A 268477-nucleotide genomic window follows, 5' to 3' on the forward strand; every position below is an offset into this window, starting at 1 on the left:
TGGGGAGAGAGGCGGAACTGAGGGCTGTGCTCTGGAGATGCGAAGTGCTTTATATGTGAGAGCATCTCTTTGGAGTTTTTCGTTCCCTGGCTCACATCGCACGCGCGCGATGTATGTGCATGTGTGCCATCAACGCTGACAACACTCGCTCTTCGCTACTTGCTCCGCTTCCCCCCTGGCTTGGCGCAACGTCTTTAGCAATCAAACAAGAGCTCTTCCTTACCAAGTCCATTGCTGCGCCAGAAAGTTTGACTGTGGAGTGGCACCCACGCCCCCAACACCGACAGGTTAGTTGCTTCTCTTCACCCAAGTTGTGTTGAGCCACACGCATTGCGTGCTTGTTGTTGTTTTGTTGTTTTGGCTCTGTGGGGGGGGCGTACCTTCGCCGAAAGCGAATACGCGTCGCGGCGTACTCATGTTTCGTCGTTCGGTCGCCGTCTCCGGCAGCTATCTGCTGAACCAGCGACTTATCGCGGACTGGTGGCAGGCCGGTCACCGCGAGGAGGTGCACCAAGCCGCTAAAGCACGGCTCCACGCGGCCCTTGAGGAGGTCGACAGGCGGTCCTTATACGCGGCAAAAACATCGGCGGGTTGTGCAGAGGAAGGCAGCGGCCCATCGTTTTCGTCTCCAGGGTCGCATGAGAACGTGAACGCACGTGGTTCACCACCACCACTCAGCCTTTACGAGGCGAATGCCCTAGTCTCAACCTTTGCGAGCAGCCACAACACACCGGACTTGAGCGCCACACTCCAGTACATCCGCGAGCAACTCGGGGAGGATCTCAGCGCATATCATTTCCACTCGCTTCTGCGCACATTCAACTACCACCACGATGCAACAAATGCTCTGCAGGTGCTGGAGGTGATGATGCACAGCGGCATAACCACGTTGGAGACGTATGCGCGAATAGTGGACTGTGTTCACTGCCTATCCCCACCTGATGTGGAGGTTCGTCTGATACGACTTGCTGCCCTGGCACAGGATGCGTTCGGTACTCACGTAATGGACGAAGGCGTCGGCACCGAAGGCGGGACGGTGGCTGCGTACAGCTTTTCCGGAGAGGGACGTCTGGCACGGCAGGTGACTGCGGATGCTACGGTGGTTGCCTCGTCGCAAATTCTCAGTGACACGGTTACGTCGCAGCCTGCACGACCACCACGCAGCGCGCCAGTGCTTTCCTCTCTCCTCTACCACTGCTCTACCACCAGCCACAGCAGTACGGTTGCTTCTTGTGTTGTGATGGCGCTCTGGATAAGCGCTTTCGGCGTGGAGCTGACGGACTGGAATGTGATGTCAGTGTTGAGCAGCGTGCTCACCCATCCCAATGAGTTTCCACAATTCTGCGCGGCGTTTGGCTGCTTCGATGCGTACGAGCGCGGCACGGTGAGCGTGCAAGCAGTGGTGGAGCGGTTGGTGCTCCTTGGGGAGGTGGAGCGGTGTGGACCGTCAACGGCCAACGAATTTGTAGAGGATCACGTGGATGCTGACCGCCAAGTTGCTGGAGAAAGGGGAAAGACGCGAGACAGCCGCGCGCGGGCCCGGGCATCTGCCACGGGGACTTTGACGGCGTTGGTGGAGGCGATGCTGGAGTCCCTCCGCGCCGCCGGCATCGATGCGGCTACCACGGTAGTTTCCCTGCACTTTGTCAATGCACAAACCAACAGCATGGAGGAGCTCGTCGCTGCCACCTTGCTGCCGCTCGCCACGACCGGTGTTGGGCCTCACCACTACAATGCTGGTCACCTCTTCCATGCCCTGAGTCTCGTACAAAGCAGTCTGGGGGATGACACTGGTGCCCTTCAGCTACTCAAGCGCGGGGCCTGTGAGCAGCAGCGGTGCGCTTTGGTGCAGGAAACACTAGGTAGGGCTGGCAGCCTCCAGACATCGAAGGGGGAGTCTAGTGAGGGGCTCGCCAGCTTTGCAGGATCGCCGTCGTCGCTTGCGGTGTCTTCTGCACCTGTTTCTGCGTCGATAGAGCCGTACTGCGTCTCGGTTCATCATCTCCTGGACATGGGCACGCTCCTGAGTCGCGTCAGCGCGACGACACTGCGTGATGTGCAGCGACCCTTTCACTACGCTCTGCGCCAGATGGTGGAGGGGCTCTCTGACAAGCAGACAGTGAAGTCGTCTCCCACCTCTGCCCCCTTTCCATCTTCTTTGCCGACTGTCCTGGCGTCGTGTACCCCCCCAGTGCCCTCTGCCAGCGACTTGGTCGCTGTTAGCGCATGCGAGACACAGTTTATTCAGACGCTGGCCGAGGCGCGCGCGGCGCTCAGACGTGCAATCGATGCAGGCAACGCTGCAGGTCGTCATGGTCGTCTGCCCCGCAGCGTTCAAGTCATGTTTATGCAGCTTGCGCAGCTGTGCTGCCGCCATCCGCCGCGGAATCCCAAGCTGACGCCCGCGGGGTTGGAGGAGCGGACTAAGTGGGGTCGTTATTTGGATGCCCGCGACACCTCGCTGGCCCTATTCGGGTCGGCACGACAGTCCCGTGAATCGATGAAGCACCTCTTTTATAACGATAATCAACTACCTGGGCTGCGTAGCGAAGCCGTCATCGCGAAGGACTTCGCCGACGTGTACGGGCTCTTCTTTGGCACCACCTCATCATCGCCGTCGCCGTCGCTGTCGCAGGCGGAGCTGCAGTTGTCTCTGCGCCGGACACGCACTACCTTGCCACACACTGGTAGCAGCGCCGCCTTAGTGCCTCGCTACCTCTGGGATCCAGCTGTCTATAATCCCTACCCTGCCGCACAACTGGCAGTCAGCACCTGTGAGTCTTCCGGGAACTCTCATGAGAGGGGCCTGTGCAACGCCTTCTCTCCAGCAGAGATCCATCAAACCGATGCCACCTTTGGGGACGATGTCGAGATTGGCCTTGGCAGCGCTGAGTTCTTTGTCGAGCTCTGGCAAGCTTTGCTGGACAAGACTACATTGGTCGGCAGCAACGAAGTTTGGTATCTGCAGAACACTGACATGTTTCTGCTGCTCATTCGTTGCCTACTCCACCGACTGGACTGGGAGGCTGCTGCGCATCTGACGCGCAAGATGACACAACACTCGAGCTACACTTACCTCATGGATCACGAGCTCACGACTATCTTTCGAGAGATAGGCGACCCCGCCGGGTGTCTCGCCTTCAAGGTGGCGACGAAGTTGTTTGACGGCCGCATTACGAAAGATGGACAGACAAAGCGGGAAAGGTTCCATCAGGAGCAGTTTAGTTGAGAGTCAAGTCAACCCAAGCAACAACTCCCCTCCCCCCCTCCCCTACCCCCTCCTCCCTCAAATAAACCGTGTCTCTCACATAAGTGAGGTCCGCCTGCGGGGGTTGGGGGGGGTTGGGAGTGAGTGAGTGAGTAGGCGGGGTGGGTGAGCGAGTGGGTTCTCTTCGAACACGCTCACGTGAAAGAGAGAGGCGCACCTCTCCTCAATGCCCAGAGGAGAGGGATGACTGTCCTGTCGTGCACTCGTGTCACTCTTCCTGACAGCTCAATAGGCCTCGCATGTGGCGATGCCCCCCTCCACCCCCCCCCCCTCCATCTCCCCCCCTCCGCGCAGCTTTTTTCCGTGCCAATCCGGCACATTTGTGGCCTCTCTCCACTTTGATTCCGCCTGCTGTTCCACTCCTTTGCTTTTTCATCAACTGGTGCTTCTTCTGTCCAGAGGGGCGGGGGGGAGGGCTGACAGGGTGGGGAGCTGGCGGTGGAGACATGAGGGGCCTGGGGAGGTGGGGCGTTACGCATACACGTTACAGGAGAAAAACAACAACACCGTCTAAATGGCACGGTGTCACGTGTCATCACCGGCGGTCGGAGTGGCACGCTTCCGCAAGCACAGAAGAGTACATGTAGTGTGGTGGTGTGGAGAGTTACAGACGTGAGCGCGTGCTTGAAAAATAGGGAAGTGTGTGTGTGTGTGTGTGTGCGTGGGTGGGTGGGGGGCAGGCTCCATGTCGGCCTTGTCGTCATGCTTCTTTGTATTTGAGCAACCCTGCCATACTTCGCTCTTCCCTTTCATTTTTTCACTGTGCTTCTTGCAGGGCAGCTAGAACGTGTCCCTGGTATCGTTCAGCAGTGTGTGCATGAGTGTCCGCTGTAGAGGCGCCATTTCTCTGGCTTCAATGACAGGCTTCTCGACCTTCTCTGCGTCCCTTCTCCTCTACCTGGTGTTTTCCTCACTTTGGCCCCCCCCCCCCCTTCACACACACACACGCACACGCAAACAAATAGAAAAGTGCTGCTTTCCTTTTCCACCGTCTTTTTTTTTTATGTACACACCCACCCTCCTTTAGAGAATTCAATTTTTCTCTCTGCTTTTTCGCGCCTTGCTCCCCTCTCTTCAACCTTCCACTTCCCCGGGCAGACCCCCCCATTCCCATATATATCTGCGGCTCCCAATTCCTGCCCCAGCCCCACGTTTCCTCCATGTCATGCGTGACCTTGACGCCGAGGCTGGAGGCGGTGACTGTGTACAGTGACCGCGCACAATTGACCTTCTCGGCGCCAGTCCTGCTCAAGCCATCCTCGAGCATTGTGATGGTTGTGGAGGGCATGGAACGTTGGGGTGATATCGACTGGGGCACACTGCAGGTGCGCGTTGGCGAGAAGACAGACCTTGGTGTGGCTGCGTCGGTGCTCCTGCAGAACATCATCCCTGTACGCGAGATGGTGAATGAGGATGTGCGCGCAGATGTGCAGCGCCAGAAGGATGTGATCATGCGTATCGAGGAGGAGCAATGCGCGTGCGAGGAGGAGGTTTCCGTCTTGGAGGAGTCTTGCGAGCACCTTGACCGGATCCAAAGTTTTGTAAGCTCTGCAGTGCGCGGCGACTGCGTTGTGCCCCCGGAAAGCGTGGGGCATCTTCAGGCCTACCTGGAACAACCTTCGACGTGGGCTGCGATGGGATCCTTCTTTGCCACGCGGCGCGCCTCTGCACAGTGCGGACTCGTGGATCTGAGGAAGAAGCTGAAAGAAATTGGGGAGCGGCTTGCGGAGGCACAGCAGCGGCTAGTTGACCTCGGCGGCGACAGCGGCGTGCTGCTGCATGCGAAGAACTCACTGAAGGCAACGATTGTGGTGGGCGCGGACGTCAAAGATGGCACCGAACTGCTGATTGAGTTATCGTGCATTGTGAGCGGCGCGGGGTGGTCGCCATTATACGATCTGCGTGTCAATTATGCGGAGTCGGCGCTGGAGGTGTTGTACTCGGCGAACGTGCACCAATGCACACCACTGGACTGGAGGAACGTGCGACTGCGGCTGAGCACTGCGACCCCACACATCGGGGGCTCGCCGCCGCTGCTGTGGCCGCGTTGGAGGATTTCAACGCGCCCGCTGGGCTACGCGATGGGTGCGGGGGGTGGAGGGCCACCGCTACGGGGGAGGTTAGCGGCTAAGGCGAGGTCCAGTGTTGCGTCGAATGCGCTGAGATGCCGGGCTGCCTCTCTCGCGCCGATGGTGGAGCAGGCATGCGTGGTGGGCGGCGGCTCGTCTTCGAATGCGACGGTGTACGCGATCCCAGGGCTTGCGACGGTGCGGCACAATAACGCAAATGTGAAAGTGACGGTGACCCGCGAAAGCTTCCCTGCGCGGTTGCAGTTTGTATGCGTGCCGAAGGCGAGCCCGCTAGTGCACCTGATCGCGACTGCTGTGAATGCGACAGACTACGAGTTCATTGCTGGTCCATCCAAAGTGTTTTATGGGAACACATTTGTGAATAAGTCGCAGCTGGTGCATGTGTCGCCCGGCGAGAAGTTCGAGGTGTCACTTGGCACGGACGAGACCGTCAAGGTGAACCGTACGCTCGTTAGGCGCATGGAGTCGAGAAAGACGACCATGTTCTCGAGCACAAAGTCACAACTTGTGTTTCATTACGCGTACGCCGTCGAGTGTGGCGCCCTTCCGAGCGATGCGCCGGCGGCGATTGTGGTGAAAGACAATTACCCTGTCTCGAGCGACGCGGACGTCGATGTGGTGCTTATGCGGCCGACGCCCACAACTGCAGAGGGGGGTAGCTCTGACTCTCCTAATGAGGCGAAAGTGGTCGTTGACGAGGACACACACGAGGTGGCGTGGCATTTTTCCATGACTAAGCACGAGAAGAAGAACTTTGACATGGTGTTCACTGCAACGTACCCCCTGAAAAAGTCAGTCTATGGCCTGAGCTAACTCTGCTGGGCGCTGGTGGGAAACACGCCAGGGCAAGGGGGAGGGGGGGGGCAGCACTTTCGACTTTGTTGATGCCAATAAAATGCATTGCCCGCCTCTGCCCTTGCTTTGGGGTCGCCGGGTTAACGGACATGCGAATTTGCGTGCCTGTGTTGCGTGTATCGACAAACGGCATAGTGCTTCCCCACGCCGTTGCTTGTGGGCATAGTCGTCTCGTCAGGGCATCCTTGAGTTCTCCCACCTCCCTTCCCACCATTCCAGATGGAGGGGTGGATGCCAGCCAGTTGGGCCTGTGGTGTTGGGGGACTTCTTGCTTATGCTGTGGAGCGGCCACGTGCCGTGCATGCCGCTCTTTTCTCCCCTCTTCCTTCATCTCATTAGACGGTGATGGGTGACAGGGACAGCAACGTTGTCATGGGACAGGCCCCGCCATTTGCGCATGCAGGCTTTGTGCGCACGCGCTGTCGACGACGGTTAGGACGGGTGGACTGCGTCCCGAGGAGGCGCGCCGAGGTGGGGGCAGCACGAAGTGGTTGGCGGGGAGGATGCGTGAGGAGATCCAGACCCGCGCACGCACACACGTGTGTGTGTGTGTATGCGGAGTACGCAGTACCCCTTACACCCAACTGGGTGGTGTGGATGCGGGCACATGTGCGCGGGAGGCATGTCGAGAAGACTTTGGATCGCACCGTATGGGCCCTGCAGCCCTCCACGTTGTGAGTCTCCACTCCATGTAGTAGACGGCACTGGCTTGAGGAGGAGGGGAGGGGAGGGGGGGGGCGCGACCTAAGGCGGACCAGCTGGCTCTTTGAGCCAAGCCGGCGTGCATGCAGTGGTACCCTCTGCCCCCCTGTGCGACAGTCGCCAGCGCTTCTGCCCTGGAGCAGGACTCTGCATGCAGCCCGCGCGGATCAAGGCGTGCCGTGCGGCCGAGTCTGTCCGAGGCCGACTGCGCCGCACGTCTCGGAGGGAGGGACGGGTACGGACATGAAGAGCCCGCACGGCCCATGTCGCGATAGGATGACAGAGACGGCTCGTCCTAGACGACCGGGGTGTAGCCGGTGGCACACCAGGAGGGCCGGTGGGTCGTGGTCGGTCACGCACACTTGCTGGGCTAGATGTGGAAGACGGATTATCTGGGAAGAGACTAACTGGCGTTCTTCACTTATGATCGGGTGTCGCACACTGGTGTGCTTGCCGGTAGCGAGCATATACAGTTGTCTGGCAGCGGCTTCCAGGAACATACGCCATGAGCGAGTGTCATTTCAACTTGTCGGTATCTCCTTTTTCCCCCTTTTTTCTTGTTTCCTCCCAGGCTCATATGACTTGTCCCCATTGCGCTGCTCTTTTTGAAGATCGTTTTCAGTGAAGTGCGTGTGTGCGTGTGTGTGTGTGTGTGGGGGGGGAGGGGAGGAGGTGTTGAGGGGGTGGTCCGTGGTCGCTCCCTCCCTCCGCCGTCCTATTCTTCTCCCCCCTTTTCTTTCGTCGATACCTCTCATATTTCACAGCGCATTAGACCACAGCAACTCGTAGTTTTTCGAGCTTTCTTTACCACGTCTGTACGTGTGTCTTGTATGCGCATGTTTTTTTCTTTTGTTTTGGTGGCTTGCTATTTTTGTTTGGTTCTCCCATATGCCCCATCGGCGTTCATCGTGCCTGCATATAAACGTTTTTTTTTCAAAGGTTATATACTGGCTTCCCCCCCATACCTGCCTACCCTCCCTCCCACCACTCTGCATACAGACATATATATGTGACCAGTTTTTCTTTTGCCCCATTCTTCTACTTGTCACTTTTTTTTTGTGTGTTATGCGTTTGGGATACTCAACACTCCTTGCTTTTTTTAGTGCGATGTTTTTCTTCGTTTCTTTGCTTTTGCCCTTTTTTTTTCTATGGTAGCGCTCACTCTTCTCACATCCAGAGGGACGTCGTCAACGGCGCCAGATGACGTCAAGTGGGCTGTGGAGAGGTGCACAGTCAATACACGAGAAAAAGAGAGAATGATACTTGCCATGTTTTTTTCCTCAGCTGCTATTTCTTGTTGTGCTCATGTTTACAAACGTTGTTGCCGATTGTAGCGGATCAGATCCATGTGGGTGAATGATTCCCCCCTTCGTACGCTCAGGAGGCTTTGCGTACGCGCGCGCGTGTGTGTGTGTGTGTGTGAACAACTCGTTGCATGCTCCCTTTTCGTCAACTGCAATGGCTCATCCCCTTTCCGTCTTTGGCCTCCCCGCTTCTCGTGAACGGGATCTTGAGCTTTGTCATGCTTCGACTCTTTCTTGCTTCTGCTGATATCGGACCAAAAAGGGGGCGGTACCAAACCAGAGGAATGACACACAGAGACGAGTGATAGCTACGAATCTATCGTTTTACGCAGCTTTTTTTTTTTGCTTCCGACTTCGTTGCCTCGTCTTTCGTTCTCTCTCCCCCTCCCTCCCTCCCTCTCCCTTCCTCAACTCTTTCTCTCAAGGGTGGTTCAAACGGGTTATTGTAGCGCTCTCGAAGCAGACGTCGGTGCATTAAAAACGAATAAGGCCCCCCCCCTCCGAAAAAAAAAGAGGTCGAATAAAGAGGGAGAGAGGGAGAGGTTACCTGTCTGAGGGGGGGGGGTCACACATACACACACACACACACACAGGAAAATATTCCCTGTTTTCGTTTGAGTTTTTATATATCGTGTTGTTGCACGCCAAAATTGAATTGTTCATGTGTTGGGGACGCAGTGGCAGGGTGAAAATCTGAGCGGTGGCGGTGATGGTTCGTTGACATGCATTTCCAGAGCGAAGGGATCATTGTAATTCTCCGTCGAGGACCATGCGTAGGGAACTCGGGTGAGAGCGTCCTCACATCCCCTCTCTCCCCCTTCTCCCCTCACATCCCCCCTCTCCCCTCACATCCCCTCACATCCCGTCACCTCTCAAGAAGAGCAAGAGTATTATATTGCTCAACTACACTTGAATTTCCAAACCCAATGCTAGACGAATAGACACACAAGCACAAACATACGGAATCATAGACCCCATTCACAGCCATCGCCGCTCACGCCTGTTGACACCCGCTTATACTTGAGGTTTTTGTTCACATACTTTCCGTCGTCGTCGTCTGTGTACAGGCCCTCGCCATATCAGCTGCATACCTGTGATCGTCATCGGCTTTCGTGTCTTCCCCCTTCTACCACAGATTTGCTTTTCTTCTCACTAACGACGTCAAGGACAAGGGGGCTTGCGTCACACACCAAGGGCACTCATGGAGGAGGTGAAGTGCAGTTTGCTGGGCTTCACCTCAGCACTTCTCAAGCAGCCGCTAGATGCATCCTCGTCAGCGGCGTATCAAAAAGCATCGAATGAACGGCGTTCTGGCAGCGCACCTGGTGTATCGTCTGTGGATGTCTTCCACCGCTACTGCGAGGCGCTTCCATTCCACCCTACAGAACAACTCCTCCTCCAGCAGGTTCTGCCTTTGGGTCACAGCTATCACACGCTTCTGCGGGCCACGCAGGAGGCTGCTGTCGGTCGCACCGAGGGGCTGTACCCGGCTGCTATCGCGACTGGGATAAGAAAAATTCTTGTCAACTACGCCGAGGCGGTGAAGGCGGCCGAGACGCCGTCGGCGCTTGCAGCACTGCCTGCGACCTACGCCCTGACTTTCACACTCCTGGAGGCCATAGTAGAGCAGCAGCAGCGGACGGAGGTTTGTTTGCCTTTGCTCGACAGTTTTTTCCACAATCAAGAGGTCCCGGCTGCTTTCCGCAGATTTGTTGGGGAGAGTGTGTGGATCGCTCTGCTCTACACCACAGCACACTACGTTGCACATGGTGTTGTATTGCACGCACGCCCCGACTACTTCATTGCTCTGCGCTCTAAGCCAGCTGGTCTGACAAACTCGAACACGGCAGTGAGCGGCACCTCGACCGGGCTCAAAAGCGACGGGGGTGAGGAGCATATTCTATACATTGACCGTCTTCCTCGTGGCGTGTCCCACGAACTGGGCTTCCAGATACTGGCGGCTGGAAAGGAGCGCCGGGTGTTGCTGCGGGACACGGATGTACAAGCTGGCAGTGACTACCTGGAGCAGCTGGCTCTCGGCTCACAGGACGAGGCCGCCAATGTTGTTTTTCACTCCATCTTCAACGCGCAGCTGTGCTATGGTGGTGTTTTGGCGACAGAGGAGCTCGCGGCGCGGGTGGAAGCGGCAAAGACGTTGTGGTCCAAGGCGCTGTGGATGAAGGTCGGTCATCTTCCCTTTCTCAAGGTTCACCTCGCCACCCTGCGCAACATGTTTCTCTGCCACCGCGGCGATGTGTGGTATGCCTTTGTAGAGCGCGTATTGCCCGTTTTCGCGGGGGTGCAGGCGGTCCGACACGGCGGTCGTGAAGGGGCGCTTGCGTCACTTGTATCAGCGCCACTGCTACTGCCGCTCTCCCCGGCCGCTGCTCTCGAGCGGGATGGTGGCTCAAAAGAGGAGGCGGCGAAAAAGGACGCAGCGGGCCTTTCGACTCAGGAGCCTCATGCCTTGGCTTCTCGTTGCGCCTCCCTGCAGCGCACCGCTGCGGACGCGCTCATGTTTTCCCTTTCCGTCAGCAATCTGCGTGATACTGCCGCCTACGAGACTTTTACGATGCGGGTCGCGTCAAGCCGTGTCCAGCAGGCGGATGCCGTTTTCACAGCCGCAGAGCAGACACCAGCCGGTCGGCGCAGCCGGGGCAGCGACGGCGGCGGCGCTTCGGCGTCGACCGAGGACATGGCGCGGCATTTTCTGCTCGTCGTGGAAGCTCTTTACCTGCAGTTCACCCCTCCTCAGGGGCTGCAGCTCATTGTGTCGCCCAAGGCGATGCAGTACTACCAGCGCCTTTTCTCCTTTCATCTCTCTCTTCGGTTCTCACTAGAGGCGCTTGCGGTGACGCGCTCGCTTTTCTCGGAGGCGTTGGTGACCAACCCAAGGCCGTCGGCAGATCTGCGTCGCGCCTTTTCTCTGTATCAGCTTCTGCACTTCATGGAGTCCTCGCTCGGTTACTACATGCAAGTGGATGTCATTAGCGTGTTCACCGCAAAACTCGAGGAGCAGCTCGCGTCGACGGCGTGCGCGAGCGTTGATCAGGCAAAACGCTTCCACGACCAGTTTATATGGCGTGTGTCGGAAGCCACTTTTCTCACGGAGGGCTCCGAACAGGTTCTGCGCGCGTGCCAGTCGCTCAACACGTGCGCCACAACGCTCTACACCTTATGTATGCGCTATCGCATACCCTACTGGGCGGTCGATGGCGTCAACGAGACTCCGGTGGAGGTGCGTGCAACGCTGAGTGCCCTCGAGGCACGTGTGCAGCAAGATGTCGTGGCCGTTTTCACAGGACACCTCAGTCTGGGTGGGCGTCCGTGGGAGCGCGCGCTGTGGTTGCGCCTTGACTTCAACGGCTACTTCTCCCAGCACCGCTACCCTCGGGCGGCTCCTGTGCGAATGCGGAGTGGCACCGCGTCGGCAAATATGCTCGAGCAGCCGCGCGTCTCACGTGTACGTAGCGCCGGAGGGTTGTCGCCTTCGAGCAGTGCAGCTACAACACCATATCGTCAAGTGCCATTGAGGCGTGCGTCACCTGCATGATCATGGCAATACAAGAGGGGTAATGGCGTGTAGGAGGCGGGGTGTTTCTCTGCTCAGTGGTTCCTTCTCGCTTGCCCGACGACTTGAATGAGTTGATTTTCACTGTTCCGCGGTTTGTGGGCCTCGATGCAGGTTTCTGTGAGCGGCCTGTGTGGGCGCGCACACACACATACACACACACACACACAAGCCGTAGTGCACACTTCGTTTCCGCATTGCTTCGCTGTCTTGCGACGCCGCGCTTCTTTCCCCAAATTTTCCTCCTCCCTTTGCCAAATGCCGCTTTTCACCCTTTTGGGTTCCACGAAAGGCCGTCACTCACTTCAAAGGAGATTGCCGCCCCCCACCCCCCCTCGTATGTTTTTTTTCATACGACAGGCAAACGGAATCTACTTATAGTCGTCTTGGCTCTACCCCTCCCTGCAGACAAGCGCTCACCGTGTTGCGTTTCTGCGTTCCCACCGCACAAACGCAGACAGACGGACAGGAATGCAGGCACCACTACTGTGCTTGTTTTTTTCCCCCTTCCTCGATTTGCCATCGCGAAGTGCGAGTTACATCGCATGCTCCGCCCTTCCTCTCTCTCTCTCTCCATCCATCCCTCATCGATATCCTTGCAATCCCACATCCAGACACGAAGAAGCAAACGAGAAGCAAAACACAAACACTACTGCGCACACGCACACGCACACGCACACGTTCCTTCCCCTTCCCCCTTCTCTCGTTTTTTTTTGTTGGACGCGACAGTTCCGAGCGCGTATTTTGTGTTTCCTCGACGCCCTCCCGTTTTTCTTTTTTTTTTCGTTAGCTTTTTTCTATATATTGTAGAACAGTGTACCGTGGACTCCTCTTTTTATAGTCTATTTTTTTATTTGTCCCCCCCCTTTGTGTGGAGAGGGTGTTTGTGTGTGTGTGTGTGTGAAAGAGAGAGGAGGGAGGCCCGATTTTTTGTGTGTGGCACCTGACGTCAAAGCCTGTAGGGGGCGGGAGGGGCGTGGCAATTTTCAATACTGCGTCTTTTTTTTTTTTGCGCCCTCGTGTGTGCTCTTCAACAGCCCAGCGGGTTAACTCACTACGCTTTGGTGCATCGCATCTCTGTATACTTTATTGCCCTGATTCTCTGCACACCATCTACACCCACAAATACGCGCACTTGCGATAGGGGGCTTGGAGCGTCCTCAATATTTGATACGAACAGTGCAAAAGAAAAAAACAGAGGAGATGCGAAACAGTATGAGCCACGGCCACAAAGCGGTGAAGGGCGCTGACGATGCGTTGGCTTTTCAGCCGCCGCCCCCAGCAGCGGTGATGAGGGAGGCCTCGCCGCCTGCATCTCACTTTATCAGCCAAGCGGCGCTCGCGAAGCTGTTGGCTGAACTGCAGTCCGAAGGGGACAGCAGTACAGAGTCTGAGGTGCCGGTCAGGCGAGTACATCGCGCGAATGAGCCGTGCTTAGAGGACATGCCCCGGGGAAACGTGATTGGAAAGGCGGCATATGACGCAAAAGGAAGGAACTCGTCTGAGAATGCCTCTTTGCCTCTTGGAGCACCGTCATCCGCGAGCGCCCATGCCCGTGGGAGGATGATGGCGTTACGTGATCAGCGAACGAAGAGCGCTACACGTGCCCCCGACGAGGGCGATGATACCGGGGCTGCGTTCCATGAAACGGGCAACGCTGGCCGTTACCGACACCGCCGCTGCGACCAAGAAGAATCTACCGACGATATAACCGGCGGATGCGGCGAGAAGCTGTGTGTAAGCGATCGTGACGACTGTTCATCGGAGAGCGATGGCTCGATGCGCCGCAGTGGCCCCGATGTAAAGACTACGCAAGCATCCTCTGTTCTCGCGCGTTACGCCAGTGTTCGTCGCCGTCTCGGCTCAACCCGCCGGACCGAGAATGCGCTGCCTCGCATGCTCGCGCTGCAGCGATCTTTTGAAGCAGAGGCGAAGCACCTCTACGAGTACTGCGGCACACACGTCCTCGAGTGGCCAACGCTGGCGGTGGAGTGGATTCCCGATCGCTCCTTCGTTGACCCAGAGCGCGACTACACGCTTCAGTACTTGTTGGTTGGTACCCAGGCGCACCCTTCCAGCAAGGTGATGAACACCGTCAAGGTGATGGAGGTGGCGGTGCCAGTAACCACGACGAATGACGTCATGTATGGCCTTTACGGGGACGACGACATTTCCGGGGCAGATTCCGTGGGGTCTGCGCTGGAGGAGGGCGTCGACCCCGGCAAGCGCTTCTTCAACGTCAAGGGCCACTTCCACACCGAACAGACGCTGACGATGGACGCGACGGTGCTGAAGATCCGCGCGATGCCGGCTGAGACGAACATTATCGCTGTGAAGACGGCGTCTGGGTTCATTGGGGTGTACAACCTCGTGCAAGATCTCGTTGAGGACAGGCTTGGCCACACTGTGCCAAATGCGCTGCTACGGGGGCACCGCCGAGGTGGCTTTGGGCTCAGCTGGAACCCGCTCAAGCCCGGCTTTATCGCTAGTGGATCCGATGACGGCTACGTCAACTACTACGATGTGAGCCACCGCTTGACTCTCGACACGTGCGAGACATCAGCGGTCGACCCGGCACTGAGTGGCTCTGAAACGCAGCCACTCCAGCACTTCGTTGGCCATCGCGACATCGTCACCGACTGCTCTTGGCACTGCTCGCAAAAGCACTTGCTGGCGTCTTCGAGCATGGATGGAGACGTGCATTTGTGGGACATTCGCGCGAGCCCCAGCAGTACCACTATTGAATCGGCGCACCCCAGCGGTGTCACGGCTGCCCAGTTCCATCCTATCGGCGCCTTTCAGCTGGCCACAGCTGGCGCGGAGGGAAACATCCGCCTTTGGGATATCCGTCGCACCAAAGATTCAATCGTGGAGCTCAGCTACCACGGCCGCTCCGTTACGGGTTTGCAGTGGGCGCCGTTTAGCGAGACTGTTATGCTGAGCTACGGCACCGACGGCCGTGTCGTTTTGTGGGACCTCGCCAAGACGTCGCTGCCGCTGGAGTACTCGGTGGATCAGGTGGCACCGCCAGAGGTTTCTTTTGTGCACATTGGCCACACAGGTCGTGTGACAGACGCCTCGTGGAACTCCTCCAAGAGGGAGGAGTGGCTGCTCGCGTCCGCTGACACGACGAACGGGCTGCAGGTGTACCGCCCACTGCGCAGTGTGGTCCAGGATTACCTCGCCCACGAACAGTAAGAGCTGTCGTCCTCCTTCCTTTTCATTCCACGTTCACCTTGGGTTTCAGTCGTATCGCTTGAGGGTGACAATAAAAAAAAAACGCCAATTCGCCTCCAGTCTATGGCATCACGTGTGTACATGTGTGTGTGTGTGTGTGTGTGTGTGTGTGTGTGTGTGTGTATGTGTGTGTGTTTCGCTTTTTTTCGTCGTTTTTTTAATCTTTTCTCTGAGTGCACGTTGTTATTTTTTTGGTGTACACACACACACACACTCGTATATAAATGTATATATGCATATATATGTGTATGTATTCCACTCTCTTTCAACTTTGCTGTGTATCTGCAAGGTTTCCGCTTGCTGTGCATGTCCACCGGCATGTATGTGATATGCGTGTCTTTCTCTTTCTCCTCCTCCTGTGTGTGCCTGCATGCATGTGTGTGTCTGGGGAGGGTGTCTCGATGTACTTCTGTTCTTTTCCCACTTAACTTTTTTTTTTGGGTGTGCTTGCCCCGTTTATTGCCGTTACACCTCTCGTTAACCCCATCTGTCTTTTCTTTAAGAGACCGCACACACGCATGCGCTCCGGAGGATCGTCTCTCTCCTTTTCTGTGCGAGGCTGGAAAAACAAAACAACAAAAAACAGAAAAGGGAAGAAGGGGAAGGGGAAGGGGGGGGGGAGAAGGAGGGCCTAATATGTTATTTTTGGGATAAGTAGATAAAACGAAAGGGGAGTCCTTGAAAGAGAATACAAAAAAGAACGAAGGAGAACACAACAAACGAGTGTCACATGGCGGATCAGCTCTCATTCGTTCATCACCGCCTGTTCTGTTCCTCGATTGACAGGTATGTGTTATTAGCTATTAACGAGGGCGGAACACAAGTGATGTTCAATGGGGGGGGGAGAGGGTAGAAGGGGTTCTTCATGGACGGTTGACAGATTGCCTTCAGGGCAGTTGTTAGTTGTGACTGTGGTCCACCCTTTTCGAGCACCAGGCGTTTTGCAAGAGCGCTCCGGTGTTCCCCCTTTTTTCCTTTTCGGACTCCTCAGGAGTCTTTTAGTTTCTCTTTGCCGAGGATGGTCGACGCCACTGTCTACGTAGGCAACCCCTCGTTTGTCAGCCCTTGTCTCCGTCCTTTCACCTCCTTATGTTTCCCCCTTTACTCAAAAAAGGCTCGGGTAGCGGGGACAACCCTCAACATTTGTGTGTGTGTGTGTGAGGGGGGGAGGGAGGGAGGGAGGGCAGAATGGTGTTGAACCGACACTGTTCTGTGACGGAAGAGTTCAACTTGAGCAATAAGCAGCGCTCCTATGGAATATTGGGTTTCCCTCCATCCCCCCCTTCCCTGTTGCCGCACGTTTTTTCTCCTTTCGGGAAACCATGCTGATGGTTTACTTTGGGTAGTGAGTGCGGAGAGCCCACCCCCAATCCCTTCCCGCTCCTTACCTCTTCTCTCGAAAGTAGTAAGTGGAGAGGGGGAGGAGGAAAGGGGAGGGGGTGAGGTGCACCGGGCGCTGCGAAGGGCATCTTCTCTTGCTGTCACTGGTTCTTGTGGTTATTCATATTGGTGCGCTTTCCCTTGGGGCACGGTGGCTGGACTGAAGCGAAGGGCAGTCGAGTTTTTCTTTGGACTCTTTTCTTTTTTTTTTGCCGAGTAGAGGCGGAGTCTTTATTCCACCTGTGAGTTGTACTTGTGTGTGTGTGTGTGTGTGTGTGTCCCCTTCGAGAAGGTGCCCTAGTGGCTGTGTGATCTCTTTTCTTCTGTTACTTCTCTTGCCCGCATCTCTAGAGAAGATCGTGGCCATCCGGCCCCGCTCCTGTGCGCCCCCGGTGAGACGAGTCGCTTCGTACACTTGTCAGTTCACGAGCAGATGGCCCAGGTGTGTCTGTGCCTTTACACAGGATGCAGTGTACTCTTGTTGGTAAGGCCTGTGTGTAGGCGCTGCACTTCGTACATGTTCGCCCCCCTCCCCTCTTCTATTCTCTCTCACACACACACACACACACACACACGCTCTGGAGGGGAAAAGTGTGAAGTAGTAATGAGTTTCCCACATGGCTCCCTCTCCCCCCCTTCGTGAAGCAAACGCAAAACAAAAGACAATGAGTGGTAGACCTTCGGCGACCGAGAGGATCGCTGAGCTCCCCATTTGTACACGCTGCCGCCCTGAGAATCTTAGCGTCACCACCTAACGTTGCCTGGCATGCAGGTCTGTTACAGCTTTTTGTTTGTTTTTTTGGGGCCGCTCGTCTCCATTGCATCTGCGAAGAGGCCCCTCCTCCCCTCCTCCCCTCCTCCCCTCCTCCCCCCGTGGTAAATATCGAGGAGCATTCTCTGCTTCCTAGCCTTATTCCCTGCAATTCCCTCCACCATCTGTTTCTTCCTTTTTTTTTGCCCACAAGCAGATTCGTGGTCGGCAGAAGACATAACTCCTTCCCCTCCTCCTCTCCTTTCCCCTCTTCCCCCTCCATGTTCACTTCCTTGCGCCCTGGGCACTCCCTTATACATCCGCCACGACATCCTCAACCCGCGCATGGTTCGATCACCCCTGAGAGCCACCAGAAAGGAGGGCTATGGTCGCCACTGTCAATCTTCGCCCTCGAGGAAGAGGGGACGACACGAAGAGGATGACGGCAGTTGCACCCCACCGCCGTCCTCAAGTTCTCACGGCGGCTCGCGGCGAACGCGAGGAAGGCTGAGGTCGCCTATTTCGGGTATTCGTGACCAGTTGCACAGCCATAGCAGCAGTTCTTTGGAGTGCCACCATCGCAATCTCTCTCATCGTGGCGGAAGGCACGGAGCTCGCTCTGAGCTTGCCGACGATGCAAGGCACCATCGAAAGCATAATGACATCAGGCGCTGCGACCAGCAGCACCGACGGCATGAGACAGCCGACTGCGCTCAAGGCAGTTGCAACTCTCACCACTCGTCTCCGTCGCCACTGGATGATTCTTTTCCGTCTCCACCGGAGCTCATAGCGGCCCCACCTCCCACAAGTACTGGGCTCATACCCGCAACAGATCTCCCAGCTGGCGTACCACCGAGTGCAGCCGAGGTCCAAAGCTATCATCGCCTTCCCGAGGTGCCCGTAGCATCGCCGCAGCCACCGATGGTTCGCATTGAGGCGCTTGATGAGCGCAAGCAGCTGTTGCACACGAGGTCGTGCTCAGCTCCTTTGCGAATGCCGGCTCCTGAAGGTGCGGAGGGGCGCAGTAGGACAATCGTGGCGAACACAACAGCGACTGGTGTCTTGTCCACCGACTGCGTTCAAGGCGCTCCTTTTCTCAAAGCGCCGCCGCCTCAGTCTGCCGCGCTGCGTCCTTTGACTCCTGCAGTCCTTCCTGTGGCTGGTGCGCCGCCACCGCCCCCTCTCAGCGTTTCTGAGACGGTGCCGTTTTCTGAGGAGGAGTACTTTGCATGGCTGTGTGCGCCAGCGTCGTCCACAGGGAACCGCACAAGCGCCAATATGCCCCTCGAAGCGACTGCAGCTTCCCATCGCTTCGCCTGCACGGAGCGAGTGCATCAACACAGTGTGAGAAAGCGTCAACACGAACCGGATGGCAATATCGTTGCTGAGGCCTCAACTCAACCGCACCACACCTCTTCCGCAACTACTGTTGTGCAAGACAACGCTGCGCCTCCTCTTGAACAGGGACTCGAGGGCGCTTCGACGGCAGCCGCATCTGGCCCTGGTGAGATCAGCTACAACCACAGCTTCTCTGTTCTCACTTCTTGGGACGCATTGATGGCGGCCCCACCTCTATTGAGCACTACTCCTCGCATGCCGAGCCTCTCAACCTATCATGGCGACGGCATGAGAAAAACAGCGATGTGTTTAGCCAGATCGACCTCGCCAACCCACACATGTATGCACAACGATGGTGCGCGTGCACCGTTGACGGGCTCACCTGACGAGCCGGTGGCCATCACGTCTCTTGCTACAAGCCCTCCGAGAGAGAGAAGCAAGGGTAACGAGTCTTCGTGGCAGAAGTCGTTGCACGATGTTGAGGAGGATTGCACGCGCACCTTTGTGAGGCATTTCGTGAACGGCCTTGTTTTTGTCGATCCTCCGTGGTTCATCTGTCCAGCGCTTCTGGATAACTGCGAGCACCCGTACTACATGACCTGGCTAGATGCGCTCGAGGTCGGCACCGTGGCAGAGGCCGTAGCAGAGGCCAAGGCAAAGCTGCTGACGGACGCATAAGCGCTCACCGCTGCGCAGTAGACAAAAACATCGTTGATGAGTGCGGCGGTGGTGAATGGAGTCATTGTCGAACAGCAGTCCTACCCCTGTACAAGGCAGCCTTTTTCTGCAAAGGAGATCACTAACGTTCACTCTGTGTAGTTGACATGGCAGCCACAGTGATGATAGGTGTGTCGCGATAGCACCGCCACCACCACCACCTATTACCCCACTCTTCGCTGCTTTAGCACTGCGGAGGGAGCTCGCATCGAACCCCAACTTGGACACAGGGAGAGGTGTTCACCCAGCCACCCCCACCTCCCTTCCCGAAAACAATAAAAAGCACGCGCGCTCTCGTCCGTGCTGCTCGGTGAGCCTAATTTCTTCGCTCACGCGTGTCGTTTGTCCACCTCCGTGTCGTTGCGGATACCTGTCTGAATGCCTGAGAGAGGGCATGTTGCAACAAGTCGCACCAGCCATTTTTGTGTTTCTTGCTTGAGCCTCTGTTTCTCTCGATTTAGTCAACACAATTGTTTTTTTTTCCTTCTGTGTCAATCTTTCTTTTCCGCCTACTGCCTTCGCGTGTCCGCATTCCCACGGACGCGCCCGCGCCACCCACCCCTGGGCACTCCTCGCCCTCAAAACCAGATTCTTTCCCCTCTTTTCGTGCTACACGCCGGCTTGAAGGCTCCCCCCTCCTCCCTCCTCCCTCCTCCCCCTCCCTCCTCCCTCCCCCTCCCGCAGCCCCATCCTCCTCTCGAAGAATGACCAAACAGGAAAAAAGGCCCAAAAAGGGAATTTCCCGGCTGCGTGATTTCTTTTCCCTCGTCACGCCTTCTTTCTGTTGTCTTGCGGTTGAAACACACGTCTTACTCCATTCCCTCTCTCCCCTTCTCTCCCCCTCCCTCCCCTCCCCCCTCCCTTTCCCTTTCTCCCTCCTCTAGTCGCACAGACCCCACCAATCGGAAAAAAAGCCGTAGTAGCCCACCATCGCCTCTACCCACGCACCCCTATTAACCTTATCTACTCATTTTACCATGCGCCGCAACTTTAACAAACTAAGTCTTTGCGCCCTGCGCACCTGCCGTGGCGTTGGTGCTGCTGGGGCCACCACTTCGATTCACAAGTCTCGAGTCTCTGGAGTGCCATCCGCGTGTGTGCAGACGGCTCTCATGGCGCCACGCCGTTGCGCCAGTGATGGCGCGTTGGCAGACGCCACCCGCCGAGAGTTGGAGGAGGAGATGGGTCGTAGCGACAAGCCGGAGCAGCCGACGCCGCCGGTAGGTTGGCAGGTAGTGCGCAAGCCCGGTACGTGTACTTTCGACCTCACCAAGTCTTTTGAGGACGAGGAGCTGGTGGTGCGCTACAGCACCAACCAGGACTCCGACAAAGCCAACAGCCACGACATTTTGGTGTACATTACACAGAAAAGTGGGCAGACGATGCAAGCAGATCTGAGCATCGAGGAGGGCGAGCTCGTGCTGAACAATATTCGCTTCTACGACGACGCGGCGCTCGCCAAGGACACCAGCGGCGAGGCTGACGCGAAGCGAAACGAGCTTTACACCGGTCCGCTGGTCCACGAGTTGGACTACGATCTCCTGAACTGTGTGATGACCTATTTGGAGAAGCGTGGCGTAGACGAGAAGCTCGGTGAGTTTGTGGTTTTGTACAGCTTCTGGGCCGAGCAGCAGGACTACGAGGCGTGGCTGTCCACTATGAATAAATTCACTTCGTAGATCGAAAACTGTTTCCCCAACGAACCGGAGGCGGGGAAGAGAGGGGGAGAGAGTCAAACTAGCACCCGGCCCCGCTGCCTTTGTGTCTGTGTGATATTTTCGCTTTGTTTTTTGTGTGTGCGTGTTCAACGGAGCAGGAGAATTGAAAAGAGAGGCTGATCGTGGTGGTGATGTCGGTGTCACAAGTGGGTGAAGTTGTGCATGAGATTCCCGATGGGCCACTACGCTCTTCCCTCCCCCGTTCGTGGAGAGGAGGTACGTGGGTGGCGGGATGAAGCTCCGGGCCCACGTGTGTGTCTTTTACCTTTGATATTCTCATATTTCTTTCTCCCCCCCCCCCCCCCCCTCACATTACTCCTCAGCGGCCTCTTTCGCTGAGTGCGTCTGGCCCGGCGCCTCCACAACTCTGTAGCACCGTGCAGGAGAAAGGTATTGTCGCCTTCCCCCACCTCCCACCTCCCGCCGCTCCCCCTTTTTTTTCTACAACACACATGAACTCATACCTTCGTACTTCTGTCTATATGTGTGTGATGTGATTAGGGGGGGGGGATGGGTAGGACGTACAATTCTGTTTAAGGACGGGATGCGCGCTGGCCACCGCTGTTTCTAGTCCTCCACTAAATGTGTCTTCGTAATCGTTCTTTGTTGACAGCGGCGAGAAGTGTGAGGAACAGGGTGAAGTATATGCGTGGGTGGATGGATGCCCTTCGTACTCGAGTTGTAACCTGTTGGTGTGAGGTCAGGGTAGGGGGTCGTGTGCACCCGTTGACTCGGCACGCGACACGTTGTCATTTGTTCTTCCTTTTTGCTGCCGGTTCGGCTCCATAGGTTGTCCAGGCGGATCGGTGCGCACGCTCACCAGTGAAAGCGACCGCATCGCGAGAGTGTTTGGCCCCCAACCCCTCTTGGCTCACTCACTCACTCGGTCACATTCTTGGAGCTCTCCTCTTCTTCCTTCCCCCTCAACTTTCGTCTGCCATCCTTCTGTTCATGCCCGCCTCCAATTACTTTTGCTGCGGCATTTCCATAAGCGTAATCCGCGACCGCATGTGTGTCATATTTGGGTATGCGACTTGAAAAGTGTGCACAGAAAACAGGAGGAGGGGGGAGCAGTGAAGAGAGAGGGATGCATCTGTTGTACGTGGCTGGTGTCATCTCAAGAGTGTCGCTCTGTGCCTCATTCCCACGTTTTGCTACTCCCTCTCCCAACTCCCCACCCTCTTCACATCAACGTGGAAGTAGCCGCGAACGTAAATGCTGGATGCACAGCAATGGCCTAAGAAGAGTACAAGATGTCGGTCGTGAAGATTACTTGGCACATCACTGGTTGCCGCCGCCGCCGCCGCCGCCGGCGCCGCCCCCCTCCTTCGTTCTCAACACTGTAGGCAGATGGGAGACTGGGGGTGGGATTGTCGAGTGCCCAGAGAGCACTTGGCTTTGCGCAGGTGAGTGAGGGTGGTTGGATCGTACTAACCATCCAGCCTCACGCTGACATGCCCGCAGACGCCCCTCTGGCCAGGCCTCGTCTCCCCCGTTTAGAAAAAAATGCGCATCATCGTCTTTCGCTCTCACTTTCACCATAAAGCTGTTTCTAAAAAATCTTTTTTTTTGGTGTCTCTTCTTTTTCCAGGTGTCTTGTGGTTACTCGAATAACACGTGTATATGTACGTGTGTGTGTGTGTGTGTATACATGTACAGATTTCGCTCCTTCGGTTACCTCATTTGTTGTAGCACTCACTTGGAAAGGCCAAGGAGGGGAGAGGAGAGGGGCTTCTCATTATTGAAGTAGCATCATATGCGCTCGCCGAAGGAGTACATCGGCGGTGTGCCCGTCGTTGTCCGCCTCGCCGACGACGATGTCCTTCACCCCACCGGCCGCCCTGCGCCTGCAGCTTTTGTGCTGCCTCGCACCACGCTGCTTCTCGCTATTGTGCGGGACCTTCTTCAGCTGTTTCGCCCGTACGCAGCGGCGCTGCATCCCGAGACGACGCAGGTGTGGTTCAGCGTCCGCAACACCCCGTTGTCATGGCTGTACCCCGCTGGTGTTGTCAAAGATTATGTGAACGAGTGCGTGCGCGAGGAGCGGACGGCACACCTTGCAGGGTCGTTGACGGCGTCCCCTTCCTCATCATCAGCATCAACTCTTCTCCAGGCTCATCTGTGCTCTATCCTGAGTGAGCCACTTGAGCTCTGCTTCCACATCCACTCTCTCACCAAGGGAAGCTCGCTGTCCCGCGCTGTCCCCCTTTACGTCAACTACGACAGACTGGAGGAGCACATCCGCATGGAAGTGAAGCAGATACACAAGGCTGCCTACACGGTCCTCTACGGCAACTACGCCATCTATCAGCGTGAGGCTGAGTCAACACTTCAGGCGGCCGTCGGGTTGGCCCTTTACCGGCCATTTGACGGTGCTGCACATGAGCAGCTCGAGCAAAAGCGCTACCGCGATGGCGCCGGTGTAGGCCATGACAGCCTCTCTCCGAGCGCTAGCCTCAGTGGGGGATATCCGGTGCCCGTCGCGTTCACATCACCATACCTCCTGTCAGAGTATCAACAGCTGCTCCGCGGACTCCTGACGCCTCGACCGCATGTGGCGTATCTGATCCGACTCGGTTTCCCCTTCGCATATCGAGGCGCAGCGGGCCAGAGCTCGAACGGGTGTTTGCAGTATGATTCTTACCGCGTCTCAGCAGCCCCAGCATTGGCACTCTCGGCCACGGCGACGGAGGAAGCAGCTGCATCAGCGATCGAGCCAGATCATCTGCCTCTGGGGCTCCTGCTATGGCGGTTGTTCCGTGTACCAGTCCTGCGGTGGGAGGCGCAACAGCCACAGGAACACCCCATCGAGGAGAGAGTACCAGCTGCCACTGCAAATTTTTCGGAGACGGTGCTCAGTGAGGCGGAGCGCACGTATCAGCAGCTACTTCGCTCCCTAGCCCCCTACTACGCTGACCCACCCCCTTGCGCGACACATCAGTTCGAGAGCAGTGAGCCGCTCTTGACAAGCACTCCACCAGAGCCACCGGCGTGGGCGGCGTGGGAGCGAACAATGGTGCAAGCCTTCATGCGGGACTACGAGGAAGGCCCTGAGAAGGACGGCCTAGGGCTTGTGTTTGTGGAGGATTCTGCGCTGTCTACCCCACCCAGTGCTCGTCGCCGCGTGCGCTTTGTGGTGCAGGGTATTCAGCCCCCGCTCTCTACTCCCGGTAGTTTTCTGGAGGCAAACCTCTCCTCCAGCGACCGGGCCATTTTTGTAACTATTCAGGTGTGATGTCAGGGAAACTCTTCACAGGGAGGGGGACCTAGAGAGTACATCATGCGACCTTGCACAGTGGGACTGCTGCGCGCTGCTTTCCTGCTGTTGGCATCTTCAACTGCAGTTTGTATGTGTGTGTGTGTGTGTGTGTGTGTGGTGGCGGTGGGGTGAGGGGTCACACAAATTCGCAATGTTGCCTCGCTCCCTCTTCCGCCTTTTCACTTTTACTGTCGCCTGTGTTCACCGCATCGAGGGGTGTCTTCGTGGTGATGTAGACTTTCCTGTCGCTGCGCTCGTGCGCTTCGTTGCCTTTTGCCACCTTCCGCATGATTGACCCCACGAGAGTCGAGTAATGAATAAGCTCTGCTCTTCTCTTTCGGGGGAGCGGGGGTGAGGGGAAGGAGGGGAGTTCTCAGCTGTCTCCCAGTCCTTGCGAGCTCATGATTTCTTCATGCGCGGCCGCATCTCTCAAACACCTCCACGGCCATTTGCAACAGATTCGGTGCTCTCGCTGAAAATCAGTGTGGAGGCGCTTCTACTACCCCTACTATTCACTCTCAGACGGTGCTCAGACAACCCAGTCGTCACTCCTCCTCCTCCTCCCCCCCCCTCCACATTTGCAGCAACCGGTAACCTTGGGTGGTTCCACCTTAGCCCACTGTGCTGCATTTTTTCGATTCACTGCTTCGTCTCATTTTTCACACTCCACCCCCTTTTTTGAAATAAAAAAGATTTGCGGTGGCAGGACGTCGTCTGGCAGCGGCAGGCGGGCAAGAGTTGGCGGCCGGGTATTGAAGTCCGTTACCCATCTCTCTCTTTTTTTTCCTGCCATGTCTACATACGTTCCTCATCAAGTTGTGGAGGACCTTCTCCTTCAGGCTCCTCATGTGCCTGAAGCGCTTCACACCGTAGTGAATCTGGTGTGGTTCAGTCTAGTGAACAGTGTACGCGATTCACCCGCTGAGGAGGGTGCCGCCACCACCTCCGGTTTCGACGCTGTATCTCCGGCGCATGCGCCGCCGGTTGGGTTATGGGAAGACCTCGCTGCACTTTTCCAGGACACGACAGCCGACCATGCCGTCTCTGTTCCTGGTTTGGATGGGTGGGCGAGTGTGGCGCATAGCAGCTCCCCTGGCCATAATCGTACGGTATATTCCGCATCACCTTCAACGACTACCGCAGCGCTTATTCCAGCTTCTGCCCCAACGCCAGGTTTTGCGTCGGATTCGTCCTCTTCCCCTCCATGTGTGTCCCGGCCTGTGCCGGTGGTGGAGCTCAGCCCGCTGATCTTGCGGGTGCTCCTCTGGTGGGCTGGCCGCCCTCAACTACCGCTGCGAAGCAGCGAAAACACTGTCAACGCCGCGCAACAGTGTTCGAGTAGAGGTTACATCAACCGCGACGGTGGGAGCGAGGGTTCAACAGGCGGGTTGTTCGGTGAGGGTTGCGACTGCGGCCTTGTGCTACCAGAGCGACACGGCGATGGGATGAGGGCGCAACCGCTGCGGCTGCGCATTGCTGAGATCTTCACCCTGCTGTGCCGCCATGGCGGTGGTGCAGCTGTGTCAGACGCGCTCCTCTACGGTTCTTGCCGCACGGCCTCAGAGCTGATGGCCCAGCGCTGCCACATTGTGTTTAGCAGCTTTTCCAACGCACGCTGGAAGGTGGCAACAGCATTGACCCCTACTCCATCCACGCCCTTGGCTCTCTCCGCGGGGCCGGTGTCCACAGAGTCATTTGCCTCACCTCATTCAGACCACCTCCGTGCAAGTGCGCGCAGTGGTACGCACGTCATGAACCAAATGCTATGCGCGCTAGTGGATCTGCACACATGTGCTGCGTCTGCCACGCGAATCCCTGAGATGAGACCGTCACCGTGTTCCACGACTGGAACGATTGTGGAGGCAGACGTGGTTGCGACAGGTGTGCTGCTCCGCGCTCTGCTTCACTGCCCACCGCTCCACAAGAGAATTGTGCGACTTTTTAGCGGCGACGTTCATGCGATAGAGCCGCAGCACCACAGACGGGGAGCCCAGGACGTTGAAGTGGTGTCATCGTCCGTGTCATCTGCGCAGTCTCCTCAAATGTTTTTACCGCCTTCATCCTCATCTGGAGGAGTCGACATGGTGGACACTCGAAGGCATCTTCACATCTTCCTGCCTGTCCTCACTCACGCATCGCCAATCGTGTCAGCCGAGTCGTGGCGGACGCTGGCGGTTCTGTTGTTCCCCTCCCCAGCTGCTTCTCTCAGCTCTGCGGTGCGGCGGCTGCTGCTACTTGTGCCGGCGTGCCCGTTGCAGCACCTCCTTGCAGCAACTCTGGCGTTACCTGAGGACGACAGTGATGGCACACGTGCGAGCGCACCGCTGAGACCGAAGCCTGCCTTGCTTTCGTGTTCTCATCCAATGGCACGCAACAACGCATTGCGGCTCCTCCACGTACTCTGCACCTCCACCGACCTCCCGCCAGCTGTTCAATCTCTTTTTCACCAAAGCCCCGCACTACTGTGGCGGGTGTTGCGCCTTGCCGCGGCAGTCTGTAAAGGAATAGCAGTAGCTCATGTGGCGCTGGTGCGACGCGTCCTCGTCGACTACGTCATGTTTTCTGTTGAGCACCGTTGTAGCAGCGGAGGTGGTCGTCCCTACCCGCGTACCCGTTTCAGTGTCTCCACCCAGACACTTCTGCGTGAAAACAGGGGTGCCCTCGCTCGCTTCTTGGCGTCGACGTATGCGGTCTGGGAGGGTGGTGATGGTTTCTTGGCGCCGGAGGGTGCGGGTGGCGAGTGGGCTAGCGCCTGCGCCACCGCCTCTGCATCGATGGAGAATGGCTACGATGAGGGCCAAATACTGGCAGTTCTCCACGCGTTGTGAAGATGCGCGGCTACCTGCCTTGGCACCCCTCCCCCCTTCCACATATTACTATCGTCTCTTGACGGCTTATATACCCCGAGGACCCGTCGTGCTCTTCGATGCTGAGGGGGTCAGTGAAGGGACGAGAGGAGGAGGAGGAGGGGGAGGGGAGAAAGGGGGGAAACGCTCACTGGCCCAGCGTGAGGGGGACCGCACGGCCTGCTCGCTCCGAATATACATATCGTCACCTCTGCTCCCTTCATTCCTCATTGTTGGCGAGGGTGGCCACACACCACTTCCCACACGATAAGCAACGGGGCAAAGCGCAGGGGTGGTGGTGAATCGATAAGGGACGGAGGGCCTGCACAGCTTTTCTTCTTATCGGCGGCTTGCTGCCGGTTTCACGCCGCCTCTGCACGTTTCTCTTAACACAACCGCTATTGCCTTGTCCCGCATTTCGCGTGACCTTCAACGGTGTACGCCATCTCTTTTTCTGCATCTCTCAGCGTTCCTCAAATCTATTCAACCGCTTCTCCATCTGTTTCTCCCCCCTCTTTCCCCCTGTTTGTGGGCTCGCGCTCGTCATCTCGTGCCCTCCCCCTCTCCTCCCCTCCAGATTACATGGGAAGCTGTTCCCTGAGAACACGCACACAATCTCTTCCAATCGAAAAAGAATTACAGAGGTGACTGTCACTGCACTCCTGCTGCAGAGCCCTCCTTGCATGGGCGGTGATGGACTCTCAATCCTCCTCTGCGCCTCTCGCTGCTGAAGCTTCATGTGCGCTGTTCCGGCCGAAGCAGCTTCAGCTCAGCGAGGGCATCCCTCTCGGCTCGGGTGCCATTGGCCATGTCATGCAATGTCGTCTGCGCTGTGCTGCCGCCCCGTCGCTGCCGGTCGTGGTGAAGATCGTCTCCAAGATTCAAGCTCTACAGCAGGGTAAGGTTCAGAGAGTCATGAACGAGAAGGCGGCGCTGGTTCGACTCGCACCGTTCCCCTACGTGGCTCGTCTCTATGGTACTAGCCAATCCGAGGATGAGCTTTACTTTGTGCTCGAGTGGCTGCCCCACGGTGACCTCTTGCAGCACATTCGACACGTGTCACGAGAGCGTGTGCGGCAGTACAACGATACTTTAGCAGCTTCATCCGTTTGCCGTACGCCTAACCAGGGTGCTGTCGGCAGTGGTGCCAGTGGAACCGCACGAGACTGTGTCTCGGAGCCGGAGACATCGGCGTCGACAGGTCCGCCGACACGAGTGACTTCTATTCCAGACAGCAGCACAGCGCTCCGTTGCCTTGACTTCCACGACATCCAGCTCATCACAGCTCAGCTGGTACTCGCCCTCACACACACTGCCGCTAGAGGTGTCGTGCTGCGCGACTTGAAGCCGGAAAACGTGGCGTTTGATGAGAAGTACCGGGCCTGCTTGCTGGACTTTGACACCGCAGATCTGGACGGCCTTGCGAATGTGCCAAAGACGAACGGCGGCGTAGCCTGCCCTCCACCGGTCGATGCGGCTGTAGTTGAAGGGGTGGGCGGGGGTGATGATGGCTATCGAATGAAAGCAGCGGATCGTAGTGGTGACGCATCGCCTGCGCCACGGCGCCGTCTCACTGTATCTGAAATCCAAAATATGCGGAGAAAAACGGCGAGCTTCTGCGGTACGGCACAGTATGTCTCACCGGAGATGGTGGGTGAGTGCAAGTGGAGCTTCAGCAGCGACCTATGGGCCCTCGGCACACTTGTCTACGAGTTAGTCTACGGAAGGCACCTCTTCTGTGGCATGAACCAGTTTGAAGTCCTCCAGAAGGTAATCGACGGCCGTTACGCCGAAAGAGAGGAGCTGTTCCCCCGAATCGACTTTGCTCTGGACCCGGATGCAGAGGTGGCGCAGGGCTGCGGCGGGTGCCGCTTCGATGCCGTGAAGGATTTTATTCAGCGGCTGCTCGTGACAAACCCACAGAAGAGGCTTGGCGTGCACCCCACCACACATTGCTTTGACGCCGCGGCGTTGCGTGGCCATGCGTTATTCAAAGACTTTCAGTGGGAGCTGGTAGAGGAGCAGCTCTGTACGTTTCGCATGCGCCGGTTTAACTCAGAGAGCTTAAAGCCGACGAGGGCTGAACCAGGCGACGAGAGCTGCACCGGAAATTCACTGAATGATGTCACAGCTTCTGCATCGTCTGCCGCACTAAAGTCGCTTGCGGCCGCCTGCGTTGATCCATCAGCATCGCTCGCCTCTTGCTATCACATTCTCCCTTTCAACGACCCTGCATACGCCGAGTACGTTTATCGCGCGACCGCCGACGTGAACCCCTTTGAGCAGTTTCTCACAAAAGGGAGCGCAGGCGAGGCAACCGCGGCAGCAGCAACGTCAAACGAGGCAGCAGACTCAGCGAGTGGCAACGCGCCTGTAGAAGTGCCGACACCCGCGGTGGATTCTAGCCCCAGATCCGACCAGGTAAACGAAGAGGACGACGCGGATGACGTGATTGATGATGTCGGCATGCACTACACCGGACACTCTGCAGACAAGGACTTTCAAGAGTAGCTCGACACTGCGTGAGATGGACGTGTACCCGTGGCTGTGATGTCTTTCATGTCGTTACCTCCGAGGGCTGGATAGACCACGTAGTGGACGGGCGACGGCTTTACCGTCAGACTTCTCTCACCTCTATTTCCTCCATCCTCAACGTTATAGACTACTACTCTCACCTCTTGGTAGCGTGTGCACCTTGGATGGACAAATCAACTGAGGTGTCTCCCCCCTCTTCCCCTCCCCCTAGTACACGACTCGAAAAGGTGTACAGAGCTTTACCTCGAGGTGTGTGCGTGTATATGCCACAATGGACAGCCGTAGAAGTGATCTACTACACTTCGCCGCCGCTGCTCACGTATGCACATCCACGCCAGTGCATCCAGCCAAGGCGCCTCTTGAATGGATGCACTGGCCATACACTGCTCCCAATGATGTACTAGCATATTACTTACCTGCCTTTGCGCGTGCGCCCATTCGCATGTTTGCATGCATGTTTACGTGTGTGTGTGTGTGTTATTTATGAGAAGCCGGGTACCAACGCTCTTAATGCATCGCGCTGTCTCGCTCACCTCCCCCCTCCCCCCTCCGCTCCTCCGATCCTACACTTTGCCCATAGCGCCAGATATTCGCACACAAGGTGCTCACACGAGGAAGGAGTGGGGGCACCAGCGGAGTATGCTGAAGCACCGGAGATTCGCGGTGTGTGTGTGTGGGGTGGGGGGGGGCGGAGAGTGAAAACAACCAACAACAAACAGGCGGAACACACCAATCGCAATGATGTCCAGCGTCGTCCTCTCGCTCAAACTTCACACGCGCTTCATATTGTTCAGTTTCCTTAGCTTTGTGCGCCTTCCTACCCACTGGCTTATGCAACTGACAGTATATCTCTCCCCCCTACCTCCCTCCCCTCACTACCCCAGAAAAGTAGAGGGAGGGAGGGCGTTGCTCAATGTTCACGAAATGCGGATAATGGGTGGGTCGGATCATTTGCATTCTGTCAGGTTTAAAAAATAAAAGGTGCCGGCCACCGCCGTACTTGTTCTCTGTTTCTCCCTCCCCTTTTCCCCCTGCTGTGTTCTTCTGCGTGCGTCCAGTCCTTCCCCCATCACGACAAGTAAACACACAGACAACGCATCCGGCACACACACACACACACACACACACAGCTACATAGCTACACAGATTCGAACCACCGGAAGCCCCCCCCCCCCCAGTCGAGCCTCTACACCATCATTTTTCTCTGTTCACGATTTTCGAGCGCATTGCATTCAACGCGAGAGAAGGTAGTGAGTGAGAGCTTGGCTTGGGGAAGTGCTCCACAACAAGGCTGCTAGTGTGTACCCCCCCTTCTCATACCTTATTGTCGGGTAGCGACTAGGACACTCTCTCCCCTTTCTCGTCCCCCCCTTTTTTTCACTACACACTTTCCCCGATATGCTGGAGATTACGAGCCTTGGCCAGTTGCTGTCGTACGTGCAGCGCAGCGATGTGGTGACGGTGGTTGACTTCTATGCCGACTGGTGCGGGCCATGTCAGCAGATCAAGCCTCAATTCGAACAGATGGCCCGCTACTACGACGCCAGCAAGGTGATCTTCGCTAAATGCAACGTCGACCGCAACCGGGATTGCGCCAGTCGCTACGGTGTCTCCACAATACCAACTTTTATCGTCTTCCACGCCAATGAGCGAGTTGCGACGGTTACTGGCGGCGATCTCGGTACGGTGGAGCGTAACATCGCGCTTGCTATGACCCTCATCCCAGAAGCTTCGGCTCCTCTGTCTGCCCGCGAGCCAACGGCGACGCGGGAATCGGTTCTGGAGGTTCAAGATGCATTCGCCGAGCAGATGCTACGAATTGTGGAGGCCAAGAGTACGAAAAATGCCATCCTCGAGAAGGACAGCTGTGACGCCGCATATTCGTTGCTTAAGGCCAAGACACCGTACGGTCTACTTTTGTTGCCCTATCTCGCATCTGATGCCTTTTCTCCTGTAGCCTTTGGCGCCCTCTTCACCAACATCGCCTCTCGCGGTGGGGCTGAGCGGCACGATGGGGAGTATCTGATCAACCAGGTCCTCTTCCATGTCGTGCGTATCACGACGTGCATCTCCTGGGATGATATTGGCATTGTGCAACAGCTGCACAACGTGCTGCTGTCGCTACTTGGCTGCCCACAGGCGCAGGCCGCGCTGGTACGGAGTCCATTCTTCACAAACGCCTTGGTCACCACCGGCTCGCAGCTCGAGCGCACCACATTCTTGGGTGCTCTCTTTGGTCTTGGGCCGAGGCCCATGTCCGTTCTCGTGCCGCACGTATTTTTGCTCAGGGTATTGAATCTTTTTCCCCCAAAGGAGAAGGACGAGGACCAGAAGGTAGTCTACACCATACAGAAGCAAGTGACGACTCTTGCGAAGATGAATGTGCAGTTAGTGCAGTGTCTGCTGCGCACCAAGGAGACTCGCGACGCAACGCTTCGGTACCTTGGCAGGGCCCTACAACTGAACGAGGATTACCTGAAGACGATGCACCACGACAGCCCCATCAGCTCTCGCTACTTTATGGTTCAGCTTCAGTCCGTTCTCATCGACCTCGCGCTTCCGATTTTCAAGTTACGTGGCAGCAAGGACGACATGAGTAGCAGTGGCAGCTATGACTATAGCCAGATCCCAGCGTACTATCTGCTCGACCGCCTGCTCGGTCCGCGTGGCACTGTCGTGTCCTTCGGCAGCGACGTCGAGCGTGTGACGCACTACGACGACGACAACCCGCTACCAAGCCTACCTGCGAACCGCGTTGCTTACAAACCCTTCGTTCATCTTTTCTTCTTGGCGGTCCGCGCTGTTACGCTGTGTGCGGCCGTATTCATTGACGAGCACGACAGAAACGCGCGCCAGGCCACTCACCCGCAGGCGTCGCCGCAGCAGCGCAGTTTTTACACTGCAGAGAAGCACTTGCTCGAGGGACTCATTGAGTCAAGCGAGCTTAGCGCAAGCCGTCTCGAGTTCCTCAGTCACCTCGCTCACTGGCTGCTGGGGCTAATGCGCGTGGACGACCAAGGTATTCTGCCGGCCCAACCGCCCACGGAATGGGGCTACCTCCCGCAGTGCCTCGTCGACTGCGTGATTCGTTCCACGGGCATGGCGCCGTTGGATGCCCTTTACTCCGGCGCCATGATTTCCCTCATGCTGGTCTTGATGGGCAACACCAAGTACTTCCCAAAGCCGCACACTCACACCCTTTTCGCATCGTATTTGCTGCGGCTGCAGGAGGACTACGAGACACGTAAGGCGCTTGAGCAGCATCCGTGGTTCAGCACCCACATTGTGCGCGCATGCATGGAGTGTTACATAACTGTCGAGAAGTCAACCTACGAGCGGGTCCAGGTGCGCTACGAGCTTTCATACGCCCTCAAAACGTTTCTCAAGTCGAACCTGTTGTGTGAGCCGGTGCGGGAGGAGATGGAGATGCAAGCGAGCAACACGATGCTGGAGCGCTTCTCGCACATGGCGGTTGCCGAGGTGAATGAGGCGGTCGATCAAGTTATCGATACCCTCACGAAGATGAACGAGATGGTGCGGTCCGGCGCTGACCTGTCGGAGAATGCGGTGGCATCGACCGGCTCGGAGAATGCTGTGGGTGGGTCTCCTGGGCAGAACCAGGCGGGCTCCCAGCGAGGCAATTCGACTCAAGGTGAGGGGGCTGACTCCGATGGGGCGGAGGACGACGTAGACGCGGAGGAGAACGCGGACGGATCGCAGACGTATCACCAGCTCGGCATGAGCCTCCGCTCGCACCTGATGCTCTTCACCGTCTCGATGGACATGTTTATCGAGTTGTCTTTGCAGTTCCCCAAAGGGGTCTCGCAGAACATGGTGGCAGGGCAGATCAGCGAGATGCTGGCCCGCAGCCTGATGGCCTTTGCCGGCCCCAACAGCCGGAATCTGAAGATACAGAACGCAGAGCTCTACAACTTTCGCCCCAGCGAGGTTCTGATGCGCCTCGTGGACTGCTTCACTCATTTCCGGTCCTCCCAGAACTTCCTTCGCTGTCTGTGCCGCTGCAGCATACCCTCCTCGGAGATTTGCAGGGTGATGAACACTATCGTGCAGCGGGAACTCGTCTCTGGAGATCTCCTCTGGAAGCTTTCTGAGATGGCATCGGCGGCGACTGGCGTCTCCCAGGTGGTGGACAACGAGGAGGCTCTGTGGGATGATGCGCCGGACTTTGCCTTGGATGCGTTGCTATCCACTCCACTCCTTCAGCCGGTGGCACTGCCGGCGGAAGTGAAGGATCTCAATGATTTGGTATACGTCAATCAAGAGACCCTGCACCACCTCCTCCTCTCCGATAGCAAGCACCCCTTCACAAAGGAACCGCTGACGGAGGACCAGGTGGCGGTGTTCAACCGGCGGCCTGACGTGGCAGCCGCCGTACAGGGGCGATGGGCTGCTATACAGAAGTGGCTGGCAGATGCGAAGGCTGCCAAAATGTAGGCTGTGAGTTGGTCATGTGCGCCAAAGGGGGGAGGAGGAAGGATGGATAGTGCAGCGATGTGTCCTTGGTGTCGGCACTTGATGGTGAACCCCAAAAGAAGAACTGACGGCCGCTCACCCCCCCCAGACACCATCGACTTCGCCTTCTCTTTTTTTTACACCTGGCTCCCTCTCCTGTTTTTGTATTGCTCACTCGAGTCCTGCTTCGGCGACTTTGCGTATATGTGCAGGGACTGTTCTTCACGTTGTCTTTGGCGCCACCGTCTTTCGCTTTTTGTGTGCCTATTTCTTCTGACCCCCTCCCCCCTTTTCTATTACGCTGATGTGCTCGACCGACCTTCCCTTGTTCGTCCATTGTAGCATTTCTTCCCAGACGCCTCATCATCATCTTACCTCCTCGATATGCCTCCTCTCGTATCGTCGCCCCGTTCTTCGGTGTGTGTGTGTGTGTGGGGGGGGGGTGACTACCCCTTGACGTTTATGCCTGTTGGAGACCACCTCTCGCCACCTGAATCGTCTTGCGTGGCGCACTCGCGCTCCTCATCCTTGTGTGGGGTATGTGAGACGAAGGTCGTGGGAAATGAGGGATGGGGTGCGTGATGTTGATAGGCCGAAGCTGTGTATAATTCCAATGCTGATCAAGGCTGCCCCGGAGCGTGACTTTTTCCCCTCTCACACGTGCCCAAGGTCAGGTGGACGGAGGGAGGCCCCCCTCAACATTTGTGTGTGTGTGTGTGTTTGTGTCGAGGTCCAGCCCCTCTCCCCTTCCCAGATCCCGACCCACTTTTGGTGATGGCTGAGGCGGGCGGGTGTGTGACTGGGCGCGAGGCGGAGGCCGTGCTGAGCTGCCCGACTCTGATTTGCTGTAACGCGTGTGGTGCGAGTCTGTATGACTTCCCGCGAGGGATGTGTGCAGAGGTTTTGTGTGTGTGTATGCAGTGGTGGTGTGGTCGAGTGCTGTCTGATTGCCATGTGGCTGAGCTGGACGCTGTGAAGGGTAAACAAAATGAATTTCGAGGTGTTTCTCGGTGCACAGTGTGCGTGTGTGTGTGTGCGTGTCTGCGTCTGCGTCTGCGCATTGGCCACTCGAGGAGCATATCCTCCGTGGCGTAAGCCGTCCTTTACAGATCCTTCTGCCTCCCCAAATTTTCGAATCCTTCGTTCTAAATCCGTTTCGTCCCCTCTTCCCCCCGCTCTCCGTCGCTTCGTCTTCCAATAATGGAGTTGAAGTTGGCGTGAGCACACCGCCACTCTTTCCATAGCCAACACCATCCAGGTGTGCAGGGCTGTTCGTTGCCTCCCCCCTTCTCTGATCCAGGGCCCGTCACAGATTCCCGCTGGTGCCCCTCCCCTCCCCTCCCCTCCCCCCCCCCTTCGCCCCCTTTACTCCCTGGCCAGAGAGGTAGGAGTAGTAGTAGGAAGAGGAGGGGTCGTGCAAGATACTTGAAGTTTTTCGTTTTGTGCGTTTGTTCAGTGTTGTGTGGACGCCCGCTGGGCTGCCACCGTGAGAGACGTCGAAGGTGAGACAGAGCCGGTGACTCTCCATAGCGCCATGCTTCGTTTCGCGTGCGTCAACTTGGGTCGCTGGAGCTCCCGAGATTTTTTGCGAGGCCGCAGCAAGCGAGCAGGCGCTGTTCATACTCGTCATACCCACGGCCGGCAAGGCCGCTACAAACGCCTTTCGTCCATCACGAGCAGCATTCGTGACGGCCGTCGGCACGCTTCAAATCACATACAAGGGGGCCTTGGTCTGAAGTTAGGCGGTGGCCTTTTCGGGCTGCGTATTCCTCGTCAGCACCAACTATCTCACATGTCGAAGGAAGAGTTCGAGTTGGAGGTGTATGGGCATCCGAACATCACCAATCCATACCGAGAGCACGTCGGCGAGCACCCCGACCTCAAGAGCGTAATGATGAACGCCACTGTGGCGCTGAGGCTTGTGGTGCTCCTGCCCAAGGTTGCGCGCGGGCCTGCCCAGCGCGAGGGAGACGATGTGCAGGTTCCAGAGCAGTGGTCGAGTGTAGTGCGAGAAGTGAAAACGGCTCTCAGCGCTCTGTCAGCCAGCGGCCATCAGGCTCTGGGTGCCGTTGAAGTGCATCTGGCAACGTTGGAGACCTCCGTTAGATGTCACTGCCCACTGGGTGATATGGCGTTGACTCCGCCCGCCGACGGCGGAAAGGAAAGGGGCGCTGGCCCAGACCTGGAGATGGGCTTGGCCCAGCTTTATCGTACTCACAGCTGGTTAGGAAACCAGTTAAAGCCGCTGACCGAAGTGACACCGCGTCATCAGCGCCGCCCTGCTGCTTTCATGGGTGTGGCACTACGCGCGCCTTTGTCGAAGTCCTCGTCGACGTCGTCGGGGTGTTTCGCTTCGCCTGCGTCCTCAACGTCTTTTACATCCTCGGTGTTGGCCAGTCTCACAGGGGGCGATCATGCGCCACCGCCCAGGATCCTGCACACTACAACTAGCGAAGCTACTCACATCCCCTCCCTGTCACCGATCCAGGCAAGATCGGTGGCTAGCGATACTCTAGATGCTAAAGGAAAGGGAATTATAGGACTGGTGCGTGAGTGCAGTGCCACCGAGCAGCCCTTACTGCGTCTGTGTCTGCGCCCTGGCGCACCTGCGAGCTCAGCGATGCACCCGACTATGGGAAACAGTCGTGCGGCGACGAGTGCAGTGGCAGCAGCGGCACCAATAGTGACTCGAAAGGTTCTCAAGGAGGACATCGACTTCAACGGCGAAGCTGGGGTGTGGCGCTTGGATCGGTCCCCTCTGCCGGAGCTTCTTCGCTGGCACTACTGTGCGCAAGACCCACGCGCGCACAACCACGACGCACTGCCTCATCATCGCCGCCCTCTACCCGTCTTGCTCGTGGTCGACTGTTCCACGACCCCCAGAGGTACGGACCACGCAAAGACACGGGGTACGACGTCACCAAAGCCCGTTGCTACGCTGATGCCGCGACGTTTCTCTCTCGAGTTGGAGTCCGCGGGGTTTAGGCTGCTAGCCGAGTCTTCTTTACTCGAGGTCGCCAAGTCCCTAGAGGCATGGATGCCGGCGCGGCAGTGGGAGGACTATGTCCAGTCCTGTGCACATGGATATCGCCAAGGTTCTCGCAAGTGCGATCCAGCTCCACAAATGGCGTCGCCGTAGGGGAGAGAGCGCGAGAGAAATGCCGCTAATGCTCTCCCCCCCCTTCTCCTCCTCCCCCCCCTCCTCCCCCCACTTTGTCTGTTCCACTATCCTCTCTTGGTGCACACGGGCCCTCTTCCAACATCATCTCCCATAATCCCCTCGTGTGTGTGTGTATGTGTGTCTGCAAGCACGTGCGCACTCACGCACACGTCGGGGCATTTCGTTCGACATAAAACACAACGAAAAGAAACAGAACATCCGGGGGTGGGTACAGGCGGGTGTATCGCAGCGATGACAGCGCTATCGTAAATGGCACATGCACGCATGTATTCCTGCCAATACCCATGTCAACGCTCCACGGATGTCCCCCCCACCCCACCCTCCCTTCCTTCCTCCCTCTCCCTCTTCATAGAAGAGGAGGGGGTGGGGTGGGGATGAGGAGCACGCCTGTCGTAGTAGCCTCCTTTGCCTTTGAAGGGGAAGTGGCGGTGGGGGGCAGCACTCACAGAGGTGCTGTGCTGTGATTTGTGGTAATGGAGGCACTCTCTCTCTCTCTCTCGCTCATTGTCCCATTCTATGCTTATCTGGTGCATCTTCTCTTTTCGTGGATGTCTTTATCCTGTGACCAACCGCCTGCAGTTCTTCCAAGGTGCCCTTGCACAGAAAGTGTGTGTGTGTGTGTGTGCGCGCCTCCCGTGCGGCGAGAAGGTGATTCCTCCAATACGCAGTCCTTCTGGCCTGCGGTCTCCATAGCGAGCTGCCTCCCCCACCCTCCCTCTGGCCACCTCGACGAACTGGGCACGCATTGATTCAGTTGACTACGGGCATTCTGGATTCGAAATGCGCTGTGCGCGCGCCTTGTCCACTGGTCGTCGCTTTGTGGCACCGCGACTGCCGGCGTACGTGACCACTTTTAGCTCAGTTTACCTCTCACTGATTTGTGATGATGGCGCTGCATTTCAAATCAGTCGTCGCTGTTCCTCCGCCTCGGCTCACGGTTCGCGGTCGTCCGCAACTGCGAGCGCGTCAAAACTGAACTACTACAGCCATCTAGGGGTTGACACAGACGCAACGCTACAGGAGGTGAAGACCGCCTACCGCCAGCTGGCGCTGAGGTACCATCCCGATGTAGCGAGAGAGGAAAACAAAGCCCACGCGGAGATGCTCTTTCGCCGTGTTTCGGAAGCTTACGAAGTGCTCTCCGACCCGGAGAGGCGTCGTGCCCATGATACCGAACTGGGCATTCAAACGCGCCGCAAGCAGCAACCGTCTGCTGCTGGAGCGTCACGTGCGCAGTCGTTCTCCGCGTCTGCGCGAATGCGGAAGGACACCGCCTCAACTACCTCGTCGACGTCTTCAGCAGCTCAGCAGCAACAGCATCGTCGTCGATATCGAAAGCCGTTTGTGCGCGGTGATGCCAATCGTGTCTTTGCTGACGCGTTCGACGGGAAGACTCTGGACGAAATTTTGTTTGACGCTCAGCGTCGCCGACGCCAAGAGAAGGCTGCAAGCGCGGCAGCGGCGCGTCGTCGTGATACGAGTTGCAGCTCCGAACATGCAGCGTCCAACGCTTCTCCCAAATCGTCTTCACCGTCGTCATCGATCCCAGAAGAAAGCGTCGCTCTGGACCGCGATGCGCGTCTGCGTCATATCATGGAGACCTCCGCTGAGTCATTTGCACAGCAGGCGCAGCGTCAGTATGGACACGGCATCATTCGCCACATACGTGCCTCAGCCACTTCACTACCTCGAGGCCCGGCCGCCCCTCCTGAGGCGTACATGCCGTTTCGCCCGTTTGTTGGCATGCCGATCCCTCCAGGTGTGCAGACCCCACCAGAGCCCAAACTGGGGAAAGTACTGAGCTCGCAAGAGGCCACTGTAGATGGCAGCAGCACACCAGACTCTCACGGCACCGCGTGGTACGAGATACCGAAGCAGTTCCATACGCACCAGCATGCCGACGGCACACCGCAGAGCCGTGTTGCGTCTTTGACCAAGGCAACCAAGTATATCCAAGGCATGCCGCACAACATGGGCCAGCTCTACTCGTATCACCGCCCGTACTAACAACAACCAAAAAGAAGCATCTCACACACATATATATTTATATATTTATATTCATATGTATATATATATATATTTATATGTATATTTATATGTATGTGTATGTGTGTGTGTGTGTGTGTGTGAGCCAAAGGCCCCCCTCAGAGGGTCAAGGTGCTGAGGTGTGGTGCGCCATTTGGTTCCCGCTTGGCGCCCACTTCTAACACTGTCGTTAAACGAAGCAAGAAAAAAAAATAAAATAATGGAGGAGGAGATGCGCACGCGCGCGCACACACACACACATCGATGTGGAAAGGAGGCGGGGTCAGAGATGATGATGGATGGTGTGTGCGCGCGTATCTATGCAGCGCACGCGTTATAGTCGACTCACCTCTCTTCACACATGTACAGTCTCGCGAGTGAGGGAGCTGCTCGAGAACGCAGTGAATACTTGCACCCATTGTCACTCTCTATTTTGTTAACTTTTTACTGCTCTCTTGCCTCGCCGCTGTTCTCGTGCATCACTTCTCTTCACACACGAATACCCCCCACACACACACACACCCACACGTACACCCACACTCATCCATGTGTTGTTTTTAATTGTGTGTCCGGTTCTGGATCAACATGCGAAAGAGTATTTGTGTCTCACTGTCACTTGCAGATCTTCTTTTCTGTTCCTCTCATCGCGTCAGCATTCCCCCCTCCCTCCCCTCCAGGTGCAAACAAGCAGTGGAATGCGCCGTCTTGCATGTCTGTCAAGTGCCGCGGCCGTGTCGGCTCTTTCGGCTGGCATTGCTGCCAGTGGTCCCGCGACGTCGACGACCGCGCCTTTCCGTCCCATCTATACCACATGGGGGTCCGTGCCATGCGAGGGCGCGTCATGCGAGGAGAGCTGGCTGAAGCGCATCACCTCTCATTCTGAGTACCGCAGCTTCGAATTTTCGCATGTGCCGGAGGTGGATGGGCCCTCGGGGCTCAAGCTGAACGCCATCGAGCGCTACCTCTTGAGTAGCCTTGAAAACGACACCGATCGTTTGATGCACGTCTCGTGCGAAGACTTCGACTCATACTGGCACGACCGTGTGAGTTCGCTGGAGATGCTCTACAAGATTATTTACACAAATGAGTACCCGCTGTACCGCTACATCTTCGGCAACTGCGCACACAAGACGGCAGAGAAGGAGTACCTGCTTTGCAAGCTGAATTACCTCAAGAGCGTTCTCTTCTGGATTAGCCGCGGAGAACGGTGCTACACAAGCATCGTGAAGGCACGCTACTACGTGCAGCGCTGCGTATGGAACGCTTTGGAGCGTGAGCGCTACCTGTGCGCTTGCGTCGAGGCTGTCGACTCCTTCAGTAAAAAGGTGCCAGAGGAGCTGCGTGAAAAGTTGATGCCGGAGCTGGAGATGGCCATGGTGAGCATGCGCCATTGGATATGGGACTGCCCCAATGGCAAGCGCACCTTCACGCGACGTTTGGCATAGCCGTCGTCTTTGTTCATGCCAGCGCTGTAGGCGAAGTCCAGAGGATGTGCGAAGGGAGGAATGCTCGATGGCTGGCCGAAAGCCATATCTGAGCTCCGTCGCAACGTGTGTGTCACCCGATTCCCTTTTTTTTGGATGCACGCATGCCAGTCACGCACGTCCTGGAGGGGTTGCGTACATGAAAGCCGTTGAGGCGTGCAGTGCGCAAGATCTTGTGGTCGTGTGCACGTGTTGACGTGTCGACGGCATCCTCCCTATCCTTTTCCCTTTTTAGTTTCTTCCTCATCGCCGTTTGTGTACTTGGGTGTGATTTCGCATGTCTTCTCATTTTTATGTATCGTGTACGCTTGTTCGCGAAGGCAGTCTCTTGGCGTGTCGTGTGCGCGTCTGTGTGTGTCTGTGTGCACCACTGCAGCCGTAGGCTCCCTCTCCTCTTTCCTCCTTCCTCTTTCCCCCCTCCTTCCCCCCTTTTCCGATGAATGTGCGGGCTGATGTGCGTCTAAAAGTGTGTCTTCGTGGAGGGATGAGGAGGAAGAGAGAAAATAGTTACAGGGAAAAGGGGGGAGAGTGTCGCTAGGTGTCACTGGAGAAGGTTTTTGCACCGCTGTTTGTGTTTGTTTTTATTCCATAATCCCTCTTTTCACTCTCTTAGTGCATGTGTGTCTGGGTAGTTGCCCCTCTTTGCGGTTGAGAGCGCACTCACTCATTCACTATTCGTAGCATATAGGCAACTCTGATGGTGTACAAATATATATATATATATATACACATGTGTATGTATGTGTGTGTGTGTGTCTAGATGAGCTTTCGGTGTCTTTGGGTGTGTTATAATTTCTGCGCCTTTCTTGGCGTGTACTCCAGTGTAGGTGTGTTCGTGCCGCTTGCCTCTTCCTCAGCAGCAGCGAGCGTTCGACTGGCACGATGCTGTTAGTGGCTGGGTAAGTCTACTTTGATCAGTTGACACACATACATACACGCGCGTCCACAGACAAGAGGGGGGGGGTGCACACATGCACACTGACTCAGGTACGTTGTTTTTCCTTTCACACGCACGCAGAGAAAGAAAGAGAGGGGGCACACACTCTCACTGAGGTGTCTACCAGCGCTCATAACGTTAAATGACTTGTCTTTTTTTTTGCTTGTTATATGTCATTATCATGTCATGTCATTTTTCCGTTGTGTGTGTGGCTGATATCTCTCCTCATCAACACTTCGATCACCACCACCACCCCTTCACTCCCCCACCACCGTCTCCATTCCATTTCGTTACGCATTTTTTTTTACTGTCCGTAATGATTTTGGGCTTCGATTTCTTTCTGGCGGTCTGTGCGTCGCTCTCTTTCTCTCTGTCCCCTCTGCGTGCGTGTTTCTGTGTGCAGAATTCGATCAACGTCTTGCTTTTCTATACCCAGAGTACACCGTGGTCCCTACCGCCCAGCTTTTGATGTGCCGCCTTCTAGCCTTCTGGCCTTTCGACTCTCACGGCGGCCTTGGTGCGCCACCGGCCACCAATGCGTCTACTTCGAACGTCGGTCTGCGTGCGCGTGTGCACGCGTCTGCCTTTCCACGGCACAGCTGAGCAAGCACCGCTTCTGTTCGTCTCGCCTCTCTTTTCATGTGTGTCTCCCCATATATGTTACTGTCTCATCACCATCTGGTGCATGTGTGTGCTGTGTCTATGTGCGCTTACCTGTCTGACTGTCTTTCTGCCGTCGCAGCTCATGTGCGCGTGCCGATGTTTTCTATGCGGGGGGTGTAGACGACAATGATCTCACGTCGTTGCCCCCTTCCCCTGTTGGCCAACGTATGCGCGTCCCCTTTCCCCCCTTTTTGAATCCCCGATTGAGGGGAGGGGAGGATCTGTTCCCAACCGCACGCGTGGCTTCGTCAGTAGTGCAACTGTGAATATGTGTGTGTGTGTGTGTGTGTGTGTGTGTGTGTGTGCACCTGTGCGAGCATCTCCGCTCCCTTTGTTTCTGTTGTAGTTCATGATAGCTCTGGCTATGACCACACAGCAGGGACATCCGACAGGGGAAGCGCCACAAAGGCTGGTATGTGTCACGGACAGCGCAGCCTTTTTTTTTTTGTAGGGGAGAGGGGGGAGCAGTGGGCGCTGCTAGGCTCGTGTGCCATTGCGCCTTTCCCCACCTTGTCCCCACGTCTCCGACTCTATTAGAACCAACGCCTAATCCATACCAGGCGCGTGCTATCATCAAGTCAGGGTCAGCCAAGGCCACCGTCACGAATTCACAGCTTACCATGAATCTGTGATTATTTTTCTGTGGGAATCTCTCCACGTCCCCGGTGCTCAGTGGTGGATGATAAGGGGGGAGGGGATGGGAGAGGAGGGGTGTGACGGCCACTCTCTGTGAGACATTGGACTACCTGTGCGTGGTGATACCATAACACATGCGCGGCTGCTCATCTCTCGAACTTATCTACTCTCTTTCTCTCTCACCCTTCCACTTGTTGTTGACTTTTCTTTCCTGCTGGTTTCTTTTTCTGCGCCTGTGGTGGTGGTGGGGGGGGGGGGGCGGCGCCGGCGGCGTGGCATCCTCTGAACTACACTGTGCGTTCAACATATGCCCTTCCACACTCACACACACAAATGTGGATCGCATTATCCTTTTACTCGCCGATTAGACGCACGAGCACAAAAGTATCTCTATAATTAGCTGTCGTTCTACATTTTTTTCCCTGTGATTGTTCTTTTCCCCTTTCTCTTCTTCCCTCCCTCTCCCCTTTCCCCTCTTCTCCTCCCCCCCAACACGCACGCATCACTACCTCTTTTCTTTCCCTTCATTGCCCCCCCCCTCTCGTTTGTGTATATTCTCTATTGCAGAAACAGTTTTGCCCCCTTTCTCGCTTGATATCGATCCGTGCCTACGTGATACGGACATTTGTAGAGAGTGGTGCAGAGATTTCTCTGGTCACAAAGCGCGGGGGTGTACGTGGGGACGTGCGCGCGCGTGTGTGTGGATGAGGTGGGCAAAATTCGTGCACACGATTTACCTAAATTTTGCATTTTCTTGAGGTCCACACGCCTTCAGTCACAGTGGCTTCTCGCATCCCCTTTTTTTTCACTTCGTCCTATCGAAATCCCCCTCTCCCTGGCGACCACCGTCGCCATTGCATTCAGCTGACACACACACACACACACACACTCTCTCTCTCTGGTTCCGTGAGTCTTCTGGTCGTTTAACCCATCTCGTACGTTTCGTTTTACATTGGTAAAGTGCCTCCTTTCCGATGTCCAGCATCGACATGTACGTTGACGGTGCCGTCGCCTCCATGTGTGCGACGGTTATTTCAAATCCATTCGATGTGATGCGGACACGCATGCAGCTGCAGGGCGAGTTGTGCAAACGCGGAGAGTACAGGGTGGTGTACCACAACCTCGCGCAGGGTATGCTGCGCGTGGTTGATGAAGAGGGTGCGCGGGCATTGCAGAAGGGCCTTTTGTCATCCGTGATGTGGCAGGTGACCCAGAACGGGATTCGAATCGGACTCTACCCTGCTGTGCGCGCAGAGATGAGCCATGCATGTGGGTCGGATGCCATCTACGTCTCGGTGCTTGCGGGCGGCTTGTGTGGCTTAGTGGGCAGCTACGTCTCTTCACCGTTCCAGATGGTGAAGATTCGCCTGCAATCACAGCGAAATACAATTGTGACAGCGCATGGCTCTGTGCTGACGAAGGCGACGATTGGGGAGCAGTACGACTACGTTGGCGTTCGCGATGCGTTCCGCAATATCTACAGCGCGGGTGGTCTCCGAGCGCTCTGGAAGGGTTCGCACATCGCGGCGCAGCGCACGTTCGTCGGCTCCGCCGCACAGCTTACCGCGTACGATCTGGCGAAGCCTAAACTATGTGAGGCCACTGGATGGGCTGCCTCTGACATGCGTGTGCACTTGTGTAGCGCAATTGTCTCGGCCTTATGTGTGGTGCTCGCCATGAACCCGCTTGACGTCGTCATGACGCGGTCTTTCAATCACCGCGTCGGTGAGCCCGCGGTGTACTCCTCAAACCTCGCCGCCGCAACGTGGAAGATCTACCGCGTCGAGGGCGTGCGTGGCCTGTACAAGGGCTCCTTGGCACTCTTCTCTCGCTCCGCGCCGCATAACATTACAACGTTCGTGACGCTGGAGTACCTGCGCAAGCTGCGTGAGCGGTACACGAACCGGTCATACACATCTGGGTCGACGGTGGACAAGTCGATCGGGTTTCGAAAATTAAACGGAGAGGCAAAGGAGGGTAAGGCATAGTGCGCTGAGTCCGCCACCGCTGAGTAGTAGCGAGCGGTGTGAGACACATGTTACACACTGAGATGATCGCAGCCCAACAGTAAGACGAAGGCGCTGATCGTGCTGGGGATCCTCGGCGCGTTCTGCATCCGTCGTGTTGGCTGCTACTGCTTCCCCCCCTTTTTCATTTTTATATAAAGGCGATTGCGTTATGCGCGACGTGGCGGTGCTGAACATAGGGAAGAGGGGGGGGTGGCGGTGAGGCAGAGGAGAGGCGACACCAGCGCGTCATTTTTGATATTGCACGCGCCCCTGAGCCGGTCGTGTGCGACTGCGGGTTGGCACGCTGTAGTCATCGCGGTCAGCACGTCCAGCTCCAATCACCGCTATCTTTTCCTGAGATGAGTCAGCGTTGGGCGTGCGGTCGACAAGAAAAGGCTCGGTGAAACGCAGGTGACAAGTGGAACTACCACATGTGTCACCATCATGATGGTGGGAAGGAACGGCGTCGCTGTCTTTTTCAAATGCACAGCCAGCTGCACCAGCTTCATTTTTCCTTTTCCGAAACAGGGGAATCCAAAGGACCCGTGAGCCCCAATAAAGGGAGCTGTACATAGTTGAGAGAGGATGATGGAGAGGCCCACACCCTTCATTGCTCTGCCAAGGACCCGCTTGCGCGCGGGTCTCGTGAACGTGTGACAACACGGCGGCGGCGGTGCATGGAAAAAAAAAGGGAGAGGTGGGCTATCCTGACCTGACTCTTCAGAGAGGTGCGCCCTCCCTCCCTCCCTCCCCTCTGGAGAGAAGGGGGGCTCTTGACTTTGGGTTTCTCTGTTTTCTTTTTTTTTCTTTTCCACGCGCGTGTTCTCTTTCTGTTGATGCGGTTCTTCTATATCCCCCCTCCTCTTTTTTTTTAATGAAGGAATGCGCAATTGGCACTACAGCGTGAGTGCGCTCTTTGTGCGCATCTTACTTGTCATGGTGCTCCGATTTTTCCTTTCTTCTCGGTTATCAAAAAAAAGATTTTTCATTTTTCTACGCTCATTTTCACGGTGGTGATCTTTGGGCACTTCACCAACACCCGTGCGTCGTTTCACTCTCATGCAGATGCACAAGAGGGCGTAGGTCAGATCGGTGCATCTATCACAATTTTTTCACCGCAAGGCCCCCCCTCCCCCTCCCCCCCTCCAAAAAAAAAAGGGGGGGGGAGTGAGGGAAGCTGGACTTGGTATCACAGCAGTCAAAGGTGTCCCATTGGCTACCCCTCTTATTATTATCGGTCCTCTTTCGTTTCCACTCGATCGCAGCTCTTCGTGGGATGCCGCTGCGGCTGCTGCAGGCTTCAGGCCTGCTATGTGGCCGGCAGCTAACCCTGCTACCGAAGTCGAGGCAATCCTGCCGTATCCCACACTTTCACTTGAGCCTCGTGTCCTCACTCACTGAGGGAATGCGTGCGTCACACAACAGCTCCTCCAAGGAGACGGGGTACTACCGGCTAGGAAATCCCAAGAACATCATCATCGACCCCAGCGTCTACGAGATTCGAACGATGCGCGGCAGCGGTCCGGGTGGCCAAGGCACGAACAGCAGCAGCAACAAGGTTGAGCTGCGGGTGGACGTGGATCTGCTGTCTGAGTTCTTTGATGACGAGCTACTCTCAACACTGCGGCGCAACGAAGCCGGCGGCGCGCTCACCGCGGACGGGACCACGATTGTCGTGAGTTGTCACGAGCACCGTAGCGCCCTTCAAAACAAAGAGGGCTGTTTGCGCAAGCTGCAGGCGCTGCTCCACAGGGCGTCCTGGGTACCACCAGTGGAGGCTGACCCCGTTGAACGGCCCTCCTCCATAGTGACGGAGCACAAGGTGAGACGACGCAAGAAGAGCAACACGGCCCGAATGACCAGGTCCGCGCGTAGTGGGTCCTGGTGAGCTGAGAGAGAGAGAGGGCTGGGTGGAGGAAAAAAAAGGGCGTAAGGACTAAGTGAGAATTACAGTTTTGCGGCGTGTGTGTGTGTGTGTGTGAGTGTGGGTGACGATAGGCTAGTTAGCCGTCTATTTTTCCCGTACAAACAGCACTGTGTATTCCCTCACACAAGTATATCCATGTATCTGTTGTTGTTTCTTATGTGGATGCTCTCCTCCCCCCTTTTTTTTGCGTTCTCTCCTCCACCCGTGCTGACAACGGACACTGACAGGCATACCTGCGCGCACCTCGGGAGGTGTCCGACGCGCCTTATCCTGCAAAACGGTTATGTGCCACGAGGGTTTTTGTTTTTATATACCGTAGAGCGGTAGTCCATCGATATTTTTTTCGCTTTCCCCCCCACCCCCGTTCATATGCTGGGCGTCATGCTTTCACGGTGTCTTCATCCGCTACGGCCTTTACGGATGCTGGTTCACAGACCTTTCATCCTTACTGTCTTCTCGTCCCTCCTTTCTCTTCTAAATTTTCCACTCTCGCCACGCCCAACACCGTGTACGTGGAAAGTTTTTTTTTTGCTCAGCACCACGTCTGATCGCCAGCGTTTCGCTGATCTGCCCCCCCTTCTCCCCCCACTCCCCACACACAACCACAAACATAAACACACAAACACTTCCCCTCCTATTTCATCACTCACCACACGCTGCACCCCAAATGTTGCAAAGGCTCGCTCTGTTGCGCGGCGCCGGTGCGAGTGTTGATGCCATTCCTTTTGCCCTCACCATTACTGGAGCCCCTGCCATGTCCGTCTCCCAGCGCTGGTGCAGCGACAAGGCCAGCTCGACGAGCACGAATCCCTTCGCCTCCTCGGTCGCAAAGACGTTACGCGAGAGAGTTTTCACACCAGACTTCACCTCCATGAAGGCTGCCTCTCCGAAGGAGATGGAGCTCCTGAGGAAGTGGCGTGCTGGTGATGGCACGCTGGAGCAGTCTCTGCGACACCCGGAGACTCCCGGTACGGCGGGCTCATCTGATGTACAGTCGGGGGTTACAGAGGGGTCTCGGAATGTGGCGGAGCTGCACGGGGCGATGTTCCGCGACTCCCGTCCTATCGACCCAGATGAAAGTGTCGTGTGCAAGCGCCGTCGGCTTATCTACCAGTCACGGTATCGCGGTATGGTGGAGATGGATCTTGTTTTCGGCCACTTCGCACGGTGCAAGCTCGAGACGCTCGACGCGTCCTTGCTGGACGAGTACGACTTTCTCTTGAAGCAGCTGGACAGTGAGCTATTCCGCTGGCTAGTGATGGGGGTCGATGCGCCGGCGGAGGTGGCGAACCTGCGCTGTTTCGATGAGCTGCGCCGCTTCATTCAGGAGGAGCGCGTGGAACTGCTTGGGTCTTGCTGAGCTCGGTGGGAAAAGGCTTCATCACTTCCGCCTTTGAGCCAACGTCGTCATCCCCCCCCCCCTCCCCACTCCCCCCTGCCGTTGTGCAGGGACTGCTTTCTTCTTGGTTTTTCTTTTCTTCCTTGTCACGTGCACACGCGCCTTTTTCTCTTCATACACATGCGATGAAGGCGTTTATTGTGGAGTGCATTCGTGTGTCTCTGTGTGTGTGTGTGTGTGTGATGCTCTCCGGCGCTAAGGTTTAGGATCATTGCTGAAAGTGGGCGTCCCTTTAACCACCCCCATCGAAAAAAAAAAAGAGGAGAACACGTTAGGTGCTGCCTTCTCTCGTTCTGTGCGTGTTTGTCTTTGGTGCTCATATTCGGGCAGGTGGAGAGTGCGTCAAAGCATATTGGGGATGTGGAGAGCAGCTGAGGCACGGGGGTTTCCAAACACATCCTGTGCGTGGGAGGCTTTTGCTGGTGAACGACGTCCCTCTCACCCATGACAGCTTTTCTGTGCTTTTTGTTGCTCTTGTTGCCTCATACTGTGGTTGCGATTTGTGACGATGCTTGTGTTGCGTAGGCAACACCCATTTCTATCTGTTCTTTCCATTTTTGGCTCCCTGCATCGGTTTTTCAGGAGGTGTATGTGCCTGCCATTGCCTAGGGGGGGGGGGTCATGCCCTATCACACTTCTGGGGTGGCGGGGCGGGGGGGGGCGTACTATCGTTGTGGTTTGCTTGTTGGCAGGCGATGGGGTGGGAAAGGGAGGCCCACGGAAGACCAACAAAAAAGACAATGGGGCCTGCCCCCGCACACTTTTTCCCCATGAATACACCATCGTTCTCTTTCTCATCAACTTCTCTCTTCCCGTCTGTCTGTCTCCTCTGCTCTATCGCCATGTTATGTGGTGTCTCCCTCCCCCCAAATCACACGCGCCGGGTGCCACCCCATTTTTGTTCCCTCCTGTGCGTGAACGATTACACACCCGCACCTACACGTGCGTACGTGGAGTGGGCCTGTCTTCTTTCTCCGATTTACAGGTCTTTTCAATAGCTTTTCTGCTCATCTCCCTTCCCTTGCGCGCGTCTTTTTTTTTTGACCTCCTTTGGTAAAAGGAACCGCCAAAACACACACACACACTCTCACACTCACACACACACACACACACACACGCGCACATACACTCACGCGCAAGTACACCTCGTATTTCTCAGTGACGTGCGAAATAGTAAAATTATTGTTCTCCTTAATCATTCCTTTGGATGCCCTTCTCTTTTTTCCCTTTGTTGCGCAGCTACGTCTCTCTCTGTGTTTGTGCCTCTCGCCACGCTGGTATGCGCCACGTCAAGTCTCCTCTTTACCTCTTCACGCGCGTCGATCTCTCATCTGCGTCCCGCACAGTCTCTCTCCTCCCCAGGCCGAGAGGATCAGAGAGCAACTGGTGATGATACAAAGATATATATATATACACACACATATACTTATTCATTCTCTAAGTCCCTCGATGTGCTCGGAGCATCAAGGATAAACCGGCATACAACAATCCAAGAACACACACGCACACACACACACACAAATAAATCGCCTCCTTTCCGCCCCTCTACCGAGTTTCGTTTTATTATTACGTGCGGTTTATCTGCTTGTGTGCTCTCCCTCTCTCCCTCCCCCCTCCTCCCACGTGGGGCAGAGCCGTTTTTTTTCTTATTTGTTTTATTGTATTCCCCTTTTTCTGCAGGGTTTGATGTGCTCCGTTTTCATATAACATAATATCATTATTCTGTACACCCCGTCTCTCTCTCTCTTCCACCCCCATCAGCCTCCTCTCTTCGCTACCCCCCTTTTTTTTAGCATTATTCCTGCGTTTCTGTCTTTTGTTCTCTCTCTATAAATTTTCAGCGTGTACGTTCACATGTGGCGGCGCTCTTGTGGCCTTCGTCCGTTTCTTTCGTTGCTCACTTCTCTCTCTCTCTTTCTCTTCCTCTTCTCACTTTTTTTTTATATATATTTAGGAGGGGATATCTTCGCTTTGCATTTTTTTTTGCTCTCGTGTGTGTGTGTGTGTGCACTCTCTTCCTCTGAGGATCGCTCGCGAGGAATCCTCAACGCTTCATTTTTTTTTGTGCTGCTGGCTGCCTTCTCCTGCCCCCTCCCCTTCCACCCTGAACTCCCCTTCACTTTCCCTGGCTCTCGTGTTTGGTACCCCTGCCCCCTCGACCTAACGTCCTCACCCGCTTGCTCGAACGTATTTTACCGCCGCCGTTTTTATATATGTGTATATATAGATGTGTGTGTGTGTGTGTGTCTGTGTATATATGTAGACCCCCTATTCACTTTCTTTTTCCCTCACCAAAGATACAGGGCTGTTCGACTCTCCCTCATTTTTGTCATTAGTCACTTCCTCCTCTCTCCTCCTCGAGACACACACACACACCGCATCACACTCTCTCTTTCCACTGCCACCATCTCTGTACTTGTCCTGTCGGCTGTGTTGCTTCTTTTCGCTCTTTGTTCCTGTGCCTGCTCGCCTGCCTGGCATTAGCCGTTCTGTGTTTGTGTGTATTTGTGACGTCGTCTTTTGGCATGACGACATCCTTTCGCCGTTCTGAAGAAATAACAGCATTCCACAAACGTAACCCCCCCTTCACTCCGTTCTTGTTTTTTCCTCATCCGTTTTATTATTTTAAGCCCCCTTTTTCCTCCCTCATCTCTCTCCGTTTCGCGCTCTTACCCCTCTTACCCTTTACAAGTTAGCTCTACCTGGCACACGTGCCAATCCGTGTTCTGTGTTTTACTTCACGCCCCCCCCTTTGTGACTCCCCCTCCCTCCCTCCCCCAACAAAAAAAAACAGCTCTCTACTCCACTCGGCATATTTGGATCAGCTTGTTGCGTTTTATTCTTGTTTCCAGGTTGCGTGCCTATCGCCATCCAGATGCTTAGCGTGGCCCCGTTTGTAGGGTCACCTGCTGGCGTCGCCACGGTGCAGCATTTTACCGGCAGAGACGCCGATGGCTCTTCGTCCCATGGAGGGGCGGTTGTATCACCACACATATGCACCAGCAGTTGCTTGCCACGTGGTAATAATTACATCCGCGCCCACGGTGACCCTAAAGCGGTGTTGACGCCGTTCGCCGTGACCCACAGAAGCGCTAACGGCACTGAAGATGAGAAAGCTCGTGCACATGGGGACACATCAAAGTCACCGTCTGCCGTCAGGACAGCATCGTGGATGACACGGAACGCTACAGAAAGCGCGTCGGCTGGTGCGGAGGCACGTACGGAGACCACCATTACCCTGGCTCTTGGATCGTCACAACTGCCAGCGAGGTCGCTTAATCACCTGGTGAACCGTCTCCCCTCTTCGATTACTTCCCTGTCGTCGTCTTCTGTCGCCCGTTCGGCGCGTGACAGTGTAGACGTCGATGCCGCCGCCGCCGCAGCGCACATCCCCCGCGTCCCACCTTCCCCACCCCCAGTTACGAGCAGCGACGACTGCGGTTTGCGGTCCATATCGTCCCCGAATGGCGCCGCGCCTACGCCGGCAGAGCGACATTGGGTGCCCTACGACGTCTATCTCTCTCTTTCAGCTCCGCTGTTGCATGATCGTGTTTTGCAAGACCGAGTTGCGACGCTGTGTTGTCCGATGACTTTGTCGGGGGATGACCACTCTCAACTGGTGAATATTCACAGCGTCTTGCCTTTTCTTCTTCATGGCAACGCGGTGGCACCGCCCATCGCGTTGGCTACCGCGAGGGTGACGCGAGCATCGACACCTCAGTCGTCCATGCAGTCTTTCTCACCTCGCTCGGGTGTGCCGGGCTCCCTCAGCGATGAAGCACAGCGCGCTGCCTTCCCTCTTTTCTGTGTTCTCGGAGCGAAGTCCTGCACCGTATCGCGCCGCACACGATCGATCTGCTCCATTCACACTCCAAAGGTTCCCATCGCAGAGCGGTTCTGCGTGCGCCCAGATCAGCACAGTGGCGGTGGCAGTCACACTCGCAACAGTAGTGACAAGGCAGCTTTGCCGTATCCTGCTGTCCAACAGCATCACGCGGTCAAGTCCAGCAGTGGAGTCGAGACGGTGTCACCGCGCCGTGAGGGCTGCAGTGACGATGTCCTCCTCCTCTTCACCGAGCAGTTGACCGGCGTCATTCCTACATTCCCTGTTGAGCTTCTTTACACCACAAGTCCGACCGGTGCCATCGTCTCGGCACCGCCAGCGGAGTACACAGCCTACTGGGACAGCTGGCAGCAGACTCCGCGTGCTGTGCGGCGCCGCGCTTCGTACGACAGCATCTGGAGTGTGGTGACACTTCCGAGGCTGGTGGTGATGCTGCAGCGTTGGGGCGTATCTCCGGCGATGGCGATGCGTCGACTCTGCGTACGGCCTCCAGGCTGTTCTACCTTGCCACTAGAGCCGACAGGAGGTTCTCATCCGCTACCCACCACTGTGGACGCTGTACCTCGGGAGGGCAGGGGAGCAACAGCGGTGGCGGCAGTGCCAGGGGCTCTAGGTGCTTCGCGTCGACTCCAGTTATCTCTGGCAGAGTCTAGCTCCTGTCTTTTTGCGAGCCCTTCTTCTCTGCGAACGGGCGCGTCCGCGCAGCTGACGCGCGAGGACGCCGTGGGGTCGCAGCAGCACACAGTAGGCCTCACCATCAATGGGGGTGTTTTATCGGATTCCTTGTCCTCTGACGCCGGTGCTACGCCTGAGAGCGACATGTGCGCGCCTTCGATGGGAGGGACCGCAGCAATGATGTCCACAGGCAGCGAGCGAGCGGCACCTGTCGAGTGTGATACCTGTGGTGTTACTATGCCTGGTTCGCCAGGCGTGCTGCTCAGCAGCAGCCTCAGGGGCGACACGGATAGCTCTCTGCACCCGTACAACGCCTCAGGCGCGTCAGATTTTGTCAACATAGCAGCCGACGGCAACCGAAGCCTTCACGGTCAGGCGCACCTGTACGACGTTCCTTCGCCGCCGCCGCCGCCGCCGGTCGCCTTGTCAGCCCCAAAGTCTTTTGGTAGCGTCGCCTTGCTCCGAGCAGCCGTCTTGGGTGTGCCCTTGAGAAGGAGCAGTACGCCATCTTTCCACCACCAGCGCTCCCAATACCAACACTTGCTCAAGTCCGCATTACAGTTGCGCTTGCCCATTTGTCTGTCCCGGACATGCGCCAACGGTTGCCGTCGCCACACGAAAAATGTACCGGCGCTTCACCCTCGTCACTGCCGAGGCACGACGGGGCACATGGCAGTTGTGCCACCCAGCACGTCTGACAGAAACTGTGACGTGTTGGCGCATCCGTACGCGATGCCGACGTCAGAGGAAGCGTGGCAACCGGGGATCAAAAGTCGGCGAGGGCGTAAAGGCAGAGAGACCCGTCACAGCCGTCACAGCATTCGCAATCAAGAGACGAATGCGCGTGACACGTCAGCCGAGCGCGCTGATGCCACCGATGCTCTTGAGCAGACGAGAGGTTCAAGAGGAGGTTCTGTCAGGCAAATCGCAGCTGGTGACTTCACCGTCCATGAGAAAGCTGCTAGCGACGCAGTAGCGCCGCCGCCGCCGCCGCCGACGCCGACTCCACCTACTCGTGATGGCGCACAGTATCGACTCGATGCTCGGCAGCGCACGGAGCATGTGAAGAAGTACCTGCAGGCCCTCATGAGCGCTGCTGCGCACCGCCGCGCAGAACCCATGCAAAGAGCGGCTGATGATACTTCGCAGCAGTCACTCCAGTGTTCAGCTCACCGATGCAGCACCAGTGAACACATCGCCACGACAAAAGAAAGGACACCTTTACACCCCACCAGTGGCTGTAGCTGCGCTGGAGTCAACCCGGAGAGGAGTCTGAATCATGGGCGTGGGAGCGCGGACGGTGGCAGTGCCGGTATGCGGCGTGTACCAATGCCGCCCTCGTCGCCTCGGCAGCATCAACTCCATCTTTACTCGCCCCCTCATACAAACATCGCACACGACCACTCGGAAAGCATCTGCACTCAACGCAGTGTTGACTCACGTACCGTCTCTGGGGAGAGAGACTCCGCTGCGCTCGGCGACCCGGCGGCTGATTTCTCTACAGCACCTGGAATCGAGCAAACTTATCTCTGCAATGACGCAAGGACTAAGGTTGACGCGGCGTCGTCAACGTTTGTCGGGGATTCGATGATACCCTCGATGTCGGCTTCATCTGAGGGGTCGCTGGCTTCTCTAGCCACCGTTTCTGCTGTTTCGCCTGCCGCGCACGCGCCGCATCACCCTAAACCAGTATCGGATGTGCACTCAAACAGCTGTACTGCTGATCATGTTGACCGACACGGTGCAGAGGGGTCGCAGTCGACATTTTTCACCGCTTCCTCGCCGAGTAGCACCCTTGCTTCTCTGCAAGTGTTGCGGCAACTAGCCTCTCCACTGCAGTCGATGCGGACCTGTCGCCTTCATCGCAACTCAAGGCTTTCTGGGCCGCCGATGTTGGCCTGCCTTCGAGAGAACAGCGATGACTGCCCGCGTGCCTGTGTGCCGCCAGAACTGAGTAGCCCTCCACTGTCTTGTCACCCCACACTGTATCTACCGACAGGCCCTGAAGAGCCCGGTGCTGCTGTGGCTGTCAGTCTCCGACACGGTGGCTACCACAATGCTGGCACCACTGTCTCTCCACTTCCAGCGGACGTTCTCCTGCCGCCGCGACCGCAGTCACCGACACTCCGCGCTCCCAGTGAGGGGGTCACGCTCTATAATGCCGCTGTCTCATCGGCGGATCATCTCCCGCTGGGCCCAAGGCATGACAGCGACAGCGCGGTCCGTCATGTACCCGTCGAGAGTGCGTCTGCAGGGAAATCGGCGCTGTCGGTGAGCGACTTGTCTCTTCCAAAAGGTGGCACCTCCAACATGCAACCCCTCCGCGCAAACAGGAACGGCTCCGGAGAGCCACGTCTTCATGTGGCCGAGCAGACTGTCCCCAACCACCCTCGACTCCACACCCTAGTCAGCGGACACACGGATAGCGCACACAATGAGGCTATGCCAGGGTCCGTCAGACATGACTGCACGGATGCACGCCCTGCATCCACTTTTGTGCCACCCGTTTCTCCTGACCACCAACCAAGTGGCGCATCTCCGGACCCAAATCCGGGCTCGGCCGATGCTCTTGCCGCCTCCACCTTCCACGACGACGCCGAGTGGCCGACATTCCTTCCCTCGTCCCTCTTGGGCTCTACACTAGCCATCACGACATATTTTTCAAGTGATGCAGATGACCCGACGCCCGCAGCTTCACTTCTCCCCGGTGCTGATTCGGAGTCCATCTCGCCGCGGGCTGGCACCGCTGCCCTGTTGGTGAACCTGGCGGCGTGTGTGATTCAGGCAGTCGGGCGGGGCTACATAACTCGCCGTGTCCTTCGAAGGTCGTCTCAGCGGGCGTCAAGTGACCCCATTGAGTGCGCTGTCGCTGTCGCGCCGTCCGTGATGCACTCACCTTACCCCACTTTAGCGAGGCTCAACTCCGTGTTCACGTCGTCTACGACTGTCTTTGCGGGTGTGGCGTCCGCTTCCTCGAGTGGACGTTATCACGGAGTAGCCACGTCACAGGGCTGCCCACCACCGCCTCTGATTGGCTTTTCAGCTCCACTGGCATCCCCGGTCATTTCCACCGCAATGACAGCGACGACTATCCCTAAAGATGCCCGGTTATCAGCGCACGGTTTTTCGGTGGGGGAGATGATGCCACACAGGCCAGCTTTGCGACGTTGCAGCGCCGCTTCGCAGACGTCGCCAATCTCAGACAAGATTTGTGCTTCGTTGCATAGCGCTGCTGCCGAACGCTCTTATCCCAACAAACTTGTTCGCGTCTCTGAAGTGGGTCCGAAGCACTCCACCAGTTTCTCGGACACCGACTCCCCGAAGGGATCGTCCGCTTCGCTGTTGCAACACCTGTTCACCACCTGTGAACGACAGAAAGGTTCCACTGGCGAGGATATCGGCACGCCGGCACCTGCGTGTGTCAGCGGGGCGGCCGGGTTGCCGATCGTCTCACCTAATGAGGGCGATGCCACTGCTATTGCTGACGTGGATGCGTGCCCACCCGCTGTTGCAGATTCACCCTTGTCAGCCATGCCCAACTACACCGCCTGCGCTACCTTGGAGGTTGTGCCACTGGGGCTACGCAGCGATGTGAGCAGCGGTCACAAGCCTCCAAATCTCAGCACGCGTTGTGGCGACAGCGCAGGCGAAGAGCCGGGAGATGCCGCAACCAGAACCGCAGGTCTTGTTGCTGGTGAGCTCTTCGCTGCGTTTGCCGCATCCACTCTGCCGCGTCGCGCTATGTCACCGAAAGTCTCCAGCATCTGTGAGGGTGCTGCCTCTAGCGCCTCCCATGGGTCCACAGAGGGGTGGATGAGCACCTTGCAGCCGCGGTTTTCGGGCAACCCCAGCTGCACCATGGCTTTTTTTGATCAAGCTGTTGCGAAGGGGCCGTCGAGGAAATCCAAAAAGTGCGAATCGCACAGGCCAACGTTGTCTAATGACGATCCGCATTCATCGCGTCGGTTGTCGTCGTCGCCCCATGGGGACGCCACCTTCATGGTCGTGGACGCTCTGCTCCAGCTGCAGCGCATCGGTCGTGGGTTTCTCATCAGGCAGCAGTGCAAGCAGCGCTACTGGGAGCAACACGAAGAGAGGTCGCTCGATCTTCTTCTTCAGCGGGTGCTTCTGCAAGCACCAATCCCATTCCCGGGTGCGGCGGCGGCGGAGGAGGATGTTGACACGGCGAGTAGGATCGACGGCAAAAACGCTGGCAGCGGCGTCTCTGCCGTTGCGAGCATCCTCACGGGCGTCAGTTCGACTTCCTCGTCCTCCACGACGGGTGGCCAGATAACCACGACCGCTTCATTGCCATCAAGCATGCCATCAGCCTCCAGAGCCAGTCCGCTGCTCGCGACTACTATGATTCCGGGGCACCACCAGCACCCCAGCCCTGTTGATGGGCAAAGGGTTCTATGCAGTCCGTCCCATGCCTCGCCGCTTTTTCCCGAAGAGACGATTTTCTCTGGGTCTGAGGACGCGGCGGGCATCCCTGCGGGTGACGCTCCCCTCTCAGAGGATCGCAGCCCCACTGCCGCGCTGTGTAGTAAAACGGTTCCGATGTTGGTGACCCCTGACAACACGAACTACATTGTTGCACCGGCCCTTGCGTCTCCCAATCAGAGGACCAGCGTCTTGCTTACGAGTCCGCTATCGAACATGACCGGCTTGGCGCTACCAAGCGACGCTAGTCGACCATTTCGTGGTGGCGTTGGCAGTGGGGCCGTGGGGGCAAGTTTCAAGTGCCAGGAAGCGAGAGTGACGGGGGCGTTTTGTGGGGGCTATACTTCATGTGATTCTGTCCGTGACGCCGTCACGGTGGGTGGCAGTCGCAGCTGTGACGACGACACTGCTGTCGCGCCACCTCTTGTGCCCTCGCTGACTGTTTCGCTTCCCAGTACTGCTGCATCTCCATTAGAGGACGCCACCAAATCTGGGGATACCGCACACACTCTGGCCATCAGATCACCTTCGCCGCCACGATTGATGTTGCTGTCACCGCCGTCACTGCGTGTGTCCTTTCCGCGGTGCTCCTACCCCTCCCCAGGGAGTTTTTCCACAGTGGGGACGCCGGGTTCTGCTGCTCCAGTGACCTGCACACTGGGTGTATTGATCCCTCTTCCCATGAGCCTCAGCGGCACCAAGTCAGCATCGTGCAATGAGGGGACGCGCCCCGTTCTGTCACCGCATCGGAGTCCCCCATCATATTTCGCTCTACAAAGACCACTCCACAACGACGTGGCCAGCACTGTGGTGGAGAGGAACAACACCAGCGTCTGCCACGCACCACGACGACGCTATTTTGCTGCTGCTGCTGCTGCTGCTGCTGCTGCTGCGGGGGCGGAGCTTTCTCCAATGGATGGCTCTATCTTTGCCACGAGCGGCCGTAGTGCCCGTTCCCTCAATAGTATGAACTCCCTCCCGTTCAGCTTCAGCGTTACGGCGAACGCCATGAGCGTCACTGGACAGAACTTTAGCACGCCTCTGTCAGAGGGCTTGGCCCTGCAGCCGTGGGTGCTGGATGGCGTTCAGATAGTCTCCACATTCTCTTCAGACTGCGACAGCAGTGACAACGAGGCTGTCGAACAAGAGACAACCAGCAGTAGTAGCAGCAGCAGCGATAACAGGGTCGCTTGCAATGACACTGAGGGTGACCCCCTCAAGAGGGATCTCATCTGCGTAGAGGAGGCGGGTGCTGAACCAGCTTGTTTTGGGGCCGCTGTTCAGATCCTAGGGCATGAGGCCGCGCCGCCGTCGATGTCGAAAGCCCTGTTGCTACTCCAGCGCATCGGACGGGGCTACCTCTGCCGCCGACGCCAGCACTTTATTTTCATGGTATCGATTTCGTGGGCGGAGATTGCGCTCGTGCAGCGGGTCGCGCTTGGGTTCCTGAGTCGAAAGCGTTTGGGTCTCGAATATTTCGTGCACTGTGAGGCAAAGCGTCAAATGTCATACTGGGAGCTGCGCAATCGATCTGCCGTGCTGATGCAGAGTGTCGTACGCGGCTTTATTGGGCGCCAGCGGGCGAAGAGGCTGCAGAGGCGGGTGTTCACGCGGATTGAGCTACTCGCCGCTGGCGAGCAGCTGTACACGGACTAGTGACTACTACCAGAGAAAGACAAAGTCAGGGGGAAAGAGAAAGGCCTATTGATGAGAAGAGCGTCCGCAGGGATGAGAGCAACAGAAGCAAACACCGTCATGGACACAGGCTCGACATATATGGTCGACAGGCGCTATGATCTTTTTTTTTTTACTGAACGCGGAAGACGTTGTCAGCGCGTAGTCAAGTGCGTCCCGTTTGTGTGTGGTTCACTGACTTGTTTTTCTCCCCCGTTTTGCGTGCCGTGCATGCCGCTCTTTTCTCCCCTCTTCCTTCATCTCATTAGACGGTGATGGGTGACAGGGACAGCAACGTTGTCATGGGACAGGCCCCGCCATTTGCGCATGCAGGCTTTGTGCGCACGCGCTGTCGACGACGGTTAGGACGGGTGGACTGCGTCCCGAGGAGGCGCGCCGAGGTGGGGGCAGCACGAAGTGGTTGGCGGGGAGGATGCGTGAGGAGATCCAGACCCGCGCACGCACACACGTGTGTGTGTGTGCGTATGCGGAGTACGCAGTACCCCTTACACCCAACTGGGTGGTGTGGATGCGGGCACATGTGCGCGGCAGGCATGGCGAGAAGACTTTGGATCGCACCGTATGGGCCCTGCAGCCCTCCACGTTGTGAGTCTCCACTCCATGTAGTAGACGGCACTGGCTTGAGGAGGAGGGGAGGGGAGGGGGGGGGCGCGACCTAAGGCGGGCCAGCTGGCTCTTTGAGCCAACCCGGCGTGCATGCAGTGGTGCCCTCTGCCCCCCTGTGCGACAGTCGCCAGCGCTTCTGCCCTGAAGCAGGACTCTGCATGCAGCCCGCGCGGATCAAGGCGTGCCGTGCGGCCGAGTCTGTCCGAGGCCGACTGCGCCGCACGTCTCGGAGGGAGGGACGGGTACGGACATGAAGAGCCCGCACGGCCCATGTCGCGATAGGATGACAGAGACGGCTCGTCCTAGACGACCGGGGTGTAGCCGGTGGGACACCAGGAGGGCCTGTGGGCCGTGGTCGGTGACGCATCCGTTGTCTAAGTGTGTGCGTGCAGTAGTGATGGTGGTGAAGGCCACACTTCCATTCATGTTCACGTCTTCACACGCACGTATCTTCGATTAATTCCTACAGGGAAGCTCGTGCTTTTTTTTGTCTCATTTGTCGAGCGGAGAACAGAAAGACCGACTGCACTCTGCTTTGAACGGGGGCTATCGGATAGAATATACAGTTCTCTGTGGTGCACGTGAAGTCCAGCACATGCGGCAGCGATTACACTCGTGGAGGTGTGTGTGTGTGTGTGCATGCTGGGGGGGGGGAGCGGGGCGTATTAGCATTACCACCCCCCTGCATCGGGTTTGGAGCCACATTGTCACCACACGATGCATCGAGGATCTAGGAGAGACACAGGCAGGGGTGAGAGAGAAAGTTTTTCGGGACCGCCTTGCTCCTCTTCCCGAGAAGATTCTCCCGCGCTCGTCTCTTGATTCATCATTATCACGCGCGCGCAATAGTGACTCCCGTCCCCCCTCTCTTCTCTCCTCTCCTCTCTCTCTCACGTTTCTCGTCATCAAGCCACGCCCCACTTTTATTCGCTCCTTACACACACACACACACGTATACAAAGAAAAAAAAACACGTCTTAAACAGTCCGCTTGCGAATCACCGTCATATCACCCTTGTTGCTGCTCTGCGCCTTCTTCGCTTCTTTTCTCTCCCCCCCCTCCCTCCCCTCTCCCCCCCATCGACGCCAACGCGCCCGCGATACAAACAAGTATATATTTATACCTGTGTACGCGCGCCAAAGGGCACAGCACAACTGCATTTATTTGAGACTGTTCTTTGCATATAGCCTAGAGGACACCATTCTTGACTTTATACGCGCGCACCTCACACATTTTCACTTGGAGGTGAACATGCCACGGACGTGAGCGAGGCGATTACAACGTAGACTAGCAGCATTACTTTTAACCAAAACGGCCGTTCCCCCCCCCCCCCTCTCTCCTCCCCCCGCCCCGCCCAAGCACGGACTTATTCTTTTCTGGCGGACGGGGATTATTTTTTTCGAGTCCGGCACGTTGCCATTGGTCACTTGCCCTGACCGTTTTTCTTTTCTTTTTTCTCTTTCTCTTGGCAGCATTGTCACCACTACCACTACTCCCTCTCCCCTATCGACACAAAAATCGAAGATAAAGCAGAGTGGGCACACACACACACACACACACATATTTCTCTGGAGCAAACACAAAAAGCTGGCGGTGGTGCTTTGGTAGACTTGATGTTGCCCGTGGCGGCGCCCCTCGAAGGACAGTCCCAGCACAGCTCCACAACGAATGGCTTCTCACGACACCGGCACAAAAAGTCATCAACGATGACTGCTGTGGCCTCCAGTGCTACTAATGTTTCCTCCAGCGGCGCAGCGAGGGGGTCAGCGCCGTTTCTGGTGAATAATGCTTCCAGCCCTGATGACGGCACTCCGAACCCAACCGGCAGCAGCGGTGCCCTTTCCCCAAGTATTGGGTGTGTGCGTTGGTGTATGAATGTCGCCCTGCAGTCCTTCAGGGGCGAGCCATGGGCAGTGACATTGCAGCCCGCTGCCGAGGACGAGATGGCGCTCAGCGGGTCGCGCCACGACAGCTCCGCCGATTGCACTGTGCCCTTGCCCCCCTTGACCCCTCTGCACCCTGCTCTCACCACCACCAACACCGCCGCCAACAGCACTTGCCCGCAGCCTCCGCAGGCGCAAGGTTCGCCTAGCGGAATACAGTGTGAGAGCCACAGCGCTACTTCTCCCGGGCACACTTCCCTGGGCCCACGCATGGGCTGTTCCATGTTGCGCACTGGACTGCAGCTGACGGCTGTCGACTACAGCAATCCTCAACTACAGTACCCTGGTGGCCCGGTGATGGATGCCAGCATCTTTGGCTACGACCCACTGAGTGAGGACAGTGCCGCACTGCATCAATGCGTCTCCGCAGTGAACAACCCGCCAGTGACGTACGGCACTGACGATCTTCTGAACCGGATCACGAACGTGGAGTTCATTGCCGAGGAGAGCACTCCGCTGGAGATTACACCCGTAGTGGCGACGCACTACCGACTGGCATCTTCCCTGGAGCCGATGCTGAACGCGACGCTGGGCCCGGCTATCACTGCTGTTGTAGACCACTGCATCAGCTCCATTGTGGTGGTCTACGGCGCAACACAGGAGATGAAGCAAATGGGTTTGATTGGTACCCCTGAGGCGTGTGGGTTACTGCCGCACGGTATACGCACCATCATGGAGCGCTTTCTTGAGCGTAGGGAGCATCAGCGGTCGAAGGCGGCTAGCGCGAACAACGCCGCAGATCCGGATGGTGATCGGGCTGCTGCGTCGGCTGGCGGTGGTGGCGGCAACGCCTCGCCGTCAGCTGCTCACCGTGCGGGGGGCGGCGTGCGGCCGACGAGCAGATACGGAGACGACACTACGTCTGACAGCGACCACACCGAAGGCGTGCACAGTCAGTCTGCCTCTTCGCAGGGGTGTAGCTTTGTTTTCCCCTCTATCGGCTCCCGGCACCACCGGTTTGTGCGGATGGAGGCCACCTTTATCGCGTTCGACTCGAGCAGTGTGGTCGATTTACTAGATCTATCCAACAAGCACGTAGAACTCGTGCTAAAACTGGCGCCCCCACCGACACCGTCTGCGTTCGAGGAGAAGACCGACGATGTGAACTCGCCGACCAATCCATCTGCCACAACGGACTCGTTTGTGCTCAACGCACAAGCGATGTCTGTCGAGAACACGAACGACGCTCTCTCCGCGCTTGATATCGGGCTGGAGAACCTCTCACGGGCCTTGGAGCTGGTTTTGCTGCAGTCCGAGTCGGGCTCGTCGTTGCTCTTTTCTCTTACTGCCTTTACTGATACGTGTTGTAGCGCGACGATGCACGTTCTGTGTCTCGCTGAGGATCCGGCCGCACAGACTTGGTTGGCGTCGACTGTGCAGGCTCGTAGTCAGGCGATTCCGCTCGGCGAGGAGCAGAGCTGGGCATCTATTCAAAATACACCGATGCCGCCTCCGCTGCACCACCATGCCGCGACGATGCTCGTCCCGGCACTGTGCTTCGGGAACATGTTTACTTCTGTTCTCATATGTGCTTACAACTCTATCACTGCGTTGGGTCGGCTGAACCGCGACTTGACCTTAGCCGTGGCGGGGTACCGCATGCGCACCATCCCGCGCGTGACGATGGCGAGCTCCCGGCGAGGGCCCAAGAAGCTGCCGCCGAGTTGGGAGGAGTACTTCACGAAAGACGGCAGACGTTACTTCATCGACACTACCACACAGACGACCACCTGGGAAGACCCACGCCTTTCCTCCTCACATCGATCGTCCCGCTCTGGCGGCTCAGTGGGCAACAGCTTGAGCGGAAGCACTCCTAGTGGCGGCAGCAGCAGGTCGCATCGTAACCGAGGCTCTCAACATCGACCAAGTCGAATTGGCCTCGGCCCGGGCGACAAAGACTTCTTGGCTAGCCGCCTGCAGCAAGAGATGCATGGTGGTGGCGTTGGCCTCACTGCTAGCAGCGACACCACCCAGCGGCCTGGAAAGGGTCTGCGGCGGCCTCTCACTCCAGGTATCTCTGGTACTAGTGAGGAACCACTCGACATCGGCATCGTTGTTGTGGACACGATGTGCCGGCCGCGAGTGCTCATCAACCCCAAGAGCCCGCAGTTTTCCTTGCAGTACCGTGAGCAGGAGGAGCTGCTGCATGCGAAGCAGCGGGAGCTCGAAAAGGCGGCCGCACAGCTCCGGCAGAGGGCCGAGTCGAAGGCGAAGGCCTCGGCTGTGCTAGCTGAGGCCGCGAAGAAGGCGCCACAAGGCGCCAACGATGCAGTCAAGCTGGCCACTCCAAAGTCAAGCGATGTTGAGCAGAGCATGGCCGATTCGGTCAAGCTCGTGCAGACCACGGCCCCTCTCAGCTCCCGCCTCACCCCACCGAGTCGAGAAGCTGGACTGGGCGATGTTGACGACGAGAAGGTATCGACACTGTGCCGCAGCAGCTCAGTCAACATTGAAGACTTTATGGTCGAGGGTGAGAGCGTCGAGGATGACGACGAGGCAGGGGCCTCCAATCAAGTTCTGGCACCCGTGGCTGCTTCCCGGCAGACGGCCGATCTCATTACCTCTGTTACCAATGCGAACGGTGTCGACAGGTCTCCGGAGCAGAAGGGCTGCAACGCCGAGGCGCGCTTCTACGCCGACGCGCTCCAGGAGCAGACTGCCAGCGCCGCCGAAAGGAAGACGTCAAATGGCATGCCATCCACGCACACTTCTGCGACTGCTTCACCTGAGGTTGAGAGTGTTGCAGTGTCAGGAGGCAGCCGAGGTGTCGCTTCTACTCCGCCAGAGAGGCGCAGCGCGAGCGAGAGCGGCGATGCTTCGCACGCCAGCACCACGACTGTAGCGATTCCGCCAGAAGTACAGGACTTAGACTCGCTGGTTGACGAGTTCACCGTCTTCTACAGAAAAACTTATCAGCTCCAACAGCGTGTGATTGAGTTGGAGTCCGAGATGAGGAGGCAGAAGCTGTCTGCGCACTCCTCATCGGTGGAATCAGCAGCAGCACTTTCGGACGCCGGTCTACCTGAGTTGGTTCAGAACATGCTTAAGGCAGTAGAGGCTTCCCCGTCAGCCGAGGTGCACGCTCTGATTGCGCCGATCTTGACAACCGCCGAGTTCAATACGTCGGCAGCAGATACAGCCTCGCTGGTCCTCTCGGCATTTCACGAAGCGCTGCGACTTGCAGCTCAGAAACCCTGGGCCCGAGAAACGGCGGGCTCTGTTTCTGGACAACATTAAAGAGAAACAAGTGAGTTGAGAGTAAAGAAAAAAAGGTGGAAAAAGGGAAGTACATCACACACATGGGCGCCATATGCACCATTGGGGGTCTCTCTCGTTCTCCCCCTCCAAAAAAAAAGGGGGAGGGGGGGGAGGGGGAGAATTGTTTTATTTCTTGATGATGGCCATCTTGTGCTTTTTGTATTGCATCCACCTCGAACCTACTCCAGCGACAGCGGATTTGCTGCTTCTGTCCTAGAGAGTGCCCCGTACCAACGATCGCGGCAATGCACTTGAGGCAAAAAAAAATATATGCAACACACAGCCGTCATGTTGTTTGTTCCTCCTCCTCTCTTTTTCAGCGTATTGGGCCGGAGGGGGGGAGGGCCAGTGGTGGCTACTACCGTTGTTCTTTTAAATCTGTTTGTTCTCGCTGCGCCTCTTCTTTGAGGTCCCCACTGTCTTTTCAGAAAAAAAGAGCGGGTAAAAGGACAGTCACACAGTCGTGTGGACAGAAGCATTTCTTCTATATATATATATGTGTGTGTGTGTGTGTAGTTGATCATGTCTTGAAAGGAAGAGAGGTGGGGGGGGGGGAGGAGGGGGGGGGTGGAGTAGAGGGGATGGGAGGGTTGGCGACACATACACACACAGGCGCGCATACACACATGCATACATACAAACACTTTTGAGGACGTCTGATGAGGAGGTTTGTGACCGAACAATAGGAAAAAAGCAAACGGAAGCCTCAGCGGGTCTAGTGCGTAATTCGCGAGCGTTTCTGAGCAATGGGATCTTCAGAGTGCGGTGGTGGGGGGGGGGAGGGGGCGATTCGCCCCGGGATTATCCGTTGCTACGCCGATAGTCATCTCGATGGGAAACACAGGGAGTTGGCTGACTACTCTGTCAAAGAAAAACGAAACAATGTTCCCCCCTCTCCCTATCTCGGGTGCAATAGAGGTGTGAGAAGAAGGGAGTTGTGTGCAGGGGACAGGGAAAGACCTTTGGGGGGAGGTAAAGACAGAAGTTTGATCTACCCGAATGAGGGGACAGGCGGATAGGGGTGGGAGAGACAGGTAATGAGCAAGTTTATCTCTTTCTACCCCCCCCTCCTCCTCCTCCTCCTCCTCCCCCACCGCCTCCACTACGGTCTCTCTCAAGCGTTTCCTCCTTTCTCTATCTCCTTTTACTTCTCGACATTTTTCCACTGTCACAGGGGGTCGTCTATATAACCGTCTTCATTTTACAGCGGCGGCGCCCCGTCCTTCCCCCTTTCCCCTCATTCTGCCTTTTGATGTGATGTACACGGAGTTGTTTTCTACAAAGGGAGAGGTTTAGTCCAAGGGGCAGCAAGGGAGGGAGGGAGGGGGGGGAGAATAACTCTGAAAAGTGCGTCTTTTCGGTCGTCATTGTGTGGGTGTTGCAACAGCTCTTTCTTCTGCTTTGACTCTCTTTCCCCTCCCCCCCCTTTTCACCTCTGTCCCCTGCGGCTGTGTGTCTACGAGTTGATGCGTGGACGTGTTTTCTTCCCTGTGATGTGTGCCTGTGTGCGTTTGTCCTCTTTCTCTCTCCCCCTTTTTTTTTGAGGAGGGGATTCTTCCTCCGTTTTCTGGTTGGGATGTGAACGCCTTGTTGTGCTTTTTTTTCTCTCTCTCTCTCTGTTATCCACGCCCCATGTTCATATACATCGGCTCGTATAGAGGGGGAAGGGTCTGCAGCACTGTCGCATGTAGTTATACTCCAACCTTTCCAAACACACACACACACACACACAGGCACGCATCGCATAATGTGTTGGTCATGTCTGTGCGCGTGAGTCGGTGCCAGTCACCACATTTTACCCCTTCCGTTGTCTTTTCGTATATGTGTGTGTGTTTTATAGTCTTTTCCCCAATCTTTGTGGAGTGATTACATGACCGTTGTTTTAGTACAGAGTGTATATGGAATACTCGTCTTTGCGCATTCGGAGGTCAGCATGTGTGTTTATTTGTCGGAGGGGAGGGTAAGTGAGTGGGTGATGAGGGCAGTCTAAGTCCTTTTCTACACAGCGCTATATTTTGTTGTCCCCCTCTTTTCTTGGAGATGTGAGATGTCGTCGCTAAGGGGCAGCGTGCATGCGTATACATATGTATATGTAAATATATATATATATATATATATACCCATTTTCTTTTGCGTATTTCCAAGTTGTCATGGCGACGGATGTTACGCAGGAAAAGAGGGGTGCGTGAAGGGGAAGGGTGCGAGGGTGATTAGGGGGGCTGTTCGCTCTTCTTTGGTTCACTGACATACATGAGCGTGCACTCATAACCCCGTAGTGGTGGGATCGCAGCGAGATGGAGCAGTACACAAACACATTGGGGGGGGGGCTACCTCGGACAAGAAACACATCTGTGCAAGACCTCTGTTGCACATGGGCATGCGCACACATACGCAGTACAACAAGGATATGGTGAGTCAGAATAACCCGGCGCTCCGTGCAAGACGCTTCGGTGATCTCAAATGTAGCTGATACGCTTTTTTTCTCTCGCGTCTATTTCTTTTCACTTTCTCTCCACGCCCCCCCTCCCCGCGTGCCGCTTGCCTGTTTCCCTCTTTTGTTTTTGGATCGGACACGACTGCGTTTCTTGGTTTGTACCTGGACACATTCTCATCATCTCTACCCCCCCCCTTCCCCTCCCCTCCCCCGCCGTTTTCCCCTCTTTTTTTTGTTGGTTCTGCTTTTGTATTACACCCAAAGCGTAACGACTTCACGTTTCAGCGTTTATCTCTTTCCGCTTGAAAAAAAAACGGAACAAAACTCTCGTGTCCCGGTGTGTGTGCGTGTGTGTGTGTTATGCATCTATAATTATTTTTCTCTTACCCCTTAATGCACGGGATAATGTATCCATGTGCACGGTCCAGTATTGCTGTAAAAGGTGACTGTGTGTGTGGGTGTCTTACTAGGGGTGCAATGACGTTGGTGGCCACGGAGAACGGTTGTCTGGAGCGAGTGAAGCTGTGGACGGTGGTAGCTCGTTGGGTGTGAGTGGGGAGTAGATATTAGCGGTGGCGAGGCATGTGTACACACACACACACACACACACCGCAAGGCTGCCCTCCTTCTCCCTCCCCCGGCACAGAGCGAAAAGGACTGACTGCGCCCTGGTATTTTCTTTCTACTACCATTTGTTTCCCCCACCTGACATACATGCCATATATACACATAGGTGTAGGTTTTTTGTTGTTGCCCTCACCCCCCCTTTTCTTCTTCCTCTTTCCCCCCCTCCCCCCCTCTCCCCCTCCTACACAGACAAAAAAAACGAAGAACCCATCGAGTACACTTAATTTTCAAACATAATTGTGCAATAACCAAAACCCCAGCCAACGCAACCCCCCCCCCCCCGTCCTCCCCCCACACACACATATATATGTATATATGCTCACCAAAGGGAAGAAAAACATGTTGGAATGCGGGAACACTAAAAGCAAAAAGAAATCGATAAAATGAAGATCTTTCATGCAAATTGTCTGTTGAATATTTTTCATTTGTGTTTCTCCGTTTCAACTGCGTCTCTATGTTTTACAGGGGGGGGGTTCGCAGGCCAGCGAATGGAGCGGCATCTCGATGCTGATCTGAAAAAAAATGCCCAACTCAAGTCGCTGTTCTCTCTTCGTTTCAGCTTAACACACACACATATATGTATGAATATATGCGTATGTGTGTGCGTGTGTGTGCGCGTGTGTTTTGGTGCGCGCACCTTTCTGGAGCGTTAGCCTGCTTCGGTGCGTGCTTACAGCTGAGACGAAGGGGAAAGTGCGAGGCACATGGAGGTTTGAGGGCCGTTTTCATTTCTTCCGACGACAAGTCCCCGCGCACCCGACGCAGTCATCCCAGCAGCAGCGATTCGCGCAGATGTTTGATTTCTGCATGTTCAACACCATTTTCTGTTCCTCTTCTCCTCCCCCCTCCCTTTCCAGAACGCTTTCATTATGTTGTGATAATTGTCGCGGTGCTACAACACGCGGTGAAACATTTTTGTTTTGTATAGCGCCGCTCCTCACCGGCTCCCACTACCACCCCGTCTTTGTTTTTCTCTCCCCCACACCCTTTCTGCACCATTACACGGGGGGAGGCATTTTTTTTTTTGAGGGGGGCGGAGGTTTCATTATCTGTCACTGTTTTCTCCCTCCTCTGGTTTTAGAGAAGGTGTGTGTGTGTTCGCCGAGACTAATCCCTAACAGCTCTTATCGGGTACCCCCTCCCTCCTCCCTGTGTGTGTGTGTGTGTGTGTGTGTGTATCTCGACTGCCACAACCGCTGCGGCGACCACATTGGGTACTCCTTGTTCTGTACTTTGTCCTTGCTTCTTCGTCGGGGCTTCTCCATCTTTTGTCACTAGAAAAAAAAAGACATGCATACACTATCAAAGGATCTGCAGCTGTACGCTAGCGGCCGCCGCGGCCGTCCCGCACTTATTTACAAGCCCCAAATGAATCTTCTCTCGCCTTCCCTGGCGGAGCTGTTTGAGGCGAGTGGCTGTGACGCGGAGACTACAGCGTTTCTTGTCCGTTCCCGTAACATCAGTTTGTGGAGGCTGATGGTTGCAGACTTCCTCTCTCTCTTTCTTTCGCGTACCACTGCGCACGGCTTTGTCGGTCGTGGCATGATGTTCGTCTACTCCACGGAACAGATTCGGTGCCTACTGCGACCCCCACACGCGCCGCCCACGTCTCCGTTGCCAGCGGACTTTAGGTTCGAAAGTCTCCTCGACATCGGCGCCGGCGACGGCGGCGTGACGGCGAAGATCGCCCCACTATTCAAGAGGGTTTGCGCGACGGAGTTCTCGGGATCGATGCGGTGGCGGCTGCGTTGCCGCGGCTACGAAGTACTACCGCATGATAACCCCTTTTACATGAATACACCGGGGAAGGCTCTGGAGCGCCGATACTTCGATGTCATCTCGTGCAACAACGTTCTTGATCGCGCCGACAAACCGCAGACACTGCTGCAGGAGATGCGGGACTCGCTCAAACCAAACGGCTTCTTGGTGCTCGCTGTCGTTTTGCCATGGTGTCCGTTTGTCGAGGATGGCCCGCGTCAGAGGAAGCCCAGCGAGATCCTTCCTATGGAGGGCGGCGAGTGCTGCCGCGGTGCATCCTTCGAGCAGTCCCTGTCGAAGTTGGTGGAGAACGTCCTGGTGCCGATGGGCTTCGAGCTGATTCGCTGGACCCGGCTCCCCTACCTGTGTGAGGGAAACTTGCGCATCGAGTATGCGTTGCTGAACGATGCGGTGTTTATCCTGCGCAAGAGGGACGATTTCGAAAGGCCAGCTTAGCCTTGCCCCTTCCTCGCCCTCTGTCTTCAGGTCCTTCGCTCTTCCGAGAAGTGGGATAACGTGAGGGGGTGCGAGCAGCACGTCTTTATCTTCACGCCTTGGTGGTGATGCGACTATGCGAAGAGGCCTTCAGATTTTACGTCACATCTCGCTGATGTCTTATTTGGACCTTTGTTCACCTCTTCACGTCTGCTCATCACCTCGGCTCGCATCTTTCCATTCGCTTTCCCATTTTTTTCCCCGTTCCCCGTCATCTCCCCAGGTCTCCATGCTGTCTCTCTGTGTGTGTGTGTTTCGGGGGGGGGAGGTAGGGGTGTCAACTCGCTTTTTTCCCCCTCTTTCTTTTTTGTTCTTACTACTCCTACTAATCACACTTCACTCCCTTGTTTCCACTGTGCAATCCCTCCTTCACTCCCCATTGTTCCTCGTGTTTGTTTGTTTATTTGAATTATTTATTGTCTGTTTCTGTTTTCTCACTTGTGGGGGATGTGTTGTCTGTGGTCTCTGTTGCCATCACCGTTTTGGTGTCGGCTTACGCATCTGCTATTTGTCATCCCTCCCCCCCCCTCTCTCTCTCCTTCCCAAAATCCCGAACCACTTTTGGTGATGGGGGGAGGATAGGTGTCCACCGCGCATTGGAAGGAGGCGAGGCTGGTGCAACTTGTCGTTTCTGATGTCGGCGGTCGTGTCACGGATGAAGTTGCGTTGGTACTACGTGCGGCCGTGCGGGGCATCCCCTTATGCTACCCATCGGGTGGGCAGGGTGTCCGTGCGACTGGAACATGCCTTACGTGACACTCAGCCACCCTTCCTCGATAGACGCATCGCGTCGCGACCTGTGAAATGGGCGTGAGCGTGTGTGTGAGGGGGGGGGGGCACACCTTGCAGGGTGACGGCTGAGGCGGGCGGGTGGGTGACTGGGCGCGAGGCGGAGGCCGTGCTGAGCTGTTCGACTCTGATTTGCTGTAACGCGTGTGGTGCGGGTTTGTATGACTTCACGCGAGGGATGTGTGTAAGCCGTAGTGGAGCGGTTGACTCCCGTATGATTGCTTTTAGACATGGATAGCCTTGTTGAGGGAGGGAGGCAAAGTAAGACGTCTTCTTTGTCTCAATGCGTGGTGTGTCGGGTTTGAAGAGATGCGGGTGGGGGGGGGAGGGGGGGGGTAAGGGTGTGAGCACTTGGGTGAGTAGGAGGAGTCTCGCATAACGCGCAACGAACTAAGCACAACAAGAAAACTGCACCATTGCGAGAGGGACGGAAAGAAAAGGTGAACCCCCAAAAGTATGTCACATCTTTTTTTTTACTTCGGAAAAGTGCTAGACAACTTTTGTTGCGGCGTGTATTCAGGCGATGCCGTCATGTCCGCTGTGATCTTTGTTCATGCGGAGCACTGACACACTCCTCATCTGTCTATGGCCCATTCTCTCCACCAACACATACACACACACAACTTTCAATACCCCAACAGTAAGGGAGCTCAGCTGCACAAACGTACACACACACACACACACACACACAACCCATCTGAGGAATAATTATACGCGCCCTTGCGACGATGAGCGCACCTCCGATGCCACCGGGCAAGATGCCCCCGCGTCCACCGGGGATGAAAGTCATGCCGCCTATGCCGCCCGGCTTCAAGGCACCGGGCAACGGCGGGCCTGCGCCACCGATGCCCCCGGGTCGTGCGCCGCCGCAACCACCTGGCATGCGCAGTGTTCCGCCTCCGATGCCGCCGGGCATGGTGAAGCACGCACCGCCTCCGCCGCCCGGCGTAGCACCAGCAGCACCTAGCGGCAACTCATATCCTCGCTATCCTATGCCGCCCGGCCACGGCGGCGGCGGTGCCGCCCCTCCTATGCCCATGAAGGGTGCCCCACCACCGAGCGCGCCTCGCTACTTAATGCCACCTTCCGCTTCCAGTGCGGAGGTGCCGACCATCTCTTCTTATGCCATGCCTGGTGCCTCTGCTCCGTCATCGCAGCCACCGCACCTCCAGCAGTACCCCCCGCAAGACCCGTACAGCGCTGATAGGGGTGGCATGTACCCTCCAGCGCGGTATGACGACGCCTACGAAAGCGGCGGCCGCTGCCGGCGCCAAGGAAAGGGTGAGCGTGGTCACCGCGTCGCTGGGGGGCGCGAACGTGGCAGCGAGCGTCATGACCGTAGCGAGCGACCCGAGCGGGGCGGTCGACGTGGCGTCGGCCGTCACCGCGATGAGGCCCCTCGCAACCCCCCAATGCGTGACCCAACAAACACGGTTTGGGTTGGCAGCTATGACCCAGCCTTCCACTCACGCAGTATGCTGTGCCGCGCTTTCTGGCCTTTTGGCCGCGTTATGGAAATATCGATACACGATGGAAAGTCGTATGCCTTTGTGCACTTGCGTCGCACCGAGGAGGCCAAGGCCGCCGTCGATGCTCTTCTCGAGAGCCGTGAATTGGGCGCCGCAATCTTCAACTACAGCAAGATGCACGACTACACAGAAGAGGAGATGAGCCTACCGCATGATCCGCAGATTGTGGAGGAGCCGCCTGTCACCGATCCCGCACCTGCGCCAACGCCTGGGACCCGTCGTCCGCGTGACTACGACAGCAACCGCGAACCACGCGACGAGCGTAATGCGCGCGAGGCGGAGAGCAGTCGCGATGCTCCGGCGCCCCCGCAGCGCCGCACACGGCACGAACGTGAGACCAAGGAGCCGTCCAACGTGTTGTGGGTTGGCAACCTTGTCCCTTACATCACGAATGAGAAGCTGACGGAGGTGTTCGAGGTTTTCGGTCCCATTTCCAGCATCTCTCGCCTCGGCCGCTCCAACATGGCCTTCTTGCACTACGAGACAGTCGAGCAGTGCACGATGGCTATCGAGACGATGAAGGGCAGGCCAATTGAAGGGATCATGCTGAGCCTCAACTACGGCCATGATGCCCAGCATGCGAACGACGCAGCTGGAGGCAGCGGCGCTGGCCCAGATGGGCCCGCAGGGGTGGGTGGTCTGGGGGGTCACAACTACGGCAATGTTCCTCTTACCGCTGACGGGATTCCTGTCAATGAAACTCCAACGAACATAATCTACCTCGGCCATCTCCCTTCCGACACGGAGGCGAAGGATGTCGAGGATTTGTTCACACCGTACGACGGCTTTATCTTCAGCAAGTTTGTCAGTAGCAACGGGATCGGATTCGGCCACTTCGACAGCGTGGAGTCGTCCCGGGTGGCACGAGCGGGGTTGATCAACGCGATGATCAAAGGAACGCCGATTCGTGTCAGTTTTGGCAAGCAAAACCACACCTACACCATGGCTGATCGACGCCGTATTGGTGAGCCAGCGCTGGACAATAGCGGTGGCGAGTTCAACTTGGACGCTATGATGCGTGGCCCTGGGGCGCAGCTGGATGGTACATCCAGTGCTCTCGTGGTTGGGGGCTACGGTGGTGGAGCGGGTGTCGGTGGGATGCTGACTCTACCGGCCATGGGCGGGGCTGCTGCAGGTAGTGGCATGGGTGCTGCAGACGGCAACGTGTACGCCCGCAAGCGCGAGGCGCCAGAGTTGACAATGGAGAACCGCCTTCAGTCGTTATTGGGAAGCACCTACAACAATTGTGGTGCTAGGGGCGTTGAGATCAGCCCGAGTCAGATCCAAGCAGTGTGCCAGCTCGTGGATAACTGCGTCAGCGAGTCGGCATGCGAGACGCTGCGGCAGGCACTCACGCTCTACTCCCCGCTGCGCTCTGTCCACGTTTTTAACGTTGTGGCGAAGCGCATGAAGGAGTTCCCTGATGACCCGCACAAGCGCCTTCTCGTGCTGTACGCCGTGACGCACGTGCTACTCGGCGTGTCAACAGAGTATGTGCCTTTCACCGAGGCAGCGCTCAACGCCTATCTGATGGTGCTGCTGGTAGCAAGTGAGGGTCAGACAAGCAGCGGCATGGATCGCCTGACGTCCATCATCGAAAGCTTTCAGCAGCATCCGTTCATCGAGAAAAAGTTCAATGCTGGCAAGGAGTATGAGGAGCAGTTTCGGGCGCAGCTGGATGAGATCACTAACCGCGCAAAGGCCGAACAAGATCTGCGATCGCTGGCGACACGCCGCCGCCGCCGCAACTGATCAAGGATGTCAACCAGCTTTTCTCACCCCCCTGTTCTTCTGTTCCTCTACCGTTGTTGACTCACGTCTCCCCCCCGTGTTCTGTTAGTGTCTTTTAAAGTTTTTCTTCTAGTCTAAGTGTGAGTGTGTTGAGTGCGGAGGGCTCTAAGCTGCGTAGTGGTTGCTGTTTTCGTTGTCCTTTGACTTTTCGAGAGCGTCACACCTTCTTCTTTGTTCACCTCTCCCTGCCGGGGTTCTTGTTGCCGACCAAGCGGGTCATCTCCCCCCCCCCTTAAAAAGGTTTGATGGCGTACGAAATCGAGGATCACGTGCTGTGTGTGTGTGTGTGTGTGTGTTCATGTCTGTGTAAGTATATATATCTGATGCTGTAATGGTTGCGTAGTGCTCGTAAAGGTGCGCGCTTGCGGTCAGAGGTTTCACTTGTTCTCTGAGATGCTTCCTCCTTCCCTTTCTCTATGTGCTCAGACACACAAGGCCCCCCCACGCACACACACACGCAAGGCGCACAGGCTTGATTCTCAAAGGGGGAAAAAAGAAGCCATGAGGCAAGGCTCAACAAACCAGTGGAGTGCTCCTTCGCGTTGACGCAACCTCCTCCTCACTTCACACTCCGACAACACACGAATCAGATGAAGCAGCGGCGGCGGCACACAATAGGCAAAAGTACACACAACCAAGTCGTGAGAATTGGAAGACATGTGTGGGGTGCGAATGCCGTCTGTTTTACTCCTTCAGGACCACCAATGACCGCTCACATGTGCTCTTCACCTCCCCCCCCCCCACCCTCACCTGAACTCTCTTCCTCCCACTTGCCCCAGACTCACCGAATGATGTGGTGCGGGATCGTTATGAACGGATACGCGTCACTATGCGCCACTCCCTCTCCCTGCTATCTCTTCTTTTTTTTCTGCTCCGTGTGTGTGTGTGTGTGTGTGTGTGTGTGTGTGTGTGTGTGTGTCTACCCCTTGCAATGACCCTATTCAAAAGATTTTCCCTCTTCCTCATTCTGTCCTTTGTGTTTCGTTGGACTCACACCGTCTTCTCTACTGTCTCTCTGGTCGCCCTCCTGTTATTGACCACCAGCACCTGCAATGCCTCTTCTCCGCCTCCTCGTCGTCAGCGGCAACCTTTCGAATGTGCTCTGTTTAATTGGTGGTCTCTTCTTCCATCGGTTTGTCTCTGCCGATGCATGGCGTATGGGTTCCCTCTCGTGGATGACATGAAAGCGGCCGCTAAAAGGTAAACTGCTCGTCCGTAAAACATGTGCACCTGCACGCTCGCGTACCCACTGAGACGATTGGAACGTGCAGGCCGCGCACCGTTGTGCAGTACACCGTCCCCTTGTTGTTTCGGGTACTCAGCTCTTATCAACCAGCTTCCCATCTCCGCAAGTGCTGGTGCGCCGCGGTGCACTCAAGCCCTTGTCCACATAGGTGAGGTGAAGTCAAAGTAAGAAGCGAGAGATGAGATGGCGCGGGTGCGACACAGCCCCTGCACCCCTCTTCACGCCACTCCGTGGCTGCAGACCTCAGCGTGCAGCGAGTCCCTTCCCCTCTCGGGATACATTACCGCCCCACGTTGGTCTCTTGCGCCCGACTGTCGCTGTGCATGGTCGTGCGTGCTCGTGTGCTCGTGTGCTCGTGTGTGCGTGTGTGTGTGTGTGTGTGTGTGTGTGTGTGTGCGAGCGCGGTGATAACACACGCTGCGTCAGTACAGCGACATCATCTTGCCATGTGGTGATGCCTGCTGGCGATGTCAGCTAGAGTCCTCTTGTTGTTGGTTTCTGCTGTGTCCTTTCACGTTGGTCGCGAATATCGTGTTGCACTGCGTGCTAGCGCCCGTGCCAAACGCCAAAGCAGTACCATGTGCGCACACACAGTACTGCATATCCGTTTTCTCCCGCGGGTGCACGTCTCGTTCATCACCCTCAAACAGTTGCCCCTCCCCCCCCTTTCTCAGATTCACCGTACAAGTGCGGTTTATCGTGGCGCTTCATACTCTTCATGATCTTTAGAGGTTGTCGTCATCAAGGCCGTACGAGATGTGTTGGCGTGGTGGCGCGTTGTGTGCAGATGCGTTGTTGTGTATACTGTGGAGCACTCGGCACGTAGGCGATTACCCCAGCCCTCGGGTGAGGGTTTCCAAGGGGACATTTTTGCCAGCCTCTAAAGAGGGGGAGCATTGGTGCCTGGCTGCTTGTGCTGACTCGATGAGTGTCGTACCGACACATTACGCGCTTGCGTCGCTCTAGAAACGGTGCATCCGCGCGGCAACTCGACTTTGTCCTCCGCGTGAATGGCGTTTGCTGGTGACGACATCAGGGCCTCCCCCCTTTCCTTACTCTCTCAAGTTTTAGGGTGCCCCCTCCCCCGCCCTCTTCTGTGCGTGCTCGTGTGTGTGTGTGTGTGTGTGTGTGTGTGCGAGCGCGGTGATAACACACGCTGCGTCAGTACAGCGACATCATCTTGCCATGTGGTGATGCCTGCTGGCGATGTCAGCTAGAGTCCTCTTGTCCTTGGTTTCTGCTGTGTCCTTGCATGACTGTCTGCACTGTGTAGGGGACGTCAGGTGCAGGCCGCGCACCGTTGTGCAGTACACTGTCCCCTTGTTGTTTCGGGTACTCAGCTCTTATCAACCAGCTTCCCATCTCCGCAAGTGCTGGTGCGCCGCGGTGCACTCAAGCCCTTGTCCACATAGGTGAGGTGAAGTCAAAGTAAGAAGCGAGAGATGAGATGGCGCGGGTGCGACACAGCCCCTGCACCCCTCTTCACGCCACTCCGTGGCTGCAGACCTCAGCGTGCAGCGAGTCCCTTCCCCTCTCGGGATACATTACCGCCCCACGTTGGTCTCTTGCGCCCGACTGTCGCTGTGCATGGTCGTGCGTGCTCGTGTGCTCGTGTGCTCGTGTGTGCGTGTGTGTGTGTGTGCGAGCGCGGTGATAACACACGCTGCGTCAGTACAGCGACATCATCTTGCCATGTGGTGATGCCTGCTGGCGATGTCAGCTAGAGTCCTCTTGTTGTTGGTTTCTGCTGTGTCCTTTCACGTTGGTCGCGAATATCGTGTTGCACTGCGTGCTAGCGCCCGTGCCAAACGCCAAAGCAGTACCATGTGCGCACACACAGTACTGCATATCCGTTTTCTCCCGCGGGTGCACGTCTCGTTCATCACCCTCAAACAGTTGCCCCTCCCCCCCCCTTTCTCAGATTCACCGTACAAGTGCGGTTTATCGTGGCGCTTCATACTCTTCATGATCTTTAGAGGTTGTCGTCATCAAGGCCGTACGAGATGTGTTGGCGTGGTGGCGCGTTGTGTGCAGATGCGTTGTTGTGTATACTGTGGAGCACTCGGCACGTAGGCGATTACCCCAGCCCTCGGGTGAGGGTTTCCAAGGGGACATTTTTGCCAGCCTCTAAAGAGGGGGAGCATTGGTGCCTGGCTGCTTGTGCTGACTCGATGAGTGTCGTACCGACACATTACGCGCTTGCGTCGCTCTAGAAACGGTGCATCCGCGCGGCAACTCGACTTTGTCCTCCGCGTGAATGGCGTTTGCTGGTGACGACATCAGGGCCTCCCCCTTTCCTTACTCTCTCAAGTTTTAGGGTGCCCCTCCCCCGCCCTCTTCTGTGCGTGCTCGTGTGTGTGTGTGCGTGTGTGTGTGTGCGAGCGCGGTGATAACACACGCTGCGTCAGTACAGCGACATCATCTTGCCGTGTGGTGATGCCTGCTGGCGATGTCAGCTAGAGTCCTCTTGTCCTTGGTTTCTGCTGTGTCCTTGCATGACTGTCTGCACTGTGTAGGGGACGTCAGGTGCAGGCCGCGCACCGTTGTGCAGTACACCGTCCCCTTGTTGTTTCGGGTACTCAGCTCTTATCAACCAGCTTCCCATCTCCGCAAGTGCTGGTGCGCCGCGGTGCACTCAAGCCCTTGTCCACATAGGTGAGGTGAAGTCAAAGTAAGAAGCGAGAGATGAGATGGCGCGGGTGCGACACAGCCCCTGCACCCCTCTTCACGCCACTCCGTGGCGGCAGACCTCAGCGTGCAGCGAGTCCCTTCCCCTCTCGGGATACATTACCGCCCCACGTTGGTCTCTTGCGCCCGACTATCGCTGTGCATGGTCGTGCGTGCTCGTGTGCTCGTGTGTGCGTGTGTGTGTGTGTGTGCGAGCGCGGTGATAACACACGCTGCGTCAGTACAGCGACATCATCTTGCCATGTGGTGATGCCTGCTGGCGATGTCAGCTAGAGTCCTCTTGTTGTTGGTTTCTGCTGTGTCCTTTCACGTTGGTCGCGAATATCGTGTTGCACTGCGTGCTAGCGCCCGTGCCAAACGCCAAAGCAGTACCATGTGCGCACACACAGTACTGCATATCCGTTTTCTCCCGCGGGTGCACGTCTCGTTCATCACCCTCAAACAGTTGCCCCTCCCCCCCCCTTTCTCAGATTCACCGTACAAGTGCGGTTTATCGTGGCGCTTCATACTCTTCATGATCTTTAGAGGTTGTCGTCATCAAGGCCGTACGAGATGTGTTGGCGTGGTGGCGCGTTGTGTGCAGATGCGTTGTTGTGTATACTGTGGAGCACTCGGCACGTAGGCGATTACCCCAGCCCTCGGGTGAGGGTTTCCAAGGGGACATTTTTGCCAGCCTCTAAAGAGGGGGAGCATTGGTGCCTGGCTGCTTGTGCTGACTCGATGAGTGTCGTACCGACACATTACGCGCTTGCGTCGCTCTAGAAACGGTGCATCCGCGCGGCAACTCGACTTTGTCCTCCGCGTGAATGGCGTTTGCTGGTGACGACATCAGGGCCTCCCCCCTTTCCTTACTCTCTCAAGTTTTAGGGTGCCCCCTCCCCCGCCCTCTTCTGTGCGTGCTCGTGTGTGTGTGTGCGTGTGTGTGTGTGCGAGCGCGGTGATAACACACGCTGCGTCAGTACAGCGACATCATCTTGCCGTGTGGTGATGCCTGCTGGCGATGTCAGCTAGAGTCCTCTTGTCCTTGGTTTCTGCTGTGTCCTTGCATGACTGTCTGCACTGTGTAGGGGACGTCAGGTGCAGGCCGCGCACCGTTGTGCAGTACACTGTCCCCTTGTTGTTTCGGGTACTCAGCTCTTATCAACCAGCTTCCCATCTCCGCAAGTGCTGGTGCGCCGCGGTGCACTCAAGCCCTTGTCCACATAGGTGAGGTGAAGTCAAAGTAAGAAGCGAGAGATGAGATGGCGCGGGTGCGACACAGCCCCTGCACCCCTCTTCACGCCACTCCGTGGCGGCAGACCTCAGCGTGCAGCGAGTCCCTTCCCCTCTCGGGATACATTACCGCCCCACGTTGGTCTCTTGCGCCCGACTATCGCTGTGCATGGTCGTGCGTGCTCGTGTGCTCGTGTGCTCGTGTGTGCGTGTGTGTGTGTGTGTGCGAGCGCGGTGATAACACACGCTGCGTCAGTACAGCGACATCATCTTGCCATGTGGTGATGCCTGCTGGCGATGTCAGCTAGAGTCCTCTTGTTGTTGGTTTCTGCTGTGTCCTTTCACGTTGGTCGCGAATATCGTGTTGCACTGCGTGCTAGCGCCCGTGCCAAACGCCAAAGCAGTACCATGTGCGCACACACAGTACTGCATATCCGTTTTCTCCCGCGGGTGCACGTCTCGTTCATCACCCTCAAACAGTTGCCCCTCCCCCCCCTTTCTCAGATTCACCGTACAAGTGCGGTTTATCGTGGCGCTTCATACTCTTCATGATCTTTAGAGGTTGTCGTCATCAAGGCCGTACGAGATGTGTTGGCGTGGTGGCGCGTTGTGTGCAGATGCGTTGTTGTGTATAATGTGGAGCACTCGGCACGTAGGCGATTACCCCAGCCCTCGGGTGAGGGTTTCCAAGGGGACATTTTTGCCAGCCTCTAAAGAGGGGGAGCATTGGTGCCTGGCTGCTTGTGCTGACTCGATGAGTGTCGTACCGACACATTACGCGCTTGCGTCGCTCTAGAAACGGTGCATCCGCGCGGCAACTCGACTTTGTCCTCCGCGTGAATGGCGTTTGCTGGTGACGACATCAGGGCCTCCCCCCTTTCCTTACTCTCTCAAGTTTTAGGGTGCCCCCTCCCCCGCCCTCTTCTGTGCGTGCTCGTGTGTGTGTGTGCGTGTGTGTGTGTGCGAGCGCGGTGATAACACACGCTGCGTCAGTACAGCGACATCATCTTGCCATGTGGTGATGCCTGCTGGCGATGTCAGCTAGAGTCCTCTTGTCCTTGGTTTCTGCTGTGTCCTTGCATGACTGTCTGCACTGTGTAGGGGACGTCAGGTGCAGGCCGCGCACCGTTGTGCAGTACACCGTCCCCTTGTTGTTTCGGGTACTCAGCTCTTATCAACCAGCTTCCCATCTCCGCAAGTGCTGGTGCGCCGCGGTGCACTCAAGCCCTTGTCCACATAGGTGAGGTGAAGTCAAAGTAAGAAGCGAGAGATGAGATGGCGCGGGTGCGACACAGCCCCTGCACCCCTCTTCACGCCACTCCGTGGCGGCAGACCTCAGCGTGCAGCGAGTCCCTTCCCCTCTCGGGATACATTACCGCCCCACGTTGGTCTCTTGCGCCCGACTGTCGCTGTGCATGGTCGTGCGTGCTCATGTGCTCGTGTGCTCGTGTGTGCGTGTGTGTGTGTGTGTGTGTGTGCGAGCGCGGTGATAACACACGCTGCGTCAGTACAGCGACATCATCTTGCCATGTGGTGATGCCTGCTGGCGATGTCAGCTAGAGTCCTCTTGTTGTTGGTTTCTGCTGTGTCCTTTCACGTTGGTCGCGAATATCGTGTTGCACTGCGTGCTAGCGCCCGTGCCAAACGCCAAAGCAGTACCATGTGCGCACACACAGTACTGCATATCCGTTTTCTCCCGCGGGTGCACGTCTCGTTCATCACCCTCAAACAGTTGCCCCTCCCCCCCCTTTCTCAGATTCACCGTACAAGTGCGGTTTATCGTGGCGCTTCATACTCTTCATGATCTTTAGAGGTTGTCGTCATCAAGGCCGTACGAGATGTGTTGGCGTGGTGGCGCGTTGTGTGCAGATGCGTTGTTGTGTATACTGTGGAGCACTCGGCACGTAGGCGATTACCCCAGCCCTCGGGTGAGGGTTTCCAAGGGGACATTTTTGCCAGCCTCTAAAGAGGGGGAGCATTGGTGCCTGGCTGCTTGTGCTGACTCGATGAGTGTCGTACCGACACATTACGCGCTTGCGTCGCTCTAGAAACGGTGCATCCGCGCGGCAACTCGACTTTGTCCTCCGCGTGAATGGCGTTTGCTGGTGACGACATCAGGGCCTCCCCCTTTCCTTACTCTCTCAAGTTTTAGGGTGCCCCTCCCCCGCCCTCTTCTGTGCGTGCTCGTGTGTGTGTGTGTGTGTGTGTGTGTGTGCGAGCGCGGTGATAACACACGCTGCGTCAGTACAGCGACATCATCTTGCCATGTGGTGATGCCTGCTGGCGATGTCAGCTAGAGTCCTCTTGTCCTTGGTTTCTGCTGTGTCCTTGCATGACTGTCTGCACTGTGTAGGGGACGTCAGGTGCAGGCCGCGCACCGTTGTGCAGTACACTGTCCCCTTGTTGTTTCGGGTACTCAGCTCTTATCAACCAGCTTCCCATCTCCGCAAGTGCTGGTGCGCCGCGGTGCACTCAAGCCCTTGTCCACATAGGTGAGGTGAAGTCAAAGTAAGAAGCGAGAGATGAGATGGCGCGGGTGCGACACAGCCCTTGCACTCCTCTTCACGCCACTCCGTGGCTGCAGACCTCAGCGTGCAGCGAGTCCCTTCCCTCTCGGGATACATTACCGCCCCACGTTGGTCTCTTGCGCCCGACTGTCGCTGTGCATGGTCGTGCGTGCTCATGTGCTCGTGTGCTCGTGTGTGCGTGTGTGTGTGTGTGTGTGTGCGAGCGCGGTGATAACACACGCTGCGTCAGTACAGCGACATCATCTTGCCATGTGGTGATGCCTGCTGGCGATGTCAGCTAGAGTCCTCTTGTTGTTGGTTTCTGCTGTGTCCTTTCACGTTGGTCGCGAATATCGTGTTGCACTGCGTGCTAGCGCCCGTGCCAAACGCCAAAGCAGTACCATGTGCGCACACACAGTACTGCATATCCGTTTTCTCCCGCGGGTGCACGTCTCGTTCATCACCCTCAAACAGTTGCCCCTCCCCCCTTTCTCAGATTCACCGTACAAGTGCGGTTTATCGTGGCGCTTCATACTCTTCATGATCTTTAGAGGTTGTCGTCATCAAGGCCGTACGAGATGTGTTGGCGTGGTGGCGCGTTGTGTGCAGATGCGTTGTTGTGTATACTGTGGAGCACTCGGCACGTAGGCGATTACCCCAGCCCTCGGGTGAGGGTTTCCAAGGGGACATTTTTGCCAGCCTCTAAAGAGGGGGAGCATTGGTGCCTGGCTGCTTGTGCTGACTCGATGAGTGTCGTACCGACACATTACGCGCTTGCGTCGCTCTAGAAACGGTGCATCCGCGCGGCAACTCGACTTTGTCCTCCGCGTGAATGGCGTTTGCTGGTGACGACATCAGGGCCTCCCCCCTTTCCTTACTCTCTCAAGTTTTAGGGTGCCCCCTCCCCCGCCCTCTTCTGTGCGTGCTCGTGTGTGTGTGTGTGCGTGTGTGTGTGTGCGAGCGCGGTGATAACACACGCTGCGTCAGTACAGCGACATCATCTTGCCGTGTGGTGATGCCTGCTGGCGATGTCAGCTAGAGTCCTCTTGTCCTTGGTTTCTGCTGTGTCCTTGCATGACTGTCTGCACTGTGTAGGGGACGTCAGGTGCAGGCCGCGCACCGTTGTGCAGTACACCGTCCCCTTGTTGTTTCGGGTACTCAGCTCTTATCAACCAGCTTCCCATCTCCGCAAGTGCTGGTGCGCCGCGGTGCACTCAAGCCCTTGTCCACATAGGTGAGGTGAAGTCAAAGTAAGAAGCGAGAGATGAGATGGCGCGGGTGCGACACAGCCCCTGCACCCCTCTTCACGCCACTCCGTGGCGGCAGACCTCAGCGTGCAGCGAGTCCCTTCCCCTCTCGGGATACATTACCGCCCCACGTTGGTCTCTTGCGCCCGACTGTCGCTGTGCATGGTCGTGCGTGCTCATGTGCTCGTGTGCTCGTGTGTGCGTGTGTGTGTGTGTGTGTGTGTGCGAGCGCGGTGATAACACACGCTGCGTCAGTACAGCGACATCATCTTGCCATGTGGTGATGCCTGCTGGCGATGTCAGCTAGAGTCCTCTTGTTGTTGGTTTCTGCTGTGTCCTTTCACGTTGGTCGCGAATATCGTGTTGCACTGCGTGCTAGCGCCCGTGCCAAACGCCAAAGCAGTACCATGTGCGCACACACAGTACTGCATATCCGTTTTCTCCCGCGGGTGCACGTCTCGTTCATCACCCTCAAACAGTTGCCCCTCCCCCCCCCTTTCTCAGATTCACCGTACAAGTGCGGTTTATCGTGGCGCTTCATACTCTTCATGATCTTTAGAGGTTGTCGTCATCAAGGCCGTACGAGATGTGTTGGCGTGGTGGCGCGTTGTGTGCAGATGCGTTGTTGTGTATACTGTGGAGCACTCGGCACGTAGGCGATTACCCCAGCCCTCGGGTGAGGGTTTCCAAGGGGACATTTTTGCCAGCCTCTAAAGAGGGGGAGCATTGGTGCCTGGCTGCTTGTGCTGACTCGATGAGTGTCGTACCGACACATTACGCGCTTGCGTCGCTCTAGAAACGGTGCATCCGCGCGGCAACTCGACTTTGTCCTCCGCGTGAATGGCGTTTGCTGGTGACGACATCAGGGCCTCCCCCCTTTCCTTACTCTCTCAAGTTTTAGGGTGCCCCTCCCCCGCCCTCTTCTGTGCGTGCTCGTGTGTGTGTGTGTGTGTGTGTGTGTGTGCGAGCGCGGTGATAACACACGCTGCGTCAGTACAGCGACATCATCTTGCCATGTGGTGATGCCTGCTGGCGATGTCAGCTAGAGTCCTCTTGTCCTTGGTTTCTGCTGTGTCCTTGCATGACTGTCTGCACTGTGTAGGGGACGTCAGGTGCAGGCCGCGCACCGTTGTGCAGTACACCGTCCCCTTGTTGTTTCGGGTACTCAGCTCTTATCAACCAGCTTCCCATCTCCGCAAGTGCTGGTGCGCCGCGGTGCACTCAAGCCCTTGTCCACATAGGTGAGGTGAAGTCAAAGTAAGAAGCGAGAGATGAGATGGCGCGGGTGCGACACAGCCCTTGCACCCCTCTTCACGCCACTCCGTGGCTGCAGACCTCAGCGTGCAGCGAGTCCCTTCCCCTCTCGGGATACATTACCGCCCCACGTTGGTCTCTTGCGCCCGACTGTCGCTGTGCATGGTCGTGCGTGCTCATGTGCTCGTGTGCTCGTGTGTGCGTGTGTGTGTGTGTGTGTGTGTGCGAGCGCGGTGATAACACACGCTGCGTCAGTACAGCGACATCATCTTGCCATGTGGTGATGCCTGCTGGCGATGTCAGCTAGAGTCCTCTTGTTGTTGGTTTCTGCTGTGTCCTTTCACGTTGGTCGCGAATATCGTGTTGCACTGCGTGCTAGCGCCCGTGCCAAACGCCAAAGCAGTACCATGTGCGCACACACAGTACTGCATATCCGTTTTCTCCCGCGGGTGCACGTCTCGTTCATCACCCTCAAACAGTTGCCCCTCCCCCCTTTCTCAGATTCACCGTACAAGTGCGGTTTATCGTGGCGCTTCATACTCTTCATGATCTTTAGAGGTTGTCGTCATCAAGGCCGTACGAGATGTGTTGGCGTGGTGGCGCGTTGTGTGCAGATGCGTTGTTGTGTATACTGTGGAGCACTCGGCACGTAGGCGATTACCCCAGCCCTCGGGTGAGGGTTTCCAAGGGGACATTTTTGCCAGCCTCTAAAGAGGGGGAGCATTGGTGCCTGGCTGCTTGTGCTGACTCGATGAGTGTCGTACCGACACATTACGCGCTTGCGTCGCTCTAGAAACGGTGCATCCGCGCGGCAACTCGACTTTGTCCTCCGCGTGAATGGCGTTTGCTGGTGACGACATCAGGGCCTCCCCCCTTTCCTTACTCTCTCAAGTTTTAGGGTGCCCCCTCCCCCGCCCTCTTCTGTGCGTGCTCGTGTGTGTGTGTGTGTGTGTGTGTGTGTGTGCGAGCGCGGTGATAACACACGCTGCGTCAGTACAGCGACATCATCTTGGCATGTGGTGATGCCTGCTGGCGATGTCAGCTAGAGTCCTCTTGTCCTTGGTTTCTGCTGTGTCCTTGCATGACTGTCTGCACTGTGTAGGGGACGTCAGGTGCAGGCCGCGCACCGTTGTGCAGTACACCGTCCCCTTGTTGTTTCGGGTACTCAGCTCTTATCAACCAGCTTCCCATCTCCGCAAGTGCTGGTGCGCCGCGGTGCACTCAAGCCCTTGTCCACATAGGTGAGGTGAAGTCAAAGTAAGAAGCGAGAGATGAGATGGCGCGGGTGCGACACAGCCCTTGCACCCCTCTTCACGCCACTCCGTGGCTGCAGACCTCAGCGTGCAGCGAGTCCCTTCCCCTCTCGGGATACATTACCGCCCCACGTTGGTCTCTTGCGCCCGACTGTCGCTGTGCATGGTCGTGCGTGCTCATGTGCTCGTGTGCTCGTGTGTGCGTGTGTGTGTGTGTGTGTGTGCGAGCGCGGTGATAACACACGCTGCGTCAGTACAGCGACATCATCTTGCCATGTGGTGATGCCTGCTGGCGATGTCAGCTAGAGTCCTCTTGTTGTTGGTTTCTGCTGTGTCCTTTCACGTTGGTCGCGAATATCGTGTTGCACTGCGTGCTAGCGCCCGTGCCAAACGCCAAAGCAGTACCATGTGCGCACACACAGTACTGCATATCCGTTTTCTCCCGCGGGTGCACGTCTCGTTCATCACCCTCAAACAGTTGCCCCTCCCCCCCCTTTCTCAGATTCACCGTACAAGTGCGGTTTATCGTGGCGCTTCATACTCTTCATGATCTTTAGAGGTTGTCGTCATCAAGGCCGTACGAGATGTGTTGGCGTGGTGGCGCGTTGTGTGCAGATGCGTTGTTGTGTATAATGTGGAGCACTCGGCACGTAGGCGATTACCCCAGCCCTCGGGTGAGGGTTTCCAAGGGGACATTTTTGCCAGCCTCTAAAGAGGGGGAGCATTGGTGCCTGGCTGCTTGTGCTGACTCGATGAGTGTCGTACCGACACATTACGCGCTTGCGTCGCTCTAGAAACGGTGCATCCGCGCGGCAACTCGACTTTGTCCTCCGCGTGAATGGCGTTTGCTGGTGACGACATCAGGGCCTCCCCCCTTTCCTTACTCTCTCAAGTTTTAGGGTGCCCCCTCCCCCGCCCTCTTCTGTGCGTGCTCTTCTGTGCGTGCTCGTGTGTGTGTGTGCGTGTGTGTGTGTGCGAGCGCGGTGATAACACACGCTGCGTCAGTACAGCGACATCATCTTGCCGTGTGGTGATGCCTGCTGGCGATGTCAGCTAGAGTCCTCTTGTCCTTGGTTTCTGCTGTGTCCTTGCATGACTGTCTGCACTGTGTAGGGGACGTCAGGTGCAGGCCGCGCACCGTTGTGCAGTACACCGTCCCCTTGTTGTTTCGGGTACTCAGCTCTTATCAACCAGCTTCCCATCTCCGCAAGTGCTGGTGCGCCGCGGTGCACTCAAGCCCTTGTCCACATAGGTGAGGTGAAGTCAAAGTAAGAAGCGAGAGATGAGATGGCGCGGGTGCGACACAGCCCCTGCACCCCTCTTCACGCCACTCCGTGGCGGCAGACCTCAGCGTGCAGCGAGTCCCTTCCCCTCTCGGGATACATTACCGCCCCACGTTGGTCTCTTGCGCCCGACTGTCGCTGTGCATGGTCGTGCGTGCTCGTGTGTGCGTGTGTGTGTGTGTGTGTGGGCGCATTGATGCGTGCTGGCGATGGCGGCTAGATGATTCCTGTACATGTTCGCGAGAGGCGGGCCGGGAGTTTGGATGGCAGAGAAATTTTCAAGTGTTCTCGGGTGAGGCCTACGTGTCGCGTCGTTGGCGCAATGGGCGTATCGCGAGGGGGAAGGAGGTGGTCAAATGTGCATGAAGTGGATGTACGTCGGTGTAGTGGTAGACGAGAGCAGAGGTAAATGGGGCAGTGCATGAGCCTGCTGTTGAGAGGCGCATGCAATGCAGAGGGGTTTCACTATCGGTTGAGCCGTGGACAACCAGGGCAGAATGTTTGCGTTGGCACGCAAGTTGTGCCAGAGATGGTAGAAGACTTGATTGTGGATGTATGGAAGTTCGAGCACCGAGGGGGGATGTGCAGATTCGCTTTTGTGACGGTGCGGCCTTTTTCTCGGAGTCGTTGCACCTCACTTCACTGAGCGGCCGGGGTAGGAGAGAGCGATCGAGCGTGCAGCGCGTTTTTGGTGTGTTTTCGTTTGTCCGTGGCATCAGATAAGCGCAGCGCGCGGGTGGCAATGTTGTATTGCGTTGGTTTAATATTGAAGGCATCAAAACAAAGGGGAAGGGGGCGGGGTGGTGGAGGAGAAGGGCACGCTGAGCCCGGAGGAGGTCACTTTGTGTTCCATAAACTTCACCGTTTGCTCGTTTCCGCGCGTGATAGTGTTTTTCCCGCATGTCATCGTTCCAAAAAAATAGTTTGCTATGCCGAGCTTGGTGGCCCCAGTAAGGCGGGAGTGGGGTGGGGTGGGGTCTCCACGCGAGCGCCACAAACAGGAAGAAAACGCAACAATGCCACAGAAGGCTTCAGCTCATCACAGAGTGCTGAAAAAGCTTCTTTTCCCTGAAAGATGTCGGGGAGACACGGGAGGGAGGGGGGGCGACGCCGCTGCATTAAGGTCGGGCTCAAGTGCCTGTGTATGCTCTGATGTTATGCCTGTTCGTTCTGACCTCTGAACGGCAGCACTTGAGTCTCTTCGGTGTTCTACCTTCCCCTCTCCATCACTACCACCACCACTGAAGAAGGTGCACCTCTTTTACCCTCTCCCCACTCGTTTGGCCTTACTTGTACTTTTGTTTAAACACAACGCCTTCTCCCTCCCTCCCCCCCTGCATATCCCTGCACGTGTGATATCGGCGCATCTCGTCTCGCACGCTTCCCCTCTCTCTCTCACACACACACACACACACACACTCACACAACACTCACCACACCTTGACCACACATTGACCACACCTTGACCACACCTTGACCACACCTTGACCACACCTTGACCACACCTTGACCACACATTGACCACACCTTGACCACACATTGACCACACATTGACCACAGGTGCGATCGGAACAAGCGAATTACACCGAAATAAGCCAAGAAGAAAACTTTAAAAAGAGAAAAAGATACCACTGAGCTCGTTCGCCGTAACGCTTGATATTGGCGACCATCGCTATTCCTTCATACTTTCAATTCTGTGTCCACTCTGGCGCTGTTTTTTTTTTTCTTGTGGCGGTGAAGGGACTCCACACAAACGCACGTGCGGATATCCACTACTCTCCGTGTTGGTGTTTGTCTGTCTGTCTGTCTGTGCGTTCTGCGTGTGTATTTGTCGTGTGTGTGCTGTCCTCTTCGTTGTCCCTTTTTTCCATCACGATTTCACCGTTTCAACGGCATTCCCCCTCCCCCCCCTCACACACACAAGCACACACACACAAACGACGCGATGTTCAACAACCAGGAGAAGAAAGGTGCCAAACAGGCCGTCAGCACCAAGGCAGGTGCTGAGCGTCGCCAGCGGCAGCTCATGTCGGTGCGCCACAAGGCCCACGGTGAGGTTATGAAGCACCTGCGCGCCGAGGACCGGGAAGACCTTGATATGCTTGGTGGTAACGGCCATGTAGCGAAGGTGTGCAACCCGGATGACGTGTGGTCGTACGATGCCAGGTCTACACCTGCTTCAGTGCCCTTACAGCTACTTCCCACCCTCGTCGAGATGTGTATGAGAGGCTCGACAGACCGCGAGGTGTTTCAGGGTACGCTGCTGATCCGCAAAATACTCTCTGTCGAGAAGGACCCACCGTATGATGCCGTGACATCGAGCGGCGTGGTTCCGCACTTGGTGGCCCTGCTACAGCGTGATGACTACCCGGAGCTGCAGTTCGAGTCTGCCTGGGCTTTGACGAACATCGCTGCAGGCACGTCAGAGAACACAATGTTGCTCGTTTCCTGTGGCGCGATTCCCCGCTTTGTGGCCCTGCTGGGGTCGCCAAACGCAGACTGCCGCGATCAGAGCGCATGGGCGATCGGCAATCTTTCTGGTGAGGGAGCGGCCTGCCGAGACGAGGCGTTGAGCCACGGCGCCATGGTTGCACTGCTGAACGTGCTCAGCGTGAAGGAGCAGCCAATCCACGTTCTACGCAACGTTACATGGGCCGTGTCGAATTTGTGCCGCTGCAAGCCGCTGCCGCCGCTGGAACGTGTAGCAATCGCGCTGCCGATGCTGGTGGATCTTTTGAACAGCGCAGATGATCAGCTCATTGTTGATGCTGCGTGGGGTATATCATATATCAGTGACGGCCCAGCGGATCGTGTTCAGGCCGTTCTTGAGGCTGGCGCTATTCCACGTATTGTGCAGCTGCTGTCCGTTCCAAGTACGAATGTGAAGCTGCCGGCGATTCGCATAATCGGCAACGTCGCCGCGGGCACAGACGAGCAGACTCAGGTTATCATCAACAGTGGTGCTTTACCGGCCATGGCTGAGTTGTTGCGCCACCCAAAGCGCGCGCTGCGCAAGGAGACATGTTGGACTCTTTCCAACATCGCTGCTGGGCCGGCCTTCCAGATCGAAGCACTCGTGAACGCGAACATTTTTATCCCCATCATGGAGTGTCTTTGCGCGCCAGAGCTCGACGTAAAGAAGGAAGCGGTGTGGACTATCGCAAACGTCACACTCTGCGGCGCAGCTGCGCATTTGAAGTACCTTGTCAATATCGGCGTTATCCCAGCATTGTGCGAGACTCTGCGTACCTACGACCCGAAGATCGTGACGGTTGCGCTGGAGGCGGTGCAGTGCTTCCTCCAAGCCGGTGAGGATGAGAAGATGTCGGGCAGCACCGAAGAGAATATTATAGCGAAGCAGGTAATGGAGTGTGGTGGAATAGATTCCATTGAGCATCTGCAGACGCACGCTGACAAGAACGTGTACAACATTGCCCTTCAGATCCTGGAGAGCTTTTTCACGACTGAGGACGATGTGGGCCTGGTGGACAGCGCTGGGGGTGCCGGCATGATGGATTTCGCACAGGGAAACTCCAACGTCGGCGGCGGGCAGTTCAGTTTTTAAAATCTGAGAATCAACGGGGTAGGTGTCTCTCGAGGAGGATACTGGCCAACGTTTAAGGAAAAACAACAGCAAAAGATTGTACAATAGAGGCGTACGCAGGGTGAAGAAAATTTGTGTAGCAGGATGAGGAGTGTGCTTGTGTGTGTGTGTGTGTGTTTGTGCCTGTGGTCGGAGCGGAGGGTGGGCGATGCGAGCGGATAGAAAAGGAAGAGGGAGACCTGCAGGCGAGCCGGTCGGCATGTATTTCCCTGCCGGCTTCCAGATTCGGTAAATCGCTCATGCTCACGCGCATGCTGTTTTGTTCTCTTGTGCTCGTCAACGTTCGCATGTACACCTCGTCAGCCTTGCGGTTGCTATTGCCCCATGGCCGCGTTTGGAAGCTCTTCATTCTTTCGATGTGCCCCTCCCCCTTTTTTGCCGTCTTGTGCGAGTGGGTAAGAGAGCCTACCCCTCTTCCCAATTACGTACGCGTGCGCGTGCATACACACACACACACACACACACACAAGCACACAAGCACACACACACAAACGACGCGATGTTCAACAACCAGGAGAAGAAAGGTGCCAAACAGGCCGTCAGCACCAAAGCAGGTGCTGAGCGTCGCCAGCGGCAGCTCATGTCGGTGCGCCACAAGGCCCACGGTGAGGTTATGAAGCACCTGCGCGCCGAGGACCGGGAAGACCTTGATATGCTTGGTGGTAACGGCCATGTAGCGAAGGTGTGCAACCCGGATGACGTGTGGTCGTACGATGCCAGGTCTACACCTGCTTCAGTGCCCTTACAGCTACTTCCCACCCTCGTCGAGATGTGTATGAGAGGCTCGACAGACCGCGAGGTGTTTCAGGGTACGCTGCTGATCCGCAAAATACTCTCTGTCGAGAAGGACCCACCGTATGATGCCGTGACATCGAGCGGCGTGGTTCCGCACTTGGTGGCCCTGCTACAGCGTGATGACTACCCGGAGCTGCAGTTCGAGTCTGCCTGGGCTTTGACGAACATCGCTGCAGGCACGTCAGAGAACACAATGTTGCTCGTTTCCTGTGGCGCGATTCCCCGCTTTGTGGCCCTGCTGGGGTCGCCAAACGCAGACTGCCGCGATCAGAGCGCATGGGCGATCGGCAATCTTTCTGGTGAGGGAGCGGCCTGCCGAGACGAGGCGTTGAACCACGGCGCCATGGTTGCACTGCTGAACGTGCTCAGCGTGAAGGAGCAGCCAATCCACGTTCTACGCAACGTTACATGGGCCGTGTCGAATTTGTGCCGCTGCAAGCCGCTGCCGCCGCTGGAACGTGTAGCAATCGCGCTGCCGATGCTGGTGGATCTTTTGAACAGCGCAGATGATCAGCTCATTGTTGATGCTGCGTGGGGTATATCATATATCAGTGACGGCCCAGCGGATCGTGTTCAGGCCGTTCTTGAGGCTGGCGCTATTCCACGTATTGTGCAGCTGCTGTCCGTTCCAAGTACGAATGTGAAGCTGCCGGCGATTCGCATAATCGGCAACGTCGCCGCGGGCACAGACGAGCAGACTCAGGTTATCATCAACAGTGGTGCTTTACCGGCCATGGCTGAGTTGTTGCGCCACCCAAAGCGCGCGCTGCGCAAGGAGACATGTTGGACTCTTTCCAACATCGCTGCTGGGCCGGCCTACCAGATCGAAGCACTCGTGAACGCGAACATTTTTATCCCCATCATGGAGTGTCTTTGTGCGCCAGAGCTCGACGTAAAGAAGGAAGCGGTGTGGACTATCGCAAACGTCGCATTCTGCGGGTCAGCTGTGCAGTTGAAGTACCTTGTCAATATCGGCGTTATCCCAGCATTGTGCGAGACTCTGCGTACCTACGACCCGAAGATCGTGACGGTTGCGCTGGAGGCGGTGCAGTGCTTCCTCCAAGCCGGTGAGGATGAGAAGATGTCGGGCAGCACCGAAGAGAATATTATAGCGAAGCAGGTAATGGAGTGTGGTGGAATAGATTCCATTGAGCATCTGCAGACGCACGCTGACAAGAACGTGTACAACATTGCCCTTCAGATCCTGGAGAGCTTTTTCACGACTGAGGACGATGTGGGCCTGGTGGACAGCGCTGGGGGTGCCGGCATGATGGATTTCGCACAGGGAAACTCCAACGTCGGCGGCGGGCAGTTCAGTTTTTAAAATCTGAGAATCAACGGGGTAGGTGTCTCTCGAGGAGGATACTGGCCAACGTTTAAGGAAAAACAACAGCAAAAGATTGTACAATAGAGGCGTACGCAGGGTGAAGAAAATTTGTGTAGCAGGATGAGGAGTGTGCTTGTGTGTGTGTGTGTGTGTTTGTGCCTGTGGTCGGAGCGGAGGGTGGGCGATGCGAGCGGATAGAAAAGGAAGAGGGAGACCTGCAGGCGAGCCGGTCGGCATGTATTTCCCTGCCGGCTTCCAGATTCGGTAAATCGCTCATGCTCACGCGCATGCTGTTTTGTTCTCTTGTGCTCGTCAACGTTCGCATGTACACCTCGTCAGCCTTGCGGTTGCTATTGCCCCATGGCCGCGTTTGGAAGCTCTTCATTCTTTCGATGTGCCCCTCCCCCTTTTTTGCCGTCTTGTGCGAGTGGGTAAGAGAGCCTACCCCTCTTCCCAATTACGTACGCGTGCGCGTGCATACACACACACACACACACACACACGCAGAGGTTTGCGTACAGGATTCTTCCATGGGCAGGAGGTTTTGTTGTAGGGAAAGGGCGGGGTGTACGGCAACGTTGTGTAAGGGATTGTGCCCCATTCCCTTCGGGAGACCATTTTTTTCTGGCTAGAGAGCTTGCCCTTTTTTTTCCCTCACCCCGTTTTCTTTCACTATTTGCTGACGAACTATCTTTTGTATATGCTGATGTTTTTTTGTCGGTGCGTGTGTGTGTGTGTGTGTGTGTCGTTGTGTGCGTAGTGCACCGCCGCCGTAGCGCTGAAGGTCTCGCACGTCTCCCTTCCTCTGTAGTGAAAAAAGAGAGTTAAACGCAGGCGTGTGCCTCCTCCCCCGGAAAGATGTCTGGATTTATAAAAGACGGGGGAATCCACTCAATGCGACTACTACACCTTCTCATTTTTATTATGAAGGCTGTTTTGTTGTAGTGGCGCTTCATTGCCATGCATTGCTGTAAAGTAAGTACACACCGTGTCTGTCTGTGTGCGTTTGTATGTGTGTGTGTGTGTGTGTGTGTGTTTGCGAGTGTGTCCGAGGCTTATATTTTATTTCTTTACTTGGCTCATCTCCTCCTCCAGAATTTTCATGCGCGCCCATGTGTGTCCGGATTTCTATCCACTACACCTAAAAAAAAGACTCCGTTCGTAACGTTGTTCCCCTCCCCCCCTCCCCCCCACCACCACCACCACCACCACCACCCATCCGCCCGTCTCCGTCTCCTGTCTGGATGCTTTTATTAGTCTCCCTCTCTCTCTTACATTGTGCTTCTGTTTCTCAGGGGCGACGGGGCTGTGGGCACCTTAGGGTGCGGTAGTGGCGCGGTGGTGGGGGCAAGAGCGAGGCCGACTCTCCTCTGTTAGAGAAATCACCGAACAGATCGAGTTATGTCCCTCTCCCCGACACAGGTGTACGCACACTCAGAACGTAAAAAAGGGGGAGGGATATACACAGCGAATGTGGGGTACGTTTGTGTACGTGCGTGTGGGGGTAACTCTACAATTCTCTCTCTATTGTTGTGCTTCCTCTTTTGAAAAAATTGTCTTCCGAAGTGTACTTTGCAAAAGAAAAGCTCTCTTGAAAAATAGTAGTACACGTACACACACACACACACGTACACACGTACACACACACACACACACACACACACACACACACCCACACCCACACCCACACACACCTACACACGTACACATACATACCGAGACACGTGCTGGCAAAAGCTTTGAATAGGAAAGAAACGTTCCTGATTGCTGAGAAGCCTTTCATAACGCCAAAGGATCTCGGAAAAGTGGACTTGCCCGAGCGAAGAGGCACATGGGAGGAGGAGGAGGAAGAGGGGAGGAGGCAAGCACGCTTTATATAGACAGACAGACAGACAGACTGGTACTGGATTTGTTCTACACTCCCGTTGCCTGCGATGGTGAGCCCAGTGTCGACCTTGGCGTGTGGTAAGATTTGTTTTTTCTTCTGTAGAGGGATCCCATCGGTATCAAACAGTATTCTTCGTAGCGTGTGTGCGCTTTCATTCTCTGAGTTGATGTAGGGCAACTGAGGCACGTGCGCTGACACGAAGAGGGGGTTGTCCTCCATCCTTGCAATCTTCCCTCCCCCCTCCTCCCCCCCCCTGAATGTGGTCATGTGTTTTTCATTTTTCTCTCCGCCATTTTCTCTCTCATTTTACGTGAACGCGGCCACTACTTCCACTTTACTACACACACTCATACCCTGAATCTTCTCTCCCCCCTTTCCCGGACATCTTTAGAGGTGACACGGACCGTAGACGAGTAGGAGGCGCACGGCTCTCTCTGTTGACTATTGTTGTGCGTTCTCCCTCTCTCCCCCTCAAATACACACACACACACACAAATTGCTGCTGCTCTTTTTTTTTTTTGTTCTCTTGAGGGTAGCCTCGCTTCTCATATCACACACTATTTTCTATACTTGGCGATATATCTCTAATCCAAAGAGTCAGGGGGAGGGGGAGCAGCAGCAGCAGCAGGGAGAGGGAGGAGGGAGGAAGGAGAGCTTCTCCTCGGTATGGCGCACGGTGTCTATCGTATTGTGCGCAAGTTGCGTAGTTTCAGTTTTGCAGCGAGCTGCCGAAGTCATCCGTTTGCCTGGTATGCGTGCTTCTGCACTGGGCTCTTCGGTTGGGCCAATTACGCTCAGTACAAGCGTCTCGCATCGATGTTTCCCCAATATGAGCGGTACCTGACAGAGGAGGGCGGTCGCATGTTGGAGGCGAAGCGACAAGAGCTTGCAGAAGTGAGCCGGTACAACAACATGGTGGGTTCCATGCGAAGAGATCTCGCCGGTAAGTGACCAGGGGGTACAGCCTTGATATCGGGGCATGGTTGCGTGTGCTCCCCTGTATATTGCGGTTCTTTGCGCACCACAGCAGCAGCAGCAAAAAAAGAGGGAAGTGACTGATTCGGGGCGGCTGTAAGAGCGGCACTCCAATCCTGCTGCTGGTACGTGGCCGTTGTATGCTCATCTTTACCGCACGGCGTACTAGCTGCTTTTTTTTTTTTGCCCGCTCCGTATGTTGTGTCAGTTGTAGTTTTCATGTTTGTGCGCTTCCCTCTCTCCCTCCCTCCCCCCTCCCCCCCAAAAAAAACATAAAAGCGCCTGGGCAACGTTCCTTTCTGTGGCTACATGCCCACGCGGCGGGGGGGGGAGGGGGGGAGGGAGGGAGGGGTGAGCGATGACTGAGCAGTGATGGTTTTGGCCTTTTCCGTCTAAAAAGCTTTGCTTCTTTGTTTTAATAGACGTTTCCAGTTTCTCAAGACCCCATGTGGCCGTAACGGGTGTGCACTCGAGCGTTCTGCTCTTTCTTTAGGGGCAATAGCGACGAGATGTGGCGTTAGCGGTCTGTATGTATGTGTCTCCCCTTCCCTCTTGTGTCACCATGCTACGTGTTTTCATGTTTCTCGTCCCTTTCCGGTCCCGTTGCTCTTTCTTCTTACGCAGGGAAGTGAGAGATCAGCTGCGTCATTATCGACTTACACACACACACACACACACACCGGGGGGGGGGGAGGAGAGTCCAGCAAGCGGGAGACGGTAAAACGTCTCTCTTATCATGTGTAGGCTCTAGAAGAGGCAAGCAAGCGGCTCCATCTTCCTCCCCTTCCCTCCCCCCTCTCTTTCCCGATACACACACACCGAACATATTCATCAGTCATCTCTGCTCTGCTCTCTCTCTTTCACACACACACGAGGAGCCATGCCGTGTATGCCACTTCGCGATTTTGTCGTTTTGTTCGACAAGCAGCTTCACCAGCTGACTCTCTACTATCTGGCAAATGGGTTCTTCACGCTGCCCACGGCAGTGGTGTCTATCGCTAGTGTGGTGGTGTGCGGCTCTCTGGCACTTGCCACTTGCAGTGGGAATGGCGGCGCTGCCGTGTCTTCGATTTCTGCACCACTGCTCTTCACAAGCTTCACCTCATTTGTGTCCCTGTCGTTACTCACGTTAATGACGCTAACGCTCTGTTACCGAGTAGTGGGTGGGCGCTTTGTCTACGCAGCACGGGCAACTGATTTTGAGGTGGACTGGATCCTCGACACTCTCTGTCGGCCCATGACCGAAGGCCTCGTGAACCTCCTTTTGGCGCCGGAGAAGCGTCGTCAGCGCGGCGTATTCTTCATGAGCCTGTGTACTATTGGCGAGGCTGGAAAGTTTCTTTCCTTTTGGTCCACATGCACGTTGGCGTCGATGGTCTGGTGCGGCTGCAATGTGCGGCGGGCTTGGCGCCTACCCCAGATTGTAGACTGATTGTCGCTTGTCTATTCATTTTATGCGATCATATCCCTGATGGCCGCGGTCACCTCGGTTTAGGGTGTCCGTGTGGGCTGGCGGCCTCGTGGGAAAGCTGAACAGCTCCTCTACCCTTGCCAATGCCAAGCCATTACGGATGGGTGGCCGAGGTCAAACAATTCACGACATGTGAGAGGAGAGGAGGGAGGGAGGGAGGAATGTTTTCACCACGTTGTCAGTGATGTGTAACGGGCTCGGCTTTGGGTATACCTGCGCAGCGGGAGTAGGCATATGATGTGCGTGGCGGAGGCGTTGCTCAGGTGAATAGCTCAGTATTGCTTTAGTGTGCGTGCGCAGAGCTGTTTTGTCCCACAACGCGAAGGACCTGTGACGCACTGCGGCTGGCGTGTTGGGGGTCGATTCATGTATGATGTTGTGTGAACAGAGATGGTCGCGGTGGGTAAAAAAAATATATATTATGTAGGAGTCGTCTATGTGTACACCCGTTGATGCACATCGACTTGCTGCTCCTCTGCTGAGCTCCCTCCCGCAGTGTTTTCTTTCACTATCCTTACCCTTACCTCTGACTTTGTACACGAACACTCTATCGCGTCTCCCTGTCCTTATACGGGGACCCCCTTTCTCGTTTCTTTGTGGTGGCGGGCTGCCATGTGCATGTCGGTGGATCACCAACCAGTGTGCGCAGCACAAAGTCATACGGGAAAGGACCCGCATGTATTGTTGGGTGTGTTTTTAGGGGTTTGCCGTTTTTGCACGTGCCACCAGGGCTCGAGTTCCCGATCTGCTTTCAACTCTCTCTCCCCCTTCTCCTCCCCCCCCCTGCGAAGTCATTCTTGCATGGTCTTCTTCCCGTTCTTCCTCACCTCAACTCCCACGCTCATTGTCGTACGCGTGTTTATATTTGCCCTCCCCTCCCCCGCTTTTTTTTTCCGTTTCTCTCACAGTGCGCGTGTGCGATTGTGGAGCTGCGTCCGGCAGGTGCGTGTTATAACCCCGAGGTTGACCCCCCCCTCCCCCCTCCCCCCCTCTGCATTGTGCAGGTCCCGTTTCACATTTGGTGTGTTTTACGGCAGCGTCCATGAGCCGTGCTGGGAGTCTTTTTGATTCTCGTAATGGCCGCCGGAGAGAGGAGCAGCGGCGCAGCAGCCGTGACGATCGCGGTGGCCATGGTCGATCTTTAACGCCTCGCTCTTCCCATGACAGCTACGGGTCGCACCAGCAGCAACAGCCGCGGCAGCAGCGGCATGATCACAATCGTGACTATGCTGGCACGCCGCAGGCCTCGGTTTCAACGTTGGATGTCGATCCCGTCGCGGATCGTCAGCGTGAGCGCAAGGCGCGGCGTCGACAGGAAAGACTTGAGAAGAAACAATCCCGTATATTGAAACATGAGCGATGGGTCCAGAGATGTCAGCAAACGCGACAAGAGGCGCGGGAGCGTAGGGCAGCTGAGCCGTATGAGCGAGAGCGTAAACGCCAGCGGGCGGGGAGGGCCGCCACGTCCAGGGATGCGAAGGACATCAAGCGCCACAAGGTCGATGCGGCCTCAAAAGACAAGGGCGCGATGTGTGTGCCTGGGACAGATAGTGTACTTGTCAAGAGGAAAAAATCTCTTGCCGGCCTAAAGGCAGACGCGGCCAAGTCCAGTGCTGGTAGTCGCGCTGTTGCCGGTGCTGAACCCGCAACGGCTTCTGTTGTGGCGGCAGCCTTTCCCGCCTCCTCACCCGCAGACACGACCGCCGTCCCTCCTCAGGTGACAGAGAAAGTTCGTCGCTTTGTGAATAAGCTGACGACGGCGAATGTCGTCGACCTCACGAAGGATTTGAGCGACTACATGCTGACACCAGGTGTGTCTCGAGCGAGTGTCGTGAAGGGTCTTGCTCAGCAGATCGAACGTCTCTGTCGCCTGGAGGCAGGTCCGCTCAGCACAACCGGCACGTTGCCGTTCGCGGGTTTGCTGCGAGGGATGCAGCTTCTGCATGGAAGCCAGGTTGGTTCTGAGCTTGTGGAGCGTGTTAGCCTTTCTTTGAAGGCACAACTGGCTGCCGCGGAGGAGGCGGCTGCAGGCAATACACTTATGGTGCTAGCGCAACTATACCTCCTGTATGGCGTGGACGTTGTGTTTATCATGTCACTGCTCCGAACACTGCTTCGTCAGGGGACACGTCTCATGGAGCAGGGCGAGGGAGATAGTGCGAAGGCGTCTACCTCCTCCTCCTCTCCAAACGCGGGCTCCGTGGTAGCAGTCCAGGCTGTTTGCGCGTGCGCTTGTGGGTTGGCTTTGATGCGCGCGTGCGGTGAGAAGCTACTCAAGGAGAGCCCCGCAGAGCTGGAGGCCTCCTTGCAGGTGGCGCGGCGTGCATCTGCTGAGATGCGCAACATAACCGGCACGGCTCGATTCGCTGCGCTAGTGGAGGTGATGAGTGACATTGCCTCTGGTCGCACCTGCAGAGCCCGCCGGACGACAACCGAGGTGGCTGCTCCAGTCGAAGCCATGCTGGAGGACCTCTGCTCGTTGTTACCGGGTCAGGAGAAGGCTACCGCCACGCAGCGTCGCACAATGAAGCGCCTGGTGCTGACCACCAACATCATGTCAGGGCTGACGTGGTTGCAGGTGACGTCGTCAGCGAAGCCACCGCGGTGGTACATGCCAGGGGTGATGATGGATGACGCGTTGAGCTACGACGCTGAGGGGGACTACAGTGCGGCGGCGAGCGCAACTACGCCCTCCGGTCGGATCTCAGGGATTAAGGAGGATGGGCGCAGCTGCTTACCTCCAACCTCGCACCGTCTTTCGACTGGAGACGACGAGAGCGAACCGGTAGATGAGGTGGACGAGGTGGAGCTTAAACGCGAGAGGGTGGCGCGCATGCGCACAGAGGAAAAGGCGTTGAACGGTCAGCGTCTCCACACAGAACACAAGCGTGATATCTTCAAGTGCATCGCAAGTGCCACAGACGACCTGGAATGCTTCACGATGCTCATGTACCGCGACCCGCGCTACACACGCTTCCATGACGTGTGCGCGGTGCTGTTGCAGTGCTCCTGCCAGGAGCGCAGGTACAACCCGTACTACGTCCAAGTGCTGATGCGCTTCTGCAGTGCAAAGTCGGCGTGCGTGAAGACGCTTCAATTCGCTATCTGGGACCGATTCAAGGCCATCCGAATCGAAGGAGCCGATGTCATTGGCTACTTCAACTTTTCGTGTTGCATCGCAGACCTGATGGAACACAACGTATACAACCTGGGTTTGCTTCGAGGCCTCGATCTGGAGAACACAAACAAGACGATCGGCCTCTTCACGCGCATTCTGCTGCTACGATTGATCTTTCAGCTGTCTGCGTCACGACTGACGCAGCTTTTCTTTGGAGGAGATGGCCGCAGCGCGCACGATTTGCAGGTGGATACGAGTGCACTGCGCCAACTACTGATCAAGTTTATGTCACTTTATTTTGTAGACGAGAACGTCTCGAAGCGGTGGCTGCCTAATTTTTTTGATGTCGTCGCTGCAGGCACAAGCTTTGATGGCTCTGCCGCCGCTGAGCCGCAGGCAGCACTAGCGGCAAATGCAGACGGCGATGCTGCCAAAGCACTAATAGCTCGGAGTACGGCTGTTTGCCGATCCTCAGCGTTGCCAGCTAATGCATCAGCGCCATCACACGTGGCACTCTCGACGCCCAACTCGTTTTCCTCGACGGATGTGATGCTCGAGCAGTTCATGAAGCGTGTCCAAGTGGTTTACAAGGCGCTCAAGCAGGGCATCTCGTGAGTGCGACCAGTTCGTACGCGTCATTTGTTCTTCGCATTAAATCGATACGCGTAATCTAACAACCTGCTTTGGGTTTTTATCTTAATGCCAGTGTGTGTGTGTGTGTGTGTGTTGTCCAGATATCGCATTCTCTCCCTGGCCTTTATTCCCCCCCCTCCCCCGCCATCAATATGGAATTCTGTACACGCGCTCTCTTCCACCAACGCGTATGCTGTGCTCTAACGCAGACAACGAAGTAATGCAGCTGCCTTGGCATATCGTGAAATCTCCACGCATGTCGAGTTTCGTGTACTCGAAATGCTCGTCACAGATGCTTCTCTCACAAGCTTCTTCCTCTCCTCTGCTTATCGTCTACGCGTTCTCTTGATCACCCGCTCGGCGACCCCGAAGTGCCAAACCCCCCTCCCCCTCTCCTCCCTCCCCCTCTCCATACCACCACCATTTGCATCTATATACAATCACAGAAACGGCGGCGATGCACGCTGAGGCGGCGCTAACTTTTTTGTTTCATCCCCACACGGACACATGGACGAGTGAAGTGCATCTTTGCGTGGATGTGGAGACAATCGACAGCCATTATATGGCAACTGGTCAAGCGGTTGGGGATTGTGATGCACGTTTGTCATCAGCGGCTCATTCATGTGCGTTGCTAATCTACGTCGCTCGCCATCATGTACTGCGCAGAGTCTTTGTCGAAGAGGCGTCAGGCGACAGTACCGACACCTCCGCAGATGGGGCTTCCAGTGCAATGAGGATATGGCCATCGTCTGCCGGCGTCGGACACGGCGTGTCTTGCGAAGGCTGCGCTCCGTCACGATGCATCGAGGTGCAACGGTATAGCTGGCGGCCCTGTCGTCAACCGATTCGCCACCTCCGTATGGGCCCAGGGGAGGTAACGGGGCTGGCCAAGTCGTTGAACAATCACCGCCACCCATCTCGTGGAGAGGAAGCGGTTGTACAGCCGCGTCGCTGCGGGGGGACGGGGGTAACCTCCACTGACACCGACGCCTCAACATCACTTCATCCATGCGATTTCGCTAGCAGCGCTACCGGTGCCCTCGAGGGTGTCTTCGAAGATGAAGTCGATGACGGCAACGGCGACAGACTAGTGTTGCACTTTGACTCTTCGTCACTGCCCTCATCGCCTGTGTCGTCTCCCCGCATGGAGGCATCAGAGGGGGGCGACCTGCCCCCCGCACACGCTAATGTGATGGAGGAGGCCAACGCCCACACAGCGGCGGCGACGCCAAGCACCATGAGTCTCTCCACACATATCAGGACGACCGCAGCGCCGCCTATCCTAGAGGCTTCTACTGCTACGCCGTTAAACACATCAGTCAGCAGAGCCGGTGCACCGCGCCGAGTGCTGCTGCTCCGCCCGGGCACTGGCCGCGCGGCTGGGTCACTCCCGGTGTTGTCCTCGACAGCAGTGCAGCCAGCGGTGCATCCCTCATCAATGCCCAACAGCGCGAGAGGCGGCCGTGTCCTTAACATAAGCACATCGGCTTCGGCAAAAGGTGGCGCCCTCTCAGGGGTACCGGCGCAAGAGGTGCTGCATGCACTGACACCGGCATCTTCTGCCGCCATTATAACCACTACCGCAGCTGAAGCAAGCAGCAGCAGCGTCACTAATACAGCCGAGGCGTTACCAGCGACCGATCGTATTTTGGCCTCCACGGTGTCGGACAATCTCGAGTGTCGTGAATGGGAGCCATTTATTCTCTCTTTTGCATACCCAGATGGCTCGACCGACGCGACTCCTGCGGGGCAACAGCCACAATCCCTTCCATTCGCACCGGCCGCCACGACTGGCCGTCGCACCGTCACAGTGCACTTGGAGTTTGTGGCTGCCGCGTTCGATGAGACCGCTTTTCGCCCCGACACGGCCCTCACAGCTATGCGTTGCTCGCTTAGGAATGTCGCATCGTGCGGTTGGTCTCTGACGCGTCCCTCCGCCAGCCTCTCTTCTTCGGACGTGGTTGCATGCGGTGCTGCGCACAAAGCACCACATGGCTACGCGGTCATCGTAGGGGATCCGTCCAGGGAGGCGTGCTCCTGGATGTGCCCCCTGGTGGCGGCTGTGCTCCCTAGTGATGATGGTCGCGGTGTTAATGCAAGATGCCGCTCAAATGTCAAACGTGATACTGAGGAGGTGTGCGCTAGCCCACTTTTAGATGTCTGGGTGCGTGCTGTTTCGGGGCGGCAGCTCTTGGCACAACAGGGGACGGATGACAACACGTACGGCCTCCCCACCTCGATGAAGAAGTCTGCGTTGAAGGATCAGTCGCAGGCGCTGGAGGGCCCCGTCAAGGTGGAGGTCCCCACCGCCGACAAGTGTCCTCGCGGTGTGACCGTGACGTCGTCTTCAGCGCCGAAGCCGCTGCAGACGTTCTTCACGGCGTCGTGGCTTTCTCAGCTGTACTGTGTTTTTACGTCCTTAAAAACCGCCGTACCACCCTCCCAGCATCCACAGACATGCGAGATGATGAAGCCTCGTCTAGTGAGGCGTGCTCTGTGGCCATCATCACGCTCGTCAAGTGTGATGTGGGAGGCGACGCAGGTGACACGAGATTGCATCTTCACTTGTCTGCGTTCTATCACTGACCCGACGTCGTCTCAGCTACTCTGCTCAAGTGAGGTCAAGCGCAAGGTCAAGTACTGCTGGCTGCGGAGCGACCCTCACCAGTCTGATGCGCTGCACGACTATGTTTGTCGCGTCTTCGCCTGCTGGACAAGTGCCGCGTTTGCGGTGTCTCCAGAGTCTTCACAGAGTTTGTCTTCATCGCCGTACCCAGCAGGTGACACTGTGACCACCCCCTCTGTACTCGACATCATCGTTACGAAGGCCAGCCCACCCAGTCTGAGCTTGCGCGGCGGCGCCGTTGGCACTGTGTCTGCCGTGCTGATGTCTGCAGAGACTCTACAGACAGCGGCGCTGGAGGCGAAGGATGGGGAGGAGAGACCGTCAGTTGATGCCACTGCTCCGTCTGTTGCTGCAGCTGGGGAGCGAAGACTTTCTCCGTCTGCGTTGCGAGCCCGCCTCGCCATCACCGCTGCTATACTGCAGCATCTGATTTGGGGCTCAGTCGAAAGCTCGTGTCCAAGTTGCAGAGACGAGACGTCAAAGACCGCCGCTATGGAGCGGAAGGTGGGATGCGAGCCTGAGCAGGGATCGTCGCGGCGGTCGCCGCTGCGAGGACAGAGTGCTAAGTGTTTGGAGGGGGTTGCATCTCGTCTTGGGAGTGTTGCTCGAACGCTGGCCATGTACTGGACATTCGGCAGTCCGTCTCTCTTGCGCAACGCACCGATGTCGCTGATAGACTTTATTGCAGAGGAGCGGCTGCTGCTATCGTCTGTCTCGTCGGTGCAACGCATACTGAATAGCGTGGGTACTGGCACAACGAACAGCGTCGAGGGGCGTGATACTGTCAAGATTGCTTCCAAAACCGGGCGCGACATGGTGCACCACTTTGGAACTCAATACGGCTCCGCCTCACTTGCGGCGTTGACGTGGTTGTCGCACCACGTCTCTGACACAAGACTGCTTCGAGAAACGGGTCTCGTGTCGTTGCGTCTTCGCGAGGCCGAGCGCACGCTTCTCCGTTCCGTGTGGGCACCCTCGGCGTTGCCCTCGGGTGATGATATGCGCCTGGAAAGGTGCTCGAAGAGCACCAGAGAGGACCAAGGATTTAGTCTTGGCGGTGGCCGTGACAAGGCACGTCAGCGCTCCTCTCTAGGCGACGGCGTGGTTCCTGCAGAACTCGGAGCGCCTCAATCACCTTTGCGAGGGACTGTAAACGTGCAAATTGAGCACGCGGCAGAGATGAACGCCTTTAGAGTGCATCTTGAGTGGACAACAATGGTGTCACCGGCGGTGTGCGATGCGCCCCTGCCGGTGTCCTCCGTAGGTTCTCACGCAGCAGTGGAGCTGCCTTTTCTCTTGATGGTCTTCGTGATCGAAACGAACGGGGTTAGCACCCCACACGACTCTGCGGAGTCTTCTTCAACCTGCGACGACAAAGTCCCCACTGCCACTCGCGGTGCAGGTGGGTACGCGGCGCGCTTGTATCAGGTGACGCCCTTCTCATGGCATCTAGACACTGCCGCTTGCACCAGTCAAGGCTTTACAGTTCGCACGACCCAATTAATAATGCACACACTGGATCTGGTGGCGCGGCGGCCGAATGCCTTTGAAGGGTTTAACATCCAGACTGCCACAGGCTTTGGCAGCGACAAAGCTACCACGGCGGTCGCTGGCGCACGGACACGGAAGACCCCGAGGCGCACTCGTGGAGGTCGGTGCGGCCTTGACGATGTCGGTTTGGCTGCCGAGATGAAGGCTTCTCGCACTACTGTGTCGAGAGATCGGGTACGCGCATGCGCTGCCGCGGTGCGAAGCGGCGGAACCCAACTGCGCACAGGCAAGAGGCGACGAGGGGGCGCGGACGACCGCGATGTCATCTGCGATGACATCGAGACTTCGGACGGCAATGGAGGCGACGATAGCGACGTGGGGGTGGACAACGATGCGGGCACACTCGTTCCCAATCTTGGGCCGAGTGGCGGCCGTCGTGCTGCCGCTCCGTCGCGAGATAGGGTTTTTCCCAATCGCCGACGACCCCGCAGTGGTTCCCAGAAGGGTTCAGGCGGCACATCTCTGTCCGTGGCGGACACACCGCGCTACCTGCCTGTTGTTGTGTTTCAGCAAGACGCTGCTGCCCCACTGCTGGAGGTGGAGGTGCGCCAGGCAGCTCAGTTAGCAGCTCGGCTTGCCGCGTTCGGCAGAGGTGCAGCGAACAGTGCGAACGGACATAGCGATAAGGCTGACAATGCACAAGAGGAGGCATCGCGCGTGTTGTGTGCGTTGCTTGATCATTGGATCGGCTTCAGCTCATTGCATGCAGCGGCACCGCAGTACATCGCAAGGCTCCAAGTCCGCCAGCGGCACAGCGCCTTTGCATCCATCGCTCAACTAGGCCGCATGTCGGCTCAGACGGGAGCACTGACGGAGCGCTGCGTCCTACAGTCCTACGTGGACTTGCTGCGAACTCTATGGGGAGAGCTAGCGCATGTTTCTCAGTCGCCCTCGTCATCTCGTGCTACTCATCCTTCGTCGACGTCTTCGCCCTTCATGGGGCTTGTGTCGGCTGCTGTGCTTCGTGCGCACGTCCTAGACCCGGCGTGCGTAGCGACGGCCGTCGAGGCTGCGATATCCGAGTACGTGCGACAGGACGTCGAGTGCCGCAAACGTCTGTTTCTCGCGAAACGAGATGCATCGGCTCAGTGGGATTGGGAAGAGACTGAGGGAAACAACAGGAGAGAGGACTGCACTGCCAGCACAGATGGCACGCGGCGAGGGAAGTCAACAAAGCAGGCGCAGCAGCGTCTGGAGGCAGAGGTGACGACTTCGGCTGCGGCACGCGCCGCGTGGGCGCCACTCAGAACACACATGGACGCTCTCATCGGTGCTTTCTATGCGGAGGTGCTGAGAGAGTTTCCACACGGGTTGTCACTTTTACAGCCAGGTGACCACTCTCGAGCGATCAATGTGGATGCGGAGGGCGCCCTTCTCTATGAGACCGTCAGAGACCGGAGGGCACCGACAAACAAGCCGAGTTGCAGGGACGTTGTTGCGTTGGAGAAGCGTGCGGCCTTTCAGGCCTATCTCCGGGGCTTGTTGCAGCCGGCGGAGCCGCTGCTGCCGCGGCTTGTTGACACCGTATCACCCTCCACCTATTTGCCGACCGTTCGGCTGCAGCTCGGCGGCACAACTATTGCCAAACCCTCATTCTCCCAGGCCTTGCCACTCTCTTCAGAGTTGTCTCAAAGGCGTGCATCCGGCGTAGGTGAGGCAGCGGGCCTCGATTTCACCGTCACCCAGTTGACAGAGGCGTGTGTGGCGCAGCTTGCACACGCACCCTCGCCTTCTGGTCGCCGCGCCTCAGGCGCCACCGCTACAAGGAATTGGACGGGGGAAAAGAAAATTGACAAAACGAACCCGTGGTCAGTGGCAGGCAATAATGCGGCCTCGCAGCGAGCAGCTGAACTGCTGCGTCTTAGTGACGCTCTCTTGCTGCCGTGCACCAGGAGTACGTCTCCAGCTTCCGCGCGCCGTCGCGTCATTGCCGCCAGATTTTCGTTGCCGCTGGCGCAGCTGATGATGAGCGGAGAGGCCAAGTTACACTGAGCCGCAGGCTCCTACATTTTCGTGTTTAGATCCGTGCGCTTGTTGGTGTGTCGGCGATAGCGACTCTATTACCTCAAGTTAGCAATCAAAAAAGGCAAGAAGGAATGACCGTTGTCACATACAAGCGGAGAGAGAGAGTAATGCAAACGCATAGCAGAACCACTCGAGTTGTTCCTCCGCGTGCCCCTCCTCCTCCTCTTCCTCCCCCCCTTTTTTCCCTACATGGGTGAGAACGGGACAAACGCAGAAGTGGTCCATGACATAACGACAATTATCCGCACTTCATCTCCCCTCCTCTTCTTTTCGCTCGATGATGATGTCACCGGCCGCAGGGCAAACACTAGCCACAAAGCACATGAGTGCTCGTTTGCATCGATCAACGCACGAGCAAAGATGATGCATGTGTGTGTGTCTGTGCGTGTGTTTAAAGCTTCATCTCTCAGTCTCCCCCTTCCATCATCACTATTACCGTCTACGCATTCTTTGATAGCGTTGTGCTCTTGTGTTGCGCGCGCGTGCATGTGTGGTGTTTCGCGGCCGCTTTCTCTATGGGCGAGTGAGTAGAGTCGCTCCTTTCATTGATCTTTGGGGGGAGGGCTAGTGTTTGTCTCCTTAACATCTTGGCATTCACATCGCCCACTTTTGTTGGGCGCGCTGTATCCATGTCGCAGTCACCCGCTGCTCAGTCCTCGCACTACTCCCCTCCAGAGGGCGGGGGCACGATGCGGTTGCCGACCACCGCTTCAGAGCGGGAGAGCACCCACGCGACGGCTCAGCCCCCCGGTACACCGAAGAACTCAGCGCCGCTCCCGTACCACAGCTTGCCGAGTTCAGCAGCCGTTACGCAGCCAGACGAATGGCAGCCCATCGTTGCCGTCATGAAAACCTGCCCTCAGGGCGCCGCTGCCTCTCTGAGCGGGTCGACCCATGGCAGCGACGCCCAGGAGGGTCAACCAGCTCCCAGCTGCCACAGCGAGGAGAGGACTTGTAGTTCATTGATACAGAGGCAGGCCATTGCTCACCCGCCTCTGGGTCGCTGTTCGCGTCCGCCGGACCTGATGAACTCCGCCAAGAGAGACCTTCACCGCTCTCCAGAGGCTCGGGGGGTCGAAGACAGCAGTGACGCAGTCGTGGCACACCTTGAGTGCCAGCCATGGAATATCACGGTTCGCGGCGCGGCTCCTCGGGGCCGCGCTGCACCAATGATGTCTTTTTCCCCCACGACCGCCTGCGACACATCGACATGTTTGACTAAGAGGTACGGCGGTGGTGCGGTACTCGAGTCTCCCGTGGAGGGAGCAGCGAATGAGCTCTTGAACCCCCTGCGTCGTGAGGGTAGATGCAGTAGGGGTGGCAGCAGCAGCAGCAGCGGCAAGACGGCTAGTGCGACTGCCGACTGTGTTGTCGCGCCTGACGACGAACCGATACCGTCACTGTCTACCACCGAGTACGCAGAGGAGAGCGAGGGCCCGAGTTTCTCCCTCTCGCGCATCCCCCCACCCCGGACGGCGGAGGAGTACGAGGCGCGCGTGGCTGAGGTCGCTCACGTGCGCTGCGGCCTCGGTCAGGAGCTGGAAGGCGATGCGAAAGACGTCTACGGCCCCACTTGGCCCTTTTCGCGACGCATGTTCGCCTCGACGGTATTCGGCACGAGGGAGTGCCCAGCGCCCAACTGCGACCACAAGACAAACATTCAGGCTGTGACCGGCCCATGTATTTGGACGCTTCCCATCATCTACGGCGCCCTGATGGCGTACCCCGTTTTCACAACTGTCGCCTACGTTGGCGAGTATGCATGGCAAGGCATCATCGGCCTGTGGCTTCTGTCCGGAGTCACAATTGTATTTGTGACGCTGTGCGCTTTTACAAACCCCGGCGTCGTGCCGCGACGTCGGCTAAAGAACATCACTGAAAGCGGTGATGTCCTCATCGTACGTGTCCCCGCGCCTAACGCGAAGGCTGTGCTGGATAAGTTGCAAGAGCTGCCCGATACGATGGTGACGCCTTCAGCGGCGAAGGGCGGCGATGGGGGCGGTGAGAACGCCACCGCCGAGGCTCTCCGCAGCGCTGTCGCCGACGGCGATGTACCCGCTAGCGTGTTCAACCACAGGCGATCCGCCCTCTATTCAATGCTGCGGTACTTCGAGACGGACACGGGCCGCATTCTGCCGTACAACCCACGCCTGAGCGAGTCGGAGTTGGCCGTCCCCACGCTGGAGTTTCCTATTCTCTTCTGTAGAACCTGCCGAGTGGCCAGGGGGCCGCGTACACATCACTGCAGGGTGTGCAACAACTGCGTGGATGAGATGGATCACCACTGTCCTTGGACAAACTCTTGCATCGGTCGGAACAACTACCCGTACTTCTTCGGCTCGCTCTTTTTTCTGCATGTGATGGTTCTCTACGCCCTTCTCTACAATTTTGCGCTGAACATCCGTTTTATTTATTTGCATCCGACGTGGAGTGTCTCGAGGCTTCTGCGTTACTCTTACGGTATGCCGATCATTGTTTACCTGAGCTTCTTCGTTCTTGGCCTCTTCTTCTTTCCCCTTCTTGTTTGTCACGTGTACATGACGTGCCAGGGTCTGACGACGACTGAGATGCTGAAGAAGAAGTGGAAGGCATCCCAGTACTTTGGAGGCATTAACCCTTGGTCGCAGAAGCACTGGTATCAGAATTTCTACTCCCGTCTGTTCAGGCGCTGGCCCGCGGCGCAGGATGACCCGCTGTGCTGGCTGGACTCGCGCTACTATTACGGCGTCACCGTCGCCGCGGCGGTGGAGGATCAGAAAATAGACTGGCTCATTTCACTGCCCCCGGATGAGCGTCGGATAGTCCAGGAGCGCAGTGCGCTCGAATGGGAGGTCGGTGCGAAGGGACGTGAGAAACAGGAAGCGGATATCGTGTGGGTAGCCTTGGAGAAGCGCGGCTTTCGTGTTGCGTGACACGAGACACCGGCCCAAACCTCAAATGCACACACACACACAGAGGGGGGGGGGGCAAAATATTGTTGAGGCTCTCAGCGCAGGACACTCGAGCGAGGTCGATCTAAACTACCTGGGGACCGGCCAGTGCACTGCTCTTGTTCTCTGTCTATTGCTTCAGCTGCTTCTCTTTCATTATTACGCTTATAGGAGCAACTGCTTTTTTTTTGTTTAACAGATATATGAGTGATGGGATCATGAGAAAATTGTCTGGGGATAAGGCTGAGGCTGAACCGCCATTCACGTGGTGCATCCTCTTCCTCGTTGTCGTTGTTGTGCTCCAAAAAAAAAATCCCTCTCTGCTTTGTGTGTGTTGTCGCATCTCAACTCTCCTGTCAGGTGTGCTTGGACTTTTCTTTGAGCCTCCTTGTGCCTATCGCCCACCCTTGCTTCTTCGTTTTGGTTGTGCGGCTGGCATCCCCAGCATAGCGGCATAGTTCACTGCCCCTTTTCCCCTTTGTTTCCACACAGTAGCAGCCATGGGAAAGTCTGCGGCTGGCTGTCGTCGGCGTTGTTCCCTGTGTTACCGTACGTGCCCCCTTGCCACGTCTTCTCTCTGTCTGTGGTTCCCAGATAGCGTTCCATCCCATCTTGTTATTTGCTTCGGTCTTCCCCCCCCCCCCCTCCCTCCCATCTGTGTCTATAAAGTGTGGGCTGCATTCCCCCATCTGGGGCACACGCGTGTGTGTGTGTGGCTGCCGCTTCTGCTGTGGCCATTATTGTAGTGGCGGTGGTGGTGAGGACGATAACGACAACGCTGGTCAATTGCCTTTTCCTTCTTTTCTTTCTTTGCCGACTTGTCTTTTTGGCTCGGCTCTCCCTCTCCCTCTCAAGAGGGGCTGCAGCAAGCGAAGAAAAGTCCTGATAATGACCGTCAATAATTTGATGGGAAGGGGGGGGTGAAGAGTCGGTATGCGGGTAGCGCATCTGACCGCGTCAGTGTGCTTGTCGTACCCTCCTCCCCCTTCCATCTTGTTGCTACTCGCAGTGCACCGATGAAACGGGGGAATTTTGGCTCCCTTTTCTCTTCTTTTTCTCTTCTTTTTCTTTTTTTCCTTCTTTCTCATGTGCACATAATTGGTCTTGGGTAGGAAACCTATTTGATATGATGCTTCCTTTTTTTTTTGGTCTAACCCCCCCCCCCCCGGGGGGTTAATGCATGAAGTGCCGTACGATGGGTGTGCGGTTCTTCCCTTTTCAAGTCAGCTTCACTCCCTCACCAGCGTCTGGTCAATCGCACTTAGCATAATCTTCTCTACACCCCTTCTTCTCTGTACACGTGCACATACAAGCACGGGCACATCCCATACGCATGTCTCTACAGAGAGCTCCTCAAAACGGGGCACCCCTCTTCCCCCACCAAAACTCACAGCTGCTATCAGAGGGGCAGAGGTGGCTTTACCAAACACTTTGAGCGACATCGGTGCCGTCTCTTCCGTACAGCGCTCTGCGTACATCTGAGCAGGTCTCCCCCTTAACAAAAAAACATCTGGCCCAGTGAGATAGCCAAGCGCGTGCACCATCCGGCGACTTCGACAGGCTCTCACGCCATTCATGTCATTGGCGCACATCGCATGCCTATTCGAGCACCCTTTCTGCATACACACACACACACGCACGCACGCACGCTTCTGATAGAAGTCTTTTGACCTTTTTTTTGTTGTTGCTTGCGCCGACAGACAACAAGGCTACTCAAGCTGAAGAGAGGGAGAACAGCGGAGGGGGATAGGGGTGTTCTCTCTCTCTCTGTGTGTGCGGCTCCTGATTGGATCAGCGTTCTTTTACCTCGGCCTTCAAAGATGCCGATCATCCTGCAGGAGACCAGAGCCTTCCGGCGATGTGCCGGTGCAAATCTCATGCTTATCTTCCGCAATTGGAATGCGTTGGTGCTGGTGCCGTACCGCTTAGCCATGTGGTGCGTGCACTTGAGTCTCTTACTCTGTGTCACCCGAGGTAGCGACCACATGATAAAGGTCTCCTCTCTGGCGCGCGGCTACGCCGAGGCCGAGTACCGCTACCTGCGACAGGTTACAAACCTCTGCATCGCTGCTAGCTTTCTCTGCTTGTTTTTTAACCTGTGGGGCGTTTTGACAAGCCGAACGCTTCGCTTTGGTGTCGATAACTGGTTTCAGGGCACCTGTCACGGCACGGCTGCGCTTCTACTGATCTTGTCGTGGCAGGCAACCGCGCACGTTGAGCGCATTTGGCAGGTGTTTTATATCTTTTCCATAATACCCACCGGCATCGAGGCCATAGTGCTGGGGCATTCATATTGGGCTGGGCTGGAGCTATTTTGGTAGAGCTCGTTCTGGACGGTGTGCATGAAAAGGTGTGAGAAGGGGATGCGGGAGCACGGCAGGTGGACAAGCATGTGCCTCACAACCCTGTTTCCCTCGTTACTGCTGCTGCGAATTCGCCCCGGTCGAACGTCCAATGGCGGGGGGGGGGGTAGAGCGCTGCATTTCTGTGCTCACCATTCATCGATTCTGTTATGCTTCTCTGGGGAATGCTTTGCCGCTCTCTGCCCCCCCCCCCCCCCCTCCCCCTGCTGCTTCATCCAGTCATGTGCCGTTTTCTGCGCGTCGTGGAAGTGCACCCCTTCTCTGAATTGGGATAGACACACAAACAACAAACAACAAACCTGAAGAAAAAAAGGGGGGCTTTGTAAACTCGTAGGCACATGAAGAGAGACATCCCCAACCACGTTCACACGGACACACACACACATGGGGGGGAGTCCCAATCAGTGTTCACATCCGTTACGACTCGTCTTCACCGCTGCCTCGATGCCGCGCATTCTTTTGTAGCATCCTTTGCGTACATGTTATTGTTTTCGATGTGTGCTGCATAGCTAGATGCCGCCCAGTGAGAGTCGGGGGTGCGAGCTTCACTTGTATACCAGCAGCGACGACTGCAACTGAACCCTGTGGCAGCACCTGTACCGGCACAGAGCGGAATGCTGAAGCTCTGCTGTGTGTTGTGCTGTCTCGAACATTTTTGAGAGCCGCAGGTTTACTGCTTAGCGAAGCATTTTTCGCTTTTGCTATGATGCTCATCGTGTTCCCCACCAGGGGAAAAAAGGGGGGGTGTCGCTTTTTTTGTCTTCCCGCTATCACAACACTCACCCTCACCATCACCCTCGTTCTCTTCTCTTACGCGCCCGGTTTGCTTTAAAAAAAATTGATCTTCACCACAACTCCATGACTCACTGGTGGCACGGCGAGACTCGGGCTTAAATAGGGGAAGCGACTCCCCTCTCTTTTTTCCTTTCTTTTTCCTGGGAGGGAGGGAGTTGGTAGAGCTTGTCGCTTTCTTACATCTAGAGACTCGTGCTACACGGATTTCTGTTATATATAAATGATGATCAGCCCCTCCTCTTCTCCTTCTACCACTGTGCCCTCGTCGAGTCCGTGGATTGGTTCAATCTTTCGGGCCATCACACCACGGTTGTGGCTCCGCTACTTGCAGCAGTACCTGGATGTTCCAGAGCTACTTGCGTTATCGGAGACGTGCTGGACCTTCTTTGTGCGCTGCAACGAGGAGCCGCTCTGGCGAGAGCTGTGCCTGCGTCCGCCGTACGTCGACACACAGCAGAAGTATGGCCTCTTTACCTTCAGGGGTTCTTGGAAGCGCACTGTCTGTGATGTTGATCTGCAGCGTCGAATATCGGACCAACACGGCGTATGCTACAGCTCTCGTGTGCTCGCTCAGTCGCGGAGTCTGGCGGATGCCTCGCTGCAATTCAATGCTCTCCTTCCTCGTATCATCTCTTGCCTACGGGCCAATAAGGAAATGAGCAGTTGTGACTATGCAGCGTGGATGGAGAGGTTGCACAGCATCCGCTTTGCTGAGGAGGGTGCGAGCCTTGCTGGGGATGCAGCAGTGGTCCCTGACAACGAAGGCGACGAGGGCGCGGCAGAATCTGTGGTTGGCGCAGAAATGAGTCTCAAGGAGTGGCAGGAGAAGGTCCTCGGGAAAGTCAGTGAACCCGCACTGGCTGTCAAGTACCTCAGCTTATCCGTTGGCGCCATCAACTACTTTCTGCGCGATGGTAGCTTCCTTCGACCTCCGTGCTATGCGCTTCGCCAATCGCAGTACAGACTCGCGCAGCAACACTCGGAGTTCACAGACTACAACTGGTACGGCACCTGTTTGCTGGAGCTCGTGCCACTCCCGAAGTGGTGCACGAACACTCAGTTTTTTGCCACACTCCACTGGAAGACATCTAGCAGCACGCGCCGTCTGCAGTGTGGTGATCACGCCGCTGCTGTAGACATCCTCAACCACCCCGGCGGTATACGACGTTCGTTGCACTTGCCCGATGAGTTGGGCGGCGTACCGGGTGTTGTGGACCGCCGCTATCGGCTCTGCGTCGAGGTGTTTCAGCGGGAGTACGAGGCACCGAACATGCCGGTGGTGCTCACTGGCGGTATTGAGGACTGGCCGGCGCGCGACACATGGCAGGACATACACTTTTTTCGCCGGTTTGCCTCTGAAGCGCTCAAGGCGAACGGTAGGACCGCAAACGGTCGGCGATTTCGCATGTCGGCGGGAGACTACGTTGCTTATGAAGTTTCTATCAACGCCGAGAAACCCATGTACGTCTTCGACAAGAAGGTGTTAACGAGATGCCCCGCGCTGCGGGCGGACTATGCGACGCCACCCTACTTTACAGAGGACTTTTTCTCCTACATGACCGAGGAGGATCGCCCTGACTACCGCTGGCTCCTCGTTGGGCCCGACGGCAGCGGCAGTCCTTTCCACACTGACCCCCACGGGACGTCAGCATGGAATGCTGTACTAAGCGGTTGCAAGCGGGTGACGTTGTATCCCCCACACGTCATTCCCCCGGGTGTAGACGCGAAATTGATCCACAGCGACTACTACGCGTCGGAGCCGTGCTTGCGGTGGTACCGTATGAGGGGCGATTCAATACCGAGTGGCTCGGCGGTGCGCGGCACCTTGAGCAAGGGGCATGTAGACGAGGCCTACCGTGGTGCTGCCTACGAGACGCAGCCTGTTGAGGCGTTGGTGTTCCCAGGCGACGTTGTGTTTATTCCGAGTGGGTGGTGGCACCAAGTACTCAACATTGGCCATACGGTGGCCGTGACGCAAAACTTCTGCTCTCATATAACCTTCCCTCGTGTTGTTGCTGATGTGAACGCATACGCATGCCGCAGTCTACGGAAGAAATTCCAGCGGGCATTACGGCGTGCAGGACGCGACGACTTGGCGGTGCAGCTGCGTGTCACGAGAGCGGAGTGAGTTCTTCATGTATGCCGTGTTCCGCGGGATATATATATATATATATACATATAGGTGTGTGTGTGTGTGTGAAATGAGCTGATTGGGAGGCATGGGCTGTCACTGCACATCCATTGCCGTTTGGTTTGCTGGCGACGCTGCGGTATACCGGCGTTCTTGGCATGCCTTCTCAGCTATAAGTAACAGCTGCTATAACTTGAAGAGGTGAACAGAAAAGGGGGAGGGGAGCATGACGTGCAGTCCCCCCCCCCTCCCCCCTCACTCCCCTCACTCCCAACACACACACACACACACACACACAAAGGGATAGCACATGTCTGGCCCATTTGGTTCTTATGGGCCACTCGGTGTGCGATCGTGTTCTCTGTTCGTATCTGTCGTCGTGTCAAGGTGACTACTTTCCAGACTCATCCTGGCGCTGATTGTCTCTTCTTTTCCCTCCTCCCATCCCCCTGCTTCTATGTATATATTTTTTTGACAGCATGTCAAGGTCGCCGCTGCTTCAGCGGCCCCTACACACTTCGCCAAACTGTCGATCTCACCGATTATCTTCACCGGCCCTCCGAGTGCCGGTGCAGGCCTCAAGACGACAGCACACAGGCAGTCCTCCTTGCTTGAGCCTCGCAAGAAGAAGGGTATGCCATGCTGCTGCGTCGAAGAGGTCGACCTCGATATATTCCGAGGGGTATTTATTGAACAATGGCTGCATGGATCGAAGCACCACAGCTGTCAGGAGGCGCTCTTCTTTTGCACGACATGCGGTCCGCCAGCCGTCCAAGAGTCGATAAAAAACTCTTCGGGTGGCGTCATGGGCGGTGGCGTTACTCGCGGCAGCAGCTACCCGAACGCCAAGGGTTGCTCCTCAGGGAAAAAGAGTTCTGCCGGGAAGTCCCTCCTTGGCAGTACGCTGAAGAGGCTTTTTGGCACGCCCAAGAACAATAGCAAGGGGGACCCGGGCTCCGCTTCGTCCAAGCCGCAAAGTAGCGGCTCAATACGCGATCTCAATATGCGCATCATGTCAGCAGCGGAGGAGGAGCTCCCGACTACACCGCGGACGGAGAAGGAGCTGTATCTTTGCGTGACGTGTGCCTCGTGCTACTGCCGCGACCACGCTAGCGACCACCACTACAGCCGCCAGCAGCGTAGCATCGTGGCGTGTAGCGACGATCTGTATGCCCCACACAAGGGCTACCCATATCACTCCTTCTTTATCGGTGTCCCGAGCTTCGTGAGTACGCACCCCTCGCACCAACTGCCGGAGACGTCGTGGGGTTTGCTTTTTCCCACCGTTATCATACCGGAAATCGAGGAAGGCACGGCCGACCTGTCGAAGCCGCTTCCGTTCTACGAGAACTTCGAAGAGATCTGCGACGCCAACGCCGCCTGCGGGGGGGGTACCCCACACATAAGCGGTAGCACGACTTCCAACAGCCACAGCTTCGGTCGAGGTAAAAACATAATGCCCTTCCCGGGCGCCGCGCACACACGCGTGCACAGCACCTTCGATAGCAGTGGCCACCTCGATTGGTCGCCGCAGACACAATCGAAGACGAACAGCTTTCGAGATATCAAGGAGAATTACTCCCAGAAAAACCCGCCGGCTTTACTGAACCCCATCGGGGTCCATCGGGTTCTCTCTCGGCTAGAGTTTCATTCCTCGCCGCCTGAGAACTGGTCGTATCTTATGTTCTGTGCCAAGTGTGAGGATCGACAGGCAACACGATTGCAGGGCAAACAGTGCGACAACGACATCGCACGCCATGTCTACCTGCGCCGCCTGGGCCAGCTGACGGCGGTGCTCGCATACTTTTTACTACGCGGGGTGCGTCTTGAACTACCGCCGCAATATTTGGAGTACTCCGCAAGAAAGCGGTTGCAGCAGGTGGAGCGGCAACGCAACCATCATCGCCCATCCCACACGGTGGAGATGCAGCGTGTCGGTCGCGCTTCGGAGCTGGTCGGTGGACTTGAGCTGACGACGGCGCATTCAGGCGTCACTGCCAGCGGTACGGACTCCCTTTCGATCACAGCACACCCAGTGAACTGCTTCTATTTGCTGTCACGCACAGAGACGGACCAAGTTATAACCCGCGCTGCGATCTGCGGCTTCTCCAACGAGAGCTACTTTTGCTACATGAACTCGGTGCTGCAGTGTTTGTTGCGGTGCCGCATCTTTGCAAGGTCACTGCTACACCTTGACCTCCCGAAAAGCCCCGGCAAACTCATCACGTCCATGTCACATCTTATTCATCAGGTGGCGCACCAGACCTATCAGGATGTGCGCAACGGGGCTGTGTTTGCATTTGTGCGGTCGGTACGGGCCCAGATCTCCAGCATCAACATTCTTTTCGATGAGGACGAGCAGCAGGATGCGCAGGAGTTTCTTATTACGCTGCTCAACGGCATCGGCGATGAATTCGATAAGGGAAAGAGCGAAGAGGAAAAGAAGGCGACCCGCCGTGTAAGCTTCGAGGGCACGTTGCTATCGAAGGTGACTTGTTCTCAATGCAAACACTGCGTCCCGCGTAACGAGATGTTTATGTCCCTCTCTATCCCCATCGAGAAGAGCATCGAGGACGGGATCGCGTCGCTCTTCGCGCCGACAACGCTGCGTGGCAAGGATCGCTACGCGTGCGAGGGCTGCTTCAAAAGGCTGTCTGTGAAGGAGCAGCAGCGTCACAACACCCTCGCTGCATTGCAGGCGGAGGAGGAGAGGATGGCCAAGTTGAACGGGAAAGCACTCTCAAAAGAACAACAACAGGAACGGGTGTACGCCAACTCGCTTTACAGCGAGGCCGAGGTGCGCACTTCGCTGTCCCACCTCGGCGGGAGTCTTGCGGTGCATCTCTTGCGTTTTCACTACGACCCCGGAGCTCAGGACTTCATCAAGGTGCTCACACCAGTGCGCATATCGCTTACCCTCGATCTCACCCCCTACGTCAGCCATGAGGTCGTGGAGGCCTACAAGCGCTTTGACAAAATGCAGCTCATGCAGCGCCGCTTCCCGGGTGCGTCCGAGCAGCTCCTCGACAGGTATCTGCGCCTGGCCAAAGATGAAGTCAAGGTAGCTACGCAAAAGCTGTTGGATAGCGGTTACGGGATAGCCGGTACGATGCACTCGCGGCAGAGCAGTAGCGACAGAGTTAATTGCATTCACACAGGTGTGGGGTTGGGCAGCGTGGGACCTGGCGATGCTGATGAGGACTTGACTGGCGTCGGCAGTGTCCTTGGCGACACCGTTGCTGGCACTTCCTCTTCCACCGCGACACCGCACAATCACCACCCCAACCTCAACGGTGATCACGGAGCCTCTGCCAAGACGACTGGAAAGCCTAATGCAAGCGCCGATGGAGGCGGTGGTAGTACGCCTGCAACGCAGCACCACACCGCGCTGACTGCTGCTTCAATTTTAGCAATAGGGCGAGAGGACTTCGATCCGTTTGGAGAGAACACACCGCCGAAGCCATCGCTGGTGCGGCACCTCGTCGGTATCGTTGCGCATCGTGGATCTCTGCATGGGGGCCACTACATCGCCTATGTGCGCCATCTGACCCGCCCGGATGTGTGGTTCCGCTGCGATGACGAGGACGTTGACATAGTGGACGAGAAGTCTGTACTTGATCATGAGTCGGAGGTGTATCTTGCCTTTTACGAGTAGGCAGACGGGTGGTCAAGGGTAACGTCTCAAGGTCATGTCTGGGATACGTTGGCGGGGGGGGGGGAGGGGAGGTGCTGCCGCTGCTGCTGCTCTCTGGAGAATGACAGGGTGAACAGAACTAAAAAATTCAGATTTTATTGTTCACGTTGGCACGCGTTGTACGTGGGCGGCTCTCCATCAATGCTTCATACAGCGCGCCTGTCGTTGTTCTTCAGTGTTTGGATGTAGTTCTGCATTTTGCTTGGATGTTTCATCCGGCTTCCATGCAAAACCGTCGTTTTTCACCCCCAGCCTTGAGCGGCCTTCGCCTCCTCCTCCCCCCTTCTCTCCCTCTTTCATGTTCACTGTCTCATGCTTAGGATGGCCCCTTGCCTTGTTGTGACCAGCTTTGCGTCGGTTAAGGACAAGGGCGTTGTGGTGGTTTGTATGGCAGATGTGGCACCGAACAGAGGCTTCACTTCCAGAGCAGCGTCATTTCGTGGTGGGAAGAGTTTTCATCGGTATCGCTCAACTTGTCTCGCCCCCTTCTTCCTCCACTCCCCCTCCCGGCGCCTCGTGCTGATGCGCCGGCCGGTTGCTCACGATATATATATATATATGTTTAAAGGTGTATTCCGCGATACGTTTGTGTGTGTATATGTGCCTGTCCGTTGCTCAACCAGCTTGTGCTGTCTTTGGTTCTGTGTTGGGCTCTCTCTCTCTCTTTCCGCCCCTTTTTCCCCTCCGGAGGGGGGGGTAACTCCGAGCTCTGGTTAACGTCGTGCAAACAGCCGGGAGATGAGAACGCCGCGATCCACAAAAAAAGGATAAGGAAAAAAGTGCGCCCCCCCCCCCAAATAGAGAAGTGGAGTTGAGGCACAAGAGGCGTCTTGTGGGATGACAAATGAGGAAAAAAAGGGACAGTTAGATTGTTGAGTGGGGCTGGAGTTGGGGTGTTACTCATCGCATGTGTCCGAACAACAACACTGCTTTACCCCCCCCTCTCCCTCCCCCCTTTTAGAACTATTCGACCTTTTCAACTGTTGCGGGCACATTTATCATGTACTTCCCTCCGAATTCTCTTTTGTATCTATTCCGTTGGATTTCCTGTATTTTTGAAGTCTCTGACAGCTGATGCCAACGGGCAGAAGACCCCTCACAGTTCTCCTCTTCGGATCACAGAAGAGGGGAGAGGAGAATGGGGGGAGGGGGGCTCTTCATCAAACATTGCATTTCAGACTCCCGTCACGACAGCCCTCCCCTTCCCAGTATGACTGTGTATTTGACACTGGCTTACCCATGCACTACTCCCTCGCGTCTTCTGTCTCTACCCTCATCTTTTTCTTTTTGGAGCATCTCGAACATCCCCCCCCCCCAAATATGATCACTGTGCCCATCATTGTGGAACACATCACGAACAACAAAAATGTAATTCCTGGCTGCCCAACCATCTCCACGGAAGGAAGCCGGCTACCGTAGTGCGTGTCGTCGTTGCACTCATTCACACAGCGCTCGAAGGAGAAAATATTTCTAAACTGTACAATAGAAAATCGGAAAGATCTGTGAATATCAAGAGGACACTTTCACCCATGAGCGTCCGTACACGTCAAATGGAAAACCCCACTGGGGTGATGCACCGCTTTATGCAAGACCACCAACGTGTGTGCATCTGGCTCGTCCACGACACACACACGCGGCTGGAGGGAAGCCTCCTCGGCTATGACGAGTTCATGAATGTCGTGTTGGGTGACACAACCGAGACCAATTTGCGAACTGATAAGAGCTACCGTTTGGGCAAGATCTTGCTGCGTAGCGACAACGTCGGTGTGATTCACCCAATCGGCGTCTAGCGCTCAGAAGTAAGTTCACAAGAACAGCAACAGCAGCAGTCGATCCCCCCCGCGGTGCAGAATCTTGGACATCTACGTGCGACTCCACAAGTCCCCCCTTCCGTGCCGGGGCCGTCGTGGAGGGGGAGGCCCATGGCTTTCTCTGTGCCTTCCTTGTGTCTTGACGGCTTGCACAGATGTATTCGTGAGTGTCTGAGGGGGCTTGGGACGTTTAGTTTGGTGCCTGTGCAGGAGTTTTTTTTTTTCGCTGTTGAAGCGAAAAGGTGCAAGGGTGATGTAAGGGGGGGGGGAGGGGGGGGGGGGGAAGGGGGAGGGGGGGGGGCAGGCATAGCAGTTGTGAGCTCGTAGATGGATGCCGATTCGTCCCATTCGCTTGCGCTACAGCATTTTCGCCCCTTCTCTCTCCCACTGCCTCCTCTCCTCTGCCTCCTCCTCCTGGCGCGCCTTTCACTTGACGTTTGTTAAGAAATAGAGGAGGAAAAAAAAGGACTACAAGACGCCCAAACGAGGCGATCGCTTTTGCTTTACATTTGGGAAAGTGGTCAATGTCGGGAGTCGTTGCAGTTTGTGTGCAAATGCGATGCGGGTTCTAGTGGTGGCTCTTGCTGGAGTCGCGGAGCCCGTTGTTCAGCGACTCGCCGTAGCGTCATTTTTTTTTGCCCCCTCTGAGAAGGCGATGCAAAACGCTAGGCTTGAGTGTGTGTGTGTTGGGGGGGGGGGGTGGAGTGCGTGCCATACACTACTGCACGCATCCCGTCCTCCTCCTCCCGCTTTCCATCGCTCCACTGGCGCTATACGCCGGTGAATTATGCCCGCTTCTACTTGTCCCTTCCCTACTTCCCTTTCCCTTTCCCCTTCTCCTTCCCCCCTCTCCTCTCCCACCCACCGCATTGCGCATTTTATATCTTTCTTTCGCACGTTTGGTTTTTGACTGCGTATATATATATATACATATGTATATGTAATTTGAAATAATGTCTCCGTGTGACGTGTGCACTATGCACTACTTCGTGCTTTAATGGAAATAGTTTTTTTTTGATACGCAGTCATCCCTTCCTTTTCTGTGCGCTTGCGCGTACACATCTACCAATTCCATTTTTGTGTGTGTGGGGGAGGGGGCATCAGAAATGGGCGCGGGAGTGTCAGCAGTGCGGCACGGTGGCCCTGCGACGGCTCCACCGACAATCAGCGCAACATCAGCAGCAGTAATGCCACTCACCTCGGAAGAGCTGGTGGAAGCACTCCCCGCTACGGCGACGCCGACCGCTGGTGCGGATGCGGCTGTCGCCGCTCCAGCTCCGCCCACCACTCAGCACACCTCAAACCCCCGGCAGCTGCTCACAGGCACCTTAGATGCGCGGCTCCATCCGCATCCTTTTCCTTACCCCGAAGAAACCTCGGTGCCGGCTACACGACTTCCAGCGAAAGTATCCACTGCTCCCTTGGCCGTGATCGAGGTGGCTGGCAAACGTCCCCACAAAGAGCGCCGCGTTACGAAGACCTCACACCTGGCCCCAACATCCAGGCACACGCGGACAGAGAGGGGACACCGTGATGGGGCAGGTGCTGCTACCACCACCCACAGCGGGTACGCTCATCGAGGGTCTCGTGCTGACGCTGGTGCCGCCACTGACCTCTCCCTCGACGGTAATGGGGACGCCATTTTCTTTGGAGATTCACCAAGGGAGGGCTTGCCGAGTGCGTGTCTGCACAGCGAAGGTGGCCCTTACGGGAAAAGAGGAAATGCGCAGATCGCTGCGTCTGCTAAATCGTCCCCATCGCCTGATGCACCGCCAGAGGCGGAGACAACAGCGGCCTCCTGCGCATCAGTGAAGACCATCGCTATCGCAGATGACCCAGATACTTCTGCTGCTAGACTTGTGCAGCTGAGCAGCGCTTTGGCAGCCTACCGCCCCGTGGCTCGCTCCGCCTCTCCTGGGCCGGCGCTTAGACAGTACGAAGGGCTTGCACTCACCTCTGTACAGGAGGTTCTGGAGTCAAAGCACCAGGTGTACCGCATCTGCCTCACCGGTGGTCCGTGTGCTGGAAAGTCGACGCTGCTCTCGGCCATCCAGGCAAAGATCCCCCAGCGCACGGGCTTCCGTGTCATGTGCGTGCCGGAGGCGGCGACGCTTCTCGTCACCGGTGGTATGCAATGGGACCCCAGCCTCGTTGTACCGCAGCAGCTCGGGCTTCTTCGCACCCAGCTCGCCTTGGAGGATCAATTCTACGCGCTCGCCGCGGCGTCCAGTGTTCCGACTATCATCGTGTCTGATCGTGGCACCATGGACGGGCGCGCGTTCTGCACGGACGCGCAGTTCGAAGAGATCCTGCGTTCCGTTGGTAGCACCCTGGACGTGCTCCGCGACCGCTACGACGCCGTCATCCACATGGTCACCGCCGCCGATGGAGCGGAGGAGTTCTACAACCTTGACAACCCAGCGCGGTACGAGGGTCTTGACGGCGCACGCGCCTCCGATCGCCGCCTCCAGGAGATGTATGTTGGCCACCCAATGTTCCGCTTGCTTGACAACTCTACCACCTTTGAGGACAAAATCGAGAGAGGACTACAGGTAGTCAGTCAAGTGGTGCACAAGGAGCAGTGTGCGCCAGCTTTGCCCACTCATTACCTAGTTCGCAGCTGTCCAGATGAGCTTCCGGTGTCGTGCGCCGTGTACACGACGTACACAACCGTACTGGGCAACAGTCACATGGGTGACATCCGACTCCTCGTGAAGCGTGAGATGCCAGATGGGTCGACAATGCACTTCTTCAAAAGTGTCTGCGACTCTCCACCCCCTGGCGCAACCGCAGCGGCTGCTGCTGCCTCTTCGCGTGCATCACCTCGAGCAGCTTCGCACACCAGCTGCAGCACGTCGCTCCGCTACAGTCTGAACTCCCATTCGGTTAGTACAGCTGCGCCAATGCAGCAGCGTGTCGAAAGGGCTCAGCGCATCAGCAGCCGTGAGTACACAAGTTTATGTAAACACCGTGATCACACCCGCGCCGATGTGGTGATGAGAGCAACACACTTTATTTATGAAGGCTCGAACTACGAGCTGACGACGCTGATAGCACCGAGCTGGGCGGCAGGGCGTCGGACACTGACAGTGGAGAGCTGCACGGTACCCACGATGCACCCAAGACACGACAATGTGTGCGAAGCACGTAACGCTGTCGCGCCGGTGACGGCATTGTTCTTTCCGCCCTTTCTAGAAGTGGATCGCGAAGTGCCGGTGGAGAGTCTGACGACGGCTTTTCTCATCTCGCACAGAGAGACGGGCCCCCTTTACACTTCGTTAGCGTTCGCGCCTGTCTTTTCTCGCTCAGTGGTGACAGCCATCGGGGCGCACGCTGACACGGAGAACATCCTGAACAGCACGCTGAGCACCTCCCGCGGGCCGTCAGCACTTCCTCCAGAGAAGTGCGCCCTTTTCACTTACCCCGTTGATGTCGGGGAGGAGGAGGGGGAAAATAAAGTGGCACCAACAACAGCGCTTGTTTTGGATCATGGCCGCACACTAGCAGAGGACGCTGAACATGTTATGCAGCCAGATGTACCGCCCCCGCTGCCGCCACCTAAACGGCGTGGACTCGCTCCGCTGACCATCAATACAATCACGAGCCCTGCACATGCAAGCAAATCCGTCACGGTCAAGACAGAGGGAGCCCGATCTTCTGCGCCGGGGCTTTCGCCTCCTCCCCACGATGCGTCGACGAGTGTAGACAAGAAGAACAACAGCGTCACCCCATCAAGCCTGCTCGGTGTCGGAGGGGAGACGAGCGCTGCTGAAGCAGCCCCGGCGGCATCAGCAGGGGGGCCTCTACAGCCGGAGAGGGTGATGGTGCGAGACCTCGAGTCCATATTGCCCCCCATTGGGATGAAGAAATTGACACCTATTGCCGGCTTAGGAAATTGAGCGAGACTGAGAAGCAGCCATCAGACTTCAGGCAAGCACGAGCAGTTGTGTTGCTCCACTCCCTGGTACTGTGGAAGAAAGGGATTCATGCCTCACGACACAAGGGAGTTGCCGGTGTGCCCTCTCCTGTTTCGACGCTTTTTCTTTTGGGCCCCTCGCTTGTTATATTGATATATATATATATATTTATATTTATTTGCTTTCTTTTTTAATTTTTTTTACACGTAACCTCTCCTTTACCCTTAGATGCGCATTCAAACTCATGCCTACATACTGATGAAAACGTGCACTAGCACCTACCCAGTGTGTACGCGTGAATTGTCTGCCCCCCCCCCCCCTCCCCCCGCAGCAGCGACTGGTTTCCTTGTTTGCTCTTTGGCCTCTTCACCCTCTTTTTTTGCCCTGTTTTCTTTTTGCTTTGTTTCTCCCTACTTGAGGCTTCACTCCATCCATCCCACACTGTTTTCTGTGCTGACCACCTCACCCTCTTCAAGTCATCATCTTCTTTTTCTCTTTCCAGCAGTCACACACACACACACACACACCAACTCCGTCGCTGTTGTCATTGCTGTTTCTGTGTTCTCCACTTCTGTTGTGCACGTACTTCCTCCCTTTCCCCCCGTCTCGGTTCGGTTTGTTTTTTCCCCCTTTCCCGGCTCTGTGTGCCGTACCCCACTTTCTTTCACCTGTGACACGTCCCTACCAGGGATAAAAAAAAAGGATGTGTGTGGGTAGGAGGAGGAGGGAGATGTAAGGAGCCCTTCTGTATCGAATGGGTCTCGGTGTGTATAGTGTGATGCACACGGAGATGAGTATGTCTGGGAAAGGGGGGATGAAGTGTAGCGCTACTCGGTGAGCTTAGATGGGCTCTCTTTTCGCTCGGTGTGCCCTTCCCCCCCCCCCTCTCCCCCCACACACTGGAGGTCGTTTTTCTTTATAAGTATTGTGTTATCTCACCTCATTTTTTCCCCCTAGATATTAAATGTACGCACTCCAAACTACACCCGCTAAACAAATCCGTGACTAGGGGGCGCCTCAGTCCCCCCAAATCTGTCAGGTAGCTGCTCCAGATACGACGCTTTTTTTTTTCCTCATGCGTCGCCGCTGTAGCACCAGCAGCCGCACCGAGGCCGCACAAAAGAGGGTGTGCATGTGCTGCCCAGATGCGCGCTGCAGCTTTGCGTGTCTCTGCCTCTCTCTCTCTCTCTCTTATGTGCATTGGATTCAACATCCAACACTACCCTGGTGCCCATTCTTCTTCCCTCTCTTTGCTACTCGTACTCGAACCAAAAATGGAACGTCTCGCGAGGTCTTTTCTCCCCTCCTTTCTTCCCCCTCTTCTCACTCTTCTCCATTCTCAGCTCCCATTCTTGATTTGGTTCTCTTTTTTTTTTCTGTGGCTATTACACGTACTCTCACGAGCATCGACACACGCACACACGCGTATACATATATATACATATATACATATAGGTGTGTGTATGTGTGTGTGGGGGGAGTTGTAGGTGTAGGTGTATGTAGCCATATTTCCTTTTTTCCCCTCCCTCCCCCTTTTTCATTTATTCCCCCCTTGGATTTTTTTTTGTTATAAAGAAGAACTGAAGGAAAAAAGGGGGAGAAAAACCGCAACTGTGTACGTTTTACTCTTTCGATTGCGATCGAACTTTTTTTTTTCCACACTTGCCAGCCACCAAAAGCGGGACAACTTGCGCTTCCTGTGGGTGCCACAGCCATCTTCCCCCCTCCCTCCCCTTCGCCCCCCCCCCTCCTCTTACTTCTGGTCTCGTGACACGGGTCCAGTCCCTCGTTCCTCTGCCATCACCTGTCTTTCTTGATCTCGTGAAGGAAATCTTTTTCATCTCCGGTCTGTTTTCCTCTGCTGTCTCTGTGTCTGCACTGGAGGGCGTACTCGAACAAAGTGAAGAGAACCGGCACCGCCGATTTGGTGGAGAGTCACTACACACGCGCATAGGAGGGCTCGGGGGGTACTCATTGCTGTCCTCAGAGAGGTGCAATCAAGCGCGAGCACACACACACACACACACACACACTAACACTTAGTACTCTCGCCCTTTTCCTGTCGAATTTATAATCGCTGTTTCTTGTGTGTGTGCTGCCTGCGCTTCTGCCGCCACTGCCGCGTCTGTCTGTGCCATCATAGCGCCCCCCTCCCCCCCTCCCTCCACTTTGGATCGATCAGTTGTTGTGCTCGTTGTCAGTCAGCATCGCTGGTGTGAACGAGAAGACGGAAGGGACAGGCACTGGGGGTGTTATCCACAGGCGGACATCCAAGGCCAAAGCTACGGGCCCAGAGCTCGGCTTAAAGAAGCGACAGCGCGAAAACAAAAAAGGCAACAGCAAACACTCGATTGTCAGGCATGAGTGGTGGAGGGTATCCCTATCAATGTCACTGGGGCGGTAGCGACAATCGTGGCACTCCTGCTATCGCTGCCGTCTCGAAGCCCCACAGTAATGAAGTGCCAGTGGAGTGCATCATCTGTGCAGACTCGTGCCGCGCGTTGTGTGTATTCCCGTGCGGACACTATACATGCTACAGCTGCGGTCTTCGTATTCACAGTATAAACAAGGGCAGCTGCCCGGTTTGCCGCGAGGTGACGACGACGAAGCCGATCATTACTCAGAGGGTGAGTCGTGAGGAGGAGCAGTTCTCGGCAGAGGAGATGAATTCTATGCGGCAGTTCGCCACTGCAGATCATCGCCTGAGGTGCGTTATGGACTCCCCGCAGCTCGCTTTTGAAGTGGCAAAGCTCTACGAATACACCTGCCCTATCGATAGCTGCTGGCGTAGAGGGTGCCAAGATCCATTTCTCGAGATGAACATGCTGAAGGATCATTTGTGGGTGGATCACCAGCTGTCCTACTGCGAGGTGTGCCTGCGGCACCGACCTGCATTCTTGTGTGAGCAGGTGGCTTATTCTAGCACGGCGCTGCAGAACCACATGGAGGGGTGCTGTCGACACGACCGGCAATCGTTCACAGGACACCCGCCATGTCGGTTTTGCAAGAGCAACAACGTGTTCTACGATGGTGAGTCGTTGCTGAAGCACATGCAACAACAGCACTACACGTGTGATGTGTGTAATCGTGGCCAGTTCACCTTTACATTTTACGCCACCCGGCAAAAGCTCGATCAACACTTCCAAGCGCGCCACAAAATATGCGACCATCCCGACTGCGCGTCGCTTGATCTTATGACGCGTGTCTTTGGCAACGAGATTGACCTGATGGTGCACAAGCAGCGCGTCCACGGTGTCAAGGCGAAGGTCACATTTTCACCCGGTATGTTTGGCGAGGTATCGAGCTCGTCAGCGGGCAGCGGCCCCGCCGGGACTGCGCCGGCGACGGCGTCAAATACGAACGTCATTCAGATTACATTCGATCATGTGTTTCGGGTGGAGACGGTGGAGATGATGCCGACCAAGGCGAATAATCACCGCGGCGGTCGCCGTGGCGATAATGGTGGCAAAGCTGCGGAGAGGGCATATGTCCCGGAGGAGAACGGCATCCCGCCGCACTACTTGAACAGCGACATTTTCACCATCCTCACTCGCACTGTGGCGAACGTTGCTGATGTGTTGTCCTCCTCAGCACGCCCCACCGGCTCGCAGGGCAACTATAGGAACAGCAACCCCTCTTTTTCTGCCTTTGGCGTCAGTGAGAATAGAACGAAGCAAAACATCAAAAATATTGCATCCGCCGATAAGAGGCAGCTGGAGCAGCGGCTGAACGACACGCTGAACCGACAGTTGAGGTCGCCTGTTGCCTACGCGAATTTCCGCAGATACACTCGAGACTTCATCGAGTCGTCGATGCTCACCTCCGAGTACTACGATTTGCTGGCGAAGGAATGCTTTCCTGATCCGCGGGTCTTCCAGGAGGTGTTTCCGTTGATTGTTGCGACCGTTCCAGTGGAGGCTAAGCAAGCCGCTTTGCAGGAGGTGGCGAAGATGCGCACGGCCCCCGAGACGCAGCGCATCGCCCGCGCCCGAGAAGAGGATGCACGCAAGGCGGCAGAGGCGGAGGCGGCTGCAGCGCGCGCGGAGGGGACGCAGAAGAGGAACCCAGGGAACAACAACCAAAACAATGGTAGTGAAAGCAGCCACTGCGCACTCGCTGGTGCGCCGTCTCCATTTGGCCGAAAGAACAAGGGCAGAGGGGGCAAGCAGAATGCATGGCTGACGACGGACGCGGTCTCCAAGTTGAGTGGCGGTAGTACCGCGCCAGTGCAGCACCATGACCCCTCTGTCGATTCCCGCTTTTCTCCTCCAAGGGCGTCGGCGCCGTCTGCAGCGGCGGCCCTGAAGTCGCAGTTGAACAACCACCCGTCTGCATGTGTTCCAACATCTTCCACTTTCTCGGGCCCGTCTACCGCCCCGCACGCTGCATCTCCAATAACAGCGTCAAACCTTGCCCATGTGGGGCGCGGGCTGGTCATTAACGAAGAGACGTTCCCGACCTTACCGAACAACGGTCTCCGTCGTGATCCAATCGGCAAGTCGCAGCGACCAAAGTCAAACGCGTGGTTTAAGCGGTAACGCAGATGCAGTGGCTTCTTTCTTCGTAGCTACTCTCTTCTTCGCACACGCACTACATTAACAACCTGCGGGCGCTCGGGGGGGGGGGGGGGAGGAGAGGAGAAATCCCCTCTTTGGACTGCCCGACCAAGACGAGCGAGAGAGGAGAGCCATTGACGTCTAGTTGAAAGAGATCCGGTTGGCAACTGTCCTTCTCGGCCTCCAACATATTCTGGTGTCAGCCGCCAAAGTGGCTGCGTGAGGGAAGGGGGGAGGGAAGGGGGGTGGGTGGGTGGGTGGGAATCAAAACATCACATTGGCTTTCGCTCTCCTCTTCTCCACAGCTTTGCGGCCTTTCCACTTCTCAGGTACGTCTTTCTGTGCGCTTCTCCGTTTTCTTCAGCATATATATATATATATAAAGTATCTCTCTCTCTCTCTATATATACATATATATGTATTAAAGGTTGGAAAGGGTGGTGGTGGGGGCGTGGACTCTGATTATATCTGTACGCGTACGGCGCTGAGGGCGTTGTGATCGGATTGAGCGCGTGAACTCGTTACTTCATCTCCTGCGCGCATCGCAGACCGTATAGGTCTTGGGTGAAGTGTGTGTAGGGGGAGTAGGGGGGGCAGAGGATTTTTTTTAAAAAGGGGGGGAGGGGTTTAGCTCACTGTGAACCGAAATGTCTGTTTGATGCGCGTTTGTGTCTTTTTGGGGGGAGGAGAGGGGCCTCTCTGTTGTCTTTGGTTTTATTGCGTTCATCCCCCCCCCTCTCCTCCTCTCCCCCTCTCCCCCTCCCCTCCCCTTGTCTGTCTGTCTGTCTGTCTTGCTGTTGTTTTTGGGTAATCCTTAAAAAAAAGACAACAAACGCACAAGCACGCAAACAAAAAGAGAGTTCGCGCAACATCGTCTTCTTTTCCGTTCTTTTTTCCCGCGCCGGGCGGGTCGATCGATGTCTCGCATGCCTCTGCGTGTTCGTTTTGTGCGGGGAGCCGCCCTCAACAGGGCTGGGCCAGTCACGTACAGGAAAGAGGGGCCAGTGAGGTGGAGGAGCTGCATCGCTGCGAAGCAGAGGAAATAGGGAAGGAGGAGAACCACGGCATAGAAGAAGAGGCACAGTGGTGCCCTCTTCCCGCATTTATGTTCCATCTCGGAGAAGAACACAAATGTGTGTCGAGGGGTGAGGGGGGAAACACAGCGGAGACTTTTGCTGCAGTGGTTCCGCTGCCCCGGCTTTTAATTCACCTGCTGCTTTGTCTTCTCCCCCCCTCCCCCCCCTCCCATTGCTTCCGATACCACCAGGCACCTTCTCGCCTATCCTCAATGTTCCGTACCTTTGCTGCTGCTGCTGCGGTGGGCGGGGGGGAGGCACATGTTTTACCCCCCCCCCCTACCGTCTCCCCCCTTTCCTTTATCCGTCCCTCCCCTCCCTTTTTTGTTTCCTTTCTCAAGGAAATCGAACTTTTTTTTGTCCTCGGACGGGTACATAAGCTGACATTCATACACGCGTACAGGACGAGAGAACTAACCGGCAGCAGAGGAAGCAGAGCAAGATGTCGGTGCGCATGGACGCCTCGCTCTACAGCGACCTTGTTCGCATTGAACGTGGCGACTATCTGAGTTTTCACTGCGAGCTGCTCTCCGCCAACGGCTGCGACAATCAACGGTACTTCATCGGCTGCTATTACCCTCGCTGGCATGGTTTCTATCTGGAGGAGGTGCGCTCCATCATTGGCAATATGGGCTACTCTGAGCTCAAGCACTTCCCGGCCTATCCCTTCGATGTGTACCTAAAGTCCGCTGATGTCACAACAGCGGCGGACTCGTCGCGATGCTACGATACGGACATCGCAAACTCGACGACGTACGTTACAGACGACTTCCAGGTTGACAACGTTCTCGTGCTCGGCTCACCGCAGAATCAACGCGATGACGACGTAAAACGTTTCAAGATCGTTTCGGTAGACGCAAGCAATCTCAAGACCAAGACGTTCTTTCTCCCCCCTGTAGCAAATTTTAACAGTAGCTCTACACACAACCCCAACACGATGCTATCCACACTGCGGGCCCCTGGTGGAGAGCGGTTGCCAGTGCATCTGGATAGCACTGTGCTTGAGGTTCTCACGCGGCTTCGCGATGCCTACATTGATCACGCTGGTGGTGGTATTCCAGAGATTGGCATCAAGGCAATGGGCCGGCCCTTCCGCAAAGTGAGTGACGACGGCAGGCGCTGGATGACACGCAGCGGCGTACAACAGCTTGTCCGTGGCTCTCGCGCGTTTGGCGCGCATGCGGACTCCATCTCTGACACTCGCCACGCCCAGCAAACAATCGAGGCGGTAGCAGCGATCATCTTCAACGCGTTTCCGCACGAAGAGGCTTCTCAACCGGAGGCGCCAGGCGAGGAGGCCTGTGAGGACCGAATCGACTACGACGTCTTCATGGACTACATCCGTGGCCACATGAACTCAACCCGAAAGAAGGCCGTGCTCGATGTGTTTCAGCAGCTGGACTACGATTCTGATGGCAACATCACCATCAAAGACATTCAAGCGACGTTCAATGCGCAGGAGCACCCTGTAGTCGTGAGCGATGCTATCTTTACGGCTGAGAAGATGTTGAGGGGGTTTCTCGCCATATGGGATGAGAACCAGCGCCAGTTTGGACTTGTGCCATACACCGAGTTCGTGGATTACTATAACGGTCTAAGCGCCATCATCGAGGACGACGCTGTTTTTTTGGGTATCCTCAAGACTACTTGGAAGGTGCCAAACTGGACAATAAAATTTGTGTAGCCATCGACCCCCCCCCCCTTCTCTGCAGGTGGATTCGCTTCGTTTTTTTTTTCCGGCCAGGACATGTGTGCGACAGTGCGCAGTGCACACGCGCTGCACGGCGCCGGTTTCGCTTCGGCAGGGAAACGGTTCCTTCTTAACCCCTTTCTGCGTTTTTCTTTTCTTTTTTTGCTTGCCATGTAAACTATGGGTGGTAGAAAAACAGGTACACGCCACTCCCCCACAGAGACAGACGAGTGTACACAACCCCCACCCCACACCCCACACCCCACACACGAACGGATGCACTCCTTCCACAGATGCCCCCCTTTTTTTCTTCTTGATTTGTTTCCTGGCCTCTGTTTAGGTGCGCACGCGCGCTTCGTCAATCCATGTATCGTACACACAAGCAAACACCAATATACTGACGTCAAGTGGCTAAGAAGAGTCTCCGCTTTTTTTTTTTCGTGACCTTCCGCTGCTGTGCCATGACGGCACAATTAACGATCGAGGCCCCCCCCCCCCTACCCCCCGCTTCCCTATCGCTGCCACACACAATTTTTTTGCCCCCGCGCTCGGATGTTGAACGGAGGTGGGGCGGTGAAAAGGGATATAGTACGGACACGCACTAGACTTATTTACTCTATGTCCCCCCTCTTTCCCGCTGAGCGGCGATAAAAACACACGAAGGAGATGATTCAAGAGAGCCACATAAACTGTTTCGTTGTGCATCCTTTGGATCATCTGGGGTTTGCGTGTCTGGTTCTCTGCGTTTACATCTTCATTTCTTTCTTTTCCTCCTCCTCCTCTTCTTCCCACTCTGTATCCGAATCGGCGCGATGCCACCGTTTGGCCCTCGTTTTGTTGTTCCTTGAGTGTGGTGCTCTTGTCTTCTTGTGTGTTTTTGTCTGTTCCCCTCCGCGCGTGCATGCGTATGTGCGTGGGAGTTTGTCGACAAAATTTACTTGCGTCCACATTATTCGGCACTCGAATCCCCCCCCCCCCCCCACTCTCCTATCCTTGCCCGTTCGTGTTGACCCCCCAAAACAAGCGGTTCACCCAACTCGTTTTATATCTACTGAAGTCTACACACACTTGACAGTGTTTTTGTGTACAAGGAAGGAAGAGTGTATCCACGACGACCAGGCCTCGTTTCTCAGCACCATGCTGGATGACAAGAGGGTGTTGTCCATTCAGTCCCATGTGACGCACGGGTATGTGGGCAACAAGGCAGCTACGTTTCCGTTGCAGCTTCACGGCTTTGATGTTGACGCCGTCAACACAGTCAGTCTGTCAAATCACAGCGGTTATCCCGTCATCAAGGGCCATCGCATGGATCTCGAGGAGTTCAACACCATCCTGGATGGTCTGCGCGCCAACGACTTCTTGGTGGACTACGCGTACGTGCTGACCGGCTACATCAACAATGCAGACATTGTCCGCCAAATCGAGGCCACCGTCGCCGAGATTCGAGAAAAGCGTCAGCAGAAGGAAAAGAACTCTCTTGTGTTTTTCTGTGACCCTGTTATGGGTGACGATGGGAGGCTGTACTGCAAGGAGGAAGTGGTGGAGGCGTACAGGGAGCTGGTATCCCATGCGGATATTGCTACGCCCAACTACTTCGAAGCGTCGATCCTGAGCAACGTGGAGGTGAAAGATCTCGACTCAGCGATCAAGGCAGCTGAGTGGTTTCATGCGCAGGGTACGCCTACGGTTGTGATTAAGTCCTTCGCGATACCAGAAGACCCGGCACACCTTCGCTTCTTGTTATCCTGCCACGACAAAGCGAGCAAGTCGACAAGGCGGTACACGGGGGTGGTGCCCTACTACGAAGGACGCTACACGGGCACGGGTGACGTCTTTGCGGCTTCATTGGTGGCATTCTCCCACGGTGACCCTATCGATGTGGCAGTTGGCAAGGCCATGGGGGTTTTGCAGGATCTCATCAAGGCCACAGTCGAGCGCGGTGGCTCGGGCAAGGCATCGCTGAACTCGCGTGAGCTGCGCGTGACGGACGACCCCGCCCGGCTGGTGCATCCGTCCTCCGTCATCCCGGTGACCCTGTTGCCGTAGGCGAGGAGGGACGTTTGAGGTATGCGGAACAGGTCATGGAGTGCGTGCGCAGGGTAGAGGAGTGGTTCCGTATGCGGTGGAGCGTCGTAGTTTCTGTTCTTATGCTAACACGGTGCAGCCCACCCCCCCTTTTTTTTCCTCTCAGTATGCGTGCCTTTGCTGTGATCCCACGGCGAAAAGAGGGGGAGGGCCAGAGAAGCCTGCAGGGAAAAAAGATTACACCACCACCGCCTGCGGCTAATCACACATGTACGTTGACATGAAAACGGACCCGACCTCTAACGGTCTAAAGGGGAGCGTGCGTGTATATTTATTATTATATTCGTGATTCCCGCACGTACACCGCTCTAAATTCATGAGGCTCCGAGGCCTGGATTTATGAGTTTTTCCAGAGAGAATGAGCTGGGTGGTGGTGGTGGTGCGGAAGCCGGGGCACCTCTGCACGATCGTTGCTTTTTTTTTTTTGAATGGGGGGGGTGCCTCCGTAGTCAACGCAGAGCACGCGGAGGGCAAAATTTACCTGCCTTTGTGCATTAGCTTTTGGATCGCTTGTTGCGGAAACAGGCGTCTCCTTTGTCGTTTGTCACTGCCTGGAGCTCTCTTTTTTTATTTTTATTTTATTCCTCCTCCTCCTCCCCCCCCCCTTACTCCTTTTTGACGTTCTTCTGTTGTGTCTGCGCCGCTCGTCTTTCGTTCAATTGTGTTCATCTGCCCCCAATGCATCAACGTTGTCGCTGTTTCGTGCCACCTCCCAAAAAACACACACACACACACATATATATATTATACATAAATCTATTGAAACATACACGTACAGGCACGATTTTCGAACTTTATGAGAGGAGAGAAGGAAGGGGAAATATACCAGAGAGCCTCCTCATTCGCCCTCCCCCCCTCTCCCTTCCTCTTTCACATGTAAATGCACGACAATAGTTTTCCACCGACTTCAACTGCGAGTGTTGCCTCGCAGTTTCGTGTGTACTGCCTAACAAAGTCAAAGCAGGCCCCGAATAATTGTGGTGCAGCAGCGCCTCTACCATCAAGGCGGGATCCAGCCGCACCTACTTCATTCCTCGATGTTGTGCAGCAGCTCGATGGAAGCGGCGAGTGGTCTTTTGCACCATACCCTCCCTGCAGTCGTGCGCAGCTGCTCCAAGTGCACGCGTATTGGGTGGCGATCGCAAATGCCGATGCAGCGGAAACGCAGAGAACAGTCGAACTGACAGTCAATGACAGGGCACCTGAGATGCTACAGGCCATGACGGGGGCCTCGACGAGCAATCCCACGCAGGTGGCCACAGCCTCAAGTTTCTCGCTTGGCAGAGGTGGTGACACGTGTGCGGCGAGTTCGTTGCCCTGTATTCATGCGCAACAGCGGCTTGCCTGTGTCGTTGGCATTGTGTGGGTGCGTCTATCGACAGACACGGGTTCCACTCACTCTTTAGTGAGCCGCCGAGCAGCACGCAATGCCCACGTCAGCAGCGGCCGACCCTCCGTGGAGGGTTACATTCAGGTCGTTGTCACTCACCAGCGCTACCGGCGTCGCGGCCTCGCCTCATGGCTCCTGGCGCAGTGCGTTGCGTGTACGGAGGCACCAGCTGGTGTGTTCGTCTCTGACCGGGGAGACGGTGTCGCTTACGCTATTCAGCGGTGGCACCTACACACATTGGCGGCCGAGCCGCGGTCAGCAAAGCGTTCTCGCGGCGATGACAAGGTGAAACAGGAATGCCAGCAGGATAACAGGGGGTTGCAGCGCCATCGCCAAGATGCGGATTACTCTGAGTCGGAGCGAGAGGGCCGTGCAGCGATGATTGATGCCACACTTGCCATGTACCGTCGGCTGGGTTTCCAAGAGCGCCGCTACCTTCCAGGGTACTACGCTGGAAAATATGACGCGGTGGAGCTGATGAAAATTTGCTCGTGTCCTTGAAATCTTTTTGTTTTCTTGTGTTGTACGGCATAATTCGTTTCCTGACGTGTTTGCGAATGGCGATGAGGTGGGTGGTGGTGGTGGTGGGGGGGGGGCGCGGGCCGTGTGTGTCTGTGTGTGTGTGTGTATCTGGCGCGTGATGCACATGAGGCTTCCCCTCGTCACAAACACACGTGGTGGCACGCATGCTTTGTAGATGGTGACACGTCTGACAACGATGTGAGCACAGGGTGCAGTGTCTCGTGTCGTGAGCATCGCTCCTACTTGGGAGTGTGCCTTGGGCTTCACCCTACGTTGCCCAGGTATGGGCGTCGGTCGACCCCCCCCACACGGCTGCGTCACTCATATCTGGTTGCGTGTGCGGGACAAAATGGATGCCTTGGCAAATTAGTGAATATATCATGTGAACCTCGCGTGGTGTGGTGGTGCAACAGTCAAGTGTGGAATAAAGGCAGCAGCACCCCGGTACTCGACAGCTTTTGATCTCTTCATTGCTGCCCCTCTTCCCCTCCCCCGCTTCCCCAATCCCTCGCACTGCTGTGTTGTCCAGCCGAATTAGCGTGCGTGCGTACGTTTTTCTGGCTCACACGTCCTCGGTGCCACCCTCCGCGTCCTGTGCGCGCGTACTTGAAATAGTAGCGCACCCTGTTTGTGCTGTGTCACCTCTCCCAAACTCCCTCGGCGGAGTGGAATCTGATTATATTGTTCTCGCTGTTGCTTCCGCCCACACGGGTACTGGCGCCCATGCTTGTGCCACACCAAACACACGTGCACATCAAAGCCCCACGACAACCGGCTGCTTCATTGCCGCTTGTTTTCATTGCTGCCTGATAAGGACTTGCGCGGACGCACTTCACTTCTGGCACTTTCTTTTTTAAAAATATTTCCCCCCATTTTGACTTCATCTGCACTTCACCCACCGAAGTACACACACACACACACACACACACAGAGACAGATGGGAGGGAAGGGGCACGCACACACGCACACACACACACACGCACTTCCCTTCATCACATACACACGTGTTTATATATATATATATAGATGTTATTTGTACTCGAACTTTTCTTACGTCTTTCCCTTCCCAACCATATACGGGAGACTGTGCGGTCGACAAATCGTGGCACCCCCCCTTCTCTCTCCGCTTCTTTCGCGCATACCACAAACGTGTTAGCTCCGTAAAGACAGAGCACCGTCATTTTGACTGCCACCTCTTTCTTTCTCACATACAGGGCGAGGAGTACGTCCTTTTGGCGTGTGCGTGCAGTGTGTCTGTTGGAGGGATTTGGCAGCAGCAGTTGGCTTTCTCCACGAACTACATCAGCTTTCAATGCTCCCGTGTCTCTCTCTACACACACACACACACACATACACATACGCGTAGTCACACACAATAGGTACATCTTTACCACTGCATAGAGCCCACCGCATCAGGTCGGCATTATCTCGTTCTATTGCCGAGGCAGAACGTATCCACTTCGCTAGCCAAAGCACATACACCAGATCAAGGGAAACGACTCCAGGGGAGGGCAGCTGAGTCGATCGTTTCTTCTTCTCTCCCCCTTGCCCAATATTTCTCTCCTCTCTCCATTTCACATCACGACATGCCCTTTCCTTCCGCCGCGTTCTTCACCCAGGCAAAGTGGCTTGCTTTCTTTGCGGAGCTGACCGCCAAACTGACCCACCACAATGCGCTTGTCGTCATGGAGGGTGCAGAGCTGCTGAAGAGGCTGTTGCTCTCGCGCGTATCGATTGCTGCGGTGCTACAGCAAGGTGATCTGCTCCTGCGCCTGTTTGACGTGTGGCGCGGCTGCGTCCTCGCCGAGCGCCCGCGCGAGCGTCTGCAGCCCCATGACGGGACCACTTCTACTCTCTCACCACCGTCACCCCCCTTAGCAGCTGTCGCCCTCAACGATGAGCTCAGCTTCGTCTTGGCCGAGTCCATCTCCCAGTGCATCGACCTCATGGTCTCGCTTCACGCAGACGGTGACGCGTACTACAGTCTGCTGGTATTGGCCCGCGCAGGTCCCATGCTCGAGACACTGCTTGACGTAATGCGGATGGCGCCTTCACAGCTCTACGGTATCACAGCCGGCCTTCTACAGCAGCTGCTCGCACTCCCACTTGGGGGTGACTCGGTCGGTTGCACCGGCGGTGCCAACAACGAGGACGGCGCGCGTGTCGAGAACGCACACCTGTGCTTGGACAAAACAGACTTGGCCCAGCTGAGGGAGTCAGTCCCCCTGCAGCGTCATGTTCGCTCCCTCGTCGAGGCCGTCCAGGAACATGGGGCTTTGCTGCAGCTCGCCACCGACATGTTGGCGGAGCTACTTGCGGTGCAGCAAGGGCCTCGTCGGCTCGCCGCGATCTCTCTCTTCAACCAAGCCTCAAAGCGCCTTCACAAGCATCAAATTCGCCACGGCCGTGTACCTCACTCTGCTGCACCCGCGTCAGTCGGCGGCGCCACTCCTGGCAGGGCCCCATACAGTGATGGCGACGCACGCGAGTCTACTGCCGACAGCTTTGACCTGAATGTCACCATCACCGGAGCGGCACCCGCGCACACGGCAACGTCGTCACCGTCGCCTAACACTGCTACGCCGTGCGCGCTTGACGACCTGGAAAGTGGTCTACGGTCACCCGCAAAGCGCCGCCTCGACTTTACAGCCTTGCTCCCAGGTGAAGCGGAGAGATCTGGTAACGCTGCTGCTGCTGCTGCTTCTGGTACTGCTCCTCTCGCACGTCAAGACACCTTTCATGCCAGGGGCGCAGGGCGCTCTTTCTCGACCCCCGCAGTGAGCCCCGCTGCGGAATCGGGAAACCCTTCAGCGCCGTCTTCACAGCCGCACGACATAAGCGCCATGGTAGATACCGAGCCGGAGCGCCTCGTCTGTGCTGTTCCGTTGGATGTGGTCGAAGAGACGCTGCAGCACCTTGCAGCGTCTTGCTCGCATGACGCGTTCTTTGACGCCCTGGATTGGCTATGGTGCTTGACTGTCGCGGATGCATCCACTGTCGGAGCGGCGCTGACACCGGAGATGTTTCACCGCTGCCTAGGGCGATACCTCACCGCAGCTCCGCGGTCCCGCCGCGATCGTGTCCTCTTTACTCTCCTGCTGCTTTGGATTGGCCATCAGCATTCCGTGAGTGCTCTGCGACAAGATACTCATAACTGTGTCCTGGAGGTGGCTGCGTCGGTGCTGTTGCCTATGCTGCGCTCGGAGTTGGCCGAGAATGGTGACCGGGCATCGCCAGGGCAAGTGCGCAGCAATAATGGCCATCAAGCGAATTCTTCGCTCACTGTTTCGGCCATCACGCCGACACACACAAACATTGCGGGTACTGTGAACGCTACAGTCCTATTGACGCAAGCGCCCACGGGCTCTCTGGGCTTAGGCAACATTAGCGCGGACCCGGCCGTTGTCGTGCCTTCTCTCGACCGTTCATCGCTCCGCTACGGAGACGGTCGCGACAGTGTGGGTTTCTCAAACGTGGGCGGGTCCGCGTTACTGCCGTACGCCGCAGCCCGCAAAGCTCAGGAGATGGCGGTGCTGCTGCGTCCCTCTATCGGGGTGATATTGCTTTCTTTTCTTTTGAACATCTACACGAGTGCTCCTGTCCACACGCAGCGGCTGTGGGTCTCGCAGGGGCGTGTGCTCGAGGTGGCGCAGATGGCTGTCCAGCGCGCACAGGGCTGCCGATCTGTTCTTCTCGACACCCCCACTAGTATTGATGGTGCACTCTCGGATGAGGTGTACCTAGAAGACGCGCAGCGCAGCGTGCGGACAGATGCGTCGACGGTGGCGGTGCTTGGGTGCCGACTGGTGGCCGCTGTTCTGGGGGACGTATTGTGCTGGGGCGGCGCAGCGTGCGACGACTCGGGAGAGAGAGCCACCGCGGCACCTGTGCGGGACTCGAAGGTACAGGCTGAAGAGAAGGACGCCACAGCCTCGATCCAGGCAGAGTTGTCGCTCTCCACCCAGTCGCTGATACCGGTGCTTGTCGACATGGCAGTGAACAACCCTGATGTGACAGCGGCGCAGGAGTGCGGGGCGGCCTCTCCGGTGCATCACGTACCCTTGAATTTGCGGTGCTCAAGGTACACCTCTCTTGGCGAGTGCGCCCTGGTGGCGCTGGATGCCTGTCTGCAATATCACGCGCAAGCCGGTCGCCTACGGAGCCGCGGCGACGTTCCAATGAGCGTGTCCGGCTTCGCGCTCGAGGATCTTGTACGAGCGCTTCCCAGGCTCACATGCGTCTCGCACCGCAGTGTGCACCCACCGGTGCGCGCGGTGCCTTATCGTCTTTTGGTGTACGTGAGCCGGCGCCTGGAGGAGGCACTAGTGGTTCTCAGACACATGCCCTCACTTGCTAGCGCGGCCGTCTCGTGCGTACTAGATTACGGACCCCGCGCCGCCCAGTGGGAGGCGGCAGCGGCTGCAGAGTGGCTAACGGTGATGGTCGATTTGCTGATGGATGCCGAGACAGCGAAGAAGACAGCGGCGTCCTCGACGAGGGAGGTGTCGGCGTCTTCATCGCCGCCGCGGCGTCGGCTGCCCACTGCGGCGGAGCTGCTGAACGAGTACTTCCACTTTGATGATAGCCCCCTGTCTCGCAAACTGCTAGCGACGATAGCGTCAGGGAGACGTAGCACCAGCACCGGGAGCGCCTACGCTGTGAACGCACTGCTGCAGCTGGCCACACACCTGCAGACTTACCTTCGGGCTCGTCGTCACCGCGCACAAGACGACCGGGAATGCAAGCCTCCACAGGCATCCTCTTCCTCAAGCAACATTGCGAAGGAGTGCACCACAGTGCAGGAGCCCGTCACGCTCCCTTTCTATCCAGCTGGTGCATCTTCGCTAGAAGAGTGGGTGCTGCTACTCCAGAGCATTACTGCAGATAACAGACGTCTCACACGTATCTGCAGCGCCTTCAAGCACACAAGCGAGGCCTCTCACAGCCCCGCTCGTTGGGGCAGCGGTGGTGTCGCAAAGGATGCATGCTTGCGGGCCCTCACAGCAGCTGAGCAGATCGCGCTACAGTACCACTTCACGGGGACCTTGTTCCGCGCGCTGGAGGAGCTGTTCCGGGACGCAGCGGCTGAGGTGCGGGTTGCCTCACTGGGCACTGCGCTTTTCTTGGATGCGGTCGCTGCAGCACTACAGTTGCCGACGCCGCACGACGTGGTGGCGTTGCTGTCGAAGCGCTTTCAGGCAGCCTGCGCACCGGCGTCCAAGTGCGGTGACGTGACACGTTTACTACCGTCGTGGACTCCTCCACCGGCGCTTGTGTTGGGTTACCAGGCTGCCATTCAGTGGGCCAGTCGCGTTGGCGCTTCCTGGCTGACGGGCTCGTACGGTTGCACGGCGCAGGCCGAGGTCGGGGCCGCTGGCGGGGCTCGAGTGCACGGCAGTCTTCTCTTGACACGCAGCGATGCAGGGATGCTGAAGGACGCCTGCCTCGGTGCCTTGTCTGCAATGCAGGAGATGTCTCCAAGTTTGTCACAGCGCACGCGGTGCCTAGCCGCCTCGCTTGTGTCCGCGGTCGTGGATGCGTCTCCAATGGAGCAGCTCAGCATGCTAGAGGCCTGCGGCGCCGCGCTGTTTGCCGCATCCACAACGCTGCGCCGCCTCCCGTGTGTGAGCGGACTCCAGTGTCGTCTGCTGCGGCGCGTGCGAAGCGCAGCCATGTACGCAGTCACTTCCAAAGATGGGTGGGTAGACGCGAACATCGCCTCCCTCAAGCGCATCGTCGACTGTGTAAGGGACAACGCAATGCTGCCATCGAGCTCAGCGAAGCGCGGTGGTCACGGCTCTCTGCGTCGCCCATCTATTCAGCCGAGCGATGCCGCAAAGGCCGCCAGGGAGCTGCAGCACTTCCAGGTTTTGGTATCTTTGCTGACCAGCCTAGTTTCCTGCACAGGCGCGAGAGCAGCGGAGGGTGCTATGCATGCCTCCGATCCAACGACAGAGGGCGAGAGGCACGGCGTCATGCAACGACAGGAATTTCTCACTGTCGCCCAGCGGCAGGGTCTATGCGCCGTGCTGTGTGACGCTCTGCGTGCCGAACAGCTGCAGTCCACTGTTGTGCGCGCATTGCGGAGCATGTGCGATACGTATGAGGGCCGGTGCTGCATGCTTACCGAGATTGCCAGTACGGGGGATCCGCTTGGCCGCACCCTGTTTGGCCGCCTCTTGGCGCTGATGTTTCATATGCCGAGCCGCTGGGCCGGCGCGGACTGTGCGGCCGGTATCAGATCGAGCAGCCGTACTTGCTCCCCGACATCGACACCGCAAGACCGTTCTCGATGTTTCCGATCCGCATCCCCAGCGTCGCGCTCCCCTCCCCGTGGTGAGGCAGCTCTGCGGGCAGAGCGCGACATTGTTTGCGTCGTAGGCTGCGATGTATGCGCAGTACTCTGTGGCATGCGGTTGCAGGGGGATGGTGAAAACGCCGCATCTGACGCACCGACCACGTCCGCGTTTTTATCTGCATTTATGAAGCATCGCGGTGTGGAGTACCTCGCGCGTGCTGTCGTGGAGTGCGATCGCAAGTTGCGGCGACACGGACGTGAGCTCGCCGTGCCGTTGCACTGGCTGCGTCTAGTGGCCACGCTGTCGTCACACGTTTCCGTTGCCAAGTTGTTGGTGCGGCAGTCAGACTTGTTCAGTGTCCTACTGGAGCTTGCCGGGACGCCAGCGTCTTCTTCGCATGCTCCGGCAGCTACTCTTGCCCTACTCGCCATTCGCAATATGTGCTTCGTCGATGCTCTGAAGTCAGCTCTCTGTCAAGATGCACGTGTGCTATTAACGCTCAAGGCAGCCGTTATGCGGCTCACGACAGTCAGCCAGCTGATCGAATGGCGTCCCCATTCATCCCCGCCGCCGAGCTCCAAACGGTCAATCACCACAGCTCGGCCAACAGCGATGGGTGGCACCGCGTTTCTGACCTCTCGAGGCAGTGCTTGTCCGGAGGTGATGCTGCGCGAGGATGTGATTGATGTAGAGAACAAGACTGAGGTTGATTGGGCGAAGCAAGTGTGCGTCTACGCTCGTGGCATGGCGCGCTTCGAAGAAGAGCCGTTCTGCAGCACGACAAGCCCCGCATCCGGTGACGCAGCTCGTGGTCTATTGGAGGTGAAGGAAAAGCCGCCAAGCGCCGCACTGGGTGGTGCGCCTGATGTGGGCAGCGTTTCTGCTACGCCCCTGCCGCATCGCTTGTTTGGAGACAACATTATTCGCTCTGGCGCTGCAGGGTTGGATGGTTCTCTGCTGGAGATCGAGACAACCATGTGCAGTGGCTCTCCTGCACAGCAGGCGGAGGCCGATATGCTTCCGGTAAGAGTAACGACATCAGACTCGGAATCGCATCGTCGGCGTTATTTGGCAGCCACCGCTATCGCTTCCCTGTGGTTTGATAACCAGCGTGGTCGAAGCGCCATCGCAGGCGCGCTCGCCAAGGTGCCGTGCTGCTGCATAGAGGACGTCCAGGAAGCAGCGAAAGTGCCTCCTTTCCACCCCTCTGGGTGCACATAAGGGAGATCGCACCCCTCGAGAGACGGCGACGGGTGGCTTGAATTGTGGCTCAGTGTTGGCGGGTGGTGGCTCAGTCAAGGAGCACCACGGATGTATCTTCTCACATACCCCGTTTCCCATCATGAAAGCGCTATTCTCCCCCCCCCTCCCCTCCTCCTCCCCCCGCTTCCGCGTTGCACAACACTTTTATACATTCAGCGACGCTTGTGTTAATTCTGACGTTCTTGGTCCTCCGTGGCACAGGTGCACCCCGACATATTTACTCTCAGATGCCCTCACACCTGTGATTGTGACCCTCCCACTCCATCTCCTCTTCGCCCGAGTTGTCTTTTTTCCCTCCCCCCTTTTTAAATGATCCTCTCGTGTAGACTTCGGCCACCAACTACTAGATATCATTTCTTCACACAGTGTACGTGGCTGTTTATTTGTGCGTAGGGGGAGAGGGAGGGAGGGGTAGGGTGCGGCGACAAGTGTTGTACTTGTGGCGGTGGGGGGGGGAGGGCCACCTGGGCGAGCTCGTTGATCCCTGTTTCGACCACTTGGGGTGCGGGGGGGGTGCGGGGAACATCAACAGCGGAAGAGAACAGCGGCAGCCATACACCTGCTGGCCAGTTGTGTGTGCGTGTGTGTGTGGGGGGGGGCCGCCATTTATCTCCACCTCCGGCCTTGGTCTCTCGACCCAGTCGACCGGTGCATGTTGCTGTCTCTGGTACTCTGCGCTTTCTTCTTTTCGAGGGACAGGGTGAGAAGCCGCTAGGGAAATAGGGGTGAACGGCAATCCCCCGCCCCTCCCCGTCAGTCAATGCGCTGCGCCTTCTTTCCTGCGCTGGGGGAGGGGGAGTGGGGACAAGCTGCTTTTTCCAGAGTCATACTCCCTTCTCACTGTTTCTCTCTCTGTTTCACGTTTTTAAAATTTCTATCCGCAGTGCCGAGGGGCGCGGGCACACATCCGAGAATACGTTGACACTCTCACGTCCACGGCCCTGCTCGTTGGGGAATAATTCAAAAAAAAAAACACCCCCTCCTAGTGAAGCGAGCGAGGAGCTCTTTAGCTAAACTTTGGACACGCACACAATCGAATATACGGGAGGGGGGGGGTTGATGGGGGGAAAACCCCTTTTTTTTTGTGTTCTCCTTTGCTCCCTTCGTATTTCCCCAAAGCGGCTCCTCTGTGCCCCCCCCACGTGCTCAATTTGAACACGCGCGCTGTCATCCATCTTGGAAGGGAAGAGGGGGGAGCCCCCACCCCTCGTTAGAAGCACCGTTTGCTTTTGTAAAAATGATAACCCCCCCCTCCCCCCTCCCTCGCTGGGCCTGTTCTGTTGGTGTGGCTTTGCATTGCCGTCTGGTGTCGCCTGCAGGTGTAAGTGTTCGCTAGTTCTCTCGGCCCCCTCCTCCTCCACCTCTCTCCAGCGCGTTATTACGACCACTTTCTCCTTCCTCCCCTCCCCCCTTCGTCTGCGTTCGTGGCTGAGATCCTCGTGGGATATCTTTTCTCTGTCACCTCCTTTTTTTGTGTGTCCTACATTTTCTCACTTGTTGTTGCTCCTCCCTCTTTGTGCTCTCGCTTCTTTCCCGGTGTGCGTGTGCAAGTGGGTTTGCAGCTACCAACAACGTCCCTCCCCTCCTCTTTTTGTAATCGACAATGACAAGCCAGGAACGCCAGGCGGCAATGTTGGCGCTCGTGCGTCGGCTGCTGCTTCTCGATCGGACGGATGCGTCAGGGTACACACTCACGAATTTCGCACAGCTCTCCGACGGCGCCGCATTATATTCGACGCTGCGCCTGATCGCCCCCGACGTGTTTCCGTCCACGTGTACTGACCCGACCGATGAAAGCGTGACTGTTTCGTTTTCTACAGTGTCGATGCCCGAGGTGGATGCGCAGAGGCGAGAACGTAACATGCGCGTGCTACTCCGCGGCATCAGTGCATATACACAGGAGGCAATGTCCACGACGTCCTCGAGGCCTGTCACACAGGGGCTCAATCCAGCAGTGCTTGCTGGTTCGTCAGGAGAGCCTGACGAAGGTTCCACCAGCAAAGAGGCGGTGCAGCAGCAGCAGCAGCAGCAGCTAACGCACCTGGCAGGTGTCGTGGTCACACTTGTTGTGCTCAGTGGCGTCCCTGCTGTGCTGAGCGAGGTCAAGGCACTCTCTCGGCAGGAACAGGTGGTGTTGTCTGATTGGGTCAAAGAGATAATGCGGGTTCATGAGCTGAAACCTTCTCGACGAGGAGGCGCTGGGTCTGGGCAGGGTGTGTCTGGCTCGTCTGCGCATCTTTGCCCACCAAACGGTTCACAAACTACTAGCGGCAGCTCCGTGGCAGCCTCCTCATTGACGACAAGCGGCGCCGCTGGCGGTACTTTCCCATCTTCTCAGTTTTTCAACGGTGCCCACTCTCGCGCTGCCGCCGCTGCTGCCGGCGAGGAGGACGAGGGTTACTACCGCAATGCCACCTACCAGCTACGACACGAGCTTGCCGAGGTCAAGGCAGAGCTCACCGCGTTGCAAGACGCTTACCGGCTTAGCAGTGAGGACAAGGAGATCGCAGAGGGCAAATATCAGCTGTTACTTCATGATCAGGCGAAGATGTCGCCCGCAGTGACTGCCCTGGCTGGGGTAGCGACAACAGAGGGCGGCGCTAGCGAAGTTGCGGACGGTGAGAGTAGTGATATTCTATCCGTGTGGCAGCGGCGCTGCGCGCAGAAGGACGAGACTATCAGTGCCCTCAAGGCACGTGTTGAGCAACAATCGACGCAGGTTACCGCGCTGAGAGAGGCGGCCGCCGCCCACGAAATGGCCTTGCAGGCTCTGCGCCGTCGCCTGAAGTCAGCGGAAGAGGGCATTATTGTCAAGTCAGAGGAGCGACGCGAGGCAGTGCAGAAACTTGCGGTGACAGAGGATAAGCTCGCAGAGCAGATGAAGGCACGCATGGAGCTGGAAACGCAGGTGGAGGAGCTCCAATCGCGTGTGATGGTCCTCACACTAGATCAGGACCGGCTGCGGGGACTCGGCCACGACGATGTTTCCCAGTTCAACAGCTCCTTTGTCTCCAACGGTTCAGTGGACCGTGTGCTGGCATTGGAAAATGAGCTGGACGATGCGCGGCAGCAGCGCGATAATCTACAGCGGCAGGTTGGCATTCTGCAGCGTCAAATGGCTGCCATGGTAGTTCCCGTTGCCGACGTCTCCACCGCCAACGATACGTGGCGGGCTCAGCTCCGCCAAGTCGAGCGAGAAAGGGAAGACCTGCGGCAGCAGCTCACCACTGCCTTGGGGCGCCTTGGTGACCTTCAGCGGCAGCTAACCGCAAGGGCCGTGACAACTGCCACGACAGCTTTGACGACCCCGAGGGGCGGTGATGCCGAGCAGGTTGAAGAAGCCAGCGGCGCCGCGAATGCGGGCGACCTTATTTCGAGCATAGCAGAGGAAGGTGGGGTAGAGTCGAGGCCGCTCAGCACAGACGCGGACTCTCTGCACGACGAAAATGTGCACCTTGCGCCTGGCAGCAAAACCTGCGAAGCGATGCGTCGTGAGCAGGTGATTCTCTCGTCACTTCTTCTCCAGTACAGCTACCGCAATCTCCTGCTTCAGCAACATCAGACTCTCCTACACAAGGACGCTATAGAGGCCGACATGTCGCGGCGACGACAGGCTGAAGAGCACTTGGAGATGAGGCGACAGGCACCGTCCTCGGTGCTGACGATGCAGCGACGGGATGTGGAGCAGGGTCTGCTGGAGACGGTGTTGCTGGGGGGAAGGTCGCGCATGATGCATGAGGAAAATTGATGCGCGTGTTAGCTCAGTGCAGGGAGCCACGGTCCCACTTTGCTCACCCCTTTTCGCTGTCTCACGATCTCATACACACGTGTCTCCTTTTCTGTGCCCCCCCCCCCCCCTCACATTCGCTGAGTGCAAGGGTGCAGGTTTGGGGACCGCGGCTGCGTTGAAGTCGGCGCCGCGCGAGGGTCACGCGTTTCTGTGTGCGCGCGTGTAGAGGGAGGGAGGGAGGGGGGGGAGAGGGAAGCAGGAGGAGGAGGGGATGTGAGGCAGGGCAATCTAATGACATGAGAGAAGCGAAGTGTGCGAAGTGAAAAGCCTGATTCGAAGCGATGTATTTTCCTGCTCTGTACATACATGCGAGGGATCCTTTCTTGGACCAAAAAGAGAAGGTGCTGAGACTAACACAGCGATGCACCGCGAGGGTCAGCGCACAGGTGATGCGCCCTGATTTTGTCTCCATTGAACGACTTTGTGAGTCTGCCACTGGCTGTCGTCGGCATGCGCGGAAAGGCAGGGGGGGGGGAGGGGCGCGGGGTGAATGTTTCTGTCGCTTGTCTCCTCCCCCCCCTACACACACACACACACACACACACACACACACACACAATCGACTGATCCCCTGCCGTAATTTTGTTTCTAGTGACGCAACTGCAGATGCCAGTTGCTTCTTTTTTTCTTCGTTCCACTGTTGTACTCCTCGGCTGGGCGAAGAGGGGGGGGGTGATGACTGCCCTGTGAGGCTCGCTTCCGGCAATGCACTGCTTCCTTCTAGCACATGTCTAATTTTATGTATTCGTTTCTGCCCTTCTCTCCCTCCCTCCCTCCCTCCCTCCTCTCTCACCACGCCCCCTTCCCCCCCGCCCTTTCTTCTTGCGGTCACTCCACCTCGTGAAGGAGAATATCAATGGACGTGTGCGTATTTGGTGGGTGACTGCTGCACAGTCTTCTGCACAATCGTAGGTGCTACCATAGGCCTCATCCACGCAGCCGCCCCCCCCCCTCCTCCTTTGCTTCTCCTCCCCTTGTTACGCAGGCAGAGGAGAGTTTCTGGTGCGGTTCTTTCTCTTTTTATCTTCTGCTTCGTTTAGTGCCAAGGTAGAGGTGCGCGTGCCCTTACACGTATGCACTCGCACGGGCCTCGGACACACAGGTCCACTCATGGCGGCAGCGACAGCGGCGACAGACCTGCGCCGCCGCCGCCTTCTTCCCCACCGGCGCCAGTCCTTGAGCACGATGGCAGCCCTGCATCCCCAGCGTTACGCCATCGAAAGGACGACGACAGTCAAACGAGCAACAACAGTGTTTCTGCTTCTCACCATACGCTTGAAAAAAGAACGGGTGCTGACGGTCGTGCCACTGAACAGGGCCCCCCCGGTAACGGCGACAAAGCTGACGACCACGCTGTGGACGACACCGGGACTGACAGCGATACAACTTACTACGAGTATGACAGCGGCTACGACGAAGAGGATGGGGCGCCTGCTGACAGCAACAGCTGTGGTAGTAGCGGCGACGTGGGGGAGGACCGAGTCTCAACACCAGCCTCTCTGTCTCTGCAGGAGGATCTCTTGAGATTTCTCAGCTTCACACTTGACGAGGAAGCTCTCAAGGATCACCGACTCATGGCGATCGAAGCGTTCGGCCAGATCCTCGTGCTGGGTACGAACCAGGGCACTGTCGCAGTGGTTGATCCATCCACCGGCAGGCTGAAGGAGGTGTACGTGAATCACCACGAGCCGATTTGTGATGTCGACTGCACAATCAACGAGCTCTACATCGCGGCATGCGACAAGGCCGGGTACGTCACAGTTCAAAGTCGTCGTGATGTACAGGATGTTTGGATGGCTGAGTTGAGCGGCCCAATCGAGTCTGTCGCTCTGCACCCACTGTACCACAAGATGGATAGCTCTCCAATGGTGTGTGGCGGTGCATCGAGGGTGCTCCTGCTCACCAAAGGTTTTCTGTGGAGCAACAGTCGGCGCGTCAGAACCCTACAGGAAGGACGCGGACGTATTCACAAGATCCGCTGGTGCCGCGGGCCTGCGAGCGACGTTGTTGCGTGGCTTTCCGATGCTGAGCTCACCCTTTACGACACAAAGAGCGAGTCCCTGGTGCGCCGCGTTCAATTACCTGGCATTACCGCACAGAACTGCTTGTACCCGCCAACGCTACGGTGGGAGTATCATTCCTCGAAGGACCCGGCTTTCGGGACTGGCCCCACGGCAGCGTTGCTCTGTGGATGGGGGGATGTGGTGCAGGAGGTCCAACTGTACGCAGGCTCGCGTGTGGGTGCAGGGGGCGAGGCAAGTGTTGCCACTCCCGATGGGCTACAACCTTCTACCATCTCGCAAGACGAACGCCAAGATAGACCCTCGTGGGCGTCCCCATCGCGTGCAGCCCCTGTCAAAGCTCCTGTGATTCCTTTGTCACAGCCTGTGACCACTTCTAGCGCGGCTGGACGGGTTCCGTACGTTGCACGATTGCGCACCACCGATCCGCTGCGTCCGAGTGGTACTGTGCTCCCATACCGAGTCTGCGGCATCGCCCCGTATGGCCCGCAGCGGTACGTGGTCCTGGCGGGCATCGTAGAGCGTGGCGCGGAGGGGGTAATGAAGGACTTGGAGGTGCGTGTAGTTAAGCGCGATACCTTGACGGACGTCTACCGCTGCCGCATGCCCGTCCGTTTTATTCACCCATTGCAGCTTCGTCTCACCTATCTCGGGGTGCCGCCGACGCTTGCAGGGCGGGTGAGGTCTCCGGCATCACCGCAGCAAGTGGCCTTGCCACCAGACCCGCTGGCACCGTCTCCATGCACTCAATACTTCATCCTTTCTGTTGACACAGTCGTGAAGGCAGTGCCACCTGACATCGATGATCACATCGATTTTTTACTGCGCTCAGGCCAGTTTGAACAGGCTTACCGGTATGCGTCGACACGCGCGTGTCAGCTGCGACGGCATGCCTTGGGACACATTGGACAGCAATGGCTTATGCATCTGTTCCACAACCGCGACGCGGAGGACGGGGCTTTGTTGAAGTTAATCGAGCTGCTCCCTGAAGTTGTCCCGCGTGACAACAGCGCTGCATGGGAGCAGTGGATCTACCGCCTGGACACTTGCGGTGAGTCGTGGCGGCTCATTGCGCTTCTACCAGCCAGCACAGGCGCATCAGCCGAGTACAGGCTGACCAGCCCATCTGGAGTGGAGGGATACAGCGACACTCACGCCGACCCAGTTGTTTCCGAGGCCCCGCTCTCCGCTCCTGCAGTTGCCACCGTGCAGATTCCCATTCAAAGAGAGTATTACGATTTGGTGCTCCTGCGTTGCCTCCGCCACGACCCGATTCTCTTTTACGCCGCGTTGCACAGGTTCAAGACGCTCTTCAGCGTGCCGGTTGTCCTGAAGGCGACGGAGGTGGCGTACCGAGAGCAGTGTGCGGCTGCCGCCTGGTGGGAATGCCAGGATAGCGACGATGAGGGGTCTGGGGTGAGGGATGGCACGCATGAGGGGTCGAGAGACGAGACGGTGTGCGACGCGAGCTCTTCACTTTGTGCGGTCACCGCGGATCACATTCGTGTGCCGTATGTGGCGCCGGCTCCTGCTTCACCGGATGCCCCGCAAGGCGGAAAGGCAGAGGCGAGCCCTGCAGGGGAAGCATCGTATTCGCCTTCGCCGACCGCCGTAGCTGACACAGCTGCTGCTGTTACTTCACCACCAATGAGCCGGACGTCACGGTGGTCGTTGGTTGCGAGTTATGGCTTTCTCCTCCGGTGTGCTGGTCGGCATGAGGAGGCACTCCAAGTGCTACTCCATTTGCCTTCTTCCCCACGCAGCGACCACGAGGTGTTCGGCCTTATCCGCGACGAGCGGCTTTTGCACAAGACCCTCGAGCTACTTCCGGAGTTGCTGCACAGCAGAGAGGAGGCCACGTTGCAGCTGCTCTTGGAGCATGTGACAGAGTCGACGAATCACAACAGTCTAGCTGACGGCGATGGCGTGGCCGTGCCGTCCCCGTCTGTCGCCGACCCCATTGGTGCTGCCGCGCGTTCTTCGCCGTCACCTTCTTGGGACACGTCGCCGTGCGGTTCCGCGCAGGACCCGCTCTGCGCAGAGTCCGTCGTCTGCCGCTTGGAGCACAATGATCGGTTGCACCTGCTGCGCTATCTAAACCTCGTGCGTGAATCACACCCGAAAGTGTTCCTCCGATTAGCGAAGCAGAACGCTCAACTGGTGGCGACGCTTTACATTGACTACGACCGCCCATCCCTGCTTCCCTTTCTCAAAGAGATGTCCATGTATATTGAGCGTATCCGTGAGTTGCACGCGCTATGCCACAAACACAACTTCGTTGAGGAGGAGATTTTTCTCCTGTTTCGTATGGGTCGCGAGGACGAGGCTCTGCGTATCCTTGTGGAAAAAATGCACGACCTCCCGCACGCCTTGAAGTTCGTTGTCTCCGTTCCAGATCAGGAGGAGCAGGCAGCCCTGTTCACGCGACTGGTCGACTTCACCGTGGCGTATAACGCGAGCTTGCCGACGTGTGTTCTTGACCACACCAAGGGCACCCCTGAGGGATGCGGTGTCCGGGTGCGCTACATTACGCACACCACACAGCCTAACGAAACGTACGCGCTGATTGCGCAGCAGTACCGCGTTACCCTGGGGGACTTGTACAGGGCGAATGGGGTGTCGAGGGGGTTCAGCGGCGCCGCCTCTGCAGTACCTCTTGCCAGTGTGGTGGACTCAAAGGGCCGCCACGGCAGCGACATCTCATACCCTCAGGACGCAGAGAAAGCGCAGTGGCGCGCATCCTCTGATGCCGATGCGACCGAAAATGTGCCTGACCCGCCGCCGCAGTGCGTGGTGCCGCTTAACCTCCTCGGCGACCTTCTCCAGACGCTAGCAGAGCCACAGTTCATGGAGCTTCCAGCGCTGGACGTGGGCTTTGTTCTTTCGAAGCTTCCGTGCCGTGAACCCATTCTGCGCGCTGGGCCCAGCATAGCCGCCATCGCACGCACCATGGCGGAGGAGATCGCGTTTCTTTCCACTGTGTCAAAGGTTGGGGAGAGGGATTTGGTGAGCTACTATGGGCAGCTGCTGAAGCGTCGCACGGCGGCAATCACGATAGGTCGAGGTCGAAGCCCAGCCGAGAACGGGACTTTTGCCAGCGGTGGTGCTGTCACTGTGCCATTCAATCTCGGTGAAGGGCCCGCAGAGGTGTCTGGGACAGTGCGCCGCTGTGCAGTGTGTCGCCAGCTAGTCATACATGAGGTGGTTGTCTTTGCGTGCCAGCACATGTACCACCCGACTTGTGTGCTGCAGTGTATGAGGTCAACGACGGAGGCCTTTGCCGGGCGAGGAGGTGCCGTCTCTGGAGGTCGTGTCGGGGACCCGGCTGCTGTGATACGTGATGGCGCGTCGTTGGCGTTTCCTCTCGCATTTACTGCCGTTGCCGGGACAGAAACCACGGGAGAGCAGCTCCGAAAATATCCGGTTTACTGCCACGCATGTCGTCAACACGCGGGGGAGCCCAGCTGATCACGTTGCCCGTGGTCTGCATGGGTATGACGCGCGGGGATGGGGGGGGGAGGTTGCACACGGGAGCAGAGCGCTTTGCATTTACAGCTTCCCACTAGTCCTGTATCAGGGTGGCTTGATTTGGAAAAGAACGATACAGATCAGGGATGAGGGGAGAAGTAGAGGTTCCAGAGAAAAAAGGGTGTGTTAGTAGACAACGACACCATTGACAGTGTATAGCTGCTACGCAATTGACAGCGAGCCAAGGGTGGGGGCGAGGCACATGCTACACCTTACCCCTGCATATGCCTTGTTTGATCGTGCGCGCGCGCAGACACACACGCTCACACGCGTGCGAGCGCAGATGTGTGACGGATACATGTGCCCGCGCAGGTGTGCTGCCCAGCGCAAAACCTTTTGCAGCATCCATGTGATGAGTTACGCCTCAGCGGAGAACGTGGGGTATATTCACGGTGTGCTCTCTCTCCTCTGCAGAGTCACGTGCTCTGGCGCCACCAATGGCGATAGCCACCACTTGTTGTACTATCCCTTCTTTTCCTTCCCCCCCCACCTCTCTTTCTTGACTGCGTCGTTTACTTCCCCCTCCCCTCCTCCTCTTCCCCTTCCTGTGTTGCGTCCGCGTTTGCTTTTCAGTGCAGATTTGAGCCACTGACAAACGGGAACTGCAAGCAACAGAAAAAAGACAGAGAAAAAAAAGTAGTGTGTCCTCAACCGAAGAAAAATTAAAACACAGCACCACTCAACACACATACACAATAGAAAAGAGAGGTGGGTGTGGTGGTTGTTGAGTAACGAGAGGGGGCCGCTGCGTAGACGCACTGCTTCGACGTTCATAACAGTACGACTGACCAACGCGCAGCATCTTTTACCACACAAAGCCGTCGAGAGGCGAGAGAGTGTGTGTGTGTGTGTATACGTGCGCGCATTGGCTTTGGTGTCAACGTTCCACTCCTCTTTAATCCCCCTTTTAAATCTGTTTAAAGATAATTCGTCTCTCTACTTGATACAGCGCGTCATCGCTGTTGTCCATCGTCATGCGGCGCAGCGTTGTCCGTACGCGCAAAGAGTTCCTCGAGCGCAAGCAGCACGAGCGCGTTCATGAGGCGATTCACGTACGCAAGGAGCAGTTTCGCAATGCGCTGGAAACCACTACACCGCTGCCTGGGCACCTCAAAAAAGATGCGCTGGCACTGAAGAAGTTTACGGAGCTTGATGACGCACAGACCCGCAACATCACGACCACCGTCGATGACGAGTATGCCAACGCGGGCCAGGAGGACCCACACGTCCTCGTCACGACGTCTCGTAACGCGTCGCAGAAACTGCTGGAGTTTGCCAAGGAAGTGCGTCTCATTGTACCGAATGCCGTGCGAATGAATCGTGGCAACCTCAGCGTTCATCAGCTCATGGATGCCGCCCGAAAAGAGAACTACACTGATGTAGTGGTACTGCAGGAATCGCAGGGGGTGCCGGATAGCTTAATTGTTTCCCATCTCCCCCTAGGTCCCACCGTCACCTTCACCATCCACAATCTTGTAGCACGTCACGACATCGACGGCGTGGGCACGATGTCGGAGCAGTATCCCCATCTCATATTCGAGAACTTCTCTACTAAGCTGGGCGTGCGCATAAAAGAGGTGCTGCGCCATCTTTTCCCCGTCCCGAAGGCCGACGCACTCCGCGTGCTTACGTTCGACAACGAAAACGACTTCATCAGCTTTCGGCATCACACTTTCAAACGGGAGAAGGGCAAGAGGCAGGTGGAGCTGACTGAAGTGGGTCCTAGGTTCGAGTTGACCCCGTACCGCGTGATGCTCGGCACACTCGAAATGGCTGATGCAGAGACGGAGTGGGTGCTGCAGCCGTACATGAACACCGCAAAGAAGCGCCGGCTCTTGTAGGCGTTGGACCCACCCGCTGGTTCGTTTTTAAAATGATGGCCGCATGTTTAGGTGGCACAGAGCAAAGTGGGCGGGTGAGGGGGCGGTAGGTGAGAGTGCTCGGCTGATTCTACTTGTGTTCTTCTCTTGCCATTCGACTGAATGAACACGTTTTTTTTTCTTTTTTAAACCGGTTCATGTATGTGGTGTTCTGCGCACCATTTCTGTGGCGGTCATGACAGAGAACTTTTTTTCCTTTCGAGATTCACGTCGGTCATCCGGTGCGGGTAATCTCTTGCTCTTGCGCTCGCTCTTGCTCTCGCTTCCCCCCTCTTTTTTCCGTGTCCTCAGTTCGGTCCTCTCGCTCGTGCTCCTCCTTCCTTTGGTGATCCGCATTCACGTGCTGAACGCGGTGTTGTCACATATTTGCGTGTGGGTGATTCTGTGCGTTTTGGTTGACAACCGGTTGTCTCTGTGCTTTCCGCACGCTTCCTTCTCTTTTCTATATATCTGTCCTAACAACAAGCAAAGACTCGTGTAACACTTCCATTCATTCAAACAAACTGGTGCTACATTGCGTGCCGCCGCGTCCGTGTGTGTGTGCGTGTGTGTGCAGTTTTTTCTTTTTTTATTGCTCGTTGCCCCATGATTCACCAAAATATTGTCACGTCGAGTACACACTGAGAAACGCCCCGCCTTCATCTCGAATTTGCCCTACTCTTCCAACCCCCCCCCCCTCCCCTCCCCTCCCCCCATCCCAAGAAACTCTGCCGCTCCGCGCATTCGTGACTCGTCACAATGAGGAGAGAAGTTTTCGACAATGGGCTCTCAAGTTATCAGCGCGCGAAGGTCAAGCGCATAGGGAGCGGCCCGAGTGACCTGAAGACAACCTGGGCTGGGCTGCTGGGAGGGTTCCAACAATGCCGTGGATGAGTGAGGGAAACACTGTGCTATATGGCGGAGGGGAGGCCAGAGGAGAGCTGTGTGCTGCACATAGCAAGTGTTTCCTCCACAAGGAAGAGCCAACGCGACACCCTCACAGAAACGAGGTGATACAACTTTTACGAAGGCCCCCAGTCTCTACAGTTGATGACCCAGCAACGCGCGCTACTGCCGCGACACCCCCGCAGACGCACACGTGCACACCTCCTCCCTCGTAGGTGCAGGTCTGTGAGAGGAGTTTGACAAGGAAAATCAGCGCGAATCACTTCCCCCTCCGTATACCACGTCCTCTGACGTGTTCACCAAGGGGGCGGGGGCGTATATCTGCGCAGTGGTGCCTGTCCGAGGCTTGAGCATGAGCGCCGTCACCGAGGGGGGGGGGGAGGGCTCCCCCTCTTTTTTTTTCCCTACGCTCTTGTGTCTGTGTGCAAGCCCTCCTCATTCGCTTGAGAAGCCAAAGGGCTAAACAGAGTCCCAACCAGTGCTCCGTGATCCTCGCGTGCCCCCCACCCCCGCTTGAAGCTCCTATTATTTCTGCACGCAAACGTGTCCATGTTTCTTCACGTGGAGGAGGTGGCTCAGCTCGAACTATGCTTACACCCATCGTCCATACTCACCTCTCTCACTCTCTCTTGGCTTTTCTTCTCTACTCACTCCACTGCGCTCTATGGGGTCAGACCCCCTTTCCCCCTCCTCCCCTGCTTGCTTGCGTTGTGGGCGACAGCACAATTCGCAAAAGTGGCCATCCCACTCCTGTGGACCTGCCCGGTCCAACCCTGTCACCACCACTGTCCAATGTCTTTGGAGACTCCTCTCGCCAGCACCCATGACCTCTTCTGTGCCGCGCTGCAGAGGCTAGGTGGTGCAGCGATATTTTCTCACGGAGACACACAGAGCGCACGGGCGGCACAATTCTCTTCGCACAGCCCACGTGGTGGTCAGACGAGTCCCATTTGCCCAGAATTCTCGACAAGGTGCGAGGCGGGGAGAATTCGCTGGCTGAACCCCGGCAGCGATGTGGTCGCTACCCCCGTTGACACGGTACCGTGCAACGATTTGCGCTCGTACGAGTCCACCGGCGCCACATCTGCGGGGGCGATGGCGACTCTCCCTCAGCAGCTGATGCAACGGGAGAGGGTCATGCCGGCGCAGGATGCACAGAGACGCCTGCACCATTTGCGTTTTTTCTGTTCTGGTTCTTCCTTGGTCGAGGCTGCAACTGCATCAGAGGCTCAGCAGACGAGCGGGCACGCGTTCACTGCGGCCCGCAGCACATGCGGGAACGGCGATTGCAACAACACCTGGGAGCTAAAAGCGCGTTACTTTCAAGTGGCAAAAGAAACCCTTACTGCCATCACGGGGCGTCGACTGCGCACTCATCTGCTCGGCGACGACAGCACAGCGGGTCCTGGCGCCCACCTGCTCCCCCCCGACGAGCGCCGGGCCGCGAGAGCGTCTGGGGTTACGACGGCGGCTCGGCAAGTTGCTTTGCGTAGAGACATGGGGGTCTTCATGAACGCTGTTGCACACCAGGAGTCGATGCTGAACGCCGTCGCTGCAGCCTGCAGGACACAGCTGCTCAAAGGCGGATCAGCTGCATCGATCTCGGCGCCTTGCCACTTTTTTTCTCGCCTTCCGCCGATCCCGATGCAGCATTGGGCTGGCTCGCACCTCTACAACGACTGTTTTGTGCGTTACTCAACTCCGGACGTTTCAGTTCCGCAAGCAGCGACAAAACCAAAGAGGAGCGGCCTCTATGGGGCACCTACGCTTACCTCCGGCTCCGCCCCACGAGGCGCGCCCAAGGCGCTCGGGCTCCCATTGGATATAGAGACGGAGCTGAGCAAGTACTGGAAGCTACACAGCGAGGCTGAAGCGCGGGCACGACTGAACGCGCTCCGCTCCAATGACGCGGAGGCGTTTGCTGAGCACATCAGCCTGCTGAAGGTATCTTCGCTTCTCAAGATAATGGAGAAAACGGAAGACTTTATGCGCCGGATTGGGCTGCGTCTTCAGTCCCACGCCACTCCTGCCTCTGCAGACGGGGGCGGTGGCAAAGCAAACGCCTTGTCCACGACGCATACAGCGCTTACAGCCCTTGATGAGTTGGGTGACACCGACTGCCCAGGTGAGGCGGCGCGCTGCCGGAGCGGTGATTACCAGCGCTTTCGGGCCTACGTGACATCCACCAAGAACGAGTTCAAGCTCGTGCATAGCGTGGATGCGTTTGTATCGTGCCAGCCGGCTGGTCTGGATGCCACCCTGCTTCCACATCAGATGGATGGGTTGCGTTTTCTCGCGTCCCTCGATGCCAATCATATCAACGGGATATTGGCAGACGAGATGGGCGTCGGTAAAACCATTCAGACCCTCGCTTTTTTCCTTTACCTCAAGAACAGGGGTGCAGCCGAGCCGGTCACGTGCAGGAACGGTGGCAGAATGTCGCCCAAGCCCATAGCGCCGCACCTACCGCATTTGGTTCTCGCACCGCTGTCGGTGGTTCGAGAATGGCGCGAGGCTTGCGAGCAATTCGTGTCGAATGCTCTTCGTGTTGCCGTGTATCAGGAGCTAGATGACCCCGTGCGTGACGCCAAGGCCTATGACATTGTTCTCCTTCCAATACACGCTGTCCGCCGCGTTGGTGCAGAGGCGGCGCGCATTGGGTGGCACTACCTAGTCGTGGATGAGGCGCACAAGGCGGTAGCTAACCTGGGCACCATCACGGCACGCTCCATCTTGAACCTTCGGTGCTTGCGCCGCCTGGTGTTGACGGGGACGCCGCTTAGCAGTGACCTGCAAGAGCTCTGGTCTCTGTTGTTTTTTTTGAATCCGAGTGTGTTTGCTGACAAGGACTCCTTCGACGAGGTGTTTCGTCGTCCGTTTCGAGTGTACGCGGCGCAGGAGATGGAGCTCACTGAGGAGGAGCGTGGCCTGCTGATACTGCGGCTGCATCAAGTCCTGCGGCCGTTTCTTCTTCGGCGTACGAAGGCCGACGTGGACGCGACTCTCCGAATGACGTTTCACCACCTGTGGTGTCCATTGAGTGCGATGCAGCAGCGCCTGCTGTTTATGATGCGTGAGCAGCGGCGAACACCCGCTGTGTTCAGCGTGACGGGAGATCAGCACAGTGCAATGACCAGCACCAGCAGCAGCACCAGCGAGGCCGGCGACGATGCCAGCATGGATGCCGAAGGTGCCGCTGGTGGGACGTCGCACACGAGCGCTTCTCCAGAGCTGAAGATGGGGTCTGGCCAATGTGTGGGATACAGTGAATGCGGGGCTGCTCCGGTTTTGGCATCAGAGGCCCGACAAAGCGAGGTGTCACCGTCCCTCGACACTCTCAAGGCACACAACGAAGCTCACACGAACTGTGATGAGCTTACCGAACTTGTCTTGCGCTATCTTCCTGCCCTGGCGAGCGCCGGGTGCAATGACGCTCTGCGTTGTGCAGTGCAGAGGGACAGAGCCTTTGGGCTCACCAGCGCCGGAGTCTCGGAATCAACTGCGCAGTTTTTATGCAACCACGCTTTTCTACTACCTTTTTGTTCACAGGTGCTCCACCGGCACGGCCTCGATGAGGTCACGCAGGAAGGCTACAGCACTGCGGACTCGATCGCTACAGCAACCTTGGAGCACCGTGTTCTCGAAGCCGAGGCCGTGGATGGCTGTGGCGCTGCCGGTCTCACTCTTGCGTGCAGCGGCAAGTTCCTTATTCTGCACCTGCTGCTCTCGCGCCTGTACGTGGCGCAGCACAAGGTGGTGCTCTTCACCCATTGGCTCGACTGTGTGGATCTGCTGGTCGACTATGTTCACAGCCGCGGCTGGGCAAGTCACACCGAGGTGCTCACGGGCGGCAGCAGCGAGGTCCAACGTGTAACGAGTGTGCGGCGCTTTCGTGAAGACCCCGGCTGTCTGTTCTTCATTCTCTCTGTCCAGGCCGGCGGGTGCGGGATTAACCTGCAAGTTGCGCACGTAGTTGTTCTTGTAGACCGTGACTACACTGCGACCAACGAGGATCAGGCACTTGCACGTGTTTACCGCATTGGTCAACGGCACACGGTGCGGGCTGTCTACCTTACTACCTCCGACCCCAGCGAGCAGCGCGTAGCGCAGCGTGCCGCGTCCAAAAACAAACCACGACAGGCCATCATCAACGATGGCGTCTTTCAAGTGACAAGGGCGGGCGAAGAAGAGCGACTCGAAGAGCCAGAGGGGATTGTGGAGGTGGCAACATTCGCAGATCCACAATCAAATCCGGGGAACGACCTAGACACGTGCGCGCTGTGGAGCTCTATTCCTGGCGCCACCACACCGCTCTCACCGACGGCTGGCTGCCAGGAAGCACCAGGGCCCGGGTGTGAGGACGCGGTCCACGACCCTAGTGGGTCTGCGCCAGACACCCAAGCACCATTGGAGTCCTTTTGGGTCTCTCTGTCTCGCCTCGTTGACTCGATGGATCAGCTGGTGCTCACTGAGGAGGATCGAGCGGCAGCAACATCGTGTAGTACCGAAGAGGTGAGGGATGATGTGGGCTGCGCACCCACCACGAGCGTCGTTGCGCGGCTTCTTGCGACTCGGCCACCAATGAGCACTGCGGATCTGCATTTGCGACTTGAGAGGGAGTCAGGCAAAGCATTTCCATACCCCCATCGCGACAGTGGGGCAGTTTTGTCGCTGAGCAGCATCTCTGCCGGCGACGTGAGCTCGGGAGGACGAGGAGGACGAGGAGGAGGAGGAGAGGATTCCTCTGAAGCCTTCGTCGCAGGCGAAGGCACCGGCTTCACCACTGCCAGTGAACCCCAGGCGGCCGCTCTCGTCGCATCCGTCGTGCTACCGCCACTCACCCACCCGTCCGCCCCCACCACAGACCCTCTGCGGAATAGTGCCTTGTTTTGGTTGGAGTACAGCCATCTTCTTCGCATCGCGAAGCGCGGCCCCGAGCTCTTGATCGACTCTCTCAACACCGCGGTCAGTAACGACTCGCTGGAGAACGACCCAGAGGAGCAAAGGCGTCGACGGCAGAGGCGTGATCGTCGCGTGGCCAAGCGTATGCGGCTTGTCAGCGTTGACGTGCCCGACAGCTTCCGTGAGGCATGCTGGACAAAGGAGGGTGTCGATGACGATGCCGAGGTGGCAGCGCGCTACTTGCGATTCCTCGATTCACGCGCCAGAAAGAGACGTCAGCGGCGCCGAAAGGAAACCGCCTGAAAGCACCACCGTGCGCGGCGCGTCATGACCGCGCAGTCGTGGTTGCGCGATGGCGTCCTCCTGTGTCAGGTGCGGTGACTCGCGCAGTCTATGTTGCTTCCGCCTCTGGGGTTATCCTCCTGCGTGCCTTGCTCCCCAGTTCCCCTCTCCCCTCTCTCCTGCTCTCTCGAATACACCGGCTCCCTTTTTTTTTCCCGCTTCAACAAACATAGCGTTTGATTTTCTGCTCTCGCATGTGTTAGACAGACATGTGCATCTCCGTGCGCCTGCTCTTTCCGCGGTCTGCTATAAAAACAGAGGCTACCTCCAGATCCTCCTCCTCCCCCCTAAGAAAAAAACAGAACATCCACCCACTTTCCTCTTGTATCCGTGCGCAGAAGGCTGAGGGAATGCTGCCTATGTGCCTCCATGGGCCCCTCCTTTGCTTATGCGACGGTGATTAATTTTATCGTTGAGGCGAAGACGCAACGGTCTGTGTGTGTGTGTGGTGTGTGTGTGTGTGGTTGTAGACAAAATATGTGCTTTTATCCGTCTTTGACGACGACTTCTGCCTTTCTCCTCTGCACCCCCCCCCCCTCTTTTTAGCACTTCCACAGCTCCATACACACACACACGCACAACTCATAGAAGCAGACGTGTATGCGCCGTTGTGTTTCCGCGCCGACGTCAGCGGCGCTCTTCCCACTCCCAGCAGTGAATTTATTCCGGGAGGCCTCCGTTGCTCCCTCCCATCCAATAGCTTATGCCACCGAGGCGAGGTCAAGCTTCAGTGTCTAACAAAAACGACGACACGAAGAGGCTCTCCGTGAGCGGTGCACTTCCGTCGTCAGCGGTTGCGTTTGCACGCCGCCCACACCACCTCGTCTCTCGTCTTCACCCCCCGTGGGGTAGTGGCCACCATGGAACTGTTTCTCGTACGAGTGAAGTAACCTCCAACACTACCGGGACCACCACCAAAGGTGGGCAATCGGGGCCCGCAGCGGCTTCTCCTGTAACGGCTCAAAGGAGGGACACGCCCCACGCCACCTCACACGGTTGTTTTGGTCGAAGGAGCGCTACACCTCCAGTCCGCGGTGGTAAGAATCCAAGGAGAAAGGCAGGGTCAAGAAGTGCAGTTGCCGCAAGCCGGAGATCGGGCGATCGTCGAGCTTCCACAGCTGTCTGCAAACGACCCCGATCGTCATCTGCTACCTCCTGCTCGACCTCCGTTGAAGTGGAGGAGAATGTTGCCGACAGCTGTGGCGACGTTGAGGCCGGTGAGGGCAGCGGTTTGGTAGCGGCCCACAACAGCAGCTATGGAGCGAAAAGCGTCAGTGCAGTGCCGCACACCAGCGAAACACCACCAGAGTTCACAGAGCTCTCCTCTTCGTCTTCCGTGGCGTCCTCGTTTCTCTCTTCTCCCTCAACGGCGGCTGAAGGTGGTGCATTCAAAGGCGGTGGCGCCAGCCGAGACGACGCGGGCATACACCCCTGTGCCGCCATCTATAACTTAATTGCGAGTCCTGATGCGGCGTCTCATGTCGGTGAGGTGCAGGACCACCATTGCGCTGAGGTGCACGCCTCCATGTCATCGGCGAGCGCGAGGGTCACCGTCGGGGGGGCTGTTGTATCTCCCATGAGGTTCAGCGACGCGGTGGTGCCGCAGGACCCACATCAGCACTACACTGCCTCTTCCACAGCAGACAGCAAAGCTCTCTTCGCCGAAGAAGACGAGGTGGAAGAGGGTGAAGGGAAGGAAGTGTGGCGGACTAACTCCCGCGATGCAGCGTCTGGGGACCCGCGGCCGCTGGTTTGTCCACAGGAGGAAGCACATGTCCTTGGGGATCTCTCAGAGAACGCCTCGATCACAACCTCTCACCCGCAAGCGCTGCAACGCTATATAGATCCTCGCGGTGACCGAGACGACTGTATGTCACAATTGGGACGCGCTCGAACAGAGAGTGGTGACAACGCTCTTCTAGGCGAGCCGCTTGGTATGGGATGCGACAGAGCCGGCGGTGCTAAAGCTGTCCTCGGCCACGAGGGTGAGAGGGCGGACGAAGCGACGAGGCGGCAAACGCCCACCGCGTGCACCACGCCGTCTTCAAAGCCTGCGTTTGTCAACTTGAGCGGGTGCAGCGTCACTCCACTGCTCGAGGGCCGCACATTGGGCACAGCGGGCGGATCTGCAACGTTTGCCGAAACCCTCGCGGTGCAAGACTTGTCGCTTCTTCCCGACGATGGCGGGGGCAGCCCTCTTGATGTTCTTGGCAGTGCCGCGAACGGCGATGAACGCGAACCGGCACCGGTACTGTTTTCCTCGACAGCCCAAAGCACACCGCACTCTGCCAACGCAAACGCGGCAGAGTTTTCTTGGCGGAACGGAGCCACACCGTGGACTGCAGCCGCAGAGGAGGCACTGCTCGGTGAAGGGTTTGCATCTTCTCCAGTAAAGCAGGCCACGATTACTCTGCAGCAAGTCACGCACAATGCCGAAGGTGTAGCAGAGGATGACATCGAGGCACGTACAAGAGCAACAGAGCCCGCAACTGGGCCGTCTCGACATGACGAGAGGGTCACGGTAGTGGGTGACTCAAGCGCCTCCACGACGTTCATGTCTAAGCCCTGCCTTGCTCTTCCCCACCTCGCGTTCGGTTGCAGCAAGAAGAACGATATCAGACGCAATAGAAGTATGTCTGCGTCACAGCCCCCGCCTGACGCCGCTGCCTCAGTGGCGCGAGCGCACCAGGCGCCGTTGCAGGTATCTCCGACCCCGGTATCACCGTCTTTCCTTCCTAGCTCTCTCCCGTCTACGCTGGACGATGGGCTGTGGAAGGAGAGCGCAAGCGCCATGCTGGCTGGCGTGGTGGACACCGGGGCAGTAACCCCCAGTCGTGGCACCACAAACTTACAGCTTGAGGGTGAGGCTACTCCTGTTCTGGTTGCACCACTTCTCCCTCTTCCCCAGCAGGAGACGGTGCCGGTCGATCCATTCCTGAGAACACCACCCCAGTTCAAGGGTGGATCCTCCCTGAGGGCGAAGGATCCTGCTGGTGAGGAGGCGCGTGTGCATCACTCGCCAACGCGCTCGAGGAGCAGCCCTTTCAAAAAAGGCGGTGACCCCCCTGCCGCACCCAATTCTCCGTCTCGCTCGCCTCCTCGCTTGGTGAAGCAGTCTGCGGCGGGTGACACGTCCGCACTCACCAGCGCCGCTGTGGACCTGCGATATTTTGCGGTGGGCACGCGGGTCGAGGGTCGCTGGGGAGGACATTGGTTCCCGGCAGTGATCAGGGAAGCCCCGCGGAACGGCTTTGTGCAGATTCAGCGGGAAGAAGATGACGCACTCTTCCACATGCGACCTCGTGAAGTGCGACCACTGCCTGGCGGCACTGCATCGAATGGTGTGGGTGCCGAGTCAGCACGGCAGGGTAACAACGCGAGCGCAGCCTCAGCAGATAAACCGGCTTCGACGGACCGCGAGCGGGATGTGCTTACGGCCACCCAACTCGTGGCACTGATGGAGGAGGAGGACGCCGAGGATAGTCGACGGGAGCCGGGGCCGCGACACATCTGCTCCCCCGCTGCACGCAGAAAAACATCACCGCTGCTGAGGATATCCATGGGCGACCAATTAGATGGCTCTGAGAGGGTTGTTTCATTGCGTGCACCGAGTCTCGGTCATACGCAAGGGGCAGCTGGACGTTCTGCAAATACTTTGCATGCGGACGGTGACGTTTGCTTGGATCTCGGAAACAGCATTGCGTCCTCTGCCCACGCTGCCGGTGCCCGATCGCTGTCGCGCTCTCCGGTTTCATCCACGTCTGCGGCACTACGTCTGCCGCCAGGCGAAGTGCACCCTTCGTCCCTTTGCATTTTCCTCTCAGAGACAGCGCGGCGCGAACTCCTCCAGGGCGAAGCCCCCACTGCATCGCCGCCTATCCCAGCCTTACCGTTCCGCTATCGCGCGGGCCCGGCAACAGAGTTACAGCGAGGAATAGAGCTTGAACGCATATTGCACTTTTTGGTCAGCGCCGGAGCCGTTGTGGTGGATTCAATAACGCAGGCGGACAACTTGGCCGCCCAGATCGGGGACAAGGGCGAGGTGAACGCAACCCCCTTCGCACGCCATACAACTTCGCTGGCGGCGGATCAGCGTCACAGAGCCGCTCCATCGCTAGCGCACAGCGCAAGGATGACAGTTGCGAGTTCCAGGGGGGGCGGAAAAAGGAAGACAGTTGGGCGCGTCTCGTTGCCTCGCCTCTGTGCGTCGTCTGCTGGTATCGTCGGCTCTCTCGCGCAGCGTTCGGCACCGAAGTATCTTATTTTCCTTGTCTCCTCAGCAAGCGCGGTTGTAAGCAGTTGCGCGGAAGGGTCCGAGAAGCTGGATCAGCCGCACGATGGTCTATCTGAGGTGTGCTTGGCACATGCATTGGGTGTATCAGCCATTCATGCCTCATGGCTGTGGAGCATCGCGCCTGGCACTGCGCACGTAGCGATGCCCACGCCAGGGGACCAAGTTGAGCGCTTAGCCGGCGGCTCCCCAGAGACGTTGGGCACGAAGCCGACGACCCCTCGGGCCCTTGCTTCTTCAAGGGACTCACCGCCGCCGCCGCCGCCGCCGCCGCTCCCACTGCGCTTCACACCACTCGCAGTGCAGGACCGCTGGCTTAGTGCAAAAGACGTAGCCTTTGTCGTGCGAGATGACTGGATGGAGATGTGGCTCAACGCTGCCGGGGCCACTGTGACAGCGGAGCCTGCACCTTTGTCACCCCCTCACACGGGTTGCCAGAGCTTCTCGCAGGACAGAGGTCACTTTTCAGTGCCTGCCGGGGATGCGCTGGCTAGGCGCGGTCTCGGCAGCACACTGCCGCTTTGCCGACCCGAATCCCTTTCACGGCCGCCGCCGGTTAAGCCACCGCGCGCGGAGCGGTCGCCGGACTTCGTTTATGTACCTGCTGATGCGACTGTGCCGTTGGACTTGGATCGTTTGGGCAGCGTTCCTGTACTGAAGGCGTCGTGGCTGGCCAACGGCATTGAACAGCACTACCGCCATTGCTGCAACCCAAACTCGGCAGCGGAGGTGGTGCTGCCCCCACCGCCGTCGCTGGCGTCAATATGGGCGACGGTCACCTCCACAAATCCACCAAACGAAGGCCATGCAGGCGGCTCCAAGACGCTATCCACACCATATTGTGTACAATCATCTTCTTCTGCTTTATTGCCCCCCTTGTTGAATCTTGCGATGGACGCGGAGAAGGAGTCGAGCAGCTCAGATGGCGTACGTGATAGAAAAATGGCTTCCGCATCGGTTCCTCGGAATGTGCACGGCCGCGCAAGCCGTCCTGACGCAGGCGCAGTACAATCAGAGTTGGTACTCCAGTTGGCGGACTGCAGGGAGGGGGGCTGCGACGGTAGTGCAGTGTCGCCCGACCCAATCCCAAGAGGGAGCGGCGGCACCGCGGACGAGGGTCTCGGTGACGCTGTTGAGGCGATGGGTGTGGCTGTCACCCAGGAGGGGGCGCCGACAACTCCCCTCAAAGGTGACTCCCCCTTCCCCTCCTCGCCTGCTCCACCTCACGTGGAGGGGCGGACTAATTCAGATGGGCCCCGAATCACCGCTGAGGCGGGAGTCACCGTCGAGGCAGAGGAGGATGTCATACCGAGACCTGCAAGTGTTACCGCAGCGATTGCGATGGCGCCGACGGATACAACGGATCCTGCGGAGTCTTCTCGGTGCACCCTTCATCCTGACATCGCTATTGGCGAGGACTACTACTTTGCTCTTCCCGCGCCTTCACCACCATCTCCTCCGTCGCCGCCTCAAAGTGGCCTACCACTTTGCCACTTCCCTCCTCTAGCAATCCCGACGACGACGATTGTGTTGGGTCAAGTCGCCGACGTGCAGGCGGACGCGCCGCCGTTGCCCCTGCTGCAACAAGACTGCTACGCAAACGGAGGTGCTTCATCATCGGCCTTCTCACACGGTGAGTGTCGGTGCCGTGTGACATTGCAGCTGTACGAGCCCACATTCGTTTCCATGCACGTTGACCCCCGTTCCGGGGAGGTGGTCCACCAGACCCGCGTTCACCTTGCTCGTCGATGGGCCACCGTACCAGGCAGCTCACTGGACTTCAACACACCCGTGTACGTGATCTCCCCTGGCGTATGGAAGCATGTTTACTTGTTGGAGGAGGAGCAGAGGGAGAGGGACAAAGGGGAGTGATGACTGCGGGCGGTGTGCGACACCGCCAATCATTCCCTCTCTGCGTCAGGCTTTGGTGGAGGCCTTTACACAGCCGCATTGTTAACAAGGAAAACCATTGTGATGGTCTCGGACATCGAGTTCGCATCAAACTCTGCAGTGCTGGCAGCGCTCACCACTGACGAGCTCATTGATGGCAAAGGCGGGAGTGACGATCCGCTCAGCAACAGTAGTAAAGAGTGCATCCGTGATACACTTTTTATCGGAGGGAGGGGGGGGCCGCGGTGACGCTGATTCAGGGCGATGGAAGGTGCAACTGTCATTGGGGTGCACCTGCGGTAAGCTAATACTGTCTTATGTCGACTGCAAAATGTTTCGGATTGCTCTTCACATGGTTTTGGATGCCCCCTTCATAATCTCGGCAGACGTGTGCGTGCGCACAATCGCGCGCGCGCGTGTGTGTGTGTGTGCGCGCATGTATGCGCTCGTTGGGCTGAGGTCACGACTTTCGTGATGTGATCTCCATGTTTTATTGCATTTTAGTTCTACCTCTGACCGCGTTCCCTGTGCTTCCTCCCTCTTCCACTGCAAAGGGAGGACCCTGTCAGCTGGGATGGGGGAGGGGGAGTTTTGAAGCGTCTCCGCTGTCCACCATTCGCATGAACATACAAGAGGAAGGGAAGAAAGGGCGGAGGGTAGCCCCCTCTCTCCCCCACCCCCCACCCACGCCAAAGCACTTTAAGCAAGCAAAAAGCACAACTTCTCGACTCAATCATCAATGTGTGTCGGCTGAGAAGAGATTCATGTGTGTTCGGCAAAAAATATCTGTTTTCGTGTGTGTGTGTGTGTGCGTGTGTGTGTGTGTGCGCGTATGCGACTGGAACCCACTTTTTCTATTTTTTCGTTTTTTTTTGTTCTCGAGCTCTTCGGTGAGAATGCACCGGTGCGTGTAGCATGGGGGCACCACATCAGCACAGGCAGGCGACAATCCATCAAAAAATGACACAGGAGGCAGCAGTACTGGTTGCCCAGAGTGTTTCCTTTCATTATCCCGGTGCACCTACCGCGGCACTGATGCAGGTAAGCGTTACGGCCCATAGCGGTGATCGCATTGTCATAATTGGGCACAATGGTAGCGGCAAGTCGACGCTGCTCTCTGTGCTTGCAGGTCAGAGAAAACCACAGTCCGGTCATGTTTGCGCGCTTGGTCGGGACCCCTTCGACGACACCAGTATGACCCCGCACATTTGCATGATTGGTGCTCCCTGGCCCTCCGAGGCGGTCTTTGGCAACACCGTTGATCGCGTGACGTCACCGGCACCAGATCCAGAGCGCAAGATGCGCTTTGCTGACGGGCTGCATCTGCGCCTCTCCCGCTTCATGGACAAGATGAGCTCAGGGGAAAAGAGGCGGGTTCAAGTTCTCCATGGCATGCTCCACCCCGCTACCGTGTACCTTCTCGACGAGTGCAGCACCGACATCGACGTCGCAGAGAGGGGTCAGGTACTGGAACTGATACGACAGGAGTGCGAGGAAAGGGGCGGGTGCTGTGTGTATGCGACCCACATACTCGACCGGATCCGAAACTGGGCTACCCACCTGCTATTCATGGAGGAGGGTCGCGTGGTGGACTTCAAAGCGGTAGCAGACCTCACTGTGCCCCTGGAGATGTACGCATATCAGTTTATGAGCAAACGCGGCCGCTGTGTTGGCACTGGCGATGCCACGGCGGCGCTGTCAACATCGTATGGGAGGTTTGTGGACGCTTCACCACCCAAAACGACATTGCCCACAACGATATCTGCCATCGCCCCTTCCCCCCCTTCCCCCCCGTCCTCCACGACTGACGACGTGTGGGTCACGTACTGGCCACCAGAGGAAGATGTCCATACGCCAAAGGAAGTCGTCATAAGCTGTGTAGATCTGGCCTACATGGATGTCTTCCAGCACCTGTCGTTCCAGGTGTTTCGCGGTGAGCGAGTGCTGTTGTGCGGCTGCAACGGTGCAGGCAAGTCCACCCTGCTGAACATGCTGGGCGGGAAGCAATTTTTTAACAACCGCCAGGGCTCCCTTACTGTGCTCGGTAAGCGGTGCTACGACGACATGCTGCTGAACGGTCTTGTCAGCTACGGCGGTGATTGGTGGGCCACTGTGCCTGGAGGAGAGGTGCATGTGCGCGATATGCTGCAGCTCCGCACATCCCGTGCAGAGCACCTGCGTGAGCTGCTTTCCGTGAACATGGACTGGGATGTGCGGCGCATCAGTGCTGGCGAACAGAAGCGGGTGCAGCTGCTCTTACACTTGTTGGATGCCAAGCCCATTGTACTGCTGGATGAGGCGACCGCTGACCTGGACGTTGATCAGCGCCACAACCTTCTGCAGTTCCTTTACGAAGAGAGCGTGCAGCGGGGTGTTACGGTCGTGTACTCGACACATATTTTCGGAGGCCTAGAGGGTTGGGCCAACGCTGTGATACTGTTGGACCGAACTGTGCGTGGTGTGCATGCGATGTGGCGCGCTTCTGAGGGGAATCCCATTTCACTGCAGTGTATGGTTGATGAACTCGTTAGACTCAAGGCGCGAGAGGTTTTTTGAGCACTGCAATTCTTCGGGCGACACGCTTATCCGCACAGTTCACGAAGTGGTCTCTCTCCGGGCTGAGGTATGAGGGAGAGGGAAGAGGAGGGGTGGCAGAGAGGTCCGCGTCAGAGCAGCTCTGTAGCTACGTCACAGAAGTGTATCCCCCCCTCCCTCCCGCCCCGCGCTCGTTGGACTTAAAAGCATGGCAAATATTTCCCGAGAAATGGAACAGAACAGCATGAAAAGATACATGACACACACACACACGCACACACACAAAGAGCACGGTGGTGGTGTTCAACTGCGAGGGTGTGCGTGTGACCTCGTCAAAAATGGAGCAGGTCTTGTGCCGCGAGTAGTCGCTGGCGAGTATTTGCGCGATCTGGGTTGCGCATATAGGGGGTGCGCTTTGCTCGTCTTCTGCCCCCCCCTCTTTTTTCCTGTACTCAGGTCTCTCACGTTTACCATCTCGCACTTTTGCTTTTCATTGACATGTCTGACACTTGTTCACTTGCCTGCTGTGTTGGCGTAGCCGAACAGCCAAAGTCTGGCCTCACTCCCAAAAGGACCACACCGCCTGTGCATTGTTCACAGAAAAGGCAATTGAAGACAAGACACAACGTAGTTGCAGGGCCACCGGATCCAAGGGTTCACTAGCAGCATCACACATCAGCGGTAACCTTGATCAGCGTTTTCATTACTGGCTCTCATCGGATCTGTCGTTTTTATCCCTCTCACCGACAGCCCCCCACACACACACACACGCACACCAGCAACACTTCTCTCGCATAATCATGCCGAGTAGCTTTGCGGCACAGCGGCAGGGAAGTCACAATCCGCATCAGAACCCGCTACGGTCGCACAAAGGTGGTTATCTGCGCTGCCCATTTAACATCAGCACCAGTTATGCGCAGCTCGCTGAGAGGCGAGTTTGCGAGGACTTGTCGCGCAGCAGCGGCAAAGTCGCCGTAGCAGATATGGATGGACTGATGTCGTCTTCATCCGCAGGGCGGCACGCGGATGGTGACGCCACCGAATGTGACTTTGGTGGGCGTCCGTGGACTCGTGCCGGCGTAGGGGCCAACGGGTTGTCTGGCAAAGAAAAGCGAACGCAGCAGGAACAGGCAGAGCTCATCTACGGCCGTGGCACACTCGGGGGAGACGAAGACATCACAACAGCTGCCGGGGTAGTATCTGTTAGGAGCAATGTGACCCAGGAAAACATGTTCGCCGTCGACTCGCGCGACAAATCTGCACTGCAGCGTGTCGTGCCGCGTGCGGTCCGCGAGAAGATAAGGCGGTGCAAACCCGAGGATCCCAAAAAGGAGCGCTTCACCTCCGGCCAGCCCCACCGCCACGGATTTGCTTTACTCCACCTGAATGGCGCATCCGATGTGGAGACAGTGAAGAAGAAGGGCGACAGACGTGATTCTGAGGATCCCGTAGAGGCTCCTCTTGCTGGGCGTGTGGACTTTTCATTAGCAGCAGCGTGCTCATCTCAAAACACCGCATCGCATGTGCTGCAGTCGGCCAGCAGTAAGAGCCATGCCAGCGGCAGCGACGGCGGTGCCAAAGCTCGTGCCGAGCAGTCGCCCCGGCTTTCACCGGCTGCTGCGCCTCCTCAGCGCTCGCCTCTCCAAATGGCGACACCAGTTGACGAAAAGATAGCACCGAGCCGCCCGAAAAACCGTATGCAGATGCTAGATGACGTGCGTGTATCTGCACTCTTGGGCAAGAGGCGGCGACGATAAGCCATGTAAAGATGGCACACGATGGTCTGTGCATCTATGATAAGAAATGCGATGATCAAACCAAGTAAATCATCTGCACGCTGAAGATCCGATTCAGAAGCGAAGGAGCGCGACGAGGACATTCTCTGCGCGGCTTTCTGCGCCCGATGGCTAGGCGTGTGAGAGGGTGTGCGAGAAAGGAGGCGACACTTGCTGTCATGGACCTCTTTGCTCAATCTGAGGGCCTCTCTCTTCCAGTGTAGTAGTCAATGGTCTGCCCCTGTTGGCCCCATCCATCATTGATATTCTCTTTCCTGTCCTCGTTCCCCACTGTTTGATCGTGAGTGAGTCGAGGAGCTTCCACCGATCTTCCTTCCTCCCTTCCTCCCTCTTTCCTCATTAACCGCGTTCTTGCAGCCATTCCCCCCCCCCCCCTCCCCCCTCCCGCCAACGACACACGATTGCACGTTGTGGTGTTTCTTTGGGGCCAAGTCGTACGACGACTACCGTACGGTCGCCCCCCTCTCTTTTCCTTGCTTCAAGCACCTTGCACCTTCGCGCCTGGAGAAGAAAAATATTTGGAGTGGCTAGACCTACCTCTTTCTCAGCCCGCACTCTCGGGCAGGCATGCCGTCGTCTTGTTAGTTGCCCCTAACACATGTACGCTGCTTTTCTGGAGCGTATCTTAGGCTCCCCGACAGGCGACAGCACCTCTGCGCGCTCCGGTGAAGGCCCAGATGGCGGGCTCGGGTCGTCACCTGGTAGCGGAGCTGCTACGGGCAGCGCACAGTACAAGGCTGTCATGAGACCATACCGGTGCAGCACAAACAGTCGAGTGCTGCGATCGGGTAGCGTCGCCCGCAGTGCCACCAGCGGCGATGGCGGTGGCGCCTCTGCCTATAGCTGTATGGTCGGAGGCTGCGGCTCTCGCTCCTTCAAAGTGGGTAACGCCTCATCTGTGGTCTTTCGGTCATCCTCCACTTCATCCACGCAGAAGTCAACCTCCACAGCGCCGGCTTCACAGATGTGGGGCGGTGCTTCACACTACAGCAAATCGAGCGAGCCAGCCCCGACATGTTCCACTGCGACTCTCAGTACGGATTGGCAGTGCGCTCCCGGGAACATAGTCCCGCCCCCTCTCATGGCCACCGCTACCGTCACTGCCGCTGGGTGTAGCGAGCATGCGCAGCGTTTCCAGGAGGCACTGCGTGCAGACTCAGTGGATGTAGCGCTGCTGCGGAAGCTGAGTTGGCAGGGTTGTCCGGTTGCCCTTCGGTACGAGGCGTGGATGTTTCTCACCGGCTGCTGGACGCCCCAGTCGGCAGCGCGCCAGTCGACCCTGTCGAGGCGCCGCATCGAGTACGCCGCGTACATCCATAGCATCTACGGCGTCGTCGACTGGGACGCGGTGTGTGCCATGGTGGACAGCGGTGTCGACACCGCTGTACATCGCTCAACCCTCAAGTCACTTGAGCACACCGCTTTCGCGTCCCAGCGTGGGGGAACCCCGATGGAGGCCTCACTGACAGAAATGATGACGACATCACTCGGCAGCTCACTGAGGCTCTTCCGTGGTACGTCGTCGACAACGGGCGGCACCACCGCCACGGTGACAAAGGGGGCTGTCAGTTCGCCGCCGCAGCTGTTTCCGCATAGCCTACCCGGACCGCAACGCACTTTGGCTTCCACCGAGGATGCCCGCTTGTCGTTGCAGCAAAGCACAGGGGTGAGTGGCGCGCAGACACCGTCACATTTGCTGCAGCAGCAGCCAGCGGATTTCCCGACAGAGGACTGTCCTCGGGGCGCTCTGTCAACCCCACTCGGATCCTCGTTACGCGCCCCCGCTGCGGCGGGGCCCACGGGTACTGCAGAGTGGTGTCCTCCGTCACCTCCTCCAAGCGCCGCGTCGTCACGCCCTGCGTTCTCAACACTTGGGTTGCCAAATGCCGATGCACCGCCAGCGCTCCTTGCTGTTGATGACTGTGTGGGCGCGACGACAGGGCATCAGGTCAGTGCTAGCACGATGCTCGGTTCAGCAGAGTTGCAGACACTAAAACAGATTCGCAAGGACATCCCTCGAATGTCGGGCGGTCACTGCTACCTTCTTCACCCCCGGGTGCAGGCCTCCGTTGAGCGCATTCTGTTCATCTGGTCGCTGCGCCACCCAGCCTGTGGCTACGTGCAGGGGATGAACGATCTTGTCGTCCCGTTTATGGGTGTTGTTCTGGGCTACCGCTTCTGCCCGACTCGATCGATCACAGAGTTGCACGCCTACACCATGGATATGTTTGACGAGATGTGGTCTCTTTCGGCAGTACCGGTCACGCAGTGGATCAACGAGGTGGAGGCGGATGTGTACTGGATGACATCATATTTGCTGAACACTATGCAAGACAACTATACAAGCAGTCATGCTGGGATCACCGCAATGATGCGTCACCTCGCGGCGGTCGTGCAGGCCGCGGACCCGCCTCTTTACCACTGTTTGAGGAACGTAATGCAGATCAATTTAGAGCAGTTCTCCTTCCAGTGGATGAACTGTTTGCTGATGCGCGAGCTGACCGAAACACAGTCGCTGCGGCTGCTCGATGCCTATCTCTCCGACGAGGAGCGGCGGTGGAGCGTTACGCATGTGTATGTATGCGCAGCGCTGCTGCTCCGCTGGGGCCCGCAGATAATGACCTTTCGCGAGGACTATATAGGCGCCATGAAGTTCTTGCAGGCACCGCCCACTGAGCAGCTGTCCCTCAGCGACATGCAAGATGTGCTTTCGGAGGGTTTTTTGCTGCAGAGCCTCTACGAGGATACCTTGACGCGCCTGTCTACGACTGGGGAGTGATAAGCACAGACAGGTCGACTATGATTTTATCCTGGAGGGCTGTTGGTGCATGTGTGTGTGTGTGTGTGCGCCCGCGCGCGTATGTCTAAACACCACAGTTGCGTCGATTGATAGTGTATGCCTTTATTTTTCCCTCGCCAACAAAAACTGCGTTAATGGACGTGACTCCGATTTGTCCCCCTTTCCACGCGGCCTACACCTTCTCGCTCAGGTGCCTCTCTTCCCCCCTCCCCCTTTCGATATATTCATCTCGATGCATATGCACGGCGCTTCGAATAGCTCACCCCGCCCTCCCCTGACTGAAGGCGGCGCTCGACCGCCCTACCCACGTCCGTAGTGGTAACTCTTGTGGCAAAGATCGCCTTATGTGCCATTTTTTTTTCGTTCCCTCCCCCCTGTGTGTGTGTGTGTAAGTGTCGAGCTTGCCATCATGTCCTCCCTGGTCACCGTGGTGGACACAAGCAGATGCAAGGCTGTGCGCCTCTGAGTGGCTGTTCACGAGTGACACCTCGCATCTCCTGTTCCTCTTTGACACTTCATTCTACCTTTCTTCCTGCGCATCACCCCCCCCCCCTCCCGCCCCTCTTCCCTCACCCAATACCAAAACGCCTACACGCACCCCCACACATCCACGGTCCTGGATCGTCACACATCAATTATGACACGCAAAAAGCGACGTTACACTCCATACAACAGCAAGCTGGGGCTCCACTCTGCGCCATAGCGCAAACGTAACGGCTTCGTTTTCTTCCCCCTCCTTTTTTTTTTCCACCGGCGCAACTGTACTCTCTTCAGTGATGGTGAAGCTAGACGTCACTCTCCTCCGGTTCTTGGAGGATGAGGACTTCCGCGTGCTCACGGCACTCGAGATGGCCATGCGTAACCACGACGTCGCCCCAACCGCGCTCGTCGAGCGTATCGCCCAGCTGCCTCATGGCGGGTGCCGCAAGCGGCTTAACAACCTCCTCAAGCACAAGATGATCCACCACGAAAATACAATGTATGATGGCTACGCCATGAAGTACGGCGCATACGACTATCTGGCGCTGCGCACACTTAGCAAGCGCGGCACCTGCACAGGCGTGGGGCACCGAATCGGCTGCGGAAAGGAATCTGATATTATACTAGTCCGTGATGAGGCCGGGCACGACTGCGTGCTCAAGCTGCAGCGTCTTGGTCGCTGCTCATTTCGCAGTGTAACGCGCAATCGTGACTACAAGGGTAATGGCCGCACTCGCCACGGTGAAAGCTGGTTTTACCTGTCGCGCCTCGCCTCACAGAAGGAGTACTCATTCATGAAGGTGCTGTATGATGAGGGCTTCCCGGTTCCGAAGCCTATCGACCAAAACCGGCACGCACTGCTCATGGAACTGGTTCCCGGCACCCTGCTAAACAACATAACGGAGCTTGGGGACGCTACCAAGGTCTACCGTCGCGCCCTAGAGCTGATGGTGAGGCTGGCTGAGTCTGGGCTCGTCCATGGCGACTTTAACGAGTTCAATTTGATGATCACCGACGAGCAACAGGTCATCATGATTGACTTTCCGCAGATGATTTCTATCAACCACCCCAACGCTTCCGAGCTCTTTGAACGCGATGTGCGCAACCTCGCCAACTTTTTCCAGCGCCGCTTTAAGGTAGAGACTACATGGTTCCCATCGCTGGAGAACAATGTAGTGCGGAAGGGTGAGCTGGATAAGAAGGTGTACGCGAGTGGGCATTTCACGCACAGGCAACAAGAGGATCTGGAGCGGCTCATGGAAGAGGGCTTCCAACGGGCTCGCAACGACGAAGACGAGACCAGCTCGCAGGAGCGCGACAGTGACTTAAGTGAAGAGGATGTTGAGAGGCGTGCGCCACAGAGCTGCGACGCTGACAAGGTGGATGCGAGTAAGGTGGTAGACAGGTTCACAGGCATACCCGGCCGCTCCAAGGGCGGCGAGGAGGAGGATGGGGAGGAAGTGGACGACGACGACGACGTAAGCGAGGGTGAGTCGCTCGACAAGGCCATGGACGACGCGCGCGAGCGGCGCCAAGGCGAGTACTACTCCCGGAGCGCCAACCGCAACGCCAATTTTTTGCCTGACGGTGAAGTCAACGAGGATCACGTAAAGCATCAAATTCGCAAAAATATTCGGCGCAAGGACAACCACGATTTTAACCGTCACCTTCACCGAAATGTGCAGAAGGGTCGACAGAAGCAGAAAATTCAGCGTCAGCTCAAGAGCTCGAACGGGGGCGGCTTCTTCGACTAACATGCCTCGGGTGTGCGTGCACCTTCTCCACCCCCCCCCCCCCCCGCTGAGAGGAAAGATATGGTGTATGAGAGCTGAGAAAAGGGCTCGGCAGCTGTGCGTGAATCGTGGCGATGTACCCCCCCCTCTTTTTCCCCCGGCTAGGTCGCTCTTTCTGGTTTGGGGGTGGGAGGGGAGGGAAGGATAGACGTGGGGCAAGGTGGGGCCCTTGTCACACATATATTCCTACCCCTCGCTCGTGTCTGACTTTCCTCCCGGTGGTTGGTTTCTCGCCTCCCATCTCGTCCCTCATTGGCGCACTGACACTCATCTGTCTTGCTTATTTTTTTTCATTTTGTTTGATCTCTCTCTCCTCCTTCCCCCCCCCCATTTGGCTCCCCCAGCGCAGCTAAACGGCGCAATGACGAGTAACAGCACTGACAGGATGCAGCTGCCGGCATCCACGTGCCTCACATTCCTCTTTGTATTTAACTGTCTTTTTTTGCTTGTTTTTTTCCCCCTTTTCGCTTTGTTTAACTCGTGGTATAGGTGCACTGATTGCTTCCGAAGCGGCGCGATTCCCTCTCTCTCTCTCATCACGTTTGATGGAGTTAACAATACCAACACCACAAAGAAGCAGTGCGGGCTGCCAGGCTCTAAAGCATGCCCCCCCTCTCCCCTCTTTCCACGGTCTTGCCGCGGCAGCACCTGGGCCAACTGCAGCTCCTCTTCTTCCCATGTAGGACTTCAGTTTTATTTCTTTGAATTCTTTGTTTTTGCTTTCGACCTTCGGCTCCCATTTCCATCGTCTTTCTGGCATCTCAACTATTCGATCTATCTTTATGTCCCCAACACTCCCCACACCCTCAACCTCGCTTTTTCCTCTCCCCTGCCCCCGGCCAACATGTGCATACGTACAAAAAAAAAAGAAACCACTCAGAGAGAGGTGAATATATATAAGAATATATATAAACGATATACATATATACATCCCTCATATTTGTATGTATATGTTTTTTTATGTATTTACTTATATATCTATATAGATAGATAAAAAGAACCACCTACGCACATTACTACACACACACAAAAAAGGGGGAGAGCACACACCGTGTTCTCTTCTCTTTTTCGGTGCTTCTTCTTCTCGGCTCCCATACAGCACACCCAGTCCGACTCACACACACACAAAAAACAAAGCATCTGCAACGACGAGGGTGATCGACAGCGAAAGGGGGAAGAAAAAAAAGTGCGAGTATTCGTGGATTGTTGTCTGTCCCACTGCGCATTCTTTATTTTGCCTCCGCCCCGCTTATCCCCACACTTGTAGTCGCCGCTCTTTCCCTGTTCCTTGTCAAAGATTTTTTTTTTTGGGTGCCACTCTTCGATTTGACTGCACACCAAAAGGCACACGGGCCGCCGCTTCCCGTCTCCCGTCTCCACGCTTTCTTCTGTCATCTCATTTGATCCAGCAGCTTTAATCTGCTGAGAGAGGTCAGAGCAGTGAAAAGCAGGTTGTCTAAGCCTTTCCTCCCCGCCCCGCACTCAGGCGTCCCTTTCCCCGAGATCAGCGATACACCAGCTACTGAGAGTGCAGGCATCACACCTGAGAGCCGGCTCAATTTTTATCCCCAGGTCACCAGGGCTCTTCCCCTTCCCTCATCTTTCTGCACTGTTGTGTTGTTGGATGGGTGGCCGTTTTAGCAGTGAGGGTGCTGATACGTAGTGGAGTTGTTTCTTGTGGTTGGGGCTGTCCCTTGCAAATATCATAAAGGTATCAACGCTTTTTTTCTCTTTGAGGGGTGCTGCGAAAGTTCACGTTCCCAACGCGCGCACCTTACCCTCATCTAGACCCACACATCGCTGAGCATACAGCCAGGGCACTGCGGATTGACAAGGGAGGTGGGCGAGCACAGAAAAGCAAAAGACGCTGAGGGACCCCCCCCACCACCCCCTCCTCCTCCTTCCCGTGTAGTTGGAGTTTATGTAGAAGGACCAAAAACAATTGAAACAGAAACGGAGAGGTGCTGGTCTACGAAGTGCGACCAACGCCACCATTCCCTCCTCCATCATACATACATACATACATACACACACGCACGCACGCACACACACACATACATATATATATATATATAAAGAGAAGTCAACTCGGTTCAGAATACACAGACGCACTACGGCTGAGGGGAGGGTGTGTACGTGCGTGGACGACGTCATCATCTCTCTTTTTCTCCCCTCTCCGTAGATATCGACGATTTGGGTACATTGAAGGGCGTGGAAAACCAAAAAGAGCGTTTCAAACGTTTTTTTAATTATTTTTGAAAAAAATATTTACATATTTCGGGTTATCGTCCGCCAGGCCGCGCCAGCAGAGCAGCGACAAGGGGTGTGTGAGGGAAAGAACGGAGAGGAGAGAGTGCAAACACTGACTCACGTACATATACACACACACACACACACACACACACACACACACGCACGCGAGGGGGGCCCTCCTCCTCCTCCTCCCTAATCCATTCCCCGCAAATAGGCGAGAGAGTTTACGCAATGCCTCCGACTCGTGCGGGTGCAACGTCACGCAGTGGTGGGAGGTCGACGGCAGCGACCATACAGACTGCATTCCGTGATGTCACGAACAGCTACCTTAATGCGAACAAGGAAAATATCCCCCCTGCATACCTTGGCAGCGGCAGCAGCAGCGGTGCTGCTTTTTTAGATGATTATAGGAGAGACGGCGGTAATGGCGACAGCCATGTGTGCAGTACACATGTGCGCAGCCGGGGTAGAGGATCACAGCTGCGAGATACTGGCTTATGCGGTACACCTGTGCAAAGGGACCAGACCCGTGCAGGTAGTGAATCTATCTCCTGCACTGTCGACTCTGTGGCGAATGAACCGGGCTTTGGTGCGTCATACCTCGCTGAGCCAGTCGGCACATTGTCGAGGAGCGACCACGGAACGGGGGCCGCTGCAGCGCAAAGCGCGCTCAGCCCTATGATGACACCGAGGGGGTGGGCATCGGGTGGCTGCGGTGTGACCACAGAGAGTAACGGTGACGACAGCAGCCTTAGCGTGTTGCGCACACCCGGACACAACAGTGCTCACCCCTCGGCATATGGAAACGGCAGCACGGCATGCAAATTGATACAACAGCGCCAGTGTGCTTTGAATGCCCCGCGGAGTACCGATGCCTTCACTGTCGCAGCGACGCCCAATCAAACCCGCCAGCGTCTCTTTCGCGTGGCAAAGGCAGCCTCACTTATTTCACCCCCACACGAGCCTTCAAGTAACGCGGGTACCACCCCCAGCGCTCGGATGACGGGTGTCCAGGGAGACAATGTGAGCAACACCCAACTGCGATCGCAATCCGCGCTACTGTGCACACCCAACGGAGATCGTCTCTCAGCCGTCACAGCGGCGGTGACGGCGGCAGCATTGGGCACCCGCGCTTCCCTGGACACGCCAACTCGCATGGAGGATATACCGCTCTTTTTCAACAACTCTTTCGAGTCTGGTTCGGAGTCCATGACGGGGGAAGCTCCAGCGGGTGCCGGGTACGGCGCATCGCAGTTGACACCTTATCGCACGTACGACCTCCAGGTGGCTGTGGAGGAGATGCTCCGTAATTGCCTGGACGGCTTCACCCCTGCCAAAAACTCCGATGCAAGCGTAGGCACACCACACGGATGCCCTCGACCGCCACCGCCGCCACAGACAGCCGCTACACGGACAGCTTCACTTGACGCACCCGTCACGCTTGAGCCGCTTTTTCCATCCCCCACGACCGACCTAGCGGGGCGAGCCGGATTACCGGTTTGGCCACACGCCATGATGGGAGCTTCGATGCCGGGTTGCACGCCGGAGCGGCTGACGGCACCGCAGGGCGCCTTCGCAGAAAATGATGAGGAGGATGCGTCATCTACCCCACAGAGCGACCGCACATTGCGCAGAGTCCCGTTTGGGGGGGTGCGCCGAGATCCCATGGTGTACTTTTCTACCACACCCGGAGCGGCATCGGGCAACAGTGGGAACCGCTCCGGAGTAACGCATCACGACGATGCTGGTGGTGAGTTCACCGACAAATTGAGCGCTGGTTTTGGTGCTGGCGGGGTTCCTGGAGAGTCTCCCCCTTCTTCGTATTCGAGCGACGCGTGCAGCGGTTTTGGGCTGCGCTGCTGTAATGAGAGCTGCAGTCAACTTGACATGCTCACGATGCTTGCAGCGGCCGTCCAACAGCAGCGTCCTCAGAACCTCGACCACAACTCTGCAACACGTCCCCAGAGTACGTGCAGCACGATGGAAAGCGTGGAGCTGAGATCGCGTACTTTCTCCGAGTGCAATGATGCTACCGCTGCGCAGCAACAGTCTATGCCACCACCACCACCACCACCATCACCCTCTTACCCAATCGCTGTGCGCCACTCGGTGTCGCCGCACCCCAGGGTCGACGCCCATTCTGATTTTTCCTCGGCGTCGACGGACCCTGTCGCTCCGCAGAGACTCCCTTCAACGCGGCGAAGTCGCCATCACATTTCTCAAGTCAAGGCCGCTGCTGGGTCACTCATCGCCGTTGGTGGCCGGCGCGTCCCCGTAGACAAGTTGCACTTGCTTTCCATCGGCAACGAGCCACCGGTGTCAGTACCCGCGCCGGTGACCGGCAAGGCAGCCGCGGCGTCGTCGTCTCGTGGTGGCCAAACCGGACGGGCTCTGCCTCAGTCTGCAGCGTTGAATCACGTCGAAAGGCCGTCGATGCGGCGCGTACCAAATCCGAGTTCAGTCACCGTCACGCGCACCCTGTCCGCAGCTCTTGAAGAGGCAGAAGTGCCGGTACCTCCCCCTGCTCGTAACGCTTCGGCAGCGACGCATCGCTTTGAAGCCAAACCTTCACCCTCCTACGCCTCCGTGTTGGAGTCGGAGGCGGCGCGAGTCGCTGTCGCGGGTCCATCTGCTCGCCGAGTTCCCCCTGCCATGACTGCGTTGCTGCGCTACGGTGGCGGCGGTGCCGTCGCGGCGTTGAGGCCTGTCGTGGATGGAGAGGGTGTGCAGCAGAGCAGTGAAGCAGATGTGGTGGCGGTTCTACAGTTCTCCAAGGGGCAGAGGATGTGCTTTTTGGCGAATCTGTCTGCAGCCGCACTGGCGCAAGCGAGGAGCACTATCACACGCCATCGTACCCGCTCCAAGCTCTCTACCACCGCCACTGCACATTCTTTGTTGGCGTCGAGGGCGCTGCTGACAAACGTTGAGGTGGGCAAGACATACCTGGCGCACGTGTATGCCGAGGGTAGCCCACACGAAGGCGTTTCTTATGAGGATTCGGGGGTATGCGTGCAACTAATCACCCGCACTTCCTCACACTACGTCTCACATATCGGCTCTGTGAATGGGATTCTCCTTCGAGTGGTCGATTTTTCCATGCACGACGAAGACCGCCGGCAACACGAGCGCGTGTTACTTCAGCAAACCACTGCGTACATTGAGTGTGAGCGCCACCTCAAGTTCTCCGGGCTGCCCCTCAAGCTTGAGTCCATCTACTTCACTTTTGATGGAAATGTGTGCGTTGTTTTTTACCGCGTCCTCACCCTCGACGGCAAAGACGTGTCACAGTCTTCGTTCACACCCCACCGCCACCCAAGTATCTCGCGCCTGGTGCGTGAGCTCCAGCTCCACTTGAACTGCCGCGTGTTTCTCAAGCAGAGCTAGCAAAAAAAAAAAAGCATACGCCACACCCACACAGAATGGCGAGGGGGGGGGAGGAGGAGGGAGGGAGGGAGGGAGGGGGAGGGGGAGGCATGCGGATCCCCCTGAGGCGGCGGCACCTTTTCCTTCTTTTTTTTTTTTGCCCGTAGCGGAACTATTCGGTGTGTCTTTATGCGGGCATCCTCTATCCCCATCACCATTCTCCACTAGGCGTGGACCCCCCCCACCCCACCCCACCCCCACCCCGGATGCCACGCAGCAGAGAGGAGAACAGAAACCCGTCATTCTGCGGAGAAGCTCCCGTTGGACTAGTCTGTCCATTAACTATAGATGCACACTCACACACACGCACACACACACACGCAGAAAGCAAAAAAAAAAAAACACACACACAGGGAGGAGGGGCAGAGGTAGAGGAAGTCGTGACGCGTTTCTGCGCGAGTAATTACAAGAATGGGATGATTGTAAAAGGGCGCCCCTCCCCCTCCCCCTTCACCCCCCCCCCTCCTTGAGTGTACAACGTCATGTGTAGAACTTTAGTTGATGCTGGGGATTTCTTCACAGCTCCCCCGAGTCAGCGAATTGTTGCAGTGTGTGGACAAAAAGAAGCGGGGGGGGGGAAGCAGCTGTGTGTCCCCGTCTAATGGCACCAGCAGAGTGTCTTCATCACAGTCCCCCTCTTCAACACGCGGTATACACGTAAACATAGCCGTTGCGCGGTTGCTGAAGATGCGTGCGCCCATGCGTTTATATATATATATATACATATACATATATTCATAGATGTTTTTTTTTTGAGAGAATTGATATCCAAGTATGGGGTGGGATGAATCAAAATGTGGAGGGCCAAAAGCAAAAGAGTTTCGTGAGAGGAATGTGTGTTTGTGTTTGCGCATAAACGCAGCTCATCGTCTTGGGGGCAGAGACGATGCGGCGCACGCCCGGTCACTTTTGTTCCAGTGTGCGGGCACCTTACCATTTCCCCGTGCAGGGGGTAGGAGGAGCAACGGGAACCCGTGATTTCGTTTTCAACATAAACAGTGGAGGGCTTGTAGTCGCAGACAAACAGGTCCGGGTCTAATAGCCTTTTCTCTCATCTTGCTCTCGCCCCTCCACCCCCCCCCCCCAATATGGCCCTTGGTTCTCTGAATATTTAGACCTTGCTCTGTGGTTGTTCTGGGTGAGGTTGCCTTGGGGTACGGCCTTCGATCGCCTCGATGTCCACCGTCACTATCCTATCGTGTTCTCTTCGCTACATATGTATACATATATACATATACCTATATATGTATATATATATATATGATTTATTTATTTCTAGATCCTCAATGATTTTGTCCCCCCCCCCCCGCACAGTATCGGATCAGCTTTGCGCGTAGTGAAGAAAGCAACGTGGGGATTGTGGGGGGGGGGGATGGGATGAGGTGCATAGTCGCCCCACCCCCTTCCTCCCCTCTCCATTCGTTCTCTTTCCATTTCTCGTGTCTCCTTTTGTTGTTGTTATTTTCGAGAAAAAAACGGGGAATTTTTTGTCGTCTTTCTTGTTTTCTTCCCCCGGGTCCGTTTTCGTTTTTCCGTGAAGGTTTGTTGTTGTGATTGTCTTGAGTTGCCGACGTCTTCTGCGCCGAACTATACGTACGTAGGTACACACACACACACACACGTATATACGTGTGTGTATGTGTCTTGTTGTTGTTCTTGAGTTGTTCTCCCACCTAGATCTTTTTTTTTCAATATTGATTTTGTAGATGCACCTCCCTCTCTCGTCCCTCTCCGCGCGCACGGACACAAATATATATATAGATATGCACGCACACACTTTTTTTTTAGGAGTACTTTCTCGAATTCAGTTTTCCCTTTTTACTTTTTTTTTGTCGTGCTGTTTTTGTTTTTGTTTTGTTTTGTGTGTGTGTGTGTGTGTGTGTGTGTGTGCAAGTTTCACGGTGACAAGACACATACATACCCAAACACACATACACACACACAGCGCACACACAGATGCAGATGCAGATGAGCTTTCCACCTCCCCCGCACACACACACATACACACATACTCACCGTGTTTTCCTTTGCACCCAGTTCCCGCTAACAGTTCTGAAACTATTTGTGGTGGTGACGGGGCTAGAGGGGGCGTGGGGGGGGGGAGTACCTACGACGCAAGTAAATCGGAGCGATGTAGGGCAACTGATGTCTCTGGGTTTGGCCTCAGGTTGGTGGTGCATGAGAGCGATCCTCGAGAGAGAGTCTATTTATACGTTTCCATGTTGTAGGTCATGTGTCCACGTGGCCCCAAAGTGTCCCACTCGGACTTCACTTCCCTACCCTCTGGGGATGCCTGTGCCATCCTCAGGGGACGCACCACGTGTTGACTTGCATGATGGATGCGGCTATCAAAGGCAACCGGTGGGGCGGGTGGTGAGGCGTTGGGTGGGCCGGGTTTGAGGTAGAGGGCCGTGTCAGAACGATGCAGTCTCAGCCATGCTGAAAGGCGTGTCTACCGCTGCTTCGCACTAGACAGTGGGGTGTGGAGTTTTTTTTTTTGGGAGGGGGGTGCGGGAAGGCCCTTCGCTCTTTTGTGATGTGATGTAAAAAAAAGGTAGAAGCCGTCTGTTTGTGTGGGACACAGCCTAACTCAGGCGACAGTTTTATCTTCAGCGTTGAACAGTCTTTCATGAGCCCAAAACAACAGCCCAAGAAGAAATACGACCAGGCGACGGGGCACGAGGTAGTGATCTCGTGTTCTGTTGGGTGGATGGATGGGGGTTGGAGGGACTGTACGCGGTGTACACACGGCATCCCTCGCTACAGTAATTGGGTGTAATGATCAGCGACAGAGCAATCCAACAAGCGAATCCGGAGGCCCCACAAGGCAGCCGTGAGCGTGTTAGATTTTTTTTTTTGGGGGGCACATTCATGCAGGTGTGCTCTTCTCGCTTCCTTTCCCTCTTATTCTCCTTTCTCCCTCTCCGGAGGCCGCCTCTGCGCTTATTTTGGAGAGTCCCCCTTTTTCCGTGTGTTGATTTCTGGGCCACTCCAGTAGAAAGAAAAAAAACATCTCCGCGGTTAGCAGGTCGTCGTTTTTGTTTCGAGCAGAACAACTCGCGTGTGTTGGCTACAGGGAGGGAGGGGGGGGGATGAGAGGCGAGCTACCCCACATTCATATCTGCGAGGAGACCCATAATGTTGAGTTTGTCTGCGGCCTCGGTGTTCTGCCATTCCACGAGGGCAGTAGCTGCGGGTACCTTTGACGTACTGGCCTCTTTATGGCTGCCGCATATATATATATATATATATATACAGTCAGAGAGAGAGAGAGCCGTTCGAAGGGGATGGACAGGGGAATCCCTGCGCACAGCAGGATACTTGCGATACTGTTGTCTTCGCCCCTCATTAAAAAAAAATCCTTAGCTTGCTGAGATAATAGTGAGAATACATCGGAGGAGGGCCCCAGAGAGAAATACACCCTATACATGTTGACAACAAGACGAAGGCACAGAACCCGTTATATATTTATATTTATATATATATTTATATATTGCACCAATGCATATATATATATATATATATATAGGTGTATTTTTGTGAGCGCGTATAAATGAGGGAACGTACTGCGTGACCCCAGGTGCACACTAGAAGGGCCTTTTCTGTCTAGAAGGGGGCGTGCGGTGACTACCATGCACTTCAAAGGTATAGGTGGATTGAGAGAATAGGGCATGGGAGCTGACACGAATTTATTTTCTTCTTCCCCCCCCCCTGTACATGGGCGAAGCAGCCGCGTCTCTGTGCTGTCTCCACTAAGGTTTGTTGCCACTTTTCCCTCAACTTGTGAACCTTCACCGATATGCATTCATCTCGCACCCACTGCGCCCACGAACACCACCTCTACAGATACAAACAGAGCAGCGGGGAGGCTGTTTTCTTCTCTCTTCTTTCTCTTCCCCTCCCCTCCCCTCCCATTCCCCCTCCCTCGATATGTACTCGGGGCGTGGAAATGGAGTAACGCCCACCGCTGGGGGCAACAGGGGCAGTACAAGCGCCACGGGCCCCACCTTTGCCTCTCGCACTCGCTCCACTGGCCGCTGCCCCGCCGCTATACGTGGCAGTATGGCAGGGGGACGTCGAAGCAGCGGCGATCGGCTCAGAACGTCTTCTCCCTCAACGTCCGCTGCTGTTGTTCGCGGCAGAGGACCTCTTCATCAAGGACCCGCTCCCACTCCTTCCACTTTGATTGATGCGCAACGCCGCTCGCCAGCGAGGATGTCTGATGCTGGCGCAGGGCGCTCCGCTGCGCATAACGCCATTCAGGCAGAAATGGATGCCTTGGCCGACGATTTTTACGGCTCAGTGCCCTCCAGAGCACCTGGAGGCAACATCGCTCTCACGAGAGCATCGGTGCGCACCGCTTCCCCGGATAGTCTCTACTATAAAGCTCACCCTGGACATGGGCTCTCTGCTGACATGCTGCGTTTAACCACATCGTGGTACAAAGGACCAGTTGATGTCACTGGTCGTACCTTTGATGCAAGCAACAGCAACCTACTTTGTATGGACGCGTTGGTGCCTGCGGCGGCAGCCTCTCGGTCTGTTTGCCGGGCCCCCGCGGCTCGTACGTTTGGGGCGGCACCTGTTTCCGCCTCTTCGCCGCTGTGCGTTGTCGGGTCGGCTGATCACGGACTGAAGGTGTTTGATCTCTGCACAATGCGAGAGGTGAAAACGCTCTACACTAAGACATGTGGGCACACGGAGTGGGTGACGGCGTGTCGCTTCCTGTCAGACCGCCGTGTGATCTCTGGCGGCATGGACAGCAAGCTGTGCCTGTGGAGTGACGTAGCCCGCGGCGGTCAGGCCCGTTGTGTGGATCTTCTGGGACACACAAGTAGTATCAGCCAGCTTGAGCTGAGCGAGAGTCACGGGCGGCCCATTGCCATGAGTGCGAGCTACGATAGAACGATTCGTATTTGGGAGCTCGACAGCGCCACGGGTGGGGGGCAGGTTGGATGTCTCTCAGGTCACAAGGGTCCAGTCACGCACTTTAGTTGGCGAGCAACGGAAGTCTTGTCGGGGGATCGGCAAGGGACTGTCAAGTTGTGGGACGTGGAGACGGCACAATGCCACTTCACTGCCTCCTCGAAGCGCGGCCAAATCGGTTCTTTGGGTCACCTTGTACACCCCGATGTAGGGCACCTCGCCCTTTTCGGCGACCAGGGCGGCGTGGTCACTGCAGTGGATGCGCGTGCGTCTTGCTCTGCGCGGCCCGTTTTCCAGGATGTTTTACACCGAGGAGGGATGGTCACCTTTATTCTGGCTCCCTCTCCGGAGGCGGTATCAGCTCCGCTAATTGTGACGTGCGGCGCCGACAAGCGCATCTCTGTCCGAGACGCTCGCCAGAACTTCGCCGAAGTCTACACCTTCACCGACCATAACGACTTCATTTATTCAATGGAAGTGATGGACAAGTTGCTTCTCTCGGGTGCCGGCAACGGTCGTTTGCTTGTGCATAACATGGAGACGGGAGATCTGCTCTACGAGTTGCAGGCCAATACTGCAGCTGTTCGCGAGATTTTCGCGTCACCATCGATGCTCGTAGCAGCCGGGGATGACGGCAACGCAAAGGTATATGACTTTATGTAAAGTAGTAGAACGGGGCGGGGTGGGGGGGGGGAGGGTCCTCACCTCTCTGCGAGAAGCGAGGCCTACGAAGCTGCTCTCCCTAACGAGGTCTACACCCTCCTGTTGAAGGAATGCTCTCGTCTATGTATTGCGCTGTGGGCACCTGAAGTTGTCTTTGGTTGGTTGAAGAGCGATTTACAACGGCCAAACAGACAAATACGAGAAAAACACAGGCACGAACAAATAGTGGGCCCGTTTTTTTTTTATGGAAAAGGGGGGAGGGGGCGGGGGAGGATAGACGGAGGGGTGATGATAATCATGGGGGCATGATTATTATTTTTGTACTTTACTTTTTTGTTGTTTCTCACTCCCCCTCCCTTCACTTTCGACTACCCTTCTCCTCCTCCTCCTATTCCTCTTTGGTAACGCGCCGTCCTGCCCCGAGAAAGACAACAACATGTCCACACATACGCATGCACGCAGCCGAAAGCCCACCCACCTCTGAGGGGAGCTGCAGCTACATCCTGGTCATCCGGGATGATCCGTGCCTATGGTGCAATCGGGGTCGCACATTTGGTGGGCCAGTCTTGCCCTCCCTCCGTCCATCGCCCCGCATACCCGTTGTGCGATCGGCACCGGGCCGACGGTGTTCAGTGCCCAGGTTTAGGCCCTCTCCCCTCCCCCGCGTCAGATCCCGCACTCAGCCGACATGACATGGCTCTGCCACATCCGCCCCCAGCCTCTGCGTGGCACAGAATGGTGTGGCGATTCTTCGCACACTGTGGTCGGCGAGAGGGCGGGGTGAGGGCTCGACAGTGTATTCCGCACACATGAACGCACTGGGGTCTCTTGACGCCCATCCTCTGGCGGCCTGCCCCCGTCTCTCCCACTCTCGCCCCCTGAACCCCTGGATGCTTTTTTTTGGATGTCATGCGCTATGCTCGCCACGCCTCACAGCGCGTCGACACTGTGCGCGCGGTCCTCATGGTCCGTTACCGGCGATATCAGTTCGGGAAGGTGGGCGTGTTGCGGTGAGCAGTCCGCATGTGCTCCGACGGGTGGGGGGAACCCCTGCGCGGCGTGTGTCGCGAGCTTGCAACCCCTCCCCCCCCCCCCCCATTCCGAGACGTGTGGAGTGCGTTGGCGTTTGCAATGACCAAAGACCGAAGAAAAAAGATAGGGGGGCTTCCACGACGGTATGACAGCGGCGAGGTGTTTTCTCGACTGCGTTGTTATCAGGCATCGCTGCGCTTTTGTGGGGCCTGCAGATACGATGTCATGAGGAGAAATAGTCACTCCCCAGTAACGACCACATTTTTTTTTCTGGGTCTACGATGATAATCGCTTCTCCAAAGTAGCCCGGGCCCCCAACTCTTTTCGTGGGAAACTCAGTGTGATGGCCACATGTAAAGGTGATCAAGGCCATTCTGTCACTGCTTGTCAGTGCACATGATTGTCGAACAACATCGTCATCGACTTTTCACGTAGGATGTTCCTCTGGAACGAAAAGTCGGGGCTTGCACAGAATGTTAGGAGATGTTCACGATTCACAGGGCTGCAGGTGTGGGGGGGGAGGGGGAGGGGCCCCGGCGGTTTACGGGGCATCATCGGCCGAAGTGTGCATAGCTCATTTCTTGGTGATGGCCAGGTTCATCGACAGCCCCGCCTCCCACTGCTATCGCTTTTCAGAGGGCGAATGGCGGTGTGATGGGGGTGTACAGTGAAAAACGCTGTCGTGCGGCCTGTGGAGTACTTTGTCACCTCCTCTACTCAGCGAGTTTATTGCAAGGACAAAGACAAGGAGCCTCAGGGCTGATCTCCGCCGGGCGCTGACTCCGTTTACAAGATCTTCTAGGGTATCCCTCTTCTCTGGAGAAAGAAAGGCAAACAAGTGCGCCGACAGTAGGAGAATCCCATGGTCTAGTGAGTAAAGCACAGGTCTCTGTTGAGGCACCCCAGCTCCGCGATGTAGACTTTTCACTCCACTGAGTCAATTGTGTGGGCGTCGTTTCGCGAGTGACGTTTTTTTTTCCATGCTTCCAAAGCACCTAACTGGCGTTAGGCTGTGCTCTCGAGATGCAAGTCTAGGTAGGTCTACAGTGTTGCCAGCGAGAACGGAAGTCACGTTGCCGTGAGTGGGGCATGTCTTTCGGGGTGGTCGCACCGTCGTTGCGACTTCAGTGGTTTGAGTAAACCAGCACAGATCGCTGGGTGACGCCCGGGATCGACGAAGGGTGAGATCATCATCGCCTTTTTTTTTGTGTGTGTGTGTGCGACGCTTCAGGGAGGAAGTCCATCACCTCTGACTCTTTGTAAAAACCGGAGATGTCGTTGGTAGCGGTGCGCTGGCGTTGTAAATGCCTACCCACAATTCTTGTGCTTTGCGATGGGAAGAGCGGGGGGAAGCTGCCTCACTGACAGCTCATTTCGAAAGCGTTCGGGGCAGAGATAAAACCTATTTTCGCGGTTTCTTCTTCGGAGTGTTTTCGATGAGCAAATCAAAGTGAAGGCGACGCTCAGGCTCTGCACGTGGTGGGGGTGGTGGGGTGGGGGTGGGGTGGGGGCACATACACTCAAGAGCTCCCGCGAGGTGCGTCATTGGTGACGTCCAGAACTGTCAGTCAGTGGCCTCGTCTGATGAGACGGATTTCTCTGGTGTCTTGGGTATGAGCATTGGATTGCACCTCGCCCATTTGTGACTCTTTCTAGCGCTGTGTGTGTGATTACATTGGAAACCAGATTTGCATTACTAGGGTACACATTTGATTGCTCGTAGTCGGTCGAGGTTAGCGCAAACCTCTGACGCTTGCTTAGCTCCGGCCCTGTATGATCTCCGTGGGTGCTGGAGTTGGGAAGCAAGTTGGCAATCAAAGTGTTGTGCAAGTTTCTGTTCGCAATGGTGTAAAGACGATGCTTGGACGCCAGTCATCCCCTGTACCACCCACGTCAAATCACACTTCGTCTGGGTAGACGAGGAAGGCTGCCGTGCAGTGGTCAGTGGGCGCCATGGTCGTGGTGCACCGAACATGCAGCGGATGTCTTCAAGTCCTCAGGTTAACCTCTGATGACCCGTCCCGATGCCTTCTGCGCTTCGCAATGCCTAGTTATTCTTTGCGCATGTTAAAGTAGCCGCCATTGAACCAGTCGCCAAGAATGACCCCATTCGCTGCCTGGGTCGAACGCTTGTGCTACGCCACCCATTAGTGCCCATCGGTGCTCATTCCGATAGTGCATGGGCTGGGTGCGACATCACTGTCCACCCGATCATTAAGCTTTTCGGGGCACTTGAATCGAGTGTATGCTTGTGGAACCACAGATGCCGTGAATTCGTGTATCAGGGTGATATCCGGGTATGCCAGAACATCTCTGTCTCGAACTTTTTCTTGAAAATGGAAGAGACCTAAACATGTACACGTCTCTTCTTTCATGGATATCAAGATGCAGCTGCCGTCTTGGTCTTCTCTTCATACATCACTGACCACAGCACGCTCCAGGGAGGGGGCGGCCAGCTATAATCTCCGATGCCAGCGGAGCGGAAGAAGAGAGAGGGGGTCGGTACGGAGTGGAGAGCGCTTGGGCGATACGTCTCTTGAAAACAACACGAATCCATGCCGGTTATGAGAAGTCGATCAAACAGATCAGTTTTTCATGTCGCTGAGCGTGCCGTGATGCGGCATTTGCACATGAATGATCAGCTTCAGGGTTCTGCTCAGAATCACCGCAATGCAGGAGCAAAAACCAAAACGTTGTGGGTGGATGCACGAATCTATTCAAATTTCGAGGTGGTTCGTGCTGCGGTACGACACATTACTGACGGCACCACAGTTTTTTTTTGATAGAGGGCCAGACTAAACTTCTCCGTTCACAATCAGTGATGATTTCCATATCTTCACCACCAACGTCATCGATGTTTGTCATTGCCACCACCACTGGTGGCTCGGCATGGATGTGTGTGTGTACCTGTGTAGGGGAAAAAAGACGTCTTGAATCCCACCCGACGTATGACCCCCCTGTCCATCCAGCCCTATGGTGATCGTTGGGATGGTCATCCTGGGAATGACCGCCTCAATGCGTCAGAAACGACGACTATCAGGAGTGCCTCCGCCACCATTCAGCTAGGCGCAGCCATATAAAAGCACACACACACACACAGGAGAAAGAGAGAGAGAGCGCACACCTGAGGTTTCGGGGAGAGTGTGTGTACTGCTACTTCCCCCATGCTGCCTCGCACTGGCGCCCACGAGCGGACACTTCATTGCTTCGGTTCTCACCTGCCGCCCCGACACTCAGAGGGACGGTAACGGCCCAGGGCAGATGTGGAGGAATGCCAGCAAGATGCCTTCCCCTTTTACCACTGGTTACTTGTACATCCGGAATGGGGGAGTGGGTGGGCGTCTGTTATGCCCTTCTTGCCCATTCGCGGCGGTTGGTGTATCAGCGTGTAGGCGCACTAATGGATATGGATATTCCTGCTTTACATGAACGCACCGCCACACATATCGATGCGCCCCCCCCCCCCTCCCCCACTCCCTGGAGACGAAGCGCGGCCGACCGCCGCCTCTCTTCTCCCTCCTCCCTCTCGTCTCCTTCATTGTCGCACCTACATACCCCCTCTCTTGTTTTCCTCGTGCATCCTTGACTCCCTCGACACGTCCGACGCCCATCCGTCGTCATCGCTGGATTCTCTCTCTTATGTATCCAGGAGAGAATAAGTAGTCTTGTCCGTTGTTCGATTTTTCGTGCATCCCTTTTGACTTCGCGCCTCCATTTTCTCTACCCTCACTTGTCTTTTATCATTCTCTGTGCTTCTTTTTCCCCCTGACATCGTGTGCGTTGCTCCTCCCACTGCAGCACCTCTGGTTCCCTTTCCAAGACCCCCCAGCCTCCCCTTCTTTTTTTGGTGACGGCTGGTTGGTCTGCAGCGGTTTGTATACGCCCCCATTTCTGAGGATCTGTCTCCCCTCCCCTCCTCCACTCAGAAAAAAACTGTAATTGCTGACTTTATCTTTCTGCGTTTTTTTTTTGCGTTGCTGCCCGCCATCACTTAGCGGTGATTTTGTGATTTTACCGCACCGAAGACGCTACTCCACCCCAGTTCACTCACCCCCCAGGCTGACACGCACACACACGTGCTGAGCGGTGGCCCGTGACGTTACTGAGAAGACGACCCCGTGTACGAGCAGGATGCAGGGCAACGGTGCTGGCGGGTACGGCTCTCCTGTGGCATCGCCTGAAAAGTCTGGTGGTGTGGAGAGCCAACAACAGTACATGCAGCAACCTGGACAAGGCCCCTACCCCGGTGCCGCCAAAACGGCACCGGTGTGTGTCCAGCAGGCCAAACAACACGCCGTGGAGAATTCCTGGCACTACTCGCTGTGTTATTGCTGTGAAGACACAGACTCATGCTGTGAGGCGTGTTGCTGTTTCTACTGCCAGGCGAGCAGGCAGTGTAATTTTCTCACAAACAACAAAAAAGAGATTCACTATGGATATTGTTGTTGCATGTTCTTTTGTGACATGTGTTTGACGGGTCTTTTCACGTGTCTTTTTAACTGCGAGGTACGCCGCCTCACGCGCGAGCGGTACGGCATTCGTGGCGATGCCTGTGAGGACTGCTGCACTGTCTGGTGTTGCCCTTGCTGCTCCACGCAGCAGGTTCTACTGGAGATGACAGCGATGAACGACTTCCCTGGCGCCACGTGCTACGACACACCCGCTCAGCCCACGAGCCGCCAGATGACCTAATGCTCTATTTTCTGCTATTTCCAGCGGTGAGGGGGAACCCCAGGGCCAGTAGTGCGTCATCTGCATGCAGTCCAGAGGAGAGGTAAGGTTGATTAAAGCCAGGGTTGAGGCTGCCACATTGTGAGGCTTCATTCAGCAAGGCGAACATATGACAAGAGAGAGGGGAAAGGGGGATGCCAGTGCGGGTGGAGGCGGTGCTGAGAGAGAGGTGGGGAGGAGCGAGAGGAGGTGTGTCCGCGTGTAGAAAAACGGGGCAAAGTAAGTCCGTTTCTGACTGACAATACTCTCTTTCTCCCCCCTCATCTCTCCATTGTTGTGGCCCCTCGTTTTGCCCTCTTTTTGTTTGCGTTCTCCCACACCCGAGCCACCACTCGCGCTCCCCCCACTGGTGTTTGACGAGAATCGAACGCAGCGCCTGCACTTTTGCTCACGCACGCACGTCGGCGTCTCCCTTGCCCCTCTCTTCGTTTCCTCTCTCGGTGCTGTCCTGGGCGTTCCTCCCCTGTTTTCCCTCTCCGTTTCTCTAATTGGCAGTGCCATGTTTTCCATAATCGCCTGTTTTTATTCATCTTTGTCACCTGTAACGAAGAGAGCTGCAGATACACATACACAGAAGGAAACAGTCGACTTGCAGTGTGTTCTCAGCGCCTCGTGTTTCATTTTTGCAAAATTGTTTCTCAGTTTATTCCCCTTTTCTCTTCCGCGTCAAACCTTCTTGCTTCATGTGTGTTCCCTGATTCTCGAATCACCTACTGTTTCCATACCCACACGTGATTCTTTTTTTTTGTTTTGTTGTTGCAGCATCATTGCAACTTAATATGCTGCACGTCGATAGACCTCTATATTGAACGACCACGCTCTCTTCGGTAGTCCTCCCTCCCGCATACGGCAGCTCCTATTCGCACCACGCATTTTCCCGTTTTTTTCACTCTTCTCATGCCCATTTTTCTCTCAGCACGCGCTTCGGCGTTAAAACCCCATCTTTTATTGCACCCACACACACACACACACAGGAGAAAGAGAGAGAGCGCACACCTGAGGTTTCGGGGAGAGTGTGTGTACTGCTACTTCCCCCATGCTGCCTCGCACTGGCGCCCACGAGCGGACACTTCATTGCTTCGGTTCTCACCTGCCGCCCCGACACTCAGAGGGACGGTAACGGCCCAGGGCAGATGTGGAGGAATGCCAGCAAGATGCCTTCCCCTTTTACCACTGGTTACTTGTACATCCGGAATGGGGGAGTGGGTGGGCGTCTGTTATGCCCTTCTTGCCCATTCGCGGCGGTTGGTGTATCAGCGTGTAGGCGCACTAATGGATATGGATATTCCTGCTTTACATGAACGCACCGCCACACATATCGATGCGCCCCCCCCCTCCCCCACTCCCTGGAGACGAAGCGCGGCCGACCGCCGCCTCTCTTCTCCCTCCTCCCTCTCGTCTCCTTCATTGTCGCACCTACATACCCCCTCTCTTGTTTTCCTCGTGCATCCTTGACTCCCTCGACACGTCCGACGCCCATCCGTCGTCATCGCTGGATTCTCTCTCTTATGTATCCAGGAGAGAATAAGTAGTCTTGTCCGTTGTTCGATTTTTCGTGCATCCCTTTTGACTTCGCGCCTCCATTTTCTCTACCCTCACTTGTCTTTTATCATTCTCTGTGCTTCTTTTTCCCCCTGACATCGTGTGCGTTGCTCCTCCCACTGCAGCACCTCTGGTTCCCTTTCCAAGACCCCCCCAGCCTCCCCTTCTTTTTTTTGGTGACGGCTGGTTGGTCTGCAGCGGTTTGTATACGCCCCCATTTCTGAGGATCTGTCTCCCCCTCCCCTCCTCCACTCAGAAAAAAACTGTAATTGCTGACTTTATCTTTCTGCGTTTTTTTTTTGCGTTGCTGCCCGCCATCACTTAGCGGTGATTTTGTGATTTTACCGCACCGAAGACGCTACTCCACCCCAGTTCACTCACCCCCCAGGCTGACACGCACACACACGTGCTGAGCGGTGGCCCGTGACGTTACTGAGAAGACGACCCCGTGTACGAGCAGGATGCAGGGCAACGGTGCTGGCGGGTACGGCTCTCCTGTGGCATCGCCTGAAAAGTCTGGTGGTGTGGAGAGCCAACAACAGTACATGCAGCAACCTGGACAAGGCCCCTACCCCGGTGCCGCCAAAACGGCACCGGTGTGTGTCCAGCAGGCCAAACAACACGCCGTGGAGAATTCCTGGCACTACTCGCTGTGTTATTGCTGTGAAGACACAGACTCATGCTGTGAGGCGTGTTGCTGTTTCTACTGCCAGGCGAGCAGGCAGTGTAATTTTCTCACAAACAACAAAAAAGAGATTCACTATGGATATTGTTGTTGCATGTTCTTTTGTGACATGTGTTTGACGGGTCTTTTCACGTGTCTTTTTAACTGCGAGGTACGCCGCCTCACGCGCGAGCGGTACGGCATTCGTGGCGATGCCTGTGAGGACTGCTGCACTGTCTGGTGTTGCCCTTGCTGCTCCACGCAGCAGGTTCTACTGGAGATGACAGCGATGAACGACTTCCCTGGCGCCACGTGCTACGACACACCCGCTCAGCCCACGAGCCGCTCGATGACCTAATGCTCTATCCTCTGCAGTTTCCAGCGGTGAGGGGGAACCCCAGGGCCAGTAATGCGTCATCTGCATGCAGTCCAGAGGAGAGGTAAGGTTGATTAAAGCCAGGGTTGAGGCTGCCACATTGTGAGGCTTCATTCAGCAAGGCGAACATATGACAAGAGAGAGGGGAAAGGGGGATGCCAGTGCGGGTGGAGGCGGTGCTGAGAGAGAGGTGGGGAGGAGCGAGAGGAGGTGTGTCCGCGTGTAGAAAAACGGGGCAAAGTAAGTCCGTTTCTGACTGACAATACTCTCTTTCTCCCCCCTCATCTCTCCATTGTTGTGGCCCCTCGTTTTGCCCTCTTTTTGTTTGCGTTCTCCCACACCCGAGCCACCACTCGCGCTCCCCCCACTGGTGTTTGACGAGAATCGAACGCAGCGCCTGCACTTTTGCTCACGCACGCACGTCGGCGTCTCCCTTGCCCCTCTCTTCGTTTCCTCTCTCGGTGCTGTCCTGGGCGTTCCTCCCCCTGTTTTCCCTCTCCGTTTCTCTAATTGGCAGTGCCATGTTTTCCATAATCGCCTGTTTTTATTCATTTTTGTCACCTGTAACGAAGAGAGCTGCAGATACACATACACAGAAGGAAACAGTCGACTTGCAGTGTGTTCTCAGCGCCTCGTGTTTCATTTTTGCAAAATTGTTTCTCAGTTTATTCCCCTTTTCTCTTCCGCGTCAAACCTTCTTGCTTCATGTGTGTTCCCTGATTCTCGAATCACCTACTGTTTCCATACCCACACGTGATTCTTTTTTTTTGTTTTGTTGTTGCAGCATCATTGCAACTTAATATGCTGCACGTCGATAGACCTCTATATTGAACGACCACGCTCTCTTCGGTAGTCCTCCCTCCCGCATACGGCAGCTCCTATTCGCACCACGCATTTTCCCGTTTTTTTCACTCTTCTCATGCCCATTTTTCTCTCAGCACGCGCTTCGGCGTTAAAACCCCATCTTTTATTGCACCCACACACACACACACACACACACACACAGGAGAAAGAGAGAGAGAGCGCACACCTGAGGTTTCGGGGAGAGTGTGTGTACTGCTACTTCCCCCATGCTGCCTCGCACTGGCGCCCACGAGCGGACACTTCATTGCTTCGGTTCTCACCTGCCGCCCCGACACTCAGAGGGACGGTAACGGCCCAGGGCAGATGTGGAGGAATGCCAGCAAGATGCCTTCCCCTTTTACCACTGGTTACTTGTACATCCGGAATGGGGGAGTGGGTGGGCGTCTGTTATGCCCTTCTTGCCCATTCGCGGCGGTTGGTGTATCAGCGTGTAGGCGCACTAATGGATATGGATATTCCTGCTTTACATGAACGCACCGCCACACATATCGATGCGCCCCCCCCCTCCCCCACTCCCTGGAGACGAAGCGCGGCCGACCGCCGCCTCTCTTCTCCCTCCTCCCTCTCGTCTCCTTCATTGTCGCACCTACATACCCCCTCTCTTGTTTTCCTCGTGCATCCTTGACTCCCTCGACACGTCCGACGCCCATCCGTCGTCATCGCTGGATTCTCTCTCTTATGTATCCAGGAGAGAATAAGTAGTCTTGTCCGTTGTTCGATTTTTCGTGCATCCCTTTTGACTTCGCGCCTCCATTTTCTCTACCCTCACTTGTCTTTTATCATTCTCTGTGCTTCTTTTTTTCCCCCTGACATCGTGTGCGTTGCTCCTCCCACTGCAGCACCTCTGGTTCCCTTTCCAAGACCCCCCCAGCCTCCCCTTCTTTTTTTTGGTGACGGCTGGTTGGTCTGCAGCGGTTTGTATACGCCCCCATTTCTGAGGATCTGTCTCCCCCTCCCCTCCTCCACTCAGAAAAAAACTGTAATTGCTGACTTTATCTTTCTGCGTTTTTTTTTTTGCGTTGCTGCCCGCCATCACTTAGCGGTGATTTTGTGATTTTACCGCACCGAAGACGCTACTCCACCCCAGTTCACTCACCCCCCAGGCTGACACGCACACACACGTGCTGAGCGGCGGCCCGTGACGTTACTGAGAAGACGACCCCGTGTACGAGCAGGATGCAGGGCAACGGTGCTGGCGGGTACGGCTTTTCTGTGGCATCGCCTGAAAAGTCTGGTGGTGTGGAGAGCCAACAACAGTACATGCAGCAACCTGGACAAGGCCCCTACCCCGGTGCCGCCAAAACGGCACCGGTGTGTGTCCAGCAGGCCAAACAACACGCCGTGGAGAATTCCTGGCACTACTCGCTGTGTTATTGCTGTGAAGACACAGACTCATGCTGTGAGGCGTGTTGCTGTTTCTACTGCCAGGCGAGCAGGCAGTGTAATTTTCTCACAAACAACAAAAAAGAGATTCACTATGGATATTGTTGTTGCATGTTCTTTTGTGACATGTGTTTGACGGGTCTTTTCACGTGTCTTTTTAACTGCGAGGTACGCCGCCTCACGCGCGAGCGGTACGGCATTCGTGGCGATGCCTGTGAGGACTGCTGCACTGTCTGGTGTTGCCCTTGCTGCTCCACGCAGCAGGTTCTACTGGAGATGACAGCGATGAACGACTTCCCTGGCGCCACGTGCTACGACACACCCGCTCAGCCCACGAGCCGCTCGATGACCTAATGCTCTATCCTCTGCAGTTTCCAGCGGTGAGGGGGAACCCCAGGGCCAGTAATGCGTCATCTGCATGCAGTCCAGAGGAGAGGTAAGGTTGATTAAAGCCAGGGTTGAGGCTGCCACATTGTGAGGCTTCATTCAGCAAGGCGAACATATGACAAGAGAGAGGGGAAAGGGGGATGCCAGTGCGGGTGGAGGCGGTGCTGAGAGAGAGGTGGGGAGGAGCGAGAGGAGGTGTGTCCGCGTGTAGAAAAACGGGGCAAAGTAAGTCCGTTTCTGACTGACAATACTCTCTTTCTCCCCCCTCATCTCTCCATTGTTGTGGCCCCTCGTTTTGCCCTTTTTTTGTTTGCGTTCTCCCACACCCGAGCCACCACCCGCGCTCCCCCCACTGGTGTTTGACGAGAATCGAACGCAGCGCCTGCACTTTTGCTCACGCACGCACGTCGGCGTCTCCCTTGCCCCTCTCTTCGTTTCCTCTCTCGGTGCTGTCCTGGGCGTTCCTCCCCCTGTTTTCCCTCTCCGTTTCTCTAATTGGCAGTGCCATGTTTTCCATAATCGCCTGTTTTTATTCATCTTTGTCACCTGTAACGAAGAGAGCTGCAGATACACATACACAGAAGGAAACAGTCGACTTGCAGTGTGTTCTCAGCGCCTCGTGTTTCATTTTTGCAAAATTGTTTCTCAGTTTATTCCCCTTTTCTCTTCCGCGTCAAACCTTCTTGCTTCATGTGTGTTCCCTGATTCTCGAATCACCTACTGTTTCCATACCCACACGTGATTCTTTTTTTTGTTTTGTTGTTGCAGCATCATTGCAACTTAATATGCTGCACGTCGATAGACCTCTATATTGAACGACCACGCTCTCTTCGGTAGTCCTCCCTCCCGCATACGGCAGCTCCTATTCGCACCACGCATTTTCCCGTTTTTTTCACTCTTCTCATGCCCATTTTTCTCTCAGCACGCGCTTCGGCGTTAAAACCCCATCTTTTATTGCACCCACACACACACACACACAGGAGAAAGAGAGAGAGCGCACACCTGAGGTTTCGGGGAGAGTGTGTGTACTGCTACTTCCCCCATGCTGCCTCGCACTGGCGCCCACGAGCGGACACTTCATTGCTTCGGTTCTCACCTGCCGCCCCGACACTCAGAGGGACGGTAACGGCCCAGGGCAGATGTGGAGGGATGCCAGCAAGATGCCTTCCCCTTTTACCACTGGTTACTTGTACATCCGGAATGGGGGAGTGGGTGGGCGTCTGTTATGCCCTTCTTGCCCATTCGCGGCGGTTGGTGTATCAGCGTGTAGGCGCACTAATGGATATGGATATTCCTGCTTTACATGAACGCACCGCCACACATATCGATGCGCCCCCCTCCCCCTCCTCCCTCTCGTCTCCTTCATTGTCGCACCTACATACCCCCTCTCTTGTTTTCCTCGTGCATCCTTGACTCCCTCGACACGTCCGACGCCCATCCGTCGTCATCGCTGGATTCTCTCTCTTATGTATCCAGGAGAGAATAAGTAGTCTTGTCCGTTGTTCGATTTTTCGTGCATCCCTTTTGACTTCGCGCCTCCATTTTCTCTACCCTCACTTGTCTTTTATCATTCTCTGTGCTTCTTTTTTCCCCCTGACATCGTGTGCGTTGCTCCTCCCACTGCAGCACCTCTGGTTCCCTTTCCAAGACCCCCCCAGCCTCCCCTTCTTTTTTTTGGTGACGGCTGGTTGGTCTGCAGCGGTTTGTATACGCCCCCATTTCTGAGGATCTGTCTCCCCCTCCCCTCCTCCACTCAGAAGAAAAACTGTAATTGCTGACTTTATCTTTCTGCGTTTTTTTTTTGCGTTGCTGCCCGCCATCACTTAGCGGTGATTTTGTGATTTTACCGCACCGAAGACGCTACTCCGCCCCAGTTCACTCACCCCCCAGGCTGACACGCACACACACGTGCTGAGCGGCGGCCCGTGACGTTACTGAGAAGACGACCCCGTGTACGAGCAGGATGCAGGGCAACGGTGCTGGCGGGTACGGCTTTTCTGTGGCATCGCCTGAAAAGTCTGGTGGTGTGGAGAGCCAACAACAGTACATGCAGCAACCTGGACAAGGCCCCTACCCCGGTGCCGCCAAAACGGCACCGGTGCGTGTCCAGCAGGCCAAACAACACGCCGTGGAGAATTCCTGGCACTACTCGCTGTGTGATTGCTGTGAGGACACAGACTCAGACTGTTAGGCGTGTTGCTGTTTCTACTGCCAGGCGAGCAGGCAGTGTAATTTTCTCACAAACAACAAAAAAGAGATTCACTATGGATATTGTTGTTGCATGTTCTTTTGTGACATGTGTTTGACGGGTCTTTTCACGTGTCTTTTTAACTGCGAGGTACGCCGCCTCACACGCGAGCGGTACGGCATTCGTGGCAATGCCTGTGAGGACTGCTGCACTGTCTGGTGTTGCCCTTGGTGCTCCACGCAGCAGGTTCTACTGGAGATGACAGCGATGAACGACTTCCCTGGCGCCACGTGCTACGACACACCCGCTCAGCCCACGAGCCGCCAGATGACCTAATGCTCTATTTTCTGCTGTTTCCAGCGGTGAGGGGGAACCCCAGGGCCAGTAGTGCGTCATCTGCATGCAGTCCAGAGGAGAGGTAAGGTTGATTAAAGCCAGGGTTGAGGCTGCCACATTGTGAGGCTTCATTCAGCAAGGCGAACATATGACAAGAGAGAGGGGAAAGGGGAATGCCAGTGCGGGTGGAGGCGGTGCTGGGAGAGAGGTGGGGAGGAGCGAGAGGAGGTGTGTCCGCGTGTAGAAAAACGGGGCAAAGTAAGTCCGTTTCTGACTGACAATACTCTCTTTCTCCCCCCTCATCTCTCCATTGTTGTGGCCCCTCGTTTTGCCCTCTTTTTGTTTGCGTTCTCCCACACCCGAGCCACCACCCGCGCTCTCCCCACTGGTGTTTGACGAGAATCGAACGCGCTGCTTGCACTTTTGCTCACGCACGCACGTCGGCGTCTCCCTTGCCCTTCTCTCCGTTTCCTCTCTCGGTGCTTTCCTGGGCGTTCCTCCCCCTGTTTTCCCTCTCCGTTTCTCTAATTGGCAGTGCCATGTTTTCCATAATCGCCTGTTTTTATTCATCTTTGTCACCTGTAACGAAGAGAGCTGCAGCCACACACACACACAGACAGACAGAAGGAAACAGTTGACTTGCAGTGTGTTCTCAGCGCCTCGTGTTTCTTTTTTGCAAAATTGTTTCTCAGTTTATTCCCCTTTTCTCTTCCGCGTCAAGCCTTCTTGCTTCATGTATGTTCCCTGATTCTCGAATCACCTACTGTTTCCATACCCACACGTGATTCTTTGTTTTTGTTTTGTTGTTGCAGCATCATTGCAACTTTATATGCTGCACGCCGATAGACCTCTATATTGAACGACCACGCTCTCTTCGGTAGTCCTCCCTCCCGCATACGGCAGCTCCTATTCGCACCACGCATTTTCCCGTTTTTTTTTCACTCTTCTCATCCCCATTTATCTCTCAACACGCGCTTCGGCGTTAAAACCCCATCTTTTATTGCACCCACACACACACACACACACACAGGAGAAAGAGAGAGAGAGCGCACACCTGAGGTTTCGGGGAGAGTGTGTGTACTGCTACTTCCCCCATGCTGCCTCGCACTGGCGCCCACGAGCGGACACTTCATTGCTTCGGTTCTCACCTGCCGCCCCGACACTCAGAGGGACGGTAACGGCCCAGGGCAGATGTGGAGGAATGCCAGCAAGATGCCTTCCCCTTTTACCACTGGTTACTTGTACATCCGGAATGGGGGAGTGGGTGGGCGTCTGTTATGCCCTTCTTGCCCATTCGCGGCGGTTGGTGTATCAGCGTGTAGGCGCACTAATGGATATGGATATTCCTGCTTTACATGAACGCACCGCCACACATATCGATGCGCCCCCCTCCCCCACCCCCTGGAGACGAAGCTCCGCCGACCGCCGCCTCTCTTCTCCCTCCTCCCTCTCGTCTCCTTCATTGTCGCACCTACATACCCCCTCTCTTGTTTTCCTCGTGCATCCTTGACTCCCTCGACACGTCCGACGCCCATCCGTCGTCATCGCTGGATTCTCTCTCTTATGTATCCAGGAGAGAATAAGTAGTCTTGTCCGTCGTTCGATTTTTCGTGCATCCCTTTTGACTTCGCGCTTCCATTTTCTCTACCCTCACTTGTCTTTTATCATTCTCTGTGCTTCTTTTTTCCCCCTGACATCGTGTGCGTTGCTCCTCCCACTGCAGCACCTCTGGTTCCCTTTCCAAGACCCCCCCAGCCTCCCCTTCTTTTTTTTGGTGACGGCTGGTTGGTCTGCAGCGGTTTGTATACGCCCCCATTTCTGAGGATCTGTCTCCCCCTCCCCTCCTCCACTCAGAAGAAAAACTGTAATTGCTGACTTTATCTTTCTGCGTTTTTTTTTTGCGTTGCTGCCCGCCATCACTTAGCGGTGATTTTGTGATTTTACCGCACCGAAGACGCTACTCCGCCCCAGTTCACTCACCCCCCAGGCTGACACGCACACACACGTGCTGAGCGGCGGCCCGTGACGTTACTGAGAAGACGACCCCGTGTACGAGCAGGATGCAGGGCAACGGTGCTGGCGGGTACGGCTCTCCTGTGGCATCGCCTGAAAAGTCTGGTGGTGTGGAGAGCCAACAACAGTACATGCAGCAACCTGGACAAGGCCCCTACCCCGGTGCCGCCAAAACGGCACCGGTGTGTGTCCAGCAGGCCAAACAACACGCCGTGAAGAGTCCCTGGCACCACTCGCTGTGTTATTGCTGTAAAGACACAGACTCATGCTGTGAGGCGTGTTGCTGTTTCTACTGCCAGGCGAGCAGGCAGTGTAATTTTCTCACAAACAACAAAAAAGAGATTCACTATGGATATTGTTGTTGCATGTTTTTTTTTGACATGTGTTTGACGGGTCTTTTGACGTGCTTTGTGACCTTCGAGGTACGCCGCCTCACACGCGAGCGGTACGGCATTCGTGGCAATGCCTGTGAGGACTGCTGCACTGTCTGGTGTTGCCCTTGGTGCTCCACGCAGCAGGTTCTACTGGAGATGACAGCGATGAACGACTTCCCTGGCGCCACGTGCTACGACACACCCGCTCAGCCCACGAGCCGCCAGATGACCTAATGCTCTATTCTCTGCAGTTTCCAGCGGTGAGGGGGAACCCCAGGGCCAGTAGTGCGTCATCTGCATGCAGTCCAGAGGAGAGGTAAGGTTGATTAAAGCCAGGGTTGAGGCTGCCACATTGTGAGGCTTCATTCAGCAAGGCGAACATATGACAAGAGAGAGGGGAAAGGGGGATGCCAGTGCGGGTGGAGGCGGTGCTGAGAGAGAGGTGGGGAGGAGCGAGAGGAGGTGTGTCCGCGTGTAGAAAAACGGGGCAAAGTAAGTCCGTTTCTGACTGACAATACTCTCTTTCTCCTCCCTCATCTCTCCATTGTTGTGGCCCCTCGTTTTGCCCTCTTTTTGTTTGCGTTCTCCCACACCCGAGCCACCACTCGCGCTCCCCCCACTGGTGTTTGACGAGAATCGAACGCAGCGCCTGCACTTTTGCTCACGCACGCACGTCGGCGTCTCCCTTGCCCTTCTCTCCGTTCCCTCTCTCGGTGCTGTCCTGGGCGTTCCTCCCCCTGTTTTCCCTCTCCGTTTCTCTTATTTGCAGTGCCATGTTTTCCATAATCGCCTGTTTTTATTCATTTTTGTCACCTGTAACGAAGAGAGCTGCAGATACACACACACACACACACACAGACAGACAGAAGGAAACGGTTGACTTGCAGTGTGTTCTCAGCGCCTCGTGTTTCATTTTTGCAAAATTGTTTCTCAGTTTTTCTCCGTTTTCTCTTCCGCGTCAAGCCTTCTTGCTTCATGTATGTTCCCTGATTCTCGAATCACCTACTGTTTCCATACCCACACGTGATTCTTTTTTTTTTGTTTTGTTGTTGCAGTATCATTGCAACTTAATATGCTGCACGCCGATAGACCTCTATATTGAACGACCACGCTCTCCCCGGTAGTCCTCCCTCCCGCATACGGCAGCTCCTATTCGCACCACGCATTTTCCCGTTTTTTTCACTCTTCTCATCCCCATTTATCTCTCAACACGCGCTTCGGCGTTAAAACCCCATCTTTTATTGCACCCACACACACACACACACACACAGGAGAAAGAGAGAGCGCACACCTGAGGTTTCGGGGAGAGTGTGTGTACTGCTACTTCCCCATGCTGCCTCGCACTGGCGCCCACGGGCGGACACTTCATTGCTTCGGTTCTCACCTGCCGCCCCGACACTCAGAGGGACGGTAACGGCCCAGGGCAGATGTGGAGGAATGCCAGCAAGATGCCTTCCCCTTTTACCACTGGTTACTTGTACATCCGGAATGGGGGAGTGGGTGGGCGTCTGTTATGCCCTTCTTGCCCATTCGCGGCGGTTGGTGTATCAGCGTGTAGGCGCACTAATGGATATGGATATTCCTGCTTTACATGAACGCACCGCCACACATATCGATGCGCCCCCCTCCCCCACTCCCTGGAGACGAAGCGCGGCCGACCGCCGCCTCTCTTCTCCCTCCTCCCTCTCGTCTCCTTCATTGTCGCACCTACATACCCCCTCTCTTGTTTTCCTCGTGCATCCTTGACTCCCTCGACACGTCCGACGCCCATCCGTCGTCATCGCTGGATTCTCTCTCTTATGTATCCAGGAGAGAATAAGTAGTCTTGTCCGTTGTTCGATTTTTCGTGCATCCCTTTTGACTTCGCGCCTCCATTTTCTCTACCCTCACTTGTCTTTTATCATTCTCTGTGCTTCTTTTTTCCCCTGACATCGTGTGCGTTGCTCCTCCCACTGCAGCACCTCTGGTTCCCTTTCCAAGACCCCCCCAGCCTCCCCTTCTTTTTTTGGTGACGGCTGGTTGGTCTGCAGCGGTTTGTATACGCCCCCATTTCTGAGGATCTGTCTCCCCTCCCCTCCTCCACTCAGAAGAAAAACTGTAATTGCTGACTTTATCTTTCTGCGTTTTTTCTTTTGCGTTGCTGCCCGCCATCACTTAGCGGTGATTTTGTGATTTTACCGCACCGAAGACGCTACTCCGCCCCAGTTCACTCACCCCCCAGGCTGACACGCACACACACGTGCTGAGCGGCGGCCCGTGACGTTACTGAGAAGACGACCCCGTGTACGAGCAGGATGCAGGGCAACGGTGCTGGCGGGTACGGCTTTTCTGTGGCATCGCCTGAAAAGTCTGGTGGTGTGGAGAGCCAACAACAGTACATGCAGCAACCTGGACAAGGCCCCTACCCCGGTGCCGCCAAAACGGCACCGGTGCGTGTCCAGCAGGCCAAACAACACGCCGCGCAGAATTCCTGGCACTACTCGCTGTGTGATTGCTGTGAGGACACAGACTCAGACTGTTAGGCGTGTTGCTGTTTCTACTGCCAGGCGAGCAGGCAGTGTAATTTTCTCACAAACAACAAAAAAGAGATTCACTATGGATATTGTTTTGCCATGTTCCTTTTTGACATGTGTTTGACGGGTCTTTTCACGTGCTTTGTGACCTTCGAGGTACGCCGCCTCACACGCGAGCGGTACGGCATTCGTGGCAATGCCTGTGAGGACTGCTGCACTGTCTGGTGTTGCCCTTGGTGCTCCACGCAGCAGGTTCTACTGGAGATGACAGCGATGAACGACTTCCCTGGCGCCACGTGCTACGACACACCCGCTCAGCCCACAAGCCGCCAGATGACCTAATGCTCTATTTTCTGCTGTTTCCAGCGGTGAGGGGGAACCCCAGGGCCAGTAGTGCGTCATCTGCATGCAGTCCAGAGGAGAGGTAAGGTTGATTAAAGCCAGGGTTGAGGCTGCCACATTGTGAGGCTTCATTCAGCAAGGCGAACATATGACAAGAGAGAGGGGAAAGGGGAATGCCAGTGCGGGTGGAGGCGGTGCTGGGAGAGAGGTGGGGAGGAGCGAGAGGAGGTGTGTCCGCGTGTAGAAAAACGGGGCAAAGTAAGTCCGTTTCTGACTGACAATACTCTCTTTCTCCCCCCTCATCTCTCCATTGTTGTGGCCCCTCGTTTTGCCCTCTTTTTGTTTGCGTTCTCCCACACCCGAGCCACCACCCGCGCTCTCCCCACTGGTGTTTGACGAGAATCGAACGCGCTGCTTGCACTTTTGCTCACGCACGCACGTCGGCGTCTCCCTTGCCCTTCTCTCCGTTTCCTCTCTCGGTGCTGTCCTGGGCGTTCCTCCCCCTGTTTTCCCTCTCCGTTTCTCTAATTGGCAGTGCCATGTTTTCCATAATCGCCTGTTTTTATTCATCTTTGTCACCTGTAACGAAGAGAGCTGCAGCCACACACACACACAGACAGACAGAAGGAAACAGTTGACTTGCAGTGTGTTCTCAGCGCCTCGTGTTTCATTTTTGCAAAATTGTTTCTCAGTTTATTCCCCTTTTCTCTTCCGCGTCAAACCTTCTTGCTTCATGTATGTTCCCTGATTCTCGAATCACCTACTGTTTCCATACCCACACGTGATTCTTTGTTTTTGTTTTGTTGTTGCAGTATCATTGCAACTTAATATGCTGCACGTCGATAGACCTCTATATTGAACGACCACGCTCTCTTCGGTAGTCCTCCCTCCCGCATACGGCAGCTCCTATTCGCACCACGCATTTTCCCGTTTTTTCACTCTTCTCATCCCCATTTATCTCTCAACACGCGCTTCGGCGTTAAAACCCCATCTTTTATTGCACCCACACACCCACACACACACACAGGAGAAAGAGAGAGAGAGCGCACACCTGAGGTTTCGGGGAGAGTGTGTGTACTGCTACTTCCCCATGCTGCCTCGCACTGGCGCCCACGAGCGGACACTTCATTGCTTCGGTTCTCACCTGCCGCCCCGACACTCAGAGGGACGGTAACGGCCCAGGGCAGATGTGGAGGAATGCCAGCAAGATGCCTTCCCCTTTTACCACTGGTTACTTGTACATCCGGAATGGGGGAGTGGGTGGGCGTCTGTTATGCCCTTCTTGCCCATTCGCGGCGGTTGGTGTATCAGCGTGTAGGCGCACTAATGGATATGGATATTCCTGCTTTACATGAACGCACCGCCACACATATCGATGCGCCCCCCTCCCCCACCCCCTGGAGACGAAGCTCCGCCGACCGCCGCCTCTCTTCTCCCTCCTCCCTCTCGTCTCCTTCATTGTCGCACCTACATACCCCCTCTCTTGTTTTCCTCGTGCATCCTTGACTCCCTCGACACGTCCGACGCCCATCCGTCGTCATCGCTGGATTCTCTCTCTTATGTATCCAGGAGAGAATAAGTAGTCTTGTCCGTCGTTCGATTTTTCGTGCATCCCTTTTGACTTCGCGCTTCCATTTTCTCTACCCTCACTTGTCTTTTATCATTCTCTGTGCTTCTTTTTTCCCCCTGACATCGTGTGCGTTGCTCCTCCCACTGCAGCACCTCTGGTTCCCTTTCCAAGACCCCCAGCCTCCCCTTCTTTTTTTGGTGACGGCTGGTTGGTCTGCAGCGGTTTGTATACGCCCCCATTTCTGAGGATCTGTCTCCCCTCCCCTCCTCCACTCAGAAGAAAACTGTAATTGCTGACTTTATCTTTCTGCGTTTTTTTTGCGTTGCTGCCCGCCATCACTTAGCGGTGATTTTGTGATTTTACCGCACCGAAGACGCTACTCCGCCCCAGTTCACTCACCCCCCAGGCTGACACGCACACACACGTGCTGAGCGGCGGCCCGTGACGTTACTGAGAAGACGACCCCGTGTACGAGCAGGATGCAGGGCAACGGTGCTGGCGGGTACGGCTTTTCTGTGGCATCGCCTGAAAAGTCTGGTGGTGTGGAGAGCCAACAACAGTACATGCAGCAACCTGGACAAGGCCCTACCCCGGTGCCGCCAAAACGGCACCGGTGTGTGTCCAGCAGGCCAAACAACACGCCGTGAAGAGTCCCTGGCACCACTCGCTGTGTTATTGCTGTAAAGACACAGACTCATGCTGTGAGGCGTGTTGCTGTTTCTACTGCCAGGCGAGCAGGCAGTGTAATTTTCTCACAAACAACAAAAAAGAGATTCACTATGGATATTGTTGTTGCATGTTCTTTTTTGACATGTGTTTGACGGGTCTTTTGACGTGCTTTGTGACCTTCGAGGTACGCCGCCTCACACGCGAGCGGTACGGCATTCGTGGCAATGCCTGTGAGGACTGCTGCACTGTCTGGTGTTGCCCTTGGTGCTCCACGCAGCAGGTTCTACTGGAGATGACAGCGATGAACGACTTCCCTGGCGCCACGTGCTACGACACACCCGCTCAGCCCACAAGCCGCCAGATGACCTAATGCTCTATTCTCTGCAGTTTCCAGCGGTGAGGGGGAACCCCAGGGCCAGTAGTGCGTCATCTGCATGCAGTCCAGAGGAGAGGTAAGGTTGATTAAAGCCAGGGTTGAGGCTGCCACATTGTGAGGCTTCATTCAGCAAGGCGAACATATGACAAGAGAGAGGGGAAAGGGGAATGCCAGTGCGGGTGGAGGCGGTGCTGAGAGAGAGGTGGGGAGGAGCGAGAGGAGGTGTGTCCGCGTGTAGAAAAACGGGGCAAAGTAAGTCCGTTTCTGACTGACAATACTCTCTTTCTCCTCCCTCATCTCTCCATTGTTGTGGCCCCTCGTTTTGCCCTCTTTTTGTTTGCGTTCTCCCACACCCGAGCCACCACTCGCGCTCCCCCCACTGGTGTTTGACGAGAATCGAACGCAGCGCCTGCACTTCTGCTCACGCACGCACGTCGGCGTCTCCCTTGCCCTTCTCTCCGTTCCCTCTCTCGGTGCTGTCCTGGGCGTTCCTCCCCCTGTTTTCCCTCTCCGTTTCTCTAATTGGCAGTGCCATGTTTTCCATAATCGCCTGTTTTTATTCATTTTTGTCACCTGTAACGAAGAGAGCTGCAGATACACACACACACACACACACACAGACAGACAGAAGGAAACGGTGGACTTGCAGTGTGTTCTCAGCGCCTCGTGTTTCATTTTTGCAAAATTGTTTCTCAGTTTTTCTCCGTTTTCTCTTCCGCGTCAAACCTTCTTGCTTCATGTATGTTCCCTGATTCTCGAATCACCTACTGTTTCCATACCCACACGTGATTCTTTGTTTTTGTTTTGTTGTTGCAGCATCATTGCAACTTAATATGCTGCACGTCGATAGACCTCTATATTGAACGACCACGCTCTCCCCCGTAGTCCTCCCTCCCGCATACGGCAGCTCCTATTCGCACCACGCATTTTCCCGTTTTTTTCACTCTTCTCATCCCCATTTATCTCTCAACACGCGCTTCGGCGTTAAAACCCCATCTTTTATTGCACCCACACACACACACACACACACACAGGAGAAAGAGAGAGAGAGCGCACACCTGAGGTTTCGGGGAGAGTGTGTGTACTGCTACTTCCCCCATGCTGCCTCGCACTGGCGCCCACGAGCGGACACTTCATTGCTTCGGTTCTCACCTGCCGCCCCGACACTCAGAGGGACGGTAACGGCCCAGGGCAGATGTGGAGGAATGCCAGCAAGATGCCTTCCCCTTTTACCACTGGTTACTTGTACATCCGGAATGGGGGAGTGGGTGGGCGTCTGTTATGCCCTTCTTGCCCATTCGCGGCGGTTGGTGTATCAGCGTGTAGGCGCACTAATGGATATGGATATTCCTGCTTTACATGAACGCACCGCCACACATATCGATGCGCCCCCTCCCCCACTCCCTGGAGACGAAGCGCGGCCGACCGCCGCCTCTCTTCTCCCTCCTCCCTCTCGTCTCCTTCATTGTCGCACCTACATACCCCCTCTCTTGTTTTCCTCGTGCATCCTTGACTCCCTCGACACGTCCGACGCCCATCCGTCGTCATCGCTGGATTCTCTCTCTTATGTATCCAGGAGAGAATAAGTAGTCTTGTCCGTTGTTCGATTTTTCGTGCATCCCTTTTGACTTCGCGCCTCCATTTTCTCTACCCTCACTTGTCTTTTATCATTCTCTGTGCTTCTTTTTTCCCCTGACATCGTGTGCGTTGCTCCTCCCACTGCAGCACCTCTGGTTCCCTTTCCAAGACCCCCCAGCCTCCCCTTCTTTTTTTGGTGACGGCTGGTTGGTCTGCAGCGGTTTGTATACGCCCCCATTTCTGAGGATCTGTCTCCCCCTCCCCTCCTCCACTCAGAAGAAAACTGTAATTGCTGACTTTATCTTTCTGCGTTTTTTTTTTTGCGTTGCTGCCCGCCATCACTTAGCGGTGATTTTGTGATTTTACCGCACCGAAGACGCTACTCCACCCCAGTTCACTCACCCCCCAGGCTGACACGCACACACACGTGCTGAGCGGTGGCCCGTGACGTTACTGAGAAGACGACCCCGTGTACGAGCAGGATGCAGGGCAACGGTGCTGTCGGGTACGGCTCTCCTGTGGCATCGCCTGAAAAGTCTGGTGGTGTGGAGAGCCAACAACAGTACATGCAGCAACCTGGACAAGGCCCCTACCCCGGTGCCGCCAAAACGGCACCGGTGTGTGTCCAGCAGGCCAAACAACACGCCGTGCAGAATCCCTGGCACTACTCGCTGTTTCATTGCTGTAAAGACACAGACTCATGCTGTGAGGCGTGTTGCTGTTTTTACTGCCAGGCGAGCAGGCAGTGTAATTTTCTCACAAACAACAAAAAAGAGATTCACTATGGATATTGTTTTGCCATGTTCTTTGTGGACATGTTTTTGACACGTCTTTTTATGTGCTTTTTTAACTGCGAGGTACGCCGCCTCACGCGCGAGCGGTACGGCATTCGTGGCAATGCCTGTCAGGACTGCTGCACCGCCTATTGTTGCCCTTGCTGCTCCACGCAGCAGGTTCTACTGGAGATGACAGCGATGAACGACTTCCCTGGCGCCACGTGCTACGACACACCCGCTCAGTACACGATCTGCTCGATGACCTAATGCTCTATCCTCTGCAGTTCCCAGAGGAGAGGTAAGGTTGATTAAAGCCAGGGTTGAGGCTGCCACATTGTGAGGCTTCATTCAGCAAGGCGAACATATGACAAGAGAGAGGGGAAAGGGGGATGCCAGTGCGGGTGGAGGCGGTGCTGAGAGAGAGGTGGGGAGGAGCGAGAGGAGGTGTGTCCGCGTGTAGAAAAACGGGGCAAAGTAAGTCCGTTTCTGACTGACAATACTCTCTTTCTCCCCCCTCATCTCTCCATTGTTGTGGCCCCTCGTTTTGCCCTCTTTTTGTTTGCGTTCTCCCACACCCGAGCCACCACCCGCGCTCTCCCCACTGGTGTTTGACGAGAATCGAACGCAGCGCCTGCACTTTTGCTCACGCACGCACGTCGGCGTCTCCCTTGCCCTTCTCTCCGTTCCCTCTCTCGGTGCTGTCCTGGGCGTTCCTCCCCCTGTTTTCCCTCTCCGTTTCTCTAATTGGCAGTGCCATGTTTTCCATAATCGCCTGTTTTTATTCATTTTTGTCACCTGTAACGAAGAGAGCTGCAGACACACACACACACACACACAGACAGACAGGAGGAAACGGTTGACTTGCAGTGTGTTCTCAGCGCCTCGTGTTTCATTTTTGCAAAATTGTTTCTCAGTTTTTCTCCGTTTTCTCTTCCGCGTCAAACCTTCTTGCTTCATGTATGTTCCCTGATTCTCGAATCACCTACTGTTTCCATACCCACACGTGATTCTTTGTTTTTGTTTTGTTGTTGCAGTATCATTGCAACTTAATATGCTGCACGCCGATAGACCTCTATATTGAACGACCACGCTCTCTTCGGTAGTCCTCCCTCCCGCATACGGCAGCTTTTATTCGCACCACGCATTTTCCCGTTTTTTTCACTCTTCTCATCCCATTTTTCTCTCAGCACGCGCTTCGGCGTTAAAACCCCATCTTTTATTGCACCCACACACACACACACACACACAGGAGAAAGAGAGAGAGCGAGCGCACACCTGAGGTTTCGGGGAGAGTGTGTGTACTGCTACTTCCCCCATGCTGCCTCGCACTGGCGCCCACGAGCGGACACTTCATTGCTTCGGTTCTCACCTGCCGCCCCGACACTCAGAGGGACGGTAACGGCCCAGGGCAGATGTGGAGGAATGCCAGCAAGATGCCTTCCCCTTTTACCACTGGTTACTTGTACATCCGGAATGGGGGAGTGGGTGGGCGTCTGTTATGCCCTTCTTGCCCATTCGCGGCGGTTGGTGTATCAGCGTGTAGGCGCACTAATGGATATGGATATTCCTGCTTTACATGAACGCACCGCCACACATATCGATGCGCCCCCCCCCTCCCCCACTCCCTGGAGACGAAGCGCGGCCGACCGCCGCCTCTCTTCTCCCTCCTCCCTCTCGTCTCCTTCATTGTCGCACCTACATACCCCCTCTCTTGTTTTCCTCGTGCATCCTTGACTCCCTCGACACGTCCGACGCCCATCCGTCGTCATCGCTGGATTCTCTCTCTTATGTATCCAGGAGAGAATAAGTAGTCTTGTCCGTCGTTCGATTTTTCGTGCATCCCTTTTGACTTCGCGCCTCCATTTTCTCTACCCTCACTTGTCTTTTATCATTCTCTGTGCTTCTTTTTTTCCCCTGACATCGTGTGCGTTGCTCCTCCCACTGCAGCACCTCTGGTTCCCTTTCCAAGACCCCCCCAGCCTCCCCTTCTTTTTTTTGGTGACGGCTGGTTGGTCTGCAGCGGTTTGTATACGCCCCCATTTCTGAGGATCTGTCTCCCCCTCCCCTCCTCCACTCAGAAAAAAACTGTAATTGCTGACTTTATCTTTCTGCGTTTTTTTTTTTGCGTTGCTGCCCGCCATCACTTAGCGGTGATTTTGTGATTTTACCGCACCGAAGACGCTACTCCACCCCAGTTCACTCACCCCCCAGGCTGACACGCACACACACGTGCTGAGCGGTGGCCCGTGACGTTACTGAGAAGACGACCCCGTGTACGAGCAGGATGCAGGGCAACGGTGCTGGCGGGTACGGCTCTCCTGTGGCATCGCCTGAAAAGTCTGGTGGTGTGGAGAGCCAACAACAGTACATGCAGCAACCTGGACAAGGCCCCTACCCCGGTGCCGCCAAAACGGCACCGGAGTGTGTCCAGCAGGCCAAACAACACGCCGTGAAGAGTCCCTGGCACCACTCGCTGTGTTATTGCTGTAAAGACACAGACTCATGCTGTGAGGCGTGTTGCTGTTTCTACTGCCAGGCGAGCAGGCAGTGTAATTTTCTCACAAACAACAAAAAAGAGATTCACTATGGATATTGTTTTGCCATGTTCCTTTTTGACATGTTTTTGACGGGTCTTTTCACGTGCTTTGTGATCTCCGAGGTACGCCGCCTCACACGCGAGCGGTACGGCATTCGTGGCAATGCCTGTCAGGACTGCTGCACTGCCTGTTGTTGCCCCTGCTGCTCCACGCAGCAGGTTCTACTGGAGATGACAGCGATGAACGACTTCCCTGGCGCCACGTGCTACGACACACCCGCTCAGCCCACGAGCCGCCAGATGACCTAATGCTCTATTCTCTGCTGTTTCCAGTGGTGAGGGGGAACCCCAGGGCCAGTAGTGCGTCATCTGCATGCAGTCCAGAGGAGAGGTAAGGTTGATTAAAGCCAGGGTTGAGGCTGCCACATTGTGAGGCTTCATTCAGCAAGGCGAACATATGACAAGAGAGAGGGGAAAGGGGAATGCCAGTGCGGGTGGAGGCGGTGCTGAGAGAGAGGTGGGGAGGAGCGAGAGGAGGTGTGTCCGCGTGTAGAAAAACGGGGCAAAGTAAGTCCGTTTCTGACTGACAATACTCTCTTTCTCCTCCCTCATCTCTCCATTGTTGTGGCCCCTCGTTTTGCCCTCTTTTTGTTTGCGTTCTCCCACACCCGAGCCACCACTCGCGCTCTCCCCACTGGTGTTTGACGAGAATCGAACGCGCTGCTTGCACTTCTGCTCATGCACGCACGTCGGCGTCTCCCTTGCCCTTCTCTCCGTTTCCTCTCTCGGTGCTTTCCTGGGCGTTCCTCCCCCTGTTTTCCCTCTCCGTTTCTCTAATTGACAGTGCCATGTTTTCCATGATCGCCCGTTTTTATTTATTTGGTTACCTGTAACGAAGAGAGCTGCAGACACACACACACACACACACACACAGACAGACAGAAGGAAACGGTTGACTTGCAGTGTGTTCTCAGCGCCTCGTGTTTCTTTTTTGCAAAATTGTTTCTCAGTTTTTCTCCGTTTTCTCTTCCGCGTCAAACCTTCTTGCTTCATGTATGTTCCCTGATTCTCGAATCACCTACTGTTTCCATACCCACACGTGATTCTTTGTTTTTGTTTTGTTGTTGCAGCATCATTGCAACTTAATATGCTGCACGCCGATAGACCTCTATATTGAACGACCACGCTCTCCCCCGTAGTCCTCCCTCCCGCATACGGCAGCTCCTATTCGCACCACGCATTTTCCCGTTTTTTCACTCTTCTCATCCCCATTTATCTCTCAACACGCGCTTCGGCGTTAAAACCCCATCTTTTATTGCACCCACACACCCACACACACACACAGGAGAAAGAGAGAGAGCGCACACCTGAGGTTTCGGGGAGAGTGTGTGTACTGCTACTTCCCCATGCTGCCTCGCACTGGCGCCCACGAGCGGACACTTCATTGCTTCGGTTCTCACCTGCCGCCCCGACACTCAGAGGGACGGTAACGGCCCAGGGCAGATGTGGAGGGATGTCAGCAAGATGCCTTCCCCTTTTACCACTGGTTACTTGTACATCCGGAATGGGGGAGTGGGTGGGCGTCTGTTATGCCCTTCTTGCCCATTCGCGGCGGTTGGTGTATCAGCGTGTAGGCGCACTAATGGATATGGATATTCCTGCTTTACATGAACGCACCGCCACACATATCGATGCGCCCCCCTCCCCCACCCCCTGGAGACGAAGCTCCGCCGACCGCCGCCTCTCTTCTCCCTCCTCCCTCTCGTCTCCTTCATTGTCGCACCTACATACCCCCTCTCTTGTTTTCCTCGTGCATCCTTGACTCCCTCGACACGTCCGACGCCCATCCGTCGTCATCGCTGGATTCTCTCTCTTATGTATCCAGGAGAGAATAAGTAGTCTTGTCCGTCGTTCGATTTTTCGTGCATCCCTTTTGACTTCGCGCCTCCATTTTCTCTACCCTCACTTGTCTTTTATCATTCTCTGTGCTTCTTTTTTCCCCTGACATCGTGTGCGTTGCTCCTCCCACTGCAGCACCTCTGGTTCCCTTTCCAAGACCCCCCAGCCTCCCCTTCTTTTTTTGGTGACGGCTGGTTGGTCTGCAGCGGTTTGTATACGCCCCCATTTCTGAGGATCTGTCTCCCCTCCCCTCCTCCACTCAGAAAAAAACTGTAATTGCTGACTTTATCTTTCTGCGTTTTTTTTTTGCGTTGCTGCCCGCCATCACTTAGCGGTGATTTTGTGATTTTACCGCACCGAAGACGCTACTCCACCCCAGTTCACTCACCCCCCAGGCTGACACGCACACACACGTGCTGAGCGGCGGCCCGTGACGTTACTGAGAAGACGACCCCGTGTACGAGCAGGATGCAGGGCAACGGTGCTGGCGGGTACGGCTCTCCTGTGGCATCGCCTGAAAAGTCTGGTGGTGTGGAGAGCCAACAACAGTACATGCAGCAACCTGGACAAGGCCCCTACCCCGGTGCCGCCAAAACGGCACCGGTGTGTGTCCAGCAGGCCAAACAACACGCCGTGAAGAGTCCCTGGCACCACTCGCTGTGTTATTGCTGTAAAGACACAGACTCATGCTGTGAGGCGTGTTGCTGTTTCTACTGCCAGGCGAGCAGGCAGTGTAATTTTCTCACAAACAACAAAAAAGAGATTCACTATGGATATTGTTTTGCCATGTTCCTTTTTGACATGTTTTTGACGGGTCTTTTCACGTGCTTTGTGATCTCCGAGGTACGCCGCCTCACACGCGAGCGGTACGGCATTCGTGGCAATGCCTGTCAGGACTGCTGCACTGCCTGTTGTTGCCCCTGCTGCTCCACGCAGCAGGTTCTACTGGAGATGACAGCGATGAACGACTTCCCTGGCGCCACGTGCTACGACACACCCGCTCAGCCCACGAGCCGCCAGATGACCTAATGCTCTATTCTCTGCTGTTTCCAGCGGTGAGGGGGAACCCCAGGGCCAGTAGTGCGTCATCTGCATGCAGTCCAGAGGAGAGGTAAGGTTGATTAAAGCCAGGGTTGAGGCTGCCACATTGTGAGGCTTCATTCAGCAAGGCGAACATATGACAAGAGAGAGGGGAAAGGGGAATGCCAGTGCGGGTGGAGGCGGTGCTGAGAGAGAGGTGGGGAGGAGCGAGAGGAGGTGTGTCCGCGTGTAGAAAAACGGGGCAAAGTAAGTCCGTTTCTGACTGACAATACTCTCTTTCTCCTCCCTCATCTCTCCATTGTTGTGGCCCCTCGTTTTGCCCTCTTTTTGTTTGCGTTCTCCCACACCCGAGCCACCACTCGCGCTCTCCCCACTGGTGTTTGACGAGAATCGAACGCGCTGCTTGCACTTCTGCTCATGCACGCACGTCGGCGTCTCCCTTGCCCTTCTCTCCGTTTCCTCTCTCGGTGCTTTCCTGGGCGTTCCTCCCCCTGTTTTCCCTCTCCGTTTCTCTAATTGACAGTGCCATGTTTTCCATGATCGCCCGTTTTTATTTATTTGGTTACCTGTAACGAAGAGAGCTGCAGACACACACACACACACACACACACAGACAGACAGAAGGAAACGGTTGACTTGCAGTGTGTTCTCAGCGCCTCGTGTTTCATTTTTGCAAAATTGTTTCTCAGTTTTTCTCCGTTTTCTCTTCCGCGTCAAACCTTCTTGCTTCATGTATGTTCCCTGATTCTCGAATCACCTACTGTTTCCATACCCACACGTGATTCTTTGTTTTTGTTTTGTTGTTGCAGCATCATTGCAACTTAATATGCTGCACGTCGATAGACCTCTATATTGAACGACCACGCTCTCCCCCGTAGTCCTCCCTCCCGCATACGGCAGCTCCTATTCGCACCACGCATTTTCCCGTTTTTTTCACTCTTCTCATCCCCATTTATCTCTCAACACGCGCTTCGGCGTTAAAACCCCATCTTTTATTGCACCCACACACCACACACACACACACAGGAGAAGAGAGAGAGAGCGCACACCTGAGGTTTCGGGGAGAGTGTGTGTACTGCTACTTCCCCATGCTGCCTCGCACTGGCGCCCACGAGCGGACACTTCATTGCTTCGGTTCTCACCTGCCGCCCCGACACTCAGAGGGACGGTAACGGCCCAGGGCAGATGTGGAGGAATGCCAGCAAGATGCCTTCCCCTTTTACCACTGGTTACTTGTACATCCGGAATGGGGGAGTGGGTGGGCGTCTGTTATGCCCTTCTTGCCCATTCGCGGCGGTTGGTGTATCAGCGTGTAGGCGCACTAATGGATATGGATATTCCTGCTTTACATGAACGCACCGCCACACATATCGATGCGCCCCCCCCCCCACTCCCTGGAGACGAAGCGCCGCCGACCGCCGCCTCTCTTCTCCCTCCTCCCTCTCGTCTCCTTCATTGTCGCACCTACATACCCCTCTCTTGTTTTCCTCGTGCATCCTTGACTCCCTCGACACGTCCGACGCCCATCCGTCGTCATCGCTGGATTCTCTCTCTTATGTATCCAGGAGAGAATAAGTAGTCTTGTCCGTTGTTCGATTTTTCGTGCATCCCTTTTGACTTCGCGCCTCCATTTTCTCTACCCTCACTTGTCTTTTATCATTCTCTGTGCTTCTTTTTTCCCCCTGACATCGTGTGCGTTGCTCCTCCCACTGCAGCACCTCTGGTTCCCTTTCCAAGACCCCCCCAGCCTCCCCTTCTTTTTTTTGGTGACGGCTGGTTGGTCTGCAGCGGTTTGTATACGCCCCCATTTCTGAGGATCTGTCTCCCCCTCCCCTCCTCCACTCAGAAAAAAACTGTAATTGCTGACTTTATCTTTCTGCGTTTTTTTTTTTGCGTTGCTGCCCGCCATCACTTAGCGGTGATTTTGTGATTTTACCGCACCGAAGACGCTACTCCGCCCCAGTTCACTCACCCCCCAGGCTGACACGCACACACACGTGCTGAGCGGCGGCCCGTGACGTTACTGAGAAGACGACCCCGTGTACGAGCAGGATGCAGGGCAACGGTGCTGGCGGGTACGGCTCTCCTGTGGCATCGCCTGAAAAGTCTGGTGGTGTGGAGAGCCAACAACAGTACATGCAGCAACCTGGACAAGGCCCCTACCCCGGTGCCGCCAAAACGGCACCGGTGTGTGTCCAGCAGGCCAAACAACACGCCGTGAAGAGTCCCTGGCACCACTCGCTGTGTTATTGCTGTAAAGACACAGACTCATGCTGTGAGGCGTGTTGCTGTTTCTACTGCCAGGCGAGCAGGCAGTGTAATTTTCTCACAAACAACAAAAAAGAGATTCACTATGGATATTGTTTTGCCATGTTCCTTTTTGACATGTTTTTGACGGGTCTTTTCACGTGCTTTGTGATCTCCGAGGTACGCCGCCTCACACGCGAGCGGTACGGCATTCGTGGCAATGCCTGTCAGGACTGCTGCACTGCCTGTTGTTGCCCCTGCTGCTCCACGCAGCAGGTTCTACTGGAGATGACAGCGATGAACGACTTCCCTGGCGCCACGTGCTACGACACACCCGCTCAGCCCACGAGCCGCCAGATGACCTAATGCTCTATTTTCTGCTGTTTCCAGCGGTGAGGGGGAACCCCAGGGCCAGTAGTGCGTCATCTGCATGCAGTCCAGAGGAGAGGTAAGGTTGATTAAAGCCAGGGTTGAGGCTGCCACATTGTGAGGCTTCATTCAGCAAGGCGAACATATGACAAGAGAGAGGGGAAAGGGGAATGCCAGTGCGGGTGGAGGCGGTGCTGAGAGAGAGGTGGGGAGGAGCGAGAGGAGGTGTGTCCGCGTGTAGAAAAACGGGGCAAAGTAAGTCCGTTTCTGACTGACAATACTCTCTTTCTCCTCCCTCATCTCTCCATTGTTGTGGCCCCTCGTTTTGCCCTCTTTTTGTTTGCGTTCTCCCACACCCGAGCCACCACCCGCGCTCCCCCCACTGGTGTTTGACGAGAATCGAACGCAGCGCCTGCACTTTTGCTCACGCACGCACGTCGGCGTCTCCCTTGCCCCTCTCTTCGTTTCCTCTCTCGGTGCTGTCCTGGGCGTTCCTCCCCCTGTTTTCCCTCTCCGTTTCTCTAATTGGCAGTGCCATGTTTTCCATGATCGCCCGTTTTTATTTATTTGGTTACCTGTAACGAAGAGAGCTGCAGATACACACACAGACAGACAGAAGGAAACGGTTGACTTGCAGTGTGTTCTCAGCGCATCGTGTTTCTTTTGTACAAAATTGTTTCTCAGTTTTTCTCCGTTTTCTCTTCCGCGTCAAACCTTCTTGCTTCATGTATGTTCCCTGATTCTCGAATCACCTACTGTTTCCATACCCACACGTGATTCTTTGTTTTTGTTTTGTTGTTGCAGTATCATTGCAACTTAATATGCTGCACGTCGATAGACCTCTATATTGAACGACCACGCTCTCTTCGGTAGTCCTCCCTCCCGCATACGGCAGCTCCTATTCGCACCACGCATTTTCCCGTTTTTTCACTCTTCTCATCCCCATTTATCTCTCAACACGCGCTTCGGCGTTAAAACCCCATCTTTTATTGCACCCACACACCCACACACACACACAGGAGAAAGAGAGAGCGAGCGCACACCTGAGGTTTCGGGGAGAGTGTGTGTACTGCTACTTCCCCCATGCTGCCTCGCTCTGGCGCCCACGGGCGGACACTTCATTGCTTCGGTTCTCACCTGCCGCCCCGACACTCAGAGGGACGGTAACGGCCCAGGGCAGATGTGGAGGGATGTCAGCAAGATGCCTTCCCCTTTTACCACTGGTTACTTGTACATCCGGAATGGGGGAGTGGGTGGGCGTCTGTTATGCCCTTCTTGCCCATTCGCGGCGGTTGGTGTATCAGCGTGTAGGCGCACTAATGGATATGGATATTCCTGCTTTACATGAACGCACCGCCACACATATCGATGCGCCCCCCTCCCCCACTCCCTGGAGACGAAGCGCGGCCGACCGCCGCCTCTCTTCTCCCTCCTCCCTCTCGTCTCCTTCATTGTCGCACCTACATACCCCCTCTCTTGTTTTCCTCGTGCATCCTTGACTCCCTCGACACGTCCGACGCCCATCCGTCGTCATCGCTGGATTCTCTCTCTTATGTATCCAGGAGAGAATAAGTAGTCTTGTCCGTTGTTCGATTTTTCGTGCATCCCTTTTGACTTCGCGCCTCCATTTTCTCTACCCTCACTTGTCTTTTATCATTCTCTGTGCTTCTTTTTTCCCCCTGACATCGTGTGCGTTGCTCCTCCCACTGCAGCACCTCTGGTTCCCTTTCCAAGACCCCCCAGCCTCCCCTTCTTTTTTTGGTGACGGCTGGTTGGTCTGCAGCGGTTTGTATACGCCCCCATTTCTGAGGATCTGTCTCCCCTCCCCTCCTCCACTCAGAAAAAAACTGTAATTGCTGACTTTATCTTTCTGCGTTTTTTTTTTTGCGTTGCTGCCCGCCATCACTTAGCGGTGATTTTGTGATTTTACCGCACCGAAGACGCTACTCCACCCCAGTTCACTCACCCCCCGGGCTGACACGCACACACACGTGCTGAGCGGTGGCCCGTGACGTTACTGAGAAGACGACCCCGTGTACGAGCAGGATGCAGGGCAACGGTGCTGGCGGGTACGGCTCTCCTGTGGCATCGCCTGAAAAGTCTGGTGGTGTGGAGAGCCAACAACAGTACATGCAGCAACCTGGACAAGGCCCCTACCCCGGTGCCGCCAAAACGGCACCGGTGTGTGTCCAGCAGGCCAAACAACACGCCGTGAAGAGTCCCTGGCACCACTCGCTGTGTTATTGCTGTAAAGACACAGACTCATGCTGTGAGGCGTGTTGCTGTTTCTACTGCCAGGCGAGCAGGCAGTGTAATTTTCTCACAAACAACAAAAAGAGATTCACTATGGATATTGTTTTGCCATGTTCCTTTTTGACATGTTTTTGACGGGTCTTTTCACGTGCTTTGTGATCTCCGAGGTACGCCGCCTCACACGCGAGCGGTACGGCATTCGTGGCAATGCCTGTCAGGACTGCTGCACTGCCTGTTGTTGCCCCTGCTGCTCCACGCAGCAGGTTCTACTGGAGATGACAGCGATGAACGACTTCCCTGGCGCCACGTGCTACGACACACCCGCTCAGCCCACGAGCCGCCAGATGACCTAATGCTCTATTTTCTGCTGTTTCCAGCGGTGAGGGGGAACCCCAGGGCCAGTAGTGCGTCATCTGCATGCAGTCCAGAGGAGAGGTAAGGTTGATTAAAGCCAGGGTTGAGGCTGCCACATTGTGAGGCTTCATTCAGCAAGGCGAACATATGACAAGAGAGAGGGGAAAGGGGAATGCCAGTGCGGGTGGAGGCGGTGCTGAGAGAGAGGTGGGGAGGAGCGAGAGGAGGTGTGTCCGCGTGTAGAAAAACGGGGCAAAGTAAGTCCGTTTCTGACTGACAATACTCTCTTTCTCCTCCCTCATCTCTCCATTGTTGTGGCCCCTCGTTTTGCCCTCTTTTTGTTTGCGTTCTCCCACACCCGAGCCACCACCCGCGCTCCCCCCACTGGTGTTTGACGAGAATCGAACGCAGCGCCTGCACTTTTGCTCACGCACGCACGTCGGCGTCTCCCTTGCCCTTCTCTCCGTTCCCTCTCTCGGTGCTGTCCTGGGCGTTCCTCCCCCTGTTTTCCCTCTCCGTTTCTCTAATTGGCAGTGCCATGTTTTCCATGATCGCCCGTTTTTATTTATTTGGTTACCTGTAACGAAGAGAGCTGCAGATACACACACAGACAGACAGAAGGAAACGGTTGACTTGCAGTGTGTTCTCAGCGCATCGTGTTTCTTTTGTACAAAATTGTTTCTCAGTTTTTCTCCGTTTTCTCTTCCGCGTCAAACCTTCTTGCTTCATGTATGTTCCCTGATTCTCGAATCACCTACTGTTTCCATACCCACACGTGATTCTTTGTTTTTGTTTTGTTGTTGCAGCATCATTGCAACTTAATATGCTGCACGCCGATAGACCTCTATATTGAACGACCACGCTCTCCCCCGTAGTCCTCCCTCCCGCATACGGCAGCTCCTATTCGCACCACGCATTTTCCCGTTTTTTTTTCACTCTTCTCATCCCCATTTATCTCTCAACACGCGCTTCGGCGTTAAAACCCCATCTTTTATTGCACCCCCACACACACACACACACACACAGGAGAAAGAGAGAGAGCGCACACCTGAGGTTTCGGGGAGAGTGTGTGTACTGCTACTTCCCCCATGCTGCCTCGCACTGGCGCCCACGAGCGGACACTTCATTGCTTCGGTTCTCACCTGCCGCCCCGACACTCAGAGGGACGGTAACGGCCCAGGGCAGATGTGGAGGGATGTCAGCAAGATGCCTTCCCCTTTTACCACTGGTTACTTGTACATCCGGAATGGGGGAGTGGGTGGGCGTCTGTTATGCCCTTCTTGCCCATTCGCGGCGGTTGGTGTATCAGCGTGTAGGCGCACTAATGGATATGGATATTCCTGCTTTACATGAACGCACCGCCACACATATCGATGCGCCCCCCTCCCCCACTCCCTGGAGACGAAGCGCGGCCGACCGCCGCCTCTCTTCTCCCTCCTCCCTCTCGTCTCCTTCATTGTCGCACCTACATACCCCCTCTCTTGTTTTCCTCGTGCATCCTTGACTCCCTCGACACGTCCGACGCCCATCCGTCGTCATCGCTGGATTCTCTCTCTTATGTATCCAGGAGAGAATAAGTAGTCTTGTCCGTTGTTCGATTTTTCGTGCATCCCTTTTGACTTCGCGCCTCCATTTTCTCTACCCTCACTTGTCTTTTATCATTCTCTGTGCTTCTTTTTTCCCTCTGACATCGTGTGCGTTGCTCCTCCCACTGCAGCACCTCTGGTTCCCTTTCCAAGACCCCCCCAGCCTCCCCTTCTTTTTTTTGGTGACGGCTGGTTGGTCTGCAGCGGTTTGTATACGCCCCCATTTCTGAGGATCTGTCTCCCCCTCCCCTCCTCCACTCAGAAAAAAACTGTAATTGCTGACTTTATCTTTCTGCGTTTTTTTTTTGCGTTGCTGCCCGCCATCACTTAGCGGTGATTTTGTGATTTTACCGCACCGAAGACGCTACTCCACCCCAGTTCACTCACCCCCCAGGCTGACACGCACACACACGTGCTGAGCGGTGGCCCGTGACGTTACTGAGAAGACGACCCCGTGTACGAGCAGGATGCAGGGCAACGGTGCTGGCGGGTACGGCTCTTCTGTGGCATCGCCTGAAAAGTCTGGTGGTGTGGAGAGCCAACAACAGTACATGCAGCAACCTGGACAAGGCCCCTACCCCGGTGCCGCCAAAACGGCACCGGTGTGTGTCCAGCAGGCCAAACAACACGCCGTGAAGAGTCCCTGGCACTACCCGCTGTGTTATTGCTGTAAAGACACAGACTCATGCTGTGAGGCGTGTTGCTGTTTCTACTGCCAGGCGAGCAGGCAGTGTAATTTTCTCACAAACAACAAAAAAGAGATTCACTATGGATATTGTTTTGCCATGTTCCTTTTTGACATGTGTTTGACGGGTCTTTTCACGTGCCTTTTTAACTGCGAGGTACGCCGCCTCACGCGCGAGCGGTACGGCATTCGTGGCGATGCCTGTGAGGACTGCTGCACTGTCTGGTGTTGCCCCTGCTGCTCCACGCAGCAGGTTCTACTGGAGATGACAGCGATGAACGACTTCCCTGGCGCCACGTGCTACGACACACCCGCTCAGCCCACGAGCCGCCAGATGACCTAATGCTCTATCTTCTGCTGTTTCCAGTGGTGAGGGGGAACCCCAGGGCCAGTAGTGCGTCATCTGCATGCAGTCCAGAGGAGAGGTAAGGTTGATTAAAGCCAGGGTTGAGGCTGCCACATTGTGAGGCTTCATTCAGCAAGGCGAACATATGACAAGAGAGAGGGGAAAGGGGGATGCCAGTGCGGGTGGAGGCGGTGCTGAGAGAGAGGTGGGGAGGAGCGAGAGGAGGTGTGTCCGCGTGTAGAAAAACGGGGCAAAGTAAGTCCGTTTCTGACTGACAATACTCTCTTTCTCCCCCCTCATCTCTCCATTGTTGTGGCCCCTCGTTTTGCCCTCTTTTTGTTTGCGTTCTCCCACACCCGAGCCACCACTCGCGCTCTCCCCACTGGTGTTTGACGAGAATCGAACGCAGCGCCTGCACTTCTGCTCATGCACGCACGTCGGCGTCTCTCTTGCCCTTCTCTCCGTTCCCTCTCTCGGTGCTTTCCTGGGCGTTCCTCCCCCTGTTTTCCCTCTCCGTTTCTCTAATTGGCAGTGCCATGTTTTCCATGATCGCCCGTTTTTATTTATTTGGTTACCTGTAACGAAGAGAGCTGCAGATACACACACAGACAGACAGAAGGAAACGGTTGACTTGCAGTGTGTTCTCAGCGCATCGTGTTTCTTTTGTACAAAATTGTTTCTCAGTTTTTCTCCGTTTTCTCTTCCGCGTCAAACCTTCTTGCTTCATGTATGTTCCCTGATTCTCGAATCACCTACTGTTTCCATACCCACACGTGATTCTTTGTTTTTGTTTTGTTGTTGCAGCATCATTGCAACTTAATATGCTGCACGCCGATAGACCTCTATATTGAACGACCACGCTCTCCCCCGTAGTCCTCCCTCCCGCATACGGCAGCTCCTATTCGCACCACGCATTTTCCCGTTTTTTTCACTCTTCTCATGCCCATTTATCTCTCAGCACGCGCTTCGGCGTTAAAACCCCATCTTTTATTGCACCCACACACACACACACACAGACATACACGCACACGCGGTTCCACATTGTTGCTGGTGTGAGTGGCCGGGGGATGAGGAAGGGGAGAACGGGGAGGGATGGAGGGCGAGTGGAGTATGGAGTGGATTTGGTGGGTTAGCCCCGCCTCCACTGCCCCCGAGATCCAGAGTCCACAGTTTTGTTTGCTGTGTGGTCTTGCACAAGACCACTGAAGCCGAACGGCGCAAATGGGTAGAAGTGAATGTCCTCCTGCACCGTCACATGTGATCGTGAATCAACGCTGAATGAGGATCATCGCTCTCTGGGTCTTCCCGGTCACACTCTTCCACTACTCCTTCTCCATACTTTCTCTCTTTCTAAATATAAACATCTATTTTTTTGGGGGGGCGCTGTTCACTCCGCTTCATGTCGTCAAATGCCCTTGTGGCAGCGCTCTCATCCCGAGCGTGGGATCTCACGGCCAAGCGCTCAGGCTTTGAAAACATCGTGAGCCGGCAGAACCCTGCTCCCAGGTGCGGTGACTGTGATGGACTCCTCAGTGCCTGTGGGCAGCCCTCGCCTCGCGTAGCACTGTGCCGAAGAGACGTGCGGTCACGGTCACGTCAGTATCAGTCCCCTAGAAATCATCTCGGGGATTCCTCCGGCAATAAGCCCCGCCGGCTTGCCTCCAAGGCGTGCGTATCCGGGAGAGGACAGAAGGCCCGTGCTGCAACACGCCGCGCAGGGGTTCCCCCCACCCGTCGGAGCACATGCGGACTGCTCACCGCAACACGCCCACCTTCCCGAACTGATATCGCCGGTAACGGACCATGAGGACCGCGCGCACAGTGTCGACGCGCTGTGAGGCGTGGCGAGCATAGCGCATGACATCCAAAAAAAAAAGCATCCAGGGGTTCAGGGGGCGAGAGTGGGAGAGACGGGGGAAGGCCGCCAGAGGATGGGCGTCAAGAGACCCCAGTGCGTTCATGTGTGCGGAATACACTGTCGAGCCCTCACCCCGCCCTCTCGCCGACCACAGTGTGCGAAGAATCGCCACACCTTTCTGTGCCACGCAGAGGCTGGGGGCGGATGTGGCAGAGCCATGTCATGTCGGCTGAGTGCGGGATCTGACGCGGGGGAGGGGAGAGGGCCTAAACCTGAGCACTGAACACCGTCGGCCCGGTGCCGATCGCACAACGGGTATGCGGGGCGATGGACGGAGGGAGGGCAAGACTGGCCCACCAAATGTGCGACCCCGATTGCACCATAGGCACGGATCATCCCGGACGACCAGGATGTAGCTGCAGCTCCCCTCAGAGGTGGGTGGGCTTTCGGCTGCGTGCATGCGTATGTGTGGACATGTTGTTGTCTTTCTCGGGGCAGGACGGCGCGATACCAAAGAGGAATAGGAGGAATGAGATGCTTATCTGGATAGAGGCGTCTCCGGCAACTTTGTACGCTGCGATATGGTGGCTCGAAGTTTCTTTTTTCCGGGCCTGAAAAAAGTGGTCACGTCAGTGTTCACGCTCTGTTCCTCGTCGTAGGGCCCGGATGTGTGTGGTGTGTGTTTGTGCTTGTATACATTTTTTCACAGGTTTTTTTTTTCAAAAAAAAGACTCTGGTTTTCAGGAAAGACCCTGGATTGTGTTTTCACCTGCCTGGCGGCATGCCCGTTGAGACGAAAGAAAAAAAAAGAGACACACACCGCCCCTGACACCACCGCTCATGTAAAATGAAAAAAAAGAGGGAAAGCATATTTTGGGTAAAACATTCTTTCCGAAACTCCCCCTTTCTATCTACCTGCGCTGTGCACCCCCCCCTCCCCTCTCCTTCCCTTCCCTTCCCCTCTTCCCCCACTGTGATTTTTGTCATGACTCACACGAGCGAAAAGCTGGAATACCCACGCATACCTCCATATATTTGTAGCAAGTATACTCCGTCAGCTGAAGCTAACGTCACGGCCGATTTGCAGTCATTGTTGCTGAACAATACGATACTGTCTCGCGTGCAGGACGTGCTCCATGGGGGGGGGGTGGTGAAAATTATTCGGAATACACAACTGTCCCCGCTGGTCACATAGACTTTCTGACGTTTTTTGGTGTTCATTAAAGAGAGTCAGCTGACGCTCCCACTACACCCTCAAGAAGTGCCACTATCGCCGTTACGAAGAGGTTCCAACCGTACTAAATATTCTCGAGCCCCCACACCCGTACAAAAGTGTCCGCCTTCCCTCTTGTCGCCAAGCAGCGCGTCCGGTTGAAGGGCCCGACAACACAACAGCACATTACCGCGCGACGTGGGAGACATTCACCTTTGGGGTTTTGACTCTTGTCTGTTTTATCTCGATGTCGGAGCAGCGCATTACTGTCGCGGTGCGTATTCGTCCGCCGATTGGGAGCGAGCGCTACGAGCCAGTCTGCACTCGCAAAGCAGACGATGGCCAGACCATCGTCATTAGGGCAGAGGAAACTGCGGCGAACATTAGTGGTGCCAGCACCTTCCAGTATGACTATGTCTTCGACGAGACCGATGACCAGGTCGCTGTGTACGAGGAAAGTGTGCAGGAGATGGTCGATCACGCTCTTTCAGGTTACAACGCCACTGTTTTCACCTACGGTCAGACCGGCTCAGGTAAGACCTACACCATTCTTGGCACCCAGTCAGTAGACGACAAAGTCACGCAAGATTCTGGCGTCTTCATGCGCGTTTTCAACGACTTATTCACCTATCAAGAGTCTGTCAAGGATCGAATCCATCTTCTTATCACCCTCTCCGCACTGGAGTTGTACGTGGAGGACGTGATGGACTTGCTGTCCAACAAAAAGAAGCTTAAACTGCGTGAGACACCAGAGGAGACGATAGCGATCGGCATAAACACGGTCGAGGTGCGCAACATGAAGGATGTTGTGCGCAACTTCGAAGTGGCAAACTCTTTCCGATCCGTGACTGCTACAAGGATGAACGATACGAGTTCCCGTAGTCACGCGCTGTTCTTCATTGATCTCTTTCAAATCCCGAGGGAGAGGTCCCCGCACGCGCCGAAGCTCTCGCAGCTCATTGACGAACCGGGATTGTTTATGTCGCAGAATGTTCCCGGTGTTACCAAGTCCCGCATCGCCCTCGTTGATCTCGCCGGTAGCGAGCGGGTGAAACGCTCTGGTGTTTCTGGACAGGCCATGGTGGAGGCGCAGGCGATCAACAAATCACTCTCCACGCTTGGGACGGTCATCAACGCCATGTATTTACAGAGTTCTCACATTCCGTTTCGAGAATCCAAACTGACAAAGCTGTTAAAGCCGTGCTTTGTGGACACCACTTCGCGCCTCTTGCTTATTGGGCAGGTGGCTCCACCGTCAGACAGCGCCCCCGAGTCGCTAGGGACGCTTCGGTTTTGCGATCGTGTAAAGGGGCTCAAGGCGGGGCAGGCCATAGGCTTTAGCGACCCAGCTGCGGAGTTGGCCTTTTTGCAGTCACGCCGCGTTAATGAGGAGCTGCTTGCTGAGATGCACATCCTCAACGCCCAGTACTATTATGAACCAGTGAACGTGCAGCGTCTCGCGGCGGCCAAAGGTGTCCCCGCTCCCCACGAGCGGCAGCGCGTGGTGGCGGAGCTGCAGGCCGGTGCAGCGGATATTTTGTTGCGCAAAGAGCGCGAATTGCTGGAGAAGGCGGAACGCGAGGCAACTGCACAGTCCAACGCGGAGGTGGAACGGTTTGTGCTTCACATGAACGCTCTCATCGATGAGTACGAGCAGGTTGCCCGCACCGTAAAGAAGGAAAAGAAAGCGGAGAAAAAGTTGCGAGAGGAGGAGATGTTGGTGCAGGAGGCGCAACTGCACGAGGCCAAGAAGGCAAAAAAACATCGCCTGAAGATTCAGGAAAGTGTCGCTGCCGCACTGCAGCAAGTTGCGGCGATGGACAAGGAAATGAAGTCTGTTGATGAGCAGATCGAGGCTATGAAGAACAACGCTGTGGCTGATACAGACGGCGTCGACGCTGTCGCCGAGCCACTGAGCAAGGTCATGTCTAGCGGTGTCGAGGAGGCCACGCACAAACTTGTGGAGTCGTTTTACAACCATGCCATAGAGCAGAATCGTCTCTACTCGATGTTTGTGTCGCGCCTGGCAGCCACACGACGGGAGCGGGCGCAGGTGCGGCGCATGAAGCTAATGAGCTCCACCTTGGTGTCAGAAGGCACTCTTCTGTACGACCTGATCGCTTTCCTCGTTGATCGCGCTGTCGACATGTCCGAGGGCGACCTGCCACTGGAGACGAAGTGGGGTTGGCACGACGTTGACGGTTTTAGCGAGCACCTCCTTTGCGCAGACGAGATGTATCCGCCCCTTTTGCCATCCCAATCTGTACTACTCGAAGCGGAGGATCAACCGTGTCAGGAGGAGTCACACAAGATTACTTTCCTGAGCTCCGACGAGAGCGATGGCGAGAACTCGCACCACGCCGCTGAGTCTCGTCGCATCCGGCAGATCCGCGACACCGCTTTCGCCGCCAAGACCGCGAGCCGGAACGTGTTGGACACTCGAGAGGGAGGCGGTAGTAACACCGAGTCAGGGATTGAGGGCGGCTCCAACGGAGAGAGTAATGACGGGAGGGAGAACCGACAGGAGTCCAGCCCCGCACTCTCGCAGCGCGCCCCCCAGTCGGAGTGGATGGATGGCCAGGTTCAGGGTCGGAAACCCCCAATAGATACGGCCCTCGTGGTAAAGGGCATCGTAGAGGACACCCAGCCTGGTGCATCTATAGATCACAGGACTGGTAGAAGAAACAGTTGTGCAGCCGCTGACCCAGACGCCGCCGCGGTCACTTCTTCAAGCCTGAAGAACGGCGCCGCATCCGCCAGTGGCACTAGGGCTGGTTCTGCTGTTGATTCTGCCAAAGGCAACTCAGGTCAAGACGGGAAATCAAACGGTGCGACGGTTGCAGTGGCGGCGGAGTCAGAGGGCCGCTCTAGTGACAAATACGGTAAGGAGTCTAGCGGGGCGGAGTCGTCGTCGTCGCCTTCAGAGAGCAAAAGTAGGGAGAAGTCACCGGAAGCTGTGGCAGCTACTGCTGCCGACGCCGACGCCGACGCCGACGCCGGGCGTCCCGCCCGCAAGGCCCACGGAAAGGAGCCGAACCCTACCTGCCTCATCAGCGGCAACGAAGAGGATACACCTCCGTTGAAAGCGCCGAACCCGTCCTACCAAGAAAAAGACTCTCGTGCGCTGATGAAGGTGTACGACTCGCCCACACTCGTGCAAGACCTCCTCCGCTTCCTCCGCAGCGGCTCCCGCATGATCAAGCACTGCCGTCGTGGCAAGCCCCACGAGCGCATTTTTTGGGTTTCAACACAGCGCGGTAAGAAGGAGCTCTTCTGGAAGGCGCCAGACTCGCACAGTGAGAATTTTGCATTTATTGACCTCAGCGAAGTCAGCTTCATCCAAGCCGGGTGCTTTGGAAAGGTGTTTGCCCGCCATCGTATCCCCCCCACAGACCCCGCTTTTTTCCGTGCCTTCACGATCGGGTTAAAACGTGGTGGGCGAACGGTGGATGTTGTGGCGGAGACGCTCCCCGACTATGAGGCGTGGATCATCGGTCTCTCCCATCTCATCGGCCTTGACCCCGTCTGGGGCGGGAAAATCGACCTCACGACCGAAGTGGGCACCGATCGCCTCACCTACTTCGAGTCCAGCGTCTGCGAAGCAAATTACATCCGCCCGTTGGATTATTTAGAACTGAAAAGGCGCGTGCAACAGGTCGCGAAACGTACGATAGAGGTGCTGAACGAGTGCGGCGACGACACGGTGCGCGCCCAGGCGATCCTCAACGGCATTCATCTCCCTGCGGTGAACAGCAACGGCGCCGTGTACATGACGAAGGGTGAGCTACGGTTTTTGCTGCCAGACGTTTTCGATATAGTTCGTGTGTCGCGTTTGTGGTTGCTATTCCAGCAAATGAACCTCATATATGATAACGACTTCACCCCCCCTACCGCGTTCGGCATCACGCTGCGGGAATCGTGAAGGTGCTCGCCTATTTGGACATCGCCATGCCCCGCGTTCTGGGCTATGCGGCTGCGGCATCGACAGCCCACAATTGTTGTCTAAGACGTGGACACGGATATACGCCGCCCTGCCGTTAGCTTTTGCAGTTTCTCAAACACAAGCATCAGTGGCGGAGGGGCCCACTATGTGTGTGCGAATCCGTGACGCGAGGGCCGTCATCACGCCCTTCCCCCCCCCCCCCGACCAGTGTCACTATGCATGCAAATTCATTGATATGTGTCTCCAGGGGATGTCTTCTAGTTGCGCGTCTTTCTGCACGAGCACGCTGAGGAAAAGTGGGAACAGGGAGGGGAGAGTCTACCCGCACAAAAAGAAGGTTTTGGCAGATAGTTGTCTGTTTGCGTGGGTGGAAGAGGAAAGGATATTATCATCTTTTTTCATGTGTTTTGTACGCTTCTTTGTGTTGTTATGCCTATGCCCATGTGTGTGTATGTGTGTGCCTTATGTTAGGAGTTCTCTTTTTTTTCTACCCTGCATCCCCCCTCCCCGTTGCGGACCCTCCCCTTGACGCACTTTCCAGCTTCCCCGACTTTTGTTTGAATTTGTAAATGTGGTCTTTGGCCATCTTCTTTATTGTGTGCGTGCTCATCTTGGTTTAGCTTTGTGTCATTCTCGACTCCGTGTTGAAGTGGCTGTCCTCTTCTTTCCCCGGTGTTCCCTTTTCCCTACTTCTTCCCACACTCCCATCATCATTTCTCTTTTCCTCGTTGTGCTGGCTGCTTTTATGTTGTCTTTGTTGTAGTTCTTCCCCCACCCACCCACCCAATCTCCCGCCTCTCTTTTTGTGTGTGTGTGTCTTCGTCGCTTCTTCTCCCTTTTTGCTGGTTGGTTGGTTTGCCGATTTTGGGTGAGGCTGCACCGCGTCGTTTTTTTTTTTGAGTTTTTGCTGAATTTCTTGTTTTTGTTTTCGTTAATTTTATATTTTTCGAGAACGCCTTCCCCTCCCCCTCCCCCTTCCCCTCTCTTCCCCCCTTCACGTGGTGAGGCAAGGTGTTTTCTTTGTTGTTTTTGTTTCATCCTACTTTTCATTAAATGTTGATGCCTGCCCTCGGCCGCCTTTTTTTTTTTGGGGGGGGGGGGGCGGGCGGGGCATGTTTATTTTTACTCAATGATTCTCTTTATTTTTCAAACCACGCACACGGCTGATTTTTTTTCCCACTAGCGCATGGACGGTTTCGTCTCACACACACGCACACGCACACCTCTTTGTACGCGCTTTTCCCTACGAAGGTGTGCGTGCACAGCAAGTCATGAACTCATTACCCCACTCTTTTTTTTCCCTCCCCCCCTTTGCGTCTGCCTTGATGACACGTTGTTGTGTGATGATGTGCGGTTCCCTCCCCTCCCTCCCCTCCCCCCCCTACGCTCTTACCATCTCCACAAAAGCTCAGTCAAAAAGTTTCCCCTGTTCATGTATTGTTGTCGTAGGCTGCTGTTGTCTTTCACGCCTTTTTTTTGTTCTTCCCTCCCTCCGTTTTTTTTCCCCTACCACCACACCATCACTCCGTTGTGTATGAGTGTGTGTGTTTTGTTCTCCATTTGTACTTAATAATTCCCTTCGGGCCCCCCCTCTCGGTCTCTAATTTTTTTGATCAAAAGGGCTGCGCAACCCCCCTTCGCCCGTTGTTTAGTGTGTGTACATACATATATATATATAAGTGTGTGTATATGTATCTGTAAGAAACATTTGCCGTGGAGCACCTTCATCTGATTTTTCACCTGCGTGTGTTGGTGCGTGTGTGTGCCGTGACAAAAAAAAAATGAGGATTCTTCTTTGTTGCGACTTTTTGGCAATGTTCCCCCTCCTCCTCCTCCCACCCCTTTTTAGCCGGTGCGACCACGTCTGGGTGATTTGAACTGAATTGCGTTGATGATAGCCTTTCACGTCTGTTTTGTTTTGATGTACGCATGGAAATACGTGAGCCCTGGACGCCTCATTTTTTTCTCATGTATACATGTTCGCGTCTTGCACACGAGCTGTCGTTGACCTACCACTGTCACGCCATTATTCATTATATTCTCCAAGCAACCCCCCCCCCCTTCCTCCTCCTTCTTCACGGGAACAAATCTTAACATGCGTGTGAGGGATGAAGTGGGTACGGGTCGAGGTGCTGCGAGTTTGTCACCCACTCTGCCGAGAAGTGGGGCCGTTCCTGCATATACTTCCCCTGCTCAATGCCGAACGACACTCCCGTCGGCGACAGGGTCAGGTACCTACAACGTAAGGAAGTCGGAGTCATTCGTCGCTGCTGATGCCGGGTGGTCGTGCGCTGGGTGGTGCTGCGCCAAGACGACCCCCGACGGTGCGCATGCCTGTGTTATCCACACAATACACAATGTACCAGTGCGACATAAGTGGCTCTCTTTTTTTTTTTGCGCTGACTGCGCCATTGCGTTTGGGCCCCAGCCACACCCAGGGAGGCATCGTTGGACAACTGGCGTGATGGGGGCCGCTGTGAAGAGCAGGTCACGAAAGAAGAGAGCAGAGGATGCAGACAGAGCTTTTTTTTGGCGGGGAGAGGCGGGAGTAGGCTGTGCTAGCTGGACTGCGTGGGCCATTTCTGCAACGTCTACGTGTGCCCCCCCCTTATATATATATATATATTTTGCACACAGTCATTGAGAGCTTTGACGTTGTGTGTGAGTGTGTGTGCTCATGCGTTTTTTTTTACACTCCCAGAAGCTTTACACGCCAAGACGCATTCATCTTTGTGCACAAAATCCCCTTCCCCCCTTTTCGTCCTTCAGAGCATTTCTTCTGCCTTCACAAAACCGCAATACACATATGTGCGGTTCGAGTAAAACGAGTTCACTGTTTGGTGTGTAGTTCTTTTGCCCTTTTTTTTTTCTGGGGAGACAACGAATCTTTGGCAAAACTATTTTTTTTGTCCATCCCCCGCTTCTTCCCCCTCCTCTTCCCCCCCCCCTCTGTTCTGGGTTTTATTCCCACCGCTTATTCCGCTTAGCTTGCGAGAGGACAGCACTATCACAAGCCTGGCATGGGTGCGCTACTCTGATCAGAACCGCACCCCTTAGGCTCTTGCAGTGCGTCGGATACCCCATCTCACCATGCCCACGTTTCCAGGTCGCCGTCGGTGCCTCACAGCGCTCTGCGTTTTGGTGCTCAGCTTTGCGCTTTGCGTGACACAAGTGCTCGGATGGGGCTGCGTGGGGCACATGATCGTCGCCGAGATCGCGCGCAGACGGCTGAGCCCCGCCAACCAGGAAAAGATCGGCGCGATGGCAATGGCGTTCGGTAAAAGCGGACCATTCCGATTGTCGCCAGACATGGTGCAAGCTGCATGTTGGTCGGATGACCTTAAAATATGGCACCAGTACGCCATGAACTCGTGGCACTTCGTCGACACGCCATATAACCCAGAAAACATCACCATCACCGATGCGATGGATCCAGTCAACATCATTAACGTGACCACGGATATGATGTTGGCGCTGCGGCATTCCAAGTCGCCGATGTACGTGCTGAACTTTGCGTGGGTGAGCCTCGTGCACTTGATGGGTGACCTGCACCAACCGCTGCATGCGGTGACGTTCTACTCTAAACATTTTCCACACGGGGACCGCGGCGGCAACTCGATTAAAGTGCGTGTCCACGGAAAGGAGGTGAGGCTCCATGCTCTCTGGGATAGTCTCTGTAATGTCACATTGCCGCACTACCCGCGCCCGCTTTCCAGCACTGACTACTCCGCGATTACTGAGGCGGCGGATCAGCTGGAGGACACGTACAAGTTTTCAACAGAGATGATGACTCTCAGGAACACCACCTTGATTGCGAGCGAGAGCTTCGCCTTTGCGGTCAATACCTCCTACGCTGGCTTGACTCCAGGTATGGAACTCAGCGATGATTACCTTGAACGATGTGCGGAGGTCGCGAAAGGTCGACTGACTCTTGGAGGCTATCGCCTGGGTAACATCCTGGATGACTTGCTGGAGAACATCCCCGTGGACGACGGCATCCTGAAGGAGTACCGTGCGACCATGCAAAACCAAGATTCCACACCAACGACCAACGATAACGTGGTCAGGCTGCGAGGCCACTCCCACTGAGCCTGCGTGTGTGTGTGTGTGTAGGTTTGCGCAGGGGGTAGCACCACTCTCACCCTCGGTGACGAGTGCTATGTATTTCAGTCATCGCTGATGGAGGCCCCGCTGAGCCTGCGGGTGCTCTGCCCCCCCCCCCCTCCCGCTGCCTTTTACCGCTTTTCTTGCCAAGGGTAGGCCCTATAAGAGAGACGGCTGTGCTGTGTGCACCCGCCCCTATTTTTTTCTATCGTTTCTATGGAGGGGGGGGGGACGACTATGCTGACGGAGAGTGTGTGTTACACCACATGTGAAAGGTAGCGCAGACTTGAAGATAGAATATTCTTGTACCAACGGATGCGCATGTTCTCCAGGAAGCACGGAGCTGCAGTCGTGTCCAATATATACGTATGTACAATAAAGAGCAAACGAGATTAGTGATAACGGGACACCCGATTGAAATCCCCCCACCTCCCAACAAGCGTAGGTCAAATGAGTGGAGAGGATGGAAAGGGACACGCACGTGAAGTACCTACATCGAAGATTGCTGCAACAAACTGCACGGCACAAGAGACAATCCAGATGGTGATGCTCTCGCGTTGCCATAATGTCCAAGAGGCTAAAGGAGCGCCTCAGCCCCCCCCTCCCCCCCCTCACCTCCCCACACACACAGTGGCAGTAGAGATGATCTGGACTGTCGTATATGCCCTGAGCAGATGCGTGCAATACATGCCCACATCTTCATTCCGTAGCGTCTCTCAGGCCTTGAAAAAAGAAAGGGGGGCCACCAAAGTCCATTCAACCCCCCTCCTCCTCCCACAAAAACTCTTTTTTTTTCTTTTTGTTTCATATTGATTGTGATCCCCACCCCAACTCACGTCATGTGTCTCTCCCCTTCCTCCTCCTCCTCCTCCCCATCCACCCTTCACCCGTTCACGGAAAAGGCGCGCTTGTTATTTTGTGATGCATGTCGAGGACGGGTGACGTTTCCTCTGCGCCATGCGAAGCGCTCGATGTGATCTACGAAAATGCAGAGATGCTGGTTGTAAACAAAGCCGCCGATATCCCCATGGACGGCGATATGGCTACTTACAGCCGTACCGTAGAGTCGATGGTGTATGACCATATGAAGGCACGCGGCATCTTTGACGAGGCGCACGAGCGCCTGCAGCGGGAGAAAAAGCGAAGAAAACAACTGAAGTTTGTGCACCAGTTGGACTATGGCACGAGTGGGGTGCTGTGCTTAGCCCTTACGAAAGACATGGCTGCGCGACTTGCACATTGTTTCGAGATGCGCGCCACTCGAAAGTTCTACGTGGCACTGCTGCACGGACACATACCAAGCGATACAGCGCCGTTGGAGGATGTTGCTTCGCACGACTTGCCAGGTGCAACTTCTGCGTCTGATACAAGGGCAACCTGCTCCCCATTTGCGGGGTGGGTGAAGGCGTGCAACCAAGTATGGGAGGGTGTGGGCTGCGTCCAGGTGGTCGGCTCTCCATATTTGTATGCACGTGCTTCTGGGGAGGCAGAGAACTCAGCGGATGCAGAAAGCGTGTCAGGGTTTTGCCACCTTCTTCAAGAGTTCCATGGAAAAACATTCGAGGGGGCAACGTTGAGAAATGGGAATGATGAGGAAGAGACGGAGTCCGGGACTGTGGTTCATCGGTACCCCTCCAGCCGCAGGTTTGAGCCATCGCTGATGACCTCAACGCCCGGAAAATCTGCTCGCCCACCGGCTGGTTCGGTGGGCAGTTTCATCTATCGCACACTGTGTGAGAACCTCTCATCGTGTGCCGGTGTCTTTCTCAACTTGCCGGTGGGCTACGATGTGACAGATCCCGCACACTTCCGAATGGCTGTGACGGCAGAGCAGAGCCGTTGCGCCACAACGAGCGTCTTGGTAATGAAGCGCACCTTCTTGTCAGCATCGAAGACTGCGGAAAGCGAGACACCCCCGTGCGACACAGTCGGTCACCATCGCTCCATGGCCGCACGCCACCCAGTGACGTTGGTGCTTCTCGCTCCCCACACGGGCCGACGCCACCAACTCCGCGTACACTGCCGCGCCATCGGCTTCCCTATAGTTGGAGACGCGTTGTACTCCACCGAGTTGCCGTGGTGTCCGGCTTCGCTTGCAGGAGCATCTCCGTCCACCTGGATGGCCGCCCGTGTTGAACGCATGTACCTGCACGCGTGGCGCTTGCTCTTGCCCGGCAGTGTCCAAGGCTCTCTGGACGAAGCTGACCGAGTGGCACTCAAGAAAAAGCGTCGTCGCGAAACTTTGGGACTATCGGAACGGGCCGACGTTTCCGTGTCCACGAGTCGCGGGGAGTGGACGGAGTTCGTAGCCGCTGTGGATTTTCCGGGGCTGGATCTGAGTGAGAGCGAGAGCGAGAGGGGGTTGTAAAAAAAAAAGTTGAGTCCTGCACCATCGCTTTGGAAGTGATAGCCTCTGTCTGCGCATGGTACTCATCAACTGATGGACCACCCTCACCTACATGCTCTATACATATATGCACCTATATAGGCCTAACCACGAATCTCAAGGACCAATCCCGAGGACAATGAACTGCCTCGGTGGAGGCGCGTCGAAGAGGTCCAGGGGGCGTTGTGGTGCTTCTCTCCCTGTTATTCTCTCTAGCGCTTGACTCTGCGGGGCAGGACGTTCTGTCTAGATTTGGTGTACATGGCTGTCTTCCCTCGAAGGGAAAGGTGGCGCTATCCTTCGAGAGGGGGGGGGGAGGGGGGGAGTCGCTGCACCGTACTGCCTGCAGACCTCGTCCCCCTATTTTTTTTTTACGGGTACGCTGCGTTCCCGCTCTCTTCTCTTTCCCAACTTCCCTCTACCTATCTATAATTCGCATCTCCCTTCTGTGCGCCAAATACTATGCTGGCAGTATGCATTGTCATTGTGCTAAAAAGATATCACTCCAATTCTCTACAGAATCACCTACTCGTATAGACCATTGGTGCGCAAACCGGAACCCCTCCCCCCCCCTCCCATCCCATCACCACCACCACCACCACCCTCTCCCAGTCCCTCCTGCACCTCTAGATCTCTTCAGCTTTCTCGTTCACTTTTTCACTTGTTCACTGGACGGGTGCTGCCACTCTTATTTTTTTTGTTGTGTGTGTGTGTGTGTGTGTGTGTGTCTATCTCGTTATCGGCTCACGCACCAGAGTGGACACTAGCAGCACAGACTATGGACATCTCTGTCCCCTTGAGGGGATGCTACATGAGGTGTACGCGCCGCGTGCAGTAGAGGATGTGGCATGGAGTCGACAGAAGACTGTGGCATTATCCACTGTGATTCAGCAGACACGCGGTAGAGGCAAGGATTCGAGTGAGGCACCGCATATTCTTCTTCTTTATGGTCCTCCTGGGTGCGGCAAACTAGAGACCTTGAAGGTACTTCTGAGTGAGGAGACTTTATCGGACGTCGATCCTGCATTCACCGGTCATAGCCTGTCGCGGAGTGACGCGGGTGCAACACTTGAGCTGACCCAGAGTAAAAACACGCGTTTTCACATCTTCCACACCTGCGAGGCCACTGTGCCCGCCTATGCACAGTACTTGAGGAGCGTTATTTCCTACTGCCGAGGCCAGCTGACTGGTGGTGAGCTGCAGCCGCCATCTTTCACCGACTCATCGGTGAAGTCCAGCAGCAGCAGCGGCGGCAGTTCTTTGTATCTTCGCAAAGGGTTCACAATGTCCCATCGGTTGGGTTCGCCGCAGATATCGACAAGCCACGCGCACATCATTAAGTTTTATGGCGAGCCGGCCTCTCACACACTCCATCGCTGCACACTCTTGTTTCTCAGGGAGTACGAGGAGCTGCGTCTCATTGCACAACGCGAGGAGCAGGTGCAAGAGAAGAAACTAGTCCTGTGCACTGGCGCGCGAACAGGAGTTGACGCGGGTCTGATGCCGCATCTCCGTCGAAACCCTATTTTTTTCCTTCACACTACACACGACACGCACAACGATAAAGTGGATTTGAACACATCTTTCCCTTCGACGCTTCTCCAAAGTCCCGCGGTAAACCTGTTTCACTGCACACCGATCACAGAAATAAACCTGCGCAAGCGAGTGCGCAATATTTTGGATCTCGAGGCGCAGCGACGGCGGGGAGCAGTCTTGTCCTCAAAGGACGGTGTCGTGGACTCTGTCGCACCTTCACTGTCCAGAGCCCCAACCTCTGTGTGTACAAGAGGCGCTGGGCTTCACGCCAAGACGAAGCGGAGGGTCCGCGATCCTGCACGCCGCCTCACGGCCCTTTCCACTGCATCGCCGGGTGCAGATCTGTTAGACCAAGCTACGTTGAGTGCCATCGCGGCGGGCAGCCAAGGCGATATCCGACAAGCTCTCCTACAAGCGCAATGGCTGTGCCTGATCCCCTCGGCGGGCTCACTTGCCGCGACAACACGTCAAAACTCGGATTCAGTCAACAAATCGCCGCCACAGTTTGCTCAAGCTGCCGCAACGATTTGGGAAAGGCTGGAGAGGCGGCGAATGGCAGCACGCGGGGGTGTTGGGTTACCTGAAGTCGGTACCGCCATCGGTCGTGTGTATTCGCCCAGTTTGGCCGGGGAAGCTGCAGCTGGAGGGAGCGTGGACGCGTCGCACTCGACACCGTGTGCGTCCGCTGGCACGCCGGTGTCAAGGGCATGCACTGTGGTGCATCATGGAGGTAAGGATGAGGGCCGCCAAACTGAGGAGGAGCGTGCGAGGGAGGATGTAGAGGAGCTAGGATCCAATGACTCCATCGAAACGATCGAGTTATCTTCTTACTCCTCCGACTCCTCCACTGTTTTTATACCCAAGGCAGCTGACGAGGGTGAGGTCAAGACGCAGGTCCATAGAGGCGCTGCGGCCTCGGGTAAACGACCCCGGCATCCGTCGCCTACGCCTTCCGTGAGGGTGTTATCACTGCTCGATCCTCATGAGGAAAGCGCGCGGGTAATGCCCGGCGTAGACACTGAAGGTACACGCGGGGCGCGTGGCAGACCAGATCGCGGCGCGCATCGAAGCTGCGCACCTCCCGCGACTCCGGCAGAGTCACAGGAACGTAGCACTCCTGTGATGACGAGGGACCAGTACCTCGGCCTCTCACACGCCATCGGACGGTTGCTCACACAGAAATATAGTATTGATGAGGTGCTGAACATTTTAAACGTGCCCCCGCGCAAGATTCTGGACTACTTGGCGAACAACCAAATTCGCTACTTCGGCGAAGATCAGCTTCCTCAGTACGCACACTGCATCGATGCCGCGAGTGAGGCGGATGCGTTGAGGGCCTCTGATGTGAGCAGCAGCTTTGCCAGCGGACCGAGCGCAGCGGCTCTGCGTGAGCGTCGTCAGCTGGCCGACCGCACCACAGCGGGGGAGAGCCTCGGCAACACGGGAGGAATGCTCGACGTTTTGGCGCTTTACTTATTCCACGGCACGTACCGCGCTTTTCAAACTGAGGTGCGCCCACCGTCTGGCTTTGTCCCGCAGGAACCCCCACCGTACCTACCCCTGGCTTACCCGCGTTTCCGTGACACGTCATACAACAGAGCTCCTTATTCAATGCAGACAAGGGAGGGCCGCACCGAAACAAACCCAGTCACCAACCTCGACGAGCGAGAGTGGGTTCAACAGGCACTCGCGCGGCTTCAGAGTGTGGCTGCGGTGGGTTCCGGTTCCTCTTCTGAACGGCAGCACCGCATCTGGAACAACCGACGACGCCGCTTCGACCCCGACGCTGCGGGGGGCTCGTCACTGCTTGCATCATCCACACCACGTATTCAGAAGGATGAGGTGGACGTTTTGCGCGAGGGGTTGCCTGACTTGCCCTACCGCTGCGGCAGCACAGAGGCTGTGCTGCTGGACTACTACGCCATGGCCCCTTATATTTTGCTCACCGTCGATCCCCAGCAGCCGCAATGGCCCTCATGCGGAGGAGGCATTTCTGCCGCGGATGCATCGGCCTCGCTATCCAAGGCTGCTGGAGCGACACATGCAATCTCGCAGAGCTCTGGAACGCAGCCTTCCTTGGCTGCGACGCCCGCCACTGCGCCTCGCCGCACGATATTCCGATTTGGATCGACGTCCCCGCCATCGTTGGTACCTGCAGTGATGAAATCCTGTCCGCAGTCTGCACCCACTAGACCTCGGCGGCGCACCTGTACACCGCTGCAGCTGGCGATTTTGCAACGAGGGCGGGACCCTGCAACAGCTCAGCTTAGGAACGACCTTTTTGTGCTCCTACAAGATGGTTTCGGTGACGGAACTACCGCCGATGATAAGGGGAACAGTGTTGAGCATCCGCTAATCCCAGACGAGGATGATATTGAAGACAGCGACAACGACTAGGAAAGGGACACGACCGGGAAGCCTCTCTTTCGATTTTGTGGCACCGCGTGTTTGCATCACCGACTCAACGACCACCGCAAAAAAGAAAAAAAAACAGAGAGATATCATCAAGGTTATACTCTACACACACACGCACACAGACGTGCGCGGGCCTGGAAAGCGTGTGAGGGGGATGTAGACATGACAAATATCTTTGTCTTTCTTCTTTTCGACCTGAGCGATGGTTGAGAATAGGAGGGGCTCTTTTTTTTTCTAGGGAAAGGGGGGGGGTTGCTCCTGATCCGCGCATCTGTGTTTATTTGCGAGCTGAGCCAAGCTGTATCCTTACAACCCACTTATGGACGCCGAGGGGAGTTGATCCGTTGCGTCTGACTAGGCTGCATAAAAAAAAAAGGTAAAAGAGAACGCTCTCACACCCTTTCTACTAGTCAGCCGGCTCCTGTTTGGTTCTCTGGCGAATACGTCCACGAGGAAAGGAGAGGAGAGGAGAGGGGGGAGGTGTTGGAGGAGGGGTAAGGTCAGTGAAAGGCTTCATGTGGGCCTTGACACATCCCCCGTAGTCCTCCATTCCCCCGAGCCTCTTCCGTGTGAGTGAGGATGTGCTTTCTCTGTGAGGCCGCGTAGTAAGCGCACGCCTCATCACCAGTGGAGGACGACACACTGTGTGTGCCGACCTGCGTTTCTCCAGGTGATTGATCATCCTACCATTCCCTCCAATCTGTCTATTGCGCCGCCGCCACTATCCTCTTTTCCCTTTCCCCCTCCTCCTATTCGGCACCCTCGTTTCTCTTATGGCGTTTTCGCCCTAATGCGGCTGCCTCTCACGACAATCTCTTCCCCCTTTCCCAAGAAAGTGTACGTGCCCCCCTCCCCTCCACGTGCGCTCTCCCAAAACCTCACAGAGCCTCGCATTTGTCTTTATTCATCTCTTTAACGCGGTGGATATTCTGTATTTTACACACGCACACCGCAGGGCGTTCATCCCGTTCTGTGCGTGCACTGCCATCAAAGGGACGGGCCGCGGAGTTTTGCTTCCTCTTCCGCCTTCTCCTCCTCTTTTTTTCCCAGAATTTTTTTTTGCAGAAAGGAGTCGCCCATCGTGTATTACCACCGCCCAACCTGCACTGGGTGTGCTGCCGACTCCCCGTGTACATTAGCGACACAGGCGGTATTTTCCCATCACTCGCGTCGCACGACCACCTCCCTCCTTCCGCCTATCTCGCTGCCCCTTTTCCCCCCCCCCCCCCCCCGTGTGCAATCGAGTTCTGCCTCTCGCAAGTCCTTGCTCACTTCCATCTATCCACCTCTTGGTGTCGTGTGTGAAGGTGACTAGGCACGGCTCGAAATAACAGCGTTACCTGCAAGGGGGAGAATAGAGAAAAAAAAGAAAATGGCTTTACCGGAGTCGACGCCGACAGAGGTGCCGAGTGAGGAGGCCTACCCTTCAGTCCACTTGCTAATTCTCATCACGGGCAGTGTCGCTGCAATCAAGACAGGGCTGCTGCTCGATCAGCTCTCCACTGAGCGATGCAACATCCGCATAGCCGCTACGAAAGCCGCTTTCCATTTCCTGCGTCGCGCGCAGCCTTCCAGGACGGGCATCCCCTTTCAGAGCATCATCACTGACGAGCAGGAGTGGAGTGAGTGGCAAGCGATGAACGATGCTGTGGTGCACATCGAGCTGCGCCAGTGGGCGGACCTCGTCGTCATTGCACCACTCAACGCGAACACACTTGCCAAGATGGCGTCTGGGATATGCGATAATCTGGTATCGAGTGTAATGCGAGCGTGGGAGGTGAAACAGAAGCCAGTGATTCTCTGCCCAGCTATGAACACCGCCATGTGGATGCACCCCATCACGTCAAAGCAGCTCGGTCAGATGCAAGAATGGTACTGCGATTCAGAGGTGCAGAGCTGCTCACCGTCTAGTGAGACCATCAAGGACGCCTCCCCAGTGAACTTGAACTGCACGTCGCCTGCGGTGGGTGCTTTGGGGCTAAACACAGCGGTCTGCGTGGAAAAAGGCGCAGTGGGCGCGACAGATGCTCACTCCTCGTCCACCGCGGTGACCAACGGGGCTGCCGATGAATCCGCTGATACTCTTGTCGCTCCCTTGCCGGCGACGCTGCGGGAGTCAATGTGTCAGATTGTTGGTCCCGTGAGTAAGCACCTGGCCTGTGGCGACGTCGGGATCGGTGGCATGGCCAGCGTCGAGGAGATCGCGCTTCACATCCGCCACACGATGAAGATGATTCGAGATGAGAAGCGGCGTCGCTTGCAGGAGACGCGAGAGCAGCGCGCGACAGAAGGTCAAAGCGCTCCCTCTGCATAACAGTTTCCAGAGGTGACGCAAAACGCCCTGGGAGCAGCTTCCCAAGGCTGACAGACACCGTCGAGAAGAGATCACAGCTGTGGCTGGCTGGCTGGTGGTGGTGGTGGTGGTGGGGGGGGTAACAAACACAAGGCACCTGCAGAGCAATCAAGTGCAAAGAACCACCGTAAAGACTCTCAGAGCCACGTAGAGGGAGAGAGAGAGAAAAAAAAGAGAGAAAAAGAGAGCCGACACGAATGCCGCACTCTTTTTTTACTTTTTGTGTTTTCAAGTGGTGGCGCTGCGCTTCTCCCCCGCCTTCGGTACGACGTCCATTCGCCATTTGCCCTCTTGGGCACCTTCCCCACTCCTAACCGCTTCTGGAATCTTTGACCCATTTCTTTTGTTGGTTTTGATGGGTCGTCTTCACCTGCGCAGCTGTGCCTCGTGCTCTTCCTCCTCCAGGGCCGCGCCGTCGTGTTTACGTGGGCTCAGCAAAGCAGGAAGGGAGGGGGTGTAGAGGGATCAAACTCTTTAATAACGAAGCGCAACAGACTTTGCCGATTCGACATGTTTATGCGCGCCGCCATCAAAACTCCAAGACAAATAAAGCGGGTCTTTTTTCCCCCTCTTGCGCCGCACTGAAGACTGCCAAGAAAAAAAAAACCGCCGGCAGTGACCCCCCCCTCCCCCCATCGCCTCGTCTTTCGCTGCTTCAAGCACGTTGCCGCTGCGTCTGTGGGCAACTGGAATAGGCGGAGGAAGGGGACGAGCAGCACCCCGTTCAGACTCTGGCCTGGGGGAGTTGAGAGCGACTTCCCCTTCACTAGCACGCGCCGCCAAGAGTGGGGGGCCCTGCGCAAAGAAGTACGCCGAGGCTCCTGCCAAACAAGTCGATCATCCTGATCATCTTGTCGAGGTTGTCGAACGCACATTAGAACGGCAGCATGTCCAGCATTAAGCGATCTACAAGTGGACAGGGGAAACTTCCTACTGGATGCATAGTGAAGTCCAGCAGTAAAACCATGTGCGTGATGAGTGCTGGTGCTCGACCACATGACCGTGGTGTCGGGTAGGGAAAGAGAGAGAGAAGGGAGGGGGAGGGGGAGGGCAGTGGCTCCAACCTCTTTTGCGACGCAACTGCCGTAGGGGGTCATGGTCATGGCTTACGTCCTCTTTGACGTGGCGATTGTGGACGCGACTGCGTTCCAGCAAGCGTTTCGTTACCAAGACCCTTTCTATGGTGGCTGCAGTTGAATATCCCAACACCCCCCCCCCCCGCCTGCCACACGTATTCGATGCAGCGTGCTAGAGTCCACCGTTTAGCTCCTGTCACAGATGATGGCGAGTCGCTTTCCACAGGCCTAGGAATGACCACTTCACTCCGGCGTTGGGACAGCAAATCTTTCTCACTGAGCTGGATAGTGTGTTTGTCTGCTCCGATTAGCGGTGCACTAGGAGGACAACTAATGTGTTGACAGAGGCGCTGAGGAGAGTGGTCAACGGCCAGCGTATTGAATCGGTCGTCATCGTTGAACTCGCGCGCACCCTGGCGTGTGGGCTCCTGGTGCCCCAGCCACTGTGGCTGGATGCCGAGGCTGTCGGAGCTGATTTCACAGCACACGATTCAAGCATGCGCCTGTGGCAATGTTTAAGTCGTGAGCGAGCCGTCTCGGCCGAGCCCTTGTCCAGCGTGCATGAGGCAGGAAGGAGGGAGGGCGGGGTAGGAGAAGGTTTTCATGGTCTGCGCCAAAAAGCACGAGGGAAACCATGGCAAAAGTAATACCACTGTGTGCCGTGTTGGAATCGAAAAAAAAACAAAATTAGCGTACCCGTCATCCATCGGCTCATATTGGTGTGTGCTTTTTTTTTTATAAGTGCTTGGACGACAAACACAAACAAGTTGAGTCTTTGACTTGTCATCCTCCTCTCTCCCTCCTTCATTTCCCTTTTTCTTTTTCTTTTCCTTTCCTTCCCTCTTTCCCCATCTGGGTGTGCAGGGTTGTCTCTTATCGGGTCAATTATAGTAACACCACATAGCCCGACAGATGTGGACGGCCCTCGTCCCTGAGTCCGTTGAATAGGCGACTCGAAAAGTCGCATGCGGTTTCTCCTCCTCTTCGGGAGATGAACTTCCATCTGTCCCCCTTCTCCTCTAAACCTTTCGCCCCACCCTTTTTTTTTGCCGGAGGGGGTGAGGCACACCCTGAGACGCACAGAGAAATCACTTCACTCCGAACAGCCGATCGGCGCACTCACGTGTGGGACTTTTCGCGGCAGGCAACGAGGGGGAGGGAGGAGGGATTCTACGCATCGGAGCTCTCCGCGCAGGATTGTATCGGCGCACTGACGTCATTCCCCTCTTGACGGACTTTTGTACTCATTCATCATTCGCATTCCCCCTCCCCCCCTCCCCCCCACAACACACACACACACACACACACGGACACAGAGGAGAGGCGCACACCTCCCCATTCACTGGTCCAAATCGCTGTAGAGGCAAAAAAGACGATAACTGCACGAGAGCGGTGGCGTCTTTTGCACACGGCGAAGGAGCGCACCGTTATTGTTGGCAGACTGGCGTTTCACCCGCTACTCGACTCCCGGCGTTGGGCAGAGTTTGGAATTAAAAAAAATGAAAAAAATTGAGAAGGCTTTCTGTTTCGACCGCTACCCGTCTCGCAAAATCGCGCTCCGGCTGGCGTATCACGGCCACGTTCACAACGGTCTCGCAAAGCAGAAGGAGACAGACAACACTGTCGAGGGCATCGTCTGTGATGCCCTGCGGCGACTTCGCCTCATACCGGAGGACGGCCCGCACAACTTTGGGCGATGCGGTCGGACAGATAAGGGTGTCAGTGCCCTCGGAAACGCCTTCTCGCTCACCGCTCGCGCGTCGTGTACAGCAGAAGCGGAGCCACAGCTTCCTCCGCTGGACTACTGCAACATGCTGAACAATGTCTTGCCCCCCACCATTCGTATTGTGGGTTGCGCGCTCGTCGACGACGCCTTCGATGCGCGCTTCTCGTGCATTCATCGAACTTATCGCTACTACTTTTGCCACACTGGGCTGAACCTCGCCGCCATGCGGGAAGCCGCCGCCTTTTTTCTCGGGACGCACAACTTTCGCAACTTCTGCAAGATGGACGTTGTGAATGTGAGCAACTTCATGCGCACGGTCCTCTCGGTTGGTGTGCACCCGAGCGAGGTGCTGCCTGAGGTGATCTCGTACCTTGAGATAACAGCAAACTCATTTCTTTATCACCAGATCCGCTGCACCATGGCGGTGCTGTTTCTCGTGGGCCGCGGGCTGGAGGCTCCTAGCGTAGTCCAGACCTTGTTGGAGCGGGGTGACTGCAAGCCAACTTATCCCTTGGCAGACGGAACACCACTGGTGTTGTGGGACTGCGGCTTCGACAATGTTCAGTGGCAGATTTCCCATTGCGCGTTCCAGGCTGTTGAGCAGGAGCTGCAGGACATAAGCACGGCGCTGCTCATGCGCGCCACGTCAGCCGCCGCGATGCGCTCTCAACTATTCCGGTGGTACTCCGGTACCGTAGACGTCTTTGGGAAGAAACAACCCGAAAAGAATGGAGCAACAGATAAGGCTCGCTCGTGTGTTGTTGTTCGCCGAAGTCCAGACGCGCGACGCGTGGATGAGTGGGCCATCACAGGGTGCGACTGGACAGAACCCGGAACTGCTGGCCTGATGAAGGCCCGAAAACGCGACTTGCTTCACTACCTCCATACGGACTCCAAAGAAAAGGAGACCTGTCCGCACACACCCGCTGGCACGACGACGACGATCTCCCCGAAAGCAGGCTCCACCGCCAACACCCCACTGAGGCCTATGAAGTACGTACCTCTCTTGCAGCGTGACACGGAGCGCACCTATGAAGAGGAGGTGAGAGATTTGAGCGACAAGAAACGCGTGCGCTACGAAGTGAATGAGGCAAAAAAGAGGAAAGGCGCAGCGGCTCAAGAAGGAGTAGTCAGCGAGGTCTGATGATACATCACAGAGCCGTTCATCCACTCATGCACGCCACCACCTACCATGACGTGCTGCTTTTTTTTTCTTTCTGGAAGAACAACGGAGACCGCGTTTTATATTGTTTTTTTTTTGTCAAGGGGTAAAAAAAGAAATCGGCATAGCGTTCATCAGTCAGCTCGAACAAATTTTATTTTCGCTTAACGCGAGTAACCGAGCACCGCTCAGAACGCATGTAAAAAAAAAAGTCAAGCGTATGAGATGAGGCGTTTTGGGCAACGACGTGTCCCACACGCCCCCCCCCCCTCTTTGGAAGTAGCCACTGCGCACCGTCGTTTAGCGAAGTGGGGCGAGGAAAGTCCCTCTTGCCACAGTTTTCTCTTACACGGACGCTGACAGGTGCTGATGAACGGACTGCGCTTCCCTGTTCATTTGTGAGGAGCCCGTCGTATAGTGTTCATGTGTGGGGCGGGGAGAGACGCGCTTGCGCGGGCCAGTCACCGTAGGGCTCCTCCCTCACCTTACCCCACCTATTCGTGCACCTCCTTGTGCTGTCACAGACTTGAGCACTTGATTTCTCCCGAAACCGCCGCCCCTCAGTCTTGTGTCTGTATATGAACACGATCTTGGGGGATGACACTGACAATCATAGGGCTTCTCTGCAGCTTTTTGATTGGCTTCAATGCGCAGCGCATTCACGTTGAGTCCTGGATGAGGGGTCATGACATACCCCACCAACAACCACAAATACCTTGACGGACTCAAGTCCAGGGAGAGGGGAGAAGAGAACTGCGCGATTCAGCGAGAGAGGGGGTGGCAGCTAAAACTTCGCTAGTTTGTCATTTGAGTTCCCCCCCCCCCAAGCATTCCTCCGCCATGCACTCCCGCTTCTGGACACTGGTATTTATAGTGGTTTGACGTGCTTTAGTCTGCGCCTCTGCCCTCGTCCACCCCCCCCCCCCGCCCCCGCCGCGCTCGCGCATCCCCATCCCGATTCCTGTTTGTCCTCGATCCCCCCTTTGTAAATGTTTTGTTTTCCTCTGCTCCCCAAAAGGGCAACGCGTCAACTCCCCTGTGGCCTCTCCTCTCCAAATACGTGGGCCCCCTTTTTTTGTATACGCGTGCGTTTTGCTTCACCTCGTGTCTTTCCGTAACACCACCCCCCTCCTCCCTTCTATTCCCACTGTTTCTCTCGTTTTTTTTCTCCCACTCTTTCAGCTAAAGCACGTGTACATACCACCGCACAAACAAACAGAGTGGGGCTACCTCGTAGGCCGAGCCGGATCTGATGGCTTGAGGGGCTCGTCGCCGCCCTTCCCGCCCCCCACAGACACACACACACACACATCAGTTTCCCTTATCCCTCCCACTTTTTTCCCTCTCTGTCCTGTGTAGATATTCATTTGAAGTTTCTTCTAACGTGATTTGCAGCCAGCGTCTGTCTGGTCGGATCCCCTTCCCCCCCCCCCCACGCACGCTCTCGCATTGCTAGTTGGACATGACGGCCAGAGAAACCAGTTGGAATGGCGCTCGTCTTCTTCTTGCCACTGACGTGGCCGGTGTTATTCACTGCTACCGGTACACCAGCGAAAAAGAGAGTATTGATGACACGGACGACGATGAGCCAGTGGCGGTCTTGACGCATCTTTGGTCGCGTAGTCTCTTGGACAAAAACGTGCCGTCCAATTTGCTGACACTTGATGACAGCCGCACGAGCTCACTAGTGCCCCGGGGTGTGGCAAACGAAAAACCTGAGTGCTGCGCTCACGCTGGCTTTCACTGTAGCATCTCAGAGCCGCTTCGCCGTCTTCAAACCGCCTCGATAGTGCACGCCCTCTCCGCGACGACAGAAAAGGCGGATGCAGTGGGAGTGCACCGCGATGTCTCTTGCGCTGCACCGCATGATTTGTGTTTCTCTGGCTTACAGAACGGGGCTAGGGAACGTGGTGCAGAGATAAAGTATGGTGCTTCGAGCCAAGGCACCAGAGAGGGAGGGAATAGAGGCTGCTCTCCGGCCTCTGCAAGTAACCAATGGGGGCAACGGGCTTTTCGCGCGCGATGCCCGTTTTGTGCATGGGCAGCTCCTCCTCCATCGTCGCCACCAGTGGGCGTCGCTTTGCCCTACTTGCCACCCACGCCTGAACTCTCCGGCGTTTCTGATGTCCCCGTCTCTCCATCACTGACGCTAGCATCTGGCTCCGCCACTCTCCCGCTGTATGGGAGTAGTACAGGCGACCACGCACTGGCGGAAGGTAGGCGGTGTGGTGTGGAAACGGAGCTTGACGAGGCTTCTTGCGGTGGCGATGCTGTTTCCGAGAGCCTCTTTCGGCCCAGCGACTTCATGGCACGAATCAAGGAGGCGACTTCCAGCGTTGTTATTGACAGCGCGACACTTCAGTCAGGGGTGGCGACAAACTGTGCGTCCGCTGCTCTCGCCTCGCCGGCACGAGTGTGTGTGTCCAGTCAAACTGCCGACGTCGCATGGTACTGGCGGTGCCCACAGGCCATTCTTGATGCACACACGACTCCAGAAGGCTGCGACAGTGACGCGAAATGCTCGGCCCAGAGAGAAGCCGCCAACAAGGGCGAGGCACATCCTCTGGGAAGCGTTCGCAGGGAGAAGGAGTCCACTGACTCCGCGGAGGATTCTACGGAAGAGCATCTGTGGATGTCTTTGCCAGAAGCAGTGCAGCACTGGAACTCAATCTGCTGTCACCGGCACCAGCTGTTGCTATTGCGTCACATGGAAGAGCAATACAGCGAGCTGGATCTGTTCACGGGGGCCTCACTTGGTAGCGTTTCTTTAACGGATGCCATGGTTTCGGCTGCCGCAACGCCAATGGATGACTCCACGGCGTCTTCAGGCATCTTGGAGCACAGCAGCCACCCATCCATCATTGACGGCAGTGGTATCGAGAGTAGCAGCGACATCGTTGACACCGTCTCTACTGCGACTGATGATGAGGCACCGCGTGCGGTGCTGTCGCTGACTGCGCAGCGGTTCCAGACACACGTCATGCAAGCTCTGGTGACCCGATTTCCCGAAAAGCACACAAAAAAGAGGCATCCGAGGAGGGTAGCATCGGTCGCATCGACACGGAAACCAAATCACCGGTGCCTTGCAAAGCTGACCGCGCCAGCGGTGAGGCTCGGCGTGACTTGGCACGCACCTTGGCAGAAAAAGCGGAAGGATCTATGTGCTTCCGACACCGACTATGATGCTATAAAGGAGGACGTGCAAGAAGAAGTGAGCGTTTTGTGTGCGCTACAGGGGCCGAATGAGCGTCCACTCTCATCGTGCAGCAGTGAGAGCACATCCCATCACAACAGCACCAGTGCGTCGGACATCGACATGGACGTTTTGACAGGCCGTAAACGGCTCCCCTTGCAGCACCACGCTGTTCCCGCTGCCAACTCGGTATTGGGGTCCTCTGTCACGACGGCCACCCCACCCAGTGGAATCAGCAATGAAGCAGCAAATTTGTCAAAAAAGAAGCGGGTGAGGCAGAAGTGTGCTGGCGCGGACACAATCGCGCAGTCTTCTCCAGAACATCAGACAGAATCGAATGAGATCCCGGTCCGGTGTGGGCCGGGTGGCTGCATTTACAGTTCAGTGGCTGCAGAGCTTGATAACCCCACCACCTCCACAAACGGTGAGGCGTCGCTACCACCGCCTCCGCAGTTTTTTCTTCTTTTACAGTTGCCTCTCCCTCTTGTCGAGGCATTCTGGGTGACGCTGCCGTCGACCTTGGCGCCGTGTAGCCCCCCAAATGGCGGCATAGCGGTGGAGCTGGGCCGCACAAACCACTGGTCTACCTCGTCCGTTGAGCTGAAGCAGGTGCCTTGGATTTCATCGGACGCCGGCAGCTTTAGGGTTGTGGAGGCCTCGATTGGTGGCGGGGCTTCAACGTCTGCGTCCCTGCGCCCAGCAAGCGCCTCGGCAAACTTTACAACCCTGCGTGGATTTCTCCTCGAGGTGCCAGAGGTATCTTCGGCACAGGGCGCGATGTTTACCGGGTTCCCGCGTGTCTTGTGTACGCTGTCGGCCTATGACCTCCTGAGTGCTAGACGTGGAGCTGCGCATAGGGTTCAGTTAGCCCCTGGCAGAGGAGAGAACTCAAAGTCTTGTGGGGCTTCCGGCGCACGGCGGTGCGAGAAGGCTTCCAGAGCTGCAGGGGTGCCAAGAGTGTGCAGCGATGTCTGCAGCATCACACCTGGACACTCGTTCACATCCTCCTTCTACGAGAAGCAAAGGAATAGCGGCGGCGGCGTTACTCACAGCATCAGCCCACCGGGGTATCACTTCGTCCCGTCAACGAGTTTCTTTGACGAAAACTTTGAGCCCCTCACATTGCTTGGACGTGGTGTCGGTGGGGCGGCGCTGCTAGTCCAGCATCGATTTACTGGCCTCTTCTACGCCATCAAGGTAATGGTCATCCGCGACTACGAGAGTGAGCGTGACATTCTGCAGGAGATGCGGGTACATGCCATGTTGGAGAATCGATACGTTGTACGGTACCACACTTGCTGGTCTGAGGTTATCTCAGCGACCCGTGCGCAGCAGCTGGCATTCATTGGTGTGTGCCACCCGTCAGAGGCAAAAGTGGTGGGTCACAAATGTCTGAGCTCAGCTCCCTCCTCCTCTCCCGCGACTACCCAGCTGAATGCGTGCGGCAGTGCATGGTACCCTCGCACTACTTCGCAGAGAGACCTCCTTGGCGAATCCACGTTGCGCTGCGCGCCTGGTGGGTGGCATCATCTGATGCTCCCAAGCCATTCGAGTATGGTTCTTGTGGGGAGCGACTCAATGAGTGACACGGCGACCTCCATACGGTCGCGCCCGCAACTCCGGAGCAATGCCTGGAGCACAGCCGTCTTGGATGAGTGCACCCATGATACGACTGACGATGAAAAGGACACGGTGGTTCTGGGCGAGGTAGAGAAGCGGGAACCGGAGGGAGGTGATTGGACGAGGCACACGGGCACTCCGAAGTCTTCGCTCACAAAAACACGTTCTCTGGCGTCACGGCGCCCCCTCTCGTTGTCGTTATCCTCCTCATCCCTGTGGGACTCTGCTGCTCCCCTCGCCTCTCATCAAGTGCGCAAGAAGCCACTCGACACCTCTGCTTCGAGCTCCAGCTCTTTTTCTACCGTCTCGGATAACATGGGCGGTGCTGCTGCTCAGAAAGACAGTTGCAATGAAGAAAAACTGGAGTCTATCTGGGATGACGCGCGAGGGGTCGACAGCGACAGTACAAGCAATAGCAACGACAGTCACAGCGACACGGCGTCTGAGTACAGTAGTCGCCAGCGGCAGAAGCGGAACACCATCATCGGGGCACGCGTGGTGTTTCTGCAGATGGAGCTTTGCCAGATGACGCTTGCGCAGTACCTTGCATCCCGTGCCTCCATTGATCGAGTTGAAAACCTTATTATTCTTCTCCAGCTGGTGGCAGGCCTTCGGTACCTGCATGGCCGCGGCATCCTGCACCGTGACATGAAGCCCACCAATGTCTTCATGGATTACCGATGTCAGTTCGACAAGTCGGTTCATCAGACGAACTCGTCGAGCACTAGTGGCGACGATGACGCCTTTGAGAACGAGGGTCATTCGAGGAGCTCTTTGCAAAATACAGCATCGTCGCTTCCTCTGTGCGGCGACGGGGACCGAACGAGCCCCTCGTCTTCATCCTTTGCCTTGTGTCGACCCCACGCCGGCGCATGTTTGTCCTCCTTCTCGTCTCCTGGCTTTGGTCGCAACGTATCCTGTGTGCCGTGGAGATCGTCCACGGTATTACCTGGCACACAAAAACTTCTTTCTGCTCCCGCCACCACCTCGCCTTCGTCCGTTTGGGGGGCGATGGCAGCACGAACATCGCTGGACACTTTGCCCTCGTGGAATGGCGAGCGGACAGCGCTCGATTTCGTCATGCGTCCACCTCACCGCCTCGCTTCTGAGATGCTCCACGATCGACTGCTTCGGCAGCCACCACCGCCGGCGACTCGCGTGCGCGCTGGAGCGAAGGGTGAGGTGTTGGAAGGGGATACGCCTTCCTATACCGCAGCCTTGTCGCCTGTGGTGCAGTCCAGCAGCAGTCGCTACTTCTTTCGCCGTCTCTCGAATTGGCTCCTTCACCGCTTCGTGCGAGTACGCCTGGGCGATTTCGGGCTAGCGAAGTTTTTGTATCAACAGCAGTTGCATGTGGACGGCTTCGTGTCAATGAACACGACCAACACCGTTGGCGTCGGCTCCCCGCTCTACGCGAGCCCAGAGCAACTGAAAGGCAGCCGGTGCACAGCCGCCTCCGACGCCTTCTCGGTCGGCATAGTGCTCGTGGAGATGTACATACAGCCAAAAACCATTGCCGAGCGCTTGACAGTGCTGCGAGAGGTTCGCGAGGGAGTCTTCCATGACGTCATCCTGCTTGCGCAATTCCCTGAAGTGGAGCTGGCGCGGCGCTTGACTGTGGCGCAGCCAGAACGCCGCATGTCACTTTCGGCATTTTATAAAGCCCTCGAAGCGTTTCTCGAAGAGGCACTGCAGGACGTGGTGTACCGCCACTACAAGTAGCGCTATCAAGAATCTGCCGAGTTGCCTGAAGGAGAGAGGGAGGAGGAGGAGGAGTACGGAGGGTCATCGTTGGAAAGCTGAGAACCGGAGGTGAGTATCGACGTGTATTGAACGTGAGAGAGGAATAAAGAGAGGCAGTGGTGGCGGGGTGCGGTGGTGTCGATGATGACATCGTCTGTGTTTTTCTATACAGTCGGGAGAGAGCATCATCGTTCTGGAGACGGGCTCATGCCTGAACTACACCTCCGCACCCTTCACGATCTCCCTTTTTTTATCGCGTTTTCGATTGTCGTTTTACTCATTGCCTCAACGTCACAGCCCCTCGCTTAGAGCCCATGCTGGGTGTCGCACCTAATGATTTGAAAAGCTAAAAGATCACGTCGTATGCAACACACCCACACGTGCGCACGCACGAAAAAACAACAACAAAAAAAAGGGCACCAGGCAAGGCGTTGACAGCGATTCAAGCTGTTCAATCCGGGTGCAAAGCTTGATGACGAGCAACCATTTCCTCCCGTCTTATGGCACTCATTACTTCCCCCCCCCCATTCTCTCTCTCTTCCCCCCGCCCCCCCCAACTTGCATCTCACTCGTTTACTCTTCCAGCCGAGGGACCAGCCGCAGGGGGTACCAAGCCCATATCTCCTCCCCTTCCTACATCGGGCACATGTGGCGCTGGGTATCTTTAGGCGGGTGGTGCGGGCCATCACTCATGCTCACCAAGCTCGGCCTCCGGCCTGCTGAGGAGTCGTTGCCGTTCGACATGGTGCGCTGCACCTTTGACGGCCTTGTTGAACTCACTGCGCGCGGTTTTTCCTCCTCGCTTCGTCCTTCGGTTCCGCTCTCCTCAGAATACGCCGCTGCAAAAACGAAGACGGCTGGCCATGTAATTCCTTACAAATTTTCAGCAAAGGAAGAGGATGGCTACTTTCCACGAGTATCATGTACCTCGTCAGAGCCGTCCCCCTCCGAGGCGATCTCCACTTCTGCGTCCCTGTCCTTTTCTCCCGATCCGGTGAAGGTGTGGCTGCTGTTCCGCAGCCAGCACGCCTGCTTCACTCACTATGACCTGAACGACACCAATGTGCAGGAGGAGTTCCGCAGACGCATCCGTGCCTGGGAGGCTCTGCTCTCCACGAACAGTGCAGGCGATGCGGGTCTGGCAGACCTTCGGCCCGTCACCTTTATCCGCACCGTTATCGCAGAAAACCCGGCGGAGGAGCTGGAAATGCTGCCGCGGTTTCATCAGGCAGTGCGCGAGCGCACCCGCGGGCGACTTCCCTTCCGCACTGTTCTCGTGGTGCACGACCAGGCGGACACGACACGGCCACTGTGTACGATGCCGCAGGAGTCGGACAACCATAGAAGTCCCTGCATTGTGTGGAATCTGAGGCGCCAACGTCCAAAACATGCCTCTCAATCGTCTGCAGGGGGTGCGCCTTCTTTGCTGGATGAATGCCATGACGGCTACCAAACCATTCTCACCACCATGAGCAAGAATGCGAAATGGGGGTCGCTGCAGGCCTCGTTACCGGCGTATGAGGCGTACGTCAAGTCCCGTGGGGAGTCTTTCAGTCCTTATACGGAGCTGAGTCGCGTAGACGGTGTGCCAGCTGTTCGGGGCACATGCACTGGATTCGGCTCCACCTTCTCTGCCGCTCTGGGCCGGTGCGTTCACTGCGGATGCACGGATGGGCACGCCGTCTCAGCAGAGCTCTATGACAAACACCAGGAGTGGCGAGAAGAAGATGTGGACGAGCTGCTTTTGAACTACGCTCTGCACCGCTGCGACGAAGTGGCTGCGGTGGAGGCGACAGCTCTACGACAAAACCGCGGCGCGCACGAGACGTGGAAGAAGTTGCGGAGTCTCCTCTCAGACTAAAGTAGAATCCTCCTCCCCCCCCCCCCAAAAAAAAAGGGAGGGGAAGAGTACGTCACCTTCTTTTCGTGTTCTTTTGTATCCGTCTATAGGGGCTAGCAGGGTATGGTGGCCCCACTATCCGCCATGCAACCAAGTGCCCTGCAACTTTATCCGGTCATTACGGCGCGACACCTTCCTTGCGAAGAAAAAAAAACAAAAAGTCTGGATGCAAGGCGCTCTTGCCAACACACCCTCCCACAGTCCTGTACGGACTGTCCTTGTGGTGCCACCCGATACACACGCAAAAAAAGGGGGCACCTAAAACGCAATTCCCACAAAGTATGCCGTTTTTTTTTTGTATTTTTCCTTCCTCACATGGGCTCTCGTTTGGCCGGCCTGTTCGACGTTTACACGCCTCTGCTTTGTTTTTTTTCCTCCTCCTCCTCCTTTATATCTTCTCCATATCGTCTCTCTCTACACAAAGTGCGCATCCTGTCATTTATTTCTCTTTATTGTGCGCTTCTTTTATTATTATTTCTATTATACCTTTCGCCTACGGTGAGTGTCGGATGGTGTGGTCCCCCCTTCCCCTTCCCCAGCACACACACACACACGCACACGGTCCAGTGCAAGTGCTGTTCTCTTTCCTTTCAGCACTTGACCACCATCACCACCACTGAGCCACACTGCAGCACCCGTCATAACGCCGATTGTAGTCTACCAGGCAGACACATCCTGCACTCCATACACGGACGCAAGGGCATAACGAAGAACGCATTCAACCCCGTGTGGCATGTTCAAATACACGCACACCACTGGACCATTCAGGATTGTTGAGATTCAGCACGTGTGAGGGCTTTACCTCTCAGATCAGCACAACCCGCCTTGCTCTGCCGTCGAATCGACCCCCCCCCCCCCCCCCCCCCCCCCACACACGAGAATCCAATGACAGCAGTGCCGGCCTCGCGAGTCTTTCTGGCTTCATGGCTGGAGAAAAAAATGGAATGGCGCTTCGTCTATGAACGCCGATACTTTATTCTTGATGGCACGCGCCTCAGCTACCGTCTCGAGGAGCACGGCGCCGAGAGGAAAGTTGGCACTATCATCTCCTTTGACCCCTGGCGTGAGAGCTCCGATAGTGACACCTCCAAGGGATATTGCTTTACAGTCTGGCTGCTCGAGGGTGGCTCCTGGTCACTTCGAGCGGCGACGCGAGAGATCTACGACAGCTGGTTTCAAGCCCTTCTTTCGGTGCTCGTCCTATCGAACCCGGCCTCCTCCTTGCCGAGCGACAAGGGAGATACGCATAGCTCGCGCGGCACCTCAGTGGCCTCAGAGGGCGCCGCACCGCCGGGGGGACCACCTTCGGCATACGTCGAAAGTGAGGGTCTGGGTTTGTTTCGCAAGGCAGGTGATGTGGGTGAGCGTGATGACAACATCAACAGACGCAGACAAATGGAAACGGTGTCTGGAGACTCCTCTCGCAAGACAGCTGGCACTACCCCAACTGCAGAAGGGATGGCCCTCATCGCGGCGGCCACGAATACACACAACAGCGCCTCAGTCCCAGAGGCCGTTCTGTTGAGCTCTATTGTTGAGAAAGAGACCGCCTGGCGGGGTCACTGGAAGCCCCGATACATGGAACTGCGGGAGGGGCGCCACCTCGTCATTCGGTCCTCTGCCACATCCAAGTCGGAGCGGCAGCACTACGTGGTTGAGTCAGTAGACCCATCGCCGCTCTCAAGCCAGGCACGCTGGCTGCTCTTCACCACAAGCACTGGTGACCGCTTTTGGGTCCGCTACGGCTCCGTGGAGGAGTCGCAGCGCTGGTACTCAGTCTGCCGACGGCTCCTTCATGTAGAGTGCTCGTGGCACTGGCTACCGCTTGAGGAGAACGACGCTGGGCGCTTACTACGTCTACGGCAGGCCACCAGCTGCGATTACAGTGAGCTTCACCTACACTACCACGCAGCCACAGTGGTGCCGTCCTTTCAGGAAGAAACGTGGTGCCCGTCGTTGTACGTTTTTGGAGGGTCAGATCGATGGTGTCAACAAATGTTCAATCCACACGCACGCGCCTTTCTTCCGCATGCCGAACCCGCGCACACGTCAAATCGATTGTGCACACTTGAACTGACAGGCCCGCACGTGATGCAGCTGTGCCAGCCGGCACCGTATCAGGAGAGCCCGCACGTGTTGGTGCGTCCACTTTCTCGCTATGGTGCGACACTCACGTGTGTTCCCATGAAGGCTCCCCGATCGTCTGCAGGCGGTACCGAGCCCTGTCAGACGATCGGGGCGCGTGTGGTGTTATTAGGCGGTGTGCTAAGTGGCGGATATCAACCTCCCGCGACGGAGCTCTGGAGTGTGTGGCGCAGCCCGTCAGCGTGCGCGAAAGGTGCTGGGATAGAGTGGGACCGACACGATCTTCCTCCGTACGAACTCCCCATGTTGGCCTTTCACGATGCTGTGTTCGTCCCCTGGGGAACCGAGGCAACCTCAGCCTCAGCGATGCACCGCCTCGATGGTGGATTTCTGTTGGTAACAGGGGGCCTCGATGTGGAGTACCGCACCAGGGCTGATTGCTACGCAGTGGTGTGGAACGAGGCGGGTCGAACCGCAGCCGATAGCCAGCTTCGCCTAACCAGCTCCATGGCCGAAGACAATTTGGAGGTGAGAGCGCGGCTTACAAGTCCAGCGGCGTTCGCCTTTGGACGGCTCCCAGAGCCGCGCGCGTTTCACCGCATGGCCGTCATCGAGGATGGAACGGTGGTTCTGGTCGGCGGCCGAAAAGTCGAGAACACTGCAACTCCGCCTATTCTGACACTCGCTCCGGAGGTGTGGCGCAGAGCCTCCAAGGGGTGGCACACCATCGAGAGTGACGGCGCAGGCGCAACAGCACCATCAGCAGGTGACGAGGACGATGCCGATGGAAGCACGGCCGATAGCATGGATGCGCCATCATACTGGCTCCCAGCCTCTTTTGACAGCACCACCACCACCACACGATCCACGGCGACTCAATTTATTGACGCACTTCCGAGTGAGATGACTGACGTAGCCGTCGCTGCGACTGGGCATGGCAGTCGCGTAGTCGTTATGTGGCAAGCCACGCAGCCGTGTCAGCAGGTGAAGCTGTGCTTGCTGGACTTCGAAGCTGTTGAAACATCCACCTCCCGCGCTAGGAATCCCGACTTGCCCCACATCAGCGCAGGCCGGCAGTTTCCCGCTGGCACACGGCGTGTCCGCTGCCAGGATGTACTTCTCTATGTGGGCGCCGTACCGAATCGTGTAGTGGGTGTCACCCTGCACGTGTTTAACGACTACCTTTTTGTGATTGGCGGCTGCACTGTTGACAAGTCCAAGTCACAGCCGCATGAACTCTGCGGTCCCCTACGTGTTTTGCTAGAATAGCCCTCCCCTCCCCCCCCCCTTCCCACCCCATACCCATCCCGTACACCTCCCCCTCCCCCTCCCCCCTTACCCCCCAAGTCCTCTCTGGCCCCACCATGACTTCTTTACCAACAGCAGTCCTCAGTAAAAAATGGTATTCCGACAAGGACACACTTTGTGTTTATCTCCCTCCTCCATTCCCCTCCAGCTCCCCCCGTCGATAGACGGTCTCTCTCTTCTTTTGCCTCCCCCCCCTCCCTAGAGGGGGAGGAGAAGTGGAAGGGAAAACTGATGCCTGTTCCTATCTTGGCTCACCGTTTTTTTGCATGCCTTTCGCCTTTGGAGTTTCATCACCGCCACCCTTTGTCCCCCCCCTCCTCCCCTACACCGAGCCGCCTTTCCTCTATACCATCTCTTTCTTTCTCCACATCTCCTCTACACGGAGTCGCTATACTTTCTACGCTCTCTACCCATTGTTCGCTTCGCCTCTGCGGAGCAACCTATGATGCGCGATGGTCGATGCTCTAGATGTCGCTTCCGCTGTGTATTTTGCTGGACAATGCTGTTGCTGGTTGAGTTTTGCCCTCCTTCCCCCCCCCTTCCCTCACCACCACCACCACCAACGTACAATGACCGTCTGCCGGCAACGCACGCGCGGCTCTGCTTCGGCTATACTGTGCTGCTCTCTCTTGCGTGTGTCCGCACAGTTCGAAGGCCGCCATCCTTTTTCTATTCCGCCATAGGTTGCTGCAGGTTCAAAGGCTGTGCCAGATAAATCGCCAAGCTGCGCGTTTGTGTTGTCTTTTACCGGAGTGGGGGCAGCCCGCTTCTATCACGGGATGATGTCTATTCTTTGAATGTTCTTCGAACGCGGCCCTTGGCTGCCATGAGAAGCATACTAGATGAACCCTTTAACTCTGACACCGTCACGGGCACTAGCGGGAGTGAGTGGGAGGGAGGGAGGGAGGGAGAGTGTGTGCGTGGGGGAGGGGGGGGGGAAGGATGTCAGCAGGCGACGAGACGGTGACCAGGAGTAGGAGTGAGGCGCGATTATAGAGGAATGCGGCCGAGGGCGGGGGTAAACTGAAGCCCGTACACCTGCCCCTCGATCTCCGCCCCCATCATCACCACGACTTCCCCTCCCCCTGGTATGTCTCGCGCGTTTTGCGTCAGGTTGCCAACGCGGCTTCTGGAGGCACCAAGAATGCGCCAACGCTGACCAAAGCGACCGCACCGCGAGCAGAGAGCACCGAGGGCGTGGTTGAGCGGTGTTGCCATCAGTGCAGTCGGCGTCGAGGTGCACTGCGTACTAAGCGCTTGGTGCGGCTCAATGCCGTTGCACGATGAATCTGCACTGAGCCTCCAGACCGCGATGCGCTGTGCGTGATGGTCGATGCTCTAGATGTCGCTTCCGTTGTGTATTTTGCTGGACAATGCTGTTGCTGGTTGAGTTTTGCCCTCTTCCCCCCCTTCCCTCACCACCACCACCACCAACCTACAATGACCGTCTGCCGGCAACGCACGCGCGGCTCTGCTTCGGCTATACTGTGCTGCTCTCTCTTGCGTGTGTCCGCACAGTTCGAAGGCCGCCATCCTTTTTCTATTCCGCCATAGGTTGCTGCAGGTTCAAAGGCTGTGCCAGATAAATCGCCAAGCTGCGCGTTTGTGTTGTCTTTTACCGGAGTGGGGGCAGCCCGCTTCTATCACGGGATGATGTCTATTCTTTGAATGTTCTTCGAACGCGGCCCTTGGCTGCCATGAGAAGCATACTAGATGAACCCTTTAACTCTGACACCGTCACGGGCACTAGCGGGAGTGAGTGGGAGGGAGGGAGGGAGGGAGAGTGTGTGCGTGGGGGAGGGGGTGAAGGATGTCAGCAGGCGACGAGACGGTGACCAGGAGTAGGAGTGAGGCGCGATTATAGAGGAATGCGGCCGAGGGCGGGGGTAAACTGAAGCCCGTACACCTGCCCCTCGATCTCCGCCCCCATCATCACCACGACTTCCCCTCCCCCTGGTATGTCTCGCGCGTTTTGCGTCAGGTTGCCAACGCGGCTTCTGGAGGCACCAAGAGTGCGCCAACGCTGACCAAAGCGACCGCGAGCAGAGAGCACCGAGGGCGTGGTTGAGCGGTGTTGCCATCAGTGCAGTCGGCGTCGAGGTGCACTGCGTACTAAGCGCTTGGTGCGGCTCAATGCCGTTGCACGATGAATCTGCACTGAGCCTCCAGACCGCGATGCGCTGTGCGTGATGGTCGATGCTCTAGATGTCGCTTCCGTTGTGTATTTTGCTGGACAATGCTGTTGCTGGTTGAGTTTTGCCCTCTTCCCCCCCTTCCCTCACCACCACCACCACCAACCTACAATGACCGTCTGCCGGCAACGCACGCGCGGCTCTGCTTCGGCTATACTGTGCTGCTCTCTCTTGCGTGTGTCCGCACAGTTCGAAGGCCGCCATCCTTTTTCTATTCCGCCATAGGTTGCTGCAGGTTCAAAGGCTGTGCCAGATAAATCGCCAAGCTGCGCGTTTGTGTTGTCTTTTACCGGAGTGGGGGCAGCCCGCTTCTATCACGGGATGATGTCTATTCTTTGAATGTTCTTCGAACGCGGCCCTTGGCTGCCATGAGAAGCATACTAGATGAACCCTTTAACTCTGACACCGTCACGGGCACTAGCGGGAGTGAGTGGGAGGGAGGGAGGGAGGGAGAGTGTGTGCGTGGGGGAGGGGGTGAAGGATGTCAGCAGGCGACGAGACGGTGACCAGGAGTAGGAGTGAGGCGCGATTATAGAGGAATGCGGCCGAGGGCGGGGGTAAACTGAAGCCCGTACACCTGCCCCTCGATCTCCGCCCCCATCATCACCACGACTTCCCCTCCCCCTGGTATGTCTCGCGCGTTTTGCGTCAGGTTGCCAACGCGGCTTCTGGAGGCACCAAGAATGCGCCAACGCTGACCAAAGCGACCCGCGAGCAGAGAGCACCGAGGGCGTGGTTGAGCGGTGTTGCCATCAGTGCAGTCGGCGTCGAGGTGCACTGCGTACTAAGCGCTTGGTGCGGCTCAATGCCGTTGCACGATGAATCTGCACTGAGCCTCCAGACCGCGATGCGCTGTGCGTGATGGTCGATGCTCTAGATGTCGCTTCCGTTGTGTATTTTGCTGGACAATGCTGTTGCTGGTTGAGTTTTGCCCTCTTCCCCCCCTTCCCTCACCACCACCACCACCAACCTACAATGACCGTCTGCCGGCAACGCACGCGCGGCTCTGCTTCGGCTATACTGTGCTGCTCTCTCTTGCGTGTGTCCGCACAGTTCGAAGGCCGCCATCCTTTTTCTATTCCGCCATAGGTTGCTGCAGGTTCAAAGGCTGTGCCAGATAAATCGCCAAGCTGCGCGTTTGTGTTGTCTTTTACCGGAGTGGGGGCAGCCCGCTTCTATCACGGGATGATGTCTATTCTTTGAATGTTCTTCGAACGCGGCCCTTGGCTGCCATGAGAAGCATACTAGATGAACCCTTTAACTCTGACACCGTCACGGGCACTAGCGGGAGTGAGTGGGAGGGAGGGAGGGAGGGAGAGTGTGTGCGTGGGGGAGGGGGGGGGGAAGGATGTCAGCAGGCGACGAGACGGTGACCAGGAGTAGGAGTGAGGCGCGATTATAGAGGAATGCGGCCGAGGGCGGGGGTAAACTGAAGCCCGTACACCTGCCCCTCGATCTCCGCCCCCATCATCACCACGACTTCCCCCTCCCCCTGGTATGTCTCGCGCGTTTTGCGTCAGGTTGCCAACGCGGCTTCTGGAGGCACCAAGAATGCGCCAACGCTGACCAAAGCGACCGCACACCGCGAGCAGAGAGCACCGAGGGCGTGGTTGAGCGGTGTTGCCATCAGTGCAGTCGGCGTCGAGGTGCACTGCGTACTAAGCGCTTGGTGCGGCTCAATGCCGTTGCACGATGAATCTGCACTGAGCCTCCAGACCGCGATGCGCTGTGCGTGATGGTCGATGCTCTAGATGTCGCTTCCGTTGTGTATTTTGCTGGACAATGCTGTTGCTGGTTGAGTTTTGCCCTCTTCCCCCCCCCTTCCCTCACCACCACCACCACCAACCTACAATGACCGTCTGCCGGCAACGCACGCGCGGCTCTGCTTCGGCTATACTGTGCTGCTCTCTCTTGCGTGTGTCCGCACAGTTCGAAGGCCGCCATCCTTTTTCTATTCCGCCATAGGTTGCTGCAGGTTCAAAGGCTGTGCCAGATAAATCGACAAGCTGCGCGTTTGTGTTGTCTTTTACCGGAGTGGGGGCAGCCCGCTTCTATCACGGGATGATGTCTATTCTTTGAATGTTCTTCGAACGCGGCCCTTGGCTGCCATGAGAAGCATACTAGATGAACCCTTTAACTCTGACACCGTCACGGGCACTAGCGGGAGTGAGTGGGAGGGAGGGAGGGAGGGAGAGTGTGTGCGTGGGGGAGGGGGGGGGGAAGGATGTCAGCAGGCGACGAGACGGTGACCAGGAGTAGGAGTGAGGCGCGATTATAGAGGAATGCGGCCGAGGGCGGGGGTAAACTGAAGCCCGTACACCTGCCCCTCGATCTCCGCCCCCATCATCACCACGACTTCCCCCTCCCCCTGGTATGTCTCGCGCGTTTTGCGTCAGGTTGCCAACGCGGCTTCTGGAGGCACCAAGAATGCGCCAACGCTGACCAAAGCGACCGCGAGCAGAGAGCACCGAGGGCGTGGTTGAGCGGTGTTGCCATCAGTGCAGTCGGCGTCGAGGTGCACTGCGTACTAAGCGCTTGGTGCGGCTCAATGCCGTTGCACGATGAATCTGCACTGAGCCTCCAGACCGCGATGCGCTGTGCGTGATGGTCGATGCTCTAGATGTCGCTTCCGTTGTGTATTTTGCTGGACAATGCTGTTGCTGGTTGAGTTTTGCCCTCTTCCCCCCTTCCCTCACCACCACCACCACCAACCTACAATGACCGTCTGCCGGCAACGCACGCGCGGCTCTGCTTCGGCTATACTGTGCTGCTCTCTCTTGCGTGTGTCCGCACAGTTCGAAGGCCGCCATCCTTTTTCTATTCCGCCATAGGTTGCTGCAGGTTCAAAGGCTGTGCCAGATAAATCGCCAAGCTGCGCGTTTGTGTTGTCTTTTACCGGAGTGGGGGCAGCCCGCTTCTATCACGGGATGATGTCTATTCTTTGAATGTTCTTCGAACGCGGCCCTTGGCTGCCATGAGAAGCATACTAGATGAACCCTTTAACTCTGACACCGTCACGGGCACTAGCGGGAGTGAGTGGGAGGGAGGGAGGGAGGGAGAGTGTGTGCGTGGGGGAGGGGGGGGGGAAGGATGTCAGCAGGCGACGAGACGGTGACCAGGAGTAGGAGTGAGGCGCGATTATAGAGGAATGCGGCCGAGGGCGGGGGTAAACTGAAGCCCGTACACCTGCCCCTCGATCTCCGCCCCCATCATCACCACGACTTCCCCTCCCCCTGGTATGTCTCGCGCGTTTTGCGTCAGGTTGCCAACGCGGCTTCTGGAGGCACCAAGAATGCGCCAACGCTGACCAAAGCGACCGCACCGCGAGCAGAGAGCACCGAGGGCGTGGTTGAGCGGTGTTGCCATCAGTGCAGTCGGCGTCGAGGTGCACTGCGTACTAAGCGCTTGGTGCGGCTCAATGCCGTTGCACGATGAATCTGCACTGAGCCTCCAGACCGCGATGCGCTGTGCGTGATGGTCGATGCTCTAGATGTCGCTTCCGTTGTGTATTTTGCTGGACAATGCTGTTGCTGGTTGAGTTTTGCCCTCTTCCCCCCTTCCCTCACCACCACCACCACCAACCTACAATGACCGTCTGCCGGCAACGCACGCGCGGCTCTGCTTCGGCTATACTGTGCTGCTCTCTCTTGCGTGTGTCCGCACAGTTCGAAGGCCGCCATCCTTTTTCTATTCCGCCATAGGTTGCTGCAGGTTCAAAGGCTGTGCCAGATAAATCGCCAAGCTGCGCGTTTGTGTTGTCTTTTACCGGAGTGGGGGCAGCCCGCTTCTATCACGGGATGATGTCTATTCTTTGAATGTTCTTCGAACGCGGCCCTTGGCTGCCATGAGAAGCATACTAGATGAACCCTTTAACTCTGACACCGTCACGGGCACTAGCGGGAGTGAGTGGGAGGGAGGGAGGGAGGGAGAGTGTGTGCGTGGGGGAGGGGGGGGTGAAGGATGTCAGCAGGCGACGAGACGGTGACCAGGAGTAGGAGTGAGGCGCGATTATAGAGGAATGCGGCCGAGGGCGGGGGTAAACTGAAGCCCGTACACCTGCCCCTCGATCTCCGCCCCCATCATCACCACGACTTCCCCCTCCCCCTGGTATGTCTCGCGCGTTCTGCGTCAGGTTGCCAACGCGGCTTCTGGAGGCACCAAGAATGCGCCAACGCTGACCAAAGCGACCGCGAGCAGAGAGCACCGAGGGCGTGGTTGAGCGGTGTTGCCATCAGTGCAGTCGGCGTCGAGGTGCACTGCGTACTAAGCGCTTGGTGCGGCTCAATGCCGTTGCACGATGAATCTGCACTGAGCCTCCAGACCGCGATGCGCTGTGCGTGATGGTCGATGCTCTAGATGTCGCTTCCGTTGTGTATTTTGCTGGACAATGCTGTTGCTGGTTGAGTTTTGCCCTCTTCCCCCCCCCCCTTCCCTCACCACCACCACCACCAACGTACAATGACCGTCTGCCGGCAACGCACGCGCGGCTCTGCTTCGGCTATACTGTGCTGCTCTCTCTTGCGTGTGTCCGCACAGTTCGAAGGCCGCCATCCTTTTTCTATTCCGCCATAGGTTGCTGCAGGTTCAAAGGCTGTGCCAGATAAATCGCCAAGCTGCGCGTTTGTGTTGTCTTTTACCGGAGTGGGGGCAGCCCGCTTCTATCACGGGATGATGTCTATTCTTTGAATGTTCTTCGAACGCGGCCCTTGGCTGCCATGAGAAGCATACTAGATGAACCCTTTAACTCTGACACCGTCACGGGCACTAGCGGGAGTGAGTGGGAGGGAGGGAGGGAGGGAGAGTGTGTGCGTGGGGGAGGGGGGGGGGGGGGAAGGATGTCAGCAGGCGACGAGACGGTGACCAGGAGTAGGAGTGAGGCGCGATTATAGAGGAATGCGGCCGAGGGCGGGGGTAAACTGAAGCCCGTACACCTGCCCCTCGATCTCCGCCCCCATCATCACCACGACTTCCCCCTCCCCCTGGTATGTCTCGCGCGTTTTGCGTCAGGTTGCCAACGCGGCTTCTGGAGGCACCAAGAATGCGCCAACGCTGACCAAAGCGACCGCGAGCAGAGAGCACCGAGGGCGTGGTTGAGCGGTGTTGCCATCAGTGCAGTCGGCGTCGAGGTGCACTGCGTACTAAGCGCTTGGTGCGGCTCAATGCATTCACACGACTGTTGCGAGTTTTCACGCGTGCTCCAAGGCTTTCTGTTCTAGGCTGCCTCTGTCGACCATGCGGCGGGGTCGTTTGGTCTCAGGAGGATATGGGTTGTAGCACAAAGTGTTGGAGGAGCGTTTTTTTCTGTAGTGGTTGCATCCGCACACCGAGTTTGTCGGTCTCTGAAGATTTCGTTTTTTATGTCGAATGGACAGAGCCGTGTTCTCCTAGGGAACTCTTATGTTTTTGAAAAACGCACAATGTCCTCAGCGGAGCATAGAAAGTAGAAATACCGCATTTCGAGGACAAACAGAGGTGCTTGAAGATGGACACTGGCGCTGTTGTGTGCTCCGCCTTCCGTCACTGATGAAAGTCGTGCTTGGAAGTCCTCATTGAGCGCGTGGCTCCTCAGCATGGCATTGTGAAAACGAACATGGCAGCTTCATTGTTTGGTGCGCGTGGGAGGGGGAGGGGGAGGGGGGGGCCACAAAATTGTGTGCTTGTCGTGAACGGGTCCCCTCTGAAAAAAAAAGGATAGGGAGACAGGGGGGAGCATCGCGCTTTTTTCTGACCGGCCCTGCAGACGGCGTCACCTCAGTGCACATTTTTCTTTGCACTCCAGTAATAGCCATGTCTGATTATGTGTATGACAAACCATCTTTGACTATGATAGTTGGCTGGCTTTAGGGAGACGGGGGGAGTCCGTGTCACCCCGTCCTCCCATTCGTACATCCTCCCTTCCTGCCACTCACCCCACACATTCCCCTTATATTTTTTTTCTTCGTGCTGTGCGATGTACACTTCTGCTTTTTTTGCTTCCCCCCTTCTGTCCACATCCGCCAAGCAACGATTGGGTGGAAGG

The 268477-nt window shown here is 56.2% G+C and overlaps 56 protein-coding genes across 56 annotated transcripts; all 56 read left to right on the forward strand.

The window, feature by feature from the left end:
• Positions 1-415: 415 nt before the first annotated feature.
• On the forward strand, positions 416-3229 carry JKF63_02890 (uncharacterized protein; the record flags this gene model as incomplete). Its single annotated transcript, XM_067898914.1, has 1 exon — positions 416-3229. One exon carries the CDS (start codon positions 416-418, stop codon positions 3227-3229), a length of 2814 nt encoding a protein of 937 aa, XP_067755358.1.
• Positions 3230-4428: 1199 nt separating this feature from the next.
• JKF63_02891 (uncharacterized protein) lies at positions 4429-6171 on the forward strand (the record flags this gene model as incomplete). Its single annotated transcript, XM_067898915.1, has 1 exon — positions 4429-6171. One exon carries the CDS (start codon positions 4429-4431, stop codon positions 6169-6171), a length of 1743 nt encoding a protein of 580 aa, XP_067755359.1.
• Positions 6172-9420: 3249 nt separating this feature from the next.
• JKF63_02892 (uncharacterized protein) lies at positions 9421-11772 on the forward strand (the record flags this gene model as incomplete). The annotated part of the gene is made up of 1 exon (XM_067898916.1): positions 9421-11772. The coding sequence occupies one exon, from the start codon at positions 9421-9423 to the stop codon at positions 11770-11772; it is 2352 nt and encodes a 783-aa protein (XP_067755360.1).
• A 1221-nt stretch (positions 11773-12993) lies between these two features.
• JKF63_02893 (uncharacterized protein) lies at positions 12994-14988 on the forward strand (the record flags this gene model as incomplete). Its single annotated transcript, XM_067898917.1, has 1 exon — positions 12994-14988. One exon carries the CDS (start codon positions 12994-12996, stop codon positions 14986-14988), a length of 1995 nt encoding a protein of 664 aa, XP_067755361.1.
• Positions 14989-17503: 2515 nt separating this feature from the next.
• On the forward strand, positions 17504-19174 carry JKF63_02894 (uncharacterized protein; the record flags this gene model as incomplete). The annotated part of the gene is made up of 1 exon (XM_067898918.1): positions 17504-19174. The coding sequence occupies one exon, from the start codon at positions 17504-17506 to the stop codon at positions 19172-19174; it is 1671 nt and encodes a 556-aa protein (XP_067755362.1).
• Positions 19175-20190: 1016 nt separating this feature from the next.
• JKF63_02895 (uncharacterized protein) lies at positions 20191-20892 on the forward strand (the record flags this gene model as incomplete). The annotated part of the gene is made up of 1 exon (XM_067898919.1): positions 20191-20892. The coding sequence occupies one exon, from the start codon at positions 20191-20193 to the stop codon at positions 20890-20892; it is 702 nt and encodes a 233-aa protein (XP_067755363.1).
• A 1795-nt stretch (positions 20893-22687) lies between these two features.
• JKF63_02896 (uncharacterized protein) lies at positions 22688-24166 on the forward strand (the record flags this gene model as incomplete). Its single annotated transcript, XM_067898920.1, has 1 exon — positions 22688-24166. One exon carries the CDS (start codon positions 22688-22690, stop codon positions 24164-24166), a length of 1479 nt encoding a protein of 492 aa, XP_067755364.1.
• Positions 24167-25635: 1469 nt separating this feature from the next.
• Positions 25636-27018, forward strand: JKF63_02897 (uncharacterized protein; the record flags this gene model as incomplete). The annotated part of the gene is made up of 1 exon (XM_067898921.1): positions 25636-27018. One exon carries the CDS (start codon positions 25636-25638, stop codon positions 27016-27018), a length of 1383 nt encoding a protein of 460 aa, XP_067755365.1.
• Positions 27019-27729: 711 nt separating this feature from the next.
• On the forward strand, positions 27730-29547 carry JKF63_02898 (uncharacterized protein; the record flags this gene model as incomplete). Its single annotated transcript, XM_067898922.1, has 1 exon — positions 27730-29547. The coding sequence occupies one exon, from the start codon at positions 27730-27732 to the stop codon at positions 29545-29547; it is 1818 nt and encodes a 605-aa protein (XP_067755366.1).
• A 1422-nt stretch (positions 29548-30969) lies between these two features.
• Positions 30970-34026, forward strand: JKF63_02899 (uncharacterized protein; the record flags this gene model as incomplete). The annotated part of the gene is made up of 1 exon (XM_067898923.1): positions 30970-34026. The coding sequence occupies one exon, from the start codon at positions 30970-30972 to the stop codon at positions 34024-34026; it is 3057 nt and encodes a 1018-aa protein (XP_067755367.1).
• Positions 34027-35578: 1552 nt separating this feature from the next.
• JKF63_02900 (uncharacterized protein) lies at positions 35579-37183 on the forward strand (the record flags this gene model as incomplete). The annotated part of the gene is made up of 1 exon (XM_067898924.1): positions 35579-37183. The coding sequence occupies one exon, from the start codon at positions 35579-35581 to the stop codon at positions 37181-37183; it is 1605 nt and encodes a 534-aa protein (XP_067755368.1).
• Positions 37184-38005: 822 nt separating this feature from the next.
• Positions 38006-39466, forward strand: JKF63_02901 (uncharacterized protein; the record flags this gene model as incomplete). The annotated part of the gene is made up of 1 exon (XM_067898925.1): positions 38006-39466. One exon carries the CDS (start codon positions 38006-38008, stop codon positions 39230-39232), a length of 1227 nt encoding a protein of 408 aa, XP_067755369.1. The 3' UTR covers positions 39233-39466.
• A 479-nt stretch (positions 39467-39945) lies between these two features.
• JKF63_02902 (uncharacterized protein) lies at positions 39946-40695 on the forward strand (the record flags this gene model as incomplete). Its single annotated transcript, XM_067898926.1, has 1 exon — positions 39946-40695. One exon carries the CDS (start codon positions 39946-39948, stop codon positions 40693-40695), a length of 750 nt encoding a protein of 249 aa, XP_067755370.1.
• Positions 40696-43944: 3249 nt separating this feature from the next.
• Positions 43945-44958, forward strand: JKF63_02903 (uncharacterized protein; the record flags this gene model as incomplete). Its single annotated transcript, XM_067898927.1, has 1 exon — positions 43945-44958. One exon carries the CDS (start codon positions 43945-43947, stop codon positions 44956-44958), a length of 1014 nt encoding a protein of 337 aa, XP_067755371.1.
• Positions 44959-46255: 1297 nt separating this feature from the next.
• Positions 46256-46867, forward strand: JKF63_02904 (uncharacterized protein; the record flags this gene model as incomplete). Its single annotated transcript, XM_067898928.1, has 1 exon — positions 46256-46867. One exon carries the CDS (start codon positions 46256-46258, stop codon positions 46865-46867), a length of 612 nt encoding a protein of 203 aa, XP_067755372.1.
• Positions 46868-47573: 706 nt separating this feature from the next.
• On the forward strand, positions 47574-48266 carry JKF63_02905 (uncharacterized protein; the record flags this gene model as incomplete). The annotated part of the gene is made up of 1 exon (XM_067898929.1): positions 47574-48266. The coding sequence occupies one exon, from the start codon at positions 47574-47576 to the stop codon at positions 48264-48266; it is 693 nt and encodes a 230-aa protein (XP_067755373.1).
• A 2914-nt stretch (positions 48267-51180) lies between these two features.
• Positions 51181-58923, forward strand: JKF63_02906 (uncharacterized protein; the record flags this gene model as incomplete). The annotated part of the gene is made up of 1 exon (XM_067898930.1): positions 51181-58923. One exon carries the CDS (start codon positions 51181-51183, stop codon positions 58921-58923), a length of 7743 nt encoding a protein of 2580 aa, XP_067755374.1.
• Positions 58924-61181: 2258 nt separating this feature from the next.
• Positions 61182-64748, forward strand: JKF63_02907 (uncharacterized protein; the record flags this gene model as incomplete). Its single annotated transcript, XM_067898931.1, has 2 exons — positions 61182-63492; positions 63523-64748. The coding sequence occupies 2 exons, from the start codon at positions 61182-61184 to the stop codon at positions 64746-64748; spliced, it is 3537 nt and encodes a 1178-aa protein (XP_067755375.1).
• A 4372-nt stretch (positions 64749-69120) lies between these two features.
• On the forward strand, positions 69121-70044 carry JKF63_02908 (uncharacterized protein; the record flags this gene model as incomplete). The annotated part of the gene is made up of 1 exon (XM_067898932.1): positions 69121-70044. One exon carries the CDS (start codon positions 69121-69123, stop codon positions 70042-70044), a length of 924 nt encoding a protein of 307 aa, XP_067755376.1.
• Positions 70045-71600: 1556 nt separating this feature from the next.
• JKF63_02909 (uncharacterized protein) lies at positions 71601-74153 on the forward strand (the record flags this gene model as incomplete). The annotated part of the gene is made up of 1 exon (XM_067898933.1): positions 71601-74153. One exon carries the CDS (start codon positions 71601-71603, stop codon positions 74151-74153), a length of 2553 nt encoding a protein of 850 aa, XP_067755377.1.
• Positions 74154-88827: 14674 nt separating this feature from the next.
• Positions 88828-90447, forward strand: JKF63_02910 (uncharacterized protein; the record flags this gene model as incomplete). The annotated part of the gene is made up of 1 exon (XM_067898934.1): positions 88828-90447. One exon carries the CDS (start codon positions 88828-88830, stop codon positions 90445-90447), a length of 1620 nt encoding a protein of 539 aa, XP_067755378.1.
• A 538-nt stretch (positions 90448-90985) lies between these two features.
• On the forward strand, positions 90986-92605 carry JKF63_02911 (uncharacterized protein; the record flags this gene model as incomplete). Its single annotated transcript, XM_067898935.1, has 1 exon — positions 90986-92605. The coding sequence occupies one exon, from the start codon at positions 90986-90988 to the stop codon at positions 92603-92605; it is 1620 nt and encodes a 539-aa protein (XP_067755379.1).
• Positions 92606-95162: 2557 nt separating this feature from the next.
• On the forward strand, positions 95163-95447 carry JKF63_02912 (uncharacterized protein; the record flags this gene model as incomplete). The annotated part of the gene is made up of 1 exon (XM_067898936.1): positions 95163-95447. The coding sequence occupies one exon, from the start codon at positions 95163-95165 to the stop codon at positions 95445-95447; it is 285 nt and encodes a 94-aa protein (XP_067755380.1).
• A 904-nt stretch (positions 95448-96351) lies between these two features.
• On the forward strand, positions 96352-96903 carry JKF63_02913 (uncharacterized protein; the record flags this gene model as incomplete). The annotated part of the gene is made up of 1 exon (XM_067898937.1): positions 96352-96903. The coding sequence occupies one exon, from the start codon at positions 96352-96354 to the stop codon at positions 96901-96903; it is 552 nt and encodes a 183-aa protein (XP_067755381.1).
• Positions 96904-97984: 1081 nt separating this feature from the next.
• On the forward strand, positions 97985-100675 carry JKF63_02914 (uncharacterized protein; the record flags this gene model as incomplete). Its single annotated transcript, XM_067898938.1, has 1 exon — positions 97985-100675. The coding sequence occupies one exon, from the start codon at positions 97985-97987 to the stop codon at positions 100673-100675; it is 2691 nt and encodes an 896-aa protein (XP_067755382.1).
• Positions 100676-101150: 475 nt separating this feature from the next.
• Positions 101151-106862, forward strand: JKF63_02915 (uncharacterized protein; the record flags this gene model as incomplete). The annotated part of the gene is made up of 1 exon (XM_067898939.1): positions 101151-106862. One exon carries the CDS (start codon positions 101151-101153, stop codon positions 106860-106862), a length of 5712 nt encoding a protein of 1903 aa, XP_067755383.1.
• Positions 106863-107524: 662 nt separating this feature from the next.
• Positions 107525-109807, forward strand: JKF63_02916 (uncharacterized protein; the record flags this gene model as incomplete). The annotated part of the gene is made up of 2 exons (XM_067898940.1): positions 107525-108233; positions 108264-109807. 2 exons carry the CDS (start codon positions 107525-107527, stop codon positions 109805-109807), a joined length of 2253 nt encoding a protein of 750 aa, XP_067755384.1.
• A 1838-nt stretch (positions 109808-111645) lies between these two features.
• JKF63_02917 (uncharacterized protein) lies at positions 111646-112146 on the forward strand (the record flags this gene model as incomplete). Its single annotated transcript, XM_067898941.1, has 1 exon — positions 111646-112146. One exon carries the CDS (start codon positions 111646-111648, stop codon positions 112144-112146), a length of 501 nt encoding a protein of 166 aa, XP_067755385.1.
• Positions 112147-113206: 1060 nt separating this feature from the next.
• On the forward strand, positions 113207-115111 carry JKF63_02918 (uncharacterized protein; the record flags this gene model as incomplete). The annotated part of the gene is made up of 1 exon (XM_067898942.1): positions 113207-115111. One exon carries the CDS (start codon positions 113207-113209, stop codon positions 115109-115111), a length of 1905 nt encoding a protein of 634 aa, XP_067755386.1.
• Positions 115112-115748: 637 nt separating this feature from the next.
• Positions 115749-118769, forward strand: JKF63_02919 (uncharacterized protein; the record flags this gene model as incomplete). The annotated part of the gene is made up of 1 exon (XM_067898943.1): positions 115749-118769. The coding sequence occupies one exon, from the start codon at positions 115749-115751 to the stop codon at positions 118767-118769; it is 3021 nt and encodes a 1006-aa protein (XP_067755387.1).
• A 1568-nt stretch (positions 118770-120337) lies between these two features.
• On the forward strand, positions 120338-120598 carry JKF63_02920 (uncharacterized protein; the record flags this gene model as incomplete). Its single annotated transcript, XM_067898944.1, has 1 exon — positions 120338-120598. One exon carries the CDS (start codon positions 120338-120340, stop codon positions 120596-120598), a length of 261 nt encoding a protein of 86 aa, XP_067755388.1.
• Positions 120599-121806: 1208 nt separating this feature from the next.
• Positions 121807-124518, forward strand: JKF63_02921 (uncharacterized protein; the record flags this gene model as incomplete). Its single annotated transcript, XM_067898945.1, has 1 exon — positions 121807-124518. One exon carries the CDS (start codon positions 121807-121809, stop codon positions 124516-124518), a length of 2712 nt encoding a protein of 903 aa, XP_067755389.1.
• Positions 124519-126896: 2378 nt separating this feature from the next.
• On the forward strand, positions 126897-129074 carry JKF63_02922 (uncharacterized protein; the record flags this gene model as incomplete). The annotated part of the gene is made up of 1 exon (XM_067898946.1): positions 126897-129074. The coding sequence occupies one exon, from the start codon at positions 126897-126899 to the stop codon at positions 129072-129074; it is 2178 nt and encodes a 725-aa protein (XP_067755390.1).
• Positions 129075-130610: 1536 nt separating this feature from the next.
• JKF63_02923 (uncharacterized protein) lies at positions 130611-131852 on the forward strand (the record flags this gene model as incomplete). The annotated part of the gene is made up of 1 exon (XM_067898947.1): positions 130611-131852. One exon carries the CDS (start codon positions 130611-130613, stop codon positions 131850-131852), a length of 1242 nt encoding a protein of 413 aa, XP_067755391.1.
• A 1143-nt stretch (positions 131853-132995) lies between these two features.
• Positions 132996-133904, forward strand: JKF63_02924 (uncharacterized protein; the record flags this gene model as incomplete). The annotated part of the gene is made up of 1 exon (XM_067898948.1): positions 132996-133904. The coding sequence occupies one exon, from the start codon at positions 132996-132998 to the stop codon at positions 133902-133904; it is 909 nt and encodes a 302-aa protein (XP_067755392.1).
• Positions 133905-137441: 3537 nt separating this feature from the next.
• JKF63_02925 (uncharacterized protein) lies at positions 137442-143375 on the forward strand (the record flags this gene model as incomplete). Its single annotated transcript, XM_067898949.1, has 1 exon — positions 137442-143375. One exon carries the CDS (start codon positions 137442-137444, stop codon positions 143373-143375), a length of 5934 nt encoding a protein of 1977 aa, XP_067755393.1.
• Positions 143376-145020: 1645 nt separating this feature from the next.
• JKF63_02926 (uncharacterized protein) lies at positions 145021-147165 on the forward strand (the record flags this gene model as incomplete). The annotated part of the gene is made up of 1 exon (XM_067898950.1): positions 145021-147165. The coding sequence occupies one exon, from the start codon at positions 145021-145023 to the stop codon at positions 147163-147165; it is 2145 nt and encodes a 714-aa protein (XP_067755394.1).
• Positions 147166-148280: 1115 nt separating this feature from the next.
• JKF63_02927 (uncharacterized protein) lies at positions 148281-152696 on the forward strand (the record flags this gene model as incomplete). The annotated part of the gene is made up of 1 exon (XM_067898951.1): positions 148281-152696. One exon carries the CDS (start codon positions 148281-148283, stop codon positions 152694-152696), a length of 4416 nt encoding a protein of 1471 aa, XP_067755395.1.
• Positions 152697-153730: 1034 nt separating this feature from the next.
• JKF63_02928 (uncharacterized protein) lies at positions 153731-154597 on the forward strand (the record flags this gene model as incomplete). The annotated part of the gene is made up of 1 exon (XM_067898952.1): positions 153731-154597. The coding sequence occupies one exon, from the start codon at positions 153731-153733 to the stop codon at positions 154595-154597; it is 867 nt and encodes a 288-aa protein (XP_067755396.1).
• Positions 154598-156313: 1716 nt separating this feature from the next.
• JKF63_02929 (uncharacterized protein) lies at positions 156314-160726 on the forward strand (the record flags this gene model as incomplete). The annotated part of the gene is made up of 1 exon (XM_067898953.1): positions 156314-160726. The coding sequence occupies one exon, from the start codon at positions 156314-156316 to the stop codon at positions 160724-160726; it is 4413 nt and encodes a 1470-aa protein (XP_067755397.1).
• A 1615-nt stretch (positions 160727-162341) lies between these two features.
• JKF63_02930 (uncharacterized protein) lies at positions 162342-166928 on the forward strand (the record flags this gene model as incomplete). The annotated part of the gene is made up of 1 exon (XM_067898954.1): positions 162342-166928. One exon carries the CDS (start codon positions 162342-162344, stop codon positions 166926-166928), a length of 4587 nt encoding a protein of 1528 aa, XP_067755398.1.
• A 978-nt stretch (positions 166929-167906) lies between these two features.
• On the forward strand, positions 167907-169502 carry JKF63_02931 (uncharacterized protein; the record flags this gene model as incomplete). Its single annotated transcript, XM_067898955.1, has 1 exon — positions 167907-169502. The coding sequence occupies one exon, from the start codon at positions 167907-167909 to the stop codon at positions 169500-169502; it is 1596 nt and encodes a 531-aa protein (XP_067755399.1).
• A 779-nt stretch (positions 169503-170281) lies between these two features.
• Positions 170282-171238, forward strand: JKF63_02932 (uncharacterized protein; the record flags this gene model as incomplete). Its single annotated transcript, XM_067898956.1, has 1 exon — positions 170282-171238. One exon carries the CDS (start codon positions 170282-170284, stop codon positions 171236-171238), a length of 957 nt encoding a protein of 318 aa, XP_067755400.1.
• Positions 171239-171875: 637 nt separating this feature from the next.
• On the forward strand, positions 171876-174056 carry JKF63_02933 (uncharacterized protein; the record flags this gene model as incomplete). The annotated part of the gene is made up of 1 exon (XM_067898957.1): positions 171876-174056. One exon carries the CDS (start codon positions 171876-171878, stop codon positions 174054-174056), a length of 2181 nt encoding a protein of 726 aa, XP_067755401.1.
• A 797-nt stretch (positions 174057-174853) lies between these two features.
• JKF63_02934 (uncharacterized protein) lies at positions 174854-176311 on the forward strand (the record flags this gene model as incomplete). Its single annotated transcript, XM_067898958.1, has 1 exon — positions 174854-176311. One exon carries the CDS (start codon positions 174854-174856, stop codon positions 176309-176311), a length of 1458 nt encoding a protein of 485 aa, XP_067755402.1.
• Positions 176312-178834: 2523 nt separating this feature from the next.
• Positions 178835-182429, forward strand: JKF63_02935 (uncharacterized protein; the record flags this gene model as incomplete). Its single annotated transcript, XM_067898959.1, has 2 exons — positions 178835-181977; positions 182315-182429. 2 exons carry the CDS (start codon positions 178835-178837, stop codon positions 182427-182429), a joined length of 3258 nt encoding a protein of 1085 aa, XP_067755403.1.
• Positions 182430-185956: 3527 nt separating this feature from the next.
• On the forward strand, positions 185957-187615 carry JKF63_02936 (uncharacterized protein; the record flags this gene model as incomplete). The annotated part of the gene is made up of 1 exon (XM_067898960.1): positions 185957-187615. The coding sequence occupies one exon, from the start codon at positions 185957-185959 to the stop codon at positions 187613-187615; it is 1659 nt and encodes a 552-aa protein (XP_067755404.1).
• Positions 187616-227963: 40348 nt separating this feature from the next.
• JKF63_02937 (uncharacterized protein) lies at positions 227964-231638 on the forward strand (the record flags this gene model as incomplete). The annotated part of the gene is made up of 1 exon (XM_067898961.1): positions 227964-231638. One exon carries the CDS (start codon positions 227964-227966, stop codon positions 231636-231638), a length of 3675 nt encoding a protein of 1224 aa, XP_067755405.1.
• Positions 231639-234749: 3111 nt separating this feature from the next.
• Positions 234750-235748, forward strand: JKF63_02938 (uncharacterized protein; the record flags this gene model as incomplete). Its single annotated transcript, XM_067898962.1, has 1 exon — positions 234750-235748. One exon carries the CDS (start codon positions 234750-234752, stop codon positions 235746-235748), a length of 999 nt encoding a protein of 332 aa, XP_067755406.1.
• A 940-nt stretch (positions 235749-236688) lies between these two features.
• JKF63_02939 (uncharacterized protein) lies at positions 236689-238131 on the forward strand (the record flags this gene model as incomplete). Its single annotated transcript, XM_067898963.1, has 1 exon — positions 236689-238131. The coding sequence occupies one exon, from the start codon at positions 236689-236691 to the stop codon at positions 238129-238131; it is 1443 nt and encodes a 480-aa protein (XP_067755407.1).
• Positions 238132-238953: 822 nt separating this feature from the next.
• On the forward strand, positions 238954-242082 carry JKF63_02940 (uncharacterized protein; the record flags this gene model as incomplete). Its single annotated transcript, XM_067898964.1, has 1 exon — positions 238954-242082. The coding sequence occupies one exon, from the start codon at positions 238954-238956 to the stop codon at positions 242080-242082; it is 3129 nt and encodes a 1042-aa protein (XP_067755408.1).
• A 1390-nt stretch (positions 242083-243472) lies between these two features.
• Positions 243473-244414, forward strand: JKF63_02941 (uncharacterized protein; the record flags this gene model as incomplete). Its single annotated transcript, XM_067898965.1, has 1 exon — positions 243473-244414. The coding sequence occupies one exon, from the start codon at positions 243473-243475 to the stop codon at positions 244412-244414; it is 942 nt and encodes a 313-aa protein (XP_067755409.1).
• A 2614-nt stretch (positions 244415-247028) lies between these two features.
• JKF63_02942 (uncharacterized protein) lies at positions 247029-248399 on the forward strand (the record flags this gene model as incomplete). The annotated part of the gene is made up of 1 exon (XM_067898966.1): positions 247029-248399. The coding sequence occupies one exon, from the start codon at positions 247029-247031 to the stop codon at positions 248397-248399; it is 1371 nt and encodes a 456-aa protein (XP_067755410.1).
• Positions 248400-249879: 1480 nt separating this feature from the next.
• On the forward strand, positions 249880-254952 carry JKF63_02943 (uncharacterized protein; the record flags this gene model as incomplete). The annotated part of the gene is made up of 1 exon (XM_067898967.1): positions 249880-254952. One exon carries the CDS (start codon positions 249880-249882, stop codon positions 254950-254952), a length of 5073 nt encoding a protein of 1690 aa, XP_067755411.1.
• A 667-nt stretch (positions 254953-255619) lies between these two features.
• JKF63_02944 (uncharacterized protein) lies at positions 255620-256834 on the forward strand (the record flags this gene model as incomplete). The annotated part of the gene is made up of 1 exon (XM_067898968.1): positions 255620-256834. The coding sequence occupies one exon, from the start codon at positions 255620-255622 to the stop codon at positions 256832-256834; it is 1215 nt and encodes a 404-aa protein (XP_067755412.1).
• A 924-nt stretch (positions 256835-257758) lies between these two features.
• JKF63_02945 (uncharacterized protein) lies at positions 257759-260227 on the forward strand (the record flags this gene model as incomplete). The annotated part of the gene is made up of 1 exon (XM_067898969.1): positions 257759-260227. The coding sequence occupies one exon, from the start codon at positions 257759-257761 to the stop codon at positions 260225-260227; it is 2469 nt and encodes an 822-aa protein (XP_067755413.1).
• Positions 260228-268477: the final 8250 nt, after the last annotated feature.

This window comes from Porcisia hertigi, chromosome 30, assembly GCF_017918235.1.
Source record: "Porcisia hertigi strain C119 chromosome 30, whole genome shotgun sequence".
NCBI lineage: Eukaryota > Euglenozoa > Kinetoplastea > Trypanosomatida > Trypanosomatidae > Porcisia > Porcisia hertigi.